This window comes from Cydia splendana, chromosome 25 (assembly GCF_910591565.1).
Source record: "Cydia splendana chromosome 25, ilCydSple1.2, whole genome shotgun sequence".
Classification (NCBI taxonomy): Eukaryota; Metazoa; Arthropoda; class Insecta; order Lepidoptera; family Tortricidae; genus Cydia; species Cydia splendana.
In genome coordinates this window covers 2,618,152-2,836,272 of record NC_085984.1, presented here as the reverse complement: position 1 = coordinate 2,836,272, position 218,121 = coordinate 2,618,152, and the positions used below count along the sequence as shown (strand labels likewise).

The 218,121-nt window shown below is 36.7% G+C and overlaps 1 protein-coding gene across 1 annotated transcript; it reads right to left on the bottom strand.

Moving 5' to 3' along the window:
- Positions 1-83,553: 83,553 nt before the first annotated feature.
- On the bottom strand, positions 83,554-216,886 carry LOC134802643 (uncharacterized). The gene is made up of 8 exons (XM_063775278.1): positions 216,329-216,886; positions 194,218-194,682; positions 175,068-176,317; positions 91,511-91,640; positions 90,446-90,621; positions 89,140-89,223; positions 87,213-87,349; positions 83,554-84,987 (listed from the first exon to the last, which is right to left on the bottom strand). Exons 2-8 carry the CDS (start codon positions 194,537-194,539, stop codon positions 84,969-84,971), a joined length of 2,118 nt encoding a protein of 705 aa, XP_063631348.1. The 5' UTR covers positions 194,540-194,682; positions 216,329-216,886; the 3' UTR covers positions 83,554-84,968.
- Positions 216,887-218,121: the final 1,235 nt, after the last annotated feature.

Genomic DNA, 218,121 nt, shown 5'->3' with positions numbered 1-218,121 from the left:
CCGGACTATAAGTAAAATGGGGTTTTCAACAAAAATCTAAATGTAATAATTATTGTTTTCGGTTACCGCGATATTTATTTTTGAAATAAAACTACGGAAATGGATTACATCGCGTATGATGGTGGTTATTGACATCGGGATTCTTTTAAATTCATCATACGCTATATTCTCCGTCTACCTAAATCTACTTTAAAATGCTACTACAAATGAACTTACTTATATATTCCTTAGAGTAGCCACCCTACCGTCCCTACCCTACATTAAATATATGTAACTAAAATATATGTTTCCCTAAATATCCGTTTGAAGACAAAACACTAACATAAAATTATCGTATTGTATACAATTATTAAATTAATATAATTGTGTGACCGTTATAAATGGACACTGGTTGTGGATAATTTCGAATATAATTTGGTTAAATATTTGAAAATGGAACGTTCTAAGTTAAGGGCTGTGATTGGTTACATGGTTGTCTTATGTGTTTCTTAATTATGGATGTTTTATATGTATATACGTATTTACATATATGTCACTAAGCTAGGTGGTGGCACTGGTGCTCGACGCGGTCTCAGTACGTGTCATCTTGAAATTTAAGTCATTGTCAATAGAGGTGAGAGCAGGGTGTCATCTATTGAGCATTAGCATGTCGAGCACTAGTACCACCACCTTATATAATAGTTACTGCGTGTTTGCTGAGTAAATTTCAAGAAAAACGAGAAAATATGTTCCTATTTCCCCATTTACACGTGGATTCGTTCTTCCAACGCAGAAAAAATTGGAGATTCCTAAGATGCAATAAAAAAAATAAACATTGTGTGGGTTACTGGATCAAACAGATCACTGTGTTATGTCTTTCCTGTAGACATAGACAAGAGTTAAGGGCTATAAAGGTTAATTTTCTTATTTAACCCTTATCCACGTGAAAAGGTCCTCCTTTTATTTAAAGAACTATGATAAAATCATTACTTACATGCCCACAAGCTGTTAACTATTGCCCACAGGAGAGAAAACTAGTGTGTTATCGCGAACAGTACATTTTTCTCTCCTGTGGGCAATAGTTAACAGCTTGTGGGCATGTAAGTAATGATTTTATCATAGTTCTTTAAATAAAAGGAGGACTTTTTCACGTGGATAAGGGTTAAATAAGAAAATTAACCTTTATAGCCCTTAACTCTTGTGTATGTCTACAGGAAAGACATAACACAGTGATCTGTTTGACCCTACTACGTGTTTGCTTTCCTGCGTCGATATAATATGTAACGTCGTCTAGTACCCACAACACAAGCCTTAGCGTCACTTGTACCATCCTAACCCGGGGTTAACCCGTTAAACCTAAACCAGTTTAAAATATGGATTATTACGCGAACCTCTGCGTAGGGGGCGCTACTACCACAATCCATCACAATCTGGGGGTCTACCGCGAAAAAAGGAAATCGAAATTTCGTTATCTAACCTCTAAGCGTCACTTGCACCATCCCGCTAACCCGGGGTTAACCGGTTAAGCCTAGAGTTACCATGGTTACCAGTACAGTTTGACACTAGGTTAACGGTTTAACAGGTTAACCCCGGGTTAGTGGGATGGTGCCCTAAGAGCGTTAAAAGCGTGTTTATAGTTGTTCAAATGTCCATAGTTTGAAAATAAGGTTATTACCTTATTACAAGTTATTTCACATTCCATGTCATACGTGAAGTGTCGGTCCATCTGTCGAGTGCGGTTTGTGCGCAGTGACATCTTGTATGTAGTGGTACAATCGTGCGCAAAATTGTTAATCTCCTGGGACCGAGTGACGTTATATTTTTTATTAACCAAGTGAAGGTCTCAGTTTTAGGTGGATAGAAAATCCTTTCATATGTTCTCCTCTACAATTCGCATTTCTCAACCGATTCTCGTGAAATTTTGTGAGCACGTTCTATCGTATCGTATCGTTCTATCGTATCTAGAATCTTCGTTCAATGTCGATTACAGTAGCGTTGCTGTTACTGCGTTACTAGTGCCGTCGCGATTATAATGTCCAATCCTTCACTCATTTTACTAAATAAAATCGACTGATGTATTTGTATTGAATTTCTTCACGACTACATTAAATAAGCGTTTGTATTTTTTGCCATTTTTATATATTGTGGCCTTTTTTGCCACTTTGGTGTTATTTCTAGTCAGGATCGCGAGCCCTTTTCATCCATAAAGGAGAAAAAGTGTGCTAAAATTTCCATACATTCTTCAAACTTTCCTTTTTGTTACCGCCATACAAAGTATAAGGGGAAATGGTAACACAATAGGAAAAAAACTCTGTGACATTTTTTTATCCCATTAGGATCGAAAGAGCTTGTGATTCTGAGTAGAAATAACACAAAAGTGGCAAAAAAGTTCACAATAATTATATAAAAATGGCAAAAAATAAAAGAAACGCTCAAATATTCCTACCTCCCAACTCAAGCACTTATGTGCGCAACTGTACTCACGCGTCATGTGACAGATGCGTATGGAGCGACTAATTATTGGCAGACGATAATTACTACAATTGACTCTAAAATGTCGTAAACGCAATCATACCACATTGCGCTTACGACATTTTGAGAATCAAACTTTGTTGTAACTTTGAAAATGTCTTAAAAGTTATTAAGGTTTCACACCATTACGAGGTTTTGACAGTTATAAGACTTTGTAATTGTAACTTTGAAAATGTCTTAAACGCTATTAAGCATGCTCACAGTTACGAGGTTTCGATAATTACAAATTGGTTATATTATAGGTGTTATAGGTACTTTTGCTAATATGTAATAAGATCTTAGGTACATTAAGGTACCAGTACTGTCATCAGCAATAGTATCTTACACAACTAGGGCCGCAAAAATATGTGACACGTTCTTATTTGGAGCGCAATAAGAGCGCGTCATATATTTTTGCGGCCCTAGTTGTGTAAGATACTATTGCTGATGACTGTACCTACGGTAGAGTTCACAATAGTATTTTGTACAACAGGTAGGTATAGGTACATAATAAGGGTTCTTAAAATTCAAGGGCCTAAGTTACAAAACGAAACGAAGTTGAGTTTTGTAAAGATAGGACCGAGAATTTTCTAAATGTATATACTTACCTAAGATTATACCTAGCTAGGGAAAACACCCATTGTGTAGTTTTTTGGGCGATTTCCGCAAACATCTTTGTCCACATTTTTAACCGCGAAACATTTTTACAAAAAAAACTATAAGTATTCCAATCCACCCTCGGTACAAATGAAAAATCCTCCAAAACAATACAAGTAACGAATCTCGAAAAACAATGGCTGAACGGCTGAACAATGGAGTCGAGTGCGTTAGGAAAAAAAACAAAAAAAACTTTAACTTGCATCTAAAATCAACACTAACTTAAAGACATAAGATTTAAATTACATTGAGCGAGAGTTGCTAGTTACGCTCTTTGCTTTCGAAAGTTAATATTTGAAATTCGAACGCATTTGAGCGCAGTTTTCTTCTTAAAATCAAAACATCACGAAAAGCGCGGCAAGCTATTTTTAACTTTATTTACAAGCAGTTATAGTTCAAATTTGAGTGTTTTTGAGTTTGGAGATAATATGTTTTGGTTTTGTATATGTTAAGAGCTTTCTAGAACCTCCGAGGGTATTAAGAGGGCTTGAGCTCACTGGTGTAGTTTCCGATCAAGGCGAGATTAGAACTGCATTATTTTTAACCGTCATCAAATGCACTTTTGATGAAATTAAGCGTTTATTAGGTTCCTGTTTCTCTTTTCGTAAAATGTGAACTTTTACGGCAAATACCAACACTCGGACCGAATCGTGTTTGGTAAATTGCAAATTGCATCGGTAGCACTAGGCAGTCAAAATCAGTCAGTCAAATCTAAGTCCTAGCAGAGGACTCGAAAGACTCTAGTTCTAACTAACCCCAAGACACCTACCTACAGATTTTGTGCATAATTGTTTTCCATCATATTTTCTCGGTAACGTTCGTATGTGTCAGTCAACGTCAGTACTTTTTGTACCGAGACTGACTGAAATAGCAAGACACGTTCGTAATTACGTTACCGTGAAAAAACGATGGAAAATAATTATGCAGTACATCTGTGGTTGTATCATAAAATAGCTATTATCTTTAGGTTTTTAAATAAAAGTAAACAAATAATTTAGTTATAACATTTATTGATTAACCAACCAAATACAACCGCCTGGATCAGTCACTGAAGGACCTGACTTTAACCTACATTATTTGATCGTGTAATGTTTTCATCTACCCTCAACTGGCTTAAGGAGCCATTTGAGGGTAGATTTTGTTTACTTTTATTTCAATACCTAAGTATAAAGATACAGACTATATAATAGGAAAGTTGGGTAAGCATTCCATTTATTGGCCTTTGCCTCTTTGCAGTCTTCCTTGTTCCTTATATTGAGAGATATATAAAAAAACCATTCCTAAGGTCAGATAATAAGGACTTTGATTGACAAGTCAATGATCACACTATTTGCAATTGCCATTTCATTTCGAAGTGTTGCTAACATTGCTAACATTCCTCAATATCTCCAAAATAAATTCAGAATTTTATTTAAGTCCGCCATTAAGTCCGCCATTTGTACTTTTCATGTATTGAATGAATGAATGAAAATCTTTATTTCAGGCAACGAATCGCCCATACATAAATACCTTAAAACTAGCATACATATTATATAAAAATATATTTTATAACTAAACTTTAAAAAACTAAACACTACATATCACATTATGGTATTGTGCAATAAAGTTTAAATAAATAAATGATAAATAAAAGAATGAACTATAAGTACCTACTTACTATATTTAACTGCTTCTGGTAACGGGGAAAGTCCAAGGAAGGTGACCACGTGGAAGAAGCCCAATGCGATGGACAGATCAGATCCGCGAAGGCACTAAATCTAAAATCCACGATGCACTGCACACTGCTGAAGATCGCAACAAGTGGAAGGAGTTAGTCCACAAAATAATTCGTGGAGGCCACGACCCTCAGCAATGAGGAATACGACACAAGGGGGAAGAGGAGGAGGATATTAAAATGTAGTATACTTGCATACCTAAAGTCACCATCACATATATTGTAGCGGCCAAGGTGCTCAAAAATATCTGAACATGGACTGTAACGACTTGATAAATTGTCATATTGTTATGTATTTTTAACTTATTACTATCCGTGTCTTTTGTGTGTAGGTATATACTAATTTTGTTGTTATATTCATGTTAAGCCATAGTGTTAAGCCGACCACTGACTAACAGGCCGCCGCCGGACGATATCGGCCGGTCAGTTAGAACAAAAATTTGACAGTTCCGAACAGCTGACCGGCCGATATAGTCCGGCGGACTGTTAGTCAGTGGTCGGCTTTACCTGTCGTGATTATTTCACCGGATGGTCTCATCGGTAGATCAGCGCTGGAAGTCGCCAGCTACATGCTGAGGTGAGGGTAAAACGGGACCCTATTACTAAGACTCCGCTGTCTGTCTGTCCGTCCGTCCGTCCGTCTGTCCGTCCGTCTGTCCGTCCGTCCGTCCGTCTGTCACCAGGCTGTATCTCGTGATCTGTGATAGCTAGACAGCTGAAATTTTCACAGATGATGTATTTCTGTTGCCGCTATAACAACAAATACTAAAAACAGAATAAAATAAAGATTTAAGTGGGGCTCCCATACAACAAACGTGATTTTTGACCGAAGTTAAGCAACGTCGGGCGGGGTCAGTACTTGGATGGGTGACCGTTTTTATAGCTAATGGTACGGAACCCAACCCTTCGTGTGCGAGTCCGACTCGCACTTGCCCGGTTTTTTTTTATGTTTCTCTGTTTGTATAATTTTCTTTTTTGTGTGCTCACGAATAAAAATATTTCTATTCTATTCTATAATAGCGGCTTTGTTTAGATATTTTTGAACACCTTGGCCGCTCCGATATATCTGATGGCGCCTTTACATATTGTAGATAACACGATTTCCTAAAAAGTGAAATAGCCCCAAACCGCTCCCAACTTACGTTTTTCCCTCTCCCAACAACCCTCAGTCACACCCCACTTGGTTATATACTATACGTAAACATATATACCTCCGTCGGCGGTTGCCATGGCAACCCACCCCCGTGTCACGCCACCACTGTATCTAGGACTGTATCTAACCCCTATTTGGATGGGAATTGGGGTTAAAATTGGGGGTTTTATGTGGTTTCGGTGAAGGAGGGTTACGCGGTTAAATTAATTGTGTTTTCGGTTAAAGTTTAATATTTTTAGCGTGTGACAGTTGTCATGCTGTTAGGGTACATGATAGATTATTTACTAGGAATGATATAACATAGATTTGTCATGACTTCACTACACCTTGTAAAACTAAGTCCCCCGCCGCGTCTGTCTGTTTGTACGTTTGTTTGTATGTTCGCGATAAACTAAAAAACTACTAACGGATTTTCATGTGGTTTTCACCTATCAATAGAGTGATTCTTGAGGAACGTTTAGGTATATAATTTGTTAACCCGTGCCAAGCCGGGGCGGGTCGCTAGTTACTATATAATACTTAGCTTCTACCCGCGACTTCGTCTGCGTGGACTGATGATGATGATTGATAAAAACTATTCTGTTCTTTCCCGGGCCTCAAACTATCTCCATAAGTCCATATCAAATTTCATATAAATCGGTTCAGCAGTTTAGGCGTGAAGAGGGTCACAGACAGAGTTACAATTGCATTTATAAATACTTAAGTATACATACGTAGATATTTACTTAACGCAAAAATAATAGATAGTATAGAGGGGTCCTGTCATTGTAAATTTTGTAGTCACAGTAAATGTACTGCCATCTATCGCCACACGACTAAAACTCAAAATGAAAACGTATAAAGTTATCAATAAATGTATATATATGGATAAATGATTTTATTATTTTTATATCATTTTGATCCATGTTCATTCACTGATATCTATGTGTTATAATTGTTAAATATGAAACGGTGTCGTCACGCCATCTAGCCGAGGATAGGCTAAAGGTGTGTGCGGCATCTATTCGAGAATGACTTTTACTTGAAAGGCACGTTTTTTCCTTATAGTACAGCGGCCAGAGGGGCTTATATACTGGTTGATGTGACTGGACAGTATCGTACCGACGAGTGGTACCGTTGTGTTCGGCAGAGTTTACTGAGTACGAAATAAGAACTCGTCACTTCCTAAGACTGTGGAGGGGATAACTGTGACGTCACAAAGATGGCGGTCCCGGATTTCAAAGTTTGGATAATTACTCGGCAAGTTATTATCAGATTTTTAAAAATGAGGTGTCCTATGATAGCTGATGAAATGTAGAATAAAACATGCCATAACGAATAGTGTAATTTAATTAATATTTTTTTTATTTACAAAAATCCGTAAATTTTACATTGGGCCTTTTTTTGTAGCCCAACAAACACAATGTAAACGGCCACATAAATGAAAAATATGTCATATAAATCATTTAGATACATAAATAACCTATACGTTTCTTTTTGAATTTTGTAAATCGGATAATAAATAAATAAACTACGATGATTTTACCGCAGGCGCGGCGCATCGCACGGCGCGCGCTCGGATACTTGGAGGCGCGACTGAGAACGCTACTTAGAAGAAAGATGATTAATTTCCAAAATGTTCTTGTTATCTGGTGCTTGTCACATCAGTAAATAAATATAATTCATAAACAATAATCACAAAAACCAGTCGCTTTAATTCATTTATACCTTGAAAAACAGTTTCAAATATGAAAACCATATTTAAAATATTATACAAAAATGTCTCACTGATCGCCATAGCCTCACTTTATTACTAAATTTTCATAATGATAGTATGGGATCTGATACGTACACCTATATCAAATTAAATTAATTAAAAATTAATATTATTCAAAATTGTACTGATTGTAACACTGCTCTCCGAGATGGCAAACATCTTTTAAACAATTTTGTTTTCTTGAAGCACAGCCACAACGAGAATTTCGGCAACCAGTCTTACAGTTACATGAAATAAGCTCTAAATCCCTTAACTTTATTGGTGGTCTAGATGATGTTATGGGCCGCAAGCACTCTTCCGACATCCTCCACCTGCTATCAAGAGGCGCAGGTAAGTTCTGTATGGTCTTATCCGCAGTATACCAGCAAAATGCCTGGAAGTTCGCTCTTTGTAGGTGGTGAAGAAGCACATCCTTTGTAGGCGGCAATTTATCCAGTTCCCTGACGTTCGAGAACAAAGCTGCCCTCAAATCATTAATGTTGTTAATATTTTTAAGGGCCGGCTTTTTATTAATATACATCTCAATCACGAATCTCTCAGCCTTTTGGATTTGAGGTTCATTAAGTTTCCCAGAACGGCCAAAGTCAGATAACAGATGTGCTTGTTTTTTAAATGTCACCCAACTAGATGCTTTACTATATCCTGAGAAAGCACTCGTGCTATCGCATCCCGTTAAACTATGATACGCTAATAGTAAAGCCTGTAACATATTGGGATCCATTTTGACATTGGAAATGTCTTTTCGTTCGTTCCAGTATACGGTCCGATTTCACGAAAAAGTGCGATCCCCTTATATCTCGGAAAGTTGTGAAGATATGATATTAAAAAATAGGCTCAAAAGACGCATAATCATGAGAGCTTTAAGGTGCAAAAATAATTATTCGAGAAAGTCAAAAACAAAAAAAGTTATGGTTGAAATAGTGAAAATAAAATTCAATTTTTTCCGAATTTTTGAATTTGGTGCTCGATAATTTGGAAACGAAGAATGATATCAAAAATTTGAGAAAAACGGCTCTGGACAATTTAGTCAGCTACAATTTGAGCCTAAAACAAAGACGATCGGGTTAAGGGTTTGCCCTGTAGCCTAACCTTAAAATAGTCAAAAAGTCAGAACGACATTTTTCACAGGACATTTATGACTTCATGTTTCGTAGAGTTCGTTATCGGTGTTTGTTGTGAATTATCGGGATTATGACGGCAGAATAACACTTGCACTGCGTGGGCTTTCAAAATCGCTGCAGATTTTTCTTGGTCTAACTCTATCTATCCTGTTTGAGACGGGCGTAGATAACGCACTATTCGACAATCTATGCATTCTTGTGGTGAGAGGTGGAGAGGGAGAGGGAGAGGGAGAGGGAGAGGGAGAGGGAGAGGGAGAGGGAGAGGGAGAGGGAGAGGGAGAGGGAGAGGGAGAGGGAGAGGGAGAGGGAGAGGGAGAGGGAGAGGGAGAGGGAGAGGGAGAGGGAGAGGGAGAGGGAGAGGGAGAGGGAGAGGGAGAGGGAGAGGGAGAGGGAGAGGGAGAGGGAGAGGGAGAGGGAGAGGGAGAGGGAGAGGGAGAGGGAGAGGGAGAGGGAGAGGGAGAGGGAGAGGGAGAGGGAGAGGGAGAGGGAGAGGGAGAGGGAGAGGGAGAGGCACAAAATAAAAACTTATACAGAGAAATATAAAAAAGAAAAAGTGCCACGAAATGGTCTCACCTCAGCATGTTGCTGGCGGCTGCTAGCAGATAGCTGATGCTGAACCCTGGCAGTACCTAGTGGAGCTCGGGTTTAATACAACATAAACACACGCTGTTTTGGTCATCGGACTCGTCTCGATGAGCACTTAGGAGAGTAGTACCCAAGATAGAGCTGATGCTGAACCCTGGCTGTACCTAAAGGAACTCAGGTTTGTTGCAACATAGGCACACGCTGTTTTGGTCATCCGACTCGTCTTGATGAGCACTTAGGAGAGTAGTACCCAAGATAGAGCTGATGCTGAACCCTGGTTGTACCTAGCGGAACTCAGGTTTGGTGCAACATAGGCACACGCTGTTTTAGACACCCGATTCGTCATGATGAGCACATGGTAGAGCATTACCCAAGATAGCTGATGCTGAACCCTGGTAGTACCTATTGGAACTCAGGTTTGGTGCAACATAGACAAACGCTGTTATGGTCATCTCTCGTCGCGTCAAACTGCTGTCAAGAAAATTTCATATCTTGCAGCAAATGGGCCGCTGCCGATCACCACTTCTCGAGTTGACTACGGATTTGCCGTGTAATAATTTTCTTGTACTTTGAACATTAATATATCCTGCTTATTAATCGAAAAATGAAATATGTACCTATACTTATGCGCCACGGCGACAATTATTCAAACTTGGATACGCGTGTGGAAATTTTGCAATTTGTTTGTTCACATGCGTTATGTCCAGGATACTTGTGTTAGTCTAAGAATAAAATAATTATCATTCAACGTTGTAGTTTTATTTTGTAACTTTTTCCTTATCCAGACTTTCTCCTCGCTCAGCGACAATATTTTTTCGAATTCCGTAGATTCATTTCCAATGTGCTCGATAGTCGTGTGAGGCACGAAATCTGTGAATTTTTTGTGCTATTTCATGTACCGCTACAAATTTTGGTTTCTTAGCAGTACCAGATTTTATCCAGACAGTCGAAGGAAGTTGTGAATAAAAGTGAATCATCAACAGGAGTACATCTGTGTCTCGACTGTGGACTATAAGCCTATCAAACCCATTCAACTTGCAATTTATTCCATGAAGTACAAACCGAGTATCCGCTTCCTCATGATTGGATTGCAATTGGGCAACATTTCGAGACATATTGGAGCTCACTGTCGTGGAATCTGCGAAACCACCAGCCGTCAATAGTTCTTGTTTGTTGTTTAACTGTAATGCATGTTCAGCAATTTCCTCAGACAGGAATTGGTTGAGCCTGGCTTTATTTTCAATAGAATGGATAAAGCGGTCCCATTTTCTGGGAAGAGCCGTACTGCGGCTTGAAATTTGGTGTTCTATGGGAACAGTAGTTTGACTTCGTTTTGAGCGTGTTCCAGATTTAATCGATTCTTTGTTGTAACGGTCAAACAGGACGTGTACACTTTCACATTCATTCTGATTAAAATTAGACTTGACAACGCTTATAAAAGTGTCACTCAAATCGCCAAAGTTTTTAGCCGTTTTAGGCATACCAATGGCCTGTATCAATGCCTGGCCGTCTATTATGGTTGCAGTTTTAAGTTTTGGCTCATTAATTAACGAGTCTAGTACCTGTACATCTTTTTGTAATATGTTACCCAAAGCTGCTTTGGTAGTTTGTCTCATTTCTCCGTTATTGTCAAATAATGATGGCGGTGGAGTGCGCAGCTCATTTTGCAGAATTTTTTTTACGTCAATTTCGCGACCACTCTTTACGGCAGAAAACATTTGCCGAATCAAACTTTGAGTCTCAATTGCGACAACTTTTTTTGTTTTACTATCGTGTAGTTGTAAGGCATGCAAATTTTTAAATGTTTTTGATTTAGTTTTCTTTAAAGGGCCATAGAAATCAATATTCTGTTCTACTAACCGAGATTTAAAAAAATCCTCGGCCATTTGGACTCCGCGAGATTGGGCCGTCATTAGGTCGTGAGCAATGTCCTTGGATGCTACTTCACCGCTATAAATGTTTACTAATAATGTATTTTTATCATCAAATATGCCCACTCTCGTGATGACAAATCAAGGAACTTTTTGCGTGAATTTAATGATTCCTCAAAACGCCGTAAACTGTTTTCAGACACATTTTTTAGATTACCTCTTGATTGGCATATACAACGAGTCCAATCGACACTTTTTCGTAAAAATAAACTTTCAACAGTCTCAAACATCATTATGTCACATAAAATTCCTCACATTTAGGAAAAATACAATAAAACATACGCAAACATATTCAGTTACTCTTATACATCTAGGGAATGCGTAGGTAGATAGTTTTTTTTTACGTATTTCAACTGTAGTGTAGACTTTTTTAATAACCTGGATACAAGTAATTTTAGCCAAGTAATGATAAAACAAACATTATTTTAATTACTTATAGTTCGTAAAAACTTCTATATTAAGTTATCATAATTTATTGTGAATTGCATAGAAATGTTGGATAAATCGCTTGCCAGGCTACTTATGCTTAAAATATCATTAATTTGGTTCAATTATTATTTTGATTAGTTCTCACTAATTATCTTTATTTAATTAATAAATAAAGTGTAGAGTTTTTTGTTATTTTTATTGTTTGTTTATTTCCAGATACTTGTTTATGAGATGATAAGCACCAGTTACACCCACATTTTTTTGGTTATTTTAATATCTTTGATATGATATATCATATTTTAAAAAACGTTAAGTAGTTTTTGATCTACACTGTACAATACAGCCCTCTCAGTCACGCCTCCAAGTACCCGAGCGCGCGCCGTGCGATGCGCCGCGCCTGCGGTAAAATCATCGTAGTTTACTTATTTATTATCCGATTTACAAAATTCAAAAAGAAACGTATAGGTTATTTATGTATCTAAATGATTTATATGACATATTTTTCATCTATGTGGCCGTTTACATTGTGTTTTTTGGACTACAAAAAAAGGCCCAATGTAAAATTTTCGGATTTTTGTAAATAAAAAAAATATTAATTAAATTACACTATTAGTTATATGGCATGTTTTATTCTACATTTCATCAGCATTCATAGGACACCTCATTTTTAAAAATCTGATAATAACTTGCCGAGTAATTATCCAAACTTTGAAATCCGGGACCGCCATCTTTGTGACGTCACAGTTATCCCCTCCACAGTCTTAGGAAGTGACGAGTTCTTATTTCGTACTCAGTAAACTCTGCCGAACACAACGGTACCACTCGTCGGTACGATACTGTCCAGTCACATCAACCAGTGTATAAGCCCCTCTGGCCGCTGTACTATTAGACTTTATTCGTCTTATACGAAGTTACATATGTCTTTGCTTAACGCAATGATATAACACAGATTATTTTAAAGACTTTAGGTACCTACTATTAGTTATAGTAAAAAAAAAATCTGATTCTGACATTCTTAAAGTACCGCTTAATGACATGAGGGGGCCGATTTTTGAAATTCTACCGCTCGATTTCTTGTATTTCGTTCAATAATATCTTCACTACTAGGCATTTAAATTCTACTAATAGAATAGAAAACGAGTTGTCAATACCACTAATAGATTCCCAATTTCTGTGGCTCGTATTTCAAAAATTTGCAATTCACCGTTTTCCGAGTGACGAAATCGAACGATCGAGATTCAAAAATCGGGCAAGTGCGAGTCGGACTCGCGCACGAAGGGTTCCGTACCATATAAAAAAAAAACAAAAAAAAAGCTAAAAAAAAACGGTCACCCATCCAAGTACTGACCACTCCCGACGTTGCTTAACTTTGGTCAAAAATCACGTTTGTTGTATGGGAGCATTTAAATCTTTATTTTATTCTGTTTTTAGTATTTGTTGTTATAGCGGCAACAGAAATACATAATCTGTGAAAATTTCAACTGTCTAGCTATCACGGTTCGTGAGATACAGCCTGGTGACAGACGGACGGACGGACGGACGGACGGACGGACAGCGAAGTCTTAGTAATAGGGTCCCGTTTTACCCTTTGGGTACGGAACCCTAAAAATCGGCCACCAGGTCAACTCTATTCAGAATGATATATTATCTAAATGATGTCATTTAGTTATCGTGCATCTCGCTCGTGCCAATACATGTACGGACAAGTATACGAACGAAATGCACGATAACTGCTCGGATTGGCCTGTATGTGGCCTTATCTGTCTGTGTGTATAGGTATTCATAAATATCCCCTTATTCATAAAACTTCACAAGTGTCAATTAGTTAATTTATCTTTATCGGCTTGTAGCGCGTTTATGAATATGTACTCGTAATGCCAATAGAGTTTTAAGATAGACTTTATTCATAATAAAATATTATAATATGTACCGTAAAATGGGATGAGTAGGGTCAAAACTGAAATTCAAACCTTGATAACATTTTATTTTTACATATGAAAACTGAATGGTGTATATAATAAGTGTTCCGGACGTTTGTATTTTAGTTTTTATTTTATTTTGGGTAGTTCCATTTCAGAACTTTGACGATAAAGAGGAAAACCCACCTCACCCCGTAGTGCCTCGTATTTGGGGTGAGAGGGGTTTTCATACAAAGGTGATTTTGGAAGATTGTTGGATCGATTTTTTTTTATGATGCGTATTACTATAGCTCCATTTTAAATTGGAATACATTATTTTTGTAGCAGTAGCCTTAAAATCCCTTCTCACCCCCCTCTCAAACCTTCTCTCCCCATTCATAACCCACCTCTCCCCGCGACACCTACTCACCCCGTTTTACGGTATTTATAATTTGACGACCGGTCTGGCCTATATAGTGGGTATTAGTGACCCTGCCTATGAAGCCGATGGTCCGTCCCGGGTTCGAATCCCGGTAAGGGCATTTATTTGTGTGGATAACACAGATATTTGTTCCTGAGTCATGGTTGTTTTCTATGTACTTATGTATACATATATTATGTATATCGTTGTCGAAGTATCTACAACACAAGCTTTCTTGAGCTTACCGTGGGGCTTAGTCAATTTGTGTAAAAATGTCCTATAATATTTATTTATTTATAATATGTCATATCTTTGATTTATAGTAATACTGGAAGAGATCCTTTATAGAGATAATTTTCGCCCTTGTTTAATTATTTTGTCTAAAAAAAATGAATATTTGCTACTTATGCCATTTAGCTTTTTTAAATATATTTAGCCAAAAAGGATGACTCACGCTAGACCGGGCCGTGCCCGGGCCGAGGCCTCCGACATGTAATTTTCTATGACGGCTGATCGGTGATCACGTGGTGCTTTCCATAGAAAATGAAGCGTCGAAAGCTACGGCTTGGCCTTAGAGCATTTAATAACTGGAGTCGCCTTTAAGAGCTTACCGAAAAACTTGCACAATTGTGCAAACTTTTGTATGGACTGACATGGCTATTTGTACGTTACGTACAAATCATGTAGAAATAGCAATACTTTTGACGTCCCCTCCCCCGCAAAAATCAGCAGACTGTTTCGTAAAGAAAATGACAGCGATGACGTCTCCAATTACTAAATGCTCTAAGGGCCTGGCCCCAGTGGCCCCGGCCCAGTCTAGCGTGAGTCATTCTTAAACCGAACTTAACGGAATTCAATAAAACACCGTGTACACACAAACTTTTAGGTTAAAATCACTACACTGAACTTAACTAAACTTAACATTACGCTAAGTGACATGACATAAATGTACGTCGTAGACATTATCGTTCCAAGTTGACAAGCCTTAAAAGCTTTTGCGCCGTCGGGAGGAAGCACTTTTATAGATGACGACACGACTACGTCACGTGATTTTAATAGACCGCGGGCCAGGAGCAAATATCGTCAGTCATCGCCTCCCGCTTGATACTCTGTCAGATGATAGTTTAGATGCTATCTGAATTAAAAAAATAGTCAGCCGGTTGTATCGCGGTCACCCGGGAGGCGATTGGTCATGGAAATCTGTTCGTGGCTCGCAGTCTATAATGTTAGATATAGTAGTAGTAGTAGTAGTAGTAAACTCTTTATTGTACAAAAAGACATATTAAAAATAACATACAATTAGTAAGAAGTACAAAGGCGAACTTATCCCTTTGAGGGATCTCTTCCAGTTAACCTTTGAGTAGATGAGAGGAGAAAGTGAAAAGAGGGTGACAAATGCAGCAAAATAACAACTTACTTCATTTGATTTACTATACACGGTGACTAAAAAATAACTGAATTTTTGTGGCCAAGGTTTTAGGATTATACTGAGCAACTTTTACTATGGGACCAACCCCGAAATAGCGAAAAAAATTACCCTCCCATAGAAAATGGACCAGTCAAAATGTATGAAACAGCCAATTTTTTTCGCGATTGATCCCATATTAAAAGTTGCTCAGTATAATCCCAAAACCGCCCTGGCAACGGGAATGTAGTTATTTTTTAGCCACCCTGTATAATAATATTGTTGTCAAATTAGTACTGCAAAAAGATTATAACACGTAGGTACATAGAATTTAACATATGTACACCTTTATTATGTATACCTTTTAGCAGTCACCACTTTGTGGGCCACAGGCAGATTGAGAAAACATCTCTGTCCAGATTACATTGTCCATATTTAAATAAAACAGCTAATGATGTATGGCGTCTGCCACATGCATCTGGATAGGTGGGCTAGACTAGCTGCCTCACGGTGTTTTCCAGTGTTTTCCTTTACCGAAAAACTATTAAGCTTAGAATAAATTTAAAAGTGGAAAAATTACTGTCTTGATTATGAAAGTCATTGGTAGGTCTCTTTTCCTCGTCGAAACCTCATGAGTGAGGATCGTGACCGCCATAAGTCGCTTTATCTTGGATTGCTCTCCAACCCAGCCGATCTTCATCATTGGATCATTGGTAGGTACGAGCTAGGATTTGAAAATGCGACCACCGGATTGAAATTCGAACGCCAGAATAGATCCACTCGGCTACATACCACTGCAAAATGGGCCAAATCAGGGTGAATAATTTTAGCACTTTAAACTCTCGCGTATTGTAAACATATTTAATTACACAAACGGGTCTACCGCGACATAATTTCATTGTTTTTGCCTTATTCCGACGTTTCAGCTGAGTTGCACCAGCTGTGGTCACGGAAAGACAATGAAAAAACAATGAAATTATATCGCGGTAGACCCGTTTGTGTAATTAAATATGAGTATAATTTTAGCAATCGTACAATGTAAACGTCATCAAGAAACACGAACGCCTAAAAATAATGTGAACGCGGAAGCACTTTTTAGACACGATTTTACTTGAAATGTTTCTGTTTCTGCACTTTTACTACTGCTATTATTTATATTGGGGCAAAAGTGGGTAGAGTTAGACCAAGAAAAGTCTGCAGCGAATTTGATAGCGCACGCAGTGCCAGTATTATTTCAAACGTCAAACTTCTATGAAATTGTGACGTATAAATAACACTACTGCGTGGGCTATCAAAACCGCTGCAGACTTTTTTTGGTCTAACTCTATACTATATTCAATAGCACATAAAATATTAACAACGTGTATTCGTCTTGTATCCCTAGTTTGAGATGTGAACCAGGCTCAGAACATATGTGTTGACCCTAAACCTCTGGTGTTATAGGATTTAAATTACAAAAAAACACGACCACCTCCCAGACCATCCATAATGATAATGACATTAATGACCATATGGTACTGCCAATCCTCCAAAGTTTAAAAGTTACAAGGGGGAGGGAGGGGACAATAAGTTTGGCTTTCAAAGCGATTATTTCCAAAAGTATTATTTTGAATCAAAAAACTTTCTCAGCGACCTTATTATTTTCATATCGATGTTACTTTTAAACCTATCGAATGAAATGCAACTCATTGATTTCACTTGAAAAAGTGCCGAAATCATGTGTATATAATATTCTGAGTGAATACAATTTAAATTAGACACTTTTTAAGGGATCGACGAGGTCCAGGAAGACCTGTGTCCCATACAAGCGGCTGAATGGCGTCAGATCGCACAGGATAGGAACGAATGGCGAAATCTACACCACCTATACACTATCTATACCACACAAGACTACATGAATGATATTACAACGTGGGATTAATTGTTATTCGAAATGATTATTTATTTATTAGGTATATTTGATTATTGATGAGGAAATGGATATTCCGATGTAATACTATCTACTTCTTTTGTTACTTATGCTTTTTTTTTGACATTTAGATTGTATTCTAGAAATTCTAGACTAGTATTTTTTTATACAATCTTTTTAATGTTTGACGATCCTTTTGTGAAATTCTTAGTGTTAAATTTGATATGTATAATAATCCAATTTTATTATGGAATAATATTAACATCAATAAATTGCTCTGATAATTAGATTAAGATTAATTACGATTCATAAGAGCTTGTTGCTAGGCCTACATGAATAAAGTATATTTTTGATTGATTGATTGACTAGTGTCGGAGGCGACTTCGGGTCGCTGAGCCAGCGAAGTAAGTGAGTAAGTACTTTTTAAGGTACCCGTAAAACCAATACCGGACTGACAAGCGCGCCCATAGTTAATACTTACATATTAAGTATGATGACCCTATAAATAGTTCATATTATTATTGGCACAATTGTGCAACCGTAATTTTTTCGAAAAATATAATATACGAGTATTGTAGAAACAATTTCTCCTTAAGACGAAACAGGAGCTGAGTTTTAAATATTTTAGGTAAATATACCCGTCTCGCTAACGGAAGCGGCACCTAAAAGTAGTGCGATAAGGACAAGGCGAAAAATCCTGCGTAAAAATCTCAAAAATCGAGGTTTTGTACTCCTCTGTTTCCTCCTCCAAAAATTAACCAATCGTAACCAAATTTGGAAATCTAAATGATTATGAAATTATCTGTGTCGGACCGTTTTGCTTTTTTGGCTAATTGATATCAGTTTTGAATGCCACGCCTCTCATTGCGGCATAGTCAATTAGGCCATTTTGGCAATTTTTGAAGGGCTCTAAAAAACAAAAATATCAAAAAAAGCAAAACGGTCCGACACAGATATTGACAATATTAATCTGTGTTGAAAAAATCATTGCTCTAGCTTCAAAAACCACGGAGGAAAACGAGGAGTACGTTTGTATGGAGAAATGACCACTCCCGTTGGCTCTTAACGTGTAAATAAAATAAAAAGTCGCAAAAAGTTTGAAAAAAAAACAGCAATGGACAAAGAAAAATTATGCACAATAAGCAGAATAAAATAAATTCATTATTAGGTACATCTAGTTCGTTTTTAGGGTTCCGTACCCAAAGGGTAAAACGGGACCCTATTACTTAAGACTCCGCTGTCCGTCCGTCCGTCCGTCCGTCTGTCACCAGGCTGTATCTCACGAACCGTGATAGCTAGACAGTTGAAATTTTCACAGATGATGTATTTCTGTTGCCGCTATAACAACAAATACTAAAAAGTACGGAACCCTTGGTGGGCGAGTCCGACTCGCACTTGTCCGGTTTTTAGAAAAATGTCTTGAACAAAAAATCTGAAAATGTACTTAAATACAGTGAAATCTTACATTAATAAATACACACAATTCACATGAAATAACCAAGTATTTTCCACCAAAAAAATGCCGTCGGTGACACGAGTTCGTAATGAGGGTTGGGGTCATAAGTACATAAGTGGAAAGGTCACAATGTCAAGCGATCAATGAATACAGACAGACTGATTGCGACTATTTCATTAGAGTTAGACCAAGCTAAGTTAGCAGCGATTTTGATGGGTCAAACTTAAAATTGTGTTCACGTCTTTCATGTAGATATGCCCAAAAGTTAAGGGCTATAAAGGTTAATTTTCTTGTTTTACCCTTATCCATATGAAAAGGCCTACTCCTTGTATTTGGATAAGGATGATAAAATTACTAGGTGCCCATAAGCTGTTAACTATTATCCACAGGAGTGAAACGTGTGTGTTCATCAGAACTGTACAGTTTCTCTCCTGTGGACTATAGTTAACAGCTTGTGGGCACGTAGGTAATGATTTTATCATACTTATCCAAATAAAAGGAGAACCTTTTCATGTGGATAAGGGTTAAATAAGAAAATTAACCTTTATAGTTATAGCCCTTAACTTTTGGGTATGTCTACACTTCTACAGGAAAGACGTGATCATTTGATATTTGGGCCATTTTATTTAAAGTTGTCCCGTACACTTCTTTTTTCAAAATGGGATTTTTTTTGTTATTTCTACTCAGAATCATGAGCTCTTTTGATCCTAATAGGAGAAAAAAAGTGTCCCAAGATTTCCATACATTTTTCGATCTTCCCATTCCGAAACCGCCATACCAAGTCTATGAAATAATGGTAACGGAATGGGAAAAAACATTGGGACACTTTTTTTCTCCTATTAGGATAGAAAGAGCTCGTGATTCTGAGTAGAAATAACATAAGAAATCCCAATTTTAAAGTGAAAAAAAAAGTGTAGGGGACAACTGTAAATAAAATGGCCCACTTACCAGTTGCTTTTCGGTGAAGGAAGTTGGAAGGTCAGACGGCAGTCGCTTTCGAAAAACTAGTGCCTACGTCAAATCATGGGATTAGTTGTCAAGCGGACCCCAGGCTCCCATGAGCCGTGGCAAAATGCCGGGATAACGCGAGGAAGAAGAAGAGCACAGACTGTGCAAGTGTTATTTTAATAAACAAACTTCTATGAAATTATGACTTTTAAAATGTTCTACATATATATTTAATATGTAATATAAACATGATGTTCTAGTTAGGCTAGAAACAAACATACATACATAATTACAACCGCAACCGTGTAGAGCAGCGTGTAGAGCAATTACAGCGGTTAGGGCACGATTCTTAACATGCGGATATTCTTCGACGATAACTGCGAAAGGTACGATAACTAAATGACATCAATTAGATGTCATTCTGATATCGGTGTAAGTAAGTATGTACGTTCGAATTGGCCTATCTAAAAAAAATCTCCAGCACACAGCCGAGTGGGACATGACAAAAAAAGTTTTTGGCAAAAATTTCATTTTTGGTACAAGCTTTTATCGCTGACTGTACTTTTCTTACGACAGACAACTAATACTCATCGAGACAATTCTAAAAACCCCTAACACAATTAGGTTGCGTTGTTTCATCACAGAGTTCCTATGGCCACCTCCTGCCTCCATCATCAGATCAGCTCGATGGTACCATAATATTACATTGTCATCCGATTTATACATGCATGCAAAATTACAGCTCAATCGGAAACCGGGAAGTGGATCAAATTTAACTTGCAAGATTTGATTACAGAACGACAACGGGACAGGTGAAAGTAAATAAAAGCTTGTAAAAAAAGGCAGTCCATGTAAAATAATAATTCAGCCTATATACGTCCCACTGCTGGGCACAGGCCTCCTCTCAAGCACGAGAGGGTTTGGGCTATAGTCCCCACGCTATAGTCCGTGTAAAGGTCCTTAAAAATGCTTACCCCATCTTTAATTCCTTCCAATGTACATTATGTAATGTACATACTTAGTTAAATGTAGGTACACTCTTTTCTTAATAATATTTTAGTACCTACTTTCAAATTATTTTTTATCTATTTTGCATTCAAGGGTTCAAGTGTCAAAAATTTGAAATCCATATTTATTGTAACCCTTTTCTTGACAAATTACTAAAAATAGTTAGTTCATTGGTTATAATCATTTATTTACAAACAAGACATTATACTACTATTACTGAAATAATTAGTTATTAGTTTATTGCGCTTAATAGAGAAAAAATGCTCTTTAAAAAAAAGCCAAGAAAAAGGTAAACTCGATCAATCATCCACATAACCCCACTTTGCAAATTATCAATGTATTCCCATACCTCAGCAACAATATTTCACACCCCATAAAATCTCACAAAACTACATTACATACAAAATAACGCCTTTTAAAAACACATTTACGACTGCCCTGTCAACTGTTATAAATAAAATTAATGTTATCAACTTTTTGTCACTTAGACAACTTAACCAGTATCAATTGACCCCACCTTCCCCTTTTTTGTATCAAAAACTTCTATTAAACTCCGTTTTACTATGAAACTCCAAAGCTCATTATAAAATGGCCGCGTTCTACAGCATAATGTGATTTAGTTCTGAACTTAAAAAGCTATCGTCGTCTCTTTCATCCCCGTAATAAACTTAACGCCAAAGCGAGATAGACTAAAGAGGGTCGTATTGCATATCATTATGAAACAGTTTAGTACAAGTTGGCAGAATGTAGCCGTCTTTTTTCTTTATACGCTTAAGCAGGATGTTGGAAAGAGACGGTTATGTGAAATATGGATTATGTACTGAGGAAATATTTATGGGTTTGGTTAGGAATTTATAATGATTTTGTACTAATAAGAACGGGTTAAGTTGATTTATTAATTCGCTGATTGAAAGTAAACTATGGTGTGTTTAAGTCTAACATGGCGTATAATTATTACTTTGATTAAATAATGTCACTATTTAACAATATCAACTAGTTTAGAAAAATTTACGGCACATTAAAAAAGTATAACTTACTTGTACATAGGTAGTTTAAAAATAAATGTTAACTAAAACCAAAATACCCATCTCCGTTCTGCCACCGTGGGACTAGACGCGGACTTGCGTTTCACCCTTACGTCGTTACTCTGCCGCTGATTAGAACTAAGCGCTATGCATCCAGCTTTATCATGCGAACGGCTAAGGAGTGGAATTCACTTCCTGCAAATCTATTCCCAGTCCACTATAACTTGGATCTCTTTAAATCGAGAGTGAATAGACATCTTTTAGGTAAGCATGTTCCATCCTAGACTGCATCGGCACTTACCATCAGGTGAGATTGTGGTCAAATGTTTACCTTTTTCCAATAAAAAAAAAATAAAAAAAATGAACTAAAAAAATGTTATTTGTACAATTATAAATGAGACTGATTCGTAGATGGGATTCATTGAAAAAAAATATTAGGGAACTAAAATTCATGAAATTAATTAATTTCTAATTTATTGATACAGAAAACAGTACATATCTTGAGACGTCACTGACACCTGATATGCTTTATTATGCTTGGTTTAAAAAGTACAGTTTAATCTGACTTTCTATCTTTCTATTCTTCGTTTTTTTAACATTTGAAAAAGACTACACGATCTTGATGGGTCTCTTTATTGAAAAACATGTCTGAAGAATGAGTCACAACAAACATGTAACAATTATAATACACCGTTTATTTACATTCTGTTGGTTTCATAAGTAATAGTTACTACTTTTTTTAAAGCATTATTAATAAAAAGACACGTGGATTCTTTTCTAATGCTAAAAAACGTAACACCTAAACGTGAAGTCTTACTTCGCATGGGATAAAAATAGCGAAGAGTCTCGACCAACATCTTGAGAGACTCTCGCTAGGTGGTTGGATCAAGGGTCAGATGCAGAAGGCGGTGATCTTGGACACGGCGCGGATAGTCCGCCGGTTCCTCTCTCTGCAGCCCTGACCACCGGTAGCTTGGGCCTTGCCCCGCTGCTGGCGGCACCCTAGGTTAGGTTTTTTATAATGTGTTTATATTAATTTTTATTGTTTTGTAAGTGTTTTTATATTTTACTTTTATATTCATATTATAAATAACCTAACTTAAGATGAGAAATGAATAAAGAGAGTCAAAATGCTGAAAGAACTACGTATAATAAATGCTCCTGAGAATTAAACAATAGTTATTTGTACAACAAGAGATCAAAGTTTGATATTTCTTCGAGTGCTTATTTTGAGTCCCGTGCAAGCGAAAGATTCTATAATAGATTCACGAGCGTAGCGAGTGAATCTAATTTAGAATCTTGAGCGTAGTAAGGGATTCAAAAGCGCACGAGATGTAAATAACTTTGATCTCGTGTAGTACACAAAATTTTTCACCCTAAGCAGTGAGAACATACCTAGAGGGACAGAGATAATAGAACCCAAGTATATCGAACTTGTATTACCCCGCATGTTGAAATGACATTTGACTATAAAGGTCACTTGAATGTCATTTTGTCTCACTCAGTGAGCAAAATGACTCAGTGAGCAAAATCGCATTTTGCTCACTGTTTTTAAGAAGCAAAGTACCCTTGTTCGAGCTCCTGAGGTGAAAAAAATGTTTTTCAATAGTAGGTCTGTATATAGCTGAGCTGGTCAAACAACTTTGTCAGTGGAAAAGGAGCGAAACAAAAATGTTCTATGGGACGATAAACTCTTCGCGCCTACATTTTTTAAATTTGCCACTTTTTTCTACTGACGAAAATGGCCTAGTTAAATATTCATGCGTGATGATGTAGGTGAGTAGGCTGATGATGATGATGATGATGATGATGATGATGCGTGATGATGAGTAAGCATTTAATTTCAAAAAGAGAACGTACTTAGTCATTCATATAATTTTAAATATCTGGGAGACCGAGCTTTGCTCGGAAAACGTAATATAGTAGATTGTTAACCAAGGGTTGAAAGGCACCCATTTCTGTCGAGGTAGTTTGGCGCTCGAACGCAGTGAGAGCGCCAATAGTCCGAGACGGAAATGGTGCCTTTCACCCGAGTTAAACACTCTACTTTTCATATCGAATGCGAGGAAACCAAACAAGACAAGGCAATTTCGCAAAATCAGTAACTAGACCTAATAGACCTACGGCCATGATTTTTTTCCTTAGGACTTACTTGCAATCGGAGACTTTACATGTGTGAAGATTAATAACCCCTAGCGAAAATCATTTAGATTGCAATATTCACGAAAACACAAAGTTTTTAACAAACTGCAGTAATTTTAAAATTATGTGTTCATTAAAGTATGAAAAATTTAAAATCAGCGGGATTGCCTCTTACTTTTTAATTTTATACTTTTTCGTTCTAAAAGCCACAACAGACTACCGGACCGCTCCGCGACCTTGGTGCGCCGCACTACGTAATAATACAATAAAAGTATTTTAAATATTAAATAACAATTTAATTAAAAATATAAGAATATAGTGCTAAATAACTTTAAAAACCAATTTAATATCGTACAAACGTTTAAATGTGGCTGCATAAGATTTTGCCTTTGCTCATTTACGCAAGTGTATGGTTTAAAAAAATATTTATGGTGTATTCCTTTTGGTTCCCGCTATCTGAAATCGAGTAAATAGAATTCAACGAAAGAAATCAAGAATAATTTGTTTTTAACAATTTACTTACATCATTTTTTATAAACAAAGGATCAACGTGGGATTAGTAAAATTAAACAATTACCAATTGTTCCAGGCGAGGAAATAAAGACATTATTTTTCCATTTTGTTTCCACCCAGTTGTTCGTGGGACGGGGACGCAGAGGAGTACACCACTTTTCTGCGCTAGAGCATAAACGTATCACTTTCTGCGCACCTTTTAGAACAACAACGACCCACTTTCAGAGCATGAGATATGAAAAAACACTTTAAACTCTCGCGTTTTGTGCACATGTACCTACACAAACGGGTCTACCGCGATATAATTTCATATCATTTATAATTATATCGCGATAGACCCGTTTGTGTAATTAAATAGGTATGTAACATAATAAAAACTCAAAAATGCGCGTTTTCCCAGAGATAACACCTAGCTAGATCGATTTTCCGCCCCCGAAAACTCCGATGTATGACGCTCGTTGTGTCATTGATTTTTCGCTTGACATTGTGACCTTTCCACTTATGTGCTTATAACCCCAACCCTCACAATATATTGTGTCAATGTGGATTTTACACGATTCGAAGATTCTGTCTTCTGTTTTAGCCTGCTGACCTGACGACCGGGTTTCGGTGTTCTGCCTTTTCGCAGAACTTTTTTGGCCGAATTTCATTTGCCAACCAACATATCGCCGACGTTTCACTTTGACAACTAACGATTAGCAATTTTTTGTATGACAACGTTTCAATTTGTAGAATTATTATAAAGCAGATTATTATAATGCCTCTAAACTTTTGAGAGACTAATCATTTGCCAAATCTTTCACTTGGTCGAACAACTCTTGGATGAATTGACGACCGGTCTGGCCTAGTGGGTAGTGACCCTGCCTGTGAAGCCGATGGTCCTGGGTTCGAATCCCAGTAAGGGCATTTATTTGTGTGATGACACAGATACTTGTTCCTGAGTCATGGTTGTTTTCTATGTATTTAAGTATTTATATATTATACATATCGTTGTCTGAGTACCCTCAACACAAGCCTTCTTGAGCTTACTGGGGGACTTGGTCAATCTGTGTAAGAATGTCCTATAATATTTATATATTTATTTTTCATACATTAGGCAAGTTACAAATAAGAAAAAGATACATACCCATACCTACATATGTTTTAGTTGGAAATATTCAATTTATAAATATATTTATATGCTAAATCACTATATCACTACACATTATAAAACAAAGTCCCTCGCGTCTGTCTGTTTGTGTGTATGTATGTTCGCGATAAACTCGAAAACTACTAACCGGGTTTTCATGCGGGTTTCAATTATCAATAGAGTGAGTCTTCAGGAAGGTTTAGGTGTATAATTTGTTAAGGTTTTGTGTAACCCGTGCGAAGCCGGGGCGGGTCGCTAGTGGAAAATATTTAGGCAACGAGTTAAAATTATCTTGCTTTATTAGGTATATATCTGCTCCAACTAATTTATTTTTATTAAATTTACTGACAACGGAAACTCGGTAGAGTTAGACCAAGAAAAGTCTGCAGCGATTTTGGTAGCCCACGCAGTGCAAGTGTTATTTATAAGTCATAATTTCATAGAAGTTTGACGTTGAAAAGAACACTTGCACTGTGTGGGCTATCAAAATCTCTGCAGACTTTTCTTGGTCTAACTCTACCAGACATAGATTGCAAACGCGTAGGTCTTGTCACACTGTCGAAAGAAATATAGGTACACTAGGGGTTGTAGCAATACCTGGGTCAAACAGATCACTGTGTTATGTCTTTCCTGTAGACATACACGAGAGTTAAGGGCTATAAAGGCTAATTTTCTTATTTAACCCTTATCCACGTGAAAAGGTCCTCCTTTTATTTAAAGAGCTATGGTAAAATCATTACTTACATGCCCACAAGCTGTTAACTATTGCCCACAGGAGAGAAAACTAGTGTGTTATCGCGAACAGTACATTTTTCTCATCGAATAGAGCCAAATTAAACACAAAGTTCAAAAGATAAACCATACATAATACAAAAGAAACAATAATTTTTCCCTCCAAAAACTACAAAAGCTCCTAACAAGGTTTCCACTAGTTTGAACCATAAAATTGTCTTAAATTCCCGCTATAAAAGAGGCAATTTGCCTGTGAAATTGCGTGAAAAGAGGGTAGTAGGCGAATCAATAGGCATTGTGGGTGTGCGGTGACTCGTGAGGGTAAGGAGGGTTAAGTTATTTATACATTTGTAGCAAAATTTATTTTATTATAAAGATATAAAGATCTATCTTCTTTCCTTGCGTTATCCCGGCATTCTGCCACGGCTGGAGCCTGGGGTCCGCTTGGCAACTAACCCCAGAATTGGGGTAGGTAGTTTTTACGAAAACGATTGCCATCTGACCTTCCAACCCGGAGGGTAAACTAGGCCCTATTGGGATTAGTCCAGTTTCTCACGATGTTTTCCTTCACCGAAAAACGACTGGCAAATATCAGATGATATTTGGTACATAAGTTCCTAAAAACTTATTGGTACGAGCCGGGGATGAACCCGCGACCTCCGGATTAAAGTCGAACGCTCTTACCGCTAGGCCACCAGCGCTCCCCAGTCATCGATATTAATATAGGTACGTATTGTTATGCTAACTACGTCATAAAAATGAATATAATAATGTACCTCGCCTTTACAATAGTTATTTGTTTCACTCGGGGGCAAAGTTGTTGTTTAACCGCTCGTGCTAATATTGATACCCGAGCAGTGGCGTAGCTAGGGGGGGGCGGCGGGGGCGGCCCGCCCCGGGTGTCGCCCATTTGGGGGGTGACACCCGACCGTGAACATCAGTAGTGCCATCTATAAAAAATCGTAAAACTGTGGCAGATTGCACAACCGCCATTAAGGAAATAATATACAACATGCCCGCATGAGGAACCCTAGAGATTTTAACAGAATATTCCTGATCATATTTAAAGACTAAAATGTCCTATAAACTGTTTTGGAATTCGCCTAGCTTCATAGTCCAGTACCACCAGCATAGCAATGTACAAATTGCAGAACATTCCCAAAAAGCGGAAACGGTCTCGAGAATGTTCTCAGAACATTCCTGCAACATGGAAATTATTGTTCCGCCATCTTGGATTTTTTCAAAAAAAATTTGGTTGTCATAGGAATCTAGAGGCCTCTATCTCCCGCCATGCCAAATCTCAGCGCGCTCGGACCAACTTGAAAAAATTAAAAAAAAGTCGGCCATTTTGTTTTTTTTAATGCAGGTTGTTTTGTCTCGGGGCCCTCTATGACATTTGGTCGAGCACCCCCCACCTATCACGCACCGTTTAAAAGTTGCCATACAAAATAAAAGTGGCCAGTTTTCCCGCAATTGTAGCATTTTTCCAAAAAAAAATTTTTCATAGGTATTTAGAGGACTCCCGAGATTCCGTGACCAAAATTTCAGCGCGCTAGGACAAACTTGAAAAAATAAAAAAAAAAAGTCGGCCATATTGAAAAAAACATGGCGGCGTCAAACACTGCCAGGGTCCCTGTATGACATTTGGTCGAGCACCCCCCACCTAGGTCTGACCGTTTGGCCGGGCCGTCATACATTTTTCTGACCGGAAGCGGTAGACCAAAAGTCGGAATTTTCTGGGGGTAAGGATACTACACCTAAACTATCGTGAATATTCATGGTATAAACTACGATAAATAAATAAATTCTCGTTCTCGAGAACATTCTCAAAAGTTACCAAAAAATTCTCATGTGGAAAGTTTCGCAGTTTTGGAAAGTTTTGTTTTTAATTATGTGATTATTTCTGTAATTGACAAAAAAAAGTTAAAATTATTTTTGGGTGACAGTTTTACAAATTATAGCATTTACATTTTATGTACAAAAAATCGAAAAACGAGAAATTAGCATGTGGAAAGTTTCGCAACTTTGGAAAGTTTTTTTTTAAATTATGTGATTATTTCTGTAATTGACAAAAAAAAGTTAAAATTATTTTTGGGTGACAGTTTTACAAATTTACATACATTTACATTTTATGTACAAAAACTCGAAAAACAATTTTATTTTGGCGAAATTGACGTAAATTCTTTTAGTATATTTTCCTTATTTTGGCCTCAGAAATGCATGGTTAAAGTCTCTCGGGGTTCCTGGTATGTAACAATAATATGTTGGCGCCTCATAGGTTTTTTTATTCAGAAAGGTTTTTTTTTTATTATGTGATTATTTCTGTAATTGAGAAGCTATGTCACTGTTTCTAATTGGGTGACTCAGGACTATTTGAAATTCATAGTGAAATGGGATTTTACAGAATCTCTTTCAAATCGCGCACTTGGCAAAAAAAGTTTTTTTTTTTAACGTAAATTATTTGTATATCTTTCACCGGACAATGATGACTCGGACCTTTGGGAGGCATGCGCGGAGCCCAAGCCAACATGTAGATGCCCTTATGACACTTATGAAATGTGGGTTACACCGAGCGGATGCTGTCCTTGCCCGTGTCATAGAAGGCGCGCAGAGGCAACACCCGCCAGGGTGTGGACTATTGAGAGTTCATGGAATCTAAAATGAAAGCGATGGAGTAAATTGTGAGCTATGGAATATTAAACGTAATTTTATAATTGTAAAATATTAAACATATTTTACAATTTTGATTGAATTTTGGGGTGACACCCACAATTTCCGCCCCGGGTGCCACCCATGCTAGCTACGCCACTGTACCCGAGCAAGCGAAAGATTCCAAAATTGGTTCGAATAATGGAATCTTGAGCGTTGCGAGGGTTTCAAAGCACAAGGGTTAAACAAAAGTTGCCCCCGAGTGAAACACAAAATTTTTCACCACACCAACCCGAAGAAAATATTAAATGTAAAATATCAAACAAAATCAAACCAAATCAAATCCAAATGAATGTTATTAAATATTTATCAATCAAACCCATCATTTAAACGTCAATTCAACCAGCAAACATGAGAAAACAACTCAAAATTTGCATTTGATTACTTTGCTTCACATGTGAATAAAATACAACTTTGCTATCTGTTTTTGAACAATCAAAAGAGCCTTTACCAGTTGGTGTGGTGAAAATCAAATTGTCGAATGGCTTTACGTATTGGCCTCGACTCTGACGCTGCCCAAATGTCCCGTGCAAGGGAAAGAAACATAATAATATTTTGGGATAACAATCGATTAGATACATAACAATAATTATGTTAAACATTGACATAAGGATATGGTTAAGAAGAAACCGAATATAATTTTATGGTTCCGTAGTTTTGACCGAACGAAGCGAGATCCCGTTCTCTCCGTTTGGCCAAAAATAGTCCAATATTTAAAATGTAACTTCGGTCATGTCAACGGGTAATTTCAAAACATTGTTTATTTTATTTAAGTATTTCTTTGGCATTGTAACTTTAAAATTGTATATTGATATGGTTGTTCAACTTGTACGTGTTGCCTGAAATAAAACATTATTTATTTATTTTATTTTGTTTATTGGAATGCAATGCAATCCTTTGTCCTTTTCCTGATATAAATGTTTCATTATACTCATATCAAAATAATATATTTTGCATCCTTGACAATCTTTTGTCGCATTTTTGTGGTAAAATCGTTTATAATTGCGAAATCTTTATTTATTTTACAGTTCATGTTTTTTAACGTCTGTTGTACATCTCTTCTCCAGTACCTAGGTACCTTTTAAAATAAATTAGTACCACTGAAAATCCGCAACGGCGCAAATGGCGAAGGCCAAAAAAAATATTTTCAGGGTATACAATATAAGTTGTATTTAAGTCAATTTCTTTCAATGATCGCTATAAAATAATTAAATTGGTGTACAAAAATAAATCTACAGATACATGTACTTATAAGAAAAAACCCTATTGCCCGCGGAACCCAAACACAACCCCTACCCGGAAACAGAAATGACTATATTTTTTTAAAACCGCAGCCGCGGCGCCGGCGCCGTTCCTTTTTCAAAATTTGAATTTGAAAATGGAACGCCATTACAACGGTCATTAAAAACAGATCATAGACAAAGGTTTGGTATTAGTAGTTTTTTTTAAGTAATTTTAAAGCGATTATTCGTTGTATGTAATAAGTTTTTTGTGATTCGTTTGTATACTAAAGGCGAGCCTGCAGGTGACTTATACTCTATATTTAGGTATTTAAATAAAAGTAAACAAAATCTACCCTCAAACGGCTCCTTCAGCCAGTTGAGGGTAGATGAAAATATTACATGATCAAATAATGTAGTCTACGTTCCACTATCAGCGAAGAGCGCCTGAATAGCTTAGCTCTTCTTAATATAGCAGCTGAGCTGACAAACGTTTAAAATTACGACAGCGTCATTGATGATTTTGTCAACCAATTTGTACATAGGAAAACAATGTAAATGCCTATGTGAGTAAATGGTAAATGTGTAGTTTTTGTATTTTATTTCACACCCCAAAGGTACTTGTTGCCGGTTTTTTTTTTTAATAAAATACTTTATCGTCATTGATGAAGGGGGGCGGCAAGTCAAAATGGCCCGGGGCGCCAAATTTGTAAATACGCCTCTGAATGTAGGTTAAAGTCAAGTCGTTCAGTGACTGATCCAGGATCTGGTTAACCAATAAATGTTATAAACTATAACCAAAAATTTTCAAATTATTTGTCTAATTTTATTTAAATACCTAAATATACAGAGTATAGTATTATACAGTATACTCAGTATAATAACCTAGTATAGTGTAAACAACGTTATTTACGGTATTTGACGTCTGTCACTCACTACAGCAACACTACGTAAAATGTTTTGCACATCGAAATCACAAAGGAAAACAACTGCACTGCGAACGTTTACGTTCTACGTCTTTTTTTTTTTAATTTTAGGGTTGGCCGAACACCATCGTTATGAATCGGTAGTCGTCTAAGTAAATCGATATGAATTTTTCATTTTTCTTTTAATAAAAATAAGGAAAAGGTGGATAATTAACTGTAAATATGGATATATTTATCGTCACTTAACAGACAACAAATTTGACACAGAAATAACATAAATAAACTTTAAAATAGATCCCCAGTTAGTTTCAATTTTGACAATGGGTGCGACCTACTCGGTCGGTGTATTAAATACACCGACCGACCGGTAGCTTGCGGGAAAACCATATAATTCTAGCTTTATTTAAATCTCAAATAAAAATTCATTATACGTCACAATTCGATACCTCAGTCTACGTGCCATCCAATCGTAATCGCTTGCTGTGACAATCGATTTGCGTTAGTTACATCTCTATATACGTCAGTCATAATGTGTCAAATACCGTAAATAAAGTTGTTTACACTATAGTGGCTATTATATAGTATTTTTAAAATATCTTGGTGACGGGGTGACATATGTCATCTCACTACAATTTTTCGAGATTTAGCATTTTAAGGTTATAAATTGTATAATCATTTTCGAAAAGAGATATATACTTCTCAAACTGTTGGATCGATTTCTATCAAACATAGCTAAGAACCACCGCAAGGAATCTCGCTTTCACGCAAAAAAATCGCATCGAAATCGGTCCATCCGTTGGAGAGCTACGATGCCACAGACAGACAGACACTGGCGTCAAACATATACCACCCCTATTTTTGCGTCGGGGATTAAAAATAGGAATGAAAAGTAATATGTATTCTCCATAAAATGACTTGTAATTGATTTTGTTCCAAATAGTTTCCAATTAGTTTCATGAAAAGTAGTTATTATATCTGTATACGAATATTTAATGCTCTTCTCTTAATTCATTTAAAGCACAACTTCATCGTTGGCTAAAAACTAAGATGGTGTACTTACACTAATACAGATGACCTGTTATGCATGTTAGATAATATTGAGTAGAAGTTAAATAGGTATTTAGTTAAGTTAAGTGTACATTTGCATGCTAAACTAGCAAAATATGTTTAAGCACAGATATATGTTATCCTTACCATCTCATTGTATCATATATTAAGCAAATAAAGAATATTTATTTATTTATTTAATGTTTTTAAGAAATCTTTTTTGATTGATTGAAAGAGCCACGAAACTTCCATAGGTACAAATTTTTACTAGTTTTCATTCCAATATCAAACAGTACTACAGATATTTAATAAATGTACGAAAAATATAACCCTCCCTTCCTGTGACAGTAGGTAAATAAAACCTAACCAACTTTAAGTCACATGTGGCATTAAGTATAACATCGACAACCTATTAAATATTTATCAGTCAACGGCGCCGGCCAAACATTAACATAATTTAGACTGGATTAACATTAACATGTATCCGTTAATGTTAATCTCATAATGATATAGTGGCTATCAGAATATTCTCAGGGTAGACGAAATGGTTCAGGCGCCTTCTAAGTAATATTTAGGGAATTACCGTCTCGACATGGTCAGCTTTGGCCTCTAATTACAACGAATATTATAGCTCAAAAACTTAAAGTAATGGTGTAGATTCTTGTTATACTATCTAGGTAAGTATTTACGTGCACTCAGCTTCTTTGGTCATATCATGCGGTCTAAAAAGCACGACCTAGAGGCAGATTATCTTAGGCCAAATAGAGGGCAAGCGAGCGCGAGGAAAAGCACCCACGAGATGGTCTGATGTTGTGAAGAGGGTGGTTGGCGGCAACATGCAGTGCGTGACCCATATGGCCTATGATCGCACACTGTGGAGACGGAGCATATATGGTCGCGATCCTCAGCAATGAGGGACCGAGGAAGAAGGAAGTATTTACGATACAAGTACGTAATTCGCAACGAGTGACGAATTTTAAAACATGACCGATGGGAGTGGTGCGCTCAGGCCATGTGAGAATTTGACACTATGCATCAGAATTGATAGGTATAATTAAAAGATGGGCTCAATAGTTCGGTTCGAGCTGCCTAATATTTACCGAATTTATAAACAAATTCTTTGGGCAGTTTTAGCCCAAATGAATATTCGGTTCGGTATGAATATTCGTATTCGGCAAAGTCCATATTCGGCCCATCTCTACTACTTATAATTACTTCGACCGGCTAACCACATTGTAATTCATAATATTGGTTTTAATATCCAAGATGGACACACAGTAAAAAAAAACACTTTTCAACACGCTTTCCCATTTTGTCATAACACTATGTTGTGTCACATTCAAACTTGTGACAACTTGTCACAACACTTTACCATCACACTTTTCTTAATCTTGTCACACTTTTTTTTCATCATCAGCCGGCGTATTATGGATGGCTTTATCCATCTTTATCCACGTGATAAAATAACTGTCACTTTTAAATACCGTGGGATAACAAGTGACGGACACCGTTTTATCACGCTGTCACGTAGACAAGAACGACCATCATATCCGTACAGTTTATTTATCAAAAAACCAAACTTCCAAGTCACCACTGTTCACCACCAGCGTTAGTACGGTAATGATACCAGAATGCTATTACCACGTAACCCCAATTTGCAAGAAAACGGTAATTTAGTATCGATCATTATTGGTCAATCATTTAAATAAGTTTTTGTGCCGTCGAGCAGAAATGTGGGGTTTTCGGCCTAGGCCGGAAAGGGATGTTGAGGGAGGGGCTTGTTGACAATTACGTTTTAAAATATGTCATGTCATGTTTGACGTAACATGTTCTATATAATATAGGTACTATTAGCGACCCGCCCCGGCTTCGCACGGGTTACACAAAATCTTAACAAATTTAAACTCGCTAGCTCGGTATCACCGGAGATGATCCAGTTAGAAGGTCGAACCATACTGTTCTACCTTAGGGATGGCCAGGGGGCGCCATAAGCTTTCAGTAAGAAGTGCATATACAGTGAAACCTGGATAAGTGAGACTTCAAGGGACGACCAGATTTGTCTCACTTAAAGAGGTATTCCACTTACCCAGGCTCTCAGTTAGCCAGATACAAATAAATTTCTGTCTCATTTACAGAGGGTCCCATTAATAGAGGTGAGAATAGAGGATATTTCAGTTATAGAGATAGTTAATAAGGTATTTTGTAATTATCTTCAAAAATAAATAAGGTAAAATAATCCTTGTCTCTAAACATTTTTTAAGTCTGTTTAAATATTTCTTTGAATTTATTTTGAATGATTCTCCAATGGAGAGATTTTTTCAATTAAAATTGATACGGACTTCATTGCGTCTTAGACATTTATTAAATGAAAATTTGTTTATTCGTTTTACTTATCAAGATTTCAGCTTTTGTTTCGATAATTTTAACTACATAAAGTAACTAAATGAAACTTGAAGCCGTTTACCCACAATTAAGCAAATGCAGAATTTGTGGATAGACCAAGAATTAGTAAGAAGACGGAAATTGATCAATAAAGTCCAAGTTAGAGAGGTCATAGATTGACATTATCTCAGATACAGAGGTCAATTCCTATAAAATTCTTAATAAGCAATTAGGAAAATGTAATCTTATAAATATAGTCTCAGTAAAAGAGGTAAAATACACTCTCTGTCTCAATTATAGAGGTAAATGTGACTATAAAATCACAACAACTAATCCCAGTTATAGAGGTTCGTTTTATCTCACTAATAGAGGTAATTCAGTGCTAAAGTGTCGGGACCGCACCATGAGTCCCAGCTATAGAGGTTTCTCACTTATCCAGGTCCCACTTAACCAGGTTTCACTGTACTTGGAAAAATTCGACCTATGTCGCTGTGACCCGGTGGCCGAATGGCACAGGCACCTACCGCGATAGCAGAGGACGCTGGTTCGATTCCAGCCTGGGGCACTGGAGGCCTTGGTCACTTTTTCTTAGTATATGACATTTATTACAGTTTAAATTTAAACTTTCCTCAAGAATCACTCTATTGACGAGTGGAAAATGCACGAAAATCTGTTCAGTCGTTTTTGAGTTTATTGCGAACATACAGACGGACAGACGCGGCGGGGGACTTTGTTTTATAAGGTGTAGTGATCAATTGGTCACTGCTTCTCGGTTACGGTAAGTACGATCGAGTCACACACATCTTGACAAGTCAACATTCCAATAATATATTTACACGTCCTTATTGTCAGTGTCTAGGAGCCGTGTAAATATATTTTGGAGCGTTGATTTTCCAAGATGGTTGTGAACTCATAATTTTCTAATCTGGGGGAACGCGAACTGTAGAGATATGTATACCTCGAGTATTCCAGGGCAGCAGATACTTTTCATCCGCTACCATTGAATGTTTCTATTTTTCATTCATGTTTTGTTAGCAAACTGTTCTTTTTAGTACAAAAAAATGAGTAGTAAAACCATATTGTAATAGGGTATTTTCCTACTAGTCGAATCAGTTACTTTTTTAGAACTGTCAAAACGATTTGCTAATATGGAATTTATATGAAACATTACATCGTGACGTCACGGTCAACTCACCTACTTTTTATATTTCTATCCGATTTATTAAATAGGACTCGTGTTTAAAAATAACTTCTATCTGTGTTTTTCTAATAATTATCTGGTGCTTTATTTAATGCATGGTGTAAAGTAATTTATTTCAAAAATACAGTATATTAGTGGTCAACAAACAATGAATCTGAAATACTTAAGAATATAAAAGTAATTCATAATAAAATTAATATCTAAAATTGATATTGATATTTATATTTATTGAAATCAAATTTTACAGCATTACAGCTAACAGCAATACACTGTAAAATAAAGTAGTAAAATTAAGTAAGTAATAATAAAGCGATTAATAAGCTACCTATTGCATGTTTGATTCGCAAAATTAAAAACTAAACTAATCTAAATTAAAATAAGTCTAAATAAGACCCCCGCGGCATTGTGGCAAAGATGCTGGCAGCATTCCCTCGCTGAATGGCAATGCTAATGGGCTGCGAGAGAAAGCTGCCAGCTTTCTGGTCACCGGTAAAATCATCGAGCTTTTTGCATAGTTCTTTGCAGAGAACATGTGCGCTGTTATTAGTAGGTATGTATTATTAGTACCTATATAGGTATAGTGATCTCGTCCATAACACTGCAACCAATATTCACAAATATATTATTATATCCGAAGATTTCGGTTAAAAATAAAAGACTACTTATTACATCGGACGCTCTCAAGAAAATTCATATTCATAATCATCTACACACTTCTCCCTCCATGTCCTATGGAAGTTTGGTTACATATTTATGATTGTGAAGTGGAGTTAAGAAGGTTGTATGAGCTGTTATGTTTGTATGTATTTGTGACGTTTAGTTTTGTATGTGTTCGTTTCTTTGGTGCATTTTGTCACGAGCAGGCTACACGAAAGATGGGTAGAGTAGGAAAACATTATAACCAACGTTATTATTAAATTTACAACTATACACATGTGTTTCGTTTCTTTTTAGGGTTCCGTACCCAAAGGGTAAAACGGGACCCTATTACTAAGACTCCGCTGTCCGTCCGTCCGTCCGTCGTCCGTCCGTCCGTCCGTCCCTCCGTCCGTCTGTCACCAGGCTGTATCTCAGGAACCGTGATAGCTAGACAGTTGAAATTTTCACAGATGATGTATTTCTGTTGCCGCTATAACAACAAATACTAAAAAGAGAATAAAATAAAGATTTAAGTGAGGCTCCCATACAACAAACGTGATTTTTGACCGAAGTTAAACAACGTCGGGCGGGGTCAGTACTTGGATGGGTGCCGTTTTTTGTTGCATTATGGTACGGAACCCTTCGTGCGCGAGTCCGACTCGCACTTGCCCGGTTTTTTTTCATATTTAACAGATAATTATTTTTTCATTACACCAGCTTATGTAGTAAATATTGTTGAAAAAGTTGCATTTTATACACAACAGTGACAAAGTTAAATGCAAATTTTGAGTTGTTACCTTATGGCTCCTCTTCACGTTGGGCCAACGTCAACGAGGGACGCATTTATGCGTTAGAGGGAGCAAGTGATATTGCTATCTCATTCTACCGCATGGCTGCGTCCCTCGTTGGCGTTGGAGTTGGCCCAACGTGAAGAGGAGCCTTTATGTTGGCTGGTGGAATCGACTTTTTAGTATTCATCATTCAAAATCATAATTTAAAATGATAAATATTTAATAGCGTTCATTTGGATTTGATTTCTTATCTAAGACATCTACTAACAATAAGTATTTTGCTCGCCTTGGTGTGGTGATAAATGTTGTTTTACTCGGTAACAGAGTTTGTTCGACTCTTGCCTTAAAATCCTCACACCCACTCCACTTTTCCAATCTTTCGCTTGCTCGGGTGTCAATATTAGCACGAGGAGTTAAACAACTTTGCTCCCTTGTAAATCAAGAAATGCATGAAAAGCATGGAACACATTTATAAATAAACAATCAAATTCAACTATCGGTCATTTTCCAGATATAGGGGGAATGCTGTCAAGACTAGGTTTTATTGTGAACTTGAATCTTTTGAGTTTACAAGTATGTATATATAAAGAACTAGACTCGTTTTCACATACATCTGCGCTTAAACAAATTCCGAGTCTTTTAATTCCCGAGTCAAGTCGTCGAGTTTTTTCAGCTAAACACAAAAAGACTCGAGCCTCCGAATAAAGACTTCGTCAACAAGGTTGTAGCTTTTATCAAAATAACAGTTAAAAATACGCGTTATTGTATGATGTGTGTACTCATGATTTTTATGCGGTTGGACTGTTTTTGCAAATAAAATAGTGAGTTCTCTAAAAAGGACTCAAGTCTCGAGACTCGGTTCACTAAAAAGTTGAATAGAACTCAAGTATCATCTTAATTATTAGTCTGAAAAACTGAGTCGAGTCTGAAAACAGAAGACTGAAAGGAATCGAGTCTTAACGAAGACTTCTAGGGTTACCTTTACCACATCATTCACTGAATCCTTCGCTTACTCTATACTCACCCAACTTATCATTATGTTAATTCTGTTTTGGTTACTAGACATGCCTAACGGCAACCATATTATAATCGCGCCGATACCCATCTGTCATGGCCAAGAACGATTTAAATCACTGTAAAAGTACTAATTACATATCATCATTCATCCAAAATCAACCTTAGGACCTTCACCTTTAAGTCGAATTTATAAGTACGGGTTAAAGGATTTGAGATCTTTTTGAACTTTGATTTTGATTTGCCTCAAAGTTAGGTCGGATTTTTAACAAATTATGCAGGTTTTGCGCTTTGGTGTGCATATTTATTTTTGACATTTGGTGTTCGGGGATTGATCTTATAATATAACCAGTGATCGTTAATTTTCCAGCAATTTTGGTGCAGCATAGTAAAAATAAAGGATTTTCTACAATTTTTTTTTAGGGAGAGGATTAAACCACCAAACCATGGTTAAGCATGGGGACCATGGTTAAAGCATCTGTATGCCCTACTATAGGTGGAATAGATAATTAGGGTTAATAACAGTAATATTAACCTTAACCAATCCTCTCCCTAGAAAAAAAATGTAGAAAATCCTTTATTTTTACTATGCTGCACCAAAATTGCTGGAAAATTAACGATCACTGAATATAACATTTTGAAGAAGATCAGACCTAACTTTGATAAAAAAAAAATTTGAGTTTTTTATGTTTATTTCATTGGCATGCCCATATCGCTTGAAAAAAAAGAATATATTAATAAAAAATGTCATTAATAAAATTTTAATGAAAAAATTATAATATCATTACATTTCATTCAATGGCAGTTTATTATTTATTAAGATGTTTATTTCATCAATTTTATTTCATATGTTATTTCTACTCAGAAGGTCATTTCATTTAACTAGACAGAGTTTTTTTTATAAATTATTAAATAAGGACAATTTTACCTACGGATATGATGGTCGTTCTTGTCTATGATGGTCGTGACAGTGTCCGTCATTTTCTATCCCACGGTGTTAAAAAGTGACAGTTATTTTATCACGTGGATAAAGCTATCCATAATACGCCGGCTCTAATCAACTTAGTTCCACATAAGCTTAATAAGGCCTGTGTTGTGGGTACTAGACGAAGATATATATGAAAAATACAGGACAAAATATTATTGATTAAACACACAAACGCCCTTACCAGGATTCGAACCCTGGATCTCCTGCTTTGTAGGCACGGTCACTACCACGTCACTACCGACTATACTGCAAAACGTAATTCAAGACCACAAAAAGTAAGACAATGTTGCCACTGCAATAATTTGTTTGTAAAATAGTAAATTCCTTTTGATAAATAAGCACGCTAAGATAATTTATTTATATATAGTAATTTTATTCCTACGATTTGAAAAAGTACTTTTATTTACTTATTTTTACATAAATACAAGACGCGCTAGTAAAAAGGGGCAAAATTTTCTTACATTTTTGGTCTTGAATTACGTTTTGCAGTTTAGGCTAGGAGGCTGTCAAGAGTTAGAAACATGTTAACCCTCTCATGTACATTGATTAACATTATAATGCCAGACCGCGTTGACTCACCACAACCACCTACTTAAATCTAACATAAGGTTATGGAGGACGGAAAATTACATAAATTAAGCATGGGCTCTGCTCTGTATTATAATCATTGATGTATTTTCGAATTTTGGGGTTAGGATTGTGATACACTGTTAGAGTCGGACCAAGCTATCTTTGCATGACATTTGCAATGATAAAGTATGGTAACATAACACTTTAAACTCTCGCGTTTTGTACACATATTTAATTACACAAACGGGTCTACCGCGATATAATTTCATTGTTTTTACCTTTAATTCCGACGTTTCAGCTGAGTTGCACCAACAAGACCACCACACTCACCACTGTCCCTCCGTCACTTTCCGTGACCACAGCTGGTGCAACTCAGCTGAAACGTCGGAATTAAAGGTAAAAACAATGAAATTATATCGCGGTAGACCCGTTTGTGTAATTAAATACAGTATGGTAACGTCATCATTAATGTCAAATTTCTATGAAAATATGACGTTTAATGATACTCCCCCTTTTCGTTTCGTTCAAGTTGGTGCAAAGTTAACTTGGACTCTAGCGATTGAACTGACAAATCATTTGATACTTACAGACGTAATGCATAATTATTTTCCATCGTATTTTCACCGGAAACGTACGAACATGTCATGCTATTTCAGTCAGTCTCGGTACAAAAAGTACTGACGTTGACTGAAGTAGCATGACAAATACGAACGTTTCCGAGAAAATACGATGGAAAACAATTATGCACTACATCTGTTCTTTTTTTCTATCATCAGTGACGGAATATAGACGGAACTTTCGGTACATTTTTGACTTCGAAAAACGGTCCATAGGGATCATCCATTAATTACGTCACACGAATTTCTAGGTTATTTTACCCCTCCCCCCCTCCTTGTCACACTTGGTCACATTTTGCAAATCCCTCCCCACCTGGTGTGACGTCACATTTTAGGCAACATTTGTTTTCAACGAAATCGGTAATAGTAACTCGGCATTATTTTTTTTAATGAAAAAATATTTTTGGTAAAAGAAATATTAAAACCAATTAGGAACGAAAATTACTTCCAAAAACTCATTATTTAACTGTACAGCGAATAAAAAAATATAAATTAATTTTCGGTTATTGATGAAGTTAAAGTGACGTCACAATGTCTGTGAGTCCCCCCTCCCCCATGTCACAATATGTCACATTTTCTTGACTCCTCCCTCCCCCTAAACGTGTGATGTAATTAATGGATGACCCCATATGAGTGAAACATGCTACGTATTTTTAGGGTTCCGTACCCAAAGGGTAAAACGGGACCCTATTACTAAGACTTCGCTGTCCGTCCGTCCGTCCGTCCGTCCGTCCGTCTGTCACCAGGCTGTATCTCACGAACCGTGATAGCTAGACAGTTGAAATTTTCACAGATGATGTATTTCTGTTGCCGCTATAACACCAAATACTAAAAACAGAATAAAATAAAGATTTAAATGGGGCTCCCATACAACAAACGTGATTTTTGACCAAAGTTAAGCAACGTCGGGAGTGGTCAGTACTTGGATGGGTGACCGTTTTTTTTTCCTTTTTTTTTGTTTTTTTTTTTTTTTATGGTACGGAACCCTTCGTGCGCGAGTCCGACTCGCACTTGCCCGATTTTTTTTTACCAAGGAGGAGTTTTGGCCGAAAGGTGTCAAGTTTCGGCGGTTCCGCGGCCGGCTCCCTGACACTGCGGGTTTGTAAATACATCGCATAGTGTGTGTTTTTAATTTTTAAGATAGGTGTATTGTATTATTATGTAGGTATGCTAATCTATGGGCCAATAGTTGCCTGAAAATAAAGATTTTTGATTTAATTTCATTTATCAATACCTATTTAATCGCCGCCCACGACTTTATATTACATACATACCTACTCAATACACAATTTTCCACATTGTTACAGGACCTGTAACACCTAGTGTCCATAGGCAATGGTAAATGATTACCGTCGGGCGATTCGTCGGCTTGTTTGCCTTGACAAAAACAGATGTTATTCGTAAACCGGCACCTTTTGTCAGCTTAGCTTAGCTTCCACAGCATCTCCGGCTTGATTTTTCGGTAAATATCGGTTGGAAATTGAGCCGATACGTCGAACCTGTGGTGGGAACGCTTCAAGGGGGCCTTGATGTACTGACAGCCAAGTTTGGGAGGTAACCTCAAACTAGCCAACTTTGCCGCCAGGGATATATTGGACCAAAAAGACATTTTTCTGTAAATATCGGTTGGTGGGAACGCTTCAAGTGGGCCTTGATGTGCTGACGGCCAAGTTTGGGAGATACCGTCAACTTTGCCGCCAGGGTGCCTAGCCAAGATGCCAATCGTTCGTTCCGTAGCGAATGACACTGTAATCTCTCTCTGTCACTCTTCCATATTAGTGCGACAGAGGCAGTTGAGTATCGTTCGCTACGGTGCGTAAACGTTTGGAAATTTCACAATTTGACTACACATCCAGGGGTATATTGGCCCAAAAAGGCATGAGCCAATACATACGTCGACGCTGTAGTGGGAACGCTTCAAGGAAGCCTTAAAGTCCTGACAGCCAAGCCATTTCCTCAAGATTATTGATTTGCAACAACGATTACGTTTCTCAATCCGACCTTCCAACTCAGAGGGGAAACTCTGCCTTTTGCAATTAGTCCTGTTTCTTGGTGATGTTTTTCATCACGGATTTTATCCTTATGCCTTTTATTTTACGCATGTTAAAACCTTACTTTTTAGGGTTCCGTAACCAAAGGGTTAAATCGGCACCCTATTACTAAGACTCGTCCGCTGTTCGTCTGTCCGTCTGTCTGTCTGTCTGTCTGTCTGTCTATCACCAGGCTATATCTCATGAACTGTGATAGCTAGGCAGAAATTTTCACAGATAATGTATTTCTGTTGCTGCTATAACTACTAAAAACAGAATATAATAAATATTTCAATGAGGCTCCCATACAGCAAACGTGACTTTGTTTGCCGTTTTTTTGCGTAATGGTACGGAAACCTTCGTGCGCGAGTCCGACTCGTACTTAGCCGGCTTTTTAGCCTATAAGAGTGTCCCACTGCTGGGCAAAAGCCTCCCCTCTTTCCCGCCATTTAGTCCTGTCCAATGCACACTCACATGTGAACTTGGCTATATTTTTTACAAGCACGTACACATTGTATCGAAGTACGTGCGTTACTACCTGGCAGATTGGCTCAAACTTTAATGGTAACCTTTGTTTTAATTTAAAAATATATTATAATACAGTATAGTGATTAAACTTATTAATATATTTAGTAAACTTATTTAAAATTTAATTTAAGTGAAAAAGAAACTTCGCATCTGGTGGCTAATTATGTTTTAAAATGGGTCCGTCAAGTTTTCATAATGTCTAGGTACTTATAATTGTTTATTTAGAAGGTTTCTGGCCTCTGGGTAACCGAGTACGCTCGGGACGACCCCGATATACCAACCTACATTCAGGATGGGGTACTATTTAAACGATCGGAAATAACGACTAAATTTAAATAAATTAAAAAACCCCGACGCTTTAGAATCAGACAGACAGATATAATACTCTTCTTTTTGCGTCGTGGGTTAAAAATACTAACCTAACCTAAAAACGAATTGCAGAGAAAAACAGCAGTTTGTTGTGATGATAATGATAAATAAGATTTTTTTTGGAACGGTTAAAAAATTTCTTAAGGGGTTAGACCACAGGTTAGATCGGTCCGGGCCCGGGTGAGGCGCCCGACACTTCTGTTTTTGTCTACGATTGAGAACGCTGTAACTGCAAAAAAAGTCAGTAACCAAAATTAAAAACAAAGGAAACGTTTTTCTTCGTCATATTAAATATTACCTACTCATTATTCCTAATTAGAAATATATAAAACTTCCAATTCCGATGCGTGTACGTTATTTCCCAAGTAACTATTTGTGGTTCTATAGTAGTCGATAGAACGTTTCCCAAATACCACCTAAGGTCCTATAAAAGACCTAAGAAGATTGTATAAAGCCGAAATGGCGCATCTTATGTGCCATTCAGTGATATAGTAGACCTGTAGCAGTGTCAGTCGTGACGTTTTAGGTCTATAAAAGTGATGTGATGATCACTTTTGTGCTAATTTGTTGTCAGTAACGCCATTATAGTGTTAATTTATACTATAGTAGCATTTGAGATTCCATTATAGTGCTTGTTTTATACTATAGTAGTATTTGAAATTCTATTATAGTGCTTTTTTATACTATTGTAGAATTCATAGTTCCTTTACTACGAAATTTGCTATCAAGTTTTCCATCAACTGTTGTCAGTGGTTTTGTTGTGTGTTTACTTCACATAAACGGTACTAAGTAAAATGGTGATATATAAAGACGTTATATTAATATGCGCCATTTAGATGTCGAATAATTCGGTCCTTAGTGCAAAAAGTATATGGGACGGAAGTTTTACCGTTAGAATAGTATTAGGTTAATGAGGAATTTTAAATGCCCCCTCGATTTATTTATGTTTTTAATAAAATAATTTAATAAAATATTATGATATTCACCATAGTTACTACTATACAGCCAAGAAGTAAATCCGACGCTTTTATAGGCTAACTATAGAACTTACGACGAAATATTCACCGCCATCATGATTAAAATTAGGGTTCCAAAAGAATTTTGCTGCGACCCAGTTGCACCTACAAACTCTTTAGAAAGATATAGGATTTTTTTTTAATTTAGATGTAGTCATTACTGTTATTTCCTTTTTCAATGTGATTGGTAAAAAAAATGTGCTAATAATGGATTTCGATAAATATCTAAACCGTCACGATTTTATGCTTGTATTAAATCATTGATGATAAATCTCACCTACAATCACTAATATCACTGGGGTCTTTTTTATCAATTCATTAAAATATAAAAATATTTTGTACGGAACCACATTATGTGGCTTAGGCCTGAACTTATATAAGCAAGATATAAGTAGCCATTACAGATCAAATTGATCATTTACAAGTAGTCGTTTTCTACCTTTATGTATCTAACTCGGTTTATAAAAGACATAAAAACTCAGCTATAACGCTGTTGTCTTTTAAAAGAAAAAACAAAACCACTATACAACAGTTTTGTGATATAAAAGAGTCATTGTGACGTTTACAGCGATGAGATATAATAGGGATTTAAAAACTACTAAAGCGCTTTTTAACGCTATAAATATGTCCTAAAAACGCTACTATAGAGCAAAACAGTTCTATAATAGTGTTCATATGACTACTAAAGTATTATGTACTATAGCAGTGATCTCTAAAGCCACTATATCCTATAATCGTTGTATAGTTGGGTTTTTGTCACTGTTTAAACACAAACAAGTGAGGTCGACCTTCGCATCGGCAGGTCGGCCACGACGTTCGGCAGGCTGCGTACAAGAGTGTGGAATAACAAACATCTTACTATCAGGACCAAGATGATTGTTTATCAAACTTGCGTCCTGAGCACGCTCTTGTACGGAGCCGAAACCTGGACGTCGTACGCTAATCAGGAACGTCGACTAAACACCTTTCACATGCGCTGTCTTCGGAGTATCCTCAACATCACTTGGAAGGACAGGGTCACTAACGAGAGAGTCCTGGAAATTGCACAGCTTCCTAGCATCACCGCCCTGCTGAAACAGAGGCGCTTGCGGTGGCTTGGGCATGTGCAGCGTATGGATAGCACTCGTTTGCCTAGGCAGATTATGTTGAGCCAGATGCATGCAGAGCATGGTTCCAAGACCTTGCCCGAAAACGCGCAAAGAGGCACAATCCACCTGATGGTGCCGACATGGCTCCCTGCTTCAGCTGCCATAAATGCGGTCGCAAATGCCGGTCCCGCATTGGCTTATACAGCCACGAGAGACGTTGTTCCTCGCTTACAGACGCTGCATAAATCATCTGTCAAGATGTTAAAGGCCTGAATGATTAAACACAAAACTATAGCGGCTTGCAGGGAACCTTAATAGCGCAAACTACTAAAGTATTATGTACTATAGCAGTCATCTCTAAAGCCACTATATCCTAAAATCGTTGTATAGTTGGGTTTTTGTCACTGTTAAAACACAAAACTATAGCGGCTTGGCAGGGAACCTTAATAGCGCAAATTAGTTGCATAAAAGTGATTCCAAATACTATTATACAGTAATATTGCTCTATAGTGATTATATTTGAACCTGTTATAGTACACGCCTGTAACGGCTCTATAAAATGATGAAGTAAACCTTTACATCAATTGCTTATAGAATATATTAGCTGTATAAGCCTATAGAGCAAAAAGGTGTTGCCAAGCGCTTCTATACGACAGGTGGTCATCTCTGAAACCTTAATACGACGTCTATACAAGCTTTTAGCGATAAAAACTAAAATTATAGGACTAAAATGTTACTTGGGTTACTTGTAAACGCCAATATCGATCTTGTATCGACTTTAGGCGCCATCTACCGTCGAGTAGCGGAACCGCCGTCACGGCGCGCGCCGTTCATCAGTCATCACACATAATTGGGCAAATTACTTCAAATTAAACAGATTTATTGCTGTTTACATGACATTTATCTGATATCTGCATTAAGTGGTTGTTTATACAGTTGCACACGTGTTATTATGTACTTTGTACATTTTATAGCTAGTACAAATGGTCGTTTAGTGCTAAGTTTACGTTTTGTTAACGATCTCGCATAGATTTCAAAATTAGAATAAGTAGTAATAATTTTACAGTTATAGCATTTTGCAGACGAATTCGTAATACTCTTACATTTTTGGACCTACATATTTTCACCACCTGTTTAAATCTTTTAGAGAATGTTTCCTAAATTCTAAGTTTAAATTTAATTTATTATATTATATAGGTACTATACGATTGGTCGACGAAAAAACATAATAGTAATTTCCTTCTTTGAATATTAACATTATAGAAAATGTTTTTATGCAATTTGATGTATTATTAACAATAGCTATGCCCGTTTCTTCGATTATTTCGATATTATTTATTATTATAAAGAGTTAGGAGCAAAACAAAATTCCATACAAATTTTAAAATGATGTCAATATCCAAAGTGGAAAATACTACATTTGTATGTAAAAGCAGACATGATTTCGTCCCCTTTCGTCTTAAACTAAGTATAGTATTTAAACGTTTGTGGGCAGTCGACTGAGAATATCTATTCTCACAGTGAAAGTTGGATTTAAAATGTTAGGTTTAATGCTCGAGGTATACACTCGTATCCATAGATCTAAACTGTCTATTACGGCACGCATGTTTGTCTGTGCGTATATAATTACTGTATTTATTAAGTCACTAGTTTTATTACATGTTTGTTCTCTATTTGTAAGCTAATTTGATTTTATGGGTCTATTTTTCGGTCAAAAAAAGCGCGGACGTGGCAAGCCCAGACGGAGATGGCGAGAAGACAGGGGCCCACTGATTAACAGTCCGCCGGACGGTATCGGCCTGTCAGTTGGAACAACATTTTGACAGTTCCGAACAACTGACAGGCCGATACCGTCCGGCGGACTGTTAATCAGTGGGCACCTAGACACCTTCATTAGTAACTGGCCGGAAAAAGCTCAACAACGGGAGTCGGGAAATCAAGGGGAGAGGCCTTTGCCCAGCAGTGGGACACTAAAAACAGGCTATTAAAAAAATCGGTCGTTGTATTTATCTAAGAAAGCAATATTTCAGTTCGACACATCATTCAATGAAATGTGATAAGTTAAGTATTCTACGTATAATAAATAATTCATAATTTTCCACATTCGTCAATTACCTACTAATCAAAACGAATTTAAAGGGGCCCACTGATTACCAGTACGGTTACCATCAGTTTGTCACTGACGTAAACGCCGTCGAGAACGTAATTTACTTTCTATACATCCCGTTTGCACTAATATGCGAGTGCGAGCGAGATGTATAGAAAGTAAATTACGTTCTCGACGGCGTTTATGTCAGTGACAAACTGATGGTAAACGTACAGTTCGCCGGACGATATCAGCCTGTCAGGTAAACGCAAAAGGTGACAGTTCCGAACAACTGTCAGGCTGATATCGAATAAAAAAAAAACCGGGCAAGTGCGAGTCGGACTCGCGCACGAAGGGTTCCGTACCATAATGCAAAAAAAAAACAAAAAAAAGCAAAAAAAAACGGTCACCCATCCAAATACTGACCACTCCCGACGTTGCTTAACTTTGGTCAAAAATCACGTTTGTTGTATGGGAGCCCCATTTAAATCTTTATTTTATTCTGTTTTTAGTATTTGTTGTTATAGCGGCAACAGAAATACATCATCTGTGAAAATTTCAACTGTCTAGCTATCACGGTTCGTGAGATACAGCCTGGTGACAGACGGAGTGACGGACGGACGGACGGACGGACAGCGAAGTCTTAGTAATAGGGTCCCGTTTTACCCTTTGGGTACGGAACCCTAATTAGTAATAGGGTCCCGTTTTACCCTTTGGGTACGGAACCCTAAAAAAGAAATCCAAATTAAGAGTCACACGGACCCGCCGCCAAAAAGCCGCTCTCATACAATCCAATTTACGCTCTCATTTTAAAACATGCTTAATTTACATAAAACCTCGCTGTATATTAAATATATTAAGAACGGGTCACTCACGTATTTTAAGTCGAACAACGCTCGACATGTTTCACTCGACATGTCGACATGGTGTTAATATATTTAATACGTCTGTGTCTCACGGAAGTTTTGTTATTAAAACCTCACTGTATTTTTTTTCAGACAGACAAATTGATCTTTCAACAGCAAAATATAAAAAAATCACTAGGTACTACATTCTTATTAGAATAATAATTATCTTATTCAATGACACTAATTCTAAGCAGATTGTTTAAGCTGTAGACCCAAATAGGGATGCAAAACTCTAAGTAACATTATAAAATAAAAGTTCGACATCTTATACACGAAAAAAAGGCATGCGATATATAATTACCAATACTTAAAACAAACAAAGGTAACAAAGATGTGCCCATACTATTTTTCTGAATATCGTAACTAATAATAAAACCAAAGTTTATTTTAAATTTAATGGAAATACATAATTTGTATTTGTAAAAAATCTAACGAAAATTCACAGCGCGCTCAATAATTAGTTCGGCAACTCGCCACTAGATGGCGCCACGCGTCCTCAACTCAACCAAGCCAAACCTGTCACGGTATGTACGAGTATAGTAAGATTTTAATTATGCAGGTAAAGAACTGGTTATCAAAGTGTTTAAGTGTTTTCAACGCTAGATGTGTTGGTGATTAAGATTTTATACTTTATTGACAGATAGAGCTTATTAAGTATAACGTCTTTTGACTTAAAATTTTGTTTTAAAAAAATTAGGTTTAATTCAGTAAAAGAAACGTTCCAGTGCTTGACATAATGACCAATAGATGATTCTGTCAACTCAGTCCCTAATTAACCATGATGACAAGTTTAATGATGTTATGCACTGGGTCAGTGACGAGCATACGGCTACTTACCTTAAAGTGACGTTCGGATGTCAACTGCATCTAATAGTGCGAATAATTGTTTTCCATCGTATTTTCTCGAACACGTTCGTATTTGCCATGCTATTTCAGTCAACCTCAGTACTTTTTGTACCGAGGCTGACTGAAATAGCAAAAAACCTTCGTTAACGTAACGTTACCCGTCGTCGGTAACGTTTCCGTGAAAATACGATGGAAAAGAACTATGCCCTACATCTGTATTACTGTTGCGGCGTCTGACCTACCGCGAACCACGTTCGACGTGTTACCTCTCTGTCGCACTTGTAAATTCGTACGTAAGTGTGACAGGAAGGCAACACTTCGAACGTGTCTCGCGGTAGGCCCTCTGTTTCCGCCGCTGTATCTGTCGTCCTGTGTTAATAAAATGAGTGACGGGATGAACGTCACTATCGCGTCAGTAATGCGGCGGTGGACGTCACTTTATTAATATCTAGACTCCCTTCGTAATTTTTTAAGAATTTTTGACATTTTTTGGTCGCTCCATGTTAAGTCATAGTACCTATAGACCAATCAAATAAGATCCAAAAAAAAGCAGCAGAATTAATTCCCAGCAAGCTAGAAATCATTTTAATACCTTCATTAGGTCCTAAATTCGTAGATATAATCCGAGTTTGCTGCATCCCAGGAGGTGTGGATAAATTTTGAGGGCCTTGGGAGATACATTTAACGATTATATTTTTTTCCACAACTCCTGGAATGGAGCAAACTCGGATTAGGTACGCTAATTTAGAACCAAATGCAGGTATAATGACGATTTCCAGCTTGCTGGGAATTAATTCCTGGAAAAATCTCATTTGAATAGTACCTAGTAGCAAAACAATTGTACAAAATAACATATTAAATAACACAGCGAGAGACATGTAACACAGAACAGAACTTATCACAGTATGAGATCTCTTCCTAAAGTACCTATCTGTAATATTGTATAAGTAGTTCTAAGTACCAATGCAAAATTAAAACTACACAATAATATCGTTTTAAACCTCTTATTACATTCAAATACTTGACAAACTTCAAAACAAGCCTCTTAATCGGTTAAAATTTAACATTCACTAAACAACATAATGGCCTCTTCACATCTGATATAGTATTTCTCTGTAGAAGCCAACACTTAACGCATTTGCGACCTTATTCAGAGGGCTTATGAGTCAAGAGCCGTAATATTCCTATGGGTTGGCGAATACAGGGTTTGTTGGGTGAAACCAGTATTAGTGGCTCCTGTGACCTGTAGACATAGCGCACCTCCATGGTTCCACCATTAATAAAAATAAATCCAAAAATGGAATTGTTACAATAAACCTTCATAGAGAAATCACTAGAATAAGCGCTGTTTTTCGTTAATCCCTTTCCAGCGGCGGTATCATGGTCGCATTTTTGGAACTTACATATTTGTTAGAACGGGACAGGCATGATGACATATGATAAAAAACCAACCATCTTAGCCCTACAGATCCTCTTAATGAAAGTGGGAAGAATACGAAACTTGTCCTAGTTCTATTATGCCCAAATAGTCCCGCTGTTCATTGGTCGCTTTGCAACCCTCGTCGCTTAATCTGTAAGCATTGAGAATAAGTCAAGGGCCCTCAACTATTGCCACAACTACAATGGTACGTGAAGTGACAAGGTAGGCTCATAAGTGCCATTGATAATACTTCAACATCTGCTCGTGTTTAATGCGATTCGATTTGATATCATCAAGTGTTTAATGAATTCGTAATGCTGTTTGCCAAGTTTTTTAAAGATTTATAGAATAATATCTGGGAGCCCGAGCTTTGCTCGGAAAACATATAAAAACTCAAAAATGCGCGTTTTCCCAGAGATAAGACCTATTAGCTAGATCGATATATCGCCCCCGTAATATTCGTAACTAGCTTTTGCCCGCGACTACGTCTGCGTGGAATTAGTGACAGCAGCTAAAGTAGGTATAGCGCCTGGATAATGCTAATAGAAATCATTCAATTCGCGCATTGCTTACTTTAATTATTAGGCAATTCATTAATTCTTTCAATTCCACCCCCCTTTGCACTCTCTTCAGGGATGATTTCCGACATGAGAACTATCCTATGTCCTTCCCCGGGACTCTAACTGTCTCTATACCAAATTTCAACTAAATCGGTTCAGCGGCTTAAACGTGAAGAGGTAACAGACAGACACACACTTTCGCCTTTATAATATTAGTATGGATTTTCGTAAAAGTGGCATCTTTTGTTTCTCCGCTAGTATGACCTAGGCATACCTATATGACCTATAGGTCTTGCGTCCCACGGCTATAGAACCACCAAAACTTCTGCATCTTAATAATAATCAATTTACTCCCCACTTCCTGATTCTACCTTATGAGGTCAAATGAAGATCTCTCACTCGTCATCCAAAAATATACCTTAACCTCTTTATATAAAACTCAAATTACATTGTCACATCTCCCACAGTTACTTCAAAAAGGTCATAAGTGTTTGATTATTTATCAATCTAATTTGAATTGTAAATGAAGATAGGTTAGGTTGGATTTTGCTTGGGAGTTAGTGCGAGTCGAGTGCATTGGAATAAGGAGGAAGAGTCAATTACTGTCAATTTGGTTGGTTAGTGGTTGGATTTTTGGAGCGTAGTAGCGAATATTCTTAGCCATAGATACGAGGGAATGAAAACGGGTTATTTTGTATGGAAATTCGTATGAGTAGAGGTATCGGCAGAATTGAAATGAAATAACTCATATAACTGTCATGTAATGGTAGTGGGATTTTGAAATTAGCGTTTTTAAATATTGAATAACTAAGATATTTGACCAGTCGTTGGACCAATGTTTGAGGGTGGTAAGCTTATGTTGACGATCTTCTAGAGCAGCGGTCGGCAACCTGCGGCCCGCGGGCCGCATGCGGCTCGTGAACCTGTCACTTGCGGCCCGAGAGCCGCCTTGGCTATTTTGTATGTAATAGTGACAAACGACAATGTCTCATAAAGTCATAAATATTAACAAAGTACGGCCCGCGTCACCTCCGTTAACTACTATTTGGCCCTTGGCTGCTAAAAGGTTGCCGACCGCTGTTCTAGAGAAAGCCTTTCTTTTATCCTTTTGTGTAAAATACTGTGCCTTTTTCTTTAAGAAATAAATATATCTAATCTTACTAATCTATCTAGATAAATCAAATACTAATAGATCAAACAAACTTTCAAATTATATATAACAATTCACACATTTTATACAGACAATCAATAATGGAGGAATTGTCAAACGAAGCTCAAAGACGCTCCCAAATACCTAACCCTAAAATTAAACGACTTTGAAAGCTTGTCAAATAGACCACTAATACGTTTTGAAGTGTATTCGGGGCGTGCGATCAGTTCATTGTATAAAGGATGTTCAGCCTTTTCGCCGAAGTTGTATAGGCCCCGTGCATGAACTATAGGGGGCAGCATAGGAGCCGTCAGATTTTTGGCGCGAGGCGTAAGTGTGTCGTTTATGCTTCCGATGTAGCCCACAAGATGGCAGAACCTACTATGCACAAGGACGCGTACCGACGAGAACGGTAGATGGTAGCATTTGCTTTGGCAATGTACATGGGCACAAATGTTTCCGACTTAGGCCACAAGATGGCAGACCCTCCATACTATTGTCTAAACATTTGCCAACCATCTAATCGCAGATGATTTACTGTGGCAACTAACATTCGCCAAATTTTCAATATTATAACGTTTAACTTGGTAATTTTTTAGGGTTCCGTACCCAAAGGGTAAAACGGGACCCTATTACTAAGACGCTGTCCGTCCGTCCGTCCGTCCGTCCTTCCGTCCGTCCGTCCGTCCTTCCGTCCGTCCGTCTGTCTGTCACCAGGCTGTATCTCACGAACCGTGATAGCTAGACAGTTGAAATTTTCACAGATGATGTATTTCTGTTGCCGCTATATAACAACAAATACTAAAAACAGAATAAAATAAAGATTTAAATGGGGCTCCCATACAACAAACGTGATTTTTGACCAAAGTTAAGCAACGTCGGGAGTGGTCAGTACTTGATGGGTGACCGTTTTTTTTTTGCTTTTTTTTTTCGTTTTTTTTTTTTGCATTATGGTACGGAACCCTTCGTGCGCGAGTCCGACTCGCACTTGCCCGGTTTTTTGTTAAATACCTACAGATAGTGCATACATAGGGTTTGCACGACGGATCCGTAATGTATGGGAAGATCCGCGGATCCGGATCCAGATCCGGATAATTTCATACATTTCGGATCCGGATTGCAAACCCTATGCATACATAATTATTTTCCATCGTATTTCCACGGAAACGTACGAACGTGTCTTGCTATTTCAGTCAATCTTGGTACAAAAAGTACTGAGGTTGACTGAAGTAGCATGACAAATACCAACGTTTGCGAGAAAATACGATGGAGAAAAATTATCCACTTCATCTGTACCTAGATTATAATTATGACATATACTCGTATAACATTTGGAATATTATATTTGGATTCGTCAAATCATTAAATTGGGTAAATATTTAATTAACATAATAACGTCGAGTCTTTTGACAGACAGGCCAATTCGAACGTAGGTACACTGACATCAGAATGATATTTTAATCATGTTTATTTACTAAAAGAATTAAACTATTATTAGATACGATTCTTCCATCCTGTATATGATTTTTTGCTTAGCAACAGTATGGTTATAGTTATGAACGGGTGACGTATAATGCTACAATGGATGTCCGTGTGTTTGTTTGTGTGTCATAATCCATACAGCGAAATTATAAGCGTGAACTGACAAAGGGTATGTACAGTTGTGTGTAAAAGCTATAAATGTATAATATTTTTTTCATCGAAACAAGTATTAATGACTTTGTAATTTGAAAGTGAATTATAATTGTTACGGATCCTATGTCGAATTCGAATGAATATGACAGCACATTATATCCAAGGTAAGTCAACAATGATTCTTTAATTGCATGTAAACATAATATATTACAATAAAATATCTGGGAGACCAAGCTTTGCTCGGAAAACATATAAAGGCAAAAAAATGCACATATTCCCAGAGATAAGGCCTATCGAAATCGTAAGAGAGATCCCCGAAATATACCTATACAGGGTGATTCAGGAGACGTGAGCAGGACTAATACTGCGCATTTCGTAAATTATAAGCAACACTTTCGTATCAGTATTAGTGAGGTTAACGTAAATTTTCTAGTCGTGTTGAAAAAAAAAGTTATTAATTTATTTACGACATGCACGGTCACCCTAAAATTAGAATACTAAACTACCGATATTCTGTGTCAAATTGAATGTCATCACTGTCATCGCGGTCTGGTTACTTTTGAAAACTCGTATCTCACCAAGTTTGACAGTTTATTTTCTTCGTAATCAAAAAGTTAAAGAGGTTTTATGCTTATTAATTAGGTCTTGTAGGGTGACTATGATTGTAGAGGATTAAATTCGCCCTCACCAAAAAGTTAAAAAATAGGAAAAAGTGTGGTTGTTTCACCTAAATACGACGGTGATCGATCAATTATCAGTTACTGAGTGTGCAGGATTAGTCCTGCTCACGTCTCCTGAATCACCCTGTATATAAATAAACAAGAATTGCTCGTTTAAAGGTATTATTTACTTAGATAAGTATCTACAATTTTGAGTAAACTGGGTGTTTTATAGTGTATTAGAAAATAATTGATTTTTTGGACCTTAAATATTTGCAAACATGAAACATCTAACTCTTAAACTGTGGTTATATTAATAAGTAATATTTGTGAGCGTTTTCCTTGAGATTCGTGTTATCGAGTTTCCACTGTAGTATGAAAATATTTACATTCCTTACGTAGATGCTGGGCTATAAGTAACCGCGAAACTAAAAGTTCGGAAATTGCGGGCATATATTTCTCTGTCACTCTAACTACACCTTCATTGGAGTAAAAGAGAAAAATCCCCGCAATTCCGGTAGACCCCCTGACACTTTTGTGCACGACTGTACTGCACACAATACACACAGCTCGGGTGCACATCGATTGTGCTCGCGTATTATTGGCTACCTGTTGTATGCTGCGTTAGATGCCTTTGGGAACTAGAATACAGGGGTCCCGTTTACCTATATATTACCACAATATCTGCATGGGAGACCGAGCATTGCTCGGAAAACATATAAAACTCAAAAATGAAATGCGGGTTTTCCCAGAGGTAGGTATAGATAGGATAGATTAGTCTCTAGGCTCTGAGTCTAGGCCAACTTTGCACCAACTTGAACAGACAGAACTAAGTGAAGGGGTGTCATTATAAACGTCATATTTTCATATAAATTTGACATTAATGACGACATGGCCACACATTGCAGAGTTAGCTTGGTCTCTATATTTTTGGTCACTTCCAAGTATTACTCATATCTACATGTAATATCTGGGAGTCCGAGCTTTGCTCGGAAAACATATAAAAACTCAAAAATGCGCGTTTTAGCAGAGATAACACGATCGATTTATCGCCACCGAAAACCCCCATATATCAAATTTCATCGAAATCGTTGGAGCCGTTTCCGAGATATATAAAATATATAATAATATACAAGAATTGCTCGTTTAAAGGTATAAGATATACCTATGTGTGTGTGTTGGGGGAGGCCTATGTCCAGCAGTGGACGTCCTCTGGCTAATATGATGATGATGATGTGTGTATCTAAGTAAATAGTGTAGGTACTCTACGGTTTCAGAGGAACAGAGCATTTGAGGGACTCTACGAGTATGACTCTATGATAGAGTCTATGGTGTGGAATGAACTCTCTGCCGAGGTTATCTCGAATATGGGACTTATCAAACAGGAGTCAACAGGTTTCTAAAGAGAAGACAATGTGTTTGTGCAAACCTGGAGTTGCAAGCGTCCATAGGCTACTATGACCATCAGGCTGGGTGTACAGATGTAGTGCATAGTAAATGTTTTCCCTCGTATTTTCTCGGAAACGTTCGTATTTGTAATGCTACTTCAGTCAACCTCAGTACTTTTTGTACCGAGACTGACTGAAATAGCAAGACACGTTCGTAAGTTTCCGTGAAAATACGATGGAAATCAATTATGCATTACATTTGTATGCTTATTTGCATGTATTATCAACGTGGTTATATCAATATAAAAATAAAGATACCAATCATCATTCCCTCACATTCTGGCCTAGGCTATCTAGCAGGTTAGCCCTAGCCCTAGCAGGTTTTAAGAGTACTATCTTTATTTAACAATGTTAAATATTCACCTATTCAGTATAATATATATATATAATATATAATATATATTTAAGCAATGATTTATTACAATTATATTATAGGTAGTAAAGGTATCAGTACATCCGATAAGATATTGTAATTCGATACTCCACAAAAGCCCCTCGACCTTTTTTTCCATTCTTGAATGAATGAATGAATCCATTCACAAGAACTATTTGACCGAATGTGCCGAATACTTGTTTGTAACCAAAGAGGATGCGAATTTAATGTTTACATTTTATTGAACAGGTAACGTAGTATACAAATTATTTAACTAGTATAAATTTATATAAGTAGGTTAAGCCTGACCTGGCGGCTTAGCACGGTCGCGTTTTTATCCCTTGTCACCATGCCTGTCACGTTCTAACAAGTATGTAAGTGCGAAAGGGACGCGCATAGTGATAGTCGATAAAAATGGAACCGTGCTGAGCCCGCAGGAATATATGATCACGCGCCATTTTGCGGAATTTCACTGTAACTAATTTTATCATACTAAAGTGAACTGTCACCGCTGAAGAACGCTGGTGGCTTAGCGGTAAGAGCATGCAACTTTCGATCTGGAGGTTCAATACCCGGCTCGTACCAATGAGTTTTTCGGAACTTATGTACGAAATATCATTTGATATTTACCAGTCGCTTTTCGGTGAAGGAAAACATCGCGAGGAAACCGGACTAATCCCAATAAGGCCTAGTTTACCCTGTGGGTTGGAAGGTCAGATGGCAGTCGCATTCGAAAAAACTAGTGCCTACACCAATTAGTTGTCAAGCGGACCCCAAGGCTCCCATGAGCCGTGGCTAAATGCCGGGACAACGCGAGGAAGATGATGATACTGAACTGTCATCCTACAGGTACTTACATGTAGGCTTGAGTCGGTCCTGAACTAAGAACTATTAAGAATGAAATCCCATCAAGGACCGAAAGGAACTAAATCTTTTTGCGCGCTCTTAATCGGTCTTTAGGTCCTTTAGTTCAGTGGGATTCGAGAGCGCTTGACTGAGTGAAACGTAAAATAGACGGAACGAAACGGTTGTCAATGTCGCTGGCACGAGTGTGAACGAGATGAAAGAACGACGTGACACTCCTAAGCCCGTAAAATATGAAGGAAAATCAAATATATTTCGACATATTTCACATTTTTAAATTATGTTAAGGTGTTTTAATGTTTAATACCGACACATCGTATCGTACAAGTTGAATTGTATTCAGTTACCAAAGATTGGAAAGAAACCAATGAAAAATCGACTCCTATTCATTCCCGGCTCTCAACGACCGAACTGAACTAAAGGAACTAAAAGACCGAACTAGTTCGTTTGACCGATTGACCGAGAGCGGAGCGCTCTCTGTAGTGACCGAGCAGGCACAAGCCTACTTACATGAGAATAACAGCGCCCTCTTTGTCAGTCTTTATGTACTACTTACTTTGGTTGTTTTGCTATGCCCGTCTGTGTGTCCGCCGTCTCCGAAACTACATTTTGACTTGATAAACCCTTTTCTACAGCAAACTATTAGCTTAGCAGTCCTGCATACACATATGTATATTTATGTACCTTTATAATGTCTAACCAAAATAATTATTATTTAAGACCACACAGAAGTAACAAAAAATCGATTAAATATTTCAATGACACAAATAAAATCTTGCAAAACTATAGTGCCATATTTACTATACATGTTCACATAATTATAGTCTTTATTATTTCATCAATTGATATCAAAATCGCATGCCAAACGTTTTGGACTTGGGTCCCTCTACACTCAGGTCCTCAGGTAAAATAATGATTTAATTTTAAAACACCTAACCACGATACGCGAATTTATTTAGATATAGAGACAAAAACATGTACAAAAACCAGAAAACATGGGTCCTACAAAACATTAACATATAAAACGTGTGACTTGTGTGTTTGTTAATAGGAATTTGAGACTTGAACAGTGAACAGTATGATATTCCTTTTGTTTTCAGTAAATTTAGAAATTTGTGTTATTTTTATGAATTTATAATAATCTCAATAGAGTTAGACCAAGACGTTGCAGACTTATCGTGGTCTAACTCTAACGAGCGAAGCGGAAGATATAATAATCACAAAGTAGGTACAGAATTTTGTTTAATTAAAAAAAAACAACGGGTTGCACTCCGGGAGTGCCGGCAGAAGTGAAAACTCAATAACGTGTCACGTGTCCGTCTTACGTCTTACGAATCTTACGGTCACGTGACCTGTTGCGAGTTTAACATTTTTTCCCCATCACAAAAAGTGCACAGCGCCGCTAAAGAAGTTTTCACTTCAAAAAAGAGAAGAGGTTGCTATGCAAGAGGACAACGGATACATCGATAAACGCCAAACGAAAACGCCACAATTGTAAAACAAAAAGTGTAAAAATACCGCGATGACAGACGAGACGAAAAGTGACATGACTTTTTCCATACGCTTTAAATTGAGCGTTTTCAAAAAAAAAAAAACATTTCATTCATGTCTTCAAAATATTGACTTCTTGGGCTCATTTTACTCAGAGTCATTTTGACATTCACGCCTCATACATGAGAAAATGTGTCCCAAGATTACCTTTCCAGATCGTCACATTATTGTATGAATATTTTTTTATTTGTATGAACGTGACGCACTGGAAAAAAAATATACAAAATGTTGTGACACATTTTTTCATGTATGCGGCGTGAATGTACAATTGTACATATAATTCTGAGTAAAACGAGCCTAAGAAGTCAATATTTTGAAGACATGAATGAAATGTATTTTTTTTAAAAACGCTCATTTATAAGTTTCGATTGCCATTTTCTATCAAGGATCGTCATCTTGGCTTTTGTTTTGTCAGAGGTGGAGTAAAGTATTTCCCAACACAAGCATTGTTTTGTTCACCGAGCAGCTCCATCCCCTGTATCACAAAAATGTATATTGTATATAAATACCTATACATTTCATAAAAATACATACATACAAAACATACATTTAATATATATTTTAATTCTGCGCTGTGAATCTGAAGGTACCTATGCTGTGATTATTCGGGCTTCGCATTTAGACACTTATACTATTGTTGTGTTTATGCACTGGCAGCCTGGACGCTTCGGGCCTTCGGCCCTACGCGGAGCTCAGCCTTCGGCCTTCGCATTAACTGTCCACACCACGCTTCAAGTCAACCACAGCGGCTGTGTCCCTGATACAGCCTATCTCCATTTTTTTTGAGTCAATAAAGTAATGAAGTTATTGTGTAAGAATTTTGTATTTGTATATTTTGTACCATGATCGCTAATTCGCTACATTAGACGCAATGGGCTTTTAAAAGTTTTTATTCAGGAAAAGTCGCGGGCTAAGCTAGTACAGCCACCGGATTTACTCGCTAACCAAACCGCTTGTCAAAACCCCACTTTTGTTCCTTTACACTTCACACCTCACAATTCACACATATTGAATTTGAGGAAAAAGCGACCTTGCCGGTTTGCTCCTCTTGGCACTTCGTATTTCAACTTATACAGGGTGGCCAAAAAATAAGTGCATTCCCGTTGCCAGGGAGGTTTTGGGATTATACTGAGCAACTTTTACTATGGGACCAACCCCGAGATCGCGAATATTTTTTTTAAAAGGTGCTTAGTATAATCCCGAAACCTCCCTGGCAACGGGAATGCACTTACTTTTTGGCCACCCTGTATATTAAATTGATGTGATAGAGAAACTGCGAAAAGTCTACGATTGATAGCATACGCAGAGCAAGTGTTATTTATACCTACCTACCGCTTTGGTTTAATTGAATTGACAAAAATTTAATTAGTAATATTAACGTATTTATTCAAGACTAAAGAAAATTGTTCTTGGGCCGGTCGGAGGCGCGGGGCACGCCGATCGGGAGAGCGCCGGTCGGGGGCGCGCCGGCAGGGCTGGCAGTTTGTATGGCAGAATTTGGACTTTATTGCTAAGTCAATAAGGGTCGTAATAGATGATTTTAATGTATTTTTCTAGCTAGGTACTTACTTGATCGACTTTCTCTCGATAGAAAAAAGTCACTAACACAGGTCTAAAACGATCTTTCAAAAACTGTAACAATTTATGCACAAAGGCAAAATATGAAAACTGTTTCTAAAATGCGCAATTTTAGTTTTGAGGGAACTCATCTATTACTTTATTTTGTTAAAGAGTTAAAAAAATTAAAATTCAAAAAACATCCATTTCGCTCACGCTTGTTACGTTCAGTGAGAGTGAGAGAAAAACACGAACCTACGGGGCCTTAATGCTGTATGGCATTCTCAACTAGTCAACCGTTTTAGCAATCTTTATCTCGATTAATTGACTTACAATTCCAATCCAGGCCCGGGCCTATAGGGGCCTAGGCAAGCAGGCAACTTAGCAATGGTTTTGAGATGGAGAAGCCCCATCCCCCCCTAAATTTTAAGTTCCATACCAAGTGCCTAGGGGCCCTAGGTCTCTAAATCCGGACCTGAGAACTGGGGGCCGATTTTTGAATTTCGACCACTCGATTTCGTGTATTTCGTTAAATAATATCTCCACTTCTAGGCATTTAAATTCTACTAATAGAATTGAAATCGAGTGGTCAATACCAATAGATTCCAAATTTCGATCGCTCGTATTTCAAGATTAGCATTTCTCCGTTTTCCAACGATTTTCGAGTGACGAAATCGAGGGATCGAAATACAAAAATCGGCCCCCTGTACCCGTACCATGAGTCACTGACAGTGTCAAAACTGACATATTACACGTAATTTACTTTCTATCTCGCTCGCAATAATTTGCGAGTACGAGCGAGATACATAGTAAGTAACGTTCTCGATAGCGTTTATGTCAGTGCCAAACTTGTGGTAGCCACACTGGAACGAAGTGGCAGAAACAACGAAAACCGATTGTTTCCTTACAGAAGGACCGACAGACAAAAAACACATTTCTATAATCAAAAGATCCATCAAAAGCAAATTAATGCGACGACGGCAAAAACGCGCGGCAACGGGGTTCCGTTGGTTTGTGGACGGTACCACAGAATAAATAATAGTACTAGGTACAGAAGATTCTCTAACAAAACGCGTCTGTTACGATCAGGACAGATATGGCCGCTAGGTGGCGACAGCTCCACGCGCGGCTAATGGCTAGCCACCAAAATTGGTGTGCAACGGATGTACTTGTAGCTACCTGTTGCAAAGCGACGAAATCGCGGAGTGAGCCACGCCTGACGTTAGCAAGGTACTGGGAATCCGTTGGTCACACACGTATCTTCTTCCTCGCGTTATCCCGGCATTTTGCGTGCTCATGGGAGCTTCGGGTCCGCTTGGCAACTAATACGAAGAATCGGTACCACTCGTTTTTACGAAAGCGACTGCCATCTGACCTTCCAACCCAGAGGGGAAACTAGGCCTTATTGGAAACCTGCATACATTTGCGAAGAGTGCGAAGAAAGCCAAAGTTGTATGTGAAGTCCCCAATCCGCATGTGGCCAGCGTGGGGACTATAGCCCAGAGGGGAAACTAGGCCTTATTGGGATTAGTCCAGTTTCCTCACGATGTTTTCCTTCACCGAAAAGCAACTGGTAAATATCAAATGATATTTTGTATATCAATTCCGAAAAACTCATTGGTACGAGCCGGGGTTTGAACCCGCGACCTCCGGATTGAAAGTCGCACGCTCTTACCGCTAGGCCACCAGCCCAGCAAATGCTAATATAAGATAGTCAGTGAAGGGATATTAACTTGTAAGAATTATTAATAAATAAATGACAATAAGTTTTAGATATTATATTTCGCCACGGAACCCCTTAACCCTGCCGATGTTCATCGACAGTTTTGAGATTAGGCGGCGGCCACAATGAGACAGCGGGGCGCCCAGCGGGCGATGTGTGAACCTGGCTTTACGTCGCGCAAGTTATAAGCGACAGCGGGCGCGGACGCGGGGACGGATGAGTCAAACACAAATATAAAAATAAACATGATTTATTTTGTTCATGAAGTTCCTTGACTTTGGTAGGTACAGTCACCTGCAATAATATGTTACTCTTCGAAGGCCGAAAAAATATGTGACACGCTTTTATGGCTCTACAAATAAGATCGTGTCAGATATTTTTGCGGCCTTCGTTGCGTAACATATTATTGCAGGTGACTGTACATACCTAAAATTGAGTAGAGTCAGACCATATTAAATATATAAAGAACGGGTCACTCACGTATTTCAAGTCGAAAAACGCTCGACATGTTTCACTCCGTACCGAGAAGTATCATCAGTACGGTTACCATCAGTTTGTCACTGACATAAACGCCGTCGAGAACGTAATTTACTTTCTATACATCTCGCTCGCACTCGCATATTAGTGCAAACGGGATGTATAGAAAGTAAATTACGTTCTCGACGGCGTTTATGTCAGTGACAAACTGATGGTAACCGTACTGGAGCTTACGTTGACGGTGACGGACCGGCGCAGACTGCGGGCAGCAGCCCTCCGCGCCTGATGACTCGGCGCGGGCGCCGGTGGCGGCAGAAGGGACGAGAAACTTAATCCCATACAAAATGTCACTTGACCCAAACCCGTACGTAGAGTTGCGCAAAACGCTTCACTGAGTTGAAAATATTGATTCATATCTTTCGCTCGCGGTGATATGTATCACTCATTTCGCTCAGTGAGATATGTCAATCAATCAGATGAGTGCGACCAAGATGGCGAATCACGCGATACAATCCCGCTATGTTTTCCCGACATCCTCCGAATTATTCCGAACCGCTCCGAAACCTATTCGCAACGTCTTTCACTCGCTCGTCACGCTCGGCCGGCTCATTCGAATCGTGAGTAGGAAAGAGCGAGCAAGGAACACTGAGATAGATGAGTTACTGAGCGAGTTGAATCTGCACTGAGTTGAAGAGTGAGTTCAGTCAAATGATATAGTTCATTTCTTCGAGCAACACGGAAGGGAGGCGGCATTCGCACTATTTCCCCTCTGCCGAGGTACAAGATTCGCGCGTCAATCTAATCTAGCGCGGGTAATAAAACTAGTTGCACTTGGATTTTTCACTAGACCGAGTCCAGACGCGCGCGTGAACACTGCTGCACAAAAATGCCTGTTTGCTCGGTTTTTTGTTATAAAAAGAGGTCGGGGGACATCAAATTCACAAAATGAAAGTGTTATATTTCACATGTAATATTTTTTTTTACATATCATACGTTTAATTACATTCAAACACAATTATTATATTTTAGTCTCATGTAATTGTTGGATTTATCGATTTTGCTCGCTCAGTACAAATTGTGGATCGGTCGAGCGACAAATCCGACTTCTCATCTCTCAGAATACAATAACATACTTCAACGAAAATGTGTTAGTGTGCGTGTTGTGACACTTGTCACTCGTCCGTACACAAAAAGAGATCGAGGTTTGCAAGATTTGTCTCTGACGTGTGTCATTTTCTATGTATTTGTGTCGTCATTACAGATTGGATTTTGTATGTAAGTGTGTGAGAAGTGCGACTGTATGCACCTTTCCCCCCGCGAAAAATGGCAGAAAGCTTTGTACGGTGAGATATCGCTTGGGCCCCTCCCTTCCGATGTGTCGGAAGCCGGTGTTGCTCGAAGGTTCATTTAAATCACTCACTCGTGAACGACACATGCCTACCCGTACGTCATGTCACGTCAGTGTAATTTACACTAGAGGCACTGATGGTTTACCGCTGTAATCTAGTAACTTGTACCACACACGTTAGTCTTTTTGTGATCATAATGCAGTGGCACTAATGTTTATTATATGTCTGATGTCGTCACGGATTACTATGTCCGGGTATTTGGATTATCCTGGATTTGCCAATGTGGGAATACAGTGTAAACTCCATATAACGTCACTCGAAATAACGATTCACTCCCTTTAACATCGTCATTTTTGGCTCTAGTTGGTTTACTTTAATATTAATTTCTCTCTTATAACGAAAATTCTCTACAGCGTCAAAAAACGTCCGGTCCCTTGAGTGTTATAAATTATTATTTATTTATTTAGGTAACACAATATAGGAAATGGTATCGTAAGGCCGTCTATCAGATATATAAATATAAATTATAACACAAATAAAAATCAAATTATTTTTATGAAAATATTTTATTTTATTTCAAGTCGACATTAGGTACATTATAAATTATAAATTGAGACATGTCATATACGAACCATACCTACTGTTCTACCTCAAATAGGTAGAACATAATGCTTTACTCGTACCGGTCTTGAAAATACCTATGTGCTCAAACTGCATGTGATTAGCGCTAGCGTTATGTTCAATTAGAATTGTTTTCAATAGGTGACGATGATCCTTATGACTTTATGCAGCCGTGCGATGGCCAACTCATTATAAAACATGTATTAAAAATTAAAGATATCTAATATTGATACGGTTTTAACACCCTGGCACTGACTAAAGTAACCGACTTGGTTTCACATTATATCTCAAAACTTTTTTGTAGTAAAAGAATTGCGTTGATTAGATATTTCGATTAGTTTAAATTACCCTGCAGTCTAAATTGTCCCCTGCACCTTACTATAAAGTATTTAAAACATTTATATATTATAATACTTATTTATAAGTCCATCTTTGTCGCAATAGGAAATAATAAACACAAATAATATCAAAGAATACAACAAAATTCGCCATTTTTTACCACACCTTGCGCCTTACAACGGTTTATGACGTCATGCGAGAGGTAACGTCACACCTTCCGGTTAAAAAAATGTTCTATAGAAATGAGGGGCGTGGCACGGATGGTAAAAAGGGCCCTAAGATGTTTTAATATTGGTATAATGGTGTATGCAAAGATTTTTGCTATGCAGGGCAAGTTTTGTTACTCTATTAAAAAAAGAAATAATAGAATATTACTTATTGGACGATCTTAGAGTTAGACCAAGATAAGTCTGCAACGATTTTGATAGCATACGCAGTACAAGTGTTATTAAATTTATACGTCATAATTTCATAGAAGTTTGACGTTTGAAATTCGAATATCTTGATCTAACTCTACACGAATTGATCTAGTCATAGGGTAGACCGGGGACAATTGAACCATTTTTTGGATAATGGTTCCTAGTTCAGAATGTATAGGAGTTGAACCAAAACTGTACGTACATATGAAATAGTAGGTTATTGATTTACGTATTTTTGAGGGTAATTGTTAATAAACGGTAAAAGTATGGTAGAAAATCCCGTTTTTCGTCAATGATTCCTTGTGGTACAATTGACCCTTCGTGCGGGTCAATAGTACCAAAAATTGGAACGTAAATAAAACCCAAATAATATGTTTATTATACAGGGTGAAATTTAATTCACTGGCCAAATTGAGACACCCGAAAGAACTCGAAAAAATATTAAACACGTGTTTTTTCTTTTAATACCGCTCAGTACATTTTTTTCGAAATAACTCATCATCAAGTTGTCCTAAAAACCTCGTACGTTATGGTGAACCGACAACTACCCACTACACCCGCTTCTCTCTTATCAGTTAAGGTCATTGACACCCCGCCCCTCCCGCTGTTTGCAATCGCGTCACCAATTATGAACCCTATTGCAGCGAGATAAGACGCTTACCTACATAAGTTGCTAATTTTTCCTTCATACTTTAACGGGCTTAGACCCGTCAAAATGCAAAGGCAACCCATTTTTAATCTAAAATATTATTTCTGACTAATGACTATTAACAAAACGTCCGTGGCTTAAAAACAATGAGTAAAAACTAGGTCAGGAATCTTTGCATTCAGGCGTATTTAAAAAATTGAATCATCTTATGTACTTACATTTGATTAAAAGTCGACGCAATTAACGAAAGTCCCACGAGATGGTACTCTTGGATTCAATCCTTGTCTGCGAAGGCGTGGAACTGATTCCATTTCGTATAATCTTTGTGCACCACGTAAACACTCACCACTTAATAAATAACACCGTACCATTTCCTAATATTCCCGGTTCGAAAACATTTTTTTAAACCTTAGTACGCGCGCGATTATTATTTTAAGGTTGGCGAGTGACGAGTGACTAATCATTTATGCTAACCGTTATGTTTACCGCTAGCGCGGAATGGTTTAGACTACCCTCGAAATTGATAAACCTGCCTACCATCGCCAACACTAACTAGGTGGACCCTATTGCAACGATTATAAGGTTTAGTGAAGGTCAGATAAGGGTTTTGCTGATGTTGTTGTTAAAACCTACTATTAGGTTTGTTTACATTTGTGGTAATAGGGTGACCACGACTCGTGGAAAGTATTTAAAAATTGAAAAATTAAAATTAAAAAAAAATGTACTCTTTTTTTTCGCTAAATAGATTCCTTAAGTGTAACCTAGTGCCTGGAATGAATATGGCCAGTGATTTAAATTTCACCCTGTATAAAGATTTATTATTTTAGAGCTTAACTGTAATCAATATTTTCAGTTACATCAGTCTTAAAAAGGAGAATATTCAATAACACTAATTGAGATCAGTGGTTACTTTGAACTCACATTACTATTAATATCTCACTAAGTAACAATAATATAGTTTAACGATCGAAAGCACAGCCACTGATTACTCACAGTATTCTAATTTGACAACAATTTATACTAAAAACTAACAAAATAACGATTTATTCAACAATCGTACTTTATATATACATAGTTACTATTGCCCCCTGTTACAATCAACCCCGCCTTAAAAATACTGACATTCTAATTTTTTGACCAATAACAATCGACTGCGTTGTAAAGTATATCATATATGTATGTATATAATGGGTCAATTCATAACAGTCAAAATTGACTTCTTAGCTGCGTTAATGCGTGCGTGCGTTATGACAAGTCACACCGCTTGCTTGAGGTTTTTTTTATTTTTATTTTTGTTTTTTTTTTCTCCACTTCATAAAAAATGTACGTTTACGTGTCTGATGAGCGAATGCTCTTTAAGGAATCTTAAAAACATATCTCATTGTAAGATAATCGCTACTCACAATTATGACAAGTGTAACTCAATTCCTGGTCAGTACACTCTTCATGGGCCCACAATTGACAGTTATCACATTGCACCCATGTTTCATTGGATCTGCTTTTGCCATAAGGCTCACCACAGACTAGGCAATAGTATTCTTATACAGAATCCTCCTTGTCCTTGCATAATTCCTTTCCTTTTCCGGTCCCTTTCCCCTTGCCTTTTCCCTTCCCTTTTGCTTTTTCCATCTCATGTTTTTCCTTGCTTTTTCCTTTATTTTTGGTTTCTCCTAATGCTTTTTTAACATTTTTGGTACCGTTTTTGGCTTCCTTTTTTTTCTCTCTGTTCAAACTCTTTTTGAATTTCGGTTTTTTCAGGAGTATCTGTATATATTGTATATCTGTAGGATATTTGAATTCAAAAGTCTAAATCTGCGGCGATCCCGTGACAAAAAAACGTTTTGTAGATAACAGGGAACAGGGGAGTTTCATCTAGGTAGGTATCAAACTAAATAATGAAATATGTTATTTAGATATTTAGTAACAAAAAAACGAGTTTCATATTATTTTGCTATAAAAACATGAGATTTATTTGTAATTTAAAAATGAAAATCGTAGTTTTACTATCGTTATGTCACGTGACCGCAAACGCCGTATTTTATGGCGGTCGGTGATATTTCGTAATTAAAAGAAAAAAAACAACTAAAATACAGTAAAGGGGTCGTTTGTACCGCGGTGTCAATTGTAACGGTACAATTGTCCCCGGCTCACATGGTACGAATGCCCCCGAGTACCCAAAATTACATAAAGTACTTGTATTTCGATTCCTTTACCTAACTCATCCCCATATTGTGCCACAAAACAAACTTCGATAACTAACTAATCATAATCAAATACTAATCTAACTCTAGGATTATTTCGTTTTGAATAATATGACAAAATATTTCTAGTAAATACTTACTTTGATCACTCGAAAACAAAAGTGGTCTCCTAGCACCTCCGTTCCGCGTCGCAGCGAGCGGCCGACTGGTGAGCGGGTCCAGACAAGTATTGGGCTTCTTCGTGTATACCCACATACAGAGTTTTTAAGAACAAGTTTGGCCTGGCCAGCCACATAAGAGCTCATAAAAGGAAAAACCCTTGATTGCTGAGGTCGCCGTCATCGAAATCGATGTGGAGGACTATATATATGTATACCCACATATTCATATATCGTTGTAATTGTGAAGATAATAACGATGGTACTATTGCCCCGTGGTACTATTGCCCCCGGTCTACCCTACTCAATAAGGTTTGTGTTGTGGGGTAGTAGACGAGATAAATAGGACAGGTACTCTATAGGATTTATAGAGAGTTATCATAAGTCAGGAAAAAATATTTCTTGAAAATTCTGTTTAAAATATTATCTCCCTCTTAAGATTATCAGAGAAGATAATGATACGTTTATGAATAAAACCAATATTTGCACTTTTTCTAGCAACTAAAATAGGTATGTAGCCATTTGAATAGTGATATGTATTTACATTAATAGCAAATATTTGGGAGACCGAGCTTTGCTCGGAAAATATATAAGAACTCAAAAATACGCATTTTCCCAGAGATAAGACCTGGCTAGATCGATTTATCGCCCCAAAAACTCCCATAAGTATAGCAAATTTCATCAAAATCGTTAGAGCCGTTTCCGAGATCCCCGAAATATATATATAAATAAACAAGAACTGCTCGTTGAAAGGTATTAGATTTATGACAATCCACTAAAACACTCATTAAACACTATACTAAATCCAAATATCACTTGCGAACCCCACAATAGGCCGACCAACAAAAGGTACAGCCAGCATCAAAAGCGGTTTGACATAAAGGCAGGGATTTTTTCTGCTGACCACACCCCCCGAAAGGAAGAGGGGTGTATTGTTACTATTGTTATATTTGTTATTGTATATTCCGGATTATGTTTTGGAGTGGCTACTTAGTTTGGAATTTATAAAGGTCACTTTTATACAAATATGTGGATCGGGGATGTTGCGAATATTCGCATCGCATCTTCCGCAGTATTTCCAAAATCCGCATCCGCATACGCAAAAAATCGATGCGGAGCTTAATGCGGATGCGGATGTCGAACAAGTTGGTACAGAAACGTCTTGTGGCGGCTTAAGTGCTAGGTAATATCGTCATTACCTATAACGGAATTGTCTAGACCCAGAAAAGTCGGCCAAGTTACCGTTCATTAAATATAACGAACCTATGTTCTTGCTCAAATAATAAATGAGTCGTTTTTTTTTAAATAAAATTTTTATAACCCAGCCTATATACGTCCCACTGCTGGGCACAGGCCTCCTCTCAAGCGCGAGAGGGCTTGGGCTAAATAAAAATTACTAAAATTTAATATTTGACTTTTTTAAGTACCTACCTAATCTTGACATGCGGATGTAAAATATCTGCATCCGCAACATCCCTGATGTGGATATATAGAGATTTTATTTAAGTAGTTTCTACGTGAGAGTTTCAAACTAGGTTGCGAATTCAGCTAGTTTTACTGTATCTAAAATAAATCATTTCAAAACCCATGCGGCAAAATGTACGTTAAACAAAATAGTCCGAAGCATCACTTTATCATCCTTAAGGATGACTCACGTTAGAGCGGGCCGGGCCCGGGCTGGAGCTTCCGGCGCTTCGTTTTCTATGGAAAGCACCACGTGATTACCGATCACCGTCATAGCATATGACATGTCGGATGCCTCGGCCCGGGCCCGGCCCGGTCTAGCGTGTCATCCTTTAAAGCGCCATCTTTTTGAGTTGTCGTTGTATTTTGCACTAATTTACTATCAATAATCATAATCGTTTATTCTTTAAATTAAACCATGGTATTACCTACAGATGTTCTTAGAATGAAATATAGTCATGGAGCCTACTATAGGTAGTACCTACATAGGTAGGTATCGTAATCTCAAGTGTACTACATCTAATTATATTCGTATTTAGTCCTAGATAGTTAATAATGTAGATAGTACTTCTCCCTCACTGCCATTAATACGCTAATTAATTTTTCACGTCTCATGCTCAAAAAGTGCACCTTTATGTCGTGCGTAGACGACACAAAATTGCATTTTATGCTCTAGAGCATAAAGTAAAATCATCTATTACGACCCTTATTGACTTAGCAATAAAGTCCAAATTCTGCCATACAAACTGCCAGCCCTGCCGGCTAGAGATGGGTAACTACCCGGGTAAATACCCGAGACCGTATTTACCCGGTAAATACCCGATATTTACCTACCCGCGGGTAAATACGCGGGTATTTTCGTTTTTCTTCTAAATTTGATGTGTTTAATGTTATGTGAGTATAAATAAGATTAATTTAAGTATTTTTTTATAATGTTACATAAAATGTATGTTCAAACTAATTACGGAAAGGTTGCTATGAGGTGAAGTTCGATTTTAACATATCAGTACAATTATGAAAATCGTGTAAAATCATTCCCCGGCTTCCGGAAATGTTTTAAAACGCTTTTAATATACATTAGAAAGATGAAAATAAAGACTACTTATAAATGATAATAAAAAAAATTGTGCAGTATCACAACTTGGGAAGCTCATAAGTCAAATACAGTTAGTTTTAGGAGAAAAATGTATATAACCTTTTTTGTATAAAATTATGTCTACTTTTGTTTGTACATACAACACTTTTCGATATTAATGTCAGAATCCAAGGAAATATGAAAAAGTTCACTTTTACCCCCCTCCCCCCAACCACACCCCCCGCCGACCGAAGATGGAATGTGTATTATCAACGTATAAGTACGATAATTTACTCAAATCTAAAAAAAATACTCTTATGACGGCCTTTTTTTTATATTTATCAAAATTGCACTAAAAATTCCTTAGTTACAACTGCAGGTTTAAGGTTTAGCTGCTAAACCATTTCATTTTAAATGACACACAATAATTACAACCATTAACTCGGTTTATATCTCCACTTTAACACAAATCGACATGTGCAACAAAAATTGAATCTACCCGTCCATTTGGGTAGATACGGGTAAATACCGGGTAGATGGGTATTTACTGGGTACTTACCTGGGTGGGTAAATTGGGTAAATACCCGCGACCCATCTCTACTGCCGGCGCGCCCCCGACCGGCGCTCTCCCGATCGGCGTGCCCCGCGCCTCCGACCGGCCCAAGAACAATTTTCTTTAGTCTTGAATAAATACGTTAAAATAACCTAAAATATTTGATTTTTTGTATATTTTCCTCGCAATCGAAGTGAAAAGCAGAGTGTACAACAAGGGCATAAATGTCCATTTTTACCCTCGTCTACTATTTTGGTCTTCCCTTCGGTCAGACCAAAAAATTGCCTCGGGTAATAATGGGTCACTTTATGCCCTTGTTACACAATCTACTATTAGAGACGCCATAAATAAATGAAAAAATTAACTTCACTTCAGGTAAGTCTGTTTAATCCTATCATAATCAGTTGACTTACAATATTCCATTACTCCAAGTAACCTTTACGGCTACCACCAGTTTTGACATTGACAGATTAACTCGCGTCTACGTAAATTACTTTCTATACATCTCGCTTGCACTAATATGCGAGTACGAGCGAGATGCATAGAAAGTAAGTTACTTAAACGTGAGTGAATATGTCAATGTTAAAACTGGTGGTAGTGCTTCTTAAAACTAAAATTAAAAACACGCGTCTACCATAAAATCAACCATAAACCGAGTATTATTCGAAAACACTCAAACTATGAATGAAAACGGCACTTTTATGTCACCGTAATGCGAACATGGAATAATCATTATGTAACTCTATACTGTAGTATTAAGATTGTATAGAACTAGCGATAGCGCGTGCCCAACGTGATACTTAAATTGCTAGCTGCTTTTTTTAACCGTTTGGTTCTTTATTTGAATTGTTTGAATTTCGAATGTTACTCAGAAACGAATGTGAATGAACAATGTCAGAAACGGTACGTAACTAAACAAAATTAAAATTGAACGCATTAAAATAGGTTTGTACAAAACTATTCTACTTACCAGTAAAAGTGTACTTTTGAGCTACCCAGATTTCTTCCCCTTTCAAAGGTCTTATCTCTAGCTAGGTCTTATCTTTGTCAAAATTTTTGAGTTTTTATATGTTTTCCGGGAAAAGCTCGGTCTCCCAGATATTATTAATTACCTACTTACTAATTTAAAATAAAATGGCTTTTAAATTGAAATAAATATAATTATGTATAAGCAATCACTAAACGCAGAAGGGCAAACATTTAAAACCAGCAAGGGGTCATCTAATTTGCCGTTATGTGCACGCGTTGGTTATTACACATATTATACCTACATTATTCATACTAATGAAATTAGTATTTTATACAATCGTGATATAATAGAGAGCTTTTCAGTCGAGTACCGTGTTTAGGCAACGAAGCTTGCTGAGTTGCCTAAGTGAGGTACGAGATTGAAAAGCTTGATTATATCACTATTGTATACAGTATATTATGTACGAGTATAAGTGAAATGAAGATTTTTGACATAAGGTCAATGTGGTTAATTCCGTCATAGGGACTATTCCGTCCACAAGCGTATATTTCTATGATTTTCAATCGTAGGAAAAATAAACCATTTGCTTTTGATTGCTGAAACTAAAAGCAATCGCTGCTTTGTCGACGAAATTATCAATGTTCGGTTTTAGAGAACGCTAGTGGACGGAATAGTCCCTATGACGGAATTAGCCACATTCACTTTAAACTAATATCTCTAAACTCCAAGGGCTGCTTTATATTTTTTGACAGATTTCAATAAAATTTGGTAGCCTTGGTAGCTGGTCAGAATAAGTTAAACACGAAATTCCAATTCGGGACAAAAAAAAAAACTATGCATATTCTATGTGACAAATATGCCTTTTTTAGTACGAGTACAGTAGGTACAATACTTATATACTTCGTACAATTTACGAAACAGGCTGTATGAATGTTTTCAAGATAATCTTCAATGTTTATGACAATACAGCAACTGTTATGTACTTTTTTTTTAATTCAAAGCCTAATCTATTTACCTATCTACTAGTTTTCACTGCATTTTAAGAGTGCACTGACCATATGAGTATTTGACACTTCTAAAAACTCAAAACCTCAAACTCTGACAAATGCCCGTCCACTAAAAACTGACAGGGTCTCACGTCTGTCAAAAACAATAGCCAAGATGGCGGACAAAAAGTCGCATAGCTGCGGCGGCGCAAAACGCGCGCCGGTGCATCAAAGGAGCCGACGGGGAGTGCAGTACGTTGACTCGTAGTTAGATAAACTGTCGTATTCGAACTTTAAGATACGTCAATTAATAGATCTAGAAACGATATGGATTAGATGTGTCAGTGTCAAAAGTGACTTTTTTGTTTGAAGAAACGTCACATTTGACACTGACATATCTAATCCATATCGTTTTTAGATCTATTGATTGACGTATCTTAAAGTTAGAATCGGGCCGAAAGTGTTATTTAGAATATGCAAGTTGACTATACCTATACCACTCGTGTCGAATTATGGTCCCTATGACAGTTCATTTTTATATGGTGTAGTATTTCACTTTGCAGTGACCGATGCAGTGTCTTGAAACGCAGTATCTCGTATCCCAGCTATTGGTGGCATTGGAAGCACATGTCACTGTTGTGTACCTACATGTAGGGGTGATGTAGGCTAATTTGCCAGTAACTGGCCACCCTAAACTAAAAATGAATTCTGTTCACCTATAAACATAATTTATTTTAGTATAAGGTGGCTAGTTATTGAAGGCTGGCCAGTTATTGAAAGCTTATACTGAAATGAATTCTGTTTATAGGTGAATAGAATTCTATTTTAGTATAGGGTGGCCAGTTATTGGCCGGTGGCCAGTTACTGGCGAATTACCCTATATGAGATCTCTTTCACTTTATACAATACAATACAAATACTCTTTATTGCCCACCTAAATAAAATAAAATAATACAAAAGAAAACAGAAACACAAGCAGAGGTATACAACAGACATTCTTATCGTTAAAAAGCGATGTATTCCAGACAACCAACCCCTCCCCGACATCCCGACAAGACAGTTTATAATTCATATCTCTTCTTCTTCCTTCCGTTATCCCGGCATTTTGCCTCGGCTCATGTGAGTCTGGGGTCCGCTAGACAACTAAACCCAGGAATTGACGTAGGCACTAGATTTTACGAAAGCTTATTTATTTTGATGGGTATTTTAGTTCTATGGTGTCACCTTATTTTTTAAAGGATAAAATATCTACAGGAATGCATTGAAGCAATACAAAAAATAGAAATAAGTGTCAAAGTTAGATTTATTTCTTTAATCGATGGCATAAAAAATCACAAATAAATCGGAAATATACTTATCAGGTACCTATGTCACAAGAAATGTAAAGTTAAATCAACATACTGGATATATTAACTGTGTATCTCAATGTAGCTTTAGCCAGTAACTCCACTCGTATGACCATATGCACTACTTCATACGTAGGTGGACTAGCCAGTACAAAGAAATTACCTTTTATGGCAAACGGGTGCTACGTTTGATTTAGTTTTATTTCATGTTTGGTAAAAACTAGTGCCTACGCAAATTCTTGGGGTTGGGGCTAGTTTTCATTTAGAATTTATTGGTAATGCCAAGCAATTTTATGTGTTTTCCGATTATTTTGGCTATATTCTGGGCACCATGTAAGTAGGTACATATTTGCTTATAGTATTCGTGTTTAAATAATAAAAAAAATAATCATTCAAATCGGACCACGGGTCTCGGAGTAATCGGTAAACATATATAAGAAAAACAATAACCGGACAAGTGCGAGTCGGACTAGCCCACCGAGGGTTCCGTACTTTTTAGTATTTGTTGTTAAACCCTCCAGTGCTTCCTACACGGATTTGAACCGGCATACTACGGTACTAGACGACAAAACGTAAGGTTAGCGGAATGCTGTGGACCTACCACGAACCACGTTCGACGTTTGGTGCGACCTTTTGATACTATTTGAAAAGCAAAATTCTACATTCTACCTATTATTACATTCTATAATCAAATGATCGTTCACAACTTTCATAAGTTTCGAAAAACTCATTGCTGCGAGCCGGGGTTTGAACCCGCGACCTCCGGATTAAAAGTCGTCTTACCGCTAGGCTACCAAAGTCAGCCTAGCATCCCAAATGGCCTATACCATATGCAGACCACGGTTACATTTCACTTCAAACTCAAGCTGCCTACACCAGATGTCTAACTTTTTTATTCCATTGTGACGTCCCCCCTTTTTATATTAAAAGGGTTCCGGGGGCGGAACTTCCGCCTCCATTATTCGCTATTTGGGGTCCCTTTTTATAGTTTTTTAACTAAAATGTGACACTTCGCAATGTGTTAAGTTTGGTAGCTTTATTCATTTGCGAATATTTTATTGTAAGAGGGTAAAAAACGTGTTTTTTACCAGGAACATATATTTATATATACCTAAGACCATTTTTAATAGACAAATTTTATTTGACAATTCAACAATTTTCTTTAAGTTCTACATTAACAACTTCTACTAGAGAGCGTAACTTCTATTGTATGGGAGCGGCTTTTTGTCGGCGAGTTCGTGTATGACTTTTAAAAGTAAATTATCTGGGAGACCGAGTTTTGCTCGGAAACCGTTTTCCCAGAGATAAGACCTAGCTAGATCGATTTTTCGCTCCTGTGAACCCCCATATAGCCAATTTCATCGAAATCGTTAGAGCGGCATTTCCGAGATCCCCGAAATATATATACATACAATAAATAAACAAGTAATGCTCGTTTAAAGGTATTAGATTAGATAGATAAGAGTTGATTGTCACAATAACAGTGAGACTTTTGAGCGTGAAGAAAACATTTTTTAAATAAAGAATTTTAAAACTAAAGTTAACATTTTAGTAGGTTAAATGAGATATTTTTATTGGTTTCACTTCAAACGTTCTTGAGTTTTCTTTTGGTACCTACCTATTTGCCTGTTTTAACTTGGTTCGCAACTGTCAAAGGTTGGCATAGATGGCATCATAGCTTGCCCATTATTCTATGAGATTTGGCTTAAAGGGCTGGCATCCAGAGCATACATTCCATTAAAAAAATTGACACAATTCTAGGGATTGACAGGGCAAGCTATGCTGGCGCCATCTGCTAAATATTTCGACCGGCCAACCCCATTTGGTCGAATGAAAAAGCAGAATAGCGGTGTGGGTGACACGATCTTATTTGTAGAGTCATATGAGCGTGTCACATATTTTAGCGGCCTTCGAAGAGTAACATATTATTGCAGGTGACATTACATTACAGAAGGACAAATAAAATAATAATGTACAACCAACCAACATATGTGACGTTATCTATGAAAAGGGACCTTATTGTTGATGGCGCTTACGCCATTGTTACCGAAGCTCCGATATGAATACTATGCCGCGCGACGCTGTGCGGCGTAAGCGCCATCGACATTAAGGTCCCTTTTCATAGATAATGCCCCATATGTCATACATATGCAACACCAAATAAGCACTCACATGATTAAGAGATCCGCTACTAATTTTGCCCAAAAGAATACCGCTTTAATGAGAAATTAAGTTGTCAATTGTTTAAAAAAAAAGTTGATTTCTTGGGACTAGAATAACTAGTAATGCTTGAACTTTAGAGCGCTGGTGGCTCAGTGAATATGACGTCCGACTTTCAATCCGGTGGTCGCGCGTTCAAATTCTGGCTCGTACAAAGCTTTTCGGAACTTATGTACGAAATATCATTTGATATTTACCACTAGCTTTTCGGTGAAGGAAAACATCGTGAGAAAACCTGCATACATCTGCGAAGAAATTCAAAGGTGTATGTGAAGTCCCCAATCCGCATTAGGCTAGCGTGGGGACTATAGCCCAAGCCCTCTCGCGCATGAGAGGAGGCCTGTGCCCAGCAGTGGGACGTTTATAGGCTGAAATTAATATTATTATTATTTCTTGAACTTTGGGCGACATGTTTAATTCATATTTCATAGTTTTGACGACCGGTCTGGCCTAGTGGGTAGTGACCCTGCCTGTGAAGCCGATGGTCCTGGGTTCGAATCCCAGTAAGGGCATTTATTTGTGTGATGACACAGATATTTGTTCCTGAGTCATGGTTGTTTTCTATGTATTTAAGTATTTATATATTATATATATCGTTGTCTGAGTACCCTCAACACAAGCCTTCTTGAGCTTACTGGGGGATTTGGTCAATCTGTGTAAGAATGTCCTATAATATTTATTATATTTATTTATATTATTATATATGTACTTACATTGTGGCATCAAAATGAAATCTAGATGATGTCAGTCCGTGCGTCTCTATTAGCTTTTATTTAATTATTTATTTAAAAAAGTTAACGATGGGCCATGTTAAAAAATTATCCATAAATGTTAATATATTTTTTCCTTCTTTTTGTTTTTTTTTTGTGTGTTCAGTTCATCCTATCTGGATATTGGCATTATTACACTATTATTTTATATGGTTACACTATTATTTTTTATTTATTTAAATAAAGTTAAACGAAGGGCCATGGTAAAATATTATCCAGAAATGTTAATATATTTTTTTCCTTTTTTTTTGTTTTTTTTGTGTGTGTAATCCCCAGTTCATCCTCTCTGGATATTAGCATGATTACACTATTATTTTATATGTTTACACTATTAGTTTTTATTTATTTAAAAAAGTCAAACGAAGGGCCATGTTAAAATATTATCCATAAATGTTAATAGATTTTTTCCTTTTTTTATTGTGTTTTATACATTATCGATAATGTCAAAATACAGACAGGAAAATGAGGACTACGTTAGTATCGAGAAGCGGTTGTCCATTTTACTCTTAATTAAAATGGCGGACAATTACGAAGGTTATTGAATCGTTCGGCAGATGGCGCGGCGAGGCAAAGGGATTTTTGTTTTTGTGCGAACGCGCCATATCGATCGTTAGCTTAAGGTGCTTGCACACTGGAGGATACATTTATTTGTTTTATAGGGGTCCCTTTGTTTCCCATAAAGTTTTAAGTCATACGGCTCGATTCGGAAAATGAATTAGATATCTACTAGACTTCATCAAGTTACGATACGGATAATTTAAAGATATTTGTGAGACAGATATGTCAAATTTGACGTTTCCGCGATTCTGGAGGTCCTCTTGAACGATTTCGACAAGTTATGACTTAGATATCCAAGTCACATCTAGTCGATATCTAATCTAGTTGATCTCTAAATCGTCTTGTGATTATCTCGAAATCAGAATAGTCCTGATTGTGTATTGTTTGTCATATTATCATTAGTCATAAAACTAAAACCGGTTACTTTTCATGATTTTCGTAAGGTTATAGAATAGAATAGAATAGAAAAATATTTATTTAGGCAACACATCATTCCATTACAAAAAAAAACATAAAATGTGAAACAAGAAGTATACAGAACACAAAGAGACATATTACAGATAAAGATGTGAGGCTGAAATGGTCTCCACTCAGTAATGCAGTTGGCACGACTAAGCATTGCCAACGGCGCTGATTTTCTGCGGAGCCAGCGAGGTGTGCGGTGCGGGACAGCATACTGCGCGACTTGTGTGTCAGTAGTAGGAGTAGTTTGTTGTCAGATTAAATAATGTGTTTAAAATATTAAATACCAATACTTATATAAGTATTACAAAAATATTATACATATAATTTTATTATACGGCGGTTAACTAGGAATCGACTTTGAGGTTAAGGAACTAGAGCTGATACCAATATGTTAGAAAATGATGCCCTTAGGCAGCAATACCTTGTTGAGCCAATATATGTTTTTTCAGTTTAGACTTGAACCCACTAACAGTAATGCTCTTCCAAATAGGTGGCGGAAGGTTATTCCAGCACTTCGTGGCAGCATAACGAAAACTGCCACGAAATGCTGCGGTACCGTGCCTTGGGCTAATCAGTCGGGGATTACGCCTGATACGACGCTGATAGAAGACCAGCTTATCATGCAAATATGTGGGTTTTTTACTATTGCAGATACCAAATAAAAGCGTGGCAAAATGTAGGGTACGTCGACCATTCATATTTAAGAGTTTGTTCATGTTTAAATACGGAGTAATATGTGATCGTGGGGGTATTGGGAAACAAAAGCGTGTGCAGGCGTTTTGTAACCGTTGTACGACTTTCTTGGTACGAGAGAGTAGGCAATCACCATATACCGTATCCGCGTAATTAAGTTTGGACAGGATGAGTGTGTCGCACAATTTTACACGCATATCTACACTAAGATAATTACGAACTCTGTAAAGGACTGTTAGCCTATAGAAACAGTTCCTTACAGTTTCTAAGATGTGGTTTTCAAAGTGTAGAGAGCTGTCCATAAGCAGGCCTAGGTTGCGGGCTTCCGATACCATCTCCACATATTTGCCTGAAATATTAACTTGCGGATTTGCAGCTGTAATTCGGTTAACTTGTTTTTTTGAGCCTAAAACTAGGAACTTGGATTTTGTCGGATTGAGAACTAGACTATTCATTTCTGACCAGCGGTCAATGCGGTGCAGATCTTCATTTAGTCTATCGACAGCTCGCTGCGTATCTTCTGGTTTGAATGATATGAAAAGCTGTATGTCATCAGCATATATATGGAATTTACAATGTTTTATATTATGTACGATATCCGCACTGTAGAGACTATACAACACTGGGCCAAGAATAGAGCCCTGCGGCACCCCTCTGGATAATGGAAGTAATCCTGATGCTACAGTTAAGCCGTCTGCGCCTTGCACTTGAACAAATTGTGACCTGTTACCCATATAGCTTGCGAACCACTTTATCGAGTTATTGCTGAAACCATAGTATGCTAGTTTAGATAGTAAAGTAGATGTGTTAATGCAGTCAAAGGCACGAGAGAAATCCAGAAGTGCTAATATTGTTCCTTCGCCTACATCTTGTGAGGACAAAATTTCATCTACCACATCAAGAAGGGCAGTGGAGGTGCTATGCCCTTTTCTAAAGCCAGATTGTCTTAATGGGAGTATGTTATTACTTTCAAGGAAATCAGTAAGCTGCATGCATACCACCTTCTCCAGTATTTTAGATAGGAGAGGTAGTATACTGATTGGTCTCAGGTCTTTGTAATCGGTGGGGTGCGGCGTTTTAGGAATAGGTTTAACTATTGCTACTTTCCACGGTTCGGGAAAAACATTTGTTTCAATTGATTTATTAACTATGTTCGTGATTATGGTTAATGTTCTTGGGAGTGACATTATCAACATGTCCAAGGATAGACGTCGGCCCCAGTAGCATTAGTTGATATCGATTTAATAATCTTAGCCACCAGAGTTTCATTGACAGTTTTTAGGTTAAACACCGCAGGGCCATATCGATTGGACTCGAGAAAAGTTATATAAGATACGTCCACTGTATCTTTACCGGGTATATTTAGAAAGTGAGTATTAATAGAGTTAGGATCTGAGAGATGTGAGGGTAGTTCTAATTCCTTTGACTTGAAGTCTACTAGGTTGTTTTTAATATTTTTCCAAAGTTTCTTGGGGTCATTGATATTTCTGTTTATGTGATACTGGAAGTATGCAGATTGCTCGTGATAAAGTGATATGTTTACTAAGTTTTTGAGATCTTTATAATACTGTTTGTGGCTATCTAGTTTAGTGTCACGATATTTGGAATGTGCTAGGTCTCTTAAACGCATCATCTCTCTGATATTAGAAGTAATCCAAGGGTAAGTGCTCGATTTAATGTGAACTTTTTTTAAGGGTGCATATATATCAAAGACATTCATTAAGCAGGAGTTAAACTGTGTCACCATATCGTCAACGCTGCCATTGACCAGTTCTTCCCACCGAATAATATTAATAGTGTTATTAAAATTGTCAATATCAATATTTTTATATAGATAGGTTAGGTTAGGTTTGTTTTATGGCAATCCTGAAAAGTGACGCGTTTCTGAACTAAATAAATTAACCATAACGAAATACATTATGACTTGAAACTTTTTGGGAAACAATAGAGACCCGTTTTATATCAGGTGGAACAGAACGAGGGACTTTCATGCAAACGGGGAATTATTTAGGCTACGTACTTTATTTGTCACTTATTAATCACGTTAATATTTTTAACCATTTTTGAGATACAGTTTGTTAAACATTAGTGCAAAATCTGTATGTTTCAACCCTAGCAAGATCCTATTAATGACATGACATGTGTCCATTTAAAATGTAGGTTTATCTTTGTAGGGTTGTCACTGACATACAAATATTTCATTTTAATGATTATGTTTTACTTTTTAATCCAGCTTTACGATTATAATAACTCGATTGTAGATCACTTAGATAACACTATCCTTTCAGGTCAGTCCCTAAAAATCTTCCAACCTGTATGTATATAAGATACTTTTATTTAAACTTCATTCCACAAAATTCAATATCAATCCACAGCACAGCGTCATAGTTGCTACACCCAAAAATAGTATCCACAAAGCTTCGTCAAAAAATACAAAATAAATACTCATTTAAGACTGTTTCACGCCTGGCCTGGTTCCTATAATTTAAATAATCTCCTATAATCCTATTTTAACTTAAAATTGAAAAGCCGCCATTTTTGTTTTTTTTATTGGAACGACAAAAAAATAAAAAACGTATTTAACCATCGAACCTGCTCAAAAATTGTACAAGAATCTGTTGAGAATTGCGACCTTTAGCGGAGATCATACGGACATACGAAAGCATTTTAGCCCAAGCTGAAACAGAGACCTTTGCTAACGCTCGGTCAGTGATAGAATTATTTATTTTCAAACAAATACTTACTTAATTACTTTAATCTGTTATTGATATCTGCATCTCCACTCCCCGCACTTGTAACAATGTATTGGCGTCTCTTGCCTTTTCTGACTGTTCTCTAGACACTAGAGTAAAGCAAACGAGTGAGATTTTCCTTTCTGATCCGTTTTTCATAATTAGAGGGTCAATTGATTTACAGCCCTTACTGACGTTACTAATCGATATGTGTAATATATTCCCACAAAATAATACATATCGGCACTACTTTGAAAAAAACTCGTATCTTGTTCTGTCAGTCAAAAGTAAAATATGGTAATATACTAACTTACTTACTACTTACTCCTCTGCCGCAGCGACCCAAAGTGTGTCTTGGCCTCCAACACGACTGCTCGCCACTGATCCCGGTCCCGTGCCGTTTCTCGCCAGTTCTCAAACCGTAGCTCGCGCAGATCAGCGTCCACCACATCCGCCCATCGATACCTAGGTCGGCCGACCAGGCGGCGTCCTATCGGTTTTCCCTCAAACGCTCTTTTCATCGCCCGATCACCTTCCATTCGCTCAAGATGGCCGAGCCACCGAAGCCTTTGCGCCTTTGTCACACCAATGATGTTTGGTTCAGCAGCTAGTTCTTCAACTTCGGCGTTTTTTCGGATTCTCCAACTGCCATCGGGTCTCTGCGTTGGGCCGAGGATTTTACGGAGAATCTTAATATAAAGAATCTTTATATTTATGGTATTATAAAGTCTATTTTTTTATTCGGTAGACTAAAATGACATTTCGTACTATGAAATGTTATTTTATGTTCATACTAGGAAATGTCATTTTAGTCTACCGAATAAAAGAATAGACTGTACGGGATGCATACAAAACAACCATGTCATGTCTCCCTTTCAACTTTGAGTAGCGGTGTGAGATACGAAATTTTTTCAAAGTAGTGCCGATATAGTTTGTCAAAGGACTGTCTCATTTCAATCATAGGCAGAGAGAATCACTATCTTTGCTATCACTAGTACTAATAGTACCCAAAAGAAAATAATGAGTATAGTTTTCCTGGTTCTTACTGACTGACAAATTGCTTTGATTTTTTACGAGTACTTGTTTTTTACAGTAAGTAAAGTTACTCATTTTCATTTGCGCAAGCAGGGTTTCATGTTGAATTGCAAAAATGAAATAAAAACACAAAAAAGCCTTTTACTCTTTTTATTTTGACAAAAGAAATTAATTCACTTTTTTTCTTATCCACTTTCCTTATAATACAGTAGTTATAAAGTAATTAAACTATCTACTTATATTTATATGTATACTTCATTTCTCTATATAATACAAAATATATTTACAATTTCTCCCCGTAATGTCCCATATAGAATAAATATTTTAGTCTATTCAAAATATAAAATACACATTTATATTTTCAAAATATAAGAACACATCAATGTTATTATGTACATGTTTAATTTTTATATACGACATATAATTGCCTAACAGATAATTTAAAAATATAAATATGTATTTTGCATATAAACATTGAAACAATTGAGCAATTGAAATTACCTACTTTTTGATACATTTTTTGATACAAATAGTTTTTTATTCTAGCGTGAAATATATTTGTAGAAGTGTTTCGAATAGACTAAAATATTGAAATTGCAGTAGAAATTAAAAATAAAATTTATAGCTTAAATAAAAAGGTTGCATTCAGAACACAATTTTTGCACAAACACTGTAATAAATTAATTAATTTTAGATCAAAACAATATTGTTCTATAAAACTTAAAATTATTTATCACAAAAGACTGGTTTGTGTTACCGCTTGTTCAATGGATACTTTATATAAATATAAATGTATTAAAGCTCATTTTTCTTCAAAATAAGAGCATTTTCATAAAAGTGCAGGAATATATAATTACTCAATGCTCAATTTACAGTAAGTAACAAAATATTTTTAATACACTGTGAAATATTATGCAAATATTCATGATGCAGGATGGTTTTAAATTACAATATTGCAATTCAATTGGGTGTTCTTAAAACAATTAATTCTTGGTAAATTCTTGGAGGGAATTAAATAAAAAATGGAATGGTTTATTAAAGACACATCAGGATCTGTCGCATCTCCAATTTTTGTATTTTTCCTACAATTTCGACACTTTTGCATACGTCAAATACGAAAATAAATCTTTAGCTTGATATTTAAAAGCATTAAAAACTTACAAAAGTTTTTATTTATTTCCAAAATAAAATGGCATTTGATAATAGGAACTATTATTTCTTATATTTGACGTAAGACAAAATAAATAAAAACACCAAAAAGCAAAATTGTAGTAAAAACACAATTGCCCAATAACATGTACAAATAACCTTTTTTAACAATTACATCTTATTTTTAGTTAATTATAAAAATTTACAATGATTTTTAGTTGATTTTATTAAATAATTTTCTTATAGTTAGAGTTGGTTGTGCCGATACAAGTAATTCACATTTACAGCTCTTGTGCGTTAAAAATGACATAGTTGTCATTTTAACTTGCAGGTAAGTCCGCCATTTTGTCGTGGGCGCCATTTTGAATTTCACTATCGTGAACTTACGTTGCCAGAGAGCTGTTACACTGCAGGCCATACCCTGTGGACAAAAAGAAATTGATATGAATATTTATACTTTTCAATCAAACAATAATATTGAAGTTTCTGATATTGACATTAATCTACTACAGAAAAAAAACGGTTATTTTGTCTATAATTATTATATTTTTAAGAGAACAAAATAATACACAAACTAAAAACCAGAATAAATTAGCAAATATATCCTTTAAATGGATTTTGATGTGTTAACTTTAATTTATTTATTTAGTGCAATAATTTGTACATAATAACACAACAGGGAATGTTTTATGTGTTCTGCGGTCAAAAAATTAAGAACTTAACCCTTATAGTTATTTTTTTAATTTACAATAGGTAACTAACTTGACGTTGGAAAGCTTCCAAAATTGCGAAACATCCTTCCATGTGGATATAATTATTCATAAAATTTTCAAAAATTAAAAAAGTGAAGTTTGCTTGAAAAATCCGAGAACTTTTTGGAAACTTCCCGTAACTTGCACATAGAGATATTTACAATATTTATATTATTGAAAACACTTACCTATTTATTGAATATCAGCATCATCAGATGTGTCCCTGAGTTACTGTCAGCAATAGTTGGAATAATACTGCAGCTGCATCGGACTGCAATAAAAAAGGAGAGCTATACTTGCCAGGATCCGACTGCTAGCACTGCTAGTAATGCTAGTGCTAGTACTAGTAACTAGCGCTAGTACTAGTAACGCTAGTGCTAGTACTAGTAATGCTAGTGCTAGTACTAGTAACGCTAGTGATAGTACTAGTAATGTTAGTAGCAGTAGGACAATACGTGCGTTGAAAGCTTGCTATAGGCATTGTAATATCAATAGATTTTTAAGCTAGTTTTTTTATCTATTTTAGTTCAACTCAAAATGCATATGAATATTGATGTAATTACAAGAAAAAATTAGACAGTCAAATAAATTGAATTTCTAGACATTATTGTATCACTGTGTATTTTTTTTCTTTGCTGTCTACTTTATCTAAGTACCTTAGACGGACAAACACACAATTAGATTAGGTGCCAGGGCTATGAATTAGATACAAAACTACTCTTGTTGAAAATGGAAATATGATAAAAACGGCAATTTCAGTTCTATTTTATAAAGTATATAATATGTATGTAATTTATAAAAAAGAAGCTGACAACTGAAAAATACCGTAATGATCCTACCATTTAATTGTAAAAAAATATACGTAAAGTGTAGTGTATTTTATAAGTTCTTTAAAATATTGGAATAATTGCTTTACGTTTCTGACAAAGCTATATTCTGGATTGAAATAACTTTGTATTAAATTAATTACTCAGCAACATTTAAAAAAGGAAAACTTAACCGTCTCGGGCGAGAGTCAAACTCGCGACACCTAGATACCAGCTTGCTGCTGTCTTTAATCGGCAATTCATTCCATTTTCTATTCTTTTTCAAAAGTTGTTAATTCAAAAATTGGAAATTAGACTAGTCAGTGCCCAGCAGTGCCTAGCCAGCTTCCATCACATGAACTGCTCCATAACTGGGCACGACGATGTTGTAAGGGATAGTTCTTCCACATTATTAACCTATCTATGCCCATTGGGTTTTTGACCTACTGGAAAAACTGACCACTGAGGGTATCAAGGAATTCATACCAAAAACTAGTACTGGGCATACATAGGTTATTGATACATTACTTGAGACTTACTTGTTGGTGCTTCGATGGCTTGTAGACTTGATTCTTCTTGTAATATCTAAAGACTAATTAAACTAAATTTACCATAGTTTTCGCGCTCGTACCATTTATTGGTCATTTGAGGAGCCAATCGTTCTCCAAATACGAAGACAGAAGTTCCAAGTCAATTAGGTTTTGAGACTGTGTATATTATCTAGGATACAAACTTACGTCAAAATTCCAGGTTTCGCATTAGTTTAGGGTCCAGCAGTTCCAGGTCTAACAGATTTTGCGACTGTAGTGTATTACAGAAAAATAAGTATTTGCATGATATAAACTTACGTCAAAAATCCAGGATACGCATCAGTTTGGGTCCAGGTCTTCCAGGTCTATCAAGACTTATACTGATTCACGACTAATAGCAACTTACATAATTTAGTACCACAAGCACTGGGGCACATAGGGGCGCTTGAAACGCTATAAGAGTTGTTCTCTTCCAGGAGCTCCAGGTCTAGGGTACCATTCAGTTTTTGGTTTGCGCAACCAGATCTTACATTAGTTTATAAATATATAGAAACTTACGTCAAAAGTCCAGGGTTTGCGTCAGTTTGGTACCACGAGTACTGGGGCACGTAGGGGGGGTGGGGCTGCGGCGCCCCCTGGTGGTGGAGTGCGTGCGCGTGCGCGCCTTTCATGTCCCACGGGCCGGGCGGCGCGCCCTGTTGAAGAGGAAAAGGGTTAGTTGATGATCGATGCAATGTCATTAGCTAGGGATACCCTGTCAAGCAATTTCCGTCAGCAGAAAAGAGCGAAAATTAAAAAAATGTAGGCGCGAAGGGTTATCGTCCCATAGAAAATTTGAATTTCGCGTCTTTTTCTAATAACAAACTTGTTTGAACGGCTATACGTCTTGAGGTAATGTCTCTATCAGATCCTCTTTTTAACGTTTCAAGCACTCACTGCGCTCTTGCCAATATCTATAAATTTAAACAAAACTTTTACTGAATAGACTTAGACCAAGAAAAGTCTGCAGCGATTTTGATAGCCCCACGCAGTGCAAGTATTATTTTAAACGTCAAACTTTTTATAAATAACACTTGCACTGCGTGGGCTATCAAAATCGCTGCAGATTTTTTTTGGTCTAACTCTATAAGATGGCCAGAAAGGGGTGAAAAAGTGTCAATGTCAACGGACAATCAACAATAAAACCAGCTTCTTTTAATAATGTTCATCCTTGACTCAACTGCCTATAAATGTAGGTGCTTCTCTCCCGTGCGCTAAGGAAGTAATTAAAATAATTCATAAAAACAAATACAATTTTCAGCTTAGTATTTCCCCAGTGGTCCTCCAGTCCCGATTTGGAACACAAACCCAAATCATCTAATTGCAAACCTTTTACGATATTGAGCGGGTGTGGCGCCGCACCTTGCATTATATAAATTAAATTCTTTAGATCCTTATCTACGTAAGTTTTTATATATTATTATGAAATTGAGCCTACATACTTATTTATTTAATTTTGCGCATAACATTTTACTATACAAATGATCGTAAAATCATTATGCATTTGTTTTATCACTTTAAGAAATGCGATATCTCATAAAAGTCATAAAGCTGATTATGCCCCTTTATTTTATTGTTTTGAGAAAAATCATTATGTGGTGCCACAACATTCATAGGTGCTTGTAAAGTTCGTACGAAATTTGAAAGCAAAGGATGATAAATGTCAGGAATTTTAAAAAGTTACCTATACGGTTACCATCAGTTTGTCACTGACATAAACGCCGTCGAGGACGTTATTTACTTTCTATACATCTCGCTCGCACTCGCATATTAGTGCAAACGGGATGTATAGAAAGTAAATTACGTTCTCGACGGCGTTTATGTCAGTGACAAACTGATGGTAACCGTACTAGTCTAATGTCGAGAGACTAGTTCTCTTTGTAGCTTGATTTAAATAATTTAAATTTAAGAGATATTTACACATTAACTAAAACAAATATAACTAAACTAAAAACTATTCTGAAAAAGTTCCATTATATTTATAAATATTTAGGTACTGATAGATTCTAAAGCGTTAAAAATAAAATCTTAAAATGATGAAGCATCAAGTTCTTTTTTAATTCAACATATAAAAATGAAATTAGGGTTGAGCGTTTTTACCAACAACCTGGCGGCTTAGCACGGTCGCGTTTTTATCCCTTGTCACCATGCCTGTCACGTTCTAACAAGTATGTAAGTGCGAAAGGGACGCGCATAGTGATAGTCGATAAAAATGGAACCGTGCTGAGCCCGCTGGATGGATTAACATCGATTTTGACATTTGCGGCTCTAAGAACGGTAGCAAATAGCAATGTCGCGCAATACTGCAGTAGATTGTTATTTGAATTAGAGCGTCAAGTTGGCTAGCCTGAGATACATGTTCCTGGCGAATTGGAGAGGCAGACGCGCTTTATGAAGGTATGCCTGTCTAAGATGCCATGAGACTGGTATAACTAATGGTACATACGTATCCGACCCTCGGGTCCCACGACTGCTGGTGGGGTGGTTTGACGTCACACGACGCGCCGTCCGGCGACCGTCCTGCCGATGGCTGTAACAATACATTTACATTAGAATTATGTATCTTCTCTTCTTCTTCCTCTTCGTTCCCTCATTGCTGAGGATCGCGACCACATTGTGATTTGTCTCCGTTTTGTGCGGTCACAGGCCATGTGGACTGCACGGTGCAGACTGCCGCCAGCCGAGATCTTCACAGCGTTCGACCATCTCATACGTATTCGGCCTAAAATCATGTATCTCTAGAATTCGGTATACAAATATAAGAAATGTAAGCCATTACGACTGCTCTAATAGGTTTGAAATAAAGTATCTGATCCTGAAATGGGCTGTTAAACTGGGCGTAACATCTCCGCCGGGGATCGTTCAGAGTCACAGAAACATGGTTTATCACCTTAGGGGCTGTCCATAAATTACATCATCGATTTTTGACGTCATCCAAAATCATCCAAAAATCATGCTTCGAATGACCCCGTTGCCTCCTACGTCATGCTACCATCATCCGATGTCCAGCCCCCCCCCCCCCCCCTTAATTTGAAATGACGTAATTTATAAATAGCCCCTTAAAGGATGACGTCCGTCCGAAATGTCATTTTCTATGACGGCTGATCGATGATCTCGTCGTGCTTTCCACAGAGAACGAAGCTCCGGAAGCTCCAGTCCGGCCCCGGCCCGGTCTAGCGTGAGTCATTCTTAAAGTCCAAACTGACTGTGAGGAGTTTTTTCCACGACGTCTCCATAAGACATACGCGATAACTCGAAGATGGAGGAGCCTTGCTGGGTATGTACTGATTTTAGGTACCATAATTATCTATCTCTACGTCCTAAGCTGTTTCACATCCCCTGACGTTCTCGTAGGTGTCCAGGAGACAGCTCAAAGACGGAGTAGTGGGTAAGTAATTAAGTATATTCGACTATTTTGTGGTGCCATGAGCAGGATATTTTATTTGGTCCCGCGATCATTACCTACCTTAACGTCCCAATTGGCTGTGGGGGCTGCTGCACATGCCTTGGCATTCCCTTGGGTGACGGTCAAGGGGACGCCGCCGACACGGGGGTAGAGTCCGGGGTGGGGGTTGTTCAAGTGGTGCCGTGACCAGGATAATCCTACCTTAACGTCCCAATTTGGTTGTGGGGGCTGCTTCACATCCCACGGCGTCCCCGTGGGGGATAGCCCTGAGAACAGCTCCGACACGGGAGTAGAGTCCGGGATGGGGGCTGTTCAAGTGGTGCCGTGACCAAGATAATCGGCCTACCTTAACGTCCCAATTTGGTTGTGGGGGCTGCTTCACGTCCCACGGCGTCCCCGTGGGGGATAGCCCTGGGGACAGCTCAGAGACGGGGGTGGAGCTTGGTGTGGGCGAGTGCGCCTGCGCGGCGCCTGCGTACGCGCCGGGGGAGTGCTGCGAGCCGGACGAGCTACCGCCGCCGCCTGTAATCAAAATATACATTAGTAATTGATTTGGTTTAAAGATTCTTTATTCTCAAAAGAATTTGTAGAATTCACTTAAAACAACAAAAGGAGTGACAGACAGAAGTATTTATTAATTTCCCGATAGATAGATTTCAGTTAGAGTCTAACTGATACAAATACTTAAACATATCGGGAAAGTCGGCAACCTTTTAGCAGCTAAGGGCCATATATTAGTTAACGACGTTGACGCGGGCCGCACTTTGTTAATATTTATGACTTAATCAGACATTGTCGTTTGTCAATATTACATACAAAATTGAAAATAGCCAGGGAGGCTCGCGGGCCACAAGTGAGAGGTTCGCAGGCCGCATGCGACTCGTACGCAAATCGCTTTTGAGAAACATAGAATGGTAGTATGGGTATTCAGGTAGGTCAGGTAGGTAGGTGGTTGATTCATACTGGCTATATTGTTCACAATTGTTTTTTTAGGGTTAGATTCTATTGTCTATTCAATCATTTGAATTGGGAATTGAGAATTCTGCGTATAGCGTATAGCAGTGTAACGGTATTTTCTAAATAAAACATCTTCTTTGAATAAGGGCTGATTTAGATGGCGCGCGAACTCGCATGCGATTTTAATTACATTGCGGACAATGGGTTACGTCCAATTCCACCGACCGATCAAAACCCGCAATGTAATGAAACTCGCATGCGATTTTAGTTACATTGCGGACTGTTGGTTACGTCCAATTCAACCGACCCGATCGATCAAAACCCGCAATGTAATATAATAAAACTCTTATGCGAGTTCTCGGATCGTCTAAATGAACCCTAAGGCTGGGTTTACTCATCGGTGGAGGTCAGAATGGCAGACCAGCAAAACTTTGTGTCAAAATAAAGAACTCACCATGTAATAGTTGATTGTTGCTGGGCGGGCTGGCCGGCGGGAGCCCTAGGCCCGGCGGCGGAGCCCCCACCTGCGCCGCCTTCATCATCTTCTTGTATTTGCTGCGGCGGTTTTGGAACCAGATCTTCACCTGTTGACAAATTATCATTTTAGATCTTTTATAATGGAATCTAGTCAGAAAATGAATTTTCCTAAATCGACTAGTTTAAGGTTAGATGGGGTAAGAGAAACACAGGGGAAAGTGTTATACTGTTTTGTCCCAAAATAAACCATGTTTCATTTACCCCACATGTAGTTCTGAGAAACTCATTTGTACAGTCACGCTCCGTGATTCTTATGACATTTAGGGCTCTAGCTAAATTGGACATTCCATAGCGTAAGTATGGAACAACCAATTCAGCTAGGATCCTAAATGGCGTATCAATCGCGGAGCGTGATGTTACGAGCTGGGGTTCGATTCGAACCCACACCTTTCGGGGTGAAAGTTGCACGACAAAAATTACTATATACATATATCGGTACTCGACTAGAACATATGTTACGTTATCAATGAAAAGGGACCTTATTGTCAATGGCGCTTACGTCATTATTAACGATGCTCCGATATAAATACAATGCCGCGCGACGCTGTGCGGCGTAAGCGCCATCGGCAATAAGGTCCCTTTTCATAGATAATGCCCCATATATATATTACAGTTATAATGCGATGCTCATAATTTTTAGCTTATTCTAAGTTTCAGCTCGGTTGCACGTTTATGTCGCTAAAGAAATTACAAGTAAGCACGTGTAAGTACGTACAGTCGACGTCAAACATATATGTTTACACTTTTGCACCTTACTCCTTTGTAATAAGGCGAAAAGTGTAAACATATCTTTGACTTCGGCTGTACGTAGGTATGAAGACTAAAGGTGACAGTCCATTTCCAACGACAGCAGCACTACCATTCATTACTATGGAAATTGACAATAACACCGACGCGTTCGTACTAGTAGTGCAGCTGCGATCAGAAATGGAATGTTACCCTAAGGCACATAGAAGAAGGAAAAGTGTCGTTAACATTGCACAAATATTTCCGTATTTCATAGTCCATATTTGCATACAGAACAAGAACGAATAAGTAGATATCATTTCCTCGACAGTTGTGAAAAACGAGGAAGGTAAGAAAACACGCACATTGTAGACATAAATATGTATATAGGTACTTACAGGATGTCAAACCTATGTGATGTCGAGTAAATGAAAACTAGATTTTAATAATAATATGTTCTTCGGAACGACGAAGACTTATATACTTAAGCGCCACTTGCACCATCCCACTAACCCGGGGTTAATCGGTTAAGCCGGTAACCCAATGTCAAATTGTACCGGTAACCGTGGTAACTTCAGATTTAACCGGTTAACCCCGGGTTAGTGAATGGTGCAAGTGGCCCTAAGAAGATTACTTTTAAGCGCTGAGTGACGAAAACTTTTTAGTCGATTTTTTTAAGTTTGAGTTTATTAAGTTTTAGTTTAAATATTTATGGTGCCCGTTCTTGTACTATTTTTAACCCCTGACACAAAAAGAGGGGTGTTAATATATGTTTGACGCCAATGTCTGACCGTCTGTCTGTGGCATCGTATCTCTCCAACGGATGGACTGATTTTGATGCGTTTTGTTTTACGTAAAAGAGAGTTTCCTTGCGGCGATTTCTAGGTATGTTTGATAGAAATCGATGTAGTAGTTTGAAGAGTAGCAGCTCTCTTCCAAAATTATAGTTGGTCAAACCAATTTGTCAGTCAGTAAGAACCAGGAAAACTAGACTTATCCTTTTCTTTTGGGTGCTAGTACTAGTGTAAGACAAATATAGTATGATTATCTCTGTCTATGATTGAAATAAAACAGTCCTTTGACAATATGTAAGGCATTATTGGCATAAAATTGAATTTTTAGCGCTATATGCCAAGTAGGACTTTTAAAAAAATTTAATTTAATATCAAGTTCTAGTTTACCAATAATGCACATTAATATTTCTAAATAGACGTACGTACATTTAAAATTGTACATACATATAGATATTTACAGAAACCTTAAAATCTATGTTCATATGCTCTTAAAACCTTTAAAGCCTCATGACAGCAAAATATTCACATTAATTCTCAATCCCCGCTATGTACTCGAATTTCAGACTAACGTGTATGTATGTATGTATGTATGTATATATGTGGGGGTAGCGTGAATGTGGGCGGGGCGGGGTACGGGCCGTTAGTGCACCGTTACTCTAGGGGTGGGGGTGTGTCGATGAAAATTGAGACTCATGTCGATATTTTCTGTTTATTTTGTCTCTGCTGACCCTAGAACCCTAGCCAAGGTTACAAACGCCAGATTAATATTGCCTGTGAAGCCGATGGTCCTGGGTTCGAATCCCGGTAAGGGCATTTATTTGTGTGATGAACACAGATATTTGTTCCTGAATCATGGATATTTTCTATGTATTTAAGTATTTATAAATATGTATATATCTAAACACACACAAGTTACCTACTAACTATACATTGCTGCCGCTCCTAGACGCTTCCGGTGCAAAAGTGCCCATAATACTCGCGGCATTGCCGCGCTGGATGGCTATGGATAGCCTTTGCACCAGAAACGACTCGGAGCGGGGGTCCTCCCCCTTCTGCCTAAGTCGACGGCCTATGTCGCGCACCATGTTTTTCGCGTCCGCCCCCCAGCAGCCCATAGCAGTATATATTATATATGTATATCGTTGTCTAAGTACCCACAACACAAGCTTTATTGAGCTTACTGTGAGACTTAGTCAATTTGTGTAATAATGTCCTATAATATTTATTTCTTTAATATTCCTTCTTTGAGCCTGGACTCAAACATGAGGATCAAACAGTGACTTCATATGTCATGCGTTGTCGTAAAACATAATACATTTAATATAGTACCTAATTAGCTTTAAAAGGCATCCAGTAATAATGAAATCAATGTATTAAAAGGCATTTTAACACGGCGCTAAACAGTTGTTTGGCATTATGTGTTATTGATCATAATTTATCTTGGGATCATAATGACTATATCGGAAACTGGTCTTGGTCTTGTTTTGAAGCGTGTTTTTCCGTTTTGGCTGAAGGTGCTATTGGCAAACAAAGTAACACCAACTCCCATCCCGATAATTTATATACCTTAAAAATTCTTGTTTATTTATATATATATATATTTCGCGGAACTCGGAAACGGCTCTAACGTTTTCGATTAAATTTGCTATATGGGGGTTTTCGGGGGCAATAAATCGATTTAACTAGGTCTTATCTCTGAGAAAACGCGCATTTTTGAGTTTTTATATGTTTTCCGAGCAAAGCTCATCGAGCAATGCTCGGTCTCCCATATGTTGTATATTATGGCAATAATTAGGCAAATGTATCAACGACAGCTATTCAATATAAATTCAGTCAGACATACCTAGATAAAATAAATTTAAACTTAAAAACAATTACTTTTTATTATTTTACAGGGCTTAATTATTAAGGGGCTTAGTTTAGGGAAAATGTGTAAAACAATGATTTTGTGTTACCAATTTGCGTCACACTGTATAAGGTCATGGCATTTCATTTCTATTGGCTGCAAATAGTATTTATTTTGATTGAAATGACAGATATATTTTATAATGCATATGAAACCGTAAGATTGTATACCCGTTAGTTTACAATCTAACGAGCGATTAGGTTAGTTTGTAATCTTTCTACCGTCAGTTTACAATTTAACTAGCGAGATTGTAAACTGACGACTGTTTACAATTTTACGGTAAACATTTTATAGCATACATAGGTACATTCATATTCATATTCATATTCATTTAATCCATTGTTCTCATGCTCATCAGTACAATAGGTCTTACATTTTAGTCTTCGTAGGTGCATGACACCCTGCTAGGGTATACAATACAGGACATGTTACTTAATAACTAAACTTAATAACTAAATAAAATTTACAATTACAGTAATTATAATAGCAAAGTAAATGATTTAAACTTTAAAGTAATTATCATGCAATACTAGGTTTAAACTAAATTCAAACACTAGATTACCTACTTGATGTCAATTAATTTTATACAAAAAAGAAAATGTAAATGTATATGTTATTAATAAATTGATTGATTGAAAAAAAAAAAAAAAAATAATGTTTTATGTCATGTCATCTTCTAAAAATTCGTCTATGGTATAATAACATTTCTCGATAAGCATCTTCCTTAATTTATTTTTAAATAACTTAATGTCGCTTAATTGTTTAACAGTCTCGGGGATTTTATTCATTATGTGGACACATCGATAGAAGGGACCATTTTTAACTATGGCAAGCTTGCTAGGCGGTAAGATGATTTGATTTTTTCGTCTACTCTCAGGTTTGAATACTTCCGTTCCGTTAAATAAATATGGGTGGTTCCTGACAAATACTGCTGCCTCCATAATATACATAGAGGGTAGTGTTAATATTTTATGGTCTCTAAAATGCTGTCGACAACTATTTGGAATGCGCGTATTGGTCAGAATGCGGACGCACTTTTTTTGCATAACAAATAGTTGGTGAGCATCGGTGCTCGCACCCCACAGGACTACGCCGTAACTCAGCCAGGCGTGCGCGTACGCATAATAAGCCGTCATAGCAGATTCTAAATTTGTATTTATTTTTAAAACACTAAGGGCATATACAAACTTTGCCAGTTTTGATTTTATATTTTGGATGTGCGATTTCCAGTTTATGCCGGAGTCTAGTTTAATGCCTAGTAATTTAAACTCAGTGACTTCTTCAATTGGGCTGTCATTGATATCTAAGTGCAAGTGCAACGGTTTCTTCTGAGTAGGTTTAAACTGAATTACTTTTGTCTTTGTTAGGTTAATGTCTAAATTGTGTTCATGTAGCCAGGTGGTGACCAGGCTAATGGTTTCTAGTAGGCGCGTGTTGCATTCCGCACTATCACCACAACTTAATAATATTGACACGTCGTCTGCAAACATAACGCACTTCGTATCAATATTTTTAGGTAAGTCGTTGATGTATGCTAAAAACAGCAGGCAACCGAGCACACTCCCCTGAGGTATGGAGCATGAGGTATGCCGCATTCGCGAAGTGATTATATGCGTTTCTCCTGTACTGTTATCAATATGGTCGAGCTGTACATATTGTCTGCGGTTTTCGAGATATGATTTAAACCACTTATGCGCTACTCCGCGGATTCCCATGCCGTACAATTTTTTAAGCAAGATTTCGTGAGAAACGCGATCGTAGGCTTTAGTCATATCTAGCATTAGCCCCACCCCGTATTTTTTATCATTTATGTAGTTTAAGGTTTCATGTATGTAACTAAATATTGCATATACAGTGGAACGATTGGTTCTAAACCCATATTGACTACTATCGAGTATTGAGTACTTTTCATTGTAGATAAAAAAGTGAGAACACTTTTGTTTTTCAAAAAAAAAAACTCCAGTGTGAAAATAACTTAATGATATTACGACTAAACTCAATTAACACGTATTTTTTAATGCTTATTAACGTTCTACCTTATTACTATTTCAACCATATAAAGTTTAAATAAGCAAACAGAAAAATATTAAAATCTATCGACATCGAAAACACCCCAACCCTACGCCCGCCCCCACCCGATTGCCCGGGTCACGTTATAAGTTAACCCTCGTATTGCTATTCAATTCCATTCAGTTAACACTGCCGCTGCCGGAATTATTTATGTGTTTAACCCTGTGCATGGCGGCCAATGTACTGTTTTGTTTTGACTGTTCGATTCTTATTTTTTTGTGTTAGAAGTTCGCAGAAAGAAGCATGAGGTTGTTTTATACAGCATTTTACTTCATTTTAGACGGTGATATATTGCTACTTTCTAAATCTTGACATAACTATTAAATAAATTAATATTATATACCTACCCCACAATTTCAATGTTAATTTCAATTCTCAATAACATCTACTAGACATTAATAAATTTGTGCTATTAAAATTTAAATTACCATCTCCTAACCATTGTTATAAGACCTAAATTATATAAATAATAAATAAATAAATAATAAATAAATATTATAGGACATTTTTTTTTTACACAAATTGACCAAGCCCCACGGTAAGCTCAAGAAGGCTTGTGGTGTGGGTACTCAGACAACGATATATATTATAAATAAATACTTAAATACATAGAAAACAACCATGACTCGGGAACAAATATCTGTATCATCATACAAATAAATGCCCTTACCAGGATTCGAACCCGGGACCATCGGCTTCATAGGCAAGGTCACTACCCACTAGGCCAGACCGGTCGTCAAACTAACTATTTCATTAACACTGTCTAGTACCTAGCATAATTATTTTAGATTTAAGACTATTGCTGTGCCCTACCAGGGCCCATGTGAAACATACTTTTACTATGTAACACCAAATGTAACAACCATGGATGAAATAAATAAACTAAACTGAACTGAACTGAACACTATCCAACTAGCCCAAGGCCTCTGGTGCATGAGAGGAGGCCTGTGCCCAGCTGTGGGACGTACAACATAGGCTGAATACATGTACTAGCGACTAGGGAATGCAAATCGGTTATTTTCGGTTATTTTTTGTATGGAAATTATCGGTTATTAACCGAAACCGCGGTTATTTCCATACAAAAAATAACCGATTTGCATTGCCTACTAGCGACACGGGTTACACGAACCTTAACAAATTCTACACTTAAACCTTCCTCAAGAATCACTCTATTGATAGGTGATAACCATATGAAAATCCGTTCAGAAGTTTTTGAGTTTATCGCGAACATACATACATACAAACAGACAGACGCGGGATTTTGTTTTATAAGGTGTAGTGATACCTACATAAAATAATGCTTATATACTTCTGCGGGGCTACAAAAAAGAAGTATACGGTGAACTTCGTTTAAAAAGTAGTTTTTATAAATTTATAATTAAAAAAAAAAAAAATGATATAACTTAACGATTTCTACGCAAATTTCTAGAATTGTATAAATTTTACCGGTTTCATATAACAACTTATATCATTTTAATTGACTTAAATACTTTTAGCTTTTTTGCGAATTGTCGAAGTCGTAAAAGGACTTTTATTTTTATAGCTATTTCAATCCTTATCAAAAGATGACACATGCTCTCAACCGCACCATTAAGTGTTTTATAATGACCGGTATATGAAATATAAAAGTATTATATTATTGACATCGCATAAAAGACATTATGAAGGGCAGCGGAGCGGGCAAAATTGCTCATTTCCTTGAGCATTGTGAATTTGACCACCGATTCGGAATGTTTCGAAACTTTTCATCTTTTATTTTGTTAAATATTACAAAAAATTATAATCATATCATTTGATATTTGCCAGTCGCTTTTCGGTGAAGGAAAACATCGTGAGGAAACCGGACTAATCCCAATAAGGCCTAGTTTCCCTTCTGGGTTAGAAGGTGAGATGGCAGTCGCCTTCGTAAAAACTAGTGTCTACGTCAAATCATGGGATTAATTGGCAAGCTGACCCCAGCCTCTCATGAGCCGTGGCAAAATGCCGGGATAACGTGAGGAAGAAGGATTACAAAAAAATATATAAAGCTTCCAAAACTGTACCGCTAGTATAAATCTCATTCTATAGCGTGACGTGACGTACGCGTTTGCGTTGTATCATTTTGTATGGGATTTTGAGTTTCCAAAACGTCCCGCTTGATGCGCTGTTCAAAATCTCATACAAAAATAGACAACGCAAACGCGAACGCTCGTCACAGTCGTCACGCTGTCGAATCAAATTTGCACTAGGGATTTTGAAGTTTTATTGAGAGATACTGCGGATATTGAGAGATGTAGCGACACCACTTATTGTAAGATTACCATCACTGTATGTACTAAATATATTTGCAAATAAAACATTTTGAATTTGAATTTTTGAATTTGAAAAAAAACAGTTCGTTAGTTTGATTAAAAATCAAAATATTTCGAGACATTTTCGCGCGCAGGCTATTTCGTTGGATTTTGTTCTTTGTGCGTTTTTTTTAATGTTTATGTTGTAGGTATCGTTAATATTTACGAATTTCTATTTCTATAAAATATCGCCCCGGATTCGTATTTCCTTGATGTTTTTAATTAATATTTGACAATTTCAATGTCCTTTACATTGAATTATTAGATTAGCTTAACGAAACGTAAACAGGTACCTACCGATTAATTTGTATGATAATAATACCAACCGCAAGTAAATAGTTTCCGAGATATCATTGTGAGTCGCGACATAGGGGTTCCTTTTTAGGTTTCCGTACCCAAAGGGTAAAAACGGGATCCTATTATTAAGACTCCACTGTCCGTCTGTCTGTCACGAGGCTGTATCTCATGAACCGCGAACAGTTGAAATTTTCACAGTTGATGAATTTCTGTTGCTGCTATAACAACAGATACTAAAAAGTATGGAACCCTCGGTGGGCGAGTCCGACTCGCACTTGTCCAGTTTTTACCTTTCTGGTTCAGAAGTTCAGAACCCTAAAATAGAAACTGTGACAGATGAACAAAGTAATTCCAAGTTTTTACCAATTTTCAACAAAAAATGGCCTAGCACCAAAACCACATACACCCTCAATTGCACAAAATGCTTCCGTGACAATATTCAAGATGGCGGCGACATATGGAACCACAACGAAATTGTTATTCTTTTTAAAAATATTTCGTATTACATTTTATCAGAATGTCGTATGTTCATATAGTTTTATAATGATACAAGACTTTTTCGTGATGATGAAATAATATAAGTCACGCGATATTATAGTGCAGTGAATTGTACTGATTTTGTACGTGTCTTCACTATATAATATTTATATGACACTGGGTATGTAGGCTGTAGGTATGTATGTAATAACCTTTTTTATTTTTATTATTTGCATAGTAGCACGAGGGATGTATAGGGATAGTCATTTTATTACGAGAGAGCGAAATTGTTGTAGATAAAGGTGATACTAAATGTCACATATCTTTATGCATAGAGTTAGACCGAGAAAAGTCTGCAGCGATTTTGACAGCACACGCAGTGCATGTGTTATTTTACACGTCAAACTTCTATGAAATTATGACGTATAAATAACACTTGCAGTGCGTGTGCTATCAAAATCACTGAAGACATTTCTTGGTTTGACTCTAGTTATTCTATAGTGTTAAAAATTCGAATTGTGTACCTAACTTTTTAAATATCTTTTTAAACAAGTAGGTACAGTCATCTGCAATAATATGTTACACAACGAAGGCCGCAAAAATATCTGACACGATCTTATTTGTAGAGCCATAAGAGCGTGTCACATATTTTAGCGGCCTTCGAAGAGTTACATATTATTGCAGGTGACTGTACTTATTGCTTTCTAATAATAATATAACTAAATACATGTTTAATGTGAGCTGTTATCTGTATTAAAATAGGTAAAACTCTACATGGCATTAGCAATGACAAAATAAAAGATCTATAAAAATATGACATTTATAACGACACTCTCACTTTGTTCTGTTTAAGATGGTGCAAACTTAGCTTAGATGGACTTAACCAAGAAAAATAAAGCGTGATTTTGCCACATATTTTCTTTTACACAAACAAAAAAACTTATTGTATCCGTAGTAAATATTCACGGCTCGCATGTCTTATGTTCCCATTCATCCCATTACATTTTAATTACAATATAAGCGTATAAAGCCGCAACAGAAGCACTACAAACCGTAAAAGACGGCCATAAACTTCAAGCCATAAAATTCTTTACCTAGAAGCTTTTGTTTCCATTATTTTATTTTTGCCACTTACCCAGTTTTCCCACCGGTGCATTTCGTCAACCGCGGACGGTGGTATGCAATACATCCGAGCACACTTATATGGACGGTATTCAACATATACAAGGCTGGTATTCAGCGTATATCGGGCGGTGAGTACAAAGAAATGTCCGGCATAGGCCGCATAGCGTAGAGCCTGGTGCCTTCGCGGATACAACTATTCCACCACTTCCATGGACGGGTTTATGCAGTATGTTGCTAATGTGTGAATGGGGATTGTGTAGAAGTTTATGTGTGATGTGTAGTTTTGTGGTAATGGAGGAATCACTACATCTTATAAAACAAAGTCCCCCGCCGCGTCTGTCTGTGTGTTTCCTCAAAAATCATTGATAGGTTTTCACTTATCAATAAAGTGATTTTTTGAGGAAGGTTTAAGTGTATAATTTGTTTAGGTTTACCCGTGTGTAGCCGGGGCGGGTCGCTAGTTTAAAATAGAACTGCTTTCATGTCTTATTTCAATTTATTTCTTGCTGTGACAAACAATACTTATTTTTGCTTTTTTATACAATGAAACATGACTCATGTAAGTATTAGTTTCATAAACACAATAGTTGCCAATTTTTATGCTTGATTTCATAGTTATAAATCAAACGAATGTGTGTCAAGAACGTTTTTTTAGCAAGACCTAATAAAACACGTTTCCACTAATACATATAGGCACTAGGCAATAAAAATTATACGCCAATAACTCTGGCTCACCCACTTATTCCAAACTGATTGAATATTAACTCTGCATTCATATTCATTGACATAAACTACATAATCTAGGTAAGAAGTGAGAACTAGTGAAACAATATATAAATATACATGTTTATGTAAATGTATAAACGATATCTGGCATCAGTCGTAATGAAAACGAAACAATTCTAGACGTTTCACACGGAACGATAATTTATGTTATTAATTAATTAAAAACTAGGTCCCAAGATGAACAGGGCTGAAAAAAAGAAAGCAAATAAAAATGTAATTCTTCAAAAATAAACCGGATAAGTGCGAGTTGGTCTCGCCCACCGAGGGTTCCGTACTTTTTAGTATTTGTTGTTAAAGCGGCATCAGAAATACATCATCTGTGAAATTTTCAACTGCCTAGCTATCACGGTTCAAGAGATACAGCCTGGTGACAGACAGATGGACAGACAGATGGACGGACAGCGGAGTCTTAGTAATAGGGTCCCGGTTTTACCCTTTGGGTACGGAACCCTAAAAATTAAAGATAAGTTAAAAGTTCTCTAGCGTTATCCCGGTGTTTTTGCCACGGCTCGGCTCATGGAAGCCTGGGGTCCGACAAGTGACAACTAATCCCAAGAATTGGCGTAGACAAAAGTTCTCTAACATACAGTTAAAAATTCTGCAGGATATTTTTTATGGAAGTGTTTTAATCGTTTTTTTTTTTCTGAAATATAATTAGCCTTTCAAGTGGCGCCAGCGAAAACGCGAAAAGTAGTCAAGTGGCGGGGCCCCGGTGGGTGGTCAGCGCAGATTAAGAAAATTTTTCAAAATCGACGATATAAGCTTTTCTACGTTTGAAAGTATATTAAATCACATATTGTTAGAATCAGCGTTATATAGGCTATTTGAATGTAGCAATTAAATTACTCTAATGTTTATACATTTAGCCAGACGTAATCAAACTCCGGAAGAATGACAGTTTTCCAGCTTCCTTGTTACAAATGACTACCACCATAAAACTAATTGATTATTGGTGGTAATTGCTATTTAATTATCAAAGGAAAACTTTTATCTTTAAGATTAAATCAATAAAAGGGACCTAAGATACAATTTCTTTTACAAACAACCTCTTAAAAAACGAGACTGACCTTAGACTAGGCGGTCGCTCCCGAATCAATGGTCCTCACCTACAAATTTTATACCAAGTCTTTTTGTGTTTCTTATGGTATGCTATCCTTCTCTAACTCGCTACCTAATTTTGTGCGCTAGAAGAGCGTAACTATACTTAAATGCGTTCAATTTCACCTCTAACTACGTCAACGCCTCATTAACCACTCACTGGTGGATGACAGTTTACTGGTTTTCGCATCGACCATTCACGGGTTGACCGCCACTTGAAGGGTTATATAATTAAAATTATGTATAAAAGTTAAGTGAATTGACTTATTAAGAAAGGTTATAAAAACGATTAAGATCAAGCAATTGGGTCAAACAGATCACTGATGTGTTATGTCTTTCCTGTAGACATACACAAGAGTTAAGGGCTATAAAGGTTAATTTTCTTATTTAACCCTTATCCACGTGAAAAGGTCCTCCTTTTATTTAAAGAACTATGATAAAATCATTACTTACATGCCCACAAGCTGTTAACTATTGCCCACAGGAGAGAAAACTAGGGTGTTATCGCGAACAGCACATTTTTCTCTCCTGTGGGCAATAGTTAACAGCTTGTGGGCATGTAAGCAATGATTTTATCATAGTTCTCTAAATAAAAGGAGGACCTTTTCACGTGGATAAGGATTAAATAAGAAAATTAACCTTTATAGCCCTTAACTCTTGTGTATGTCTACAGGAAAGACATAACACAGTGATCTGTTTGACCCAATTATACCATTAACTGATTGAAAAACCATAATAAAAGTGAAGATAAGTGTTTTTCTTTTCAATGTGCAGTTTTAGTGTATCTTATTCAATTTTAAATATAAATTAATACTAACAATAACATCATTAGTGTAATGACGCATTTTTTTCATATTTTTACAAATTTATTTGTTATACATATAAGACATAAGGTACCTAAATTTCCTTAAACTAGTTATCAAATATTACAGGTATTTACGATAATGGCTTAAGTTCGACAAAAACTGACAGACTGTTGAGATTATTTCCAACAGAAGGTATCCTCTTACGATATCCATGACATACGAATGTGCTCTTGTAATATTTCCAGAAAAGCCATTATTTAATCAATCAAACCTTTATTCATCACATTCGCCACACCAAAATATCAATCATTGCAACGACTCAATTTGTGAATGACTAATAAATGCTAAATTAAAATGTATAAATATGTATGATGGTTGGTCGCGCATGACGCGGTCCAGTAAAAAAGAACGGTAGCTGTACAAAACTGCATGCTTCGGCCGCACAGGGGACGAGTGGAGTCGCCTTGACAAAGTTATTTTTTGTAAAACTTCCCAACTACCTATAGTCCAAAGCTAACTATGGTCACAGAATAAATAATAGTACTAGGTACAGAAGACTCATTCTCTAACAAAACGCGTGTTACGATCAGGACAGATATGGCCGCTAGGTGGCGATAGCGCCACGCGCGGCTTATGGCTAGCCACCAAAATTGGTGTGGAACGGATGTATTTGTAGCTACCTGTTGCAAAGCGACGAAATCGCGGAGTGAGCCACGCCTGCTATGGTCCAAAATTAAGTATATTTTTTTCGTTCAGGTGTGACATTTACCGTATTTTTTGTAGTTCTAAGACAAGATATGTTTATAAATGGAAGAAAACACTCAGAGTAAACCAAAACGAACATTGTTGATACTTAATTTTCTAGACCATAGTTGTAGTATTGGACTATAGTCGGAGGTTTTACGGTATGTAAAATTTATCCGTATTAAAAATAAATTTTTATAAAGAGAAGGAGAGGTTTATGGGTATTAGCTTAAAAGTTTAGCAGCCTTCGTAGACGTTTGTTCTGGTGAATTACTCCAACATATATTATATTTATGTTATTACATACTATACCACTAACTATAACACTATATTTACATAACTATACCACAACCTCTCTGCTTTGCCTAAAGGTTGACTGGTAGAGAATGCCTCATGGCATTAAGTCCGACTTTAATTTGTACTGTAAGGTTTTCTTTTGTGCAATAAAGGTTAAATAAATAAATACATTAAACACTATTTTAGTCAGATAAAACGGGATCTTCAATTAATTTAATATTATTATGTTTCCAATATAAATACTTGAAAACAAATCTTTTAAATTGATATAAAGTGAAGATCAAAAGAATCGTTTAAGTAATACTTTATTTATAATTTCCTATTTTTAATTTTTATTGCACAAATAAATCTTATCGTACAAAAGAATTCATAAACATAACAGTAAATAGCATGGAGCTACAAATGTGTCATCATTTGTTTATTTTTGCTATAGATAAGTTTTTTTTTACTTAAACACATATGTATGTATTTAATAATACTACTACACTGTTGCAAATGTAACAGTATTTTATTACTTGAATAATTCAAAAGCATTATTTTTTAATATAATAATATACTTACGCTTCTAACATCTCAAGTCAAGCAAAAAATACCTATAATATATAATTAGCATGATTTGCATATGACATACTATACTGATAAATAAAAGAACCATTGAAATTTCAACCTTATTTATATATACATAGAGTTGAAAAGATAGAACCGATCGTATCTCATTGCAATCTCACAATTAGTGATGCATGTATGCACGATGAATAATTATCGATGAAATGAACTAGTTTAAATATCGAAGGTCAGACAGATGTGAGGGAAAACGCAGGACAACGATTACTCCGTGTATTGACCATTTTTGAATCTTATTTCCTTTTAATAAGGTCTAGATTTAGGTAGTTTTTTGTTAGTATCTTATTTATGATACGAGGTGTTATAAATTGCCGGTGATTAACCAATTGGATATGCCTAATTGACATCAGGATGGTAAAATATTTGTAGCTTTAGGCTTGTCTTAAAAAAAAGATTGCACTTCCGAATGCATTTAGCATAAATTATGGCTTAATGATGATTTCCTATTTATGTACAAGTTAATAATTCAAACTTAGAAAAAATGGCTTCTGTTGAATTTTAAGATCGATCCTACACAGGTTAGGGTCAAACTAAAAGTTACCTGAACCTAATATAAACCATTTTGTTTTTAATTAATTAACCGCGACCACGCGCATCTACATTAAACGTAAATATACAGTTAATAAATCGAATGTCTTAAGAATGTCATCACTCATCAACTTTATCCTGAAAAATTAAACTTAAAAAACACAGTAATTTATTTAAAGTTATTTCTTGTATTATCTGACATAACTGATAAGTAACTCATTAGCTGCTAAAAGAAATAAATATAATCAGGACCCTTCACTACACTGACAAATGACAAAATGTTCGGTCCATTTCTGGTTCCATAAGCAACGACGACTAGAGTTAGACCAAGAAAAGTCTGCAGCGATTTTGATAGCCCACGCAGTGCAAGTGTTATTAATACGTTTATAATTAGTATGTGTGGGCTATCAAAATATCTGCAGACTTTATTAAATATATTAAGAACGGGTCACTCACGTATATTAAGTCGAAAAATGCTCGACATGTTCCTCCTGCTCATGACACACACGACATGTTGCTCCTCGGTCCGGAGTGAAACATGTCGAGCGTTTTTCGACTACAATTCGTGAGTGACCCCCGTTCTTAATATATTTAATATGTCTGTGTCTCACGGAAGTTTTGTTATTAAAATCTGCAGACTTTTCTTGGTCTAACTCTAGTATCAACATCTATATTTACTTATCAGACCAGCAAGGTACAGCGAATTGTCACTGTCAGGTGACAATTGTCACGATGGTGATATGTTTATCAGCCCTTATTAAGTATTGTTTTTGTAGGCTGCCACTCCATGGCTCTCTCGGCCAATTGGCACACATACGCCGGCGTCGCGGCCGCCGCTATGTGCCTCTTTGCTCCTCATGATTTGTTCTACTCCCAACATCTATGGATCCTATTTTTTTTAGGGTTCCGTACCCAAAGGGTAAAACGGGACCCTTTTACTAAGACTCCGCTGTCCGTCCGTCCGTCCGTCTGTCACCAGGCTGTATCTCACGAACCGTGATATGATGTATTTTTGCCGCTATAACAACAAATACTAAAAACAGAATAAAATAAAGATTTAAGTGGGGCTCCCATACAAAAAACGTGATTTTTGACAGAAGTTAAGCAACGTCGGGCGGGGTCAGTACTTGGATGGGTGACCGTTTTTATAGATAATGGTACGGAACCCTTCCTGTGCGAGTCCGACTCGCACTTGGCCGGTTTTTTTTTATATCAGGGGACATCTTACACAGATCAACCTAGCCCCAAACTAAGCAAAGCTTGTACTATGGGTGCTAGGTGACGATGTACATACTTATAAAGATAAATACATACTTATATACATAGAAAACACCCATGACTCAGGAACAAATATTTGTGTTCATCGCACAAATAAATGCCCTTACCGGGATTTGAACCCAGGATCATCGGTTTCACAGGCAGGGTCACTACCCACTAGGCCAGACCGGTCGTCTTTATATTGTTAGTACCTACTAAATTAGCCCTTATTCATAAAACTTTACGGGCCCGATTTAGTTAAATTATGTTTTATTCCTTTCTTACAAATACATAAGTCAAAATGATAGATAAAAACGTATCATAGATAATTCAGGCCAGTACCTACTAAATTAGCTATTGTTAAATAACTCGCGACCAAAAATAAATTTAAATTAATACGCGCAAGAAAAAAGTGTAAGTACGTAGCCAAGCCCAATCAGTTGCGTGTTTTCTTGAACACACCATAAAAAATGTAAGCTAACTAAACAATGCAATAGCCACCGACCTTCAGCAACAAGTGGAACCCGCCGGCTAATTACGTTTATGGCGTATCGATATCGATGAGTGCTTTTTGTCGATAACGGTTTATCGACTGCGCGCGTCACTTTGGACTTGGATTAGTTGTATATAGTTTACTTGGACCAGTATTTATAGGACTAGTTTTTACCCGTGACTTTGTGATAACTGTCATAAGCATACTCCCGGAACTTTGGATGTGGGAATGATTTTATAAACTTTGTTTATTTTTAAATAGTTAACACACTCATCATTGTCCTTGCGTTAACCCGGCATTTTGCCACGGCTCATGGGAGCCTGGGGTCCGCTTGACAACTAATCCCAAGAATTTTCGTAGGCACTAGTTTTCACGAAAGCGACTGCCATCTGACCTTCCAGCCCAGAGGGTAAACTAGGCCTTATTGGGATTAGTCCGGTATCCTCACGATGTTTCCTTCACCGAAAAGCGACTAGTAAATATCACATGATATTTCGTACATAAGTTCCGAAAAACTCATTGGTACGAGCCGGGGTTTGAACCCGCGACCTCCGGATTGCAAGTCGCACGCTCTTATCGCTGGGGAAGGATTTTATAAACTTTGTTATAATATCTGAACACGCACTCTAACGCCCTGACAATAGAGGCGTGTTCAGATATTTGTGAGCACCTTGGCCGCTCCGATATATCTGATGGTGACTGTACATGTATGCAAATAAAGAACTTTGAACTTATTTTTGGATAGTCTAAAACTTTCCCGGTTACCAGATGTCAGGAATTTTGGCCGTTTGTCAGGAATGCGGACGGAATACGAAAATGTCAGGAATTTTAGTGAATTAACAGATTATTTAATTACCCCAACGCTATATGAGCGTCAGGAAAATATTGGGACATCAGAAATTTTGTCAGGGAATTCCAAATTTGGATCTAGTAACCCTACCCGCGCCCAAACCCCGGGTATGGTCAAAAGCAAGACTTAGATTTGTCCACCCGAAATGCGCAAAAAACGATTTATTCGGCTACAAAGACGTTTGTTTTTGCGTCGAAATGCTCTCGCACATTGAAATGTCTTTACGCACGCCGCGCTGCGCGGGAGTGCAGATTGATACAATACTTCGGTATATTTGTTTTGAAATTGGTACAGGTAGGTCGATTTATTAGGAACGCAACGCAATATCAAAATAGTTAAACCGGACAAGTGCGAGTCGGACTCGCCCACCGAGAGCTCCGTACTTTTTAGTATTTGTTGTTATAGCGGCAACAGAAAAATTTGTGAAAATGTCAACTGTCTAGCGCTACAGTAATCGCGTCTACGGGCTACAGTAATCGCTTACCATCAGGCGATACGTCTGCTCGTTTGCCTCGCAACAAAAAAATACTGTTGCTATTTTTTTAGGGTTCCGCACCCAAAGGGTAAAAACGGGACCCTATTACTAAGACTCCACTATCCGTCTGTCTGTCACCTCATGAACCGTGATAGCTAGACAGTTGAAATTTTCAGAGATGATGTGTTTCCGTTGCCGCTATAACAACAAATACTAAAAACAGAATAAAATAAATATTTAAATGGGGCTCCCATAAAACAAACGTGACTTTTTTGCCGTTTTTTGCTTAATGGTAAGGAACCCATCGTGCGCGAGTCCGACTCGCATTTCGGTTTTTATTATTATTTAAGTGAAATAATTATAAAATTAAGGAAACAACAAAGGTCAGACAATTAATACAAAAATAAACGAGTAAACATCTTATACAATAAACATCTCATGCTCGTATGTCAGTCCTCGTTATTCTGCCACCCGACCCTTTAATGCCGCCAATTTATGACCCCTAATTAGGGGTCGATAGCTTTGTTAGTGGGTTCGAGTTCTGACAGATCGCCTCTTGTATTCTCGTCTAGATGTAGAAGTTTTGAGATCGTAGGAACTGTACGGTTACCATCAGTTTGTCACTGACATAAACGCCGTCGAGAACGTAATTTACTTTCTATACATCTCGCTCGCATTCGCGTATCAGTGCAAACGGGATGTATAGAAAGTAAATTACGTTCTCGACGGCGTTTATGTCAGTGACAAACTGATGGTCACCGTACTAGTTGACAAGTTAAAAATCCAGAGGCCGTGAGTGCAAGTCTCACCCAAGACAATAAATTTTAACTTTTAAAATTATTCTGAGGTAAAAATATTTGAGAAAGCTTAGCGTTAAGCGAATAGAATACAAAACAATAAAAATTAAAGTAAACATACACTACTATAAAATTAAAGCATGGTAGACAACAGGCGAATCTTATCGCTAAAGAGCGATTTCTTCGAGACAACATTACAAAAAAAATGTTTTTTTGTTAATTTTGCCAGCTTGTGCCCGCGACTTCGCCTGCGATAACATTATCCTGGCCCCAATCTGTCTCCATACTCAATTCAGTTGGTTCAGCGGTTTAAAGGTGAAGAGGTAACAGACAGACATACCGACAGACAGACAGATAGAGTTACTTGCGTGTGCTTTGGCATTTATAATATTAGTAAGGATTGTGACATTGTAATTAAATATATTAATAACTTATACATTTTCTGTTTGTTTTTGCAATAAAAATTGCAGTAGGTATTTTATTTTTAGTTAACGTTGTGAATATTGGTATGTTTGTACTAGTATATAAATGTAATGTAATGTATGACATAAACAGTATTTGTTTTTGTTCCAAGCTCAGATCTTTAACAAAACCTAACTTTTTTCAAACTCGGTTGATAAATTTGTCAATCCTGTTGACACATCAACAAAACACTAGTAAAAGAACGCCCTAAAAGGGAAAAGGTGCTAACTAACTTTTTATCCAAAAAGCGTTTACGACGTTCTGCAAGTGTCTTATATGCTTGGACCTGAATAATGCAACACATACACCTCGGCTGCCTTTGTGATGGGTTATGGTGTATCTGTTAATATATTGAAATCGTACAAGGTGCGAAATTGTACGTGTTAAAGTAGTTTTTCATTTTATACCTTTAAATGACAAATACAAAATTCTTTATTTCTTTTAAATACACGTGGCCATACTGGCCATGGTTTAGGGGATGAAGCCGCCCGGTAAGCAAAGAATTGCCTGTGTTGGGAGGCAAATGTGCAATTCTTGTATGTATATTTATATAATATATTTCGGGGATCTCGAAAACCGCTCTAACGATTTCGATGAAATTTGCTGTATGGCGGTTTTCGGGGGCGATAAATCGATCTAGCTAGGTCTTATCTCTGGTAAACGCACGTTTTTGAGTTTTTATGTTTTCCGAGGTCTCCCAGATATTATACTTATTACAAAATGACGGAAACCTGTCCTGCCGGCGGCTATGTATTACACATTCATATCATAAAATCAATCATAACTCCACAAACAAGGAAAATAACGTAAAACCTTGAAATGTCGACTTACGCGACTATGCCCGACGGATTTTGCTTATTAATAATAGGACAAGGCTCGTGGTAATGATGCAAAAATAATAGTAATACGAATAGACGTAAGGCCGTTTGGAATGTTTCTTAGTTCACACGAAGTGCCTAAGTATAGTCACGATTGTGGTAAAATATATGTATTATGTTTTCTTTCTACTATACTCTTGCTAATATTATAAATGCGAAAGTAAGTCTGTCTGTCTGTGCTTAAAAGATGACTCACGCTAGACCGGGTCAGGCCCGGGCCGAGGCGTCCGACGTCTCATTTTCTATGACGGCTGATCATTAATTCCATAGATATTCCATAGAATTGAAATGACGGCTGATCAGTGATTACATAGAAAACGAAGAACCGGAAGCTCCGGCCCGACCCCGGCCCGGTCTAGCGTGAGTCATCGTTTAGGTGAAAATGGATGTGAAGATTAAGCTTAGAGACAATTTAAAAGTGAAAAAATTCAGTGTATTGGTGGGACTTGAACGTCTTGAACCCATGACCACTGGATTTTCCACCACACCACCACCTATTACGGTTCATGAGATACAGGCTGGTGACAGTTAGACAGACAGATAGACAGACGGACAGTGGAGTCTTAGTAATAGGGTCCCGTTTCTACCCTTTGGGTACGGACCCCTAAAAATACAGAACTGATGCCACAAATTGACAAAAGAACACAATATCAATACTTCATTATTATAAAATACCCCAGTCAACAACTCCCCGTAAAGAAAGCCCAAGTTAATTTAATAAAAACTCGCTGTGATAATTCCACATCTCGAATAATACAATAACAGGCTGATTGCCTAATGATTAGGGCTGTGCCAAACGCAAAGTGGGGCTAATTGTAATTGGCGCGGCGCCTGTGATTTTGGCAGCCCTGCTGTGAGGCACGCGCCGGCTAATTCAGACGTATGTCACTTTGAAGTTAATTTTGAATGAATATTTATACTATTAGTTATATAGAGTCGGACCAAGTTAACTCTGCACGGCTTTTGCAATGACAGAGTGAGGCAATGTCATCATTCATGTCAAATTTCTATGAAAATATGACGTTTGTAACTCACACGCTATGATCTGTTCAAGTCGATGCTATGTTAACTGAGACGGACTCTTCTGTTACTTACTGGTCTTATAAGCCTTTGTGAAGTGTCGTAATTCAATTGATTTTTTTTTATCTTCTGAGGAACATAATTTATTTATTTAAATGAAATTGACATCGATTTTTTTTAAATCTTTTTTTTTTTGACATTCACCTAGGTATATTAATAATAATTCTAATTTTGACGTAAACATGCATTTCAACGACAGATTGAAACAATGTATTACAGTACGCCAAATATTGGCCGATTGTGACGCACTTTATGTAACATAAACATCATTTCTATTACTCACTTTTTGACAATAAATTATTTGTATTTAAAAAATACACACAAAACAGAAACCTTATTTTGCATGATGTTACCAAAAATATTAAAAAGTAAAGCTAGTGAAATGTCAGACGCTGTTACATATTATTAAAACTGGTAAAAATTAAATTAAAAGGATACAAAAAATAAACACAAACTCATGTCTTCAACCAAAAATATAAATTTTACAATCATTTTAAAAATAATTTTGTTATTGTTTAGTTTTTCCTAAATAAAATACCTGATTTTATTAATTGGCATCAATATTATGATAAGCCATATTTTCACTGCACCAGAGGGAAAGGGTCGCAAATTCTAAACATATGTCAAAATGACGACCTAGCAACACCCTCTCGGTAGGGTTGCCAACAATTACAATTAGAGTCTAGTTGTTAAACGAATGCGATACTTGGATAAATAATAAACTGTTTCGAAATTGGTAGCATGAGCTTAGTTTAGAATTTAAGAAGATAATAGTGTATAAATTAATTTTAAGAGCATTTTTTTCTCTTAATGAATGTTTTATTTATACAGGATTTTGACTCTTCGAGACCCTACACAATCATCTCTAAGGATAATTTGATTACCTATAATATAATCTTTTAGTTCTGACCACAGACAAAACATCCTCCAGACTAGCATAGTCGCGCTACCCCCTCTGCCACGCATACGGTAATTTTACTCCATGTTCGAGTCGAAAGTGTCTTTGTGTGACGTCCGTGTCTTTGAACGGACCAATCACGGCACGGGATTTCGCTCACCTCGTCCCGCGCACCCCGGCATTTTTGGCATTATCGGCTGCATGAAATAATTGCTCTAAACTCGGTCTAGAGGATTCCTAGTCTATGGTTCTGACACTTACAGACATTTACACCTCCAAAAAAATTTAGGTTTTTGTTTTTGTGTGTGTTTTTTTTTTATATTGTATTGTAGTTTTTTGTAATTCGACAGTTAGAGACTTTAGTTTCAATTTATATTTGCGATTAGATGTAAGTATTTTATCATTTTTGGTGCATTTTTTTTGCTTGTACCTATTTTTAGGGTTCCGTACCCAAAAGGTAAAACGGGACCCTATTACTAAGACTTCGCTGTCCGGCCGTCCGTCCGTCCGTCTGTCTGTCACCAGGCTGTATCTCACGAACCGTGATAGCTAGACAGTTGAAATTTTCACAGATGATGTATTTCTGTTGCCGCTATAACAACAAATACTAAAAGGGTCAAACAGATCACTGTGTTATGTCTTTCCTGTAGACATACACAAGAGTTAACGGCTATAAAGGTTAATTTTCTTATTTAACCCTTATCCACGTGAAAAGGTCCTCCTTTTATTTACAGAACTATGATAAAATCATTACTTACATGCCCACAAGCTGTTAACTATTGCCCACAGGAGAGAAAAATGTACAGTTCGCGCGAACACGCTAGTTTTCTCTCCTGTGGGCAATCGTTAACAGCTGGTGGGCATGTAAGTAATGATTTTATCATAGTTCTCTAAATAAAAGGAGGACCTTTTCGCGTGGATAAGGGTTAAATAAGAAAATTAACCTTTATAGCCCTTAACTCTTGTGTATGTCTACAGGAAAGACATAACACAGTGATCTGTTTGACCCAAAAACAGAATAAAATAAAGATTTAAATGGGGCTCCCATACAACAAACGTGATTTTTGACCAAAGTTAAGCAACGTCGGGCGTGGTCAGTACTTGGATGGGTGACCGTTTTTTTTTTGCATTTTTTTCCGTTTTTTTTTTTCATTATGGTACGGAACCCTTCGTGCGCGAGTCCGACTCGCACTTGCCCGGTTTTTTTTAATTCCATGTTGACGTGTAAAGTGCCCTTGTGGCCTATTTGCTGAATACATGTTGATGTTTGAAGCTTTTATTCAACTTGCAATATTTGTTTGTAATAATTATGTTTGTTCAGGTCCAATACAAAGTTTGAAAATGCCAGCATAAACATAAAACTATGAAAATACACTGTATATATATGACACTGCCACACTTCGTTCTGTCAAAGTCGGTGCAGAGTTTATAGTCCGACAAGAAATTGTAAAAAAATATTGAGGGCGCCACTTCCTACGTAACTGTCACATTTTTGACGTAAAATTCTTAAACATGGCAATAATATAGTATGGACATTTTTTAGTTCCATTTTATTTAATTTTTACTATTTTATGTCGCACTATAGATGGCTCTTAGATAGTTTTAATTTTTTTAGTCCCGTTAGATACCAAAACAGTCCCTTTGTCAGTCCAAACAATGGCGTTCACACGAATTTTGACAGAAAATGTCACCCACAGCTCCCACAAACCGAAATCCAACAATTGCTGTAATACGAAAATAATTACGACAAACTTCCGTCTTACAAGAAAAACCACAATTGCTCCGTCGCGTGACACGTAGAAACAATAGAAAAAAACAGGTTTTTTTAGCCTTTATCCATAAGGAAATAAAGGTCAAAATGAGTTTTTTGTCGGACCTGGGAGTAAGTCGCGTTTTTTGGAAATCTTGAGTTGGCATGCCTCTGTGATTGATGGATGCTTGGATAATCAGAAAATGTGGTTGTGGGATTTTGACGGGCGGCCTCGGGATCTGTTTCGGATGTAGTATGTTGGTTAAGCAATTTATGCTCAAAAAGTTATAGTATTTTTAGCTCGGGTACGGTGACAGCTGTCATGTTCAGACAATTTTTAACCTTAAAACGCAAAATCTCGCAAAATTATATTGAGATGACATTTTGTCACCGTACCCAAGCTGTTTGAAAAATATTAGTATAGTGTGGAAACTGACTTTTTTAGACCAACTAATAGTGTTTATATTTATAATGTTTATATTAATAAAAACATAAATGTGTCAAGGATAAATAAACAAGTGTAATAAAACTAATAAAACTCGTTATTGATTAGAGTATCTACATATTTATATACCATAATATCATAAGTAACCATACAAACTACGTAATAAATACAATAATTCCTATAGAAAATTATTCATAAGCAATAAATCATCAAATTCTCACTAGATGGCATTACTCACAGTACTTACACCACCCTGATACACGACCACATTAAAAAGACCTCTCATTCTCTTCCAAGTTCGTATTTAATGCCGCAATTTTCTAATAGAAATAAGTGAAGGGGGTCTTTCTAAATTGGTCGGTTGTAGGTAATTTATAATGTGGTGATTCACAAGGTCGAGTACTAACAGAAACGGAATAAACTGACCATTGGAAGACCTTGAGTCGTTGTAATAAGATCGGTTTTTGGTCAGCCATTGAATATGATTATATCTCATGGTTTATGGTCGCCTGGTACTACGTTGGTAGGATGATGGATGTTTCTTCGAGATAACGTAAGAATTGTTTAGATTTTCTAGTTAATCGCAGGTTTAAATTGCGATTTGATGTAGGGAGAAACAATATAGCGGTGTATTTTTGTTTTCTTTTTTGTTATAATACAATACAAAATACTTGTTATTTCACACCTCAATACAAGAAATGAATACAAAAAGAAAACAGCAACGCAACTAGAGGTAACCAACAGGCTAAAAAGCGATCTCTTCCAGACAACGTTTTATGTTACCTACTGTTTTGTTCATGAGCTTTAGGTCAAATTGTAACTTTTTAAATAAATTATTTAATTATGCCGATAATAACGAGATCTCCTAAGCTATTTTGATTGCTTTTAAAAGGTCATATATGTACTGTAAAACCTACCATACACGTGCGTATAGGTAATTCACTACTCGTGTAGATTTAAAACACTTTTCACACTTGTATCGTAATGTACCATTATTTACTTACTATAGCGACCCGCCCCGGTTTCGCACACCCTAACAAATTATACGCCTAAACCTTTCTCATGAATCACTCTATTGATAGGTGAAAACCGCAAAAAAAATCGAGTATATCGCAAACATACATACACACAAACAGACAGACGCGGCGGGGGACTTTGTTTTATGTATAAGGTGTAGTGATAAAGTTAGAATTGTTAATAACATTAAAAGCTTGTACAATGTCAGTAGAACATTGTTGAATGTTGCCCTCGCTCTGTCATGTCATGACATTTGATTGGCAATGAACTCAATGTAACTTACAATTTTGCACAGAATATTGCCATTAACACAATAATAACTACTGAGAGAATTATTCACTATGCTTTTAGAGTCCTAAACTAACTTTGCCCCGACTTTAATTATAATAAAGTGAGTGAGTGTCATTATAAGCATCATATTTTCTTAGAAATTTGATATACATGATGGCATTAACACACTGTGTCAGTGCAAATGCGATGAAGAGTTGTCTTAAAACGACTCTTGAGATCTTAAAATTTAAAGAGAGACGAATGTAATGGTAAAAGTATTATCAAACAAGAATTAAAAATCAAAAATGGCGGTTTCATTACATCCACAACTTTTAACTTTATTAAGCTAAAAGCAAGTTTTATATAAGTTTTGGATTTATTTTTACATAAAGGTAAGTCCTTAGCATAACAATGTAACTGTTAAAAAAAACATAATATTAATTAACAAACACCGTTATTCCGAAGAATTCGAAATTCAAAAGTCACTGTCAACGCTCCAGCTACTATATCGAACTAAAATCACAGAAATACCAATCCAGTCCCTTTAAAATAAAGTCTATTTTCTTTTGACTACTCAAATTATACATTTTGAAAATAATTTTCCCGTTACATTTGAATATGAGCTTTATCTAGTTATGAGAAAGTAGATTTTCAATTGTTGTCGTACTGTTTTCGAAAATTATAAAAAGAGTTTTTCAATTTTGAATCTTATGGTATGTAGATAAGGTTGTATTTAGAATAGCATGGTGTTGTCATTGCAGAATGGTTTGCGGTATTTTTGCCTCACGTACAGTCTTGGTTGAGATCTGTCATTACTTTGATAACGGCTACGTGCGACGTCCGAGATAGAGATGGGATAATATTATCGATAAAATATCGATAAAATGCTTAGTTTAGTTATCTAATTATACCCTGGCGCAGCGACTTTGTCAGTAAGAAATGTAAATTAAAAAATAGGAGCGGGAGAGTTAACTTGCCAAAATTTGAATATGGCGCCTTTTTCTACTGACAAGTTGGGTGTGTGCACAAAATATGTGCAATTTTAATAGGTTAAAAATGCAAATTGAAATTTTATTTATTTTTAGCTGTTGTAAATACTAAATGTCTGCTGCTTAGCCTTTATTATAAGCTGTCTTTTTATGTATTGATAAATACACTTGTACTTACATATATACCTACAAAAATAAAGTCAATCATCTATATTGAATCTGATCAAAACCACGCTATAAAAGAATTATTAATTCACATTAATCTATAAAAAGCCAAACATTAAATTAAAAAAAAAATACTACCTGCAACTTCTGCTAGTCAAAGTTAGTGAAATAACTAGCAAATGTACTCATTAATACTTTATAATTTAACTTATCATTAGAGAAAATTTAATTACCACCTTAAAACCAAAATTCGCAGACGATACAAGAATACAATTATCAAAATTAACAAGGAATTTTAATGAAACTGTCATAATGACTAGTTTCATACTACACTCTAATAGACTATTTTTCGCATTGTGTTAATTTCCCACACCTTTTTCTCCGTGACAGCTTGACATTAGATTATGTCATGGATTGACAGTTTTATTAATACTTAGTCATTGTGTGTTTGCGGATATTTCTAGGTCATGTCGAAACTTTGCTGTTTTTAGGGTTCCGTACCCAAGGGTAAAAACGGAACCTTATTTCAAAGACCACTGTCCGTCTGTCTGTCACCAGGCTGTATCTCATGAACCGTGATAGCTAGACAGTTCAAATTTTCACAGATGATGTATTTCTGTTGCCGCTATAACAACAAATAGGTAACGAGTAACCTACTAAAAACAGAGTAAAATAAATATTTAAGTGGGGCTCCCATACAACAAACGTTTTTTGCGTAATGTAACCCTTCGGCCGCGAGTCCGACTCGCACTTGGCTGGTTTTTTTATTTAGAATTTATAATTTCAAATATTCGAATGAAAATATAATAAAAATGTGTAGTAAAATTTGTTAGAATTTATTTACAATTAGCTGTTGTCCGCGACTTCGTCTGCGTTGGATGATGATGACGACTGCTAAAAAATATCCTATGTCTTTCCTCGGGCCTCAAACTATCTCCATACGAAATTTCATTTAAATCGGTTTAGCAGTTTAAGTTAAGTACTTTCTCATTTATAATATTAGTACGGATCATTATTAGATTTAATCATATAAAAAAAAAAGAATTTTCAAAATCAGTCCAGTAATGATGGAGATATGGAGTAACAAACATTAAAAAAAACACAACCGAATTGATAACCTCCTTTTGAGATTTGGACGTCGGTTAAAAAAACTAAAACACCATAAAAAATCGACATCACCCCATCACTACAACACATACATATAAACATATCCAGTGTTTGTAAACATATAATTACTCGGTAACTCGATGCATATCTCTGACGTCTGTGTACGTATGTCTGTGGGTGTGTGTGTGTGTGTGTGTGTGTGTGTGTGTAAACTAGTTCTGCAACTTGAGTGATTATGGCCACACCGGGATTATGATTTTTATTAATTTGTTTTAATTAATTTATTGAACACGCTGGCGACGAGCGGGTTGGTGACTTGACACTTGAGTATCACATCTTAGTGTTACCCGGTAGCATTGTAAAGGAGTCAGAGGCTTGGCTGCCTAATCTCATGAAATGGTGTAGGCACTATTTTTGCGAAACCATATTTTATTCATTTATTGCCCAAAACATGTTTTAGCTCTGAACTCCTTGAGGAGCTCATTCTCCTACTAATTTCAATGAGTAAAAGCGAGTTTTATTCAGTGGGTCAAAAACTACCCCATGGGCATATATGGGTTAGAATGGCTCAAGAATGTTTTACTTTGACAAATACATTAAACTAGTTTATGAATTATGAATTATTATTGGTAAATTCATAACTTTCGACAAACTCATTAAAATTAAGCGTTTTAACGGACATTTTACAATTAACAATAAATAATTAATAAACGCAAATGCAAGCCTATTAAATATCTGCCTTTAGTTAGTTTTAATTATAAAAAATTGGGTAAGCAACGCGCTTGTGACAATCTCGGACCAAGCAACAAGTTCAAAGTATCTACTAAAGAATAACATATCAGCAAAAATCTAAAATGGCCACCAACTATACTTAAATTGCCTACAGATGATTATCAGCCATATAATAGCATTATTCTAAATGTATGTATGTCTGTCTAAACGGCATTTAGCCGACTTTTAGCATATTTAACGAACCATTAAATAACTTGTTTATTCATTGTTTTATTCTGATTAATTCAAATTTACCACTAATGCTTAGTTTACTTGTTTAGTGGGTAATTGGCACTTTAATATACTCAAAAGCAATTAGAACAGGTTATTTTGCATAGAAATTCCTGTATGAAATGATCCATTTTCATGCTTTAGAGTGTATATGATTTGAATTTTTACGTGGTTAAATATCAAAAAATACATTTAATTGCTTATATTTAAGTACAAAAACAATTACTTAGTACATATGTACATAATGCATAATTATTTTTCATCGTATTTTCACGGAAACGTACGTTTCAGTGTCTTGCTATTTCAATCAGTCTATGGTCTCGGTACAAAAAGTACTGAAGTTGACTGAAGTAGCATGACAAATACGAACGTTTCCGAGAAAATACGATGGAAAATAATTATGAACCCGCGACCTCCTGATTGGAGGATACCTATAAAGTAGTATCTTATACCTATAAACGAGCAATTCTTGTATATATATTTATTTATATATTTCGGGCTTCTCAGAAGCGGCTCTAACGATTACGATATGGGGGTTTTTGGTGGCGAATAATCGATCTAGCGAGTTCTCTTCTCTGGGAAAACTCGCATTTATGAGTTTTTGTATTCTCCCAGATATTATATTATAAGTTCTATAAACAATTCCTAAAATAGGGCAATAAATAAAACAGTTATACCATCATACAGACAAAAAGGTTATCATGTCTTAATTACCGTTAATGTATGCGCGCGCGCACGGCTCAGTGCGTTCGCGCATCCTGACCGATTTCGTAAACGGAGCACTCAAAGGACAAGCGAAGGTGCGCAGGTTTACTAGAGTCCGTCTAACATAACTTTGCACCGATTTGAATACCTTGATCAAAATGATTATCATTACCAGACATAGGAGTTTTTGTGGCAAAAACGAGTGTTTGAGAAAATGAAACATCGATAAATCTGTTATCGATAAGTCATAGATTCATATTTAATATATATGTAACTTTTAAGACGAAACAGGAGCTGAGTTTTAAATATTTTAGGTAAATATACCCGTCTCGCTAACGGAAGCGGCACCTAAAAGTAGTGCGATAAGGACAAGGCGAACAATCCTGCGTAAAAATCTCAAAAATCGAGGTTTCGTACTCCTCTGTTTCCTCCTCCAAAACTTAACCAATCGTAACCTAATTTGGAAATCTAAATGATTATGAAATTATCTGTGTCGGACCGTTTTGCTTTTTTGGCTAATTGATATCAGTTTTGAATGCCACGCCTCTCATTGCGGCATAGTCGATTAGGCCATTTTTGAAGGGCTCTAGCGCTTTAAAAAATATATATATCAAAAAAAGCAAAACGGTCCGACACAGATATTGACAATATTAATCTGTGTTGAAAAAATCATTGCTCTAGCTTCAAAAACCACGGAGGAAAACGAGGAGTACGTTTGTATGGAGAAATGACCACTCCCGTTGGCTCTTAATTGCTGTAGGTAAGTTACCGAGAAATTTCAATAATGCAAGTCAATAATAAGCGGTACATAATTTCTTTATTATATATATTTAGTACTTAAATATTAAAACGTAAACTGTAGTACAGTGCCAAAAGAATAGAAAACTACCAATATATCAAAAGAGAAGAAGATATCTAACGTGTTGTGTATTTCGCGGTAGCTATCTTCTTATACAATGCAATAAACATCTAAGTATGACGTTAAGGTAACATCGATAACAGACATGTCGATATTCTATTTTGTCAATCACTTTATTTTGCCACAGAAACTTCTGTCTGATCATTACAAACGTCATATTTCATAGAAATTTGTCACAGTCTTGGTTTCTACAGGTCTCGACATAAAATTCATATCCTAAGGCCCAGCCATACTAATGAAAAATCCAAAATTTGCCACTGAAATTTGAACCTATAATGCAGGGAATAGAGATGATTTTGTTTTGTTTGAAACTTGAACGAAACGAAGCAATTGCAACTCTATTCCAATTTTAATATGGTTTAAATTTCATCGAAATTATTAAGTACTATAGGTAGGACGTTGGGCCTTAGGAGGATATTTCTGCTGAGCGTAAGATTTTGGCCGAAACTAAAAACCAAACCTTCGGCTTCGGTTTCGGTGGGACACTACAGAGGACTGACAGACTATTTTTTTTTTGATAATTCCTCACTGAATATCTTTAGGCCTAAGGCCGGAGCCCCACTGCTGCGCACGCTATGTACACGACCCACGGGCCACGTTCCTATACAAAATTTCGCGGTTTGTATTAAAACGTGGGCCGTGGATGTAGCGTGCGCAGCAGTGGGGCTCCGGCCTAAGAAGCGCTGGCTGGACGTCGTGACAGCGGACATGGAAGAGAACAATCTCACACCTGAGGATGCCGAAGACCGGGCAAAGTGGAGAAGACTGAGCAGGAAAGCGGACCCTGGCCCTAGGACGGGAAAACGCTAGGTTGAAGAAGATAATTCCTCACTGAGGGAAAGAGAGGACACATACCGAAAAACGGGCGGAACGAGAGGCTAATTCTATCTACATTCTGATGTCAAGATCATTTGCGGCGTTTGGTGTGGAGACTTTGGGGCCGTGGGGATCTAGCGCGCGTCGCCTCTATGAGGAGTCAAAGCGCCTCATAGAGGCTTCCGGTGACCAGAGGGCTGGCCAATATTTTGCCCAACGGATCAGGATTGCCATCCAGCGAGGCAATGCGGCCAGCCTTCTGGGCACCCTACGACTTAGGCCAATTTTTTTATTTATAAGTTTTTAGTGTTTTTATTATGTTATAAAAATGTTAGTAAAATAAATGAGCGTTTTCCAAAAAAATGTACATTTCATTCATGTCTTCAACATATTTACTTTTTGGGCTCATTTTACTCAGAATTATTTGTACTATTCACGCCTCATGAAACACTTACATGAAAATGTGTCCCAAATGTTTAAATGAAAAAATATTTTTCCAGTGCGTGACGCACACAAATACATACAAAAAAAAATATACAAAAACATGACGTTCTGGAAAGGAAATCTTGGGACACATTTTTTCATGTATGAGGCGTGAATGTACAATGTATGAGGCGTGAATGTACAAATGATTCTGAGTAAAATTAGCCCAAGAAGTCAATATTTTGAAGACATGAATGAAATGTACATTTTTTTGGAAAACGATCATTTATTTATTAACATTTTTATAACAATAAAAACACTAAAAACTTATAAATATTTTTTTTACCTAAGTCGTAGGGTGTTGGTGTTTTTATTGGAAAACGCTCAAATATAAAAAAAAATATATCTTTATGTAAGCTCGAATCGGCCTCTGGGAACTGCTAGTTTTTAGTTCCACAAGGGACCCCTAAAGACCCTTCTGTTGGTGGACGGAACCCGCAGGGGACCCCAGCGGACGCGTTCCACTGGCTGCCCTTATAATTGATGTGTATAAACACGCCGGGAGCCACAGGGTGCTTGGAAATATTAGTTTAATATTTGTTTACTCATTAACAAATTGTAAAAATATATACAAATATGCAAAATTAATTGCTCAGCCCAAACAAAAATTTTTGGTGAGAAGAAAAATCAGATTACCAGCGGGAATTAATTTTTACAAATTTTAAAATTTATTGCATAAAATATAACAAAGCACAGATGGCGGGCTTGTTTTCTAATGGCATTCTCTACCAGTCAACCATAAGTACACACATACGTACTAAATGATGGAAGGAGAAAGGTTTACCTACTAAATGAATAAAAAAAATAACTATGCTTATAAACTACATATATCTACTTAATTAATGATTGTACGAAGGCATTTTTAGAGCAAATGGCATGACCTGAAATTCAAATCAATCATTAATTTAGGTTAACCCAGTTATATAAAATGATATATAATTGATTATAGTTTTTTGTTCAAATTCAAAACTGTGCATATTTTATTATCCAATAAAATTTTAGTTACTTACATTATTGTAACATTTGTAAGTAGGTAAAATTCTAAATCACACAAAAAAATTATAATAATAAAAAATAGGGTTATGTTTGCCTTTGTACATTGTATACATATATTCTATTAATGTGTTTTACCTATTACTTATATATATATATATTTTTTTCAATTAATAACAATAAAGCAATAATCATTATCATTAGGCACAGAAACACATTACGTATTCACTCTCTTTAAGTTATTATTGTGTTTTTAACCTGTGTTATGTAAGGGTTTAAAAAAAAATATACCATTTACTTTTTTTTTCGAAAAACCATCAACTTTGGGGTTATGTAGACTCAGAATCACGAGTACTATTGAATGAGACAAAGAAAAAAGTGTCCCCAGTTTTCCATACAAATTTTGGGTGTCAGTTTTGTAACGGTCCATACAAAATGTATGTGAAAATGCTTTACAAAAATGATTTTTTTTTAACACATATTTTTTCTTTTTAAATGGATAGTCCTCGTGATTCTGAGTAGAATTAACCCAAAATTTGATGGATTTTCGAAAAAAGTAAATGGTACACTTTTAAGTGAAAATGCCCATGTACAATAAAGTGTTTACATACATAAAAATTACTTCGAACTGAACTTACAATAAAAAAAACATACAAAATTCGCAATAAAAATTAACATTAGGCACAAAAACACATTACGAATTCTCGAATGTCAGTCAATTTGTCGCCAATGGCCGTCCCTTACATGGCGAATATCCATTGCCATTAATATATTCATGGCTCTTGACTTTCATGTCGGAACGGGTTTCTACAATTGTAAAGAAACTAATTCCGTAAGACATATGTTTTACAAGCTAAGGGAAAGACAAGAAAATGATATAGACTGGTAGTTTCTATGCCTTTTGCGTCGAATGCTGGTCTTTATAACAGATCCTTAAAGATTCTTTTGGTTGGACTTTTTTCAAAAATGAATAAATGAATTGTGAGACATACTAACATTGATCGTTAACTTATTTCATGTGAAGAAATATGTTTTAATAATATTCTTGTTATTTAAATGATACATTTCTAAATAAATTAATGTACTAAACTTCCAGAAATGTCTGCTCAATCATTTTAGGTGACAGCTACTCCATATAAAAATGAACTGTCCTACTCTGTCTGTGTTACTCATACTGAAAAAGTTTTTGACCCGCTAGCGCCCTCTATGACAATGTTGAAATGCGTGACTCCAGTAACCGCGTCGTCAGTCTATATTTTATTTGTCTCTATAATTTAAAAACGCCTGTTGTCTTTAAATTTTACGCTATTTTCTGGTATTTAGTTACCACCTTGCAATTAATTAAATATTCGCATCGCTTTTTATCGATTGAAGTCGCTTGAGTCACGACGTTTGCAATTTTTTTGACTTTTTGGGGTCATAAAAAAGTTTGCAATGCCATGTGAAAATTATCGCCGCCTTTTTATTTTTTTGGGTACACAACGTACACTTTTTTTACGAATATTACGACTTTAAAAAAAATATGTAGGTGTACAGACAACGTCAAAAATATTTGTTTACAATTTTCGCCAACAACAAAGGAGTAAGTTGCAAAAGTGTAAACATATTTTTGACGTCGATTAAAGGCTTAATTTTTATGTATTTTTTTTTTGTAATAGAAAAAAATATCTCCAGAGATTGTGTGAAAATTGACTGGTTAATAACAGTTCCGGACATTTTTTTTAAAAGCTTTACCTATTTCGCAGCAATTTCTTGTCTTATTTTATTAAATAAATACAGGTTTTTTGTGTAAATATGTAGTTTGATTAATTTATTTAACTGCCACAATAGGGTATTTGACTACTAGTCAAATCAGTTTCTTTTTTCGAACTGTCAAAACGATTTTGCTTCTAAGGAATTTATATGAAACATTAGCATGTGACATCACAATCAAATTACCTACTCTTTATAATTTTATACAGGTTTTAAAATAGAAATTGTGTCTAAAAATAACTGCTACGTTTCTCTATTAATCTTCTAGTGCTTTATTTCATGCATGGTGTAAAAATATTTTACAATAGAGAAACGTAGACAGCAGTTATTTTGAGACACAATTTCTATTTTAAAACCCGTATAAAACTATAAACGGAAATAATTTATTTTAAATACAGTCAAATACCCTATTATTCCGATACATAAAATAAAATCAGGCTTTACACAAAAACTATGCGTTTCAAAACCTCCTTTAGTAAAAACTCATCAGGCATTAATCAATCATCACACTTGAACATCCTTTATACACACACACACACACACACATACATACACACGTACACACACACACGGTCAAGCGACCAGCCAAGCATAAATATATTTTGTACGAACAAAACTGTTATTTTTTTTTAATAATTGATGTGCACAACGTCCGTCACAATTGTCAATGGTATTTTTTTTTCTTTTGTGGCACAATACGTTATTATCTTCGCCGACCACAGATAGTAAATATAGGGGGGAAACAAAAATTGCTATAAAGCGAAAACCGGACACAATAAGAAAAAAACGACACTTTGATTATAAACCGTGTCTTTATAGGAATAAAGTTTATATTGAAATGCATTATTTAGGAGACATAAGACTTTTTGGTTTTAGGAGATTTGTAAGGTGACTTCAATGACCTCGTAGTAAAGGTGGTGGTCAAAAAAGAAAGTTCGTTTTCAAAAAAAAGAGGTTAAAAATGATTACTTAAATGGTATAGATATACTAACAGTTACTATTTTACTTCAGGTAATGTATTTTATGCTCGTATAAAAAACAAAATTGTAAATAAAAATATATTAAAAAAAAACTTTACAACAAAGTGTTCCCTAAATGTTTTACTTTTAATTTTAACGGCCTCCTAGCCTAGTCGGTAGTGACCCTGCCTACAGAGCAAAAGATCCCAGGTTCGAATCCTAGTAAGGGCATTTATTTTTGTGTTTATCACAATCATTTTTTCCTAGTTTGTTTTGAATATATAAAGTATTTATATATCTATATATTATAATTATAATACATATATTGACGTATAGTACCCACAAGATAAGCCTTATTAAGCTTACTGTGAGACTAGGTCGGTTTTATTTATATGTAGGAGATAGAAAGCACTTAAATTAAAATAAATGCTGTTTAATTCTTCAGATACCAAAAACATGCCAAAGAATACAAAAAATGAGTATCAATTTCGGATATGCACTTACGCTGGATCAAAAATGCACTAAAATAAAAAATAAAAATAAAAACATTAAACCCGCATAAACCTGGATGAACATTTAAAACACTGAAAGTATCCAGTAATTTCATTACGTAATTAACTTTTTTGGCTAATTGCTAAAAGCAGATGTAAAATTCTCGAAGGAGTTTAGTCCAATCAAAAGGATGTTTAATTATACAAAAATTTTCCGCGGATTAAAGGAAAGTGGAAGAAATATTTTTGGAATGCCAGATTCATCATGTCATTAAGTTCGCCTTTTGGACATTAAGTGTTTTTTTTAAAACGAGACTCGAACATGTTAAAATTATTTTAAACGGGTCACTCACGTATAAGTCCGTGAAGAGGATCCTCGAAAATTGGATCGAAAGTTTCGATTCGAAACATGTCGAGCTATTCGACTTAATAATACGTGAGTGACCCGGTGTCTTTCGGTAGATGTCGCTTTACGCCACCCCAAAGGTGTACACGATACACAAGGGAACGCATGGAAAGATTTGCGAGGTTCTGGTAGGCTTCCGTAACTCAATCGGTTAAGAGACTGAAGAGCAATGCACGGATAGCTGAACTTGCGTCAAGTCCTGCTGGAAGCGTAATTTTTTCCATTTTTTCCTTTAATATAAAAATTCGTGAGTGACCCGTTCAAAATAGTGAAGATGACAGTTGACTGGCGTATAACTTAAAAAGCTCTGTCGTTACACAGACATGGGGGAAGCGGGTACATAATACAATGTTTTTTAACAGCTATTTAACCTTTATCGTTGTTTAATTCCAATTTATAATGCTCCATGTCGATTGGATGTACAGTCGCGGAGAAACGTTAGTTAAATAAATGTAATATCCAATTTTATGGCAAACGTATTTATGAGATACGTTGATTGTTTTATAATTAGAACATTATACTTATAGTTGAACATCGGCTTAATAATATTTAAGTCGGGGCCTCGCCTCGCTCGATCTGAAGGGGCCTACTTAGCCTGGATAATTGTATATCGATAAATGTCTAACGGAAAGAAAAAATGTGTCGTATGGTAATAATTCGCCAGTAACTGACCACCTGTTAGTAACTGGCCACCCCAAAACTAAAAATGAATTCTATTCACCTAATATAAACAGAATTCATTTTAGTACAAGGTGGCTAGTTATTGAAGGCTGGCCAGTTATTGAAACCTTATACTAAAATTAATTCTGTTTATAGGTGAATAGAATTCATTTTTAAGTTTAGGGTGGCCAGTTATTGGCAGGTGGCCAGTTACTGGCGAATCACCCTAATGGCTGCGATGGTACGAATAGGCTATTTCCAAAAAAATATTTACTTTTCGATTGGCGTTTTGTATCATAGATTGTCATCTTGGCTAGGCTCCAGTAGCTTGGTAAAAAGTTCGTGCCGGCTGATTAGAAAAAAAAAATCTGATTAAGTTATATTTATTATAATAAAATATTTTTAAGAAAAATGTATACCTACCTACTCTATTTTTCCATTTATGCAGAAAATTTTATTCGTTTTTATTCCGATTTTATATAATTTTAGCATATTTAATGTACTGTAGGTACGTAAACTATTAAAACTGTCATTACCATCATTACAATATAATATGTACTATATTTAAGACCTAAATATGGGTGAAGTTGAGACGTAAGTAATGTGTAATTGTGTATTCGCGCTAAAATTAATATTCAACGCTATAATTCTTGAACTAGTACAGAATCTATCAAATAGACGGCAGCTATGCATCACAACTACCGCATGTAAGTACTATTAAAAGAATGACTTAAACGACGGTAAAGACGAGTATACATACATAAGAGTTTCTTTAAAGTATAATGTGTAAAGTAGATAAGATAGTTAATTGAGTGGAAAGTTATGCTACTGTTCTGAATTGTTTTTGTGTAAATATGACGTTTAGGCCTTTGCCGTGTGAAACCAAAACAGGCTAGGAAAAAAAAATACAGAGGAATTGATTTTGTGTAAATATTACGGGAATGTTTGACGGCCTCCTAGGAATCATAACGGCCTCTTAGCCTAGTCCGTAGTGCCTACGAAGCAGGAGGTCCCGGATTGAAATCCTGGTAAGTGTTTTTTATGTCATCACAGATTTTTGATGTATGGATGTTTTCTATGTATTTACTCATAATTATTTATCTATTATACATATATCATCTAATACCCACCACACAAGCCTTATTAAGCTGAATGCAGGACTGGGCAGATTTGTTTAAGATTATCCCGTAATATTATTATTAGAACGCTAAGCGCCACTTGCACCATCCCACTAACCCGGGGTTAACCGGTTAAACCTGGAGTTACCATGGTTACCAGTACACTTTGACACTTGGTTAACGGTTTAACGGGCTAACCCCGGTTTAGTGGGATGGTGCAAGTGGCCCTAAGGAGGCTAAGGCAAGCTCCAGTTGCGTACAAAAATTGTGCTAAACTTTTTCAATTATTTTTACCAAAATATAAATTTATTACAGAAACATATTTATATTTTATAAGTCGGTTTAAACCCTTGTCTGCATACCTGTTCGCAGCAAGAGCCCGCTACCGACGGTCATTAAATTCCCATAAATTAAACGCAGGACGACATCTGGCGATTCAGGTTCATACATACATATAAATTTGAATTAAGCCGCCGAAGTGTTAAGTTGTCTAGAATATGATTGCTACATTTTGTATGTTTGTTTATTCAATTTGATTATATAATGATACTTTTATCTTTAATTTTTTGAGGAAAAATGAACACAAAAGTGCTTTTTTGCAAAAATTAATAAGATTATTTGTTCGTGTAAACAATTTTTTTTTATGAGATGTACATAATGTTTTTGATCAGAAATTCTTTTGTAATGCTTATTTATATGAAAATTCCCCAACCTAGTACGCTGAGCTAGTGACTTTAGCTTAAGATTTTTTTTTTAATACAAGAATTAGGACCGAAAATGCTGTAAATATGAAAATGCTGAAAATGATGCAAAAATCATCATATTTTTAAGAATATACCGATTATAATTTATGATACACATATACGTTAATATATTCATCTACCCATATGATCCACATATTTTTAATATGTCCTACGCATTAAAATTTATCGCCATAAATACCATTCGCTAGTTTAAATGCAAATTTTTATATGTCGTTAATTTTTATTGTACTAAATATGGTATCAAATAATAACAAAAAAAACGATATCATTCTTTTTTTTGGGTGCTAGTACTAACGTACGACAAAGACAGAATTATTCTCTCTGCCTATGTTTGAAATGAGACAGTCTCTGGCCAAACTATATTACATACCTATACATATTTATATTTAAATGTTTGTCAAGTCATTTTGTAACAAATAAAATATCTGTAAAGTCGGTTTACGGACGATAATTTTGCGTGATAACGTCATAAGAAAACATTGATGAAAAATTGCATACTTTGGCCGTAACGTTACCATGGAGATCTGTCCATAACGTTACCATGGAGATCTGTCCACAACGTGACACTTTTTCGTGCATGCTACCGGTGTTCATCGATTTATATGACGTTATCACGTCAAAAACAGTATGATTCTCTCTGTCTATGTTCGTAATGAGACAGTCCCTGGCCAAACTATATTACATTATAGGTACATATTTATATTTAAATGTTTGTCAAGGCTTTTAGTAACAAATAAAACCGGGCAAGTGCGAGTCGGACTCGCGCACGAAGGGTTCCGTACCATAATGCAAAAAAAAAAAAAACAAAAAAAAACGGTCACCCATCCAAATACTGACCACTCCCGACGTTGCTTAACTTTGGTCAAAAATCACGTTTGTTGTATGGGAGCCCCATTTAAATCTTTATTTTATTCTGTTTTTAGTATTTGTTGTTATAGCGGCAACAGAAATACATCATCTGTGAAAATTTCAACTGTCTAGCTATCACGGTTCGTGAGATACAGCCTGGTGACAGACGGACGGACGGACGGACGGACGGACAGCGAAGTCTTAGTAATAGGGTCCCGTTTTACCCTTTGGGTACGGAACCCTAAAAACAGACTATAGCGATAAAATAGGAAATCGTGCTTCGCCATGTTCAAATGGAACTTTTATACATTGTTGACACATTTCAATATTTAGGCCATTGACAGTCACGGTTACGTAAAACGAACAATTTTGTTGTTTCGCCATACTTTTCCCACTATTACGCTGCATGGTTTAGTTAATAGACAAAATGGCGGCGTCACGGGCGACACACACGATGATGGAGTTTTATCTTAAGCGTGGAATCGGCCTTACGCGCATCCGTCTGTACTTGGCCTTAGATTGTCTATGCCACAATGGGTTTTAAAGTGTTTCCCGCGTTGTGTTATTGTTTTTTTTTTTATTGAATAAGGGCATGTGCCCGATTATGTGAGTCGTAACTTTCATTCGAATGTATTTTGTTAGATTGATATAGTTAGACCAAGCTAAGTTAACAGAGATTTCGATAGCCTAGCCCAGACGGTGCAAGTGTTATTTTAGATGTCAAACTTCGTTTAAATAACCCTTGCACTGTCTGGGGTATCAAAATCGCTGCCAACTTAGCTACGTCAAACTTAGTTTAAAACTTTTTTACAATGTGCATGTCTTCAGAATAGGTATATAATCTTTATTTATTATTATTTTACGAAAAAGAAAACTATGTATTAGCGACTTTCAAAAATTCAGTAGGTACATATATAGACATTAACGTAGCTTCTGAGTATTTTTATAATTTTTTCCACAGTCAAGTAATTCTTCTGTCATTATTTTTTGTGCAATCAAGTCTACTTGTTTTGAAATGTAATTTGAATATTTTCGAGAAAATACAACTTCAGAGAGAGTAAAGTGATTTACCTTGTTACTTGTTATCTTGTTATGCAAATGCTTCACGTACCTGTAACCAAAAACAGATGTTTAAAGATTATTTTTAAATTAAACATCACGACCACAAAGCGTAAAATGAAAAACAAGGCGAAAATAAACTAAAATGCAACTGCATTTAACCTTACAATAAATATAATATGAATTACCTAAACTCCGTCTAAGTTTTGACTTGAATATAACAAAGTGAGGAGTGTCATTATAATTCAAAATTCCTCATAAACTTGACATTAGGTAATGAAGACATGGCTAAACTTTGTTATTTGCCTTGCAGATTTAGCTCGATGCGACTAAATGTGATTCGAAATATTTGTGCCGAAATATTTATACATCACATAAAATATGAAAACAAGAGTGATTATAGTTTTCCGTAAAAAGGCCGCAAACTGTTTAAAACACGGTAACTTAAGTACAAATACCATAAACAACAATAATTTTCTTTTCAAAATTCCGCAACAAAAATTACCGGTCAACACTTCTTCGAAACCGAAATTCCACGTTTAAATTTATTCATCTAAATCAAATCGTTGCATCAAAAATTTCGGCCATTCTGACTTGAGCCGCGTCCCTCCGTGATACACTCCCCGCCTTTTTGTGATCATAAGACGTTGTCGGGGCAGGGGGGGTCACGGTAAATTTGTCGCTGGGAGCACGGAGGCGTGACGTCACTGTTCAGTTAGCACGTTCGAAGTACTGTTTTACCAATTGGTTGGTAAATGCAAGCGTTCTTAGCTTTGTTTTAGTCACAAAATTCATGATATTTAAACTTCTAAGCTAATCTATATGAAGTCGGACCGAGCTAACTCTGCAATGACGAAGTATGGCAATGTCATCATTAATGTCTAATTTCTATGAACATATGAAATTTCTAACGATACTTACTCAATTTGTACGATTCAAGTCGGTGCAAACTTAGTTTAGACGGACTCTACACGCAAGCAGAGTGGATTATAAACATTTATCGTAGTATCTGCCGCTATTAAGATACTTGTCAGAAAAAGAAAGGGACGAAATGTCATATCTATACCAACACGCAACGTCAAAGAGGATTGGCGTTTATCGCTTAGCATCTGTCACTTAGAGTCACTTTCGCAAACATTCTTGTCAGAAAAGGACGTGAATGATCAAAAGGTCTTATGGTAAATTAAACAATCAAAGAACTAATTTACATTTAATATGGCGCAAAACGTTATCATTCTAAATAGAACTATCAAACTTTCCATACTGCAACATTTTAACGAATCGATAGGTAACGACCTACAGAAAATTCTGTGAATTTTTTTGTGGAAACCGCATTTTGACCACACAGTTGGCGTGTAGTGGCAGTTATATTATAAGCAGTTGGGATGCAGATGAGATGCAGATGAGATGCAGTTTTTATATACAGAACCTCGCATAACAAGGAAACCTTTTTAAAATCCTTAGAAGTTTTTGTCCAGAATTAAGTTTTGGTATATTCCCTGATATTACAGATAATATATACCTTTGTATTTCTTATCTGTAGTCGATTTAAATATACACTTTTAAAAATATTTGAGTAAAACCGAAAAAGAAGTGCAAAAGGTAAAAACTGTCAACATTAGGACATGCAGCATTTATGGGTGTTTTCCCATTTGTACCCGCCAGGCACAGATGGGAATAGGTGTATATGGGAATATGTCCCCGCTTTATGCACGGCGGCATTTACATCAGGGGCCTATTTCTCAAACGGTATTAGACTAATATTATTAGTCCACGAACTGTCAAATCGTATGGGTTACCATGGCAACACACTAATAATATTAGACTAATACCGCTCGAGAAATGGGCCTCAGGAGTTACTACATTATCGTTACAGCATGCAACGCAATTGGTAAGTATTTCACAATTGAAATTACATTTTAAAATTGCTATTTATTTTAAACCATTCTTAATTCGAAATGAGCGTCTCTGACTCATCACGCGATGTTCAGAAACTACGTTCGTTCTGACATTTCCGGTTCCAAAAAACTCAACTGACTATCAAAATTACAAACATACATACACAAGCAAAAAAGTTAATGTAACCTTTATTTTCTAACATGTAAAGTTTAACCTTGAAAGATTTCTGGTTGAAGAAATGCAGAAAGAAGTTGGTAATTTTCATAAGGTGCCGTCGTATTTTGATTTGGGTCCTGTTATTTTACGAATGTATTTAAAAATACTTTTTGACTGTTATACGTAACAGTTGTTTGATTCTGTTTCCTTTTTACGAGGTGTATAAACATGGGAGGCCTTTTAACACGCTCACCTTTTTGGTAACCTTTGTACGTAGTATCTTTTATTTTTTAATCAAAAACACACCGAAAACATTTTATGTTTAACCATACTAATAACTTTCTTATACTATGCACTAATTCAAGACATATTTAACATAAAAGTGCAGCGTGGAACTAAAAAAATCAACAACCATAGACAATTCGTAAATTACAATGTTATCACAAAATCTCAATTCGGAACGCGCCTCGCGTTCGAAAAACAAAAGCGTCTATGACCCCACAATATTCAAATTTCGAATTATGAATGGTCAGCGGTCGTTTTTTCCCGTTCTTTTTTCAAATAGGAGAATGATTGATTGTGAGCTTGATGTCTTTTTTGTTGGAAGTCATTAGTTTGTTAATTACTTGTGAATTTGATCATTTGTTCGTTAGCGCCGGGAAGAAAGAACGTTTGACATTTCTTTTAGGGTTGCCAGTAGCTTTTGTATATTAATCAAGTTTTTTATTACTTCGTTTCAAAATTAACTTACGGTACATTTATATTGTCTGTAACTAGCGCTTTAAACATTGTTTAGGTCACTCAAGCAGTTTATTGATTAACTTTAATGATAAAGTTTAAAAGGCATAGTTGTTTAAGTAAATCATTTAACTAACCATAAAAAAATTTAAGTGAAAGAAGGCAATGTCTTTGTTATTTATAATCGTTTGGCCCGATTCGAACATTACTTATAAGAAGTCACAGCGGCACGATACCGATCGGTCAGAGTCAAAAGTAACGTTTTTTGGTTGTAGAAATGTCACTTTTGACACTGACAGATCGGTATCGTACCGCTGTGAATTCTTCTAAATATTGTTCGAATCGGGCCGATTGTTAGTGAAATTTGTCATAAAACTCATAAATACTTAATTATAGATCAATTACACAAAAACTATTAAATTTCTAAATATAAATGTGATGTTCCACGGCAAAAGGTACCTTATGGCGGCTGGCGCTTACGTCGCATAGCGCCGCAATAATATTGGAGCGGTGTTAATAATAGCGTAAGCGCCAACCGCCATAAGGTACCTTTACCCGGGGGACGGCACAAATTGTCTAAGACCCATTTATATTTTTATGAAACACTATCAATATGTATATTATTATGCATTTGTCTCATTGACATAAAGGTCACTACAAACGCACTATTTTAATTGACAGATACCGGACCAGTTGTACAGGTGCGTAATGGACCTAATTATTAAACAGTCGTATATTATATATATATGTTACATGTTTAGTGTAAGTTGCGTATGAACTATTTTATTATTCTTTGCGTGGGGTCTTTCTAGATTAGTATACTTAAGTATGTCAGTTAAAACTTTCTTATGGTGTTATACGTAACACGGAACAGAGGTATGTTAAGACAAAACGTTACTATGTAATATAACGTTAAATGAAAAACTTAATTAATATTATGTTTTACTATGTAATATAACGTTAAATGAAAAACTTAATTAATATTATGTTTTACTATGTAATATAACGTTAAATGAAAAACTTAATTAATATTATGTTTTACTATGTAATATAACGTTAAATGAAAAACTTAATTAATATTATGTTTTACTATGTAATATAACGTTAAATGAAAAACTTAATTAATATTATGTTTTAAGAATATCTAGGCTATTGAAGGCAAAAAATGGACGCAAAAGGAAAAAGTTACGTATAGATACATTGTTACTATAACTACGGGAGCCGATAACCGATCAGGATCAAGATATTGGAAAGATCTTGAATACTGTAGGTATTTAATAGTAGATTGTACAACAAGGGCATAAAGTGACCCATTCTTACCCGAGGCAATTTTTGGTCTGAGCGAAGCGAAGACCAAAATAGTAGACGAGGGTAAAAATGGACATTTATGCCCTTGTTGTACACTCTGCTTTTCACTTCGATTCCGAGGAAAATAAAATTATATTTTTCACGGCAATTTACACCACGAAATTGTCGTAAACCGAAAGAACATAATACATAACCAATTCCCGCCAAATAACTTTTTAATTTATTTTTTTTAATTTGCAACATGTGTTCAGAGTTTCAGACGCTTGGTTTTCTGCCAAGTCAAACATTTCGGAGCATTTTTGAACGATAATCGACTCCTATTTTATGTGATTTACTAAAATTGTAGCAAAAATAAAATAATATAACAAGTTTTGTCATATACACAATTTTATTGCTTAGTAAAATTGTGCAATATGTTTTAACTGTTTGGCTGTTGAGACCGATTACCTTAGTCTTAGAAGAAAATTTTATTTTTATGCTCTAGAGCATAAAATGCGATTTTATGTCGTCTGCGTACGACATAAAGGTGCACTTTTTGAGCATGAGAAGTGAAAAATAAATTATTTTACACCATGCATGAAATAAAGCACCAGATAATTATTATAAAAACACAGATAGGAGTTATTTTTAAACACAAGTTCTATTTAAAAAATCGGATAGAAATGTAAAATGTAGGCGAGTTGACCGTGACGTCACGATGTAATGTTTCATATAAATTCCATATAAGCAAATCGTTTTGACAGTTCTAAAAAAGTAACTGATTTGACTAGTAGGAAAATACCCTATTGTAGACAAAGCAGCTAGTTAATCTATAAACAATAAAAAAAAACAGAATGAAACACACGGTGACCCGGCAGAAGTAAAATCATACTCGTACAGTAACAACAGGGCATCTTGAGCGAGCATCCGGGCTTCCAATCGAGTCAATAGGACCACCGGTTTGGCTTGACCCCTACCGTTTGTGCCGATCACTCACGTGTGGACCTAGGTATGGGTTCTAATGTTCAACCTCTTAGGATATAAACTGAAATAAATTACGTATACTAGGGAGATTTGATAAGCAACTCCGTAAGTAAACTCCTTAAGTAGTCTGTAAGACATCGGTTACACGCTAATTCTGGCGTCAGTTAATTCCATCAGTCCATTCGAGTTTTGACTGATGCCAGAATGATGGAAAATGGACACGGTTACACGATCAGTCCAGACTGACAACAGAGTGATAAAATTACGACACAGTCGTCGTTTGGACACAGAACGCAACACAGTCATTTAGTCTTGTCTAATATGGTGACTGACGCGAGAATGACACAAACAGGTTACACGCTCAGTCTCCTATCAGTTTTCTGTCATTCAAAATGGACTGACGAATATTATCTAAAAAATTTAATTTTCATCAGTCCAGACCATCAGTCCATCAGTCCGCGTGTTACACGATAACTCTCCCGTCAGTCTGACCAGACTGATGGACTGAACTGACGCCAGAATTAGCGTGTAACCTATGTCTATGTAAGTATGTTCTTTGCGCTACGAGATGGGATTCTTCAAGAAGCGAGTATTTAGTCACTTCACGTCACTTTTGACACTTTTTTGACACTGACATATCCAATCCATATCGTTTCAATATCTAGTATTTGACGTATCTCATTGTTCGAATACGGCTGATAGAATATAACAGCTTTACAGATGTAGATAGTGCGTAATTGTTTTCCATCGTATTTTCACGGGAACGTTACTGTCTTGCTATTTACGTACAAATATACGAACGTTTCCGAGAAAATACGATGGCAAACGATTGTGCATTGTATCTGTACATCTGTGGCTAAGATTCTTAATTTGGTCATTCGAATTTTGAATTTGACTAAAACGATTTATTATAGAACCGATAGTGTGACATATTTTTAACCGTTAACCTAGTGTCAAATTGTACTGGTAACCGTGGCAACTCCAGGTTTAACCGGTTAACCCCGGATTAGTGGAATGGTGCAAGTGGGCCTAAATGAGGTTAATTGTTTAACCCTCTTACATTATCTACGAAAAAAATTAGTTACCATGATTTTTTATAGGTATGTAGGCACTAACACTTGTTTAAGTGTTGTAGTACATATAAACAAATACCTCATTATTCTCATTAATATTGGGTATTAATATGGTCTAATGGCCCATGCAAAATACTTTTTAGTTTTTTGCTGTGAAAACATTCAGATTTCAGACCAAAATTCTATTAAACTCGTTCAATAGTTAAAAGGATGTTACATATATTATGTATGTTCAAGAAGCGTTTAATGATTTGCTTTATACATCTACATAAATGTAGGTTTTTATTGACTTTAGTTCTGTTTGATACTTAGCTACCAGCTGGCGGACTACACATATAACCGGCTTACCAAATTTTAGGAAGCGTAGCGCCTTCTTGTACAGATGTTTCAGAAAAACACAGGCCGAAACTCCGGCTTGCCCAACAAGCAGTTAGATACGCCGTTGCTATCTAGTATGATCTTCTTACTGTAAAGGTGTTACAGAAAAACCGGCCAAGTGCGAGTCGAACTCGCGTTTCAAGGGTTCCGTACATTAAGTCCGACTCACGCTTGACTGCACATTTCTAATAGGTTTTCCTGACATCTATAGAAAAAGAACTATTTTGTGTATTTTTTTCAAAATTTTAGAGCCAGTAGTTTCGGATATAATGGGGGGGGGGGGGAATGGTCAAGTTTGGCTATTTTCTTAAATAACTTCTAACCTATGTATTTTAAAGTTATAAAAAAAATATTTAAAATTCTCAAGATGAGTTTTATTTGATATATAACACGATATGGTTTGTAAAACTTTATTTTTTAACTTTCTTATTTACCCCCAAAAGTGGCCACCATTTTTAAAATTCATTTGTTTACGTTACATGTCCATCTTTGGGTCACTAATTTACATATGTGTACCAAATTTCAACTTAATTGGTCCAGCAGTTTCCGAGAAATTAGGCTGTGACAGACGGACAGCCAGACACACGAGTGATCCTACAAGGGTTCCGTTTTTTCCTTTTGAGATACGGAACCCCAAAAACGCAGGCCGAAACTCCGGCTTGCCCAACAGTACTAGCTGGTATGTTATATAGGGAACAGGCCAGGTTTGGCTGGCGATGGCAGACATCACTTGAGCGCATTAGGAGTTTAATTCGGACTTCCTACTTACGGCCCGCGCACCGAGATTTGTTCCAATTCTGGGATCAGACGGTTTGGCCGCGGGCCGCGTGTCGAAATATGGACATATGTGTCAGATGTACAGATCTCCGGTAGAAAGTCAGGTAAAATCTGGTAAAATCAAGGTAAAATCAGGTAACTTAAGTCCACAACTTACAACTAACGTCCAAATTCAAGTTCCAGTAAAATATGTATGAGTAGGCATTTTTCAAATAATGTTGAGCTTCTGTTGTTCATGTTCAACCAATTTTTTTTTAAGAATAAAATGTCCCTTTTACAACAACATTACTCACAGGCAATAATAAAATAGACTTCATTACGCAGAATAAAAAAAACCACGCATTTCTGAGCAACCCGCATTCCAGCTCATACAATCCTAAAACGTCCTATATGTAGGTCTAAATGTATCATTTATGTCCTTTTTAAAGAACATGTGGGCACGTGGCTCGGTGTGTGATTGTCCATTACATAAGACGACACGGCCATATAAGGATTATATACATCTTCATATAGAAACACACGTTACGGCACGTTTGATTGACTGTGTAGTGCGAAACATACATTATGTATTTGATAGATTAATGGGAAAGATAGGGCTTGTCGGTATGTATGTCAGTTATTAATATACATTATTATATGAGATTATTTTCCATTGTACTTGAATATTTTTAGTTCGATTTTTAATACTACATCAAGCCATCAGACATTTATTTACACAAATAAATTACAGGTAAGAAAATAAAAACTTAAAGATACCTACTTAAACATATTACGAATGAAATGATAATACTAAAAGTAAAAAAAATATGTGAAAAAAAAAACTTAAAAATACTTACGTAAAAGGACTTTCTAAATTTTGCACCCTAGGCAACGGGATTTATTTAATTACACAAACGGGTCTACCGCGATATAATTTCATTGTTAAACCTTAAATTCCGTTTCAGCTGAGTTGCATCTGAATTTTAAGTTTTATTAACACAATTTAAATAGCAGTAAACATGTCTTCAAAACAATAACAAGAATCAACATCTATTTATAACAGTTACAGGATCTAGTTATTTTTATTTTTTGTCGTGTTTTATTTTAGTTTGTTTAGCTGTCGATAAAATTATAGATAAAGATAGAGTTCTCTATTCCTTACAACATAAGCTCATAATTATGAAATCTTTATATAAAGAAATCTCTGAGCGTCTTATAGATTCGTCCGGTGACCAGAGGGCTGGCAGCTACTTCGGCCAGAGACTAAGTCTTCTGGGCACCGTAACACATGACAGCGACCCGGGGAGCATTTTTTATTTATAAGTTTATTTTAAATTTTATACTGCATGTAGTTTAGTTTTATTGTTAAGCTCAAAATTTGAGTTATGAAGACGAAGGTGTTTGGGTTACTCAGCTACATGCAATCTTTGGTACACATCGAGATTGCGTATTCATTCTAGCTAGAATTAGGAACTTTTCGACTACTTTCCAAATTTTATCGTAAATTAACGAAAAAAAATAAATAAAAAATTATAATCACACACAAAAGAAACATCTACCAGAAAATATACTTCCGGGAAAAAACTGGCTCAAACTTACTAAATATTATCCAAAAGTAGGTAACGAAAAAAAATGTATCATTAGTTACACACAACATATAAATACTTACTTGTAAAAATACACTTCCGACAAAAAAACGGACTTAGTAACCAAAAACTCAAACACTTAAGTACAAGTTCATTCATTGGAAACAGTCATAGCGTTATCATACATACATTATTCCAATACATACATGACATGTATGAATATTACCTGTATGTGACTAATGAATATTGACAGTTTCTGCGAATGGAGTTTATATGCATTTTTTAAAGCGAGTTTTTAAACTAGTTTTTGCCCTGACTTTGCTTGATTAAGAAGTTAGGTTAAGTTATTTTATTGCTTGGAGATTTCACTTTTACTTTGAAGAGATCAGTACTCTCACCATGAGTTTTACAGGCCTTAAACGCTAGCGACTGCGTCAACTCAAACGCAGTGCATCTCGCTTGCACCACTGTCAGTTGGAGTGAGATGCATTGTGAGTTAGTTTACTCAATCGCTATCTAGGTTAACAGGAGAAAAAACTCCGCTAACGCTACTGTCAATAAAGGTGTATAAATTCACAATGGTCAAATAAAAAAAATAACATCTTGTCTATTCCGCCATGGCCAGGCGTGGCTCACTCCGCGATTTCGTCGCTTTGCTACAGGTAGCTAAAAGTACATCCGTTCCACACCAATTTTGGTGGCTAGCCATAAGCCGTGGCGCTGTCGCCACCTAGCGGCCTTATCTGTCCTGATCGTAACAGACGCGTTTTGTTAGAGAGTGAGTCTTCTATACCTAATACTATTATTTATTCTGTGCCATGGCCTAAAAAAACTTTACAAACGTCACATTGTCTATTCCGCCAACCGTTGCACATTTTTTAAAGCATAGACTATAGACCCTCCGTCCTCGCATAGATAACATCTGTGTCCTAATTGCATTCCGTAATGAGGTTTTTATGCAATACACATAATACTATTATTGCTTTTTAATCAACGCGATGTGAGGGCTTAAGGGCGCGAACACTACGAGTATACAGCCAAGAAAATTATACTTTTCACCACACCGTCTCGGAAAGGCTTACTTTGCACTTCAAAAACGGATAGCAAAGTTGCACTTTGCTATCAGTATTCACATATGAGGCAAAGTAATCAAATGCAAATTTTGAGTTGTTTTCTTATGTTTGCTGGTAGAATTGACTTTTAAATGATGGTTTTGGATGATGAATATTTAATAACATTCATTTGAATTTGATTTCGTTTAATTTTGTTTGATTTTTACATAGGGTTGGTGTGGTGAAAAATTTTGTGTTTTACTCGGGGGCGAATTTTGTTTAACCCTCGTGCTTTAAAACCCTCGCAACGCTCAAGATTCCATTTTGCGAACCACTCGCTACGCTCGTGGTTCAATTTTGGAATCTTTCGCTTGCTCGGGTATCAATATTAGCACGAGCGGTTAAACAATAACTTTGCCCCCTTGTAAAACAAACTATTGAGTACTTGGACCTGTTCTTCATTTATACTGGAGCACACCCACTTTGTTAGAGGAAAAGGGCGGCAAATTTAAAAAATGTTGGCGCGTAGAGTGGCCCATCTCTGGACCAGTTGAGAGCACGCACTATGGAATGGGCCACCTGTAAATGCGTACGCACCATCGCTGCCCCACTACCTTTGATGTGCGGACGAAAAATCGATACCGTGGCCATCCCATCGCCATCCCGCCGTGCTATAAGCCATCCGACACCACTACCCTGTCTACACGCTGGCCCATCATAGTGAGCCAGTATGACGGCCCATCGTGTAGATTAATAGCCATTATACTACTAGACCTATTTCATATAAAAGCCCCCTTAAGTAAAGTTATTACGTAGTTACTGGTTTTTGCGGCGGTCGACCTTTTTGCTCCGTTGACGTAAATTGGACATAACATTTTTACTGGGTTTTACTCATTTTTAGCTGTTTTAAGTGATTTTACGATAAACCAAGCAATAATTGATTTGATAATCTGTGTAATTGAACCAGAACCAGTCTATTTTTGTATGGGATTTTGAAAAGCGCGCCAAGCGGGACGTTTTGGAAACCACAGAATAAATAATAGTACTACCGTACAGAAAGGAAACTTCCTACAAAACCGAAGTTTGACAGCGGTTCAGGGTCGAATCATGCTGTCCCTTTCTAATATATGGCACTATCCCTTTCGGCTGTTTAGGGTTGTCAAAATTTCTTATCTGTGGTCGTGCACGCAAATGGACGTCAAGTTGTGTCAACCCTAATAATTGCTCGGAGCAATGCTGAGCCGAGCGGAGCCGAGTTTGGCCGAAGCCAGGAGTTTCGCACCCCTGTTTTCCCCGGCTAGGAGGCCGTTTAATATTGACGGGAAAAGCTTACCGCTTACGTACTACTAGAGTCGGACCAAGATAATTCTGCAGCGAATTTGACAGCAGTGGATGTGTTATTTTAAACGTCATAATTTCATAGACATTTGACTTTAATGATAAAGCATGACTCACGTTAGACCGGGCCGGAGCTTCCGGCGCGTCGTTTTCTATGGAAAGCATCACGTGATCGCCTGTCATGTCATAGAAAAGTAAGCACCGGAAGCTCCGGCCCGGACACGGCCCGGTCTAATGTGAGTCATCCTTAACACTTCTACACTGTGCTATCAAACTCGCTGCATAGTTATCCTGGTCCGACGACCGACTCTAGCAATAAGTAAGTAAAGGCATGGAACTTACAAATATATTACGATAGTAAATCACTACCACGGTTCAACTATAGTTTGTATGTATGTATGTATGTATGTATGGACGGTGTGAATGAAACGGGAGGGTCCCCTGCCCTCGATACAAACGAGTACAGTCGTGCTGGCAAGTTAATCAATGATTAAGTTTTAAAGATAGGTAGGTACTTATAGCATATGCCTATGCATATGCCTTAAACTCACTCTTGCTCCCTTCTTTTTCTTCTTAAACCACTTTTTACTTTGCCAACCGCACTATTCGGGTAGTACCTAATAATTACGAATTTTTTAATACTGTAACGTTACTAAATGTCCAAAAATACACACACACACACACACATACACTGACACGTTTTTAGAAAAGGTCACTTCTGTGGACAATACGATAAAAGTTAACGACTCTGGTACATATAATATAACCCGTTTTTCATTATTATTATTATTTATGACTTGAGTCTCAAGTACTAGATACTATAAAACGGGTGTGACCCAAATAGGTTAAGTTACTTGCATAAAAAAAGAGCGTATCTCGCCATCAAACTTCACAGTTTGGCGAGTTTTATGTTATTTATAAAATGTATTTTAGTGTATCATAAATAAATTAAAAAAAAAAAAAAAAAAAACACAATAATGTACACGTCACACACAAATTGCACACTAGTTTTTTCTTATATTACTCGTACCAACTATTTTTAAATAAGCGTTGCATATTTGTATGTAAGGTACTGGCAGAATACCAGCGATGTGGCTTGCCGCATCACAATGCTGAGCCAGCGCCTTTTCTGTGCCACGACACATGGCTTCATAATTTTTTTAATGTAATAATTAATAGTTTTTAGTAATTAAGTTGCTTTGCATGTTCTTATCTTGTACTTTTTCAATGCCGTGTATGTTGTGGGTATGAATAAAGAAATTATCTATCTATCTATCTATAATTATTACTTAATGACACGTGTATGGAGATTTTTAAGATACTTTCTTTCTTATGAGTATATTAATTTTAACGTATGTATTTCCAAATTAGTCATGTTTAGGTGAATGAAGAATAGCCAAAATAAATAAATAAATAATTAATTAAATATTATAGGGACATTCTTACACAAATTAACTAAGACCCACGATAAGCTAAAGAAGGCTTGTGTTGTGGGTACCCAGACAACGATATATGTAATATACAAATACTTAAATACATAGAAAACATCCATGACTCAGGAACAAAATATCTGTGCTCATCACACAAATAAATGCCCTTACCGGAATTTGAACCCAGGACCATCGGCTTCACAGGCAGGGTCACTATCAGACCGGTCGTCAAAAAGTAGATGGCTAAAATGACAAATGGATCCCCACAATTTTGGTAAATGAAAAATTTATTGCCTGAAATAAATTTTTCATTTACCCATTTACTAGTGGCCCATAAATAGCTATTAGGTACATAAATACCTTAAAACTAGCAAACATAATTATTATAAAAATAAAACTCAAAACTACGTCGGGACAGGTTTTGGCTGCTATAAAGCCATAGCCAGATTTTTAGCCTATTTGTGTGGCCCACTGCTGGGCAAAGGCACAAAGTGTTAGACACACAGAAAGTAACTCTACTTTCGCATGTACTAACCTACCTACACTGTGATCAATAGGCACACTGCTCAAAAGTCGGTTTTTAGTACGACAACGTTTTTGTGTTCGACTGTACAAGCGAAAATGTACGATTAACGAGCTTGCATCGCGCCGGACAGCCGAAAAAGAATTAAAAATCTTTGAATAATCCCATAATACTTAAGGTTCCGTATGTTAACATGTACTACTTATATATACGTCATCCGGATGGGGGAAGATCGCGCAGTCTGGACTCAGGAGTACCAAGTGGCCGAAGGCCGTCTGGACGCCCTAGGTACCGCTGGAGAGACGAAGTGCAGAAAGACCTTAGCGAACTCGGCGCCGTCGACTGGATAGAAACGGCTTTGGACAGAGTAGCATGGCGGTCTTTGGTGTCGGAGGCCAAGATCCACTTCGGATCGTTGCGCCACAGCAGTAAGAAAGTACTTATATGTTTTTACCCATCACGGAACAATGGCGTTATGAACATTTGGGAGGCGTGTGCGGAGCTGAAGCCAACACGTAGAGTCCCTTTTGACATTTGAGATGTAGGTTACACCGAGCGGATGCTGCCTTTGCCCGTGTCATGGGACGCACGCAGAGGTAGCACCCGACAGCGTGTAAGGACTATTGAGCGTTGATGGAATCTAAAATGAACTAGGCTATTGGGTGAAAGCGATGGACTAAAGACTGGGCTATAGGATAAAAATATACTATTAATATATCCTCTTATCATCTTCCTCGCGTTGTCCCAGCTTTTGCCACGTTTCAGGGAAGCCTGGAGTCCGCTTGGCAACTAATCCCGAGAAATAGCGTACTGCACTAGTTTTTTACGAAAGCGACTGCCATCTTACCTTCCAACCCAGAGTGGATGCTAGACCTTATTGGGATTAGTCCGGTTTCCGCACGATGTTTTTCTTCACCGAAAAGCGACTGTTAAATATCAAATGATACTTCGTACATAAGTTCCGAAAAACTCATTGGTACGAGCCGGGGTTTGAACCTGCGATCTCCGGATTGCAGGTCGCATACTCTTACCGCTAGGCCACCAGCGCTTATAGCCACTCGAATCCTAATAATGTGCTCAAGGATATTGGCTATATTAGGGTCTCCAAAAGTGCCCTCATCATCATCAATATTAAGATGGCCACCTCTGTCGCTGCAGCATTTTCCATTCCAGCCTATTCCGGGCCTTCGTTTTTACTTCTTGATATGAGTGGCTACAGCACCATTCTTTAATCTGTGTCATGTATGATATTCTGGGTCTTCCTCTTCCTCTTTTTTCCTCAATTCTCCCCTCCAGTATGATTTTATTTAACCCTTCGTGTCGGAGTATTTGACCTATACATTTAGCTCTACGTTTTTCAATGACGTGCATTATTTGTCTCTTCTCTTTTGCCTTCTCTAGAACTTCAAGGTTGGCGCGCTTTTCTGTCCAGCTGATTTTAAGCATCCTTCACCAACACCACATTTCGAATGCTTCTAGACGACGGCGGTCTTGTGAAAAGTGCCCTAGGGACCCTAAAATAAAGCCTTTACCTTTACCCGCCCGAATCAATGCCAGTAAAAAGTCAATGCCGCCATGTTGGCTGTCACTTTCTCCGCACGCGCGGTTTTACTTTACCGTAGTATTTTGACCAGAAGCATTGAGATATTATTACTATATAGAAGCCATGCCAAACAATGAAATTGTCGCAATCACAACCTGTACGGTTACCATCAGTTTGTCACTGACATAAACGCCGTCGAGAACGTAATTTACTTTCTATACGTCCCGTTTGCACTAATATGCGAGTGCGAGTGAGATGTATAGAAAGTAAATTACGTTCTCGACGGCGTTTATGTCAGTGACAAACTGATGGTAACCGTACTGTACCACTCGACCAAAACGTCGTAAGTGTCATATAACACTTTAAATAAACTTACTACTTACTTACTTTACTTTAATTAAATATGTCGTAAGTGTCGTAAGTTCATGGCGCTTACGCATTTAGGTCACAGATTCACGCTCCGCTTCTATGGTTTATAATGTCAAAACAATATCAACTCATGGCGCAAAATACTGGTTCTTAATCAAACAATTTTTTAAACATGCAGATACGTCTGCGAGCGATATTCCAAATTTTATATTAATACAGTAATACAGTTAGTGACACAAAATAGTAGAAATTCAATAAAATGGAACTAAAAAATTCCCATAGGTACTCAATTGTTGCCATGTTTAAGCATTTTACGTCAAAAATGTGACAGTTACGTAGGAAGTGGCGCCCTCAATAATTTTCTATAATTTCTTGTCGGACTATAAGTAGGTACCTAATTAATAACAAAACCAACAAATATAGTTCAGTCTGTTAACCCCAATAGCGCGAAATTAATCTTTTTTTTTAATAAAGCAATTAGCAAAATTTCGCCGAAGAAAAAATTTTTTTTTTCATTTTTTCCTTTTATATAAATTTAGTAATACAGTTAGTGACACAAAATAGTAGAAATTGAATAAAATGGAACTAAAAAATTCCCATAGGTACTCAATTGTTGCCATGTTTAAGCATTTTACGTCAAAAATGTGACAGATACGTAGGAAGTGGCGCCCTCAATAATTTTCTATAATTTCTTGTCGGACTATAAGTAGGTACCTAATTAATCACAAAACCAACAAAATTAGTTCAGTCTGTTAACCCCAATAGTGCGAAATTAATCTTTTTTTTAATAAAGCAATTAGCAAAATTTCGCCGAAGAAAAAAGGAACCGCCACGGTCTGCGGCGCGGGCGCATGCGTTGCGTTGCGCGGCACGTGTCCACTGACTCACGGGACATAAGTAAGGTAGTGGTACTAGTACTCGACATGCTAATGCCCAATAGATGACACCCTGCTATCACCTCTATTGACTATGAATTAAGTTTCAAGATGACATGTACTGGGACCGCGTAAGCAGGCGTTTGCGTGTAAATGAAAAGGAAAGAATGGAATGGAATGATATCGGCCACCCAAAAAGATATCCAACAATATTACTAAACATTAAATTTGCTTAAAATTATTGCATTGAAGGGTTTCCACGGCAGACCAGCGTCGAGTTCCTTAGGAGGTAGGTACCTTAACATTAAGCTGAATGGAAACGACTAAAGTTACTATATGGATCGGATACGTCAGTGTCAAAAGTGACGTTTCTGTTTGAAGAAACGTTATTTTTTACACTGACATATCTAATCCATATCGTTTCTAGATCTATTAATTGACGTATTTTAAAGTTCGAATCAGGCCGTATATGTCTCATATTTAATTACACAAACGGGTCTAGGTATATATAATATCATTTTTTTTACCTTACATTCCGACGTTTCAGCTGAGTTGCACCAGCTGTGGTCACGGAAAGACTCTGTGGTCGGAATTTAAGGTAAAAACAATGAAATTATATCGCGGTAGACCCGTTTGTGTAATTAAATATGTGTACAAAACGCGTATGTATCATATTATACTTAAGTTAAAGTGTTCTTTGAATAGTTTCTTCTATTTTATTCTTTTCTATTCTATAATTATAATCGTGTGTATAAACCGTCTGCAATGCGGTGCGATTCACAGGCCCGGTATCTTGAAACAGTGGACACGCGTCCGACCGGTAAAAACTGACGGCTCTGATATGAAACAAACGGTACCGGGTTATACAACGAAAGGTCGCGATAAGACAGAGCGTTTTTACATACACGTAACTTGCAGCAATGTTACTTGTATGCATTTACATCGATTTTTAGGTTTCCGTAGCCAAAGGGTAAAATCGGGACCCTATTACTAAGACTCCACTGTCCGTCTGTCTGTCGCCAGGCACCCGCACCTTCCCCGCCACCCTTAGTCGTCCTACCCCGTCGCCCCCGTACCGCGCAGGCGAGGACTCATTTAAGCGGTCGGTCTATAAAATCAGTTGTCTTTTGATCTTTAATAACAATGGCTCGGTATTTAATCAAATATGTCGGTTTACCGAAGATGAATGTATGTTACGGGGCGGGGCAGACTTTATTTATTAATTTTCGCGTCTCGGAACATACTTACAGATGAATTCACACCCATATTGGCCGCTTTCACACCGGCGCGAATGTAAATTCTGGGTTAAGATAAAAGATAAGATAGAAGGCTTTATTCGTGACAATCACGAAACTGAGTGATATGAATAACAAGACTTGTAATTAATATAATTATAAGACTTTAATTAAGAGATTATTCTAAGACCGAGACATGATAGAATAGACAAACCGGACAAATAGGATCGAACGAAGTTTCCGTTTCGGCAGATTTCGGCGTAAAAGTCATTTCTCAGCCGGAGGTTCCGTTTCGGCCAAAAAACTGTCGAATCTTTTCGGCTGCGCTGACACTTACAAGTTTGTAATTTATGTAGTGTCCTGCCGAGGTTTTGGTTTCGGTTTCGGCGAATTTCGTAATAAAAGTCATGTTTCGGTCGGTTTCTGTTGAAACTAGTGCAATAACCGAACCTTCGGTTTTGGTCGGACACTAAAAATCAGATTCGGTATGAGACGCGGCCGACTATCGCGGGGTGTGGCCGGTATTTTATTAAAATCTCTTCATTGAAGAGAAAAAATAAACTTTTCTTATCTTACGAGTCTGACGTGTCGTGACCTTGACTGGGGGTAAAGATTGAATTAATATGAGGTAACTTTTGAATGGGGTTAAGACTTTTTAGGACGTTAATTTTATTCTTGACGTCACAAATAATGTCGTTTTTAGGGTTCCGTACCCACAGGGTAAAACGGGACCCTATTACTAAGACTCCGCTGTCCGTCCGTCCGCCCGTCTGTCACCAGGCTGTATCGCACGAACCGTGATAGCTAGACAGTTGAAATTTACACAGATGATGTATTTCTGTTGCCGCTATAACAACAAATACTAAAAATAGAATAAAATAAAGATTTCAGTGGGGCTCCCATACAACAAACGTGATTTTTATCCAAAGTTAAGCAACGTCGGGCGGGGTCAGTATTGGATGGGTGACCGCTTTTTTTTGCCGTTTTTTGCATTATGGTACGGAACCCTTCGTGCGCGAGTCCGACTCGCACTTGCCCGGTTTTTAAATGAGAGCGTATTAGCTGATAGCGATTCGATTGTATGGCGGCGGCTACGTGGGAATCCTAAGTCCTAACAGTTTAGGTTGTGCGTGCGTTGTATGTCAGTGTGCACATATAATATTTATGTACTACCTACTGTTTTGTATGTTTAGACTATAGATGGCCTTGTATGACTGTCATACATTCTTAGCTGCACAAAATCGTAAGTCAGTGTAGCCCTGACCGTAATGATCATTATGTTGGAACATTCGCGAGGAAAATTAATTATGGTACTACTTAGTCATCAAGACAATAACTCAAGGTATATATTGTACTAAAAACCATGAACCAAATTCGTCAGGTGACAACGAAAACTCACTAATTACGTACCGTCAACCGGGGTTAATAGGGATGCCTGGGGTGAATAGGGACAACACACAAAATGTGATTTACTTGACAATCTCTTAGAAAATACTCACACGAATATAGTATCAATGGATTGAAAATAATAGTAGAATATCTGGGAGACCGAGCTTTGCTCGTAAAACATATATAAACTGCAAAATACGCGACCTAGCTAGATCGATTTATCGCCCCTAAAAACCCAATATAGCAAATTTCATCGAAATCGTTAGAGCCGTTTCCGAGATCCCCGGAATATACATACATATAAATAAATAAATAAATAAACAAGAATTGCTCGTTCAAATGTATTATATTTAATTATCAATAAATAGTTAGTTACTCATACATTATTTACGAAGGACATAATATCGCATTACTTGGCATTACTAAAGGATCGGAAACGAATCGAAGTACCAGGCTATCATAAAATCAAAGCGAAAATCGATTCAGAAGTAAACAACTGATTTTGGCTGAATACACTAACCGCCTTCGCCGAGCACTGTGTTTAAAAAAAATAACTCGTCGCTTGCAAAATGGCGGGAGTTAAAAGTGAGGTTATTTTTGATATTGTTTTTATTTCTTGGTGATTTTTCACTGTTTTATATTGTAGAATTTTCCGTATTTTTTTATATTTTATTCAATACTTTATAGAGACACGAAATATAGTTGGAAAACGGTAAGTAAACGTTGATTGCCTTGAGACACCGACGCGTACGCCGTCTTTTTCTAACTTGAGGCGAGTGTTATCTCCGTCCTTGTCTAGTTACGCAAACCGATTGAAGAAAACGACGGAACTTGTTTTATGACTATAAAATGTTTATAATTTTTTATGAATTATTAGTTATGTTTCAAATGTTACAAGTAAACAACAGAAAGACATACGGCCCGATTCGAACTTTATGATACGTCAAATATTACATCTAGATACGATATGGATTAGATATGTCAGTGTCAAAACTGACTTATTTAATTTCTACTACCTATTTTATGTCGCACGTTAATAAAAATTAAAATCTAAAAATTAAAAAGAAACTCATGCAATGAAACAGGTTATTTAAGATTTTCTACTCAGAATTACGAACTCTTCCAATCCCAGTAGGAGAAAAAAGTGTCCCAAGATTTTTACTTCCAATCCGTTACCATTTTTCATATACTTTCTAAAGTTCGACCAATACAAGTCTGCAACGATTTTGATAGCACATGCGGTGCAAGTGTTATTTATACGTCATAATATAATTTTACAGAAGTTTGACGTTTAAAATAACACTTGCACTGAGTCTAACTCTATGGCGGTAACGGAATGGAACAAAAATGTATGTTTTGGGGCCCTTTTCCTCCTATTAGGACCGAAAGAGCTCGTGATTCTGTGCAGAAAATAACATAAATAATTACAAATTTGAAAAAAAGTGTAGTGTATAATTTTAAATAAAATAGTTACATACATGTATGTAACACATATATGTATGTATGTTACATGTATGTAAAATGTATAATTATTGGTGCAATAAAGAATATTTACTTACTTACTTACATATCAAGATAGGTATAGATTGTAGTATTTAAAAAAATTATTAGATCTAAATAGGTAAGTATGCTTAATACACCGTGGGCTCGAATAACCCGAAAGATTTTAACCACACATTTCTGAGGCCAAAAGAAGGAAAAAATGTCATATGAGTTCATGTCAATTTCGCCAAAAAAAATTTTTATTTTGCAAAAAATTATCTTTTTAATAAAACTACCACTTAAAATGTATTTTTACTTCTTTTGTCGTAAATCCTAGTTTTTGCAAAGTGTTGCTTGTCAGTTTTTGACATCTATCATTAATTCATAATTCGTTTATTGTCTGTAGAACAATAAGCACATTTAATTAAGCACATTTAGTTAGACTATGCCCCATAGTGGCAACATCGCCATCAAAAAGGCGTTGTACACTAAGTTATGATAAAAAGATGTTTTTTTTAAACGGTCTTAACTCAGAAACTAGGCAAATTCTAGAAAAGTTTATAGGACATTTTAGTCTTTAAATATATCTATGAGGAATACACTGTTTAAATCTTTCGGGTTATTCCAGCCCACGGTCTATGTACAGTCGCCATCAAATATATCGGAGCTGCCAAGGTGGTCAAAAATATCTGAACACGCACTCTAGCGCCTTGAAAACAGAGGCGTGTTCCGATATTTGTGAGCACCTTGGCCGCTCCGATATATCTGATGGCGACTGTATATAAAATTGAAAACACGTAATTATGTAAGTTTATAATATTATAGTTAGGTAGGTAGTTATTACCTTTCGTCTTTATGTGTCGGTGAGTCATTGCATCTTGCAACTGCATCTAGAATAGAAACTAGATGCATTTCATTAACGAGGAAAAACAGTAGCGTTGGCAAAAAATATAATAATTAACTGCATAACAAGAGAAATTAACCCTAAAAAGACTCATAACTACCAAATTATCAGCCCGATTCGAACTTTAAGATACGTCAATTAATAGATACAGAAACGATATAGATTAGATGTGTCAGTGGCAAAAGTGACGTTTTTGCTTGAAGGAACGTCACATTTGACACTGACATATCTAATCCATATCGTTTCTTGATCTATTAATTGACGTATCTTAAAGTTCGAATCGGGCCGTATATTTTGTACAGTCAGCAGCAGAAGTTGCTAAGCAGGCGAGGTGTTCAAAATTATCTTGACGCGACTTTATTGTTAAGAGAATAAGAGCGTGTCAAGGTCATTTTGAACACCTCGCCCGCTTAGCAACTTCTGCTGCTGACTGTATACATGAGAATCGCGAGAGCCGAGGTTCTAACCTGCGATCAGTGGATTTGAAAGTAAGAGCCCGATTCGGATTATGAAATAGACACATATTAGACATCTTTTAGACATCACCAAGATACGATAACGATGTGTTTAAGATCTAACCTGTCAAATTTGACATTTGCGCGATTCTGGAGATACTCTTGAACGATTTCCACAGGATATGACTTAGAGATCCAATTCACATCTAATATATATCTTACTCTATCTAACGTAAAAGTGACATTGGTTGCCCGAATTGCGCTGCAAAAGAGAACGAGTTGATATCTAAACTATAACGTATCTAGAATGGATCTAGTACGTGTCGTCTCTTGTGAATATCTTAAAGTTCGAATACAGCAGTCTGTCGGATATTGACAGTTTAAATACTTATTTTGCTGTCTCTACTCGTCTTATTTACTTGTTTGTGTGTGTGCAGTTTCTATGTAGTTGTGTTTCCTGCAATTATACACTATATTACCCTGCTAACATAAACCTGCGATTTCAATATGAATATAAAATAACACATAAGTGACTACATGTCAATGTAATAAAGACGTGGTAACTTTTATGGTACCGCCAAAGATTTTTTTTTTCTTCGGTATCTAAACTGAAATAAATGTCATATACTAAGAAAAGGTGACCAAGGCCTCCAGAGTCTCATTAAATAAAATAGAACTTAAAAAAATCCATACTAAATTGTTGCCATGTTTAAGCATTTTCCGTCAAAAATGTGACTAACTGTCACATTTTTGACAAAGTGGCGCCCTCAATAATTTTCTATAATTTCTTGTCGGACTATAATGTACTCATTTTAATTTTTAACAAGCAGAAACGTCTGCGAAGGATGCTATTAAGCTTAGAATAAATTAAAAAAAACTCACGACGTGAGTTCAAGTCTCACCCAAGTTTCGCTACACCCAAGACAGTAATTTTTTATAAGTACACTTTTAAATTTATTCTAAGCTTTATAATGTACTCATTTTACTACAGTAAAGTATTTAACCTTTATGTAAATGTAGAACAAAGTCCGATTTGCGCGTTTAGCCCTGAAGGCCTACCGCGAACCGCGTTCGACGTTTTACCCTGTCACCCTTACGTATGAATTCACAAGTGCGACAGAGAGGCAACGCGTCGAACGTGTTTCGCGGTAGGCCTTCTGCGCGAGCGCACCGAGCCGCGTCACTTTTTGCGCGACGTTTCCGGACGTGTTATGACAATGCTTTCAAACGTAAGATAAGTCCGAAGATAAGAATAAATTATAGCTTTAGTAACGTTAAAGGAAAAAACCAGACAAGTGCGAGTCGGACTCGCCCACCGAGGGTTCCGTACTTTTTAGTATTTGTTGTTATAGCGGCAACAGAAATACATCGTCTGTGAAAATTTCAACTGTCTAGCTATCACGGTTCATAAGTGACAGCCTGGTGACAGACAGACGGACAGACGGACAGTGGAGTCTTAGTAATAGGGTCCCGTTTTTACCCTTTAGGTACGGAACTTTAAAAACTTGGAGTATACTTTGTCACCTAATAGACTCTTCAATTTAAAGTATTTTTTTCTACTCGTTGACTTTAATGGTTGAATTAAGACTTCATAGGTACCAAACTGTAAACGCATATTTTTCACTATGGGCTCCCGACGCAACTATAATGACTTCTTACGAAACGCTTTAGTCAACTGTACGGTTACCATCAGTTTGTCACTGACATAAACGCCGTCGAGAACGTAATTTACTTTCTATACATCCCGTTTGCACTAATATGCGAGTATTGCGAGTGCGAGCGAGATGTATAGAAAGTAAATTACGTTCTCGACGGCGTTTATGTCAGTGACAAACTGATGGTAACCGTACTGTAATGAATTCGACCAATCACGTGTCGCCATAGGACAGGACAAAAGACATCAACGCGCTACTATTTAATGAATAGAAATGAGTTGATGTCTTTTGTACTATCTTTTTATCTACTACCAACTACTACTTAACTAGTTTGTTTAATTATTTAGGTTTTCTAGTAGGAAAAAGGATGACTCACGCTAGACCGGGCCGGGACCGGGCCGGAGCTTCGGGCGCTTCGTTTTCTGTGGAAAGCACCACGTGATCAACGAAAAAGACAGGTCATAGAAAAAGACAGGTCGGACGCCTCGGCCCGGGCACGGCCCGGTCTAGCGTGAGTCATTCTTTAGTATTATTTTAGTTGACTCGTATAAAAAAGTATTGTAGACAATAGTGATATAATCAAGTTTTTCGATCTCTTATCTTACTTAGGCCACTTAGCCACTTATGGAAATGGAAATAAAATTTTGCCCAAAAATTATTAATCACAATAAAATTGAAAAACATAATATATTCCTAATGCAGTTTTTCCAACACAAAACAAAAATGAAATCGCAAGACACATTTCCAAAACCTACATCGTGCAAGCAACTCCAGACACAAAATTACCTTAACACCTCGTTTACGCCAAATTACTCCTTACCCCCTTGTAATAAGATCCTCGAATGAGACCTAAGTATGTTGCTTAAGTTTGACTGACAGATCTGATAAAAGTTGCCGTTTTTAACTTTTCCGACATGATACGTTACGTTTAGCAGTAAATATCGTTTTTAGTTCAAAATATACACTTTTGCTTTTGTTCGCTTCTATTACACACTTTTATTTAGAAAATTCTGCCGCGATTTTGATAGCCCACGCAGTGCAAGTGTTATTTACACGTACTTTTTTCGGTCTAACTCTAGATTGATCGCGTATACTTGTTTGTATGTATATGTTTATTTCAAATCTTATACATCATTAATAATGAACGACTTTATAGTCCGACATAAAATAGTAGAACTTAAATAAAATGGAACTAAAAAATTACCATACTAAATTGTTGCCATGTTTAAGAGCCCATCAACGTGCACACTAGCGCCACTGCTAAATAATCGTGATTATTTAAATTTAACGATACGTATTTAAAAAAGGGGGGCGCTGCGTACTGTATTTTGTATTTAAATACCTTTTGAATACATCAAACTAGTTTCTATGTTGCTCACGATTATTTAGCAGTGGCGCTAGTGTGCACGTTGATGGGCTCTTAAGCATTTTACGTCAAAAATATGACAGTTACGTAGGAAGTGGCGCCCTCATTTATTTTCTACTATTTTATGTCGCACTGTACATTTACATACTACTATATCTGCAATTAACTTTCATTGCCAATAAAAATGTAGATTGGATGCGTTTTTGGAATAATTACTGCGAATGAGGTATTTTGATTGTAATGTTAATGTTTACATACAAATAAGGATTGGAATTTAGATAAAATTGGTAAGCATGGTACTTTTAGTCTTAATGACACCTGTAGTGTGAAATGTACTAATACACAGTAGAAATAATGACTAAAATTCTTACTGTTTATCATTTTTGGAAATTCAATTATGTCTTTCCTCTAAATCTTTTTGTTTAGTTGGAAATAATACCTGAATAATACTGTCGTACTCATACAATTTAGGTACCAACAAATAAATTTTCGTATCCAAAAATATCACGCACACGCCAAACTCATTGCTATGGTAGTATGCATATAGCAATGGCCATCCGTTGGGCAAGTTAGGAGTTAACTTATCCTACTATTTACCTGCAGGCTATGCTCAAAGAAGGTAAGCCGGAGCAACCGAGTTATGTATGTAAGTACGTACAATGGCGTGCAGTTTAGGGTCTCGGGTCAAAGCCGACACGTAGAGGCTGCTGTTATGTAAGCAGATTCGTTATCAGAGCAGTCAAGGACATGGGAGGTGTCTATTGTATGGTAATACCTCGTGTCAGAGTAGGGTGACCATGGTGCAGGCTAAGGTGGTATAATTAAGAATTTAGATTTTTTAAATGATATAGGTGGCAAACAAGCAGACGAATCGCCTGATGGTAAGCTATCCGTCGCCCATGGATACCTGCAATCTGTTTAGCTATGTATTTTAGGAATAATATGTATCTCGCAGAGCTGCGGGTGCTTTACCATACCTCAGTCTCTTTAAAGCTAGAGTGTATAGGCTATTACTGAACTGGTGAGCTCCATCTTAGGCTCTGTCTTCACTTTCCATCAAGTGCGACTAGAGCCAATCGCCGATCAGTATATTATATTTAAAAAAAAACTTTTACCAGCTTTAATTATTAGTGATTAAGCATTATTAGGAGCTCTTTAGCGACTAGATTCTGTGTTTTTTTTTTAACTGATTACCTACTTACTTAATAACCCCTAACTGCATGTAATAAAAATATTTGTTTAAATTTGAACTTCAATAGCTGTCAATAGAGTTGAATATCATATCCGCCATATATGACTTCGTATGCGGTAAACGGTTAATTACATAATATCCATTTTAAAACGACCCTGTAAGCAATGTTTTCTCGTTGTCAAGTAGCCATTAATTAAAGTACTTTTTACAACGTTACAAATGAAAATGATAAATGAAAATGAAAATGAAAAATGATTTATTTAGGTATCAATTATTAATGCAGCTTATTACATAGTAGAAGGGTATTACATTTTTAGGAGTAAGTATTCTATTGTTACACAGCCTAGAAATAGTGTCCTCATCCCTAAACTAGGTAAACAAACAAAAACTCGAGACTGTCCTAACATAAAGACCTAAACCATGGTCACCCCACGTCTCGCTGCTTGGTTTACTAGGTAGTAAGCAATAAAAACCTGCCGTGCCAAAGGTTGCCAATGTATACGTTTCTAGGACGTTCCGTGCGTTAATATCTAAACAAAACAAATATGGCCGACTATGTAATAGTTTTTCTATTTTCATTTACCAAGGAAACTAAAAACGAATACTAAATAAACTTAAAATATATCTAATAAAATTGGGCCCCTTTGGCATGGTGCCGAGGACGCTGGCAGCATTTCCCCGCTGTATTGCGATGCTAATACGTTGTGCGAGAAAGCTGCCAGCTCTTCGGTCACCAGTGAAGTCGATTAGTCATTTTGATAGCTCTTTAAAAAGTTGTAGAGCATTAGGACCCTACGGGCCAAGGGTCTCAACCTCAAAATGGCATAAAAATATACTCGGGGAAGTATGTTTTTTAATTTACCTAAGCCTACAGAGGGACTTACCTGTTTATTCTGCCTTATAATGGTAGAGCCTTAGTATTAGGACATACCTGTAAAGAAAAAAAATGTTATTTCTCGACTATACAGTAAATAAAAGTCAGATCGAGATAGCAATAAAATAGGTATTCGTCACATGGTGCAAAACTGATCTAAGAATAATTATTTATTAATCAAAGTTGTTACTTTGCTCCCTTGTGAAACACAACATTCTTCACCACATTAACGCGAAGAAACTTCTAAGTTCAAACTATAAAACATTAAGTAAGTATGTACAGTCACCCTGCAATAATATGTTACACAACGAAGGCCGCAAAAATATCTGACACGATTTTACTTGTAGAGTCATAAGAGCGTGTCACATACCTATTATATTATTTTTTGGCCTTCGAAGAGTAACATTTTATTACAGGTGACTATACAAATCAAAACCCCTACAAAACGTTCAAATTAATAAATAAGACCAATAAATTCGGGCGGCTAGAAGATGTTGATGTCAACTTTAGCGTAGCCAGTCTTCTCTGAGATACAATTTTGACAATAAAATATTATCTTATCTTATCTTATCTGATCTTATCTTACCACGGGGACACCGACAAGCGGGCGGGCGGGTTTCGGGGGTCCTCGAAAGGTCGGAGGTAAATTTAAAAACTTAATTAGGTACGGGATTAAGTCCCGTTCTGCTAAATAATAATAAATCAAAACCAATTGAATGCTATTAAATATTTATGCTGACGACGTGGTGGAATATCTTCGCAAGAAGACCCGTTACGAGTTGAAAGTGTTCCAGCTGCGATCGCGTCATTACGTACACTTCAGCTCGTTTGTGGTGCGCGGCCGCTGCTGGAAGCCATCGCGAACACGGACTTCTGGCCAAAGGGTGTGATATTTCGGCGGTTCCGTGGGAATCTGCCGAACCCTACACCAGAGCAAGTGACGCCGCAACAGAAAACTGCGTCACGAAAATGATTTTTTAGTATTTAAGATTTTTATTATTGTATATATATGTTAGTAGCCTGAAAATTAATGATTTGATTTGATTTATCATTTAAATTTATTGGATTCGTTAGATAGTTACATTTTAGCCACCCTATTGTGGATAAAATGCAAATTTTGAGCTGGCAAAAGGATCTTTTTTATTTAAATTTAAGGGTTGAAAATTGTAAGTTTTAACTGCTTCTAGTTACGCGGAACTAGCTCTAGGTATATTCGTAGTTATGACCTATTTATCTTTGCGGTAAGTAAGGTAAGTTATATAAATCAATTTAATTAAATATTCAAGCGAATAATGAGCGGCGTCAGTGAGTCATGGAACAAGTATCACAGGATGTTGATCTAGTTCCATTGGTATGTTCCACTGTGGTCTGTAATACGATTAATTATTTATTTTTCCACGAAAATCTGTTTTTTAGTCATCACTTTTACTCGGCCGTATCACTTCCCGATACTTAATTTAAGAGGCTGTTCCAAATATTCGTGTTTTTATACAGTATAGTTCATGCTCGGCCGTTAATAACACACTAGTCATGTCTGGCATTATTAGCTAGAAATATACGTACTGATGTGTCAGATGTCTCTGGCAGAAGAGTCCGGATATGGGCCGCCAAAAATAAAACGAAAATTGCATATTCGAGCGATAGTCAGATACCTGGGATTGCTAGCCGAGTGAAGCGAGGCGGTTTAGTAAAACGAGGCTGGTAATTCTTATTACTTCCAAGGTATACATATAATATTATGTATATGGTGCTTTTTGAAAAAAAATGTGAAAATTTTAAGACATAAATACCAACAACAACACTTTTATTAGAATCGGAAATTTGCATACGAAAGAAAGCTTTGAAACATTATCAATATTCTTGAAAGTTACTTTGTTTTGAATAATATTTTATAAATTGATAGTCCTAAGTAGAACATCAGATAAACTATCGATACCTACTGAACAGGTTGGGGTTCAATCCAGACCTGGTCCTTCTGTAGGAAATCAACTTTGCTCAAATCATATCACAGGAAAGTTGGTGAAGTGTCGGTCTGATTATGAAAATATACAAATATTTACACTTAAAAGCCATAAAACGGGTTGATTTATATGGATAAAGTGAGTTTTAGTGCGTTAAAAAAATTGTCTTTAAAAACAATAACCTAATATTAAACTTAGAAGTCTAATTAAAAAAACCGGCCAAGTGTGAGTCGGACTCGCGCACGAAGAGTTCCGTACCATTACGCATAAAACGGAAAATAAATCACGTTTGTTGTATGGGAGCCCCACTTAAATATTTATTATATTCTGTTTTTAGTCTTTGTTGTTATGCCTCATACAGCCTGACAGACAGACAGAGAGACAGACGGACAGCGGAGTCTTAGTAATAGGGTCCTGTTTTTACCCTTTGGGAACGGAACCCTAAAAGTTAAGTGTTTAAAACCAATAACCTAAACTTAGGAGTCTAATTAAAAAAATAAATATTACCGGATAAAGCAATTCAGATGTAATCACAGAAAACCGCCTAGATGTAATATATGATATATTTCAAATACAATAATCTATAGATTCTAAACTATTTTATGAACAGGTAAAAGCAAGAAAAGTTCTTATTATAACAATCCTTATTGTTCATGCCCTAACTGAATGTAGTACAAAACTAAGTAAAGTAATTAAAAGTTTAATCCCATATTAATAAAGATAGTTAGTTAGTTAGTTAGTTGAACCCAACTACCCCTTTATTACTGGTAATTAAAACTAACGGTTCTAGGAAACAAGTTTCTGTTCAAAAATTAATTTCGATAAGTATTCAGTTTTATTTTCAGACTGTACTACTAGGGTTTGCAATCCGGATCCGAAATGTATGAAATTATCCGGATCTGGATCCGGATCCGCGGATCTTCCCATACATTTCGGATCCGTCGTGCAAACCCTATGTACTACGTTTGCATAGTGCGTTAATGTTAAAATATCTGGGCGACAAAGGTTTGCTCGGAAAACATATGAAAACTCAAAAATGCACATTTTCCCAGGGGTAGGACCTAGCTGGATCGATTTTTCGCCCCAGAAAACCCCCATATAGCAAATTCCATATAGAAATCGTTAGAGCCGTTTCCGAGATCCCCGAAATACAAGAATTGCTCGTTTAAAGGTATTATTTAGATATATACTACTAGAGTCCATTTAAGCTAACTCAAAGCTGGATCAAAGTGAGGGAGTGTCATAAACATCATGTTTGTTTTTAGTATTTGTTGTTATAGCGGCAACAGAAATACACCATCTGCGAAAATTTCAACTATCACGTTTCATGACTTACAGCCTGGTGACAGACACACGGACAGCGGAGTCTTAATAGTAGGTTTTTACCCTTTGGATACGTAACCCTAAAACAATGAAAAAAGTTTAATGAGGCAAAAAAACATTATTATTTGAATTTTAATGTAAAATAGTTAATTTAATTTTAATCTTAATTTTAATATAATAAGTAAATGTAAATGTAATATGATCCTAAGTTGGTCGAAATAAACGATTTTTATTTATTTATTATTGCATCAAAACAAATTGACAGTGGTCCCCAAACTAGACCGAGCCTGTATCTTGAGAGTTCCTATTTCCTAAGCACAACTTATGTTCTTAAGTGGAACTTATGTTACACTTCTGTCTTATATTATGTGCATGTGTATCGATGTATTGACAGATTTGTCCTCCAGTACTGACAAAAGACAGTGCATATCTTAAAATTTTATAAAAATCTAGGCAGAAAGTATTAAAAAAAGACACCTAAAGGGGGTATAATGAGATTAATGAGATTAAAAGTTTTTGACGAATTCTATGCGGACGATGTCGCGAGCGGAAGCTAGATATATCACAGAAGAAATAATAGTACTACCGTACAGAAAGGACACTTCCTACAAAACCTGAAGTTTGACAGCGGTTCAGGGACGAATCATGCTATCCCTTTCTAATATATGGCACTATCCCTTTCGGCTATTTAGGGTTGTCAAAATTCAAGTGATTATCTTATCTGTGGTCGTGGACGCAAAAGGAAGTCAAGTGGTGCCAACCCTAATAATTGCTCGGAGCAATGCTGAGCCGAGCGGAGCCGAGTTTGGCCGAAGTCAGGAGTGTCTCCCCACTGGTTATATTATAAATAGCTATAGGATATGCGCAGGCGTCACCTGCCAGTTAGTTCAAACTCTGAAAAAGAACTAAAAATCCATACTATTTGTAATAATTTAAGCCCTTTTATAAAAGGGCTGCTCAAACTGGATCAGGGGAAATCGAACACACAAGTGTTAAGATTATTCAGTAATTTAGATATTCAAATTAAGAAACTATAAGGATAATAGCTACGGATAAGTATACATACATATACAGGGTGGAAAGGCACGACGATCCTTTCCGAAAATGGGAGATAGCTTAGCCTAAGCTCTATATTTTCTCCATAAAAACTATGTTAATATGGGCAACCGTTTCTAAATTATGACCTTTTAAACATCCACGCAAAAAACTACTTTGTTCTAACCCTAACAGGTGACAGGGTCAATGAACTTACTTGTAAACAATCAGTATTCGACAGGAAATTATGCTAATTTGTTGCCATCTAACCATTTTTAGGTCTGCTTACAGCACGGTAAGAATCATTGCAGGATTTTCGCTTTCTTAGTGGTTCCACTTGTTCAATACTTGAATGAAATAGTTATGTTATTCCTTAATATTAATAATACTAACCACAACATTGTTTACAACGACAGTTCAAATGGTGACATTGACAACCACTCAAAAGTACGCAATCGTCTTATAAATATCTCTGGTTTCCTTGACTGATAAAAAGGTTTTAGTTTCTTAACACGTTTCACAAAATTATTTTCGAATAATTGGAAACTATCTAAAATAATTAAAAATAACAAGTAGGTTGTGTTAGTTGCACCAAATGAACTTGCAAAAATGAAATACTAAGAATAAATCAAGAATAAATACTTCTTCAATACCAAACTAACAAACCTTCTTGCGTGGTAGGAAATAGACAAGACGTCTGATGTTTGAAATTAAATTTTCATTGAACTATACTTATTGAATGTCATATTCTTCAAATAAAAATGTTAGATGCTCGTGGCTATTTAAATTTGTGGGGCTGTGTAAAAGATATGGTGTACCAAACCAAACGGAATGTGAAACTGCGGACGAAATGAGACAAAGGCTAATTGGTGCTTTCTGCGGAGGATAAATGACGAAGAGCATACACTATATCGCATGTGCATCGACATACTCGGGTACGGGCTGCGGCGGCGTTGTAATACACGGAGGTACATTTGAACACCGTATGTGAAAAGAAGATAGTATTAAATATTGGAAAAAAGTAATTATCTAAGAAAGTAATAAAATTGTTTGTAATATTTTTGCATGCATTTGATTTATTTGACATTTATGCGTCATTCATACATCATTGCGATACTGTCAACGATCGGAAAAAAGTGTAAAGTCCCGAGCTTTCCCGACGGAGATCCTTAATCTAGCCGTCATGTGCACATGCTATAGGGTTATCACCACAGTTAAAAAGTAGTATTTTTGCAATTTTTATTTTTTACTCAATTAACGATTCTTACCATTACCAATAGTCTCTGTATCACTTAAACGACCTAATACTTCCGGGAAGGATCGTCGTGCCTTTCCACCCTGTATATCTGGAACAATTTTACATATAATATATCTAGCTTTACTACGTATTTGTTTACGTAAATCCAGAATTAACGTTCAAAAATACGTTTTTTCTCGGCATCACGATCATTTGGCATGAAATTATTGAAAGGTATAGACAGATACTATAATTTAGGTAAACAAAAAAGTCGTAACTACTAAAATAGTATAACTTAAAAAAAATGTTTAAACTTATTTATTGATCGTGACATGATCAAAGTTTTTCTTTTATAAGGAACTGGCCCAAATGAGATTAATAGCATAATGCACTTTTCTTCGTAACATTACACACTTTTCTTGTTTACACAAACTGCTACTAGTTATTATAAGTAATATACAAATTACTAGACCAGCTACCTGTATTACAACATACGCTTAAAAAAATTACTAGAAAAATCTCAATCTATCGAAATATTTACGTCGATATTTTTTTATTGCACCAACTACATGTAAGCAACACGTATGTTAGTAAATGAAAGTCAAAATCGTACATTTTACATTACACTTGAAATTCCTTCATTTATGCATACCTACAAAATCTAAAAAAAGTCTAAAGCTTGATTTAGCCTTTTAGGTATAAGTATTATAAAACCTACCTGCTTTAAAAAAATTCTATAGGTATTAGTAGTCAAATAAGGAAGGTACATAAAAATAATTCAACTTTAAAAACCAAACACAAAAGAACTTCTTTAATTGACGACTTCGTTTATCGAAAACATGACAGCTATTGTTCCACTTCGCGCAAAAACACAAGACAGAATCGACAACCCTAGCCATATTTATTCACGCACACATTCACATTTTTCCGCATCCGTACACGACTTGTCAGTGTGCGATTTGACATTTGAGCTCCCGATTGGCGCAAAAACTGCGTCACGTGTCAGGGGTGCGCAACTAGTTTTTTTCGAGTTTAAAGTTCAATTGAGTGTTTACTAGAATTAGAACAACGTTCTTTTGATTAGCTTTAATGGTTTACAATTGGGATCGAACTGTATTTTCCAATTAACGGTTGAGTCAACTAGAGTGCTATTTCTTAATGGAAACCTATAAATTGTCCCATTTCGATGGCTCCCTTTTGATGCGTCTGGATTTTAATGGTTCAAAATGTCATAAAAATGGTTAATCTAATTTAATAACTTGTATTTCAAGTACATAAAACTGTAGGCGTAATCGATAAAGTCGATAGCGTGAATAACAGAGATATAAATAAAATTACACAGTTGGTTTATTACGTTCAATCAAATTATAAGAGGTTTGTTTTAAATCGACGATTTTTTAAGATTGCTTTTTTTTCACCCTGCAATGTTGTAAAGTGAACTATTTGAGCCGATTTTGTTGACGATTTTTATCGTCAGATTACGATAAAATTTGGTGGACGGAGTACTTACACTAAAATGTTGTAAAATTACATAAGTAATTTTTTTTCAGACCCATTTAATTTTTTTTCTAGATATAAAATATTAGAACCATAAACTTTTTCTTGGTCATACCTATTTTAGAGAAAAAACATTGTCAACGTAGTCTATATCAATGTTAATATTTTTTTAAAGTCGGTTATTAACACCCCGGATTCGAAAATGAGGCGTCATTGTCATTATTTGTGAGTTAGGTCATCAGGGTCAAAATAGGGTCACCTTTAATACTACACTACATTTAAGTTACCTATTATAATAACTAGAAACACGCTATGTTTATAATAATTGTCTACTTATTTATGAAGCAATCAAGTGTTGCAAAAAGCTGTGAGATTTTAACAATTTTTCAAAAAGTATTAAAATAATCGCCACGCTTGTGCTTCTTTCTAATCCAACTTTATAAAACAAAAAAAAGTTAAATCCCCCAACGCAATGAAACGGATGAACCGATTTTGATAAAACATGTCTAAGAACGACATTAATGATGACATTCCACACTTTGTGGCAAATGCCATGCAAAGTTAGCCTGGTTTGACTCTATATTCAAATTCAGTCTTTATAAAAATATTTTACACATGATTTCGAATCAAATGTCAATGTCCCAACGATAGAATCGACTATAATCGATGATGACCGTATCGAATACCCCCACAAAAATTCCTAAAATCATCGGATACGCCTCTCTGGTAATTAAAAAATTATAGAAACTTGTCTGTGGTCAAAAATTCTAAAGCTGGTTTTGACGGTTACGAAATTTTACTTATATGGGACTTGGTTGAGGTGCCGGGATGATCATTTTTAGGGTTCCGTACGCAAAGGGTAAAAACGGGACTCTTTTACTAAGACTCTACTGTCCGTCTGTCCGTCTGTCTGTCACCAGGTTGTATCTTATAAACCGTGATAGACAGTTGAAATTTTCTCAGATGATGTATTTCTGGTGCCGCTATAACAATAAATACTAAAAAGTACGGAACCCTCGGTGGGCGAGTCCGACTCGCACTTGTCCAGTTTTTTAATTTGAGTGTTGAATTTTACGAATTGTTTTGTATAAAACAAGGGTCAGCAAACCGCGGCTCGCGAGCCGCATGCCGCTCTTTGGAGGTAAAACTGCGGCTCTTCAAGTGACCAAAAAAATGACAGTTAGTTTAGAGTTCTGAGACCACTGAAAACAACTTTTGCGGATCTTTGACATTAAAAAGCCGGAGATTTCTACTGCAGGCGGCTCTTCACAAAAGTTTGCCGACCCCTGGTATAAAATATTTAATGATATTTCAACTGAACACATTATATCAACATAATTTATTAAAATATCCATTCGTTTTCAATAGTTTACCTATAAAATATAACAACAAAATGATTCGTTACAAAATTTATATTTTTGTCCTGACTTAGTTCAAAATTCTAAATGTATTTATAACATATCGGAATTTTCCTTGGAAACGTAAAAAAAGTGATAAGTTTTATGATTTTTTTTGTAAATCTAATATGTTGCTACAGTAGAAAAAAAAAATTAACAAAACTGACTTAAATAAGTAATAACCATTCAGACTATGTAGGTACTTTTTATCGGACTAAGACTAAAAATAGCTAACAATTTCATCCTCACATACTTTTCATAGACTCCCATGGACAACTAAAAATCAAAAGTCACAATCGAATGCTGAAGTGCTACAAAAAACAACTCATTTGGTATTGCCGCCTCTAAATTATGATGGATGACATCTCTGTTTCATTTCAAAACGTAGCAAGTGATCTATGACATTAACCAGTATAAAATTGAGCTCTCACTACGTATATATTGTACGCAGCGCGAGCTCATGATAAAATGGACATTGTATAACCAGCATATATAGTGAGCTCTTACCAGGTATATTTTGTACGTAGCTCGAGCTCAAGATATAATGGGCCTTCAGAAATAACTGTCCATGTGTGAGATACGACTTTTTGGAATTAAAGCCGGCAGCCATAATATGAAGTGTGACGAATAACAAAAGTACTCGACGTCGGTACGAGTATTGTTGTTAATCGATACTTTTTACTGGACGGTAGCTGTTTTGGAACGGCCCTTCGGTTTAAACGGTTTGGATTTTTGTCTGGCGAATTAATGTTAGTAGGAAAAAAGCGGGAAATACAAATCTATAAGGAATTTTTCGCGCCTACATTCTTTAAATTTGCCTCCGTTTTCTAGAGACAAATTGTTATATATCATAATTAAACACAAAGATAAAAGAAAAATAAGGAAATCACGAACTACTATTTGACAGTTCAATCGATAATTTTAAAGAACGTTTCGGAGATGCGACTGAATTCTAGAAATTTACTACAAATAGGAAATTTATGGTTTATTATAAATGTGTAACTCCATGCCAAACCTAAAATGAAATTATTGTCACTTCTTGGTTTAGACTAGAGGCTTAGAGATGTCTACGTTTCAAAATTCGTTAAGTATTTTGTAAAAGAGTAGTAAGTAAGTTTAGGGACTTAAATAAATAAGTAAACAAATAATTTGTACATTTTCGGGTAGTTATAACATTTATTGACTAACCAACCAAATACAAAACCACCTGGATCTGTCACTGAACGACCTAACTTTAACCTACATTACGAGTATTTGATCGTGTAATGTTTTCATCTACTGGCTTAAGAAGCCATGCATTCGAGGGTAGATTTTATTTACTCTTTTTTAAATACCTAAAGATACAGACTATAGACTTTAGACCTCAAACCTAGAACTCACGGTCTGAAAGAGCGGGATGCAGCTATCTGCTAGAGCAGAAGACGTTCTCCCTAATTGAGTATCTCACATTTGGTACTTTTGGTGGCTGCTTTAAGTCTTCGATCGAAAATACGACTTGTGCTTTTATTATATATTCAAAAGAAAACTCAATTTTCTAAGTCACGGTCTAGTTACGTCATAATAATGACTTAGGTCCGTGGCTAATCTGTAATGACATAATGTCAGTATACCGATGGATTTCTATAGCATTTGTCATAAGTATGTACATTAATCATGGCCACACGGGAGCTGGTGGATAAAGAATGATTTATTTAAGAATAAAGATTGATAGTTGTAATAAAGGTTTCAATGTATTGTTGTTTACATACATAGGTAGGTACTTATAATGTTATAATACCTATAATATGTGTATAGAGATATATATATTTGTAAGTAAGTAAGTAACACTTTATTGTACGGAAGAGAGGAATACAGGTACATCAGAAAAAAACATAAATATAGTACAAGGGCGAACTTATTCCTAAGAGGGATCTCTTCCAGTTAACCTAAGTCAAGTACCTACCTAAGGAGTAATTAAAAACTTGTTTGTTCTTTATATTCAGCAGTGCTTGTGCTTGATTTGTCAAAAGATTTCAACTTTTAATAAATTATATTAATTCTTTGGCTCAAACTCATGTATTATTTTTAGTTAAAAAATATTACTTTAGACTAAGTTTTAGAAATCTTTATGGAATCTGTTATCAATATTCTTTGTATGTTTGAGTTTGCACTGATAATTGAAAATAGGCCTAGATAATAATTTTTAAGATAATATTGCGGACGAAATTGGATCTACAAAAAAAACAATTTTATTTCTTTAATAATTATGTTCAACATTTTAATCAGTTCATTTTTTCAAATTAAAAAAGTAGGGAGTTGATATTTGATATTTATAAAAGATTAAAAGTTTTTACCGACTTCACGAAGTATATTTAAATATACCCACATCAACAGAACCTAACCGCCACGAAAAAAACTGACCTCAACAAAGCCAGAAGCTAACGGAAGCACATTTTTTTAACCGCCATCCAAAGACAATTGTTCAAAAACCACAGCGTCATGACATTTGACGAGCGACCATTGGTTGCCGAGCGCCGTTTGACAGCCAATGAGATGTGATTTCGACATTTGAAAGTCATGTTCTTTATTTGAAATAATGACTCGACGTTTTCGGAGATGGCATCATTGGTTGTCGTATGTCTTAAATATGTAGTCGTTTTAAGTCTTATTACGATGTGTTAAGGTTTAAATATGTTTAGATATTATTGAGGTGGTTGTATATAGTTTCTTAGACGGTAGCGAGGTTATATTACAAACGTTTTGTGATCTATTGGAGCGTAGATATCATATTGATTTGTAAATCAACGATTTTTTACGTTATTTTAACTAACTTACATGTTTTATTTATTCAATAAATACCTATATCTACTTATCGATGAGGATGAATGAACGTAACAATGTATTTCAAGTAAAAGTCAATCATTCAATCAAGAACAATGTAATATTATCTTTCTTATTGACTTTTATCAATAACATGACAATTTTAATGTCTTGATAATAGGAATCTAGCACAGACATATATCTGTTTAGGTAGATGTCGCATGTGTCACGAAGAGTGAACGTTGTTAGGGATACAGGTACAGATTACTTAGTATTACTTACGCAAATAAGATCGGTCTGACAGTTGTATTTGCGGACATATATCCGGCAGGCACATTTTTGCCTAATTCCCGCCGTATTTTGTGCCTTGTGCCTAATTCCCGATTGACAAATCTATTTAGCCGTACCACGAGTTGAAACTTGACGTTTAATTTAGCGACTTACATGACCAGTACTGTATCTGTGTTTATTAGCAAAATAAATAAACTGAGATTAAATTGAAACTGCGTAAAATCCATCGCAGGCCATTTCGCATGCACTGATGTATTGGTGCGATGGAGTTCACGCTGTCGCTAACGTCAATGTCAAACGCCAACTCGTAGTAGAAGTGTAGAGTACTATCGTTAGCTTGGCTGCACGTTTGCGTGGTCTACTCAAACATGTCTGTGCAACCCAATGTTACCAGAATAGAAAAAAATACATCCGATTCGATTGTTATAACCACAATACATCGTAAACAGCACCTAAAGACAAATGTGTAATTTATTATCTATGGCAAAAAATGTAGATCTTAATGCTTTTGAAATAAGGGTGGTTTTTGATTGTAGATTGTATGTTAGAGCGGGACGGGGATAGGTTGGATTGTATGTTAGAGTGGGATAGTGATAGTTTTTTGTGGTTTAATATGGAATTGAATTGAGTGAATAGGGCTGGGATTGGTATCGATGAGTGACGTTTTTTTTATCGTTTACCAAACATTTTATCGTTTACGTCACTATCCTATATCACATAAAATACATAATAACAATTACAGATATTTGCTTCGCCATTATGTACAGGCCCAAAAATGCGTTAAAAAAAGTTTTACAATAGTACATACAAGATTTGCTTAGTTTGGGGCTAGATTGATTGATCTGTGTAAGATGCCCCCTAATATTTATATATTTTATTTATATTAAGAATATTTTTCTTACTTACCCATATTTTACAAATTGGTATAAAAATTAAAACTACAATCATTTTCATTTCAAAAAAACTCAGTCACAATCAACAACACATCAACACAACAACAATATCGATAAATCCCATCCCTATTACCGGCTGATCAAAGTGCGGTGCACAATAATCGAGAAATATTAAATTATAATAAAATTAACCTGCTCTTACTTTTTCTTGCCACAGAGCAGAGAACGGACAGAGGCGTAAGAACTAATTTATTCTACTGAACTAGTTCATAAAAAGAACTGGCTACGGATTAACGCTAGTTCTTTTTATGGAGTTTTGATGAAGTAATTGAGGATTATTGTTGCTCTTTTATGTAACTGTAAAAGGGGATTTCCACAAAACGGTCTACAGCTTGGCAAAAAAGGGTAGAAATTAAAAAGTGGCAACACTGTAGTGTCGTCCCTTTTTCTTATACAAATTGGTTTGACAGGGACGACACTACAGTGTTGCCACTTTTTAATTTCTACTCTTTTTTGCCAAGCTGTACCTTGTCGGGGATGTGACGCGTATGGCAGCTACCTTAATGATCTGCAGAAATCTACCGTTACGTTAATATACCGTTGAGTTTAAACCTAATTTATCAAAAATATCGGCTTCTTAGTTTTATCAAAAGCGTTAAAAAATGCGTCACGCGGGCATCCGAAACTTTTCTAGAATGCCCCAGAATGCCCAATCGTAAAAAAATAATGCGTTTAAGGTATAAGGATGACTCTCGCTAGAAAGGCCCGGGTCCGGACCGAAGCAACCGACACTTCATTTTCTATAGCAGGTGACCCGTGATCACGTGATATGTAAAAAAAAAGAAGTGCATGCATGGGCCCGGACCCGGACCGGGCCGTTCTATCGTGAGATTCGTGAGTAATCCTTTACTCATTTATTATATGAAGAAGTACACAAATTGCATTGAGTTTATCCTATACGCGTAGGTAGTAACAGTATCTAGACTTCTAGAGTCCGTCTAAGCTAATTTTGCATCGATTTGAATAGAACAAAGTGAGGAAATGTCATTTTAAACGTCATATTTTCATAAAGCCAGAATCTAGCTTTTATATGCCTATATTTATTGATAAAAATCTAAAGTAATTTTACGCGGTTTTAATAATTTTTATTACGTCTTTTTACTGCCTAAGTACGTAAAAAAACTGGACAAGTGCGAGTCGGACTGGCCCACCGACTTTTTCCGTACTTTTTTGTATTTGTTTTTGTTGTTATAGCCGCAACAGAAATACATGGTCTGTGAAAATTTCAGCTGTCTATCACGGTTCATGAGAATACAGCCTGGGAACAGACAGACGAGCAGACAGACGGACAGTGGAATCTTAGTATACATACATACATAGTAGTACGTCCCGTCCCGTTTTTACCCTTTGGGTACGGAACCCTAAAAACTTACCTACCGCATGTAAACATAATGTGGTTATTTTATTTTATTAATGCATACTAATACTGTAATTTAATGACATTGCAATAAGCCTTTTATGGTTGAAACACATTTTATTGTAGCTTATACGTATTTTGCATTAAGTAGTTTTTATTACTATATTTGTGACATGTGTGTAAAGTTATTTTATTTCTAAGGTTTTATGATAGCAAATATTTGTATGATGTTGGATTTAAATAGCTTTTTAGTTGTAGCCTTACTTCTTATTATGTTTCTATCAATACCGACATTGTACAAAATTAGATAACAACTATTAGGTTAGACCCAAAAAAGGTTTATTTTGATTAATATAGTGTATTTACGTTACATTTTATAAAATAAATATGATTTATAAAAACTAAAGTCTTGCCTTTTATTTGAAACGTAATAAGGTGTATTCGGGTATTACCGAATGTCGGATAATTCCGAAATTCAGATGAAAATCACCCTTAATTCCATCATAATAAAAGTCTCTTTCGGAATTATCCGACAGTTTTCGACATTCGGAATTACCCGAGTAAACCTTACTTAACTTTATCCTCTAATAAATCATGTTATTATAATTATCTAATCGTCGTAACTTACATTTAAGCACTCCACATAAAACAACTAAGAGACATGCCTATTCTAATGTATCAGTTACTATACCAATATGATTTGAATCCTAATGCAATGTCCTTACTTATTTCTGCTATGATCAAATTGAAATAAAAAATAACTCATTTTAAATCACGAATTAAACATGAGTAAGAACATAAATAAAATGTCACCTCTACACCCTTTAATCTCTACACACATCATTCGATAACGATTATTCATTCTCACCGGTCACATGACGAATCAATCGCTCCGAGTCGAATCGAAACGAATGTAGCTGTCCCGTTCCAATCCCTTACAAAGTAAGCGAGAACCAGCATAACGTTACCTGGAGATCCTTAAAAACTATACGTAATCAGATACTGGTTTGGTTGAATTCGAAATTTAAAATAGCTAAGCAATGAATTCACGGACTGACCGGTTAGAAAAAAAATAAGGCGTACTTACATAGAAATAGTGCGGCGCTTGAGACGTATTGGCGTTCGAAATTTGAATTGAGAAGAAATATTATTGGGGTATCCTAGTTAAGTTGAAACGTCAAAATTTTAATGAAATTAAGAAAAAACATGATTGTGTTGTCGACGATTTCTGTTGTGCGCGATCAATTTGATAAGGTACTGTTTTAAATTAAGAATATGAAAAATATATCAGTGTAATATAAAAACAAGACGACTGAAATGGATGGAAAGATGATTCATATTTTCGTCAAAGAAATCGTTTTAAATAAGCGTTTTGAATCAAGGTTTAGACAAAAACTTATTTTTCTAGATCAAAACTAAAGAAAAAGAACTAAATACATATAGGTCACTTCCTGTCGCTTTAAAAAATAAAACCAAAGACAATTTAAACGACGATTTAAAAAAATATTGTGACAGAATTTAAAAAACGAACGTTTTTAATTGCATGTTCGCTATCGCTTCAGATAACTGTATTTTCAAAGAAATTTAAACCTTAAAGGTAGTGTTTAAGACCGATTATATATTGTAGCTTAATTTTTTTAAATAAAAAATGGACCAACGTCTACACTTCTTTAATTATAGCTTTGCGACATAATTACTGAGTGAATAAAAGTTAAAAGTTGTCTATGACTTTTTTTAAGGGAGGAGATGGAAGTATTCATGCTAGGTAATAATAGAAAGTAGCATATGGTGTTATTAGGTTTTAATTTGTTTATGTTTTTTTACTGTGTGTAGAAAGTTTTTGCGCGCGTCTTTTAAAAGATTTTTGGTTAGGTATTGTGTTTTTTTAGATTCTAGAATATTTTCTCTAAACTTGGTGTCTAAATATAGACTCAAAACAATTTCGAAATCAAATATCTATCTTTTTAGCTCTTCTTTTTTGTCTTTTTTGTAGTCAAAAATGTTTCTATATTACTTACGTTTCTGTTATTGTTGGCATAATTTCTTAGTTTCTCTTTGACATATAATAATAATGGAATAATAGAATAATATTTATTTGAAAAAAACCTTTTTACAATAAATATCAATATCCATTGGCCCCACACTAGGCTATGCCTGTCACGTGGCAGCCGGGTTCACAATTCGTAGGCAAAAGGTTAAGAAAAAACTAATCTAATAGGAAATAAGTAAGGAAATTATTAAATTCAAAGAAAAAAAATGAAAATAATGAATACGACCTAAGTATAAGTAAGTTTTTTTCTTTTTGTTCCTCTTTTTTATCTGTTATTTCTTTATTTATTTGCCACGAATATACTATTTAAAATAGCTAAGCTATTCTAGGACTTAGACTTACCTGGGTCTGCGTCAGGCCTAACTAGCGGCCAGCTCGGCCCGCTCCGGCAGAGCGAGGTACTGCGTCCTCTGGAACCGTCTGTTCAACTGCTGGAGCTGCAGACTGCTGTATATGGTCCTTGGTTTCCTCATCTTCTTGTATGAGTATAACCTATAGCTATTTATCATTGGACTAACCTGGGTCTGCGTGAGGCCTAAACTAGCGGCCAGCTCGGCCCGCTCCGGCAGCGCGAGGTACTGCGTCCTCTGGAACCGTCTGTTCAACTGCTGGAGCTGCAGACTGCTGTATATGGTCCTTGGTTTCCTCATCTTCTTGTATGAGTATAACCTATAGTTATTTATCATTGGACTCACCTGGGTCTGCGTGAGGCCTAAACTAGCGGCCAGCTCGGCCCGCTCCGGCAGCGCGAGGTACTGCGTCCTCTGGAACCGTCTGTTCAACTGCTGCAGCTGCAGACTGCTGTATATGGTCCGTGGCTTCCTCATCTTCTTGTATGAGTATAACCTATAGCTATTTATCATTGGACTAACCTGGGTCTGCGTGAGGCCTAAACTAGCGGCCAGCTCGGCCCGCTCCGGCAGCGCGAGGTACTGCGTCCTCTGGAACCGTCTGTTCAACTGCTGGAGCTGCAGACTGCTGTATATGGTCCTTGGTTTCCTCATCTTCTTGTATGAGTATAACCTATAGTTATTTATCATTGGACTCACCTGGGTCTGCGTGAGGCCTAAACTAGCGGCCAGCTCGGCCCGCTCCGGCAGAGCGAGGTACTGCGTCCTCTGGAACCGTCTGTTCAACTGCTGGAGCTGCAGACTGCTGTATATGGTCCTTGGTTTCCTCATCTTCTTGTATGAGTATAACCTATAGTTATTTATCATTGGACTCACCTGGGTCTGCGTGAGGCCTAAACTAGCGGCCAGCTCGGCCCGCTCCGGCAGAGCGAGGTACTGCGTCCTCTGGAGCCGTCTATTCAACTGCTGGAGCTGCAGACTGCTGTATATGGTCCTTGGTTTCCTCATCTTCTTGTATGAGTATAACCTATAGCTATTTATCATTGGACTAACCTGGGTCTGCGTGAGGCCTAAACTAGCGGCCAGCTCGGCCCGCTCCGGCAGCGCGAGGTACTGCGTCCTCTGGAACCGCCTGTTCAACTGCTGCAGCTGCAGACTGCTGTATATGGTCCGTGGCTTCCTCATCTTCTTGTATGAGTATAACCTATAGCTATTTATCATTGGACTAACCTGGGTCTGCGTGAGGCCTAAACTAGCGGCCAGCTCGGCCCGCTCCGGCAGCGCGAGGTACTGCGTCCTCTGGAACCGCCTGTTCAACTGCTGCAGCTGCAGACTGCTGTATATGGTCCGTGGTTTCCTCATCTTCTTGCCTTTTCCATTCACTCGGAGGCCGGGGTCGTCGCTTAGACCGCATTTTTCTGGAAAGAGACACATTGTTAAGAAAAAAAATATGGTTGTCTGTAAAGTCGGTTTACGGACTATAATTTTGCGTGATAACGCCATAAGAAAATATTACCATTACATTACGTAACGTTACCATGGAGATCCGTCCACAACGTTACCATGGAGATCTGTCCACAACGTGACACTTTTTCGTGCATGCTACCGGTGTTCATCGATTTATAAGACGTTATCATTATCACGTCAATAACACAAAGCATTTTACTGATTAGTAAGACCGAAGTGATCCTACGTGTTCCGTGAACAAAGTTTTGTACGGAACACTCTAGTCTATATTTTTCGGTATTAAAAAAAAGTAAACATTTGTACATTTTCGGGTAGTTATAACATTTATTGGTTCATCATTCTCTCTTGCCCTTTTCCCATTCACTTGGGGTCGGCGCAGCATGTCTTTCTCTTCCACACCTCTCTGTCACCCGTCATCTCATCATTCACTTGCGTTCGTTTCATATTATCTCTCACACAGTCCATCCACCTTTAACCAACCAAATATAAAACCGCCTGGATCTGTCACTGAACGACCTGACTTTAACCTACATTATTTGATCATGTACCTAATGTTTTCATTTACCCTCAACTGGCTTAAGGAGCCATTTGAGGATAGATTTTGTTTAATTTTATTTAAATACCTAAAGATGCAGACTTTATAGTGTGTTTGGGTTTTTTAATGCCGCATTGATTAATTTTTCTTCACTACATAATATTTTGCATAAAACAATCGTTCGGAACGCTTACACGTTTATTCCGGTGTGTGTTTCGTTACGATGGGCGATATGCAAAGCGGCCGGCGCAGATAGTGACGCTATATTTATTATCTACGGTACCGTAAAATGGGGTGAGTAGGGTCAAAACTGAAATTCAAACCTCGATAACATTTTATTTTTACATATGAGAACTGAATGGTGTATATAATAAATGTTCCGGACGTTTGTATTTTAGTTTTTATTTTATTTTGGGTAGTTCCATTTCATAACTTTGACGATAAAGAGGAAAACCCACCTCACCCCGTAGTGCCTCGTATTTGGGGTGAGAGGGGTTTTCATACAAAGGTGATTTTGGAAGATTGTTGCACCGATTTTTTTTTATTATGCGTATTAATATAGCTCCATTTTAAATTGGAATACATTATTTTTGTAGCAGTAGCCTTAAAATCCCTTCCCACCCCCCTCTTAAACCTTCTCTCCCCATTCATACCCACCTCTCCCCGCGAAACCTACTCACCCAACGGTACTGTTGCATTTTATTACTGTTTGGTGTCAGTCATGGTATAATAATATACTCCGCCTGGTACTCCATTCCCGTCTTTTCTAGGTCACCTAACTGACACGGGCTTACGTCATCATGCGACAGCGCTATATGATAATATGCGATAGCGCTATATATAGCGGCCATGTTGTTGTGACGTAGCCCCGTGTCACTCTGGGAATGGAAGACCATGTTTTATTAGACTATGGTGTCAGTCATCGCAGTCGGTGTAGGCTGTAGACTACGTCCTCAAAATACCTTCTTTAGTCGCTGCAACATGCTGTGGCCAATGATGACGACCGTAAAATCAGGTAACTTTAGTCCACAACTTACAACTATGTTCCAAATTAAATGTCCAGTAAATATGCATACATATTTTTCAAATTATGGTGGGTACCTATTATATCTAATATAGAAAAAAAGCATTAGTATTATCTATACTCCAAAATGAATGTAATGTGTACAAATCAAAAAGCAATAATTAATTGAAATAAAATACAAAAATGCAGTGAAATTAAAAACAAACTTTAAAAAAATCCTGTCAACCAACACCGCTAACAAATTTAAAAAGTCACAGAAAAAAAGACTCGCTAACAAATTAAAAAAGTTCACAGAATTTCGAATTTCGAACGCACAAACGGTTACCGAAATATCCACTCGAGGCGATGCGATGCCCGATACGATGTAATTACATGCCTCGTACGTATATTATCAAGTAGCTGCCTTTCATATATTTTACAAAATGGATGGCCTTCAGAGCGTCTTGAATATTTATATTGTGGATTTATGGAGAAGATTTATGTTTTTTTTTTAAGTTAGAAGGGCTAGGTCATTTTAAGGAAGGTGTTTTGGCCAAAATGTGATTGGCGTTTTTGGTTCGAGTTTTTATGTTAAACTTTGCTCGCTAATTTCAAGATTTGCATTTACAGTACCTTTAACATATAAGGCTACTTTCATATATTTTACAAATTTGATGACCTTCAGCGCGTCTTGAATATTTAGGTATATTGTGGATATGGTGGAGAGATATAGAGCGGGTTTTTTTTAAGCTAGGCCTAGGTAATCAAATAAAACAAACCTTTTTTTAGAAGTAATAAAAATGTCGTATAATATTTTTAAAATTGCCACCTTTTCTTGAACAGAAATGCTTTCTCAGTAGTCCAATTCTCTTCCCCATTAAACAAAGAATAAAAAGCAAGTACGAAAATATCATACAATATCGTAAGTCGTAACTCAATGGAAGATTTCGCTATTTTATTTATGTACAGTAGTATGTAATACTAATTCTAAATTTTATGAACACCAATATAAAAATTGACCCAGACATTAACAGTGTTCATTTTTAGTACAGTCAGCAGTAGAAGTTTCTAAGCGGGCGAGGTGTACAAAATGATCTTGACGCGACTTTATTGTTACGAGAATAAGAGCGTGTCAAGGTAATTTTGAACACCTCGCCCGCTTAGAAACTTCTACTGCTGACTGTACTTGTAAAAGGAAATCGAGTGTTTTCTTGAAAACCAACTTTTCAATCGAAAGAAACCCTTGAGAACCATACATTCATACATTGTGACTTCTGACTCATACAACTTAATAACTCGTTACATAAAGGACTGTCACTCCAGTCACAAAGGCTCCCATGGCTCCCATACAAATTACATACATACATACAGATAGACGGACGGACGGAAAACAATGGCGTGCCGTGAGGCGGGCACTCCCCCGTAGTGATGTGACGAATGATAGGGATGCGATTATGTCGATAAATGTGTCGATGATTTTTGTTTTGTTAATTTTTTGAGACTTTTTATGAACAAAGTACGTAGAGTTAGACCAAGAAAAGTCTGCAGCGATTTTGATAGGCCACGCAGTGCAATTGTTATTTTAAATGTCAAACTTCTATGAAATTATGACGTATAAATAACACTTGCACTGCGTGGGCTAACTAAATCGCTGCAGACTTTTCTTGGTCTAACTGTAACTGAATTTTATTAGTTAAGTACACTCAGGAGATGTTTATGTGTAATACTGCAATCTTGGTTTGGTACAGTCACCTGCAATAATATGTTACTCTTCGAAGGCCGCAAAAATATGTGACACGCACTTAATGGCTCTACAATGATCGTGTCAGATATTTTTGCGGCCTTCGTTGTGTAACTTAATATTGGTGACTGTACAGTGTACGAAATTTCAATTTTCGCGGTAGACCCTCAAGGAGTGCAGCGTGCAGCTACTTTAAGATTTTTGTCAAATAAAAAAAAAGATTTGTAGTCCCTACCATTTTCCTTACGGAGTCGAAAAGTAAACAGATTAGAGTCTCTCTAGGCTCTCAGTCAGGGTGTCATTATAAACGTCATATTTTCATATCAATTTGACATTAATGACGACATGGCCACACATTGCAGAGTTAGCTTGGTCTCTATATTTTTGGTCACTTCCAAGTATTACTCATATCTACATGTAATATCTGGGAGTCCGAGCTTTGCTCGGAAAACATATAAAAACTCAAAAATGCGCGTTTTTCCGGAGATAAGACCTAGCGAGATCGATTTATCTTCACCGAAAACCCCCATATAGCAAATTTCATCGAAATTGTTAGAGCCGTTTCCGAGATCCCCGAAATATATATATGTATAAATAAACAAGGATTGCTCGTTTAAAGGTATTACATAGATAGATAGATTGTAGACGTGTGCGCCGATTAAAAAACGATCGGCGGCGGCGTTTGCCGAAAAATCGGCGGCGGCGGCGTGTTTTCGGCGTGAAATCGGCGTGACCTTGACTTTCAGGGTTCTAAAGAAAAATCATTAATCTGTCGTTTTTCTTGAAAATGTTGATTAATCCAGGTTGCTAGTAAGTGAACTACGTAATCTACGTATAGTTTTGAATAGGTTTTGAGTAAAATGGGGTTTGTAAATGAATATAAATAGGATAGGTATAATAACTTGATTTTGCTAGTAACTGGCTTGTATTAAGGGGTTACCTGGTCCCAATGACTGTCGACCAGATTAGTATCTCTGTGTAACTCCGTTTTGTCATGCTGTACATGGCTTATCATCAAATATCCTTGCAATATCCTAGACATAGTGGACTGCTATGGCTTTTCTTTAATGGTTTTCTTGTCGTACAAGCACCAGGCTCAGTGAGAAGTATCTTCTTTCTCGTTTTCTTATTGCTGACGATTGCGACCACATGTAATTTGTCTCAATTTCGTGCTGTCAGAAGCCGTTGCACTGCCGCCAGCCATCGACCATCTCACACATGTTCCAATCTGAGCACGTTTGCCATTCATTGGGCCTAAATTCATATTATGTTTCGCCACATCATGCGTTGGAAACCGCATAATATGTCCGAAGAAAGATGTTGTGGAAACCCCAGTTAAGGGGTTTGTTCTTCTAGCTGTCCTAGGTATAAGCAGCACAGCAGCAATCTTCGCCAACACTACATCTCTAAAGCGCCAACCTTTGCACGTCACCCTTTTTGAGGCTCAGCATCTCGGCACCATAATGGAATATAGGAAAGACGAGAACTCGTACCACCAAGATATACAAACTTTCTACAACCATTACTTCAACTTTCAAATTCAATTTTCACGAAGAGCCGCCATTTCATTGCATTTCTTGTTGTTATTTCCGTAAGCTAGTCGACAATCGTACAAGCAAGGATGATAATATTGATGATCGCAACGCAACATTAGCTAGTTAGTTTTCCTTTTCTGTTGCTCATTGAGGTTCCATGGTACATGAGCCCTGTGTTTTCTTTGCCTAGTTAATTGCAATGTAAGTATTTTCATGTAATAGCATTCTCACTTCGTATGTGAGGTGAAGGCGTAAAAATTCTAATGATTTAATAGTTGAATGTGAATACAAAATTTACAGGAAAAAATCCTACTTCATATAATGACGTCAACTTTCTTGACGCTGAACACTAAAGTAGCTAACACACTATCGCACCGCACCAAGGTCATTGTGGGACGCAGCCATAAGTAAGAGGGAGAAAGAGATATCGCTGTCTCCCTCTTACTTATGGGTGCGTCCCACAATGACCTTGGTGCGGTGCGATAGTGTGTTAGCTACTTAAGGATTACTTAAATTGGTGTGTCAAATAGTTTGTGCAACTGGCTATTCTGTTTCATTTAATAAATAATTGATATATATTTGACAACTGTAACATATATAATGCAAAAATCCTATTGTAATCCAAATATTAAGTGAAAATAGCTGATTAACAACACTCAAGGTCACGCCGATTTCACGCCGATCATTTATCGGCGGCGGCGGCGTGGCAAAAAAGCCCGGCGGCGACGGCGCGCCGGCGCGGCGCACACGTCTAATAGATTGACACTTCCCTTGCACATTTTATAATTTGCGAAATAAAATAAATAAAAACCGGCCAAGTGCGAGTCGGACTCGCGCACGAAGGGTTCCGTACCATAATGCAAAAAAAAAACGAAAAAAAAGCAAAAAAAAAACGGTCACCCATCCAAGTACTGACCACTCCCGACGTTGCTTAACTTTGGTCAAAAATCACGTTTGTTGTATGGGAGCCCCATTTAAATCTTTATTTTATTCTGTTTTTAGTATTTGTTGTTATAGCGGCAACAGAAATACATCATCTGTGAAAATTTCAACTGTCTAGCTATCACGGTTCGTGAGATACAGCCTGGTGACAGACGGACGGACGGACGGACGGACGGACGGACGGACAGCGAAGTCTTAGTAATAGGGTCCCGTTTTACCCTTTGGGTACGGAACCCTAAAAATTGCCAGTTGGCAACATTTTTTTTGCAAATTTGCCACCACCAGTTTCCTTTCGTAGCCGAATCTCTCTATCTGTCTCTTTAGCCCTTCTCTACCCTTCGGGTGTACGCCTCCTTCATTTTACGCCATTCGTCACGGTTCTGTGCAACCTGGAGCCTCTTCTTCCCAGTCCTTTTGATGTCGTCGTCCCAACGCATCTGGGGTCTACATTGGGGTCGCTCCTCCCCCCATCTGCCCTCCTAAGCAAAAAGCGGTATTTGCATTAAATTTTCATTGAAAATACTTCCTTTTAGCTTAGGGGGGCAGCCATGATCACCATTCGAGTAAGGTAAACGCACTAATGCTCGATGCGGTCCCAGTATATGTCATCTTGAAACTTAAGTCATTGTCAATAGAGGTGACAGCAGGGTGTCATCTATTGGGCATTAGCATGTCGAGCGTAGTACGTTTACCTTAGTCGTTCACTCCACGATTCAGTCTTTCATGCTTCATAGCCGAATAGTAAAAAAAAGATCTTGCTGTAGATGTCGCTAAGGGTCCCCTTGACCTATAATATGGTGGAAAGATTTGCTGGCTATGGATGAGGTCTTGGTGGCTCAGATGGCAGAGCACTGGAGTATCGATCCAGGGGTCGTGAGTTCAAGTCTCACCCAGGACAGTATTTTTTTCACTTTTAAATTTATTCTAAGCTTAGTAAAAAAGGTTAACATTTTAGTCTCTTCCAAGTATTATTCAAATCTACACGTAGAGCCACTTTCCCTACGCCAGAGTCCCGCCCACGAGGCCGCCTACCGAACCCCAAAAGAGCGGTCGGCAAAAAACAATAAAATCTTTTTCCTTCAACAAAGAGCGTTTTTTAAAAAAAAACACCCGGCGGTGTAGACGGGCGGTTGAAACGCTGGCGTTAAAATGTAGTCTAAACAACTGTGTCAGTAGAAACAGGCGCGAAATTCAAACTTGTTAAAGGGGCCCACTGATTACCAGTTCGCCGGACGATATCAGCCTGTCAGTTGTTCGGAGCTGTCAAATTTTGCGTTTAACTGACAGGCCGATATCATCCGGCGGACTGGTAATCAGTGGGCCCCTTAAAGGACGCGGTAACCCTACGCGTCTACATTTTTTCAAATTGTCGGTTTTTTTTCTATTAACGGATATGGCTTGACAGACTATAGGTGAAACAGTTATTTGTCATGGTTACTAAAGTATATTCCCTTATCAAAAGCTTTTTTAAAAAAACACCGAGCGGTAGACGGGCGGTTGAAACGCTGGCATTGATATAGGTAAAACAGCTGTTTATGCTCGTCTGACATGGTTACGTATGCCGGGTCATCTTTAGCATCTACAGGGTGATTCATGAGACGTAAGCTCCATCAATCCGACACATTCAGTATTTTATTTCTTCATCATCATCATATCAGCCCTTTATCGCCCACTGCTGAGCATAGGCCTCTCTTCTAGTACCTACGCTACTTGTCTCGGTCCTGGACTAATCTCATCCAGAAGTGACCCATTTTTATTTTTATTTATTTACCATATATTTCGTTGATAATATTTTAAAAGGTTAATCTTAATAAATATGATAACTTCAGTTTATTCATCTCTATAACTAACTAACTATGAATTATATAATAACTGTGAATTAATTTAATTGCATGGCAATAAATAATCACAATATTAATAATTTAAACTTTCGCATTAAGAATTCATTAAAGTATAAGATACATAACATGTCATGTGAAGTAGAGCTTAACGTTTATGTCATAAACTTTATGATACAACAGTTTGTATATATATAAATATATATGTAGGTATATTTAATTTATTGCAAATTGCATTTCGTGACATCACAGCAGTGTAGCAAAACTTTAAACAAAAGGTTATTTTCAGAGTTATTGATATAAATAGTTAAAACCATATATTTTGTTGACAGATTGACACTGCTAAGGCAGTCGTGGTAAGGTTGCTAAGGGCCTACCGCGAAACACGTTCGACGTGTTGGCTCTCTGTCGCACTTGTAAATTCATACTTAAGTGTGAGAGGGAGGCAACACGTCGAACGTGGTTCGCGGTCCCTCTGGTTCCTTTCATTCACGCCAGCTTTTTACATTATTAAACTTTAATTAAGCAAACGCTCGTCTGTACTGCCAGTAAGAAAGTAAAGCCACGCCGTTTTGTTCAGTAAAATAATAAAAAAAGCCATAAGGAGCATACCTCAAGCATGTTAATCCATGGGAATCAAATTATTATTTTTAATTACGTTAAGTTCTAAATTAAATTTTTGCTATTTTAATAACTTATTAATTTAGAAATCGGAACTTGGTAAGGTTCAATTCTGTTTCAAATTTTAAAAATACATAAATAACAAGATAAATAATTAACTCAAATCCTCGCTATGTTTTTGATAAGAATAAGTTTGCAATACAGCGAGCTGCAAAAGTACATACCCACTTTATGTATGTAGGTACTTTTGCAGCTGTGTGTACTTTCAATGTAAGAGTTAATTAATTACTAAACTAATAGTCTTAGGTCATTATGTGATACTAAGAACTTAGGTTATTCGCAAAGCAGGAATAATTTCCAGGTTATATTTCCAGGGTAATTCGCCAATAACTGGCCACCTGTTAGTAACTGGCCACCCTAAACTAAATATGAATTCTATTCACTTATAAACAGAATTCATTTTAGTATAAGGTGGCTATTTATTGAAGGCTGGCCAGTTATTGAAACCTTATACTAAAATGAATTCTGTTTTAAGGGATTGTTTTACATATATAGGTAAACAGAACACATTTCTGATCGTTTTCAGAAATAAATATTGAAAACCTGATTCTTTCACATCTGGACGTTCTTGGGCTCATTCTACTCAGAATCGACAGCATTCGCCATCCCACCATTAAAAAAAGATGTCCCAAAATGTCCATTCCATTACGTCACGTCTTAGTATGAAAAATTTTTTCACTAGTATGTGCGTGACGTAGTGGAATGTACAATTTTCATACAAATTTTTGGGACATTTTATTTTATCATCAGAATTGAATATGCTAGTGATTCTGAGTTGAAAGAACCCAAAAACACCGGGATCTGTGAGAATCGGGTTTTCGATATTTATTTCTGAAAACGCCCTTCTACTGCCCATCCTATTTCTATGATAAGATTGATAACAATATGACATATTAGTTTTAACACAGGACGGTATTCCCTACAGGCACAGCTGTTAATGTTAATGTTAATAACAGTCGTCAAACACTTTTAATTGCTGGTTGCTTTTTTACGTTTTCGAGGTTTGCTGGAGGCGCATGTGTACAATCGAGGCCAAAAGTGTTAGACGAAATATTATCGAGGAGACAAGTGTAGGGGAGTTATTAATTTATCCCTGTTAATACAAGTTTTTTAAGATGGCTTACATATGGCACGACTTATGTTAAGTGGCAAACTATGTTAGTGGACTTTGTTGTTTTTAATAACGGCCTCCTAGCCTAGTCGGTAGTGACTCTGCCTACGAAGCAGGAGGTCCCGGGTTCGAATCCTGGTAAGGGTATTTATTTGAGTGTTCATCGCAAATATTTGTTCCTGAGTTATGGATTTTTTATATATCGTCGTATATTATATATATCGTCGTCTAAAATTGTCCTATAATATTTAAAAAAATATATATAAAAAAAAAATTAAACTGTTTATTTTGTTAAATAGAATTAACATACAATTAACTTAGAACTAATCTTACATTTTTAAGATTATTAGAACTAAGGGACATGGGGAGCATCCCCTATCAACATTATTGAACATTACCATTAAGTGTTTTATGTAATGTTACTAATGTTATGTTGCGAGCCGCGTACCTAACTCATCGCGCTATCGTGAACGTCTACTCATGCACTAGAAAATGAAGACCTATGTCCTGTGAAACATGTCCCGCGAGTGACTAAAATGCGTGAGTTAAACCGTATAATTAGTTTAGTGTTAGTAATGACTCTCGTTAGTTAAAATTCGACCATATAAATGTGTTATATTTCACTTTTGTACTTGACAATTTGTACTTGACAGCCGACAGATTGTCAGAAATCATCATTCTCTTGCCCTTTTCCTATTCACTTGGGGTCGGCACAGCATGTCTTTCTCTTCCACACCTCTCTGTCACCCGTCATCTCATCATTCACTAGCGTTCGTATCATATCATCTCTCACACAGTCCATCCACCTTTTCCTCGGTTTTCCTTTCCTCGTACTTCCCTCCAGATTCATTCCTAATACCTTTCTCGTCACATGACTTCAGATTCAGGTTCTTCGTCAGATTGTCAGGGATGATGATGGTATAAAAAATTGTGCCCACTTTAGTTCACTTGTCTTGAATCAGAAAGGTTAAAAGAAAATGAGAATGTAAATAGCCACCAAACACTTTTCTGCTCGTCATTACCAAGTCGCACGTTGGACCCGGGTACCTTAGGCTAAGGACACTCCCCTGCTCTACGATTTTTGGAACCCCGCCCCCTGCGTGACGCCGCCGGCTACGGACCCCCTTTTACTTTTTATTAAAAAATAAGATAAAATTCGTTTGACACTCCTACAATACTAGTGTGTAAGTGTTCGTATTTTGGAACCCCACCCACTGTGTGACGCCGCGAGGTAAAGACCCCCTTTAATTTTTATACTTAATTTTTTAAGGCAATAAGTTAGATACCTAATACCTACACAAAATATTAAATTAATCTCTTACACATATTTTAGGAACTCCGACGCCGAAAACGAAGAAAGTGATAATGATTGTTTGTTACTTATTAAAATTTATTGTACCAAATTTTTTATTTATAAAAAACATAAGCAGAAATTAATTTTACAGTACATATGGTCCTATTTTCCCGCACTAGTGCGTAAAATAGCACTTTCCGTGCGTATGTCAAAAGTTTAAAGGGCCATATGTACTGTAAAACGTTGTACGATACACGTGCGAATAGGTAATTCGCAACTCGTGTCGATTTAAAACACTCCCTTCGGTCGTGTTTTAATTTATCGCCACTCGTTCAAATTTCCTCTTTTCCGCACTTGTATCGTAAATAACTATTACATTCAAACCTAAAAGGCAAGGTTTAACTCTTTGTGATTTCAATTATTTCAAGTCAGCTTTATGGTGATATTGGTGACGATGACGTTCGGCTTTTAATCGGAGAAACTAAATTACGTAGACGTCAGCGTATGTCAGTTTTAACAATGTCAGTGACACATGGTACGGGTATTGTATATTCTTGATCAAATTAATGTCAAAAAAATGTAAGTAGAGCATACACCCCGACGGGCTGGGCGGTACACTCGGCTGTCCGTTTGAGGCCGTTTTCTTTTTGCCGACAGTACCTACCCGTCAACCGTTCAAATGAGTGTTATATTATGAATATCCTTCATATATTCTTGTATATTGTTCGACAAAAAACAAGAAGGGTAAATCGTCTATTACTGGCCACTGTTTAATAACTGGCCACCTTATAATAAAAATGAATTCTATTCACCGATAAACAGAATTCATTTTAGTATAAGGTGTCAATAACTGGCCACCCTTCAATGAATTATTTCTAGTTTTAACTTTAGTTTTTAATATTGTATTATTATGACTATTCTTGTTTATCCATCAAATAAAGTAATAGTCAACATCTTTTTGAGCATAAAATGAATTATACAAGGTGAAAATAATTTAATTTTTAGTATAAGGTGGCCAGTTATTAAACGGTGGCCAGTAATTGACGATTTACCCTATTGTAGCTAAAGATAGGTACTTAAAGTTGGTGGTGTGTCAAAATTACGTACTCATAGTACAGTCACCTGCAATAATATGTTACACAACGAAGGCCGCAAAAATATGTGACACGCCTTATGGCTCTACAAATAAAATCGTGTCAGATATTTTTGCGGCCTTCGTTGTGTAACATATTATTGCAGGTGACTGTAAGGTGCCTATCCTTTGTAACTCAGTTCATAGTCTAATAAAACATGGTCTTCTATTCCCAGAGTGACACAGGCCTACGTCACAATAACATGGCCGCTATATATAGCGCTATCTCATATTATCATATAGCGCTGTCGCATGATGACGTAGGCTTGTGTCAGTTAGGTGACCTAGAAAAGACGGGAATGGAGTACCAGGCGGAGTATATTATTATACCATGACTTCGTTTTTATAAATATGTGAAGTAGGTATGTATTAAAATGACCGAGCTGACATTTTGGTATAAAATGACAGATGGAAAACCGTAGCCTATGAACGCTTGCAAGTCTATGAATGTCACATAACGGCTCCGTAACAACTCCGGTTGTCAAAATTGACGAATGACATCTTCTCTGCTTTGCCCTAAGGTTGACTGGAGAATAGGTTCGTCTTTTGTAAACTAAGATTTTCTTTTGTGCATTAAAGTATAAATAAATAAATAAATGTCAATTTTGTTAGGTACCTACACCGCAATATGACTCCTTACAGCGCCATCTCCTTCAGCTGTTAAACTCAGGAGCACGATTATATCACGTTGTACACTATCAATGAACCTTAATAACTTTAGCATAAGCTAAAGTTGATATAAATCAAGAATTATTAAATCATATCAAAACGTTAAAACTGCCTGACCTGGATTCGAACCTGTGGAACTGGTTCCAGCAACCTTTGGTATTAAGACATATGGGTTAAAATATGAAACTCAACTGGTTACGTAAACAGTTAAACACTGAATGGGTTAATACAGAAAATAGGCATTTTACTATAAAATACCTAAATTTAATGAACTGAATAAAATAGAAAAACTTACGGATTTTTTGTACCAGGTTACAAACAAGCGTATTGACCAGGAAGCGAACACTGACGCCTATAGACGCTTAGAACTTCAGAGGTGTCACATGTGCGTTTCCAGTCTTTCTAAGATGCATTGTTGACAAGTTAAGGGACAAATACAAGGTGCCAAGTGCCAACATTGGTGGCAAATTGGCAAACAAGCATACCGTCTGCCTAATGGTAAGCGATAAGCGTAGCTTACGGACGCCTGGAACTCGAGAGGTGTTATTATTTGTGCATATGACAGCTTATAACCTTCAATATTAAACGGTAGTAAAAGGGATAACAAACAATGTGTCTAACATTGAGACATTTACCTTATTCAAGTACATAGAATTATAACGAAGTCTTAATTATACAATTCAAGCCATTTAATTAAGATTAGTGTACAACGCTGAAAGCATAAATTCCTAACCTAATTGCTATTAACAGCCAAGCATATCAACTTATTATTCTATTAGCTTTATTTACCAACTGCTAGTTTGACCCGACTCTTTCACTAAGATTTATTAGTCTGTGGCATCGCAAACGATATTAAACTTTAACTCAGTGTAATAAAGTCCAATTAAGTAAAGGCTAAACAGAATGTTCGTAATAAAACCATTTTATTAATTACAGTTACAATAAACCAATTTGCACCTTAAATAAACGGCAACAGAACGTCACAATCTTTTTTTAAATTTGTAAAATTCAAATTTCGAATCGACAAATTTTGAGTCTCCAATAATTAAACAATTGCCTATATCATTCTAGACATTGTATTACTATTTTGAACCGTAACTACACGACTTAAGGTTTTTATTGCAATGGCGCGAGAGTTACCTAAGTGTCATTACGTTGTTCGAATGACCAGTATAAAATGAGCTACGCGTCTTCATATTGTTTGTTTTCAATAAGTTTCACTGAGAGTCCAAGATTAATTGGTTATTAAAGATGAAAATTTATAGTTACTGGAGATTTTGTCAATTGCTTGTAATTTGTCGATGATATGCTTTAGAAGCATAATGATTGGTTGATAGAGTTAAACAAACATTATTTATTATTAAGCTTGGTTAACAAGATGATTTGTCTTTTTTGCCTACGGTAGGTAACTTATACAGAGTGCTTTTAAAATGGAACCAAAATGAAAAATATATTTAAGTAAGTACTTACCTATCTAAGTGTCAGGCTTCTGCGCAAAAGAAAACCTTAAGCTACAAAAGAGAGACTTAATGCCAAGAGTTCTCTACTAAACAACCTCATAAGTAATGTTGCAGTAAAAACCCGTTTTTAGTGAAAGCTAGTTTTCTCCACGGGACTTGGCGAAAACTAGTTTTGTCTGAAAACTCCCAATTAAAACTAAGATTCACTGATGCGATACGGATTTATTATCACTAGGGAAATCGAGTTGTCGCTAAAAAACGGGGTTTTACAATGACACATAATATAATAATGTTATTCTGAAAATTGGGACTAAAGGTGGCCACTGACGAGCCTTCCAACAGTCCAAATAGCGTGGCTGCAATCCAAAATCGGTCCGTGAATGTCAAAAACGTACAATGTTTAATATTAGGATGACGTCCATTTGGATGAATCCATTGTAACGGCGTCCATTTGGAATTCTCGTCAGGTTTCGGACACATGTCATTTCAATACAAGTTTGCAAGATTTTGCGTGTTAAGATTATTACATGCTTATTACAGATGATATCTGTCACCACACCCATGCTGAAAACAATATCATAGTCAGCAGTATTTTTTAATGATTTCGTAGTTGGTATCAGTATAAATAACCTGCTCAGCTTACGTATTACAAGCAGACATGTAAAAACACCCTACACACACAAGATTAAAAATAACAAATTTCAAATATCGAATGCGCGTTCGATAACACGCAACGGAAAAAAACGGTCTTCCGGCGCGAAGGAAACTGTACTGTAAATTAATATCTTCCGACGTACGTTTTCCTTTGAAGCGGTCAATGCGTCAAGGTCGATTTTACAATGGCTTCCCAAATTGATTTCTAACTTTCGTAATATGAAGGCTGTATCCCTATTTGAGGTTAACTATATAGGTCTATAAATAAAGTTCAACTGGGGCCGTTGGTAAGTATGTAGAGTTAGACCAAGACCAAGAAAAGTCTGCAGCGATTTTGATGGGCCACGCAGTGCAAGTGTTATTTATACGTCAAAATTTCATAGAAGTTTGACGTTTAAAATAACAGTTGAACTGCGTGGGCTATCAAAAGCGCTGCAGACTTTTCTTGGTCTAACTCTAATTATTATTGTATCAAACTTATTTCATACTGTATACAGTCTTTTACTAAAACAAAATTAAAATGAAACAACGCAAATTCGAAGTTCAAAATCTTCAAAACGCATTCCAAATTCAAAATGCACGTTCGAAAACTGTTTCGATACTGCGTTTAATGTTTGATGCGTCGTGTTATTCTAAACCGCTTACCGTACACGAGCGAATTTCAGATTCAAATAACCAATATAACTACTCTCTAATAGTTGGTATGAGGCGATGGGTCAAATTTACATTGGATAGAATACTATTGTGACTGGCAGTTGTTCTGTGAGCGTTTGTAATACTGGGTTGCCGCGCTAAAAAATTCACTCGAGGCTAAATTGTAGTGCCGGGAACGCGCTTAAATATTTAAGGCTGGTATAGCTGGCAGTGTTTTGACGTAGATTTGTTTTTAGAATTCTTTAGGGTTTTGTGGTGTGAAATAGTGTTTGAAGTATTGAATTAGAGTTCAAAACCTAATCATATTAAGTAATTCGTTCTTGACGTAATTTTTTATAGTATGTTTAATGATATAGATGGTCAAGTAAATCTTGTCAGTAGAAAAAGGCGCGAAATTAAAATTTTCTAGCGGACGATATCCTTTCGCGCCTACAATTTTCAAATTTGCCGCCTTTTTCTACTGACAAGATCTGCTTGACTCAGTATATATTTGGTACATAGGTAAATAGTAGAAGAAGAGATACACATAATTTATGTAGTGTATATATTTGTCCGATCATTGATGGTAGTGTTTTTCAAAAGATTTTAATATCATTTAAATAATTTAAAAAAATACATTTACATACCTACCTACTTAAGTACCTACGAGCTTACGGTCTGTTAGTAAGCTGATACCTTAGCCTGCAGGTGTAGACAGGAAAATAGTCCAAAATATTATTAATGAGAGCGGCCAAGGTGTTTACATAAAATATCTGAACACGCCTCTATTGTCAAGGCGTTAGAGTGCGTGTTCAGATATTTTCGAGCACCTCGGCAGCTCCGATATATCTGATGGCGATTGTATGTATGCCGCACTACGTTTATCTACAATGACCTTAAAACTTTTACATAATTTATTAAAAACTTCCAAAAAGAAAAGTTGCCACATTAAAAAACACATTTTCTACCACTTATGACGCCTGTATCTATTAAATTCTATTTCCAATAATGACAGCTTATAGAAAAGTTAACTGTTATTTCGTAAGAAAATTACAGGTTGACAGTTAGGTGTTATAATTTTATTATTCCGTAATTCGAGTTTTCTTTAGCATTTTGACCGTAATTTTTTCTTCGTACTTATAATTTTGTCACTTAAAATGTTGATGGCATTATTAGGTATTTTTTATAAAGGAACTTGGAATGAAATGGTTTTGTGTTTTTGGTAAGATCGTGTGCTATTCTCTTTGCCATGTCCTATGTTCCGTACAATACTTTGAGTAAGTATTGTTTAAAATAATGAATAGAATCAGGCGTTACTTTGCGGAAATCCATATTATTATTAATTAAAACCCAAAATATTACTTTGCTAATCCGCGAAAATATAACGTGCTAGTCAATTAGTGCTAACCCGTTATACTTACTTGCGTATTTTTACATGCAATTAATGTTCCCACCCTCCCACCGCAAAAAGGACCCTCGCACCCTGAAGATGCCTCGTAGAGAGAACGAAGCGAAAAACGTGTCGAATATTGTTCTAAAAAAAATAAAAAAAAATAAAATAAAATGCATTTATTTCAGACAAACATGGTCCATATTTTGTTAATACATCTTAACAATTTAAAAAACTTATAGCTAAGGTTAACTTAAAAATAAACTTAAATGACTAACTTAGGTACTAATGACAAATGCAGAGAGGACCAGTGCCTTATCAGGCCACTGTCCCATCTGTCAGCAACAACGGCCAGGAGACTGTGGCGGCTGTCGCGCACCCTGCGGAGCGTCGCGGCGCAGCGCTTGCGCAGTGTCGCGTGGAATCCGTCCACATGAGCATCAGCGAACATGCCGGACGCACTGCAGTACCGAGGCAGCCGCAACAGTACCCTGAACGCGTCATTATATTGTACGCGCATGGCGTTAAAAGCCCTTTGCGTATATCGAGTCCACAGGCTGCAGGTGTACAGCGATGTACAGAACGCTCGAAATAATGTTATTTTTACTTGCGCTGTACACCGGCTGAACCTGCGAGCTATCATATTGGCCCGCACGGCCAAGGCCCTCCGCTCCCTCTCGATATCAGCGTCATCACGGAAATCGTCGGTTATCAAGTGCCCAAGGTATTTAAAAGAGATAACCCTTTTCAGTTGCATGCCATTCAAACAAATGGGTGGGATGTGTGATGGGCACTTGCTTCCCGCTTTGAAGACCATATACTCGCTCTTGCTTACATTATATTTAAGGTTATGCGCTAGGGCATATGACTCACACCTCTCAATAAGTAATCTCAGACCACCGACCGACGGGCTCAACAGTACCATGTCATCGGCATAGCTTATGTTATTGAAGCATACCCTATCGTTCTATTGGGAGTGGTTTGTTATATTTATTTGCGCATTTATTTTTGCGGTGGGAGGGTGGGAACATTAATTGCATGTTTAAATACGCAAGTAAGTATAACGGGTTAGCACTGATTGACTAGCATGTTATTTTTTTCCGCAAAGTAACGCCTGATTCTATTCATTACTAGAACATTATTTTAAACTGAAAGTCCGTGTAATCATGTAAGTATGTGCAGAGTTAGCTTGGTCCAGCTCTTTAAAAGGTAATTAACGTTTTTTAAACTCACCATCTTTAGGCGGACTCGAACACTGCGGCGCGTACGACCCCAAATGATACCCGTATGTGTTCTGATGCATAGGAGGGAAAGGATAGCCCAGCGACCGCGGACTAGGGAACCCTGAGGCCTCATGCGGGTTCTGCTGACCCCCAGGACTCCCGAAATGGTGGGGATGCTGATAACCCCCCTTAAACCCATATCCATGCTGCTGGAGCTCAATAAAAGCAGATTTAGAAGACACATTCGTCGGTGTTGAGTTCGCCGAATTCGGGTCATGGGGGGTCTGAGACCCCAAATGGTGGTGGTGGTCTAAGGCCTCCTGGGTCGTCATGGCGGGCTGCGGGGTGGAAGGGCCCCCCGCGTCCGACGACGTGGGAGGCCCGAAAGGATCTGAGAAACTCAGGGTGGGTTTTGGGGACTGGATTCGGGTAATTTTGAGGGTTTGTGGGGGCCCGGGGTAGCCGCTGGTTTAGCCTGGAACAAGAGAAAACCTTATTAGAATCTGCGTAAACAGATCTTAATTATTTTTTTTGTAATGATGCCTCTGCCCGTGACTTCACTTGTGTGTTAAATTTGTTAAATATCAAACGGTGTCGCCATCTACACAAAGGCCAAAGGTATAAATCTTATCTAACATATTTTTTTCTTGATTATTCGAGGTACGTTTTTTTCTTAGACTTTTTTTATCTTAAGGCCCCTGTACACAATGGACCAGCGCCGGTCACTCTAAGGGACGCATTTATGCGTTAGAGGGAGCAAGTGATATTGCTATCTCATTCTACTGCATAGCTGCGTCCCTTGGAGTGGCCGGCGCTGGCCCATTGTATACAGGGGCCTTTATACACTTCATAGATCTTTGGTGTATTCGGCTTGAAAAACCTTACTGATAAAGCCTTCCATTCTATGGCCCTTTAAACTCTTTAAAGGGGAAAATTAAAAGAAATATCACTTTTATTAAGAATAACTTCGTACGACCCTATTCATTTCAACTAAGGGCCTACGTTTCGATTGTCTCCGAGCCAACTCAATTGACCGTGACGACGTTAAATTGTTTCCAGAAATGTCCGACCTCCGATGACCCCGTGGGAGCTCGAAATACGAATTTGAAATTCGAACGCGTGGGTTGCCAGTTTATAATTTAATTTTCTACTGAAATAAATGGAACGCGAATAAGAGTTTTCTATTCGAATGACGCGTGGGTTGTTGGTTTATTATTTAAATTACTACTAAAATAAATACTTATAGTTTGTAAAAGGACTGTCTCATTTCAATCATAGACAGAGAGAATCATACTATATCTTTGTCTTACACTAGTACTAGCACCTAAAAGAAAAGGATGAGTATAGTTTTCCTGGTTCTGACAAATTGGTTGGACCAACTGTAAGGCCAGCTTTAATTTCATGCAATAAAAAAATATGATTATTGACAATCACCATGGAATCGCTTTATGTCTCGCTATCACTCTTATCCATATCAGTGTGACAGTGACAGTTGCATTTCGTTCGCTACGTAGTGTTAGCGATTGGCTAGTTGTCTACGGGGCCTGTATCGTATCGCCGTGACATCTTGTAAGCATTGATCGAATCGGGCCAAATGGTAACATTGATTTCATCCTGAAAAAACAGTGTTCAAGCACTTCAAGCAAGGTTGAAGTGTGAATTCCGTTGTGTTTGCGTGACAGGTAATAACTATTTATGTGTGTCAAAATTCGTTAGTTAACCAGGAAATATAAATCGTAAAAATTATGATGAAATAACTTAAATTCGATTACCAACGGATTTGCAGTGCTAATCAAGCTTGACTTAAGGAAATACCGGTGATTCATAAGTTTCATAACTTAACCGCACGATTCTAATAAAATGGCTAAAATTCTTATCGAGTTCGATCTATATTGTGTGTCCTAATTCTTGGACTCACGAGTTTATTTGAGACTTTTGAATTCTCATTAAGAACAGTTGTAAGGTGGTGGTACTAGTGCTCGACATGCTAATGCCCAATAGATGACACCCTGCTGTCACCTCTATTGACAATGACTTAAGTTTCAAGATGGCATGTAATGGGACCGCGTCGAGCACCAGTACCACCACTTTAAATGCTCGTATTTTATTTTTGGTGTAGCATAGATATAATTATCGATTAAGTCGTTTAGGTACACATTTATACGACATATATGTACCTAGGTAGTAGGTATACATTATACTATAATAATAAAAATGTATTTTAGCAGGTAACAACTTTGTCAATAGAAAAAGGTGCTATTTTCTAATTTCTTCACGCCTACATTTTTTAAATTTGCCGTTTTTTTCTACTGACGAAAATGGTTAGACAGACTATAAATGCTTACCTTAGGTTAGCATTAGCACTTAAAAAAATATGTTAGGGTGTGAAGTATTACCAGTGCCTAAAATATATTCTATAAGAACTCAATCAAAGCACCATTAGGCCCCGTTCGCACGGCAGCTTTTTCAACGCGCGTTAAAAAAGCGTTTGAATGACGCAAATGGATAACCATGTATGTATTCACACGAAGGCGGTTTTTAAGCGCGGCGCTTTTTTATCGAGCACTGTTCGATTTTCGGCGTTGAGCGTTGACGTCAAATTGAATAGAGCATACGGAACTCCGTGTATCTGTTCTCACAAGCGTTAAAAAAGCGCCGGCGCTGCTGTCAGTTGGCTGTCAAGTGTAAATTTTTGGTGTCAATCGTCAAGATTATTATTAGTTTCACCTTAAAAATGTCAACTTTTGCTTACAAATTCCTGAAATATTCAAGCTATATTCAAATAATACGTCGTAATAGCAAATAAAGTATGGCTTTGCTGAGATGCGTACGTGGCAGTACGACTCACAAGTGATTTTTAAGCGTTCATATGAACACAAATATTGGAAACGGTAAAAAAGCGCCAACGTCGGGTTTTAACGCAACGCTTTTTAAGCTGTCGTGCGAATGGGGCCTTAACCCACTATTTGGTCTTATAATTATAACCTATTATTCAAAAATATTAAGTCTTCATCCATTTAATACAAACGAGTCATATTTTTCAATAAAAATTTACACCAATTAGTTAGTTCTAACCATTATTATTAAAGACGCAAGTAATCAACACAAGCAAACAAAATAAATAAAAAAACAAAACGCTTTGACCCGACCTCTGAGGCGCCGGCGAGAGCCCAATAAAGAACCTCATGACAGAACGAGACGGAAACACACAGATTAACGCAAGTGTGAACAGGACAGCTGTGTAGTAATTAACTCAAAGAGCTTGCCGAAAGGGTATTTTTTTATCACAAATTCTCTGGGTCATTTGTTTTAGAGGCTGAACGCTTTTTTAATATATTAAACGGTATTGGACCACAGATTGGGAAACCAATTTTGTTTTTCTGTGAAAAGGGGTGTAAAACCGATTTCGGGGTATTTTATTGGTATTTTTACAAGTGTTTGGTATTGGTGTCATAAATGTGTCAGATTTCCTAATAATTTTAATTGATTGTTTGACTTTTAAACGAAATCTATTTGAATTTGTAAATAATTAGTGATCAGTTCTAGATTACTGTGCTAGCTACTAGTAGTGACCTCTAAGTACCTACTCACTACTCTGACCACCTAATCTAATCTAGATTTGATTTTGAGGCATTGAGAAACACCAAAACCTTGGGTTAATGGTCATCTTTAAGGTCCCAAGTCCCAACTCTCCGAAGCATATACTGACAGGATAAGCAATAAAAAAACTCAAACCGAGAAATCTAAAATTAATTATAAAGGTAAAAGAGATAAGTAAATCTTTTCTAGGTCCGGTATGTACAAAACGTTTATTGTCACCTTTATTAAAAGGGCTCCGTACCCAAAGGGTAAAACAGGACCCTATTACTAAGACTCCGCTGTCCGTCCGTCCGTCCGTCTGTCTGTCACCAGGCTGTATCTCACGAACCGTGATAGCTAGACAGTTGACATTTTCACAGATGATGTATACTTGGTCAAGCAGATCTTGTCAGTAGAAAAAGGCGGCAAATTTGAAAAATGTAGGCGTGAAGGGATATCGTCCCATAGAAAATTTGAATTTCCCGCCTTTTTTTACTGACAAGATCTGCTTGACCAGCTATATTTCTGTTGCCGCTATAACAACAAATACTAAAAACAGAATAAAATAAAGATTTAAGTGGGGCTCCCATACAACAAACTTGATTTTTGACCGAAGTTAAGCAACGTCGGGCGGGGTCAGTACTTGGATGGGTGACCGTTTTTATAGATAATGGTACGGAACCCTTCGTTTGCGAGTCCGACTCGCACTTGGCCGGTTTTTTCATCAATATAACGTTTTGCGCAGAACAAGCAATTTCTCAATGCCCGCAGTACTTGCGTTTATATTTCAACGTCAATTAAAACAAGAAATCTATGCTATAAAAGTCTATGCCCACGCTCTGTGGTCTAGAAATAAACCGTTTTGTCTATGGAATACGGGAGCGCGTTTTTCTAACGGCCGCGCCAATGTTGCCAATTAAAAGATAGAAAAAAGTAATTAGTAGTTTATTCGCGTTTGGTTTGTAGCGTATAAAATGGCAGATGTGAAGAAATGCCCTGCAAGTTGTTAGAATTTAAATCTCTGTAGTTCGATGTCTATTAAATTAGTTAATTAAATGGATTGGATTAATCATATTATATTAAAAAGCCGCGAAATTAAAATTTTCTATGAGACGATATCCCTTTGCGCCTACATTTTTCAAATTTGCCGCCTTTTTCTACTGACAAGATCTGCTTGACCAACTTTATGTATAATATAGTTGGTCAAACCAATTTGTCAGTCAGTAAGAACCAGGAAAACTATACTCATCCTTTTCTTTTAGTTACTAGTACTAGTGTAAGACAAAGATAGTATGATTCTCTCTGTCTATGATGATGATGAGAAATGAGACAGTCCTTTGACAAACTATAATTAATGGATATATTTCGACCCGTCCCCAAAGTAGACCCCAGATGCGCTGTGACGACGACATCAAAAGGACAGGGAAGAAGAGGCTCCAGGTCGCACAGAACCGTGACGAATGGCGTAAAATGAGGAAGGCCTACACCCGAAGGGTAGAGAAGGGTTAAAGAGAGAGAGAGGATATAATTATGACATAGAAGGCAAACGAGGAGATGAATCTACTGATGGTAAGCTTTACCATCGCCTATGGACATCTGCAACACCAGGCCGGGTAGCCAACATGCCAATAGCTTACGCTCCGTAGCGATCGAAACGCAACTGTCACTGTCGCACTAATATAGAAGAGTAATAGAGAGACACAAAGCGTTTCGTTGTCGAAGCGATAGCGATTGTAACCTTGGCTAGGCCGGCAGAGGTTGCAAATGTGTTGCCAGTATTTAAGATGAGAGTACGCTCTTTTCTTGAAGGTTTGAAGGTCGTATTGGTCCGGAAATACCGCAGAGGCGATAGTTCATTCCACAGTTTGGCTGTGCGAGGCAGGAAGTTTCTGGAGAAACGCACAGATGAGGACTGCCAACCATCTAGTGGTGAAGTTGGAAATGTAGTCGCTATACGTGCGACAGAAAATACGAGGTCCATTTCTTCTCCTTTTTCTTATCAGACTATAAACCTGCGTCGGTAGGGCATTCCCAAACTAAAATGGAGCTGGGCGGGACATGTTGCCAGGCAGAGTGATGGCAGGTGGGTCAAAATGTTAACGGAATGGTGGCCGCTTACAGACGAACGATATGCCTCGCGTCCGTTGGCTCGCTGAATGGACGACATTCGTAAGATTGCGGGTCACTTCTGGATGAGATTGGCTCAGGACCGGGATAAGTGGCGTACTCGAAGAGAGGCCTATGCTAAGCAGTGGGTGATAATGATAAAAGGCTGATATAATGATGATGAAACCTACTAGTACCCACTGCCCTAAATGACCTTACATGTCCTCATCTAACTTTTTACCAAACGTAATTAAAACATACAATGTTTTTACTGAGCTACGGAACCTATTGATCCGGAACGAGGGGTCCATGGGAACGGGTTCGGACCAATAAATAATTGGAGCCCTATAAACTAGAATTAAGTATTCATTAAAGACAGCAGGGCTCGCTTGAGTGAGCTTCGAGTTAAGTTCAAGTTAGATTTATAATGTTCTAAAATCTAAATTCCCTATCTAGAATTTAAAAAATTGCTAAGCTGGTGGCTTTACTAGGCGACGAGTAGGTATATTTTTTTTAGTTTTAGGATATAGTTTGTGAGTAATTATTAGCTAAACTAACGAATAATATTAAATTTTAAAATTGGCTCTGCGCCTTAAATTTTAAACACAAATATTTAATTCTCAATATCAGAAAAGTAGAATCCGTGTATAAGCTAACTTAATGTTTGCTCCAACTTTATAAAACAAAGTGAGGGAGTGTCATTCATCATTATAAACGTTATAATATTTCATACAACTGCGATATGAACGACATTGTCACACTCTGTTATTGCAAATACGTATAAAATGTCAATGAAAACATTTACAAACAATCCGTGAAATGACTAACATTAATAAGCAAGATATAACAATAAAGCAATAAAATAGGCCACTTTATCGATTATGAGTTAATTATTCGATACAATTATGCATGTAAACACTGTATGTTCGTGTTCGTTACATAATATGAAATTATGTATCGCTACATTGTATTGAGGAATTTAGTTCAAACTTTTAATAGCGGAGCGCGGAGAAATTCAACTTCGCGCACGAGTTTAGGGATTTGAGGACTGAAGAAGTATTGAATGAATGAATGAAGGAATGAATGAATGAATGAAAATCTTTATTTCAGGCAACTAGTGGCCCGTACACAAATACCTTAAAAACTAGCATACATATTATAAAAATATATTTTAAATCTAAACGCTAGAAAATCACATTATGGTTGCGATGCAGTTCGCAACCCCGCAGTGTCAGTTGTGTTTTAATAAAAAGGGTTTTAAAAACATCTTACTTAGGGCCTAGATTGTTCATTCATTGCCTTTATCGTTGAAATATGCAAGAGCGAGAAAGAGGCAGATTCGAAATTATTTACTTCGATTTTTGCGGTAGGTCCCCTTGACATTGACAAAAAGAAATCTAGGATAATTATCGCATCTACTCACAAAATTTCACGAGAATCTATTTACGATGCGACATATTAAATCATTTTTGTCCAACCTGCAACGCTCCGTTCGCTCAAAACACTATTAGAGCAATTCTCAAAAAGTTTGTACATTTCGATTTCTATAAAAATTGGCATGCTGGTAAAGCACATAAAGCTGAACAACTTTCACCACATTTCCCAAAATGACCCAGAAAGTTTCTAAGAAACAAGCCTTTTTCCAGATATCCTTACACATTTGGTAACAAAAAAGGAATGTTTCTTTATAAGATAAAATCTATCAATAACCACGTATTTCCCAACGCTATAATACATGAAAAAAACAAGTAAAACCAGCTAACCTAGCGGTACCATGTCCAATCCACTATTTTTGATCATAAAACTAGCAATACATCCAGCACGCGATCATTTCTTAACATTTTATTGTCTTACTTAATTGATATGCCTTTTTTCTCGGCATGCAACTGGCAACATTGAAAGTATTGGAACACGATGTTTGTCCGTTCGATTTGAGTTTTTGCTGCGTTTCGCACGCGACTGCAAAATGGACCTTTATGGCCTTGGACTACTAACCTGTGACGTCAGCATCGAATAAAACAACCTAAAGTATCTGCCAGACTAAGCGCCACTTGCACCATTCACTAACCCAGAGTTAACCGGTTAAACCTAGAGTTACCATGATTACCAGTGCAATTTGACACTGAGTTAACGGTTTAACCGCTTAACCTCGGGTTTGTGGGATGGTGCAAGTGGCCTAAAAGGTCTAGGAACATTCCATGAAATCGTCTACCGTTTGTCCCGTACAAACGCCAAATTTCTGAAGATTTGCAGGTATAAGAGTTTCCTTTTCTTTGACAAATGGTCAAAAATATACACAGAAAATCGTCTGCTTTAAATGCCGAAAAAATTGTCGCAACACAGGAAGTAAAATGCGTTTGTAGGTACCTACGGGACAGCCCGTGGAATGCTCCCAAAAACCGGCCAAGTGTGAGTCGGACTCGCGCACGAAGGGTTCCGTATCATTATATGTAAAAAAACGGCAAAAAATCACGTTTGTTGTATGGGAGCCCCACTTAAATATTTATTTTATTTTGTTTAGTAATACCCTATTACTAAGACTCCGCTGTCTGTCTGTCTGTCACCGGGCTTTAACTCATGAACCGTGATAGCTAGACAGTTGAAATTTTCACAGAGGATGTATTTCTGTTGCCGCTATAACAACAAAATCTAAAAATAAAATAAAATAAATATTTAAGTGGGGCTCCCATAAAACAAACGTGATTTATTTGCCGTTTTTTGCGCAATAGTACGAAACCCTTCGTGCGCGAGTCCGACTTGCACTTGGCCTGTTTTTTAAAAGAATACAATTCAAACTATAATTCAATACAATTCAACAATGAGGTGCGAAATGTCACGCGATATTCCGCTATTATAGAGTTATACTCATGGTTCGATTTATGCAAAACGTTTACATTTTTTTTTATAGATAACTACTTTGAAATGACTAAGTTTATGACTTGGATGGCGCGTGCCTGCCTTGAACCATCATAATTACGACGAAACTGGTCGCAAAAAGTGATTAGCTTAAGACAACAGTATAATACAAAGTGGGTATGGGTAGGTATGGGTAAAAACCTGAATTTTCCGTCGTGTATAGTTTTGTACAAACTCCCCCTGTAACAAGTAACAAGTGTCACCTGACAATGACAATTCGAAAAGATTACTGTCAGTAGCAAGCATATTGGTGAATTATGCGCTTTAATATCAGCACAATCTAAAGCCTAACCAGTAACAAATAAATAAATATTAGGGGACATCTTACACAGATCAACCTAGCCCCAAACTAAGCAAAGCTTGTACTATGGGTGCTAAGCGACGATATACATACTTATATAGATAAATACATACTTATATACATAGAAAACACCCATGACTCAGGAACAAATATTAGTGTTCATCACACAAATAAATGCCCTTACTGGGATTCGAATATACGATCATTGTCAAGAGGGCGCTATTATTCTCATGTATAGGGTAACAGTTCAGTATAGTATGAAAAAATTAGTTCCAGTGAAATTCGGCAACATGGCGCGTGATCATATGTATGCCTGGGGCCCGTTTCTCAAAAGCTTGTAACTTGTAAAGTGGAAGTCCCTTTCTAACAAAAGCTGTCAAAAAGTGACATCCGCTTGTATTACAAGTTACAAGCTTTTGAGAAACGGGCCCCTGGTCATGCTTTAACTCTGCAGGGAATTTGTAATGACAAAATATAGAATTTCGAAAATTTCTATGAAAATATGACGTTTATAATGGCCCTCCCTCACTTTGGTATGTTCAAATCGGACAAAGTTAGCTAAGGCGGACTCTACCAACCCTTTACCAACTTTTACACTACGTTCTTGACCAAGATAAGTCTGCAACGATTTTGATAGCACACGCAATGCAAGCGATATTTATACGTCATCATAATTTCATAGAAGTTTGACGTTTAAAATAACACTGCGTATGCTATCAGAATCGTTGCATACTTGTCTTGGTTTGACTCTAGGCACCTAACAGCTCGTACGTAAACTGTAGTATGCATCGAGTTAAAATGATGGTGCTTTTCATGGGCGACGGTGACCGCTTTAGGGACCACATATGTCGACGCGGAATCGGCAAAATCCGATAGGAAAAATCTTCATGTCTGCGCAATAAGAGCGAAAAAGTCGCCGTTCGACTCGGCTAGCATCGGCCGGCGCCTGCCGACGCGTCGACGGGGCCCACTGATTAACAGTCCGCCGGACGGCAACGGCCTGTCAGTTAGAACAAAAAGTTGACAGTTCCGACCAACTGACAGGCAGATCTAGATCTTTTTAGACACAAGTTAGCTGACACAATCCTGCGGGAACTGAAAGATGTAAACACTAACAGGCAATAAACGATTTCTGATTCTGATTCTGATTCTGACAGGCAGATGCCATCCTGCGGACTGTTAATCGGTGGGCCCCTTTATTCGCTTACTGCGTGCGCGGACATATAACTTTTTCCTATCGGATTTTGCCGATTCCGCCTCGATATATCTGAGGAGACCCTAACAGGCGCCAGTTATTTGCTTACTATCACATTAAAATTGCTCATTTGCCACAATGTAAAAAAGCCGAAACAAATGCATCGGCATCACAAACGGCTATACGAGGAATCGCCATTATTGCATGTGACTTGCACGCAATATAAAAACGGTAATTACCTATACATATGTATCGGAGACAAATTACAATTAATTGGAACGTTAACGTGTATTACAATGTTTTGGAATTACTGTGTTGGGATATTCGATATCCCGCTGTTTGACTTAAAAATGCTAATTTTTTTTGTCAACATTTTTATTTTTCATACCTAGACCTACCAATCTTCCCAACTAGCAAGTTATGTCGTAAAAAGGAAGGCAGGTTTCTCTTTCAGCTATTGGTCGAGAGATAGATTGTAAAATGGCGAAAGAAGGATCTGAGCGAGCTCTTTCATCGCGATTCGGGCAGTTCTCTCAGCTTTTTGGTGCTGTAAATATAGTAAGAGTATCGTATGAACAGCTATATAGGTAGTTGAAAGAATATTGAGTAATCGCAACTCGAATGCTACTTAGTTTATTAATAGTCTCAATTGTCATCAAAATGCCGTTTTTCCACACAAACCTTATACAAGTCGGTATAATCTCTTTCATTCGACTTTTATCGCTGACTGTACTTTTCTTTCCCCAGGTTATTACTCATCGAGACAATTCTAACAAACCCTCAAATTGGTTACGTTGTTTTATCACAGAGTTCCTATGGCCACCTCCTGTGTCCATCATCAAATCAGCTCGATGGTGCAATAATATTTCATTGTCACCATAGCCATGACCAGGAATATATGATTACGCGCCATGTTGCGGAATTTCACTGGAACTATTTCTTTCATACAATACTGAACTGTCACTCTATACATACATGAGAATAACAGCGCCCTCTTGACAATGATCATGTATTACTGGTCAGGCTTTACATTATGTATATGAAATTTCAGCTCAAATGAATAATGGGAAGTGGATCTAATTTAGCTTGTAAGATTTGACTCGAACATACATAAAGTTAGACTAAGATAATTCTGCAACGATTTTGATAGCACACGTAGTGCAAGCGTTATTTATAAGTACGTCATAATTTCATAGAATTGAATATAACGTTTAAAATAACACTTGCACTACGTGTGCTATCAAAATCGTTGCAGATATATCTAGTTCTAACTCTACTTAATATTACTTTGGAAGTTAAATAAAAGCCTGTAAAAACGCCTATCCTTATTTTCTACTTCACAATATGCTTATCCTTGCAAAGATTGGCTACGTGAGCTACGTAGTCACCTGAGATAGCGCCAGCGACACTGTCAATGGTAGAAAGCAGTAGCTGTGGCCGAAAACTTAGGAGACGATGATGATGATGTCTTCACAACGAAAGAGACGGCTGCCAAAGGACCGGAATATGCAAGAATGCTCCAAGAACCCGACGTTTTAATTCCTACTACCAATTGTTTGCAAATGTGGCAAAAACGGGGGAATTCGAAAAACCCCATTGATTAATGGTAGAGAGACACCTTCGGTGTTTTTAGGTTTATGTTACGGTTTTTCTGGTTTTACATACGTTAATATGTATTGTGTTTAATGTAGACTACATTAACTGTCCAAATGGATCGTTATTATTTTGTTACCACGTACGTAGTAAATACATACATTAACATATTTTTAAATAGGTAACTCGTTATAGTCTATATCTTTAGGTATTTAAAAAAAGAGTAAACAAAATCTACCCTTAAATTGCTTCTTAAGCCAGTTGAGGGTAGATGAAAACATTACATGATCAAATAATGTAGGTTAAAGTCAGGTCGTTCAGTGACAGATCCAGGTAGTTTTGTATTTGGTTGGTTAATCAATAAATGTTATAATTACCCGATAATTTACAAATTATTTGTTTACTTTTATTTAAGTACCTAAAGATACAAAGTATATATGTAGGCAGGTATATTAGAGACAACAAGAAACAAGAAATGTTGGTACAGATGTAGTGAATAATTATTTTCCTTCGTATTTTCACGAAAACGCACGAATGTGTCTTGCTATTTCAGTCAGTCTTGGTACAAAAAAGTACTGAGGTTGACTGAAGTGGCATGACAAATACGAACGTTTCCCAAAAAATACGATGGAAAACAATTAGGTATGCACTACGCACTGCATCTGTACCTATTTTTGGTGTTTGTGTGCATTGTGTTTGTGACAGTACCTAGTTGTCAAATGCCAATTGGCACTTTTAAAACTGTAAAATACAATCAACAAGTATCTTTTTAAAATTAAACTACTTTGCTAAGTATTGCAATATCTGTTGCAACTCAATTTGATACAAAACAAGAAAAACTCAAACTCCATTTAATTCCCATTTCTATATTTTCCACAGAGGAGTTTGTCATTTCCAACACCATTACACCACTTTCGTAAAAAAATAGTGTTACCATCACCGTAACTTGGACAAAGAAAAAAAAGATTACAATCATTTTTTAGAACTGGCAACACCGCGCTGGCGTGATTCGACGTGATTGCGTGAGATAAGTTATCCTAGACTTGGATAAAAAACTGTTTCTTCACCGCAATTATCGTTATTGGCTGTACGTGGTAAAACCTTTGCCTGTCCTTTGTTTTTAATTGTAAAATGACGAACTGTCAACGGCCTAAGTTATGGGCACGGTTGTCCTTAATTAAGAATTTATTTAGAAACTCAAAAGGTGATTTAGATTTTGTTTTTATATTCAAGTGAAATCTACTTGATATACAGACTTTTTTCTACAACTTAATGTAAATTAAAAATAAATAAATAATTACGATCATTATCTAAATACAACGGGTGTATTTAGAGCCAGCACTAAAATTAACCTAATATAAAAAAAAATACAACTTTGTGTTGTAATTTTTTGAGGTGTTTATCAATTTATTATATATTACTCCACCAACAAGAGCCATGCTCATAAATTATGATGATGATGATGATCAATCTATTTTAGCCCACTTTTTTATTTCCAAAGCATCACATCTAGTCTAAGTCTAAGTTAACTTTGCACCGATTTTAATAGAACAAAATGAGAGATATTACAAACGTCATATTTTCAAAGAACTTGAAAATAATAACTTTGTTATTTTGTATCTTGGTACTAATCTATTTCATTTAAAAAAAAATATGTTTCTTTTACCATAGCACCCGTGCCAAATAAGTCTAAAAACCATTAAATTACACATCGGCATAAAACATCCAATGCCTTAGTCCAAAAAAAGTTAAAAAACTGCTCTTTGAAAATGTCGCGAAGAAAATGGCGGGAGTTATGACATTTCGCATCGCCATCCGTCAAAGCGCCGCCATCTTGCCGTTTTACTCGTATTAGCCGTATAAGGAACAGGTAATTATTTTAATTATTGACGGCTGTTCGATTGAGTTGTCTTCGTAATGCAATAACTAATGTTTGTGAGGTATTTTCATTCGGTTAAATGTGTTGATGAGAATAATAATTGTGTTTTGATTAGCGTATTACATTGCGCAGTTTTGGTTAAGTGTCAATAAAGATATTGGTTAAGAAGGATTTGTATTCTATGACCATAGAGTCAGACCGTGAAAAGTCTGCAGCGATTTTGATAGCCCACGCAGTGCAAGTGTCATATTAAACGTCAAACTTTTATGAAATTATGACGTATAAATAACACTTACACTGCGTGGGCTATCAAATCCGCTGCAGACTTTTCTTGGTGCGACTTTAATAACAAACCTAGTTTTATAAACGACTAGCGACCCGCCTTGGTTTCGCACGGGTTAACAAATTATACACCTAAACCCTCCCCAAGAATCACTTTATTGATAGGTGAAAACCGCATGAAAATCCGTTCAGTAGTTTTTAAGTTTATCGCGAACAAACAGACAGACGCGGCGGGGGACTTTATTTTACACATAAGGTGTAGTTATTATTAACGATTTATAAAAATAAACAGGGTCTTATGTAGTTCATTGGTTTATAAATCTGATAATTCAGCCAAAAATGGCAAAAAAAGTTCCACTCTTCCACTACCACTAACCCTTAAACAGTTTATGTTTATACCAAAAAAAAACCAAAAATATTTATTTAAAGTCCGTTTTTGATAAAAAATGGTAGGGTTGAAGTCTGGTCGGAATAAACACGAAATCCAAATTTGGGAGGAAAAAATCTACATGAACTCCCATTGGGTTACGAATATTCCATACGTTTACGCAACTCAGTGGAAGATTTTATAGGACATACGGTGAAATTGCGGTTATGGTGTAGACTGTAGAGAATAGGGAACAATCTATTCACCAATTTTATCAAAAATGTAAAAACGACACCAAAATAAAAATAGCCCAAATACGAACCAATCATTTGGAAACCCCAATGGAAGAAGACGTCAAGTGTTATCATTAGTTACGATAGTCATCTGTATGTCAGTGTCGAGTTGATGAATTGACTATTGAGTTTAAGTGTGATGTTTGGACTAGCTTCTGTAGCCTTACCACAATTTTGACTCTGACATATTCGCTAGCGTGAGCGTAACTTATTTCCTATGCCTCTCGCTCGTACTGGCATATTAGTGCAAGTGAGATGTATAGAGTTAGACCAAGCTAAGGCAGCGATATTGATAACTCAAACTGTCCAAGTATTATTTTAAACGCCAAACTTCTATGAAATTATGACGTTTAAATAGCACTTGCACAATCTGTGCTATCAAAATCGCTACCAACTTATACTCTGTATCTTTAGGTATTTAATTAAAAGTAGGTAAACAAAATCTACCCTCAAATGCTTCCTTAAGACGAAACAGGAGTTGAGTTTTAAATATTTTAGGTAAATATACCCGTCTCGCTAACGGAAGCGGCACCTAAAAGTAGTGGGATAAGGACAAGCCGAAAAATCCTGCGTAAAAATCTCAAAAATCGAGGTTTCGTACTCCTCTGTTTCCTCCTCCAAAACTTAACCAATCGTAACCAAATTTGGAAATCTAAATGATTATGAAAGTATCTGTGTCGGACCGTTTTGCTTTTTTGGCTAATTGATATCAGTTTTGAATGCCACGCCTCTCATTGCGGCATAGTCAATTAGGCCATTTTGGCCATTTTTGAAGGGCTCTAGCGCCTTTAAAACAAAAATATCAAAAAAAACAAAACGGGTTGACGGAAAATCATTGCTCTAGCTTCAAAAACCACGGAGGAAAACGAGGAGTACGTTTGTATGGAGAAATGAGCACTCCTGTTGGCTCTTAAGCCAGTTGAGAGTAGATGAAAAATTGAAAACATTACATGATCAAATAATGTAGGTTAAAGTCAGGTCGTTCAGTGACTGATACAGGGGGTTTTGTATTTGGTTGGTTAACCAATCAATCTTATAACTACCCGAAAATATACAAATTGTTTGTTTACTTTAATTTAAATACCTAAAGATACAGAGTATAGCTTGGTCTAACTCTACAATCTTTCTTAATGTTTCTAATTTTCCCTTTATTCTATTCCCAAGAATTGAATGACTAATTAATAAAGACAAAATTAAAGCCTGTCTATGACCTGACAAAAGTGACAAACAACAATATTTGTCACCACAACAGTTAATTAAACGACAAGTCCGACATGTTTGTCGCTCATCAGCCGCCATAACCTGACGTTAATATTTAACGGGCGTTTAATATCAAAACGTAGGGTTAACGTATACATTAATAATTATTATCGATTTGTATGTGAACTTTTGCTTGGAAAACTGTGTTTTAGAATAATTGGTACGGTTATGAAATCGAATGGGTTTGCATTTTAAAAGCGTTTGAGCTTTTGTTTAAGTGGTTTTGTGTAAGTTTGCCTTTTAAAGGAATATTATGCGCAATCGGCATTGTACTACCTTCTACTCTTAGGTGCCTACCGATTGAAAAAGTTTCTTCTCCCTCTCGTTATCCCGGCATTTTGCCGCGGCTCATGGGAGCCTGGGGTCCGCTTGACAACTAATCCCATGAATTGACGTAAGCACTAGTTTTTACGAAAGCGACTGCCATCTGACCTTCCAACCCAGAGGGGAAACTAGGCCTTATTGGGTTTAGTCCGGTTTCCTCACGATGTTTTCCTTCACCGAAAAGCAACTGGTAAGTATCAAATGATATTATTTCGTACATAGGTAAGTTCCGAAAAACGCATTGGTACGAGCTGGGGTTTGAAGGTAAAAAAGTTAAAAACCCTGACCAGTAACATTTGATCATTGTCAAGAGGGCGCTGTTATTCTCATGTATAGGGCATGGTATAATAATATACTCCGCCTGGTACTCCATCCCCGTCTTTTCTAGGTCACCTAACTGACACAAGCCTACGTCATCATGCGACAGCGCTATATGATAATATGCGATAGCGCTATATATAGCGGCCATGTTATTGTGACGTAGGCCTGTGTCACTCTGGGTATAGAAGACCATGTTTTATTAGACTATGGTATAGGGTGGCAGTTCAGTGTAGTATGAAAAAAATAGTTGCAGTGAAATTCCGCAACATGGCGCGTGATCATATATTCCTGGTCAGGCTTTACACGTGTAACCTCCCAGCATTTTCTAAGATCACAAGAAGACATTCTAAAATTGGCCATATATTTTTTAATCCGAAGAAAAATGGCGCGGCTTGCGTTTCTAATTGCTCAAGCAAAAAAGGTATGACATTACATGTTTATCTTTATGAGGCCATAGTATTTTATTGGTGAGCGTATCTACAATTTTATTTAAATTTAACTACTGGTATTTACAAGAGTATGGGGATTCAAGGAAAGGATGAAAAAAGGAAGTCATAAGGAGGTTAGATTAGTTTTTAATGGATGATAAAGAAGCGGTTTCAGTTTTATGCGTCTGGCTGAAAGGGTAGTGTTTTTATTAAGTTTTTTTGATATGGTATGGTAATGTTTAATGTCTATGAGGTACTTTACGTTTACTCAAAACGTAGGTAGACACGTCGCGCGCTCGATTATGGATCATAGTTATCTGAAATAAATGTATTATGATTTTTTGACTTCTCGATTACTCAAATGTACGCGTCGCTCGCTCAATCACTATACTCTGTATCTTTAAGTATTTAAATACGAGTAAAATTAAAAAAAAACCTGTCCTCAAACGGCTCCTTAAGCCAGTTGGGGGTAGATGAAAACATTACATGATCAAACAATGTAGGTTGAAGGCAGGTCGTTCAGTGACTGATCCAGGCGGTTTTGTATTTGGTTGGTTAACCAATAAATGTTATATAACTACCCTAAAATGTACAGTTGTTTGTTTACTTTTATTTAAATACTTAAAGATACAGAGTATAGAGACGGTGTAGTCGGTGCTCCAGTCACTCAAAACGAGATACCTCCTTTTATGTCAAAACATTTAAGGTAACTTTGGGCAGGACGAATATTTGTAAAATATACTGTTTCTTGTCTACATCGCTCTAGGACTTTTTCTACAGCTAATGAAGTAAAGAAAAACTTAGGCTTTCGTAACACGGGTTGCAGTTACAGGAATGACCTGAAATTCATTTTCAGAGTGATTTGGGATGAAAGAAACCGATTTAAGGGGTTTGCGTTATTATAATTTCTGAAAATCGTAAACTAATAGACACCCTAGTATGAATATTTTGGAAGTGCCGCCATGGGTTCCCCGATTATCCGAACATCGCTTACTTACCTAACTCCAAATTTTTTCATAGACTTTTCGTAGGGTATTTACACAGATCTTTGTTTTGACATTTTGCTAGGACATTAGCCGCGACCACGGCCACTGAAACCTGTGTCGAAACGTCGGAAATAAAGGTACCTAACAAAATAAATTCGCGGTAGACCCGGTAAATATGTTTTAAAAATTTATCGATTACCTATCTGAACACTCCGAATTGTTTTATATTTTAATCGAGCTGTCAAATTTCAAAGTAAAGTGGCAGCGTTATTACTATACTGGCAATAAAAAAAATTGACTTCCATTTATTGATTTAACACATATAAATACAGCAAGACAAATTAACATTATTATTACATTATGGTTATTATAAGATATGATTGATCTATTGAATCTATTCGTATTGTATTGCATTGTTAAGCAAAATTGTAAGATAACAATAGGAAATGAAAGCCTGCACGGTAGTCTTATTAATAAGAACATACAACTTATAACTAGGTATAATACCTATTATTTATGGTTAAAGGTCAAGATTATTTGAACTGCATTGTGTAGAAATGAGGATGAGTAAGTGAAGCCTATAATATAATTATCTCTTGAAAAGAAGAATATATTATTACCGTACTAATGTACTCTTCTTAATAATATTAGGTGTTAAAGATTTTCGAACAACCATTTAGTTTTTTTTTAATTTTTGACAAGCGAGAGATTTGCCGCGGTTTTATGAAAGAATGACATTGAGATTAGAGAATTCGAGAGTAAGGAATCTTAGGCATGTTAAAAAACTTGTGTTCTTGTCTTAAAATATGGAAAAGAGAATATACATTTGTAGCTCAGAATCTGTGTATTAGTGTAGGTACAGTCGACGTCAAATATATGTTTATATTTTTCGCCTTATTACAAAGGAGTAAAGTACAAAAGTGTAAGCATATCTTTGACGTCGACTGTACTACCTGCTCTTTAAATATTTTGTGCAATTAAATATTTTAGAAATTTACCTAAGGATTGGAAAATCCAGGGCTCTAGCCCAATTCTTCAAATTAGGCGGGTTAGCGAACCCTCCTGGGTTCGCTTTTAGGGTATTTAGGGTGAAACAGAGCTAGTTTTAGATAGAGATAGTTTAAAAATTTATCGGAAAAGGGTAGGTAAGTAACATACCAAGGTAAGTTACCTAAATATTTTCATAAATTGACTTCATGATATGTTTGATTTATTTACTAGGTTGGTACAGTCGCCATAAGATATATCGGAGCGGCCAAGGTGCTCACAAATATTGGAACACGCCTCTATTGTCAGGGCGTTAGAGCGCGTGTTCAGATATTGTGAACACCTTGGCCGCTCCGATATATCTGATGGCGACTGTACTATGTATTTGCTAATTAACAATTAGTCTCCTTGCCTCAAAGTTATATAAAAAACAATTTATAGATTTTTTTCTAACAACCAAGTACCTTTTTTCAAATGGCAACATCCGTTTCACGTAATTTGACATCCATTTCTCTCGTTTCGACAGCAAAAGAAAGAGACACAATACTAGGTAAATCCTACCACGTAAATAGCTATACCGTGTTACGGTCTAGGTTTCATTTCTAGTGCCTAGGCAGCCTAGGGCATTTTCCACGGCTACTGGTTCGTTTCGCTACACAAGTTTCCATTTTTTTCACTTTAATTATATATTATTTAGACACAAATATAGTAGTTTTTTTTAAATCATATCACGTTTGCAAACCTTTTGTTGCGGATTAAGGACCCTGACCGAATGTTTAGAGTCGGACCAAAAAAAGTCTGCAGCGGATTTGATAGCCCACGCAGTGTAAGTGTTATTTATACGTCATAATTTCATAGAAGTTTGCCGTTTAAAATAACACATGCACTGCGTGAGCTATCAAATCCGCTGCAGACTTTTCTTGGACTGACTTTAGCCAATTTTTCGACGATCTGGCACTTAGCGCCACTTGCACCATTCCACTAGCCCGGGATTAACCGGTTAAACCTGTAGTTACCATGGTTACCAGTACAATTTGACACTAGGTTAACGGTTTAACCGCTTAACCCCGGGTTAGTGGGATGGTGCAAGTGGCCCTTAGCGGCTTATGTTTTTTTTTTAACACTTAAGACTCTAGGTCAGTGGTGGGCAAACTTTCTTCATGGGGGGCCAGAAAGATTAGGAAACTTAAGTGGAGGGCCAGAATTGTAGCCAAAATTTATTTTGATTTGCGATAATCGTGGGCCAATGCCAATTGCCATATACTAATTATTTCATAAGACCGGCGGCGGGCTGGATAAAATCAATTCGCGGGCCGCAGATGGCCCGCGGGCCGTACTTTGCCCACCACTGCTTTAGGTATACAATATTTTCGCCAAACTGAGACAGTTTGTTGGCGAATAGTGCGCTCTCAATGTATCATGTGATTCGCTCTATTAATCCGACAGTTTACAAAGCCGTGCCGGTTTAAAGATGACTCACGCTAGACCGGGCCGTGCCCGGGCCGAGGCGTCAGACATGTCATTTTCTATGACGGCTGATCGGTGATCACGTAGCTCCGGCTTGGCCCCGGCCCGGTCTAGCGTAAGTCATCCTTTACAGAGCAGTTGCATTTGATATGTAGAATTTATTTTCTATTTCTTCAGCTATGATTTCGTAAAAAAAAACGATTTCGGTCAGACACTAATGGTAGGTACTAATACCTACCTATTTACCTACGGTTATTCTTCTACTTCAATCGTAAAATACCTAATAGGCAGAGCATTTATATAGAGCCTTAATACATATAGTTATTTGTTTCACTCGGGGGCAAAGTTGTTGTTTAACCGCTCGTGCTAATATTGATACCCGAGCAAGCTTAAGATTCCAAAATTTAACCACGTAGCGCGTGGTTCGAAAAATGGAATCTTGAGCGTTGCGAGGGTTTCAAAGCACGAGGGTTAAACAAAATTTGCCCCCGAGTGAAACACAAAATTTTTCACCACACCAACCCGAAGCAAATATTAAATGTAAAATATCAAACAAAATCAAACCAAATCTAATCCAGATGAATGTTATTAAATATTTATCATCCAAAATCATCATTTAAAAGTCAATTCTACCAGGAAACATGAGAAAACAACTCAAAATTTGCATTTGATTACTTTGCCTTACATGTGAATTACTGATAGCAAAGTGCAACTATCCGTTTTTGAAGTGCAAAGTAAGCCTTTCCGAGCTGGTGTGGTGAAAATATTTTAGTTGGTTTTACCGGTACAGTCACCTGCAATAGTATGTAACTCTTCGAAGGCCGCAAAAATATGTGACACGCTCTTATGGCTCTACAAATAAGCTCGTGTCAGATATTTTTGCGGCCTTTGTTGTGTAACATATTATTGCAGGTGACTTATCAGTGCTTAGGTCTTAATTTAATACTTAAAATCTGATATTCTATAGTTTACGTTAAGTATTAAAACTGCGATATTAATATTAGGGTAAAATAGAGACAATTGGCCATGAGGAAAAAATGGACAACTTAATTTTAAATCTTATTGGTATCTTATTAGCCATTTTTTCTACTTTCATTCACAATTCATCTTGAATCATCATAAAAATTATCATTAATGGCCTCTTGTTAATCATGCAATGATTTATAATGATCGTTTCTCACCTTTAATGTTTCGTAATAATGATTGATCATTTCTCATTTTTAGTTAATATACTGTAGCTTATGCCCTCGTCTGAGTGGATGATTAAAATTGATAAAAACTATCCCGGGACCTCAAACTACATATCTCCATAGAGTTAGACCAAGAAAAGTCTGCAATGATTTTGATAGCATACGCAGTGGAAGTGTTATTAATACGTCATAATTTTATAAAAGTTTGACGTAAAATAACACTTGCACTGCGTGTGCTATCGAAATCGTTGCAGACTTATCTCGGTCTGACTCTAGGCATTCATCTGTGGTGGATAACTAAGACGTAGTAAAAAACATACATTGTAACTTGTTTTTTTTCCTATAATATACCTAGGTAATATTTTATGTACCTATTTGAATATCTATCTAGATTTTATTTAGTTGCATTTTAAATTTACATGAACTGTAGAATTTTTTAATTATTAGTTTCATTTAAAATTTTGTTCTTTGAATATGAAAATGATGTTCTGCACTTGTTCTAAATTGTAGAGTAATTTTCAGATTTTTTTGTTAAAGCGAAGGTAGGTAGATAGTTGTTTAAATATTTAAAATTGGCTAAAAGCCTAAAATCATCATAGGTGTAGGTACTAATAAAAACTAAAACTAGGTACAGCCTAGGTACTCACGGAAAAATCGAAAAATCAGACGGCACACAGCATCACTTTTCCACAACAATTTTAGAGCACAGTCACACAGAATAATGTTCTCTAAATCCCGCACGCACTGTTTGTGAACACAGAAAAACCGTTAAAAATCCGATTCGGAAAAAGTGAAACGCCGAAAAACACGTTTGGAAATCGATGGGGTCACGGTTCAGAGATGATTATATTGGTTATTGGTTAATCGTCGGCAATCAAGATGAACGGGACTGCGATAATTACTTTTAATCGCATCACTATTATGTGGCACGTGTCATTTTTGCCGATTTTCGATATCGAATCGCGAATTGGCGATTTTTCTCGAACTGTCACGTCACTGATGTCATTTTTGTTCACAACACTAACCGCACTAAACAATACTGATAACAGTGATCAACTCGGAAAAAAGCGACACTGGATAAAAAAAACCCGCGCACACAGGCGCAAAATTCAGCCCAATTAAAGATAATGTTTGTGGATATTTTAATAGCGTTCCCCTCCGTGGAAACCCGACACAACCAACTCCCGTTGAATTTAAACACTTAATGATCGGTTGGCTCAAATTGTGCGAGAGGCGACGCGCCCAGAGTAGCTCTGTCTCGCTCTATTTAGTACCGATCTACGCCACTTCTATGGCGGCGCTGGCGCTAGCGTCGCGTTCAAGGCGTGGCCTATTTAAAGGTGGAATGATCAATGGGCGCGGCTTCCTTTTGATTGGTTGAGGGTAGTAACGAGATTTTTTTCGTTAGTACGTGAGACGCGAGCCGGTTGGTACTATCCCATCGATCGTCTCCTAGGGTTGCCATTATATGTTTTTTATGGTATTTTTTGGCGGTGTTCGGCTTTACTAACCTGTTCTCTTGGCCACGCCCAGTTTTAGTCCGTACGTGAGCCAGAAAGTAAGAGAACTCGAAGCTGTAGGCTTTATTTTTTTTAAGTGTGTTTTTTAGTGGCGGTTTCTTTGATTTTAGTGCTTGAGTCGATGAACTTTGGATTGTGATTTTAATGTCCTTTGGGAGTGTAAAGTCAAGTGCATCAACATTTTTTTTATCTTAAGATTTATTTTAGGATCTTAATATATTATGCAGTGTGATAAATAATACCTACCAAACAGACGGGATAAAGTTTGTTTTTGTTTGTGGTGTAACTTTTCATATCTCGGTCCTTGTCTCTCATTGACTGTATTTTCATTTATAGGTATTTCTATAGAAAATTTCGGTGTGGTTTTTCATACAATGGGAGAAGTCAACTTAACAAAACATTAATCTATAGTTGCTTGAGTCCTTGTAATGGTTTTTTTTCAGTTGGCAATTTCTCCCTTATGGGCAACCATCCCGGTCTTACCCTGAGCAATAGAAGCTTATTCATACAGGCTGTCCCTAAACCGGCGATAAAAAGGGAACCATACCTATTTGTAAAATGCAAAATATTTTTTCTTCATTAAGTAATATGAAGAATATTTTATCCGATTGGATATTTAAGTACCGTAAAATGGGGTGAGTAGGGTCAAAACTGAAATTCAAACCTCGATAACATTTTATTTTTACATATGAAAACTGAATGGTGTATATAATAAGTGTTCCGGACGTTTGTATTTTAGTTTTTATTTTATTTTATTTATTTATTTATTTATTTATTTAATCTTTATTGCACAAAAGAAAACCTTATAGTACAAAAGGCGGACTTAATGCCATAAGGCATTCTCTACCAGTCAACCTTAAGGCTAAGCAGAGAGATTGTGAGCGGTGCTACAATTACAACAGCAAAAACAATCAATAAAT

What these genes read in the sequence shown, in the direction of transcription:
- LOC134802643 (XM_063775278.1), bottom strand. Translation starts at nt 194,539, where the DNA reads ATGACGACCCAGGAGGCCTTAGACCACCACCACCATTTGGGGTCTCAG. An exon ending in TTCGAGTCCGCCTAAAGATG is followed by an intron (nt 176,318 to 194,217) that starts GTGAGTTTAAAA and finishes GTCTCTTTCCAG; the next exon opens with AAAAATGCGGTCTAAGCGAC. An exon ending in TAGGCCTCACGCAGACCCAG is followed by an intron (nt 91,641 to 175,067) that starts GTTAGTCCAATG and finishes ATTTGTCAACAG; the next exon opens with GTGAAGATCTGGTTCCAAAA.